This window comes from Gymnogyps californianus, chromosome 1, assembly GCF_018139145.2.
Source record: "Gymnogyps californianus isolate 813 chromosome 1, ASM1813914v2, whole genome shotgun sequence".
Taxonomy (NCBI): Eukaryota; Metazoa; Chordata; class Aves; order Accipitriformes; family Cathartidae; genus Gymnogyps; species Gymnogyps californianus.
The window spans coordinates 89,583,280-89,871,637 of record NC_059471.1 but is presented as its reverse complement, the minus strand read 5'-3'; positions in this window follow the sequence as shown (position 1 = coordinate 89,871,637).

The following is a 288,358-nucleotide window of genomic DNA, read 5'->3' as shown; positions in this document are numbered from 1 at the left end:
AACTGCTAAAGATTTCCTGGGTGAATATTAGCATGTTGGCATTCTACCATTACTGAGAAATAAATTATTTTCTTGCGTATCTCAGCATATGAGCCACTTTGCAGTCCCATTTCAAATTAAATTGAAAGCTTTTATACAATAGTTATTAACATTAACTTGGTAGGTTCTCAGCACTCTGTGAACCTTTGCATTCACAACCATATCATTAATTTTCTTGGAACAGCTTTTGTTCATAAACATGTGTCCTGGTTTCAGCTGGGATAGAGTTAATTCTCTTCTTAGCAGCTGGTACAGTGCTGTGGTTTGGATTTAGTGTGAGAATAATGTTGATAACACACTGATGGTTTAGTTGTTGCTAAGTAGCGCTTATCCTAAATCAAGGATTTTTCAGTTTCCCATGCTCTGCCAGCAAGCAGGTGCACAAGAAGCTGGGAGGGAGCATAGCCAGGACAGCTGACCTGAACTAGCCAAAGGGATATTCCATATCATAGAATGTCATGCCCAGTATATAAACTGGGGGGAGTTGGCCGGGAGGGGCAGATTGCTGCTCCAGCATGGGTCAGCAGGTAGTGAGCAATTGCATTGTGCATCACTTGTCTTTTCTTGGGTTTTATTATTTTGGTTTTTTTGTTATATTCCTTTTCATTACTATTATTATTATTATTATTATATTTCATTATTATTATTGTTAGTATTATATTTTACTTTAGTTATTAAACTGTTCTTATCTTAACCCATGAGTTCTGCCTTCTTTCCCTATTCTCCTCCCCATCCCACTGGGAGCAGGGGTGCGAGTGAGGGAGTGCTGCGTGGTGCTTAGTTGCTGGCTGGGGTTAAACCCTGACAACATGGAATAAGAAGGAAAAAAGGAAGGAAGATGATAGATTCAAAATTAAGTGTTTTGTTTATTTCTGTTATATGTCTCATAGTATGTTTTTGATATAATATTCTCAACAGTAAAAATAGCTAAAGTATGCTCTACTTAATTCTAGAATCGGCAGCTAAGATGAAAATACCCAATATATAACAAAAGCTTTGGCAAATGTATTTCCGAACAGCATCTTGTCCCTTTTATACTTGTTTGGTTAGGCTTAACTGAGGCATTACCAATGCAGTAATGCCAATGAAACACGTAATTAAGTTTCTCTGCCTTTTTTGAAAACAGGAGTGTTTTAGTGAACACCAGAAGGGTAGCCATACAAGTTAAATGAATAACCAAGATTGAAAAAATGCATTAATGAGTGAAATTAATAATACTGATAAGACATGTGTGAAGCAAAACAATATGAAAATGTTACATGCAGCTTGTATTCTTCTCAGGAGGGAAAGAACATGTACGTGTTAAATGCAGTAAAAGGCAGACAGTTCTCGCACCAATCAGAACAACTGTGTTTATATCAGCCATTAAGGAAAAAGCCTGTTGCACTTGAGTGAGAGAGATGTGGAAAAAAAGTAGCTACAACCCAAATTAACTTCAAAAAGCATTTCCAAATTTTGGGGAAAATGACCTGATTGTATCATCTGCTAATATCTCATATTCTGTCTGGTATTGCTAGTATTTTTTTTCCCTCTGATTGCCTAAAATCAGTTGAGATTACTTCTGAAATTTTTCCTGCGCAGCTAATCATCTAAAATTATAGACTGGGGAGTAAATGGACCTCACACTCAGTTCCACACATAACTCAGCTAGTGGGAGGGGCAAAATTAAAATGGATAAGGCTAAAGAAAATTGTATACATAATCTCACAGGAACCTTTAGGAGATTAGGGACTTGGTTTTACTCTCACATTATGTGCATACCAGTTAACACCTGTAGAATTATCCTCGACTTGCCTAAAAAAGACAGAAATCAGGCCTTTGATCTTGTCAAAATTTGTACTGTTCTCTTCAGAATTGGAACTAATTTAAAACTAAACTTTAATTTTTAATTTCAAAATAAATTCAGGGTCAGTTAATTTTTTTTGGCCAGTTAAAGTTTTGATAGATACTTCAGAGGAATGGGATAAATGCATGGTGCAGGATACATGGGAGTGAAAAGTATAAGTTTTTTGGTTTGAATTTCCTAACACAATTTGCTCTCCTGTTTCCACATAGCATTTCAGTATCCTATTTTCTCCCACCCACTGTCTATAAAACATATTTTTGCTAAATTACACTGATTGCATCTACACAATAAGCAACAGCACAAGAAAAAATAAAAATGTATTTGAAAGTCTTGGCTCACTTGCAAAATTTGCCCTCGATGTTGGCAGCTGGACATATCATTGAGAGTTAATTAGCTGTGAATTTGGGAGACAGTCTGCAATTTAACAGCTTTGTATTTTATTATGCCACAGGGAAAAAGATAGGTACTATGTCTATTACCTAGAATGTCCCGAATACTTTTTATGGTCTTGGAAATTACAAGGAAAACTTTCATATAGATTTCAATTTAGAAAAAATCCCAAACTTTACGTCTTGACTTTTTGGATGTCCAAGAATATTAGTAATAAACAGGACATTTGTATAGTTTTCAAATGTTTGCTTTTTAAGAGCATGAATTGAATTAACCAGATAAAATATGTAAGAGCCACAGCAGCAAGTACTGGTCTAGATTATTCAACTGGATGGATAATTTTCCAGAACTTTTCCAGGGTAAGTCTCAAACTTAACTTCTTCTATGGGTTGGATCAAAATGGAGACATTTGTTAGAATATGTAAACATGTTATCTTTGGTATCTTTGTTACCTTTTAACACCTACTATAATTATTTCTATATGTATCTATTGGCACAAGACACTCAAACACACACACATGACTATGATTTGCAACCCTGATATTTTCAGAATCTATTCACACGATGTCCAAATGGAACCATTTACACAAGCTCTGCTTTGACTGGTGGTCATCTTGAGCAGGTCAGAGTTGTTTAGACAAAACCAAACCATATCACAGTAGCTATCATCTATTGAGTTCACATACAGTTCTGAAAGCAGAATAATGTGGACGTGCAGTGCAAAACTTAATGAAAAATTGTAAAAAAATGAAAGTACGCTACTATAGACTGTATCTCTTAGGAAAAGAAAACAGAATTCATCTGGAGGTCAAATCCTGGAAGAATCTAAGCTTCGTTATCCACCCCCTTCCTCTGTCAGCTGCGCTTCTAAACCTGCTCACGTTTTAAGAAGTATGGAAAATTTGGTGTAATTTTTTTGTTACTTAAGGTTTTCTCTGTTATTGAGGTAATCCCTAAGCGTGGCATAAATACTGAGTTAGATAATAGGAACACCTGCACCTTTATCTCCAAGATGCATTCTGTATTAAATCTCAAAATGCAGTCCTTACTAAATCATGTAAACACTACTTTTTTTTATTATCAACAGATCCAATCTTTTCATGCAACTGACAGCAAAAATAAAAGTTATTTAGTCTTCCCACTCCTGTTAGAACTGTAGAAACAAAACAACTCTCACAGAATAATCAAGTCTCTGTCTGACTCATTTGCCAGCAGCAGAATTATTAAACCATGCAAACTATGGCCTCATCTTACTTGTCTGCATTGCAGCCAAGGGCAGGATGTGGAAAGGTTACACACAGAGTCACAGAATAGTGTAAGCACTAAAATTGTCTTTCTTACCTTACTGAATAATGTAGAAGGATGTAATGAGACTTTCATTTCCAAACTTGAATTTGAAATGGGAATATTTAGAAAAAAAAATTGAACTTCTGAGACAAACAAAAATGAAGGCAACAGGATCACCAACTGAAGTTGATTTTACTCAGATCACAAAAATCACTGAGAAATCAATAGTGAAATTTCTTCTATTTTTTTCTAAAGAAATCAGTCAGCTTCAATGAACTGTGATCAAGTACAATATTTTGTAACTGATGTTTTAAACCTTTAAACTTTCATAATCTATAAATTGTTGTATTAGAACTCCCTTTCATTTCACAAAGGAACAGCAAGTAACTGCTGTAACCAATACAAAGAAACATAAAACAGAAGAACGGGGAAGAAAATAAATTCTGTTTTTAACATATGAATCTCAAACCAAGGCAAAGCAAAATAAAACCCAGATGCTTGTGGCAAGTAATTCTGAGCCACTTATCACGTAATTTTTTTCTGGGCTCATTTCCTATTATTTATTAGCTGCAACAATGAATATCAATGAAAGTTTTGGCAGAAATGGTATGATATTAGCAGGAAAGAATTCAGACAAACTAAGATAGGATAAGGAAGCATCTGATGAACCTTATACACTTTTTGCTTATCTACAAGGTTCTGTGAATTTTGGCAAAGAGACAGACAGCTGAGGCCGAAGGAGATATAAATACTTCAAGGTTCAGACGTGAAAATAATAGAGTGTCTTGTAGATGATCTTTTTCAGAGGTGTCACAGGCTTCTTTTGCCCAAGTCCTCAGTGTAAACTTACAAAGCCTTGCTTCCCTGTGGGGAAAATGGGAGAAGACAACTACATTTCTCCAGTTTTGTCTGTGTTATGATTCAGCAGTCGTATTCTAGCTTTTGCACAAGGCCAGACAGAAGGATAAGAAATAGTTTTACCAATAATAGTCGTATTCCCCTCTGTTACTCTGAACTGAGAGGGTGCTATCTGTCTCAGACAATTACCTGATGTAGATTAGGTCTTCAGACAGAGTGTCGGGGCATTCACAGGATATATGTATGTTTTCGCCTGGTCTTCCCTTTCTTTTTTCACCTTGTCAGTAGGTGGTTTCTTTCTCTCTCACTTTAGTCTGGGATGCACCTGGCAAGTGACAGAAAAAGACGATGATTTCCATCTCTTACCTCTCTAAATAGGTACGTTTAGAGGACTAAGCTGTCACCTTCAGACTGAGAATTCAATCTAATATTACTATGCATTTATGTAGTGCTTAGTCCCAGGAGACAGGATCTCAATAGGCTCTCTAAAGTGCATTGTATAATGAATAAGAAATCAAGATGCTAATTTTCAAGGGATTCTGATCTTTTAGAAAATCCTGTTCCTGAATATTGATGTATTTTATCAGATGACTTCAATTTCTCATTTCTACAAAACTGTTTCTTGTTTGGTTTTCTTTTACTTGTTTGTATTTCTCCTCAAAACTTAACACTGAAATATAACTCAAAGCCTATAAAAATGTTTTATTTACATCACTTTAGTTGTGGACTATTGGGAGATTTGAAAAGATGACAAAATTATTCTCATTTTGTCTGAGTCATGTCTCAGAATCATACACCATTCCCCCTTGATCCTCCTTTCCAGAAGGCCTTTACTTTCAGAGTAAGAGAAGGAGAAAACAGAGAAAGACAATCAAAACTTCAAAAGTTATTATAAAACACAATAGTTGTCACTCTCTGGTCACCATCTGTAAAAATACAGCAACTGAGCTGTAAAAGACAAAGCATGCTGATTGGGCTGGTTTCACATTACTGACAAGAATATTGTTGATACATAGGCTCCTTTAGGAACTCTTTTTTGTTTGTACAGGTTTAACTAATAGATATTATTTTATTTATATTTGATTCTACTGTTTTTCCTACTATATTTCTTTCATTACAATGAAATAGTAAAAAAAAAAAGAAAAAAAAGAAGCACAAACCCTACACTTAGATATCATTCTCATTTTATAGTCAGTTATGACCACATTTTAACTTGTTTCCACATACCCTTTACACAAAATTCTTATATGTATTATAAACCTGCTATCCAAGGTTCTTTCCTGACCACCAGCTTCCCTTTCCTCCTAAACCCCTCCTAAATCCATGCACCAACCCAACAGGAGTACAAAAAATAATGATGCAAAATAAAATCCATTACTCTAAAGCCAAATGCAAAGTTAGCATGTATAGTTGGTAGGATCAAGTGAAAATTGTGTTTTATTCTGTCAGTTGGAAACAATATAGAACCTTGTAGATATATTTTATTATTTAATTAATTAATTATAAAAATGTAAGTACATTGAGTTGTTAGTGAGACAAGTAGGTGACTTTAAAAGACTTAAAAAGTATACAGAAATAGGTGAAATAATTCCCTTATAAAAGATTACAGTCAAAATGCCAAACAATCCCTATGTGCCAGCACAGATCTGATTCACTCAAGTCTACAAAAAGATGGACCTGCCATATACAGTGAATCATTCAGATGTATATCATAATTTTTAAGCACTATGTTACTTTGTGCCACATAACAATGTGTACTCCAGGAGAGGTTCCCTACTCTGGTGATGTTCCTGGCAATTCAAGTAAAAGACAATTTGACAGTTATCTGCATTTTTGGAGTCTGCAGTTAAATGAACAATACATTTCCTAAAGAAAGTTTTCTAACAAAACCATCAACAAAAATGAAACTAACCTTTTTTTTATAATAAAATATTAATTCCAGAAAATAACCCAAACAAAACCAAAAGACCTTCCCATACAAAACAGTAAAGCACATATTTCATTTCACACTACAGGCATGGGCAAGATCATTTTGAATGGACTTGGACTAAACCTTTCAACCAAAAACTAGACAAATCTAAAATAGACGTAGTGACATGGAGGTATGTGGTTGGATTGTTTCTTTTAATTCTAATAGATGATAGGTTTTTGTTGGACATTTCTCACTGGATATAACAACAGTTGCCATCAAAAGAAAAAAATAAGAGTAGTACAGATGACCCAAGGCTGATTTTCTGAGCCCTCATTATTCAAAATGCACAGATAAGCAGCTTATTTCTGAGCATTGAGAAAAAATGGCTGGATCCAGGAACAAGAGTAATGGAAGAACGAAGGGGAGTCGGAGAATGAGGGAAGATTTGAATGGAGTCATTTTTTCCTATTACCTAAGCTTATACAATATGTGAAGAAGAGCCAAAACTAAGCAAAATTAATATATATATATGCATATGCATGCATATTCTTGCCTATGCACAAAATGTTTGCATATACACATATAAACATATATGTACATATTCATACACAAAGATTTATATATGTATGTATAAAAAGAAAACAAAACAAAAAAACAGAGAATGGTGCAGAAGGAATTCATACCCTACTTGAGAAGAAAAAAAAAGTTTTCCTAACTGAGAGTGAAGAGGAAATTTGAATGAGTAACCAGAACCGATGAAAATCCAAACAGGATGCTAAAATGTCCTGAAGGAATTGTAGAAACCAAACAGAAAGCCATTTGGGGGCTGAAGTATGTATCTGGGTTGTCCAGGTCAACTGCCTTATCCTCATCTGACTGTACCATGAAGGATGTGTTTACAATCCAATACTGATACATTTCCTGTTTTGCAGCCACCACTGAAAGTACAGAGATTACAGAATTGACAGGTGTTATCTTTTAAGGAACTTCCAATTACTAGCAGATCCAACAAATGCATAATTGTTGAAAAAAACTAGAAGAGTAAATTACATGTGTGTCAGAATAAATCATTAATTTTCTAGCTATTTTTTCTGCTTTGACACAGTTTAATTTTTTTTTTAAATTATGACATATCAAAATGTGAAGAAAAAACATAAAAGATTTTTTTAATTTAAAAAGATACTCCTTAGATAGAAAAATGACAAGCTGTGCAATAAAATGCTATTCTAACAAAATATCAGACTGATTAAAAATACCAGAGGAACAGAACATTGTTTCATAAGGCCCTCTTTTCCATGTGGATCGTTAGTGTGGGAGAAAATCCTTGTAATTCTTTGCACTGCTCCCACACATACACCTACACATATCATCACTTGAATTTCAAACTAACAATAGAAGTGTTAGTAGAGCTATCACCATCTGCAGAATGAACTGTGCATTTTTAAGGCTGCAACAGTCTCAGACATTAGCAGCAGTAGTCATATAGATGGAAAGTAATATCCTTTTTCAACAGGAAGAACCATGTAAGGGTCAGTTAATAGATATGTTTCCCCATTAAATCATGAATATAAGTTCCTCCACATTAATAAATTAATAAGTTGGAAGCTCTTTTCCAGTTTCTGTGGTTTAATATGAAAAAAAGAGCATCCACCTAGTATTGGTGGGAGCAATGAGATACACGACTGAGAGCTCTCTATACTCACACAGATAAATTATCTTGCTCGGTATTTTAATGACCTTGGAGAAAACCTTACAATGATCAACCAGTGATTATTGCAAATAAAGCTGCATGGGGACTGGAAGTTCGGTTCAGTAAAGGATTCCTGTATTTATTATCTTTTCTTTTTTTCTAATTAGGAATTCTGACAATCTACTGCCTGCTTTCCCCCAAAATGAAGTCTGTGGTACTCATTCTTTTCTCTAAATGTCTGTGTCCTCTGGTTATTTTGAAGAAAAACTTAGGGCTTGACACGTTTGAGTTCTCTAACCGTATGTAAAATTCTTGTTGTAGAAGGACTAAAGATTTATGGTGCAGATTGCAAGACTACTGATGTGGCAACATAGGTTTCTTTTTTCCTTGCTATATTGAAACCATCAAGAAATCCTCAGTGGAAATAAATATTGTCAAAATATTGGAGTCATGCAGGAAAGGAATGCTCAGAAGTTTGCGAAGATAATTACACAGGAAAAAAATCAAGAAACAGAGTAACACAGATAAAAATCAGACCACAGACTAACAGAGCTGGAACATAAACTCAATTCCAGAGTGCCAAAGGTGTCCAAAAGAACAACATCAGGATTGAAGAGCGGCAAGACAACTAAGACTTACAGCAGACAGGAGGGACAGACTTGGACCTAGATGATCTGGTCTGCACTTCCAGCTTCTTCCTCTGCCAACTACTGCTTGTGTCACTCGAGGTACATCATTTAGGGATGGATTTGAAAAACAGCTGCAGAGTTTCTTTTCAATGACCTGAGATTTCAGTCTATTTAAGATATTTCTGGAAGAAAAAGAAATCTGAGACAGCCTTTTATAACAGTGTAATGGCTAAAAAATTAGCCCAACGTCCTCTATGTGGATCAACAGTAAATCTGGGGAAAACTCGAAGAGTTTCACATACACATCTTCCAACTTCAAGATTAATCTTTGGGGATGCCACAGATTGCTCTTAATAGTTTTGCTTTTGTGTAATATGGAATTTAAGGATTCTCTGATGCAGGGAATATGTCCTATTAGGGACATTTGTATATAAGCGTTATCCTAGTCTTTTCCATATAGAAGTGGTGCAAAGATCTGAGCTTGCTCTGCCTGCATCCAAACTGGATTTGATTTGAAAATTTTGCAGCAGGAAACAGTAGGGCATAATTATTTGGGCAGTGCACACTAATGCAAACATATGATATCTGGCCTAGAACAATGTATGCCTGTCTACCACTGGAACTGCAACACAAAGCGTTCCCATGTACTTCATTTGCAGACCAGCAGTGCAGGATGATGGATGTGCCTGTCAGGATTACTTGAATTTAACTGAATGAATAAAAAGATTGAAATCCTCCAATTTCTAATCACGCTCCCCTAAACATCCTTGAAGATGTGTGTGTTAGTTATAATTTATCAAATCTGAAGTTGTTCCATACTAACTCAAAAGCAAACCCTTTTTGCGTTTGGAGAGAATTAAGGTGAAAAAATGTGGAGTTGAGGGCCTCCTGAGCTGGGAGGCAGGTGAGAAGGCATTTTCAAGACATTCAGTTTGGACTCTCTGCCCATTTTCTGCAACATGTTACTTTAAGCACTGTGTTGTGTTTTTCCTTTCCTTTTCCTTTTCCTTTCCTTTCCTTTCCTTTCCTTTCCTTTCCTTTCCTTTCCTTTCCTTTCCTTTCCTTTCCTTTCCTTTCCTTTCCTTTCCTTTCCTTTCCTTTCCTTTCCTTTCCTTTCCTTTCCTTTCCTTTCCTTTCCTTTCCTTTCCTTTCCTTTCCTTTCCTTTCCTTTCCTTTCCTTTCCTTTCCTTTCCTTTCCTTTCCTTTCCTTTCCTTTCCTTTCCTTTCCTTCCCTTTCCTTTCCTTTCCTTCCCTTCCCTTCCCTTCCCTTCCCTTCCCTTCCCTTCCCTTCCCTTCCCTTCCCTCCCCTCCCCTCCCCTCCCCTCCCCTCCCCTCCCCTCCCTTCCCCTTCCCTTCCCTTCCCTTCCCTTCCCTTCCCTTCCCTTCCCTTCCCTTCCCTTCCCGTCCCTTCCCGTCCCTTCCCTTCCCTTCCCTTCCCTTCCCTTCCCCTTCCCTTCCCCTTCCCTTCCCCTTCCCCTTCCCCTTCCCCTTCCCTTTCCCCTTCCCTTTCCCCCTCCCCCTCCCCTTCCCCTTCCCCTTTCCTTCATTTTTTTCTTTCTTATCTGTTTTCTGTATCATCTGTAATTAAGGAATGAAAACACTTCACTATGTCCTTAAGCATCTTTACTGAGAACAAAAATTCTGTAATATATGTGAAGAGCTTAGAGGCTACAATGGTTTGAGAGATGTGTGTATGGAAACTTACACTGCCTTGAAAGGTCTTTCTTACAGCTGCCATTGCTTTGAAAAATTGTGTTTCATTTGGCTGCTACAATGTGGTGTACTTGATAAAGTAGGCATACAAGTGACATCAAGGTTATCTTGAGTTCAGCAGTCTGCCATTCCTCTTTCTGTTGACCTCCCTCTTCATTGCAACACAATCTTTCCTTTAGATCCATTTTTTATTAGGTTTCCAAAAGAAGTCAGCCAATTAATGAGGGGTTGGGTGAGTATTATGACAATGTAATACATACATAAATAAATACATACATATATACGGGGTAGGTTTTATAAAATTCAAATGTGAAATCTTTCAGAGTCTTAAAGCTAAATAGCTGTAACACACAAAAAAACCCCGTATTTCTCTTCTTCTTTACTACTCATTCTCACCTCCATTTCCACTAACTTTTGTCATGAGTACTACTATGCAAATTGAATAATTTTCTTTCTTTTCAGATATAGGACTGGTATTATTCACCAAATAAAGGCATTTTGAAAGAAACAAAATAATTTACTTTGTGTGTGAAATTCATTGAATTCAGACAAAGTAAAAGATTTCTTTTAAAGGAATTTAAAATGTCTCCTGTCCCTATCTCTTCTAAGAAGAATGGAAAAGATTTTAGTAAAAAATGAGAAAAAGAATAGAAAGCTTATTAATTAAATAAAAATAGCTATGTGCACTCTTATCTGAAGTCATTGTGGGTTTTTTTCTTTATATTACTATGTTCTTTTGACGATGCAATAGCTCCCTATATTTGAGTTGATCTGAACTGAATAATTTTTCAGTTTCCTCAAATGAACCAAAAAAATTATGCTTGCTGTTCTTCTTTTAGTTTCTCAGGAAAGTACTTGGGCTACTATACAAAAAGGAAGGAACCCATTTCATTTGAAATGTTTGCCTATGTTGTAAAAATAGGCAGGTCAATTTTTCCTTATAATTTGGAAGATTAAAACTGGAGTTTTGACTAGTAAGAGTCTAGGGTTTCCGTGTTCTAGAACCTCAGCTCAATACCCAAAGCAAGGTGGCATAATCATCCATGTAGTTACCAGTTTCTTGGTATGTGTATGTGACTGAAAGTTAGGAAGGAGAGCAATAAATCTTATGATGAATAAACTTTAAGGAAAACATGTTCTGAGGAGTTATACAGACAACTTGACTGGAGAGAGATGCTGACATGCCAGGTTTGGGGAGATTCACATTAGAATGGATTGTGATGTTGTACCTTGTCATATCTTATTCTTTCATATCTGCAACAGTGATTGTCCCAATAATATTTTCACTTGTAAGTCTGGTTGACTGTCTCCTCTGAGTGTCTTGGAGCAATATTCCAGCAAGAGACCTCTGGCTCAAGCTATCCAAAACATAGCTTGCCACTGTCCTTACAAAGAAAGACAGACACTCCGGTTACCAGTCATCTGTGATTTGCCAGCGGTAAGTTAATTTCTGAGACCCGTTACTGCCATACTCCTAAGATTGAGGTCTAGCTGTTGATACCACAGTCACAGTTTTAAGGGGATTTTTCTGTTGGTAGCCTTTTAGATTAGGGCTCAACAAATACTCCTTTTACTGCCATTCTCTACCTCTCAGTCTCAGTGGCAGCAGTCTTTCCCTCTGCAGTTACATTTATTTTTACTATGATATGATTGACTTCTGCCAGCTGAATATTCTGCGATAAGCCACCACCTTCTGCTCCCTGCATAAGCTGGTGCAAAAGAAAGTTGGAGCTAAGCAAATGTGGCTGTTGTTATGGATAGGAAGAAGGATTTGTCATTAAGATGAACCTTATAAGACCTAGATTCAATAACCAAACATGTGCAAATCTTGTAACTCCAAGTAAGTCACAGAGGCCTCAACTATATTGACTCATTCCCAGAAGGAGATCCTTGGGAGGAAAAGAACTGGAGAGAACCTGATGACAGGGAGTTGCTCAGATGAACATGTTTCTCACAAATATAGGACAGTTAGAACAGAGGCAAATAAACTCAGAGCTCCTGGATGTGGCAAGAGATAGATGCACCCTGGTATGGCAATGTCAGCTCAATCACTCTTTGCATTGCTTTATGTTCGAATGAATTCTGTGTTGGACAAGGACTATAAAAAATATTTCCCCGATATCAGCTAGAGCTGTGTGAAAAAATAACAAAGGAACCCACTACCTTATGCATTTATTTTGGAAGCATAATTGGATGCAAGTACAGATTATTGATGTAAGTTTGATACAGAAATTTATGGCTTTGTAAAAACAGCATGAGTTTTATATAAATATATATCAATTAACAGCAATAAGTTATTGTTGACACTGGTTATAGAGCCACAACTTTTCACAACACGTGAAACAACTTATAATTTATTTGAATTATTTCCTGTTGATATTACAATAATGCTATGTTGTTTCCCCAAGACAACCCAAGAGCAAATACTTGATTTAATCTTTACAGTCATATTTTTATCTGTGGGAAAATATAATTAGAAAGAAAGGTACAGTATAAGTCTTTTTTTTTATAGATGGTATTTCATATATGCTTTATAATTCAAAATGTTACACATATTTGAGCACCTAATCCTCAAGTGGGATCAACTTTCATAATTTCCTAAATCTGCTCAAAATGTCTAGAGATCAGAATTTACATAACTGAAGGGTTTTTGGTTTTATTTTTTCTTTCATATCCATGATCGACACAAAAGGCAATAGGAGTATTTTCAAAATGCTTGCTAATCTCTGCAACAGTTTACTAGAAAAGGAGAAAAAGATGTCATTTAAACATAAGATACAGGTGGCATTTAAGATTAAAAGTATTTCCAGTACACCCTTGTCTTTAGAATTTAGGATTACTGTTACAAGAAAATATTCAGACAGGGTCACAGACACCATTATCTCCAACAGAAATATAAATATTTTAGAATAAGTTTACAGAGAAGCTTTATGTTCATAATCTGTTCATTAGAAGGGGACACATGATCTAGGAACTGGATTATGGCACAGAGAAATTTACAACACAAATTTAACATTACTATTTAGAAGTTAAACTCTCCTTTGCACAGGATAGTGAAAGAAAAGTAGATACATTTAACCAAGTATAAACAATCTAGTCTGTACGATAACAGAACCTCTTCCAGTGTTTTTTTTACAATAAATGTTTAGAAGAAGAGGTGATGACTTCAGTCAGGCACCAAAACTGATCTTTCAGGCTGAAAGAACTATTGCCTGATGATCTCTGTCATCAGGAAGAAGTGATGCAAAGCAATGTATTAAATCCCCCTATATCTGAAGCTATATTAGGATATGAATATGTAATACAGAAATTTCTAACATGCACAACACACATACACAAACATGAAGTAGTCACCAGCAAAAACTGGCATTCATTCTGTTTATTAAAAGCAGAAAAATGTAAAGACATTTGTATTTCTTCTTATATATATTATTTATTATTTTCTGGACTAGAACAGAAATGCTTGCAGTCAGGTACTTACTGAAAAGATATCTCAAGGTGAATGTCTTTTCTTTTTAAATAATAACCAGAGGCCCTTTCTACCATTTACTAGTCTGAAAATTAACTGAAAAAACCCAACATATTTAGTCTATTAACACTTACATTTATTTTTAATCAGAATGTTAAAATAATCAAGAAAAAAAAGTGCTACTCAGTTTCAGGTAAATCTTACATTTTTTTCCTAATTCTTCTAATACTGTTTCATAAGATAAAATTATTTGCAGGGCTACACATTCTCCTGCCCCAAGCACACACTAGAAAAGAGTGGAAACATAGGTTAATGACTTCGATAAGGCAAATAAGAAATGAAGCAAAACAGAATTAAAACACCTTTGTATGAACAATGGACTGTCTCAACGCACAAACCCAAAGCAAAACAAACAAACAAAACCCCTAACAACAACAACAACAAATTATCACCAAACTTTTCACATTTGTGTGAATAAGGAAGGTTGAATAAGGGCAGCATTTTCAGAAGATGGCCAAAGGATAATACTTGTAATGTTTGTTCGAGTGTTTATAAATAAATATCCACATGTACACATAATGAGAGTCCTTTCTTTTGTTAATTTTTTCAGATAGACATGTATTACTGAGGAAATTTTATAACAGTCTAGCTTTCACTTCATATTGAAGGTTTTCTTTAAAGAGAGTAAAATAAAGATTTACCTATTTCATGTCAGTATCAAAAAAATCAGCGACAAATATTTTGTTTGATTTCAGCCTTTCCAATGTGTTTTCCATTCCTCAGTGAGAATAATGAAAATATACTAGGTGAAGATGTGTCAATTTCCATTAAAATTCTTACGCTTGTTTTTAGTCATTAAATTATTTTCAATAATTAATATTAACATATCTTTATGTGTGGGTCTTCACTTTGCTAGGGAAAACAGAAGGTACCGAAGTAATAGATGCATTTTCATGATAAAAACATTCACTAGTACTTGCTCTGAAAGACTAAAAAAAATTTTAGTATTAAAGCATTAAACAATTTCTCCTGTACTGAAGTAAGCATCTGGGGAGAACAAATATTAGCTAAGCAGTTCATTGGTAAATATGTAAATTTATAGTCCTAAATTACTTGATGAACAAATATCACCCCAAACTATTTGTTAGATCATTGTCACTTGCCAAACTAGAGTTTAGATTGCTGAAACATAGATTGAAACCTATGCAGTTAAATTTGCAGTTAAAATAAATAATTTATCTAAATGTAAATCAACTTTAAGAATTCATTTGAATGAAACATACCTATGGAAATGAACTGTCTAGACTGTAAAGTTAAGTACTACCATGTATTAAAATATGAAAGGAAATTCATATTTCTTACTGGAAATAAAAGATCATTGACTATGACAAATGTGAAATTTTGTTCATTTGATCAGTGTACACATGTTCAAATACTTTTAGTTTGCTTAACAGTGAATGACACACTGAGAACTGTTTTAAATAATTTACTTTCTATTGAGTGTAATAAATTAGTGCATAATAATGTGCTCTGGATCCATGCAATAAATTAAATTTTGTTTTAAAATGCTTCTGTGGGGTTTAATGGTATAAATGCCACTGAAAACTGAAGTATCATCCTAGTCAGCATCATCACTAGACATAGTCATACCGAAACTTTGTGGATCTTCAGGTAATCTGAAGAGGAAGGGTTTATCTGGGTACGGACTTCTTTCATCTCTGGCTTTCACCTCCAGATGTGGAAAGATAAATTTACGTATCATCAGTGTAGGTGTCTACAAGTGGGTACAGTCTTTATACCTCTGTTATAATTAGTGAAGAGGTGCTCAATTTATCCAAAGAGGCATTTGGTTGACTAGCTATTCAGGTATCCACCTGTAGGTAGCTGAATGTTTTTCTCTAAGATCTATTGACAACTATGATTAGGTCTCCACTGGGAGTAATGAGAGGCTAGATATGCATGAGCATGCATTGACACTTCCATATAGAAACCTAAATTCAGGGTGCAGAATCTCAGTAGAAATGAACAGTGACAGGGAAACTAGAAGAAAATTCTTGCACTCCCCTCAACCCCAACTATGCAATGTTCATAAAAAAACCCCAACAACAACCAAACAAAACAGACAGACAAAAAAAAAGCCCCACCAAATATGTAATGATTCTTTATGTCAATAAAATGCAACTGGTTCCAATGTCAGAGTAAATAATCTGGAAATAAATTCACTATCCTTCACTACCTGGTTCAGTCCCAGTCATAGTGTAGCCATGAGTTTGTTGGTTTCTCATCTTCAAATTACATATTGAAAAGGGGCAGCTTTAAATAAATCTAATGTTATCTAAACCAGAATGCTGAACAAGTTAAACAAAATAATAGTCGGATGGCCATCTCTCAGTTTGAAAAATGCAACATCACAGTCATAGAAGACTCTGACTTTAATAATGGGATGTAGGTTTAAAGAGAAGAGCTGTAATATCTGTAAGGATCTGGAGATAAATATCATTATCAAAGTAATTTGATGTCCATCATAACTGACTCGGAGCTTTATTTGCAGATTAAATGACAATTAATAAATAAATCCTCATCTGGAAAGGGCGGTTGTTTTATTAGCTAAACGACATTTTTTTTTCAGTGATTGCAAAATTGCTCAGATATAAATAGATAAACCTTTTATGGAATTGAAGGAATAGAGATCTGCTGTTTTCATAGGATTTTCATTAAAATGTTCCCTTGGATTCTTTGTTTTATTTTATTTCATTTAATTTCCTTTCATTTTTATTTGATTTTTTTTCACCATAAAGTTCATTTTCTTGTCAGTCTATTCACAATTTCGCATACTGAGCTACAGGAGGAATTGTTGTCAGCAGCATTTGCTTTTAATGTGGTGTATTTAAACAGACTTGTTTTTCAGTCCTTGTCTGTGTGAATATGAATCTCAGTTGCTTAGAGAACACATAATCTTGTATGCAAGTTGTGCATTTATTAGAAGACAGCTATAAATCTATGTATGCTAGGCCCTAATTTTCAAATGCTGTCTTTTTAACTGTGATCAAACTAAAATAAGTAAGGCCAATAAACCAGAGCTAGCTTCAACAAAGTCATACTGTCTACCACCTGATTATTCGGCTTATAAGCTACTTAAGAACACACAAAAAAAGGGAATTTGGTATTTATTGGCTTTATGTTATACAGTGTTGCGTTTTCACCTCCTTATAGCATTATATTGTCCCTTACACTGCTAGAGGTAGCAAGTCACAACGAATGTCCACAAGTTTTTGTGACTGTACACGGGGCAGAAAAAGGTAAAGCTCATTATGCATACTGGGTAACTAGATTTCCAGAAATCTTCTACAAAATAATTTAATATAATGAAGCATGTTAGTGGAAGCTCTCACAGTATCTGGAAAAGCCTCTGTTATCTTATCAAACCCTTGTTACTGTAATCCTGATGATTTTGTTTCCCTCCCGCAACACTTTCCCATAGAAGACAAAATGTGACTGATTCAACTACAGTAGTAATTTGAAAGGTAGGTGTAAGGAGTAAGTAAGATTCATCAATTTGGCAAATAGCTTTGTTTTTATAAGTTTGAAATATTGGAAACCACTCATGAATGTTGCTCAATTTTTCAAACCAGGTTTACAAAGATAGTATTATGATCTATGTTTGCTTTTACAAAAACTTGCAAGTTCATAGAAACAGTATATTTAAAGTAGCATGTGAAAATACACAGGTAGAACTGTGTTAGGAATTTAAACGTGCATATTTACATTAGAAACTTAATTGTTATAAACAACTCAAATATTCTAAGTAATAAATTCCTGCAAAATCTGTTTGCCGTCATTGATAAGTCACATGCCAATGGCCTAATGCTGATTTATTTTGCTGTGAGTGATAAATAAAAAGAACTTTTCTCAAATTTGTGTACTATATGAAAAGTGACCAATTTAATCAAGCAATTTATACTATGAGATATTTGTTGATGTAAATGATGAAACAGAGGAAGAGATAGGGAAATTCTACTGTTACACTTATCTCAGGTCTTGGAAGCTTGCTTTGAAATAAGTAATACAATTTTGTTTTTCTAAAGCTGAATATTCCTGAAAACAAAACTCTTAATTTTCTTTCAAAATATCTTTGTAAAGATTCAGATACTCAGACTCTCTAGCTCTTATTGAAAACTAATTTGATATCTTCCCTCCATTAATTCTGCCATATGCACATACCTAGTTTCTTGAGATCCAGTGACAAGCCAGGGAAAGAAATTTGGCATAACAAACACATGCTTCCTTAAATTACCTCCAACTATATATAGATTTGCATTTAGAAGAGAACATGTGAGTGTACAATAAGGGTTGCAGTCAGTATGGTGTGGGTAGATGTAGAGTGGTTGCATAGCTGGAAATGGCTGGTAAATATGTAATAACCTATGCTCCTACTTCACCTTTCAATGCAGACTGAAAAAAATTTACCTTTTCTCCAAACTTAGTGCCTAAATGGTAAAATGTACCCTTTGCTAGATAATTACATTAATATGGGAATATAGCATCTTTGAAGACACAGAGGTACCATGAGACTGTGTAAACGGCAGGAATGACCTTTAAGACTATGTTCAAATGACTACATCTCTCTTAATGCAATCTTCTCTGCTAGAATTACCTGGACCCAGATGTTATAAGAGTCTTTTGGGAGATGCAATTCCGTTGTTCTTGAGTTAATGCCTAAAAACAACATAAATGAATTGAGACTTCTTCTTTTCTCCTCTGCCAAGGGGACTTCAAATACATTGGTTACCTCTTACAAGATTTGCAAACGCTAAATCATTTTCAAACCGAACACCAAAGACAATATATAATGTCTCTGAATCACTGTTCTGTTTAAAGATATATTAAAATACTTAAGCAACATACACATAACCAAACTTAAGCAATCAATGGACTTAGTAAGTATTGTAACTATGTTATGTGGTTTCTCTGAAATTCCTTTGTAGTTCTGTAACAAAACCCATTTTGGAACAGTAATAAAATGCAACATATTCATTATTCAGTCTCCTGTTCAACATATAGATGAAGAGAGGTGCTAAATCTTCAGTTAGGTTAGACCTATTTTACATGCACCTGCGTTCTCCACATAGCTGATAGAGCTGGAAGCACCCAGTCAGTTCTACACAGTGTTGATCATGCATTTTGTGCAAGAAAAAAATTTGAGAGAGCAGAAGAGTACTTTTTAAGATGTCTTTACTATACACACCATGCCAGAGTAATATACAAAGAAATTAAAAAAATACAATGCAATACAACTTTAAAACAGGAGTAAAGGGGAGAGATGTGTTCTCTCAAGAGATATTTTTGATGAATTCATTACATTCTGACTGACACCAGTCTGTGAAACATACTGAGGGTACAATAATTTTTATTGGAAAGCAAAGTGGAAAATACTTGGAATAAAACTTTTGTTCTTTTCTTCTTGCAGGTAGGATACAAGGAAAAGGTCAATACAAGGTTCCCAACAGCCAATTTTTGAAAAGCAAAAATCCTATACAATGTTCTCATTCTCTCCTGTTTCTATTCTGCTACTGGTCCTTCTCTGACATTTGCAGATGAAGCTTCCATCTCATCCCATTCTCAAGCCAACTTATAAATTAGCAGTCATAAAGTAAGCAATTCATGCTTAATTCAATTTAATTGAATTCAATTTAAATAAGCCAGCAGACATGCAGGGTATATGCAAAACAGTTTTCATGCATACTCGTGCCTATCTGTTAGATAGCCAAAAGATACTGGGACATTTGGCACTGTGAGATTTACTGGCACAAAGTAATCCACTCTGTTTCAGTTTGTGGTCACATATCAGTATGAAAGGGATTCCTAATTACCCCTCAGTCTCAGTCTCAGTCTGGAAATGTTTTGAGTCTTCTAATGGGCATGAGCCCCATTTGCATCATTTAATTTTTGCTTCTAAAGTTTAAGTATTCTGCATACTAGACATAATTTATACTATTTTAATAGCATAGCTCAAGGCATCCTGGAGGTAAGTTTTGAAACAGAAATTGGTGAGAGAATAGCTTCTTATGGGAAAGTGGTATAATTCCAGCTGACAGGTACTAGAGCTCTTCTTTGAATTATATACTTTTCTGTTTGTTTTCAACCACCCTTTGGGATATAGGATGGTATCCCATGACTGATAAAAAAATCTAGGATTAAAGAAATGACTAATGCAAAAAACAAATACTTTGACCACAAAACTCTATGTATTTTAAAGAACAGCCTTCCTAGAAAAGTGTTGGAAAGCAGTTCAATTATTCTTCCTTACTTTCACAAATCAGATTTGGTGGATCTGTTGTCATTTTCAGGAGTCCCATTCACCTCTCTAATGCTTCTCGTTCCTAACATTGTGGAAGACATAGTCACCCTTAAAATTTCCCTTGAATATTTGAATGAGCAGTCAGTGTGACTGTCCACTTACTGAGGAGATGTAATTCTCCACGGGGGGAAGCAGAAAGGGAGAACAAACTGCTCCTTCAGATCATTTAGTCACATCGCCTGGAAGGCACAACTCACAGGCCCAGTCAGCAACTTTTTTCCCTGTTCCTCCTCTCTGGCTTCCTGCTACTGATTCAAAAAAATGGCAAATGTTTCCTCCAGCTATACTTTTTTTGTCAGTTCTTTGTGAAGAACGCTTTCTACTTTGGCACTTTTCCACCTATATATCCCAAAATTATTTTATCAAAGTGCTTTTTGCTTGTTTGTTTTCCCCAATAGTGCACACCATTTAATGTTTCCACGTAGAGAACATGGAACATAAAAAGTGATTTTTATTTTGTTTCTTGTAGGGTTTTTTTTTGAAGAAAAATAGAACACACAACTTTTGGGTTAGAACATTTGAAATAAAGCAAAGTAAATTGGAGTGAAGCAGAGCAACTTTGCTAGAAGGGATCAGAAATGTCCAGAAGAGTGAAGAAATAACAGGAAGTCCTCAATGAGTTCCTTGAACCTGTTTAGAAATCTATGATTATGGGCAGGCAGGTCTAAATCTTTTTCATCGTATGCTGCTTAAGAACTGAACCAATCAGAATTCAAGACTGGAAGAGGTCATAAATCTGTTCATAACACACAATGTGATGGATTTGAGGAGGATGCATCAATAGCAAAATTAAAAAATGGAGGATAAAACAGTTTGGAACTCAGAGAAGTTTTATTTCAGGTAGAATGAACTTACAGCTGCAGAAAGACACTAACTTTCTTTTTGTATGTGTGCTTGCTAAATTTCTACAAACATTTTTCCTATTTAGAATTTGAAGCTTTTGAGAGCTGGAGAGGCTACTCTTTAGAGAGAAGGGGGGAAAAAGTTGCTGACTTTTTGTTAGAGTGAACAACAACAAAAAGTATCAGAAAAGGAAATTTCCCTTTTAAGCAAATATTGTTTTCAGTAAAAATCCTGTTTTCTGTCTGTCTAGAAAACCTTGATGTAATCTTCATTCGCATAATTCAGGTGTCTGTGATCCAAGGTTTAGTTTGATGCTACATAGTTCTGTGACCTTGGCTCAGTTTTACTAAGAAAATTATTGTTACATTGTGTATTGGGTTTGCATGGCAAGGTTTTGATAGCTGAGGGGCTACAGGGGTGCTTTCTGTGAGAAGCTGCTAGAAGCTTCCGCTATGTCCGATAGAGCCAATGCCAGCCGGCTCCAAGATGGACCCACTGCTGGCCAAGGCCGAGCCAGTCAGCAACAGTGGTAGCACCTCTGGGATAACATATTTAAGAAGAGGAAAAAGTTACTGTGCAGCAGCAAGCGCAGCCAGAGAGAGGAATGAGAATATGTGAGAGGAACAACTCCGCAGACACCAAGGTCAGTGAAGAAGGAGGGGGAGGAGGTGATCCAGGCGCCGGAGCAGAGATTCCCTTGCAATCCGTGGCGAAGACCATGGTGAGGCAGGCTGTCCCCCTGCAGCCCATGGAGGTTAACAGTAGAGCAGATATCCACCTGCAGCCTGTGGAGGACCCCATGCCAGAGCAGGTGGATGCCCGAAGGAGGCTATGACCCTGTGGGAAGACAGCACTGGAGCAGGCTCCTGGCAGGACCTGTGGCCCCATGGAGAGAGGAGCCCACGCTGGAGCAGGTTTGCTGGCAGGGCTTGTGACCCTGCGGGGGACCCACGCTGGAGCAGTCTGTTCCTGAAGGACTGCAGCCCGTGGATGGGACCCACGCTGGAACAGTTCATGAAGAGCTGTAGCCCATGGGAAGGACTCACATTGGAGAAGTTCATGGAGGACTGTCTCCCGTGGGAGGTCCCCCACACTGGAGCAGGGGAAGAGTGTGAGGAGTCCTCTCCCTGAGGAGGAAGGGGCAGTAGAAACAACGTGTGATGAACTGACCACAACCCCCATTGCCTGTCCCCCTGTGCTGCTGGGGGGCAGGAGGTAGAGTACTTGGGAGTGAGGTTAAGCACAGCAAGAAGGGAGGGGTGGGGGGAAGGTGTTTTAAGATTGGTTTTATTTCTCATTATCTTACTCTGAATTGATTGGTAATAAATTAAACTAATTTCCCCAAGTCGAGTCTGTTTTACCCATGATGGTAATTGGCAAGTGATCTCTCCCTGTCCTTATCTCGACCCATGAGGCTTTCGTTTTATTTTCTCTCCCCTGTCCAACTGAGGAGGGGAGTGATAGAGCGGCTTTGGTGGGCACCTGGCATCCAGCCAGGGTCAACACACCACAGGGTGTGAGGTGTGCAAGCTGAAACCCTGCATAATAGAAAAAGACAAAAACACAGATAAGTATCATTGCTGAGAGAGTAGTTAGGAGCTCAAGGATTCAGGAGGAAAAATACAGACATGAAATATATTGTAGAAAAAAATGTAGAATTTAAGGTTGGCAATTCAGCATCACCAAGTCTCAGCACATTTCAAGGGGAAACAGAAATGCTTTCCCAGGTGACTTCCTGGCTATCAAAGGCTCTCTGGTTATCTCAGTGGGAGTAGGTTGGCATATTAATCCTTAATTTACTACCTCATTAGCCCTACGTATTTTTGTGTACTCTTACGTTAGGTATATTCTGCTTGGGGAGTTTCTCTGTGCATCCCTGAACAAAAGGGACCCAGTGGGTAAGTGAGTGCTACAGTGCATCTTCGACTTTACCAGTGCTCTCCTGAATATTTTACAAGGCCTAGAATATTTGGCTAGCAATAAATGGCATCTTCCATAAAGCATCTTTTGACCAATACAACTGTCAAAGGATTTTTATGCCAAGTAATACAGGAAACTACCAATTACAGTTGGTTTATTTGTTCGATTTTGAACTAAGATCTTAAAAGTAATTGCACTCTTTTTGTTACACCTGGGTCATGTCAGTAGTGTTATTAGATGAAATAAAATTAGAGTTATCTAAATAACTTTCAACCAGTCAGCTCTAAATTCAAATGCATGCATTCTAACGCTTAACTTTACCTTCCTTTTTCTTGTTCTGTGTACTAACCATAGGTACTCATATTCCAGTCTATCCAAACTTAGCTTCCATTATCTTGTTGCCTGATATTATCATCTTATCATTTCTTTGTTTCTAGTGCTAGTCTACACAACCCACTAAATCCAGCTATTACAATTGCTGTACTGGTGAATGCTGTCAGCCTGTGTCATTTGATCTTACTTCCTCAGTCCAAAGAGAATTTTGCATGAAAACCTATTCTCAGTGAGGTCTCTGGTCATTATTCTGCTCATGCTTGACACTTCTGAATGATACCTAATTATAGTTGCCAGCCAGAAAACCAGTGAAATATGTACATATACATATATGTGTGTATATATATGTGTATGTGTGTGTGTATAACTGCTGATTTCCTAGTGGTGTGGGGACATCAAGGTGTGTTTAACTAACCAACACAAATGCACATGACTATATCGTCAATACAGTTGCTTGTTTATAGCTATTGTTATTCTCTTCACTTCTGCTCTTCCAACATGTTGCGCTGTGCCCTTTGAAGCAGGAGCCATATTTTTTTGTGTATTGCTACAAAACCAAGTTCAGTAGAATCTCCACTTTCATGTCAATCTCTGGATGCTACAAAGACAATAATAAGTAAACAGAGATGCCATTTGGGGAGGGGAGTTCAACATTTACATATGTTAATTTGGGAAAGCGAAGACTTTAACAATATGAGTACTTCAATCAATTTGCAAGAAAGGAAGGTATCAAATAGCTGATGAAGAAATAGCTATCATTTTCACAGGAAAAAAATGTAACTATTTTATAATGTGTATTGTGGTTTTGCAGGTGACTTAGCAATGAAGAAGAAGTCATTTTCTCCAATGAACTGCATTTTACGTAGCTGTCTGTTGTTACATCTGTTGAAAGATAATCACTATTTAATTTTATTTACGCTGACCATTTCCACTGTAGGTGATTTTTATGCATATTTATTAGCTGTTGTGGTTTAACCCCAGCCAGCAACTAAGCACCACACAGCCACTTGCTCAATCCCCCCGTGGAGGAATGGGGGAGAGAATCAGAAGACTGAAAATGAGAAAACTTATGGGTTGAGATAAAGACAGTTTAATAGGGAAAGCAAAAGCTATGCACGCAAGCAAAACAAAACAAGGAATTCATTCACCATTTCCCATCGGCAGGCAGGTGTTCAGCCATCTCCAGGAAAGCAGGGCTCCATCACACGTAACAGTTACTTGGGAAGACAAACGCCATCACTCCAAACATCCCCCCCTTCCTTCTTCTTCCTCCAGCTTTTATATGCTGAGCATGACATCATACGGTATGGAATATGCCTTTGGTCAGTTGGGCTCAGCTGTCCCGGCTGTGTCCCCTCCCAGCTTCTTGTGCACCCCCAGCCTACTCGCTGTGGTGTGAGAAGCAGAAAAGGCCTTGACTCTGTGTAAGCACTGCTCAGCAATAACTAAAACATCCCTGTATGATTGACACTGTTTCCAACACAAATCCAAAACATAACCCCATACCAGCTAATGTGAAGAAAATTAACTCTATCCCAGCCAAAACCAGCACATTAGCAAAAATTGCCATTTTTACCTTTTAAAAAGAAGTAATAAACGTATAAATCTTAGAGTTAAACCTTTTGAGTTACTGTTCTAATATCAACATTAAAGGTCTGCTACACAGATGGGATCGTCACAGTGAAATTATCTCTGGTCCTATGCCTATTTAGTTCTGAAGGTCTGAAAGAGAGAGGAAATTTAGCCATCCTTTGTGTTTTGAGTCTGTTTGTTACTCAGCTTTGCTCTGCTGTACCAGTTATTTCAGACAGCTATGGGCTCTGGTTTTCTTCTAAAACATTTTTTATGCAAAGGACGGCTTACTTTAGACAACAGAATGAAAAATTATAGCAGTCCAAAGTGATCTAATGATCTAATCCTTATATAGAAATGTAATCCATAGATCAAAGAGCATTACTAAGTAAATTACATATTAGAACTGGCCAGAGAATGAAAACTTTGTTTTCTTTCACTGTTTCAAGAAAGTGTTGCTTTGCTGCTCTTTTTTTCTTTTTTTCTTTGAACAAAAACCCCCAACATTTCAATGTTTTCATAAAATGGAAAAGATTTGAAGTGTACACCTCCAGACGGAAAAAGGTCAGTGTTTTCACTCAGTTCTCTCTGGAGAAGTGACAAAGGGATTTTACTTTGGGCCTCAGACACTTTCTATCTGAAACCTTGCTGAGTATCATGAGCCTTGAAAGCTCAATATCTTAGCCTCAGCATATTTTGATGAAAAGACATTTAATCAAAAATTCGCCTGTCTGTGCTAGTAATTTGCTATTGCTTCTCTTCTACTGAGACGAAAACCTCGGTCTCTGAGAGATGAGGCAACCTGAGAAAGATTTCTCCATGTTTCTCTCTTCACTCACACAAACACAAAAAGGATTGTAACTGGATTAAATACCACCTAAAAAAATGCCCGGATTACTGCAAGCTGTCAAGTGGGCCAAACTACTTTTACAATCATCTTTCTATCAAATACTTAAAAGTCTATGAGTTCTGTATGTATAGTGTTCTATTACTGAAAAATAGACCTCTACTTCTTGTCTATAATAACGAAATGGGTATTTTGGAAAAGTTATTTTTCTTAAGGATAACAAACAGTTACAGGTATCATTCTACAAAAGAAGTAAAAACTATTATTTTTACAGTTTGAGAAGGTTAGGTTTAGGACTAGAAGATGTATTATAAGGTTGGCCAGGCTTTGTCTGAGGAGGTGTGAATGATGCAAGGTTTACACAAAAGGTTGGAATGATTTGTGCTCAGCAGTATAATGGACTTAGCACTAGTATTTTTAAAAATAAAGACATGCCAATTTTTGGCAGTGAGTAGTGACTTCAGGTACATTTTTATAAAAATGGAGAAAAAAAATATAGAGAGCTATCAGAATAGTAATCAGAAAAATTACAGAAAAAGAAAAGAAAAGAAATACCCATATACGCAATCAGTGTGGAACATTTCTGGAATTTTACCAGTATACAAACATGTTTGAATAATGAATAAAGAAGAGAGAATAATTTCTTCCAGCAATAATAACAATCCTCTTCTTTTATTTTTTTTCTGGGAAACAGTGTGGCTTAATTGTATGAAAGGTGGTTAGGGAACTAGAGTGAGCCTGGGGAGTGATTTCAAAGTTGCTCTGATTGTTCAAAGATACAAATTTCTGATAAAGGGAAAGAAAAGATATGACTAGCATTATGCCACTGTGTTACTAGGGGATGGCCACAACTAAAACTTATGTGTAACCTCATATATTCATATAAAAGGTACAATTATTACTCCCTTGAAGTTAGGCTGGTCCATTAAGAAATTGCTTGCCTGTTTTACCTCTGACCTGGGAATGAGGGAAATCAGTGCCAACCAATAAAATTGTATCTGTAGAACAAAATAGTTAGTGCTAATGACTTGACATCCATGTTGTCAGAAATTCGGAGAGTTTTTACTACCGCTGCCTCTAGCCTGGTTTTGATGAATATGAGTAGTGGAATTTCTCTAGGTGTGCTGCTGGAGAGCATCCGATTTACTTGCATCCAAAGGAAATCCAGATAGTGCACTCTGAGACTACTCTGTGACGTGTACCAAAATATGATGAATGGGAAAACCAAGCAGTTTGCTTCAAATAGCATATTTGATACAAGATAAAACAATAATGTGTACGCACCTATATCAACGTTTTCAACATTTTCAGCTCCTATTAAAAACATCTAGTTTCAGAAATGTTGTCTAAATTGGTAGAAATAGCTTTTAAAAACATCACCCATAAACCAAATCAATTTGTTGTAGTCATAGTCACATGGAAGATACAACAAATATGCCACTCTCACTCTTCTTCCAGGGTAAAATCAATGTTTAAGGAAATGAAATTTTTAATTGTCTCTAACTAAGAAATATCACATAATAACACATCTTATGGTCTCACTCACATCTCCAGCTATTATGGAATTCACACTCTAATTAAACAAGTATCAACTACATAAACCAAATGCCGAAGTTTTGCTTAGCCCTTGCTCAGGCAACTCTAAAAGGCAAAGGATCAGAGAAAATGTTTGTCTCTTTTTCGTGCTAATTCCACTATTCAGTTTTGCTTTGTTCTTTTTTTTTCTTTTTGCAAAGGTTATAATTTTGTAATAGCTTTTATGCAGATTTCCAAGATACGTTTGTATCACTGAGATAGAAAATGTGTGGGATTTTTATCTCTTAAAAAAAAACTGATAAAAATTGAGCTATGACCTTATGATTTAGTTCAAAGTGGGCAGAAATCAAAGCTAGAACAATTGTTCTCCATTGATGTGTTAGCTGAAGAGAATCTCAGTGTAAAGTCCACACGTGAAAATGACAGAAAGTAAAAAGGACTATAAGAAAGAAGGAAAAAAACCTGTTTATCTCAGACCACCAATGTGTAGCGTGAAAAGGTTAATTCTGCAGTGAACACTCTTTCATGATACCTAGTTATACCAAGCTGGATCAATAGCTCATATAAAGTTGCTTCATTGCAATTAAAATGTGCTGAATTACCTCAGATAAGACTCTGTTCCAAGTGACTAAGAGTTAAACTTCTGCATCAGCTCTGGGAGAGTGAAGTGGCTCAAACCCCATGCACAAGATATTATTAATTTCTTATGCAACTACAGAGTGTAAGCAAACTTGTCCAGAGAGGACATGCAGAGTAACAGGCTTCCTCTTCATCCCTAGAATACAAGATTAGGGCCACACTCAGCAAGGAATAGATTAGTTAGTGATCTTAAGCCCCTGAATGAAATGTCTAGTCTTCTTACAGGTTTATGTCAAATTCTAGCAGGATCATCCTAATTCCAAGATTCCTTCTGTCCAATAGGGACATTAATGAGAACATGGCTTTTTTTCATTGATGTAGTGGTTTGACATGATACTGTTGAATCAAAAATGAACCTCCTGGTTCTTAAGTTGCTGTGTTGTTACTGTCACTGACAGTCCTTGGACTTATTTCTGTGGACTAATAAGGATGAAGCATAACAACAGGAGTTAAATAATTGAAAGAATAGTATTTTTAAACAAATGCTAGTACTCTGCAAGCCAAGAAACATACTTTGTGTATGAAAAATATAATACCTTTTTTGGCTACTATTATGGATGCAGTATAATTATCAGATAGATCTTGTGAGAAAATATGTTTCACATCATTCTCTGTGACTACTAGGGGAAAAATTCTTCAGAAAAGAAAACCACCCCACCATCCCATGCACTCATTCTTGGTTGGGGGAAAGGTGCATGAAGCTGATTAGATATTTTAAAACAAAAATGTCTCCTTAACAGTGTTGGTTTGTCAAAAGAGAAGCTGCTCACAAAAATTTGTCTGGATGACACTTCGTATAGGCTTTTTGTTACTGGAATAGGATTTCTGGTCAAACCTGTAGTGAATGAACAGGAATCTAAGGCAGATGATAGCTTAAAAAGGGTTAGATCATTCCCTTATGAGAGCTAAATACAAGTCCTTGCTCTTTCTAATTCACAGGATTAATTTATCTTCGCTAATTGTGATGTCTTCTTCCTACTGTCCTTGTTTGACTTCACATTGCCCCAACATCAGTGTCTTTTGAGGTGAACCAGGTATGGGTATATCAGTAGATATTCCAGCATCTTTGATGACTTGATAATTCAAAACCCTCAAGCATGGATACTCTCTTGGGCCACCTGCTTCCCTGAGAAACCTCAGCTCATAACAGAATCAGCGCAGGTAGTCATGCTGTTTGGAGACACGCTACCACTTGCTGGCACAAATGGTCCTCACAAAACTTCAGCTACTGTAAGGTGTAGACCTTTAAAAGTAGAGGGTTTCCCTCATCCTAAGCCTGCTGCTGATCCAGACAGCTTTTTCCCCCCTCTCCCACATGCACATATTTTTCAGGCTGCAGTCCTGACCTAGTTTTCCTGTCATCAAATTTTGGATAGGAGAGTAGCATTTTGCATTGGGACTCACGTTTCTTATCATGAGAACATATGTGAGAGAGGAGTATGGAACAACTATTGGCATGAGTCAGTGTTTCACCAAAGTTTGAAGCTATAAGCTACTGTGAACATATAACAAGATATGGAGGACAATCATACTTACCATTCAGGTACTCTGAGGAACGTTTTTGCTGACATCCAGTACAAGACATTTTACTTGTGTTATGCTGCATACTTCGTATACTGTTCAGTTCTTGTTTACCCAGAATTATGTTGCAGGGAATGGGGAGGAGGTGTGTAGAGAACAAGCAGTAGATATGTTTGGAAGCAGTTAATATAGCAACAAACAGAACAAATTTTCAAGTTTTATATGCAGAATTGTTGAAGATCCATTAAACAAGCAATCAACCTCCTACCCCCTAAATACCAGGAAGGAATATGCTGAATGAATCACACTACTATTTTGCACAATGAGGTATTACAACCTGTTAGAATATGGTTTGAAATGTTTTATTTTAAAAATCAGATTTCAGGACGAAAAAAGTCAATCCACAAATTCTAGTGTTTAGAAACCAAATCTGGGTCTACATTTTCAAATAACAGGTTTGTGTACTATGTGCTAAGACTTCCTAAGGTTGTATGTTAGGTTATGAAACTGCAAAACACTAATTAAAATGCTGAACTGCAGATCAGTGAAGATCAGTGAAGTACTGATATGCAGGCATAACTAAATGTGTAAAACGAGGTTGATGTGAGCTGCCATAAAGTTGGCCTGGTTAAAAGGGGAAAATTACTGAACATGTCTGCAGAAAAATAGTAGCAGAGAAGTTGCCTGCCAGCCGGGGAGCTGTGAGTCCAGGACTAGGCCTGGGAACAAGACATCCTTGAAAAGTGCAGCTGGCCTCTTTGAAGTACTGCTGGGGTACCTAGAAACTGAAGACATCTTCAGATACCATCAATAAGTGCAAAACCAAGGAACAGTAGTGGTAACTTATTGTCTGAAAAAGTGGAAATGGTCTGGCGAGATAAAATGGGTCTGAAAGAACAGAAAACAGCATCGTTACAGGTGAAAAATAAAAATTAACAGCATCTATTGGCTGTTCAAAGTGGTGATGTCCTACGCCCTCTTACATCTTTATAACAAGGATTTAATTTTTACCCAAAATAGAGCTGCTCTCTGAGAACTTCCTATGCTGCACAGACTTTTCCTTTCCTACACAGGCTAAACTCTCCACATGAACTTTCTATGAGATCTTGGACTCTCACCAAGGAAGCCCAGCTGACTCCAGTCTCTGTGATGTGGATCATCTCTGAAGTGAGACTCTGCCTGCTGTCTTACTGGTCCCCCTTTGGGCCCACTTTTGGGGTCGGTTCTGTTTGTCCTTCTCACCTCTGGGATGGCTGGGTCCCCCTCTGGGATTGGTTTGTTCTCCCCTCTGGGATGGTTTGGCCCCTTCTGAAATCTAGTTCACTTGATACTGGTACTATATATCCATATAAGTAATCTATCATAAATATATCTGCTGTTATATTGTTGATAAGTTTGCTTCACTAATGATAAGTTTGAACTAACCTGCAATACACCTTATTGGTTTTGCTGTTGTAGTTAAACATATACCTTCTTGGTTTTGCTGTTATTGGTTGTTGCTATAATATTGATTGATACTGTATTATTGATTGCTGATACTAATTTGTAATAGCTTGATATAGATTGAGATAATCATAGATATACTTGCTAGTGGTGATTTTGTGGTCATTTACTTGCTGGGGTATGATATATTATATATGCATACATACACACATATGCTGTTTTATAATTTTCGTGCGGTTGATATTACAAGAATCGGGGCGCTAAGAGATCACAAGCCACAGAATTCAGGTGTTCTGAGGTTTTATTACAAACTTAAAACTTGAGAAAACTAAATAAAAGGAGGAGGTCCTTAAACTACTCAATAAACTAAAGTAATTTTAGGGAGACAGATGAGATGCAAGTTAGCCACAATGACAATCGTATTATTATTTTATCTGTTTTGCAAGTAACAAAATAAACGGTAATATTTTCTTAATACAGAGAGGGTTTTAAGCTTTCATAATATTCCAAATTAAATCTCAATATGTAACTAAGGAGACATTTGCTTGCACCGAACAAAACTAGAAAGAAGAATTCCTGTTATTTTTTAAAAACTTAAGTTGTCAGCTTTTATGTGTAAGAAGAATATGTACACAAGTTATTACTTGGTAGAAGGATTATCATGAAGGGTGATGGCTGACCTACGACTCACTGAAATTACTGGTACATTTCCACTTATATGATGGATTTTAGACTTCACTGTGTGACAACATGATCTCCTGTGGAAATAACTTGTGAAATAGTAGCCTTCTGGAAATACCATTTTAAAAATGCTGTTATTCATACTAGTGATCTGTAATACCATCATATTACTTAGTGCCATTTTGATCTCTCAGAAGTCACTTCTTGATTAGGACCAACACAAAACGGAAACAGATTTTTCTTCTCTCCATCTTTTTACATATATGGATGAATTATCAGTTTTGGGATCCCTAGAGGCATAAATAAGTGTCCTGCTTTCTGGCTTCAGCCATATGGTTACCCTAGGCAGGAAAATGGAACTTTTGCACACTGGCTCAAACATAACCACTTTAAATGAAACATCCTACCCTGAGCAAGATAATGGACTCCTAATCAATTTTAAAATTCAATTTCATTCTAAAATTGGTAGAGGCAACACAGTATTAATAATACTTTATCTCAGTGGTTTTGGCTTTGCAAACAGGCTTTATAAGGACAAATGAGAATTACTCCAGCAGTGAGAGACTGTAACTCATCACACAATACACTAATATTTTGTGTGATTATAAAATATTTATTATGATGGAAAAAGAGAGGAAGTGACAGAGAGGGAGCATGACATTTGTTTTCAGAATATGCAAATCTTTTTGCAAAATGTCACTTTGAAATAGAAAGAGAAAATAAACCACAATGAGCCTGTTATGTGATCCATATTAAGAGAAAAACAATTTCAAATTCACTGAGTAATTGTTCTATGACAGAACCAAAACTGTTCTAAATGACCATGAAATTCTAAACCTTTCAGCCTGAACTCTAGTAATCAAAGCTTGTGTTTCCTAGTTTGCTATTTTGTCCTTCCATTCTTGATTTTGAATTGATGTTCTTCGTCCCATAAAAGTGATCACTAGCAATGAATACCACAGCTTTCATAAGTGAGGCCAGTGGAGAGATTTTAATTGACTCAATCACCCACAAGTAAATGTAGAGATGAGGTCTCATTGTGCTAGCCTTCATAAACATAACATAGCATAACAGAGTTTAAAAGGCTGGGAAAGCAATAAAGCATAATAAATTGATATAGGGATGGAAGTGTTTTTCTTTTTTAGTAAAATGCATGTGTTTTATTGCTTGTCTTTTTTTCTTCAAAGCAAGTAAATTAAGCAGTATTAAATGATTCTGCCAGTCATTCCAAAGAAAATGTATGCAAGTGACCTGAGGCAGGGAATAAAAGGACATATTTCAACCTTACCTTATCGGAAATGGCTGAAGACAAAAAAAAAAAGGTGATTTTGTATTTGATCAATATTTAACCTTTAAATACAAATTCTACATTTCATCTTTCTTCTCTAACTTTCTTTTTCTCTTCTTATCTGAGGAATAAATATATCTCCTACTTCTAATGGTTTGTCTTCCCCTGACAATACATAGCAGGACCAAAGGGAACATAAACTGTCAGAGATGAAGAGTGTTAGAATGTTGGAAAAAAGCAAACAAACAAACAAGTCTTTCAATAAGATATGCCATATGTCATTGGTTAAGCATGTAGGGCTTTCACTTCTTGAAAGTACTGCCTGAAAGTACTGCTAAGAATATCTGTCTTATTGTCGCTGAGGTCAGCACTCACAATTAAAAACACAGTAGCAAATGAAAGTCTCTATTCAGATTATCCTGGACATCAATTTTAACTAATATCAGACCTCCTTCTGTGTCTCTGTGCAAAGGGGAAAGGAGTATTAGACTGAGCTCTCCTCTTAGACCTAGTTGGGAAATTATTTTTTTTCTTATGACTAATTTTAAACCTTTTTAATTTGACTCTTTTTTTAGGATATGTGTCAAGAATCTGAAGGCTGAAAATGTTATCTTTTTCAGCTTTTATTTTCAGGAAAAAAATGGTTACCAATTGTTTTTAATAAAAAAATCATTTTGTTCAAAATCCATTTTACAAAAAAATTATTATTTTACAGAAGATTTTCTGTCAATCTTAATTGCCGTCTGTTAATATATGTGAGACAGTCAGATGCTATGGTACTTAGTGCCACAGAGATACCTGTAGAGATATGAAGCAATGGGGGACAGAGAGGAAGAGCAGAGAGAAAGGCATAGCCAAACAGGGGAAAAAAAACGGTTTATATAGTTTACACATAAACATAAAAGTTTTCCATATTCAAAACCGTTCCTGTGACCATATCACAGGCAAGAACTGATGGAGGGAGGAGTCTATTATTTCATTATTTGGTAATTCTGTAACAATAACACTAGTAGTCTTTCCATATATATAAAGAAAGTATAGTCCTATTATTTTGTGGGAGACAGTTGTCCTCGTGGGAGGTCCAAGTTTATCATAGAATGAAGAAAGGCTTTAGCACACAAAAATTTTCGGAGACTCTTCAGATTCCCTTTTTCCATCTCAAATAAACAGAATTACTTGCTTTTTATGTGTATGACACTCTAATCTGTCTCGTTATTTGAATATATAACCACAAGTCCTGTATTTCAATGAATGCACAGGTTTTCCTTTTTTACCATTCAAGAGCATATTCTCTTCTTATAGACAGAGTCATAGGATTTTGCAATGATTTAGTGAAGATTTACTGTACTTCAGTGGTAGCAAAAGAGAGGTTGGGAAGTAATTTCCATAATCTCTTGTACACAGTACTTTATTGCAGCGGAAGCCTCAGTCATATAAGAGCTTTCAGGAAGAGACTTTTTGGCTCTTGACTATACATGGCTACATCTTCCAGTTCCTGAAGGCATGCACAAACTGTGCTCCAAAGCTCATCACAACAGCAAGTACTGGCACACATTGCAGTTCTATTACAATCTGAAGGAGGAATGATATTGGAACAGGCAGAAAAACAGGTTTTCTCTATCCAAGCTGTAAAACCATAAGGGTATATTCTACTTGAGAACAACTGCAGAAATGTGATGTAGGATAACAATTCCTGACTATTTCTAAGGGGGCAATTAACAATAACAACTAATTGTTTAACTTAAGCACTACAAAAACAAAATAACCTGCTGTGCTCTCCTCTGTTTTATCTCAAATAGAAGACCACAGAAGGTAATTATTCTAAAATAATGGGGTTGTTTGAACACTACTAGCTCTACTCACATTTTTAACTATATAAGCTCACATAAAACTCAAACACAAATCAACACATATTCTTGTCATTATTGTCATTATAACCAGGGAAAGAAAGAGCTAATACTGTTATGGCTCTTATGTCAAATGATGTACCTGTCTCATAAGCTATAAAGGCTCAAAAGAAGCAAATGAATGTTGTATGGGTAGTCTAAGTTTCAAGTTGGTAGATGAAACTGAATTCTATTGGAGGTTTCCGTCACTGTCATTTCACTCAGCTCTACAGAACAACCACCTGTATATTCCACACCTCTTGTTTTCCTTAAACCTATTGAGTTAGTATTTATTTCAGATTAGAGCATGTCACCTAAAAATACTACTCCGCTCCATTTATTTTTTTCATGGAATTTGCCAATAGCAGTGAATTCTGATCAGTTTCCTCACTTGCAGAGGTTTCCTGTTCTTCCCACTGATGGAGACTCCATCTTTGTCAACCCCTTTTATTAAAACAGACTTTTGTTAATAACTCTGTTTCCTCCCATTCCTTCAAAAAAGCTGTTGTTTTCTGTCATGTACTGGAGCTTTGATTTAATTTGTCAACTTTTCTTGCTGTTGTTTATGGTGAATTTTGTTCACACCACCTCTTGCTCATCTCATATGAGGCTACAAAGCCCAGATTACAGTTTACTGTGTCCATCAGTTTTTAGTATGACAAAAAGTAAAATAACAGATTTGCACAAATGTGTAGAACAGATGCTCCACAGACTGTACAGGACTCCAATTCCTTTGTCTGCTAAGCATAGTGGACCCCACATCATATTCATTCTCCTGAAAACTTTAGATTGAGGAAAACTTCATCCTTTTCAAAGGTTTTTGAATATGTAAAAAAAGTAATGAATGAGTTAAACCACCACAGCAATTGTTTAAATGCAGATTTGCATATCTATGTGCTTTATTTACAGATGATACATTTGAGTTCCACAGAAGTCATAGTGCATTTTTCTCCTTGAAATCATCCCTTCAAACTTACACTTTAAAGAAAAGTAAAGCCAAAATGTGACTTTTGCCCTGAAAATTTAAATGCTACCAGCTTGTGATAGAAGGAATAGATCAAATGAAATTGATTTCTGCTACACAGACGGTCTTATATATGATTCTTTTAACTTTTGAAATATAGAAAAACTCATTAAACTGTTTTGGAGAAAGACAAGATACCACAGCAAGATGTTTGCATTGTTAGCAGGGAATTTCTGAAGAGGAATTAGAGCAAAAGGAAGCAGTAAAGCTAGGATGATGAATAATAAAGCAAAGCTAAGTGGATAAGTACCTGGGAGCACTGAGACATTTGGGATATAAGTCAGATGAGGGATCGTGTTAAGTCCTACCCAAGTTTGCAGAGTGCTGAAGGACAGAAGGGTAAACATGTGGGACTGAAAGGGCCATATGAGTGACTGTGGCTAATTTATCCTCATTCTCTTGTTGCTGGTAGAAACATGGATAAACAGATGTTCAGACTAAGAATTGATGAAACATCCCATACCTGCAAAAAACCTCTATTCCCTTGACTCTATAACAAAATATTAAAACCTTTATCTTTACCATTAAAGAAAAAAATAAAAAAGAGACAGTAAAGCCAGACACTCAAAAAGTTTCCCCTTAGGATTGCCATGATTAGTATAAGTATTTTCTCATTGGTACTAGTTCATTCCTTTCAATATGCAGTTTCTAGCAAAGATGTAACACTCTGCAGGTAGAAGAACCTACCTGGCTTTTACACTACCCTTTTCTCTCCTCAAAAGTGATGATTGCCACAAGGAGTTCTTAATTTAGACTTGTCCATTACAGCTTACTTCCATTCAGTTTATCTTCTTAAGAAAAACATTGACACAGTATTAGAGAAAAAAAAAAAAATCGTTATACAGGACTGAGGGCACTGATCTCCAAATTCAAGCTAATGTTCCATCTCATTTGAGAAAACTTCCTATGGACATACTCACAGAATCACAGAATAGTTGATGTTGGAAAGGACCTCTGAGGTCATGTTGTCCAACCCCCATGCTCAAGCAGGACCACCTAAGAGCAGGTTACCCAGGACTATGTCCAGACAGCTTTTGAATACCTCCAATGATGGAGACTCCACAACCTCCCTGGGCAACCTGTGCCAGCGCTCGGTCACCCTCACAGTCAAAAAGTGTTTTCTGATGTTCAGACAGAACAGAGCCCAGAACTGGACCCAGCACTCCAAGTGTGGCCTCACCAGCGCTGAAGAGGATCACCTCCCTTGACCTGCTGGTGGGAGGGTAAGTAAGTCCCCCTTGCTCCAGGCTTTCCCCCAGGTCTCCAGGGCTGGGGAATCCTGAAGGCTGGTCTTGCTACTGAAGACTGTGGTGAAGAAGGAATTCAATAGCTCAGCCTTTTCCATGTCCTGTATCAACCGGGGCCCCTGCCCCATTTAGCAGTGGGGCTATGTTTCCCCTAGTCTTCCTTTTGCTGCTTACGTACTTACAAGAGCCCTTCTTGGTTTTTTTTGACATCCCTCGCCACATTCAACTCCAGGTGGGCTTTGGCTTTCCTAAATTCATCTCTTCATGCTTGGCCAGTGTTTCTGTATTTCTCCAGGTTACCTGTCCCTCCTTCCACCTTCTGTACATTTCCTTTTTATGTTTGAGTTGCAGACAGGTGTTCCAGAACATTTCACTATTTGAACCTGGAGTTTGAGAATAAAGGTCACAAATGGGTGTCTTGCTCAGGCTTGTCACACGATACTTAAATAAATTTCAAAAAAAAAAAAAAAAAAAGTGAGACAGGAACATTTCCATAGCCTGAAACACTGAAGAACTATGCTTTTACAGGAAAAAGTCATCAGGTTAGATAAGGTATATATGGGGAGGCAATGAATTTCATATAGACATTTTCCAAAAAAATGTAAATCCAGTGCTTTAAGAATAAGTTTAATTAAAATCAGAACTTATACTAAGACTTTGCTTCTTCCTTTTCATTCACTTTATTTTAATAGCAATAAATGTCCAAGTCAGGGACATCCACAAGCTAGAAAGAACTTTGAAGACTGTTTGGAAATGATAAAGAACCTTCTGGAACCCTGAATACAAATTTTAAGGTCTATCTTGACCACATTATGTTATGATGTCTTATGAAGAAAGGTACCAAACAAGGTGTAGAATGGGTATGAAATCCCATAGTTTGAAAGACTGAATAAGAATGAAGGAAGAATTATAATAATTTTGGAACCAACAGAATGCAAAAATTGTTTTCACCTCTGGGCTATAAAGGGAGATGGCTTTTGTGTTTTTTATTGAAGTTTGTTAAATGGAAAAAAAAAAAAAAAACCCAAAGAGAGAGCTAATCAGTTGCTAGGGCTAAAAAATCCACAGATTCAAGTGTATCCATTTGGATGGTCTGCACTTATTAGACTGACAGCCACCATATATCTTCTCTCACAAAACTGAAACGAGCTATTTCACCTTGTTGACTTTGTCTTCATGCTCTCATTTTGAGTAGTAAGAATGAAGAATAAGAGTATCTACCACACTTTCTCAGCAACAGACAGGAAGAAAAAGAAGCTCCTAACTTTAAAAAATAGTGGTTGGTTCAGGCAGGAGATCTCAGTAACATTTTAATTTACTATTTCTGATCTACTGCTTAGGTAACATTGTTGTTTGGAATACAGATATATTGTGCTTTAAGGTAATGGGAAAAAATAAGTAAAAGACCTTTAACTGAGTTAAATGAAAAGGTTATTTTGAGGCCTTAACTATAAAAATAAATTATAGTATTTTATACATACTTTTTATACATTTATAAATACTATTTTATAAATACTATAATTTTAATTATTTAAATAGAAAAATAGTTACATCAAAAAGAGGAAAAAAGTTTCTTTTTTCCCTATGTATCAAATCATTAACTGCAAAATTAATAATTAGTATATTAATATTTTAATATTAAACCCCCTTCCTTATAAAACACAAATTGATGATACTGTTCAACATAAGTATTCTAGGAAAATTACATTAAAATAGCTGCATGAATTTGAATGTTAGAAAATTGTTACAGAGATTAATGTTTTTATACAAATACATGTGCATTGTCCGTACAGTTTTTGTTGAGTTAATTTTATACTAATGGCACAGATATTAAGTAAAAATGAATGTTGCTAGCCTAAATGACATTCCTGCCAAGAAATTAATATTTATTTAAGTTACAATTAACATATATGGTATTAATGTGTGAGAGACATCCATGGATAAAACAGTTTATAGAGAAGTAAAAAGTGAAGTAAAGAAGTGAAGTCAGCTTTCTAGTGGGAGAAAAAAATATAAGAAACTTGGTCTTCCGAAGTTCAACAACGTAGCTTTCAACTTGAGATGTTTAGTAATCAAACCATTTGCAGTAGAAGGCAAACATTAATTTAAATTGTCCTGTATGCATACGGGAAAATAAATACTTTTGTAAGAAAAGCTGCAGAAAAGCGAAAGTATGTTACTTAAAACAGATCTATAAAAATTCTGTTGGCTCAGTTTAGGCAGCATGGTGGAAAATGTACATTTACTTCAACACAGGAAGGATAAAATTAAACCATTTTATAAGAGTTAAATGGTTAAATGAGTCAAAAGAAGGTATTAAAAAGTACATCATCTGTTAAACCACGGGATCTTCCATTTTGGAGCATTTAATTAGAAAGTTGGTAAGTATGTCCTATTTCCAGTACATTTAAATAATGTTACCATATCGTATTATTATTTTAGAAGATCTTTTCACTGGAACCTATTTTAGTTCTGCTCATACATATATTGTCTGTTATAATTATTACACAAGAAAATATATTAAACCTCACGTTAACTACATATGTATGAAAATAAAACTACTAAAACTAACATGATGAAGAAAGAAAAAATTTCCAGACTTTATCACACTTTAAAATAAATCAGCAAAAAACACACACAAAAAGTATACAAATACAGAAAACCAAGTTCTAAATAAATGATGAATGTTGTACTGCAATTAACTCTGCCAGAATATGGGAAACACCTCTATAAAAAGAATGTATTCTTTGAAAAAATAATATATGTATGGCATCTGGTAGTACAAAGGACTGAAGAAATATATAGAACAGGCTGTTCAGATATTGTGGCAGTGTGGGCAAGTGGAATTTCTTATTCATAGCTTGTGAAACTGCCAACTTTTAGCAGACTTCACTGCCGAATATCACAGACTATGACATTAAGAAATCTTGTGACCTTGTCCATATGCTCCCAAAATGCTTCCCTGTGCTGGAGCACTCAGTTGTGTCCACATTACAAGAGGCTTTCCCACTGCCCTAGTTAAAAACAAGAACAGCAACAAAACGGGATGTGTGGAAAATGTGTCATTGCTAAGCTCAAGACTTACTTCACAGAAGCTTGTGGCAGTGCTAAGGAGTCCGTCTTGCACCCCCTCTTCTTCTTCATTTATGCCTTTGGCTCTGACACGCAGCCCTTCAAAAAGGGCCCAATACAACAGTGTCCTTGAAAAACTTTACAAGGTTAAGAAAATATGAAGAAGGAAAAAGGGAGCTCCAGAGAAGAAAGTAAATCTGGCAAATAGCAGCTTCTCACTCTTTTTTTGCCTTGCTTATCATGGTCTTCTACCGGCTGTGATTAGTATTGCCATCATACAAAGCAATACTTTGCTATTCTTCAACTTTTTAGCAGTATCTTTGCCAAGTTGCTGGATGCTGCTGTCACACAGCTTAGACCTGATGTGTCTTTACAATTCAGGTCATGCATCAGAGCCTCTACTTGATTTTGACCAAGGTGAGATGAATAACACCCTACAACTAATTTCAGGATATAGAAAGCCACATGAGGTCAGGTGTCAGAGCTAGAACTGGCTCGGGAATAGCAGCATACTTGTTTCTGGTACCTTATTGCAGCCTTGGAAAGTGCCTGCTGAAATCCAGACTCACTAGACATTTACAGGTTTGTGAAACAATGGTTTAGCTTCAGTAAATCCACTTTAAATCCATCAATACATTACATACAGGAGCAGGCCTGTAATTATTTTTATTTTGAATGGTTTTATAGGCTGTATTCTACTGGGCTTCAATATTTTGTCAGTCAGTAGAGGCCGTTCTTTCTTTCCAATGCTGGCTAAAATGTCTTTGGGATAGACAGTTGTTTCAACAGTACAGTGTTTATGTTTGAGGACAATATTCTACAAAATGACATCAAAATAGGGGATTAGAAGGTGCATAATTATTTGCATCAATGATGATAATGCTTTTTCCTATCACCTTGCTGTACTCAACCTTACTATCCCCACAAGTAGTTCACATGCATCCTCAGTTGCTGCAATTGAAATAATAATTGGTCTTGTAAAAGTCAGCTGCAGATTCTCAGTGTTAGGAGCTGCCAAATCTGGTAGCCTGATAGAGGTGAGGCTGCTGGGGATCCATAACCCCACAGGTGACTGGGGTCCCCCTAGCTGCCCATGTGCCCCTGTGTGTACAGGGATCAGACTTTTATCACATAACCTAACACCTCGGAGACTGTTTTGTTATGAACATAAATGTATTTAACCACCACAGATATCAGCAGGATCACCACAGAAAGCTGTGCCGTTCACAAGCTGTGCAAGGAAGAACCCCTGAGCAGTCCCAAAATAAAGTTGTTTGCAGTGTTAGTGTGACTCCTATGAAGGGACAGCTCTGTCTGACACCATCCACATACACACTGTGAAGTCCTTACCACTTGTATTTTTCACATCTGTGTCTTCGTTTGATTCCACAGCTCTCCATGATTCTCTCCTTCCAAATCCTCTTTCCCCTTCAAAACACTTTTCTTCATCTCTCCCTTCTTCATTGCAGATAGAGGGCCTTCTCTCTTTCCATCATATTGACAGAAACCTCTCCACCACAGTGTCTGGCACTTTCAGTTCCCAGAATAATTTGCTTGTATCTTGGGTAGAGCTCCTTTACAGAGCACTTCATCAGAAAAGGCATACTTGGCTTTGCAAATTTCTCCAACCATCTTCACACTCAGCCAATGTGCCTATCCCTCTTCCACATACTGCAGGTTCAGTTTCTGGCCTAGGTGAGAAATGGAAAGCCATGCCACTGCCTAGTACTCAAGTGACAATAAAATGATTATCTGGTCCTTATATTTTCCAAGACATTTCCCATTTGTACTTCCTACTTCTATTACTTTCTAGATTTTTGTTACAAGTCTCACTGTCTGGCCATGCCCAGCATCTCAGGAATAGGATTTCAGGATGTCATCATCCGTGAGAGAGCATGGAAAGGAGAAAAGGTAATTCTGCAGTGGGACGAGAAAACCCAAACGTTGCCCTCGGGTATCCTATGGAGCTCCAAAAACAGCAAGTGCTCTTTTTCCTGATCCACTACTAGCTCTACTGAATTTGCTCAGGCAAATGTTTTCGGGCATTGTATGTGACCCCTTTCAATCAGAACTTCAATTATTGACCAAACTGTCATAAAAACAGTCTGTGAGACTACCTCCTGTAAGTTTACAGGACACAAAGGGCCTTCAGCATCCCGGGCCATACAGTCAAGGAAGTATGTGGCAGAATATATACTGATGGACTCAGACATTTCAGGTAACATACAGAGCGTCCCACATTCAGCATATATGTGAGAGCTTTGGTGAGTTTTCCCTGCTGGTGATACTGGTGGGAGAGCTTCCATATCAAGGAAGTATGGATGGTTTGTTCTTGAGGCACTAGGCACATTATAGCAGGTAGACAAATATATAGCTCTGATAAGAACAGTTCTTGCTATGGTTAAGAAACAGATGTCCACATACGAACGATTTAAACAGCTGCCTGGTTTAAGAAATTGTTACTATTTTTTTTTTCCTTTCTCTTTTTTTTAAATGGAAGATTTATTTGTTTTACATAGACAAGTTCTCACCTAAGCCAGTTCTTGATTGACATGGCCTTATTTAAAATGGCCAAATAGTAACTTTTGCAGTCTTTAAATCTAGATATAATTGTGGTTTATCTAATTGTGATTTATTGTAGAAATAAGGGAATTGGCTTTTTTATCACCCAAGTCACAGGACAATCCTGCAATATTTGGATGACATGAAGCTGGGGGAGGGGGGCCAGAAATACTGTGAATGCCTTAGCAGCACTGCTGGTGTTTGGAGAAAGTTGACACTCCTGAAATTTCTTAGGCCTTGAAATAAGATCTGCAAGTGAAAGATACAACTAATAAAGGTCATGTTTTGCGTGGTCTAGAATTTCTGTTTAATCTAATTAAAAAATACGTTGATAGATGTTTTAGAGTGACAAGCATCTGTGATTCACAGTCAGTGCAGAACTCTTCAGCCATGAAACAAGGTGACAACCAACAGGTGCAAGATCAGTTCATTTTCAGTGCCTTGTCAGTCCCCAACCTTTCATTTGGCAGCAGCAGTCTGCAGACTTGTAGTCTGGATTAGCCTTGGCACATGTTGTCTCCTGCTGAGTGTCATGGGTGTGAATGGAAAGGGAACAGGCAGAGAAGCAAAGGACACAAGTTCATAGAAAACTAGATTTCATTAGTCTACTGAATATCAAGCAATTTGTTTCAAATGACAAATGATATAAAAATTTAGGGGAGACATAATGACTTCGAACAAACTCTCAAAATGCTTGAAAAATATGCAGTAAAGAAAAATCTTGAACAAATTATTGCATATATTAAAATGATTTTCAATAAAAAACTTTTCCTGCTTCAGACAAACATTGAGAGTGCCGGATAGATGGGTGAGAGAACATATTCCCTACCTTCAAAACCAACTCAAATGAGGTTTTAGTAAAAAAAACCTGCTTGAGTGGCTGAAGTATATAAAACCAGCTACATGAAGGTCATTTTAGCAATTAAAAAAATCAAGTGAATGGTAGAAATATTTTAAGTGGTACTGAAATGATTTTGTATACATGCCATCAATGGAGACCAAGTCAAAGATGTCAGCCTGCAGCAGAATACTACAGCTTTGTTTTCATTAACTGGAAGTATGCCTGTGTCCCAGATTCATTTTCACCCTCCTAAAAGAACTTTACTGAAGGATATTAGAACTATATATGAGATTGTACATACTAAATCTGGGGGTTTTGTTTGGGGTTTTGTTTGGTTTTTTGTTTGTTTGTGGTTTGTTGTTGTTGTTTTTTGTTTTTTTTTCCTGGGAGTGCTATACTGAAGCAAATAATGCCTGAAAGGGGCAGAGAAGTTTAGGAAGTTTAGGTTCAAACATTTTGCAAGGAAGTACAGATTTAGACATTCACTCACTAGCCACCATCATATTCAATTCAATGAGTTAGAAGCAAATAGCATGAAAATAATAAAAAACTGATTGAAAAACTCTGGGGAGTCAGGTACATATTTGTTAGCTTTGTTAAATTACACCCTAATACTGGTGAAACAAGGCTTGTCATTTTAATTTTTTTTTAACTGAATGTGAAATGGTCTGTAACAGTATCTGCAAAGAAATCAGCGTTTTGCAAGAGTCCCATAAAGGCAAATCCCATGAATGGGATCTGTTACCATGTCACAAGTATGACTCATTGGGTGGTATTTAGTTGCCTAAATACACATGTCAAGTGGTATTTTGGAAGCTGTAAAGTATTTGGGACATGTACATGTAGCTGGTGTTTGTGACATAGGAGACCTAGAAAAGACTTGCTCCTTTCTAGAGTAGTAGATGAAGGTCAGATGGGATTCCATAGAACATCTAAAATGGCACCAGGTGCCTTTAGTTAGGCAGCTGAATCCAATCCCCTGTCTCTAACAGAAACCGATAGTAGCAAGACACAGAGACACCTATTCTTGCTATATGATCAAGTGAATTTGTTGTCACTCTAGACAGACACAATGAGTGATACAATAGCTAGACTGAAGGGAAAGGGAGAAAAGAAGACACTGCTTTTTCTCTTTTACAGTAAAATATCTTAGTTCTAGGACAAACAGCTTAGTTTAGATTAAAAAAAAAAGGAAGGATTGCTGTCTCTGGGATGCCATAAATAAGTCAAGTCAAGCATTGAAAAAACATTTTCATAAGCTGAATTAGTGTAGATGTGTCACAATTTTGAGATTGTAGTTACATGAAAGTTGTTAAGTGCAAAGCTTAACTGAAGAGGGAAATTGTGATAAAATTTCTTGGAAGTAGCAGTTACCAAAAACTTTGCTTTTGGAAACTGGAAACTTGGGGGAGGTTGCATGTAGAGTCAGTGGAAACATTCCAGTGAAGATTTGTCTGTGGGTCTATGCTGAGTTCTGGAATAACCGGCACATTTTCCCACAGTTCTCTGCAATGTAACCATTAGAGTGGCTGAGGGTAGTTGAACACTGACACCTGTCCCCAGAAATCCTGAAGCCCAACCTGGATAATTACAACTATGCTATAGCTATGGGTATGCAGGCATGAATCATAAGAAAGGATCTGAATGAGGATTCTGCAGAGAAACTTGGCAATCAGATACTACATGTGCAAGTGCTATGCTAAGGATACAGCCTACAAGGAAGAATATTGTAACTCGGAAGATGTAGGAACAAGGTCCAAAGAGCTACAGATCTCTTACTTAGGTGAAAGAAATGGAGATACAGGAATGTTTTCTGTCTTTGTACTATCTTCATGCTTATTTGTTACTGGCAGAGAGAGAGCAGGCAGGAGAGGGTCTGGCAGGACAAGCATTCAAGATTGTTGAAGGACCTTCTCATTTAGATTTGAGCTACCTGGAGCATGAAAACTGAGCGCTGACAGGGCAAAGGCAGAAGAAAATGGTGTATGTAGTTCTGTAGAAGTTCTATAAGTCATTTATCATACCTACAGGCTTGTTTCTCAAATACTATACAATGATAATATTTCGAATTACAGATAATCCCAGATCTATTGTGACTCTATTACTGTAGCTGAGAGACCCAGATACATGACATTTAGAATACATGTATCAGACTTGGTACAACATCTAAAATGCACAAGATGATACTGTTTTTCTGATGTATTGTACCAAACAAAACAGTCAAGAGAGTTAAAAGCAGATCTGACCACAGTGACATTCAGAAAGAAAATGTATTTATTGGCTAATAATTAACAGTACTTTATTGATTTATGAAGAAAGCTACCTTATATTTTCCTTTTTAAAATATAAAGCAACAACTTGCATAACCTGTCACTCTAAATGTGTTTACAGAATCACAGAACAGCTGAGGTTGGAAGGCATCTCTCGAGGTCATGTTGTCCAACGCCCATGCTCAAGCAGGGCTACCTAACAGCAGGTTGCCCAGGACTGTGTCCAGATGGCTTTTGAATACCTCCAATGATGGAGACTCCACAACCTCCCTGGGCAACCTGTGCCAGTGCTCGGTCACCCTCACAGTCAAAAAGTGTTTCCTGATGTTCAGACAGAACCTCCTGTGTTTCAGTTTGTGCCCATCGCCTCTTGTCCTGTCACTGAGTACCACTGAAAAGAGCCTGGCTCTGTCCTCTTCGCACCCTCCCTTCAGGTATTTGTAAACATTGATAAGATCCTCCCTGAGCCTTCTCTTCTCTAGGCTGAACAATCCCAGCTCTTTCAACCTTTCCTCATAGGAGAGATGCTCCAGTCCCTCCATATCTCTCTTGTACTGAGGAGCCCAGAACATTAAGTTGTGGCCTCACCAATGCTGAGCAGAGGGCAAGAATCACCTCCCTCCACCTGCTGGCAATATTTTGTCTAATGATGCCCAGGACAACATTAGGCTTCCTTGCCACAGGTGTACACCAGTGGCCCGTGGTCAACTTACTGTTCACCAGGACCCCAAGGGCCTTTTGTGCAAAGCTGCTTTCCAGCTGGTTGGCCTCCAGCATATACCAGTGCATGGGGGTTTTTCTCCCCAGGTGTGGGACTCTGTACTTCCCCATGTTGAATGGCATGAGGTTCTTGACAGTCCATTTCTCCAGCCGGTTGAGGTCCCTCTGGACGGCAGCACAACCCTCTGACATATCAGCCACTCCTCCCAGTTTAGTGTCCTAAACCTGCTGAAGGTATGCTCTGGCCCATCATCTAGATCATTAAGGAAGATATTGAACCGGATTGGACTCAGTATTGACTTCTGGTCTACACTGCTGATTACTGGCCTCCAACTAGACTTTGTGCCACTGAAGACCACCCTCTGGGCTCGGCCATTCATTTCCAATTCACCTCACTGTCTCCTTGTCCAGCCCATACATCAACAGGTTTTCTATGAGGATCTTTTAGGAGACAATGTCAAAAGCCTTACTGAAGTCTAGGTAGACAATACCCACTGCTCTGCCCACATCTACCAAACCAGGCATTTCATTGTTGAAGGTTCTCAGGTTGGTCAGGCATGACTTCCCCTTGGTGAAGCCATGATGACTACTCCTGATGACTTTCTTGTGCTTTATGTGCCATGAAATGGTTTCCAGGATTAGTTCTCCATCACCTTTCCTAGGGACTGGGGTGAGGATGATTGACCTGTAGTTCCCTGGGTCCTCCTTCTTGCCCCTCTTGAAGACAGGAGTGACATTTGCTGTCCTCCGGTCTTCAGGCACTTCTCCCAGTCACTGTGATCAAAGATGATCAAAAGTGGCCTTGCAGTGATATCAACCAGCGACCCCTGCACTCATGGGTGCATCCCATCAGGGCCATAGACTTATGTATGTCCAGTTTGCTTAAGTATTCTCTAACCTGATCCTGAAGTAACTCCTGCTTACTCTATCCTTTCACCTTGGTCTCTGGGGCCTGGGAATCCTGAAGGCTGGTCTTACTACTGAAGCCTGTGGTGAAGAAGGAAATCAGTACCTCAGCCTTTTCCATGTCCTGTGTCACTGAGGTCCCTGCCCCATTCAGGAGTGGGGCCACATTTTCTCTAGTCTTTCCTTTGCCACTTATGTACTTACAGAAGCCTTTCTTGTTTTGACATCCCTTGCCACGTTCAACTCCAGGTGGGCTCTGACTTTCCTCAATTCATCTCTTCATGCTTAGACAGTGTCTCTGTATTCCTCCCAGGTTATCTGTCCATGCTTCTGCCTTCTGTATAGTCCCTTTTCATGCCCGAGTTTTGCCAGGAGCTCCTTGTTCATCCATGCAGGACTCTTGGCATTTTTGCCTGACTTCCTGCTCATTGCAATGGACTGCCCTTGCGCTTGGAGGAGGTGATCCTTAAATATCAACTAGCTTTCTTGGACCCTTATTGCTTCTTTCGCTTTATCCCGTAGGGCTCTTTCAAGAAGATCTTTGGAGAAGCCAAAGTCTGCTCAGCTGAAGTCCAGGGTTATGATCTTGCTTTTTGCCATACTCCCTCCTCTCATGATCCAGAACTCCAACATCTAACGGTCACTGCATCCAAGGCTGCCTTTGGCCTTCACATCCCCAATGAGCCCTTCCTTATTGAATATGTGGTTCAGCAGAGCATATCTCCTTGTTGGTTCCTCTATCACTTGGATCAGAAAGCTGTCGTCGATGCTCTCCAAGAATGTCCTGGGGAGGAGGTTATTCCCTACTTTGTTTTCCAGCAGATATCGAGGTGATTGATGTCCCCTATGAGTACCAGAGTCTGCGAATGTGAGGCTACTTCTATCTGTCTTCAGAAGGCCTCATCTGCTCCTCCTTCCTGGTCAGGCAGTCTATAGCAGACACTGACTACAGTGTCACTCATACTGTTTTGCTCTTTAATCCTCTTCCATAAGCTCTCAGCTTGCTCATCACCCATCCATAGGCAGAGCTCCATGCATTCCAAGTACTGTCTCACATAAATGGCAACTCTACCTTCTTATCTCCCCAGCCCATCCTTCCTAAAGGTCTTGTATCCCTCTATCGCAGCACTTCAGTAATGTAAGCCATCCCAACAAGTCTCCATGATTCTAACAAAATCATAGACCTGTAGTTGCACATAGATCACTAGTTCCTCAAGTTTATTGCCCATGCTGTGTGAATTACCGGCACTTCAGAGAGGCACCCCAACATGCTGTTTTCACATAAAGGGTCTGTTGGGTTTTTCCACAATGATGCCTTGGAGGCACTTCCTTTCTTACATGTCAATGCTTGTGGTTACCATGCTTAAGTTCTGTTTTGTTGATTTTGTATTCCCTTTTGTGCCCATCATCACCCCAGGCCCTTTGCTTGTCAGTCCTACCCATCACTCCCTCACAGGGCTGCTGGTAACTCTCTCTCTCCCTTTATGTTCCTAGTTTAAAGCTCTTCTTAACAGGTCAGCCATCTTGCTGGCAAAGATACTTTTGCCCTGCTTAGTAAGGTGCATCTCACCTATCCCAAGCAGATGCTGATTCTTAAATAGTGTCCAGTGTCATAGAAGCAAAATCCTGTGCCCGACATCAGCTCTGCAACAAATTGTTGGCATGCAGTAGCAGCCCCCTCCTCTTTGCACCCTTTAGCCTCACCAGCAGACAGGATTGAGAACACCACTTGGCCCCCAGAGCTCTGTAGTCACCATTGATACTCTCCAGCTTGCCCCATTGTTGCCCACAGGGAAGAACATCTGAGGGTAATAGTCAGAGGGTTGGACACACCTCAGCAGTCTCTCCACAACATCCTGGATCCAAGCACCCGTAAGCAGCAAACTTCTTTAGGCAACAGGTCAGGTTGGCAGATGGGTTCCTCTGTGCCTTGCAGCAGGGAGTCATCCGCTACTATCACTCTTCACTTCCTCCTGGTGGTCTTGCATGGGTCAGGTCAGTTGGCCCAGATGCCTCACTTGAAAGCACACCAGGCTCTTCTTCAGCTTTGAGGGCAGTGAACCTGTTCTGTAGTGACAAGCTACTTAGTTATTTTTTGCACTTCTTCTATTTTATTTTCCTAAGTTGCAGAGATATGATTTAAGTATTATCTGAGTAGTGTAACTTCTCACTGCTTCATATTATTATACATTGGCATGCACTGTTTGACAGATGAAATAAGTTCCTTTCATTGGTTTGTTCTCCTGGCCGTTGGCATGGCTGGTGATGAGACTATTAGCCATGTAAAGCTTTTGATAAAACCAGACAGAGCTACCAGTCAGAAAAAAAGCCTCATTTGCTGTGCTTGCATGCACAGTCTTATTCCCAGAGATCAACAAAACACCTTTCTATGCCCTGGAGAATACATTATAAGTAGTTTTAGTCAAGACTACTTAAAATGTAAGCACTATGGTTGGAATGTGGGGATTTGGCAAATGTTTCAGCAATGGTAAAATACTTGAATATTCTTGAACATGACTGGATGTCGCAGACGGAGTGGTTTAGATTACTTAAAGAATCACCATCAAAAGTATTAGCAAAAGTGATTTTTAATGTGAATTTTTAAAAGTGCGACTTAACAAAGTTCGATGGCAAGGTTCACTCTATTACTACGTGGAAGAAACATATAAAGGAAAATTGAATTAGAATCAATTAGAATGATTCACACAGAGACTGGAGATGCAAAAGGGTAAGGAAGACCCTCCCGTTGAGTCACAAGGTTCAGAATGGACCCCTTTGCTTTCTAAACTCCTGATGGAGCTTAGGTGCGGCTAGATCCAATCTTAGTCCCAGACTTGGTCAATGGTTTATGTCTAATGGAATTAATACAAGGGTAAGGAAAACCTCCCGTTGAGTCACGAGGTTCAGAATGGACCCCCTTGCTTTCTAAACTCCATCTGAAAGAGGAGTCTAGGTGTGGCTGGATCCAAACTTAGTCTCAGACTTGGACAACTGTTTATGCCTAAGGGATATAAAGGGTAAGGAAAATCTCCCGTTGAATTATTATGTCAATTTGTCAGGGAATGAGTGATTACGGATCCTATATGACTTTAAGGTAGCATCAATTTAAGATTTATTAACACTATTAAGATAAATCCCAAGATTAGGTTATATGATTTTTAACAATACTTAATCATCAGCCAATTATTGGAGTGACTTAATAAAGTTTGCTGTCAGTGCTACAGAGTTTCCTAAATCAAATTGCACACACACACAAACACACACAAAGATACAGAGGTTAACCTATGATCAAGATTTTTCTCTCTTTGCCAATTGTAGTAAATTATTGGTACCAAATCATCTTTGAAACTTTATGAAATCTAATTGTAGTGACTTATTCTCTATTCTCCTTCGTCAGCATTTGTCAACAGATGATCTTTGACCCCTTCTTCTTTGTTGGCATCTATCAGCAGATGATCTTAGAAATCTTCACTAAATCTACTCTTTAAAATCCTTGCAACATCTACTACTTAAAATCCTCGCAAAATCTACCCTGAGAGGCATCCCAATGCAGGGGGAGATAGCGGGTCACAGCCTGCTGCAATCTCGGAGAGCTCAAAGGGTCTCGCTTAGGATCACTATTTATAGGATCATGAGATGATTGACTTTGGTCAGTATATTTCCATTCTAGCCATAATTCTTATCAGGTAATTCTGGTACCCTCCAAGGCAGGCCATGATCCAAGCAGCAGGAGTTTCAGGTATGACTCCAGGCAGCAGGAATTTCAGGTACGGTTAGAGAGTGCCTAATCGTCCTAACTCACTGCACCAGGATGTAACCAGGATAAGAAAGTACCACACTGTTCCAACTCTCTGCGCTTGTAGCCAAAACAAGAACACAATGTTGTCTGGTCCTGACATTGCAACATGGCCCAGGGCGTCTGTACCACCACACTGGAATGTTCAGGTTTTGATGAAAGCTCCTGTTTCAGTCAATGACCTGTGGGTGTATGGCAAAATACAGTGTGCAAGTAGTGGCTGGTATTAATAATGTTTGGCAGTGCAGTGGATTTACTTATTTGTGGTTTGTACGTACAATTTTTGATTATCAAATAAATTGGCCAGAAATACTGTAGCTTATAGCTAAGCTAAAGCATACCTGAGGTATCACTCCCAAAGAAAGTCCTTTGTTTGAGACTTGATAGAAGAGAATACGACTGTACTTTCAGTTTCCACATGAATACCTCGTTTTCCTCTTTTGGAGGGGTTTTGTCATTCACTATTGCTATATGTGGACTTGCTATATGTCACTCCCACATCCTCTATTCAATTTGCTTCTTACCTTGTGTATTTCAAGGTTGTTGATCATCAAGGACATAAATAAAACTATCCCTCCACTCTTTTTGCATTTATTTCCCCTGCATATTATGCTTTCCCCACATCTTTTACTTTTTCTAATTCTCAGGAGTTTTTCTGCTAGTTTTCAGCTTTCAGATTCACACCTTTGTTTATGCTCTGATAAACCTTTTGTGTCTATCCTTGGAACAGTCTCCTTTCTGATGAAGAAATACTTTCACAAATAATTTTTCTTCACACACATGAATAGTTATACAGTATGTTCTCTTCTTTTGATGTGTCCTTTCTATTTTAGATTAAGGTGCTAAAGATTCAATCTATGTATCATGGAAATGTATGACATGATTAATAAATCAATCATACAAATAATCATCTCAGTACTTCCTAAACTTCAGAATACTATATTCAATAAATCAATTTAAGTGAATAATTTGCCATATTTGCAATAGGTGTGGAATGTGTTATAAAAAAAAAAAATAGATCTATTGCATTACTAAAGTTTATAATGGTTGAAGGAATTTCTGTCTTTCATAGTGATAGAGTATATCACGTATCTAAAAGAATAAAGATTAAGTATACATACTGTTCACATAAAAATAGAAAAAATTGGTTTTATGTGTTGTTTTGTTTGTGTTCAGACCTTCAGAGACAATTATGAAAAAAAAAAGTTAAAACCAAATATAGCTAAGATGAATGGAACAAAATTTTTGTCTGTTTACTGTTGTTATTCAGTCTTTTTATGGAATAATGCTTTTTCTATATGACAAGTGAGAAATAGGAGAATTTATATTAAAATCCCTGCTAAAATAAAATGTGTTGAAAAGGTTAGATTTGTATTCCTGTGTCTGAGTCAACAAGTGTAGTTTTGCATCAATGGCAGTATCTGAACCAGGAGGAACTTATTTTGTATATTTATATCAGACCTGGATATAGAGTGGAACATAGATGAAGTACAGTTAGAATACCATTTTTCTTATGATAACTAAAACCACATTAAACATTATCTGAGGAAAACCTTGTGAAAAGAATTGATGTGAAAGATTTTTATTATTAGAAGAAAAGTGTTAGATTAATGATTTTTGCACTGAGTTCTATCCTCAGTACCTTTACAATTGAATGATACATTCAATCAGACTTAACACAAAAAAATCACAACTGTAAATCAGATTTACTCTATATTCTTTTTGTTGTCTTTCAATAATATATCATAAGTTACTTTAAAACAAGATATTCAAATTCCAAAACATACCTAATATTTTAAATTCCATTTGCAGCTTCTGGAAGATTCATTGAAATGTCCATTCTTGGCAAAACAATCTTGTTCTTTTTTATGATATAAATCCGAGAAGATAACGCTTTTGACTAAACTTTTGTTTCTGAAAAAACGTTTTTAGTGCTATTTCTTTGTTGTATCCTAATATCTAATTTTCTCCCTTAAGTCAGCTTTGGTAGTGGTGTGGAAACACTTCTTTACGTATCTCAGAGGCCTGTCTAATCTACCATTGCTCATTTTGCCCTGACATTTATGCAGCAATATCTTTTTGGAGTTAATATAGTTAGGTAAGTCTGGGCAATGTTCCAAAAGGAACCGTTTTGCTTATGATGTGACAATCCCCACTCAACATGATTCCAGAAATATCCATCCTTGGCTGGATGGCATATTTATGATTCTTTAATGTTACTTTATTTTTGTGAGTTCCACCAGTATTTGTAACCTCAGTTGCAACTTATTTATTACAGTCAACAGCATCAAGGCATTTGTGAGGCCTTCTGTGTTCTCAGACTTTATGAAATCGATACAAGGAAAGGATTTTTTTTCCAGAACGTGCTTCTACACTGTATTCTGACAGAATTCCCTTCCAAACCAAATGAGCATTTACCCAAGGAAATTGTACTTTGATTCTATGTACTTTTGAAAATTTGACATTCCCAGAGTTTAATAAAGAGTTGTGCAATCTCTTTCCCTTTGGCCATGATCACATGCAACACCCTATCAGCCACTAAAGAATAACAAACCTTTCTGGGACTTATAGTTTCTCATGACAGAGAGAAAGACCGGCTTTATAGAAAGTCCTAGACTACAACAAAAGGAAAATGCAGTATCTCTGTAGCAGTACTATCATTCAGCGGTATTACAGCTCTCTCTTAACCCAGGGAGATATTTAGATATAGAACACTGTATGCCAATCAGTAGCTATACAGAAAGTCATGCTTTCAGTTATACATGAGTAAAAAAAAGAAAACAACAACAGTAACAAAAACAAACAAAAAACAAACAGAGAAGCACAGATGTGTTACTGAAGGATGAACAAAGCCAAGAGACCTTATTTGTAATCTCATCAGCTCCAACACTGATTCTTTTGGGGTGGCCCATATCAAGTCACTGAATTTCATCAGCAGCATTACTTTAGGCATAAAAGGTAGTAGTCATGCTTAACTACTCTTATCATAAGATTCATGAAGATTCACTAATTCATACTTGTAGCATGTGAAGATAAGAATTTTAAATAAATACTTTCTTATTAAATACTGACAGATTAGTTTTATTATAACTCAATCTTGCTAACAGAAACATTTGTGCATTTAGTCCTCTCCAAAAGTGTCTGCTTTAAACTGATAAGGATGCTTCTAAGTTCTGTAGCTGGAAGACAGAAATATGTTGATAGTCTGCTCTGTACTCCAAGCAGTATCTGGGTACAACTTCTCAAATGTATGCAGACTAAACCACGTTTCAACTTCAGGTTATAAACTTTTGTTCTCTAGTTAGCACAGTATCTCTGGATGTTTAATGGCACCTGTCCAATGCTTCTCTCTGACTTTTGCATGCCACCCTTATTAGGGATATTATTAAAAACCTCAAATTTTCAGGGGTTTAAAAATCAAGTGTAGAATTTAATTTTCAATGGACTTATTGGGATATTCTTTAAAGTTACGAAATCAGAGGTCTCCATTTAATTTATCATTTTTAGTAGATCTGTACATATTAAGTAGTTTACATTGATAATGGAATGGTAAAGAGGTGGTCATTACAGTTTACAATAATGGCCTACATTTTGGAGGAAAAATAAAAGTACATAATAACCATTCCATTCAATTTTAAGGATTAGCCAAAGTGGTTGTTGTCTTCATCTGTTAGCAGTCATTATACACTTGATACATGCATTACATATCCACTACACTCACACTGAGAAAATGACTGATTGAATTTCTACAACAATAAAAATTAGGATTTTATGCACTAAAATTATATGCAATACACAGTATGCTCACTGCAAGAACCCACTTCTGCTAAGTGAGTGTTAGGTGAATACTTGGTGCTTAGTTTAAAGTGGATCTGTCTTAATATAGATGAGAATACATGATAGATAGGTAGCTCTAGATATGATATATATAACCTGCGATATCTTATGAATATCATTGTTGGTTGAGTACTTTGAGATGTTAGTGCATGTATGAACTTGATTCTATAGTAAATGTTTTAAAATAATACAGGCAGTTAAGAATCACACTTAGTCAGATACTTTGAAAATCCTTGCCAAGTCAGTCATCAGAAAATTGGATACAATTCTTTGAAAATGAATAGGTCCAAGTTCACAAACAATACAGCAATCATTAGAAACATCCTCTTTGAGAGCACCCTCTTGACCAGCAGGCAAAAAAAAAGTCTTCAGTCCTGGGTTTAGGGTTTCTAAAACAATTGGAGTAGGATTAGAAGAGTCCTGAAATAAAAGAGCATTTTTCTCTAATAATGAAAGGAACAGTAGAAATTAAATATGTAAGCAAGCTATTAATTCTTTTACAGAAAGTATTTATTTATGTATTTATGTATGCACTTTCCATGACTCACTACTAAATAAACATTTTGCTTCAGGAGCTGCCTGGTTAATGTCCTCTGTATGACACTTCCAAAAGGAAAATCAAGAAGGCGTCATAACTGTGATGGCTCACATAGAGTTAAAAAAATGATACTGAAACACAGTGTGCTTGGACCCAGATCCATGGGCTGAGTACTCAGATTGTCTTTGGACTGGTCTCATTATACTGGTGTTGCCTGGCAGTTTTGACTCTAAGCTGCATGTGGTTGCCATCACCAGCCTGCTCTCCTTCCCTCACAGGGGTACTTTGAGGCTGAGAGGTTGCTGTTTGTTGTCTTGCTTGGCTCCCAGTTCCCCTTCTCATGTGGGGCAGCCAACCTTCGCTGCTTCCTGACGTGGTGCACCTGGCAGAGATTTCACTGGAAAAATCATAATGCTCCACTCAGATGAAAATGGAACATCCCAATACAAAAAGATTATGTGGGTAAATAGATGCTTTACTGGTCTTACATTCATAAAAATAGTGATTTTCAGTTTCAAGCAAGGTGCTAAATGTCATCCTAAGCATCAACATCCATACACAAATCCTGGTCTCAGAGTCAAAAAGCGTGCAAATGTATTGAGTAGGACATATTATGTAGCTTGTCATTCTTGGCTGAAGCCTCTACTCCAGGTATAACCATAGAAACATTTATTTCCAGCGATGAAAAATTTCTCTGCAGTACAAAAATAAATCAACAAAATAAAAAAGAAAACAGGAGAAAATTCAAGCATTCATAACATTTTGCAACTATAAGATAAAGTAAATTAATTATTTCTCAGCATCATATATTTTATTAAATAATAATGACAGCATACATGAGTGAGATTTCAGAATTTTAGACTGTTTGTTGGTGGGATCATCGATGTACCCAGTAAATATTAGTTAATATGGGAAGTATGAAGACAGACCTAATCTGCTAATATCCAAAGAGATAACTAAAAATCCTTCTTAAAGGCCTTATATTTTCTGCTGTTTCCTTCTGAGATTTGGGATACTGTTCCTCTGGGGTTAGTCTTATGTCAATTTTTAACAGTTCTAATTGCCTAATTAGCTGCTCCAATGCAAAGACAAAGCTTTGCTCAATATTCACTATTAATTTTCCTATTAGTATAAAAGATCATAATTTGGAAATTCTTACATTGGATTCCCAGAACTCTCATGAAAACATATCCCTGACTGGTCTTTTTCTTTACACAAGGGCTAAAAATTCCTTTAGGTCCTTAGTGACATCAAGCTCATCTGCCGTTAATTTGAGCACATAGTCCTTAATGCTTATATTTCAATACAGTGAGTTGTAAGCTTAACTCTTTCACATTTAAACAATACATAGCCATTCTAACTCACACTTTGTTATTTTATATATCCATGAATGCTAATGGAGATGCAGCACCTGTTTTTCCATTGCAGTCTTGTTACTCTGTGCTATGGCTAAATTGAGGAAAGTTGAAAAAAGTGAAGCAATTTGCCTGAAGTCACAGAATGAATCAACCCGGTGAATGTTAGAATAAAGGACTAGCAACTCAGAGGCAAAATATCAGAGCAAACTTCTTTCTATTGTCTTATTTCAAAATGTAGCTTCATTCATTTTTATACATCCCATATAAAGGAATCAAGGAATTGTTAAATGTTTTGGGGTTTTTTTTTGGTTTTGGTTTTTTTTTTAAATATGGATTGTGAGTTGATATTGTTCTTGAATCTGAAAGAAATACTCTGGTGATTAAGACAATACAATAACCTCTTAGAGATCAGAGTTTAATTCAAAAGCTGTGTCCTTGTGAATTTATTAAGTTTTTATGAGCCTCTATGCTCTGATCTGTAAAACTGACCACTTAGCCTTTGTATCTCTTTACTACAGACTTAAGGTAGCCTTGAACAGTTTTTATAGAAAAATATCATGACAAATATGTTGCTGAATATTAACGAGAGCATTTAGTCAAATTTGAATTTATTGGCCTATAATGTATTTATATTATAAGGGGACCAAAAAAAGACAGAAACACCCAGAATCAAAATTGTATTTGGAAAGCATAAGAAATACACAGTGCATATTTATCAATGATAATGCATGCTGGTAAGTGAATAGTTGTATTGTTCACCGAAAATTTCCTTGTGGAACCTCTCAATCACACATTATGCTTTAAGAACTAATAAGAATCTTGAAAGAAACTGAAACCCATGTGCCCATTTACCTTATATTCAGTTCCTATGCATATCAGAAAATTAGATCATGTAATTTGAAATTTTGCCTCATTTGAAATTAAAATACAAGCACCTCTTTGTTTATAATTCTTCATTAGCTTGAAGTTTAAAAAATCTTTACTAAATATGGTATCACCGTAGTGCTTTTTATTTTTAAAATGTTACAGAAATTAATCTAAATATATGCGTTGTGGTAACACACGTGCTTTCACATATATCTGTTTGGAAGTCATAGAATAGCTGCAATTTGTTTTCTAGTTCATAGCAGACATTATAAAGACCTCGTAGAGCAGTTTGAATGTGATTGCTGAAGAGTGGTGTCCATAGAGCTTGGTTCACACTCAATAAATATATTTTCTTAATGTGTGGCTGTAAATTGACAGAAGGATATAGGTTGCTTTCAAAGAAGATGGAACTCAGTGTGGAGAATCCTAACAGAAGAGGCATCACAGAAAAAGAGGAAAGGAGAAGCTGTTCAAGGCAAAGTATGGTAACATAGTACTAGGAGGAGTGTTTCAAGGACTCCATGACTGAACACTGCCGACATTCCTCACTGAAAACCCTGTTTTCCAAATGAAAGGTGAAGCCAATCAGCTTCTCAAATAAGTGTTCTTGATTTAAAATATATTACGAAGAGTGAAAAATGCTGTATAGGTTTCTCTTTCCATCTTTAGCCACTGTTTCATGTACCTAACATATCATTTATAGACTTAGGCACTTCACCACAATTAACTATTGACATGATCATTGACATTATAGTGTACATCAATCATGTTATTTGTCAATTTCTTTTCAGAAGAATATTTGAAGAAACTTCTGAAGGTGCTCTTCCTGACCCCAGAGAAAACAATGCAAAAGCCAAACTCTTTCAACAGTATCCTTAATAGCGGACTTATATATTTTAGCAACTTTTTTATATGAATGATTATATAAATTATTTTTCCTACTTAAATAGATATATTTTCATATTCATATATCCTCACAGTCTTAATTTATGCATGTCTTAGAAGAAAAAAAAGAATATCCTTAAAGAAAATATTGGATTTTATTGATTAATATTTTCAATTCTACTAAGTTATCAAACCAATGAAAGCAAGAAATATTGGTAGAACTTTTTCCTCTGGACACTGTTGCCAAAATCTAGTAGTGGGATAATATCTGGTATATTTCTCAAAATCTTATACAAAGCCACTATTCATATTGGAAACTCAACATTTGTTAACAAGAACATAACATTAATTATTTTCTTTATGTTTGTTTTGAACAGTAACTGTGGTGGGCACCTTAAATTCATAAAACCAACAGAGTTTCAACTAGAACTAAAGGTAATCCTTAAAGCAAAGAACATATGAGACGGACATTGCATTCTGCATCCAGGTACTGCAGAACACAGTGACTTTGAATCAAGTGTTTGATTAGTCACATTGCTCCAGGGCCATTCATGGAGTAAACAATGGTAATTTTTGAAGATACATAGTTTAATTTGTGATCTATTTCAGGTCCTGAATTAACTCAGCTGGGAACTGCGGAGACAAAGTGAAAAACAGAAGATGAACAGAAATATAAAAGGATGAAAATCAGTTTATTACCACTAGTAGATAATGGATGTAAAATGATGACACAATAGGAGTGATAATTGCACCTGCAATATTAGCCTAAGAATATAATAGACAAACTTTCAGGATGATCAACCTGAAATTGAGTCAGAGACTAGAGTAAGAGATATTTTTTATAATTAACAAAAAGTGAGGTAGATTTTTTCCCTAGCCTAATTAATTCATGAGTGTTTACCAAATGTTAATTAAATTGTATGTCCACATATTGAAATATATTTAAAACTAATCCATTAAAAAAACCAAAAGCAAACCAACAAAAACCAAACCAACTGAAAAACCCAGAAAGACAAAGGTTTGAAATTAAAAATTAAAACTAAAATGAGATAAACTTCCATTATGAATCACAAAAGCTGCTGGAAGCTTCAGCATCCCTCCAAAACTTCTTTACTTATCTACATTTTCCATAAAATATTTAATTCTTAAAGAATTTCCATCTTCTGTCCAGAGTAACACCAGATTTCTGCAGCTCTGGTTCTAATTGATGCTGTCACTGTGTCCTGGTTTCGGCTAGGACAGAGTTAATTTTCTTCCTAGTAGCTGGTATAGTGCTGTGTTTTGGATTTAGTAGGAAAAGAATGTTGATAACACACTGATGGTTTTAGTTGTTGCTAAGTAGTGTTTATACTAAGTCAAGGATTTTTCAGCTTCTTGTGCCCAGCCAGCAAGAAGGCTGGAGGGGCACAAGAAGCTGGGAGGGGTCACCATCAGGACAGCTGACCCAAACTGGCCAGAGGAATATTCCATACCATATGACATCATGCCCAGTATATAAATTGGGGGGAGTTAACTGGGAGGGGGGATCGCGGCTCGGGAACTAACTGGGCATCGGTCAACGAGTGGTGAGCAATTGCATTGTGCACCACTTGCTTTGTATAGTTTAATTCTTTTAGTATTGCTATTGTCATATTATTATTATCATTATCATTGTTTTTCATTCCTTTCTGTCCTATTAAACTGTCTTTATCTCAACTCACGAGGTTTTTTTTTTCTTTCCTGATTCTCTCCCCCATCCCAGGGGTGGGGGGGCAGTGAGCGAGCGGCTGCGTGGTGCTTAGCTGCCGGCTGGGGTTAAGCCACGACACACTGATATTACAATAATACTCATACACAGAAAGAGATAACTAACAGTGTATTAATAAACATTCCTAAGAAGAAACACTTTTTTGCATGTCTTCCCTTGTGGGAATTTACTAACAAACTTGAAATTTGAATTCAACTAATACTGTACAAGATAATTCACATATAAGTTACTACAAGAAACCAAGAAACACACCGAAATAAGCAAAGCTATTTTGTTCTATGATGGAAGAAGAAATTATATGCAGGCATGAGTTGGATAGGGGAGAAGAGAGATTTAGAAGTATTTTTTTCCTTACTTTAGCATACAGGGCAATGATCTTTCAGACAACGAATGCCAGTTTAAGGGACAATCAGCGTGGATGAGTGAGGACATATATTTGCCACCATTTGAAATTTTCATGAGAGAACCCAAAATAGCCAAAGCCTGTTCAGATTTGACATTCATCACAGCATCATTGAGTGGGATGTTGAGCCTGAAGGAAAACTTTGCATGTAAGTTTGCTGGACCATAAGGGCCATGTCAGCCCCAAAGATTTGTCTTGATAAGTTAGATAAGGGCCAATCTGACACTGGAAAGATATGAAGATGAATTAGGAAAAAGGAGGGGAGCACTGAACTTTGGGAGCAAAAGAGGAAAAACCTTGTATTTAGTGGATTAGACCTCCTGCTTGGGGAGCCCCAAATGGTAGGAGCACTCCTAAACCTTTGCGATGATAGAAATTAAACAAGTCTGCCTCTGCAGACATGCAGGCTTACTAGTCAAGGTATAGGGAAGCTGAATTAATATCATTTAGATTAAACACCTAGTAGAGGCTCAAGTAAATCTAGAAGGAAAGGAAATTTTTAGATATGATCTTAAAACAGAATATTAAACATTTTTCTTCATTAGTGCTGCCTATAGCTTTAGAAAATTTTGTGGGTGAGTGTGGTTTTAATTGAATTTGGTAAATAAGTTGTTTTGGTTTTTTTTTTTTAACTGACCTAAACTGATTTGAGTGTGACTGCAAGGCAACCAGTCATTATTAGATAACTCTTATACAAGACAACTGATATTAAACACTGCTCAGATTCTCAAAACTTTCTCAAGCATAATTAAAAGGTAACAAAGTATTTCTTCCCTGAAGTGTTGTGACTGAGCACTGTCAATGCAAAAAATTCTGTGGAAGAAAAGGGTTCTCTGGGAAACAGCATAAGCTAAAGAAAATGAGCCATGGTAACAGGGAGAGGGTATGAACTGGAGTGCCTGGGAAGAATTTGTGCCAGCAAACAAATATTATTCTGGTAAAAAATCTTCAGTTTATTTGCTCTTAGTAAGTCCAATTTTCTTCTTTGGTCTTATGTAAAGAGAGGGATTTGCATCCCACAAGACAGAGGCCAGGGTGTAAAGTAGCTGTTACTAGTCTGCAAAGGTGTGCGACGCAGCTGGAGTCTTACAAGGCTTTGCTGAACTGATACACACCTCTGCTAATATATGCAGAACAGAGAGTACCTGCTGCAGCCAGAAGCATGCTTTGGCTTGTATTGGGCAGTTTATGCTATGAATAAGAAGACTTTAGTACTATTTTTTTTGTAGCAATAAGAAGAAAGAAGTGCTAAGATCATCTTCAGGTGCTCTTCGTAATATGGCTCCTACAATACAAGAGGCATAGTAGGTCTGCAGTGTGTCTGCCAAATTTCCGTGCAAGCAATTACATTCAGCCTACCTTGAATTCCAGCTGACAGTAACTGTGCTGCTGTGCATTGTTGAACAGTATCACCCTTCCATCTAAGGGTAGCTACATTTCATCAGTGAATGAAGAGATCCTATTATTATGCTTTATTTATATAGGACATACTATTTATGGGGACAGTGTAACTTTAAAAAGGAACTATGCAAGCATATGTTTACTGGAGAGCTTGAAGTGTGTTTTTTAATGGATGTAACAATTTCTGACGACTGCTCAGGCCCAAATGTATATTTCTGGGTGAAAAAGAGCAAAGAACGGTAACTGTCCACAAAATATTGTATAATCCACTGGGAAATGTTTCCTTGGAAAACCAAAAACCAGCAACCAAAAACCATCCAAAACCTAGAGAGACCGAATGTCAGAAGAACGTAGAAATAAACTTATAAGCAACATTTCCAATACTTTGTGTCTTCTGCAGCTTCCCAGAAGTAGGTCTTTTCCATCTGCCAGATTTAGCATTTATTTTTCCATTTATTTATTTTTCTTCTTCTTGTAGAGACACTAAAGAACATAAGTGGTTTTGGACTAGCAGGAAAACTATGGGTAGATGCACGCAACTCTTAAGTAGTGAAGTTGTAAGAAAGAGTATCTCCAGCGTTTTTAAATATTCTTGCTTCCCCTTCCCCTTCCCCCTTTCAAAATGCCACATTTAGGTGTTAATAATCACATCTGCATCTTCCAAAACTAAAAATGGGTTTAAGATTTTTAAAAAACCAAGTAAACCCCATTCAAAACAAAATCCTACTGTATATAGCTGCCTAGTAGAACTTCAGCATGTTGTTAAGTTAAGCCTTGCTCTCTTCCCTCTAGCACCCTTTCCTTAAAAATGCAGTTAGACACCCCCCTCCCCTTTTCAGAGGCGTCCTTAATTGGCTCATTAAGGTTACAGAACACATCTGCCCACACTAACTGAATCACAAAGCACTTTGGTTGCCTTTTCTCACACCTAGATCAACCAGACAGAAAGGAACTTGCAATTACTCACTCCTTAGGAATTCAGCTCTGTGGGATACCCAGACCCCAGAGGGAACCCCTGTTGATCACCTCATTTATGCTATAACACATAAAACCTGTCTAAAGTGTCTTTAACAGTCTAGTTTGGTTGTAGCTGATAAATTAAAGAAGACTTGCCTGAATGGCAGTATAAACTACTGGAGGATTTAGTGTAGGGCTGAGGGCCATGAAAATTGAAAGCTCTTTTTTTTTACTGTGAGATACAAATAATGCTTATTAAAGTCAGTGGAAGTTCTTTTATCCTAGAAAATAGGATTCTGTTACAATCTCTTTGCATTGTGTAGCTTTTGATTGCATTATGTCTCAGATTGCCATCTGTAAAATGGGGATAATAAAGCCTAATTACATTCCACCTACAGCTGTTGAGGTTGTCAACTTTCATAATATATGTCAGAGAAGTGCTGAATATAACATTTTCTCAAGAGCTTTCCCAGCTTCCAAATAAAAAAATAATATTTTTGTTATCATCAGCTTTATTTTTACCTCAAATTTAAGGAACCCCCTTTTCATGTTGCAGGCTCCAGTATCTTTAATTCTAATTCAGCAACTGATTCTGCCCAGAATACTTGATATCGTGTCAGACTGAAGTGTGAGAAGACTTGTACGTTCACTGACTGTGATGACTGACATTGCTAGTGAACAACAATGATTTCAAGCATGCAGTTATTAATGTTTTTTTCCTTTTTTTTTTTTTTCCTGATGCAGTGACCACAAAATCTCTTTGGAAGAATGACACCTCTGTTCTGTTAATGTCACTGCTACCCACAAGCATCCATCTGATTCACTAATAGTCATGATAAACTTTTCAAAATGAAATAATGTGTTAATTGATTGAATTGTATTTACTTTTTGTTACCAAGTTTTTAATTAGAATGGGAAAATATTTTCTCATTACAAATAACTTGCTATTAATTAGCTTAAAAATAATTTGGAATGACACAATCACTTGAACAGAATGAAAAGATGGAATTTTTAATTTAATTTTAAAGGCTGGTTTCTTCATGTTAAAAATGGCCAGAATGTCTGAGAGCAAGCTCAGTAGGATGAAATTTCAAGAACAACAACAAAAGACAGAAAAAAAAAAAAGCCATTTAAGTTTCTATCTGAAGTTAATTTTATTGGCTGAATTGTAGACCCAGGCAAAAATAGGGGGGTGTGTATAAATATATACATATTTATAAAATGGAAAAACTGACAGAGCTTAACACTAGTCATGCTAATGAAACTATAATTCCAATAGATTGATTACAATAGCACAAGAAGAAATTATTTCAGCCATAAAAGACATTAAATCCCTGCTACTTATTGATGAAATTTACTGGAGCTATTCAGTACATACCTGTGTTTTATTTTTTTCACCCATAGAAGATATTACAAGAGTTATAGGATGTAAAAACCAAAATCAAAAACCAAAACCATAAGTTTTTGCCTTATTTTTCTTTTGGCCAAAGACATTGCTGCAATTAAATTGCCAGGACCAATGCACCTTCATTTAATCTACACTTCTACAAATTAAAAAGGATAAAACTTTCATTAGGGTGCACAACTTGCAGTCGTTTTATATCATTCTGTAAGTACCTTTGAAGCCAAATTCCATGAGGGTCTGCATTGTCTTCATCTCTGAATATGCCTGGGGTTTTAATGAGTACAGCTGGGAGGCCTGCATATGGATATGATAAAGCACAAACCACCAGCCTTCATGAGTCTTGTACACCTGCCCCCTCACATGAGATCTGGACAGCCCCTGGAATGCCCATTCCTGGACCTTTCCATATTTAGGAATACATGTCCCACTAAGTAATAGCATTACGATTTTTTTTTTCCACACTGTAACTTAATCCTCATAAAGATTCCCTCTTTGGAAAGGCTGCCCATAGCCAGGATACCTACGGTTCTTATTCATTGAGCTACCAAAGGTCCATATGTGCTGGTGTGCTAACCAGGAGGATTGTTCTAGGTGAAACTTTTCTATGGAAGGGACTCGGCATACAGCTATGGTCAGAGGAACATCCCATCTCAACCCAAAGCTGTGATGAGAAACAGCTCCAGGTTCCTCATTCCCTCTGCCTCTTGTTTTCAAAGATAAAATCTACCTTTTCCCTCCCTTTCTCTCACTAATCCTCCTCTTCTCAGTTCCTTGCTATGAAAATGCATCTTATTTAGTAATTACCAGGTAAATACCAAGACTGCCTAATGCTCACATAACAGCTCAAGGCAGCATCAGCTATAGCGCATGTCTAAAAAATTTAAGACATTTACTCTTCGGTAAATATGAGATACAATGATTATTATATCATATTTGATGACTCTTCAGCCCTAGTTCCAACCATGCTCTCAATTAACTGACCTGCCATACTTTCCTATTAACTGCAAACAAAATGTACTACCACTTCTGAATATGGAAATATACAATAGCTACCTTTTACAGCTCTCTTTGCTGCCTATGCCTTGGAGATAGTTTGGGAAAGAAATTTGGCAGCTGTGCTCCTCACATCCAGAAGCAGCAGAGTTCAGGAATTATGTGGATTCTCCAGAAACATAAGTTTAAGAAAGTCTTCTTGCCTTAGGCACTCTCCAAAGCAAGCTTTAGCTGGTCAGATTTGAGAAAACTCAGAATGCATGACTTTCAATGGATTATCATAAAAGAAGTAAGTAGACAGAGGCCTACAGGGCTCAAGAAATGTTTTAAACCATTGCTATTTTTGAAACTCACTTTGAAAGAAGATTTGATGTGTCCTTCTATCTAGATCATTTAGCTGAGAACAAGGACAGGCAACTGTCAGTCTTGGTGGGATGGCTAATGAAGAAGACTTGAAAGGCTATGACCTTCTTTGCTGAAGTTCTTGTTTTGTAAGGTCAAAAGCTCTTCACAAAAGGCACAGCTGTTTTGGGTGACCACTCTTGAGTGTCATATGTTGATAAATTCTCCTTATCTTTCTTAGTCTGTCATAGTGTCTGTCATAGAGTCCTGATGCCAGGGGTTGTCAGGGAATAACAAGGGTGAGGTTCTCCCTAATGAATGGAGAGCCAGAAGCTGAGCAAGACCTCAGCCCAGACAGTGTCCTCAACAAAGGGGCACAGTCCCACTGGGTCTGAATGCGACGGGCTGAGCTGGTAATGGACACACACAGAGCAAGTGATGAACCAGGTCTGGAGTCCTTCCAGGGGGGTTCAATTAGGAGCAAGTGGTGACGGGCCCATAGAAACATAGCCTTGAAACAAGGCTACAACATGGGCCCAGAGTCAACTCAGGAGATGGAGCCCAATATAGGACTGGAGACAAGCTACTGTGTGCATACAAGGAGTCCACCTGGGAAACAAGCTACCTCCAGCATCTCTCTGGGATACATCCAAGAGACAAGGCTGGAGACAAGCATACTGGGCCATTATGGTCTGTTGGTGCCTTCAGAAACCTGGAAAGGATCACCCAGCACAAGAGCTTGCTCCATTTAGGGACCTATAGACCAGAAAATATTTTTCCCCTCTCTATGAATGGTCTGTGCTCATCCTGGGTCTTGGTAAACTCTGGAGATTTTGGAACCGGCTGTAGGCTACCTACAAGGAGTGGCGGTGATGAAGGAAGTGTGTCCACATGCCAATGTGAATCAGCTTTGGAGTTTGAGAAGTGACTCTCTTTTTCATAATGTGCCAAATATATAGGTTCAAACGAACTCTGGAACTGCTCTTGCAGTGGCTGATACAGCTACAGGTTCAGTTCCAGTTCCTGATCCATGATTTCACTCCTTCCCTCAGCCTCTGGGCCAAGGAACACTAGAGGACAGTCAGATAAGGACTCTTACCTTCATTGTGGTTAAGTGCGTGTAGGTCACAGCATGCTACAGAGCAGTTATTGGAAAGACAGATGTGTCTTTCCAAAGGTGCTGCAATGGCTGTAAGATAGCTATCTCATTTTAAAGAAGCCTAGTGTTGGGATCTTGTAATCAAGGTACATAATCCATGGTGTGAAGGCAAGAGGCATATCTAAATCACTATGTCACTGGAGAATAGATCAAAAGAACATTGGCATTTCCAGGAAGCCCTGACATTATTTTAATATTGGTCAGGGACCAGACTCAGGCTTAGCCGATTATTCATCTGTACTGTCACGAATATATGTAAAGGCAAAAGAATTCATTTCTTCACAGAGAAAAATACTCTTCTGGTTCTTCTTTTTCACAGCACATAGAAGTAAATTTGTTTCTGAAGTGACTGAAGATAATACACATTCTGTCTAAAAGCTGAAGACATGTAAGTAGTCCAAAGCATTTCAAAATCTTAGAAAACTCCAATGTGTAGAACTGAGGAGATAAAACCTGTATGCTGCTCTGAAGTTGTTCCAACCATCAAATCTGTGGCTTGATTTTCAGTTGTGAGAGGATTGCTTTGGCACACATCATGTCACAGAGTTGTGCCACATCTCTCTGTGCTTCTCCTGCACAGAGTCGGCTGCATCTCTGTACATCCAAGGAGAGTCTTACACACTTCTTTCCAATATTTGCAAAGCAGATGGCAGGATTTTATAGTGAACAGCAGGGCTCAAACCTGAAGTTCTCCAGTGTTACCCATCTCCACATTTAGAGTCACACTGGCGCTCAGATGCAATATGGGTTTACAAGGCGTCTATAATTTTGAACATTTTTTTTGACCAACTTCTGCTTCTTTTGATCCAGATGCCATATTCTTGAAGAAAATAGGGTTATTCACTGCTGTGACATAATTGTAAATGCATTTCAGTAAATTCAGAGTATTTTCTTTATTTCATAAGTAGTTAAATTCATGTTTGACTCTCTGCATTTCTTTTCTGTTATTTACATTCAATAGAAAATGTTGTACAGAACAGTTTTAGAGTGGAAAAGTGAAGATAGTAGAACATAAAATAACTACATGTTCATCAATGTGAACATTCCTAATTAAGAACTTCAAATAAACATGATGCATAGGAATACAAACAAAAACCTTTCAAGTGGATTTTAAATTCAATTAAACACACATTTTCTTTTTAAAAAAAACCCAAAACTTCAAGACAAAAAAGAAATTATGACAAGCTGTATTTTGGTATAGAATTATTCTAAAGTCCTTGGTAAATTCTTAAATCTTAAAAAAATAATATTCAAGAAATGCATGTAAACCATCATAGTTTTGAAGACATAAGACTGGTAAATTAAGAATATCATTGCCTACACAACCCAGTTTTTGAAAGCTGTAGCCTCTTCTTCAGATAAAGACATGATCTGTGTTTCTTTTTAGCTTTAAAGCTTCTTGTGAATACATAAAAAATGAAAGTTTCCTTTCCTTTCCTGATCTATGAATAAAAAGTATGTTAGAAATGCTGAGCTCTGAGATTTGTAGAATTATGTGATGATAAAACTGAAAATAACCCAACTCCCTCAAAAACAGATAAATTCATTAATATTTTCTTTTAAGTACTCCAGGTTTTTTTGAAAGCAAAATGTATTTTCCATTTGTTTTATATCAAGCATGTTTAAATTTTATTGAAAAAACAGCAAATTTTATATTATTTTTTCTGCACTTTCAATTAAAATACAGTTTCCTTTCAGAAGCAATTTGATAAAAATCACTACAAAAATAAATCTTTAAAATAACATTTTTAATTCTCCTTTTCTCAACGTTAAAAATACATAAACTGAAACAGCCAAATATAAGTTAAGCTATGTAGTTGCTTAAATATGTAAATAATTCATCTTCTTTTTAGCAAACTGATTATTAATTTTTAGGTAATGAGACTAAAAAAAAAAGAAAGTAAGACTCAAATCTCTTATTAAAATCTAGAGGGTGGGAACTGATACATTGTACTTTTGCCTAAATTGTGAACTACATAAAACCCATTCTCAGTCCGGAGAAATATTTCTCCCCACTTTCCAGAATCACCTAATTCTGTTTATATTTAAATTCAAACCCAGGATAAGGGATTTTTTCTTTAAGAAAAAACATATCTAAAATACATGTAGAGTCAGACTTTTCTATATTTGTTCTGTTTGAAATTTCTTTTTGCATATCTGTTCAGCTTCATTAGGAGAGGAGGAGTATTACCTGAGAAGAAAAGCATGGTGGTTGGATCAGTCTTTAGGGATGAGGAAGATAGAAACTCATTTCCCCAAGATTAATGAAATCTAAAACCTAGACTAAAGTCTAGAATAGTCATTGAACTCTTTTGTCAAATACAGGCATCAAAGTTCCTGCTGTTAGGTAGACTATCTCAGAAGACAGAGAACATAACTGAAATCAATAGTCTTTTGATACCTAGTATTTTTTCCTATATATATATTCTGAGCGAATAGCAAACCTTTTTACTTCAGATTCACTAGATGACCCATTGCAGCCTTCATGCAGTTAGTTGCCTGTATATGTAGTGGGGACTATAAAATCCCTAGTTCTGCAAAACTGAAAAGATGTATCTCTGCCAAGATTTGTAACTTCAGAGAGGCAGTAACAAAGTTTTGGCATCAGAATTAACTGGAATTAATATCAGAGACTGATGATTTTTATCAGTTGTTCAGGAGGGATAAGTCTAGATTTTTTGCATGGAGAAAGCAATAAGGGAAAACAGACACAAACTCTCACCATCACTATCACCATCGCTACAGCATTCTTTGATGATGATTAGTGTCCTAGAGAATATCTTTTCTTCTCAAGTTATTTTTTTTCCCCTATGAATTTTCATTCTCTGTCCCAGCTGCTAGCACTCATTATTACCAGAAACTTCTAAATATCACTAGAGAAGCAAAGTTGCAGTTTCTATTTTTAGATTGCATGAGTAGGTTTTCAAGCACATGTATTGACTTCTGGTACTAATTGCTAGCTCAGTGTAGGGTATAACAGGCCAAGAAGCACAAATAAAACTTAGATATAAAACAAGACATAAATGCACCCCACCTTCTTTATATTTCTAATAATTAGCAAGTATACTTTGATTTTGTGCTCATGTGGGATGTTCTCTTGAACACTCTATGTTTAATTGCATGGGTTGAATTTTCTTTCTTTATTTAAATTCTTTTCCTTAATTGCCACTGTCTTGCATTACAAAAATAGCACTGTAATGAAAATACCACATGAATGTATAAAAAATTTAAACAGTTCATTGATTTTAAATGTCCTGTACTTTCTTAAGTCCCAGCTGTAGATGCTGCAAGTTTTTCAGAATTCTGAAGAGTTCTTAAATTTTGGAAGTAACTGAATAATCTTAATTTGTTCTGAATTTTTATAATCTATTGCTTCATTAAATGCTAATGCAAAGTTACATCAAGCCTTTTTACTTTAATTTCTTCATATAAAATTCTAATATTGCTTTATAGATGTTTAATACTTCCTCTTTACCAAGAAAGGGAGTCATTAGGATTAAAACGACACATTTGGCACCCTTCCATTATATCATAATAGCATCTCCAGACTCCACCAAAATAGGGCTTTACTGTACACATTGTAATAGCATATGACCCTACCCACAGTCCATTGAAATAGGTAGTATTCCTCCCCCCTGCCCCTTTTCGTACAGTAGAGCTGTAATAATAGGTAATTTCAGATGAAATTTAGAAAATAAGTACTGGTGAGATGCAGGATGGGGTTACTAAAGTATGAATACATTTTGCTGTACATAGAATTTGGAGATGATGGCCTTTTTAGTCATGATACTAGTACGAGATTACTTCTTTCCAGGGCAAAGCCATCAGACACTTTTAAGCAATATTTTGAAAGAAGTAAAAAGCCTGAAAAGGCTCTAAAGGTTAACTTTACCACTTTAAATTCTTTTCTCCTCTATAGTATTTTACACTTCTCATGCTGGTGGCCTGACTTGGTCTTATACAAGGAGTAGAAAGATAACAGGAATCTGTATATCAGGTATAGGATGAGATGCGAGTAAAAACTTGAGTTTGACCTTAAATTTAGCAATCTGATATTTGAATGCTGGCTAGTCGAATGGACCCTCACCTTCTGAAGTGTTTGAATCAGAGAGGAAATATCTTTCTAGAAGATAATTTGATCACCAGTGCCAGGTATGAAGGAAGAAAAGAACTTCTGAGCCTGGCTTACCTACGCAATTTAACGTGGCTCCAGCATTAGACTTTCATGCCATGAAGTCCTCTGAATGCATTAAATACTTTTTCCTCATCTTTCTGACTTATATATAGAAAGAAGCATTCTGAAAGAAGCTTGGGTATAAATAGCAGTTGATGAAGCTATATCAATGAGGCTGCATGGTGGGGGAGAGGGATGATACTAAGCAGAAGGAATAGGGAACCTAAAGAGGAGCCGACACACTTAGATATTGACTCTGTGGAAAAATGGGGTTTACAGGGGTTGGGGTTTTTTGTTGTGTTTTGGGTCTGTTTGTTTGTTTGTTTGTTTGTTTTAAAGACAGCGTTATCCTTTATTCCTTTCTTATTAATCTCAACAGATGTAGCGCAAAAGAATTAAAAATAGCAGTAAAGGATATAAGTAACATTAAAAATCCTGTCTCTGATTGTTAATCTAGTGTAATTTGGAGCAAACCTTGTTGATGCATTAAAAAAAAAAATCAAGTAACTCATATGTAAATAGAGCCACAGGGAAAGAGACAAAGTTCAAGACAAAACCTAAACCCCCTCCCCTTATTTTAATTATTTTTGTTTCAGTCTAAACACACTTACTTAATTCTAGTCTGTTGTGTTTTAACCCCAGTCAGCAACTAAGCACCACGCAGCCGTTTCCCCCTCCCCCCTCCCAGTGGGGTGAGGAGAAAGAAAGGAAAAAAAAAGTAAAACTCATGAGTTGAGATAAGAACAGTTTAATAACTAAAGTAAAATATAATACTAACAATAGTAATAATGAAATATAATAATAATAGTAATGAAAAGGAATACAACAAAAAAAGGAAGGGGGGGGGAGAAAAAAAATGGTGATGCACAATGCAATTGCTCACCACCCACTGACCAATGCCCAGTTAGTTCCCGAGCTGCGATCCGTGCCTCCCGGCCAACTCCCCCCTGTTTATATACTGGGTATGATGTTCCATGGTATGGAATACCCCTTTGGCTAGTTCAGGTCAGCTGCCCCGGCTCTGCTCCCTCCCAGCTTCTTGCACACCCGCTTGCTGGCAGAGCATGGGAGACTGAAAAGTCCTTGGCTTAAGATAAGCGCTACTTAGCAACAACTAAAACATCAGAGTGTTATCAACACTATCCTCACACTAAATCCAAAACACAGCACTGTACCAGCTACTAAAAAGAAAGTTAACTCTGTCCCAGCCGAAACCAGGACATAGTCTTATTTAAAATTTGTTTGTAGTATGAAGAATGTCACATTTTGCAGTTTTTGCTGCCTACACTGTTTTATCTGATTCATATTTCAAATATGAGGACAAGGAGTTCTGCTTCTGGGGGAAGACAACATGGGCAGCAGAAGGCTTATTTCTATGCTTCATTTGTGTAATTACATGCTTTTATTATATTAAGTGGTCAAAAATGTAATCCCTTCCAAGAAGTATTATAATTTTTAAAGTGTTCCTCATCCCAAATTGATAATTGTTTTCCAGAAAGCAAACTTTTTTCTTGAAATATTTCAGTTTTGCAAGCAGGATATTTTCCACCAGAGAATCTTCAGACACACATTTTCTATCCATTTCTACTGCTTATATTTATAAAAGCCACTCACACTCATCAGTATAAAGAACTGATTTTGAAGCTAAAAGGAAAGAACTTTAAATGTTCTGTTTCCACGAATACATACCATACTTAGATATTAAAGTAATTCATAGAAAATATAAAATATTTTTACATATATGTGTATACTCTTTTACTTACCTGCATACACTCTGAAAATATGTGCAAGATGTTAGTTGTCATGACTTTCTCTTGACTCTTAATATACAACATGGAACATTTAAACCAGACACCAAATACTGAATACCGAATATATACTGGAAATTCTAAATGCTATGTTGAATTATTTACTTTTCCTTACTTGTCAACAAACAGATGCTTTAGGGATTGCTTTCCCAATTCTGTCCTTAATGAAAGTCAGCTTTTTTTGCACAGAGAAAGTACTTCTTTCAATAGAAAATCTATGAGACATTAATTTTCTTTAAGTGCACGTCTATGTAGCAGATTTGACGTAAAATTCACTCCAGGAGAGCAGTACAAAGACATCAGCAGATGCTGGTAAGGCAATTTTTCAAACTAGTAATTGCTATTTATTTCTTGAAATTAAAATAAAATAATAGTCAAATAATGCTTCAAAGAGTGAGTATTTTGAAAGTGTTTTTTTTGCTAAATAGTGCATGTGGTTCACTGGACAGTATATAAAGAACAGTTATCCCTGCTGGTGCTAAGCTAGGAGGCAATTTGTTTTTATTTCTCTCAAAACATAGCTTGTGCATTCCTGAACATTTCACTTTGATCCACTAATTCTCACCTGTTATACTGTGATTACATTGACGAATTGCAAAGAGGCCGTATCAGTTAAATTGCCAAGTTAGGAGCACAGTGGTTTTCCCAAGAACAAATACTTCAATTTAAAATTCATCAGAAGCTGACTGTGTACACAAATATTTCTCACAGTTTTAAAAGGTTACGGATGGGCTGTTTGAAAGACATCTAATTATGCAAAGTGCTGGCCACCCCCCCCTTTCCTTCAAACTATAGGAACTAACCGCAGATGTCTATTTTAAGTGGTGGCCCAGCCCTTTCTCCTGGAGCATTACCAAATTTCTTTGTGGTACCTAACACTCCACCTCTCTGTAAGGTTTCCTGGGTCTAAGCTTGTCTCCTTTTGTAATTTCACTGGCACAGTTTCTGGGCATTGATTTGTCTCTTAATTCCTCTTAATGGCAAATGGACCCTGTGAGCCAACTGCAGTAGACCTGCAAAGATCACCACTGACATCTCCATAGCATCTTCAGCCAAATCCTAGAGTTTCAAACATGGCTTGTAGCTTATTTCTGCAGACCCAGATCTAACACTTGAAGTGAGGAGATGGATTTTTAGAGGATGTGGTAAAACAACAACAACAAAAATCACTCTGCAATTTGGGCAATAAAAACAATATCCTGCCTTTGGCAAAGAAGCAATTGTACACAAAATCCTGCCTCAGCTTTCTTTTTCCTTAAGAGCAATTTTGTCCTCTTGAAGCACCAAAACCTTTCTTTGAGACTCATTTCTCCAAGTCAAGATGTCCTTGAGCTTTGTGGAGTGTCTCTCTGTGCTAACCATCAGTCTGAAATGTCCCTCTTCCCCACCACTGTAGGCAAAGACGCTCATTGTCCTGAGAAGAAAACAATTCACATGGTTTTAATTATAACACTGATATTTTATTTTTGCTGTTGTTCCCTTTGTGGTTAAATTCTATTCATCCAGTTTCCCCCTACATGCAAACTTTGCTGAAAACTGCTTTCCCTACCTCTTAATAAATGATAAAGTGTCCCTGTTTGATGGAAAACGGTGAATGACTTAATTCTTGATCATACAGTTACACCTCTATAGTTCACAGCAATATATGTGTTCTATATAGGTCATATCTAACTTCCACAAAGTCTCCAGTGTTTTCTGCCACCCTGAGTGGGTGATGAGTCAAAATCTATGACGCTATCCTACTGATTTATTCTTTTCTATTCAATTAACTCATGCTCCACACTGTCCCAAATCACTATATATTCTACTGTACTCTTTGGTCTTGGAAAGTCTTAAATCTCCAACACACATATAGTATTAAAATTCTGTCAAATGGACGTTATGAGAGAAGAAAACAGTTTGAGAAAAAAGAGGAAGACCTGATGGATTTTGCAAATGGTGAAAATTACAGGTTAATGAAAGTGGATAGTATAAGAGAGAGGAGTAGATCTTTTGAGTACTCGCACTTGATTTGTAAGTAAAAGAAGCAAAAAAACCCCAATAAACCACTAAGATAATTTTACAGCAGGACAAAAGGATTGAATAAATACTCTAATTATGAAGAAGGGTGAGACATACAAAGCAAATAAATACATTTTTTCCTATTCTCTGGATATTTTTTAAATATTCTAGGCATAAAATAGTCTTATTTTTTTAATTTCTCATTTTATCACTTAACAGCCAGACATATAACTGTGTTAACAAAGTAGATTTCATACATTTTGTTTCTATGCAATTGGATTTTACACACACACTCACACACACATGCATACCCACACAGTTGTGTGTCTCTTGTGTGCAAAGATGCCTTTATCTCACTTATTTTTTCCCGCTCACATTATTGTTTTCATGCTATTTCATATTCCTTTTATCTGCAGTTTTATTTACAATTTTAATTTTAAGTTTCTGAAGATGGGATGACACAATGCTGGCTTCAGCTGACAGTGAATGAACTTTGAAAGTCCTTAGTCTGAAGCTGTGGAGTCTGAAGACATGAATAGGAAGCCTGCAACTTTAAAATTTCTCCTTTTTTGGTAGCAGGAGATCCAACCTGTGTCAAATTTTGAATAAAATCAGATCTTTCTGTGTGTGCATATGTGTATATGTTTCAAATATACACTATCTATTCTGAAGAAAAGTGCTCATATTTTCAATATAAAGCAAGAACTATCTAAATCTTAAACAGAACACAAAAATACATATTTGTTGTTGTATGCATTCCATGCAATTACAGGTTGGCTATAGATAGGTAAGCTTGCCCTGACATATCCATACAGAATAAAGTTTTTGTCATTGATACCTGGGGCAGTGTTGGTAATATAAACGCATGCAGTACAGAACAGTGACAGAAAGCAGCACAGATGATGCTGATTTTAGGGAGCAGAAAAGGATATGCATATCTATTGCATAACTTGCTGCTGCAGTTAGAATATTATTCTTTGTCCCTAGTGCAACTGTTAGGTATTTCTGCCTCTAACCCTTTCAGCTACTGTCTAAATGGAGACATTTCCCTACTTGTCTTGTTTCTCTAAGGATTTCAGCATGTACCCCAAAATAATGATCCCCCAATTTCAGCAAGCACTTTTGCCTTATCACTATAATTTCCTTCTGTTTATTTACAGAGCCCTCCAACAGGTTTGCAGTCTCTACTTTTAACCTAGAGCTAAACTTATTTATGTGCATATGAAAAAAAAAAAAAGGAAAAGGAGATAGGAAAAAAGGAAGAGATAAAATACTGCTTTAAAAGAGAAACATGAAATGCATGACTAAGGTCTTCCCTGTTTCCTCTTGTGTCTGTCATATATACATCCATCCCTGTGTCTGTGATATCAGTAGGGATCACATTCTCTTCCTACTATCTCAATAGGGCATCCCACTGCATAATAGGGTATCTCTTCCTACAGTTCCAAGAAGTAACAGAGGTCTGACTGCTCAGAGGCTGGTTCTGCATGCATGTACTCAGCTGGCTTCCATTTGACTAGTGTTTCAATAACTGACAATAAAATAAATTTTGTTATGTTTGCCTCCTCCTTGCATAAGCATAACATTAGTCACTGCTATAACTCATATGCAGTCCTTCACATTAGTGTGTGCGCTTCTAAAACAACTCTGCTCCTATCTCCTCCCATGTTTTTCTGTCAGAAAAACAGTGACTGCTAACACAGATGGCATATTTGTTTATGTAAGTCTTTGAATCTACTTCTTTATTGAAAAAACTCTCTAGATCCCCATCTTGTTGGCGCCTAAAAAACAAGACTTTTTTTCCTGCTAAGTATTTTGACAAACATTACTTCCTCTCCTTCAGCTTCTTCTCCTTACCTGCAAGTACACATCTTTATTTATTTTAATTCTTCAAATATTGCCCATTCTTTTCCTTATAAATTCTTCCATTTGTAAGGATGACTGCTGCCAATCCTCATCAGAACTAAAATATATCCACAGTTCCAAAGCAAAATTCAGGACACAAAAATATTTTAAAACATGTTTTTTCAACTTTCCTTTGATGTCTAAGAGCATTTATATACATTAATAAGTGAAGACAATTCAGGTGAATAAAAGCTGTTTCTCAGTGTCAAAACTAACACAGCTGAGAAGTTTGAATCTTTTCAAGGGAAATAAAAACTCGGTGTTTTCCTTTTGCCTGTAAAGTTTCTTCATAAAGATATAATGACATATGCACACACTTAGCATATAATTGAATTGATCTCATTTGGACAAATGGTGCTAAGACCTACAAGAAACTCCTCAGATTCCCTTTGTAAGCAGTGGAAAGACATAAGGCATGATTATTTTCATCTAAAATAGATATTTAAAATACTCCAGATGATCTATGCTGTAAAAGCACTTGTGTCTCTCCATTGACTATAAAAGGATGGCTAAGACAGCTAAGGTGTCTGGCTCAAAACTGAACGTGTCTCTGTAGACATTCACAATTAGATTAATTACTTTCCGTCTGTCATATTTGTAAGAAGAGAGAAAAGAGGAAGAAGATAAAGCTTCCCTTTCTTCCCCAATAAAAACTGTTTTTAAGTACTCAACTCACTATACTTGAAAAAATTCCCATAGATACATGATAAAAATTGTGTTCCTACACATCTGGTATTATATGACTGCACCAGCTTTAATGTTTTAGTGGAGATCAGGAATAAGCTTTTGAATCAATTCTCCAGATCACTCCACTTGCTGTGTGCTTGTTTGCACCATGGGACAGTCATGGAGTATGTGAACTGGATTCCTTTCAGATGAAACTAGACTAGAAAGGGTGCTCCAAAAGCACACCTAATTCTAGCTGCAAATAGGCCTTCAGTCCATGGGATTGGGCTGAGATCTGAGCTACTCTAACAAAAAAGTCCTTGGAAAGCTTGGATGACTGGTCCTCAGCACCACTGTTTCCCTTGGTCCACATCTATTGATCTGCACAGCTTTCTGCAGAAGAAGTGCAGCTATTGATAAGGCTTTGGGCATAGGAAAAGCAATCAAATTTCTGATTACTTCAGGAACATTAGATGACAATCAATTAATGTATGTTGTCTCTATCGTATTCTGGATATGAAGGATTCCTCTAAGAATACATTTCTATTTAACATCATTCTTTGTTATAGCCTGGCATTATTGGTGCCTAACTTTTAATTTTTTCTTAATTGCCTAGGAATGAACTCTGAGCTCACACTTTCCATTCATTCAATCTTTGTTGTAAACTTTGAACGACTAATCTACAACCACATGTCATAAATCTATATAAGAAAATCTCTCAAGTCAATGGATCCTTGGGGAATTATACTAGAGTCAAGGAAAAAGGAATTAACTTTCAAGAACTGTGTGGTCTACTTCTAAAGACACTAACTAAAAATGCTCACATCTGATGTCCTCTCCTTTTTTGCCTATTCCCAAATCCCACAGCGTTCATTATCAATAATATTTTTTTTATGCAGAACATAAAATCTGGAACAACTTTTTTACACTTCTTACCTGCCTCTCTACCTTTGAAAATCTCCCTTTTAAAGATTCTCTCTTCTTCCTTGTAACTTTACTCCAAACATAAATTCCCATTTATATTATTTAGATTGACAATTTCATTAATGTATTGCACAACCTATCTTGAAGCACAGTGTAAGAATCTGTATAAAACAAAACTTTCTTAAATTGTATGACCAACTACAACTTCAGTTCTCTATTTTCCTGCATATATTAATAAGAGTTTCTATTTATACAGTTAACCTTTTTACCAGAAAATAAATTATTTGGAGACAGAAAAAAACAATTCCACTACTCACAAAATATAAGCCAATCTTAACAATAAAAACAATATTGACATTTCAGCTGCAAACTCTATTTCTCCTTCTCGATAAACTAAGTCCTTCCCTTTGTATATACAGGCAATGGAACAGGATCTATAGGGTTTTGTTCATGCTAAAATAAGGGAGAGAGAAAAAGCAAGGTTTGGTGATCAGACAAAAAATGCCGACAACACAGCTACAGTGAACTACCAACACTTCCATATTTCACTCAGACCAAGCAAGCTTTTCTTTGAGAGAGCATACAATTGAAGTAAAAATGCCTTCATTTTCTATTCTTACATAATTTATACTGTCTTGTATTTTAATTTTTATTCATTTAATTCTTGGTGATTTTTTGTTTTGATAGGCTGATTCTGAGCTGAATGATTTTATTAAACAGCACCTTTGTCTGATATAAACCCAAAATGTTGTTCTAGATTCTCAAACAGACTTAAATCAACTGAAAAACATATGTTCCTCTGGATTTAAAACTGTGTAATTGAAATCAAATGTGGTTTGATGTTGCTTTTTTGTCCTGGTTTTGGCTGGGATAGGGTTAATTTTCTTCCTAGTAGCTGGTATAGTGCAGTGTTTTGGATTTAGTGTGAGAATAATGTTGATAACACACTGATGTTTTAGTTGTTGCTAAGTAGTGTTTCTACTAAGTCAAGGATTTTTCAGCCTCTCATGCCCAGCCAGCAAGAAGGCTGGAGGGGCACAAGAAGTTGGGAGGGGACACAGCCAGGACAGCTGACCCAAACTGGCCAGAGGAATATTCCATACCATATGACATCATGCCTAGTATATAAACTGTGGGGGGTTGGCCGGGAGGGGTGGATCGCTGCTTGGGAACTAACTGGGCAGCAGTTGGTGAATGGTAAGCAATTGCATTGTGCATCACTTGTTTTGTATATTCTAATTCTTTTAGTAGTATTATTGTCATTTTATTATTATTATCATTATTATTATTATTATTCATTTCTGTCCTATTGAACTGTCTTTATCTCAACCCACAAGGTTGGTTTTTTTCTATTCTCTCCCCTGTCCCACTGGGTGGGGGGAGTGAACGAGCAGCTGCGTGGTGCTTAGTTGCCAGCTGGGATTAAAGCATGACAGTCCTTTTTGTTGCCCAATGTGGGCCACAACGGGTTCAGATAACGACAAATCTGATTGGAATGTGTTAGAACAAATTTGTTATAAGCATTCATTATATTAGTTCAATAGTTGCTGGTCACAATGTTGATTTATTTGCTCTCAAAGTTGGTGTACTTGTTCTTAAAGGTGCATTATGTAATACTTACTTGCAGCCTATGCTCCCTGTTGTGCTGTTTATCACCCATGGGAACTGGGCTAGAGTTATCATGTTGTTGTACTTTGTAACACTGGCTTATGATACGATAGAATTGCTGTTCGTGAAACTAATCTGATATTTGTACTCGGCATTGCCATCATCTCCGTACTTTGGGAGCCATCTATCAGAAACTATTAATAATTACACCTTGTTCCTTTTCTCATCAGAGAGCCATTCCACGGGGGAGACACATTTCTTCACATTCCCCTTCTCCTCCAGGCAAGTTATAACAGCTCTTGAGAATTTTGAATATCCTTTTGAATATGTTCAAACCAGCATGTTCCTATTGCTATGTCTCCTGAATGTGTTCCAGGTCTTGTTTAAGGTTAAACAACTATTTAAGAACACCACCCAAAGATCTGCCCCAAGGCTGGATAGTCATGGGTGGCATGGCATGTGGGAGAATATGGGCAGGTATCTAGAGAACTTCTCACCTCCAATGGTCTGGAACTTCACTCCCGAACAACTACAAGACCCTGATAAAGTGATAGAATATTTGAAAGGAAAATGCTGTGGCTATTCCAAAGAGGCACAACTTACTGCACTGTGCTGGGCCCTGGCCAGTATCTACTAAACACTGCTCGATATTATGCAGCACCCTCAAGGGGAAGGGAGGGACAATGGACTGGACAGGCACTGTGGCTACTCCAACCCCAGCAACAGGCACTGCAGCTGAACCAGAGAATCAACCTGTGCCGGTATCAGTCGCCCCTATACAGAAGAAGAAATACACAAAAAAAATCAGTTCGCTTAGTAAGGGATGAAGACAAACCAGGGTCATCACGAGAAGAGGAAGAAGAGGCAGAACCAGAGGTAATCACCTGATCCCTGAGTGAGCTGCGGGATATGCGGAAAGATTTCAGCCATCGTCCAGGTGAGCACATCATCACCTGGCTGCTCTGATGCTGGGACAATGGGGCTAGTAGCCTGGAATTAGAGGGTAGGGAAGCCAAGCAGCTGGGATCACTTGTTAGGGAAGGGGGCATTGACAAGGCGATTGAAAAAGTGACACAACCCCTCAGCCTCTGGAGGTGACTCCTGTCAAGTGTGATGGAAAGGTACCCCTTCAACCAGGGGTCATGGTCAACCATATGTCAACCAGGCAAGTGGACAACCATGAAAAGAGGTATCCAGTACCTCAGAGAATTAGCCGTGCTAGAGATGATTTTTTATGACCTGGACAATGCACAATTACCCAGAGATCCAGACAAAGTCCAATGCACACGACCCATGTGGTGGAAGTTTGTACGGAGTGCACCATCATCGTGTGCCCACTCATTGGCAGTACTAACCTGGAAAGACGAAGAGGCACCGACAGTGGATGAAATGGCTCGCCAACTCTGGCAATATGAAGAAAATTTCTCTTCCTCCCTACAAGCCTGCATCTTGGCTGTGGAAAAACTCTCCAAAAAGTCTGAAAAACTGATTGAACTGATCGAAAAGTCCTACTCCCCACCTGTATGGACCAGTATCTCAGCTATTAGGAGTGAGTGTTCCTCTGATCAAGAGAGAATATAGAAGGTACAGACTACGGGGTACCCTGTGGTTTTACCTGCATGGCCACGGAGAGGACATGAGGAAGTGGGATGGAAAACTTACCTCGACCCTAGATACATGGGTATGTGAGCTGCGAGGAAACACAGCCACAAAGGGGATTCTTCCTGGAAAAATGCTGCTCCGGTTTCCAGCAGGCAGCTCCGCAGACAGAGTAGGAGGGATTCAGACCCTCCTGAAGGGACTTCTAAGTCATTTTTACAAGAAGTGAGTAACGAATTAGTTATGAGGATTAGAGCGGCCTTGCCTCCAGCCAGGTGGAAGAAAGGGACAACCGGGTTTATTGGACTGTGTGGATTCGATGGCCTGGCACATCAGACCCACAGGAGTATAAGGCTCCAGTGGACACAGGTGCACAGTGTACTCTAATGCCATCAAGCTATAAAGGGGCAGAACTCATCTGTATTTCTGGAGTGACAGGGGGATCCCAACAGCTAACTGTATTGGAGGCTGAAATAAGCCTAACTGGGAATGAGTGGCAGAAAGACCCCATTGTGACTGGCCCAGAGGCCCTGTGCATCCTTGGCATAGACTATCTCAGGAGAGAGTATTTTAAGGACCCAAAGGGGTATCAGCAGGTTTTTGGTATAGCTGCCTTGGAGACGGAGGAAATTAAACAGCTGTCTGCCTTGCCCGGTCTCTCTGAGGACCCTTTGGTTGTGGGGTTGCTGAGGGTCGAAGAACAACAGATGCCAATCATCACCACAATGGTGCACTGGCGGCAATATCGCACAAACTGAGACTCCCTGATTCCCATCCATAAGTTGATTTGCCGACTGGAGAGCCAAGGAGTGATCAGCAGGACTCGCTCACCCTTTAACAGCCCCATATGGCCAGTGCAAAAATCTAATGGAGAGTGGAGACTAACAGTAGACTACCGTGGCCTGAATGAAGTCACACTGCCACCGAGTGTTGCTGTGCCAGGCATGCTAGAACTTCAATACTAACTGGAGTCAAAGGCAGCCAAGTGGTACACAACAATTGATATCGCTAATGCATTTTTTTCAATCCCTTTGGCAGCAGAGTGCCGGCCACAGTTTGCTTTCACTTGGAGGGGTGTCCAGTACACCTGGAATCGACTGCCCCAGGGATGGAAACACAGCCCCACCATTTGCCATGGACTGATCCAGACTGCACTGCAACAGGGTGAAGCTCCAGAACACCTGCAGTACATTGATGACATCATCGTATGGGGCAACACAGCAGAAGAAGTTTTTGCAAAAGGGAAGAAAATAATCCAAACCCTTCTGAAAGCTGGTTTTGTCATAAAACAAAGTAATGTTAAGGGACCTGCACAGGAGATCCAGTTTTTAGGAAGAAAATGGCAAGATGGATGTCGTCAGATCCCAATGGATGTGATCAACAAAATAGCAGCTATGCCTCCACGGACTAGTAAAAAGGAAACACAAGCTTTCTTAGGCGTTGTGGGGTTTTGGAGAATGCATATTCCAAATTATAGTATGACTGTAAGCCCTCTCTATCAAGTGAGTCAGAAGAAGAACAATTTCAAATGGGGCCCTGAGCAGCAAGAAGCCTTTGAACAAATTAAACAGGAAATTGTTCAGGCAGTAGCCCTTGGGCCAGTCCAGGCAGAACAATATATTAAAAATGTGCTCTGTATCGCAGCTGAGGAGAATGGCCCTACCTGGAGTCTCTGGCAGAAAGCACCCAGGGATACCTGAGGCCAACCCCTAGGGTTTTGGAGTCAGGGATACAGAGGATCTGAGGCCAACTATACTCCAACTGAAAAAGAGATATTGGCAGCATATGAAGGAGTTTGGGTTGCCTTGGAAGTGGTTGGTACTGAAGCACAGCTCCTTTTAGCACCCCGACAGCTGGTGCTGGGCTGGATGCTCAAAGGGAAGGTTCCCTCTACACATCATGCAACTGATGTTATGTGGAGTAAGTGGGTTGCACTGATCACACAAGAGACTTGAATAGGAAACCCCAGTTGCCCAGGAATTTTAGAAGTGATCATGGACTGGCCAGAAGGAAAAGATTTTGGAATATCTCCCAGAGGAGGAGGTGACACATGCTGAAGAGGCCCCACTGTATAATACACTGCCAGAAAATGAGAGGCAATATGCCCTGTTCACTGATGGGTCCTGTCATATTGTGGGAAAGCATTGGAGGTGGAAGGCGGCTGTATGGAGTCCTATACGACAAGTTGCAGAAACTGCAGAAGGAGAAGGTGAATCGAGTCAGCTTGCAGAGGTGAAAGCTATCCAGCTGGCTTTAGACATTGCTGAATGACAAAAGTGGCGAATGCTTTATCTCTATACTGACTCATGGATGGTGGCAAATACCCTGAGGGGGTGGTTGCATCAATGGAAGCAGAGTAACTGGCAACGCAGAGGTAAACCCATCTGGGCTGCTGCGCTGTGACAGAATATTGTGTCCCAGCTAGAGAACCTGGTTGTGAAAGTACGTCATGTAGATGCCCATGTACCCAAGAGTCGGGCCACTGAAGAACATCAAAACAACCAACAGGTAGACAAGGCTGCTAAAATTGAAGTGGCTCAGGTAGATCTGGATTGGCAACATAAGGGTGAATTATTTATGGCTTAGTGGGCCCATGACACCTCAGGCCATCAGGGAAGACATGCAACATATGGATGGGCTCGTGATTGAGGGGTGGAGTTGACCATGGACACTATAGCACAGGTTATCCATGAATGTGAAACATGTGCTGCAATCAAGCAAGCCAAGCAGTTAAAGCCTCTGTGGTATGGGGGATGATGGCTGAAATATAAGTATGGGGAGACCTGGCAGATTCACTATATCACACTCTCACAAACCCTCCAAGGCAAGTGCCATGCACTTACAATGGTGGAAGCAACCACTGGATGGCTGGAAACATACCCCGTGCCCCATGCCACTGCCTGGAACACTATCCTGGGCCTTGAGAAGCAAGTCTTATGGCGACACGGTGCCCCAGAAAGAATTGAGTCAGACAATGGGACTCATTTCTGAAAACCTCACAGACACCTGGGCCAAAGAGCATGGCATTGAGTGGGTATATCACATACCCTATCATGCACCAGCCTCTGGGAAAATCAAGTGATACAATGGACTTTTAAAGACTACATTGAGAGCAATGGGTGGTAGGACCTTCAAACATTGGGATACACATTTAGCAAAGGCCACCTGGTTAGTTAACACTAGAGGATCTGCCAATTGGGTTGTCCGTGCCCAATAAGAACTTTTACACACTGTAGAAGGGGATGAAGTCCCTGTAGTGCACATGAAGAATATGTTAGGGAAGACAGTCGGGGTTACTCCTGCTTCAGGCAAAGGCAAACCCATTCGTGGAATTGCTTTTGCTCAAGGACCTGGGTGCACTTGTTGGGTGATGCAGAAGGATGGGGTACTCCGATGTGTGCCTCAAGAGGATTTGATTTTAGTTGAGAATAGCCAATGAATTAAATCGGATGATGCTAATTGCTATATAACCCTGCCACTGTATGTTGTCACTACTATAGTTGTTATACACTATATCAACAGTATTATAGTAAGAATCACCCAAATTAATGAAGAATGAACTTTGATAAAACGAAGCAAAGTGCAGTAGTGATGGAACCAGAACTGACTTCAGCATGCAACAATCCAACACTACACACCATCCTCCTGCTGCGCCCAATGTTACCGACCCACCACACCGCACTGAAGCTCGATCCTGCTTTGCTGACTGAGTGGACTTTGCCTCATCCCTTCTGCCCAGAAAGACTGTTATGACAGATGGAGCCCAAAGTCATGGACTAAATGAACTCAACGAACATTTTAAAGGGACAGTTAAATGGACATTTTAAAGGCCTATAGATTAAGGGAATGATATCTGTGTGTACATGCATTAAAAGACAGGAAAAGTGGTGGTGATTCATTGAAAATGTGTTAGAAAGTGTGGGACCTGGACATGACATAGATGGTACAGAATAAGGGGTGGATACTGTCCTGGTTTCGGCTAGGACAGAGTTAATTTTCTTCCTAGTAGCTGGTATAGTGCTGTGTTTTGGATTTAGTAGGAAAATAATGTTGTTGATAACACGCGGATGTTCTTAGTTGTTCCTAAGTAGTGTTCATACTAAGTCAAGGATTTTTCAGCTTCTCATGCCTAGCCAGCAAGAAGGCTGGAGGGGCACAAGAAGTTGGGAGGGGACACAGCCAGGACAGCTGACCCAAACTGACCAAAGGGATATTCCATACCATATGACGTCATGCCCAGTATATAAACTGTGGGGGGTTGGCCGGGAGGGGCAGATCGCTGCTTGGGAACTAACTGGGCATCGGTTGGCAAGTGGTGAGCAATTGCATTGTGCATCACTTGTTTTGTATATTGTAACTCTTTTATTATTATTACTGTAATTTTTTTTTTCCTTCTTCTTTTCTGTCCTTCTAAACTGTCTTTATCTCAACTCATAGGTTGGGTTTTTTTCGATTCTCTCCCCCATCCCACTGGGTGGGGGGAGTGAGCAAGCAGCTGCATGGTGCTTAGTTGCCAGCTGGGGTTAAACCATGACATTTTTCTGCAGTGAACTCTGTGGAATGGTCCCCAAATCACTATCTGGAGGTATTGCAGGTCTGTGGGAAGGGAATAATTTTTGCCCAAAATAGCATGGACTGGAGGATGTACCAAGCACTAATCATACAGTTCCTGTTTGTTTCTGCTGCAGCTGTTTCCAGCTTCTCTGGCTGTTTAATTCAATTGAATCAATACTCATAAAGAAAAGCTTGTCCAGCCATTTTGACTCTTGAATACAGTGATGAAGTGACATTGCAAATATGAAATCCCTAAATTCACAGACTGTTTCTGTAACCTGTTGTTTTATACACATATACTAAAAAATTAAATTAAAAATAAGAGTTTTCAGAAATCTTAACAAATTTTTCATTTGAAAGAATAGTAAATTATATCTGTGAAAGCCATAGTAGGATAGCAGGGCCAGTCTTGCCTCAAGTCACCACATAATGGTACCCTAAGCTGATCCATCAAGCCTTCCCTTCCATACATCATGCTCACAAGGTGACTAAGAAGGAACACTACTCACTAAGAAGAACAAAAAGTAAGTAAGTGCTGCTCTTTTCTTGGTTTTCACAAGCCTCTCCCAAGTTGTTACTTGCCCATTTCACATATCTTTCAAGGATCCCCAGTTTACCTCGAGAAGCCTCTATTACTGCTGCAAGTAATAGAGATACTAATTTTGAAAATTTAGATACCCTATGCTCGTAAGTCCCCTTTCAAGAGTCAACTACCAAATGTTTGTAAAGAACAGTCAGGCATTTTTAAGGTGGGTTTTGTTGGTTTTCTTCTTCCTTTGGTGTTCAAATTTGGGAGGAAAGAGACAGTAGCTCTCTGACAATCTGCAGATGCCTGATTTCTGAGAGGAATCTAGTTGAATCAATATACAGTGCAAAGCAGTCGAGACAGACCATTTGCATTAAACAAAAATAATGTGGATGACTGTCCTGGTTTTGGCTGGGATAGAGTTAATTTTCTTCCTAGTAGCTGGTACAGTGCTGTGGTTTGGATTTAGTGTGAGAATAATGTTGATAACACTCAGATGTTTTAGTTGTTGTTAAGTAGCACTTATCCTAAGGTAAGGATTTTTCAGTTTCCCATGCTCTGCCAGCAAGCAGGTGTACAAGAAGTTGGGAGGGGACACAGCTAGGACAGCTGACCCTAACTGACCAAAGGGATATTCCATACCGTACGACATCATGCTCAGCATATAAAGCTGGGGGAAGAAGAAGGAAGGGGAGGACATTTGAAGGGATGGCGTTTGTCTTCCCAAGTACCCATTATGCGTGATGGAGCCCTGGTTTCCTGGAGATGGCTGAACACCTGCCTGCCGATGGGAAGTGGTGAATGAATCCCTTGTTTTGCTTTGCTTGTGCGTGGGGCTTTTCCTTTACCTATTAAACAGTCTTTATCTCAACCCATGAGTTTTCTTACTTTTACGCTTCTGATTCTCTCCCCCATCCCACTGAGGGGGGAGTGAGTGAGTGCCTGTGTGGTGCTTAGTTGCTGGCTGGGGTTAAACCACGACAATGACAAAGAAGAGTAAACACATTTTCATACACTGAAGAGTTAAACTATTGAAGTTACTGTTACAAAATACAGTGCATGGGAGAACTTTGCGTGGGTTCAAACAAAAACAGGTTCCTGGAAGACTGTGAGGATGGAAAAACAAAAAGTCAATGTCAGTTTTGGCAAGCTACGAGGACCATTACCAGGTTGCAGCAAGGCTGGGGTGCACAATCGTGGGGCAGTGGGGCAGGCTGGGCAGTGACCTCCCCCAGCAGCCCTGTCCCGCTGTGCCCAGAAGCAGTGAGCAGAGCCAGGATGGGGATGGTGACCAGGGCCCATCACCTGGGACTGCTGTCCACGGCTGCAGCAACAGGGTGGCTCCAAGGCTGAGACAGGGCTGAAGTGGGTGAGGTGGGGGTGGGAGCAGTGGAATTCAAGGCTGACATGGCTGTCCTGGGGGCCAGGCCCCAGGTGAGGCCTGGGTCCTCCCTCAACACTGCTCATGGCCTGGGGCTGAGGCCCCCAACGAGGCTTCCCAATGCCCTTCCTCACTGCACTGCAGCTTTCCCTGTTGCCAGGCCCTGGCTTGCAGCACCACCATCTTGGAGCTGGTCTTGGGCTGGCTGGGAAATGGAGGACAGGCTACAAAGCCAGTTGGTGCACGCAGAGCAGTGGTACTGCTGGTGAGAGCTCAGCAGGATGAAACAGCAGCTGCTGGGGACCTGACATCCACACCATGAACACTGCAGTGGCTTCATGCTGTGTACAAGCTGTAGCCTGGCGTTATCTCATTAGCAGCTGGGGCATAACAGGTGGGGTCCCAGAGAGCCTCTCCTGTGTCCTTTCATCTGAAATTTCGTGCTCTCAGAGACTGCTGCCCACACAGTGGGTGGAGATAGTTGGGAGACTTGCTTCAGAAGGTCACTCCTGATCCACAGGAGTGCAACGCGTGCTTAGATGCCTTCAAAGCCATTGCCTCCAACTCACAAAGAAGCTCATATGAAGAACGCTGGAAGCTAAGGTGCTGGCCATAGGTACTGACCACGTACCTATGGTGAAGGTGCCAGCTAGTGCCTGCTAGTGGTCTGTGGTCTGGCACACTCCTCCTAGGCACATGTAACTAGATGCTGTGAGGCACCAGATACTTTACTAGAGAAACATTTGGTCTGACCGTGTACAGCCATTTTTATCTTCTTTCTGATGGAAAAAAAAAAGACAGTGAAGACACGCAGATCAAGTAATCAAATAAATTACAGTTAACTGGAATTCTGGGTTAGTTCAGGGCTTTTTATTATCCCAACAGTTGTCCATCTATATTAAGACCTAGCAGGGGTCCATTTGTCTATAAGCATATACAACAGCAAATGACACTCTGTTGTAGTACACTAGAGCACCATGGATAAAAAATATTTTGGTTGAGAGGTATGTAAAAAGAAGTGTCACAACTTGCACAGTTGATCCAAGAGTCTTCCTGTACAGTTACTTCAATTACCTTGTCACAGCTCCACTTCTGCAAACCTTAGAATATCCAACGATTTTCACTATAGCACACATAAGAATTTGTATTTAATGTACCAAAATAGTGTGATATGACCTTGTTAATGTAAGCCAATTTGAAACTTCACTTTGATTAGATTTTAGAAAACCAGCTTCCTACTGCCTAATAAGCTGATAGAACTTCATTATCTGTTATAACATCGATTAAATCTGGAGTATCTTTCAGCTACCAAAACATATGGTGTAAGTAAAACAAGTACAGATTGAAATATTTCTGAGGCAAAATTACTTAACTTTGTCATTTTTTTGAACATCAGAATGATTTAAATTTGAATTTAAATGATTAAATTAGAATATAAATATATTTTACCTTCTTTTTAATAAGATCATGAAGCGTTTTTTCAATGTCATTTTTCTTTACTGTAGAAATTTACATCTTCTTATTTAATTTATTCATTTTTAAAGCTATAGACAGGGGAATACTCATATCAAGATCAGATCTAAAAGGTCATCCTAGATAGATTCAGATGCCTTAGACGTTCTCAGATGTCTTAGGGACACGGGAATTGACCCATGTTTTCAGATGTTCCTTCATAAACATATTCTGACCTCTGACCAAAGGCAAAGGCCCATGACAAATATCTGTTCCATGAATATCAAAGAAATTATAAACTGTGATCATGAAAGGTTTTTAGAGGCAAATAGTAAGATCTCTTTAATTATGTGATTAATATTGGTCAGATAAAGAAAGAGAAACTTATATATACTTCTGTGTATGTGTCTATGTGCATATACACTTCTACTTGTCCTGATATCACACAACAAAAAATGCAAATAAATGTCTCAATGATATATTGAGGCAACACACTTATTTCTCTCTGCAAACGTATTTTTTCTTGCTGTTCACAACCATGTATTGTTCCTAATCAAAATCGGAGCTCTTTTCAAACAATGCTAAATAGTAGCAATTTCGGTGCCTACTAGAGCAAGGTTAGAGAAGATGAGCTCAGTGATCAGTGCTTTAATCTTTATCTTGACTTCAGATTTTGCAGCTCAATAACAGATTTTTTTTTTTTCCTTTAGGATTGGAATTAAACGAGAATTTACTGTGTGGAAGCTGTAATCACTTTGCCCTGTTTCGGCAGAGTATTTAGATGATGATTTGGAGAGAACCAATTTAATCATTGTCTGACTGATATGTCAAAATAGTTATTCAAATGAATGCATCTTGTTTAAAAGGTGCATGTTTACAGGCTTGTAAGAGTAGATACATTTAAAGTATCATTTAAAATACATATTTCCTGGTTGAAATTGAGGCTAAAGAGTTTATGAAGTTTCCCCTCACCTCCCCCTTTTTTTCCTAATTTTTAAAGTAAAAATTCAGCTTTCACTAAAAGGCTCAAGAAAACAAAATACCTCTTAACTGTTAAAATACAACACCTTATATAGACACAGCAGCTGTTCAAAGCTTAAATATTTCTTATTTTCCAAAATAAATTGCTTTATAAGGATACAAATCACATCTGGTCTAAAACTCAATATTTAGAGATTTCTTTAGCTTGCCTGTATTTACTAATTCCCTCAACAAGCATTTATTACCATAGTTTTCCATTACTTAAGAAATATTTTAAGTTTGTTTATTTATTTATTTATTTATTTATTATCGTACCTGTAATAAACTGTTTGCCACAGTTTTGATCCCTTGGGTGCTAAATCTTTCATAGCTGGTATGGCATAACAGAAAAAGTAATGCCTATATTGTAGAAACACAAGTTAAACTGCAGAATATGAGTACCAGGTTAAGACAGTTACAGAGTCATAAAAGGCGGTTTTAACAATGCAAAGTGGTCTATCACATAAACATTACCACTTTAAGGCAGTATTACTACACAATTTCAATAAGAAAATATAGCAAATACATAATAAGTTATTTGGAAAGAAAAGAAGAAAATAGGCCAACAGATTACCAAATATATTCGGTTTTATGGGACAAAATAATTACACTGAGTGGTTATGACAATGTTCTGCAACAACAGAGAAAATTGGGACATGTGTGTTGAGTAAGCAGTTGGCATCCTCAACCCCCTTATGCTCCGAACTTGCAAACACTTACCCATTGAGCAGAAGGTCCATTTGGGCCTGTGTCACATCCTGCTGGTAAGATTCTCTGTCATACCCAGTGTTCATTCCTCCCTTTGGTGATCCTATACTTGCTTGGGAATCCATGCAGCTGGAGAGATGGGCCATTTGTAGCCCCAATTTTTCCTTTTATTTGGTAGATGGTTTGGACAGAGATCCAGGAGATAGGCTTCTTTTTGTCTACCAGCTGCTTGGCTTCTGGTAGCAGAGATAGTAGACTGCTTCAGGCTCCAGTCTAGAGCAAATCACATCATAGTTTCTTTGACAAGTAAAAAGTTATATGGATCTCTGTGCAGCAGGGTTTAGCAGGGTGCTGCTGGGTTTGGAGCAGAGTGAATAAGAAAAGCAGTGGGCACGTGTCCTGCTTTTGGCTGGGATAGAGTTAATTTTCTTCCTAGTAGCTGGTATAGTGTTGTGGTTTGGATTTAGTATGAGACTAATGTTGATAACACACTAATGTGTTTAGCTGTTGCTAAGTAGTGTTTATACTAAGTCAGTCAAGGATTTTTCAGCTTCTCATGCCCAGCCAGCAAGAAGGCTGGGGGTGCACAAGAAGCTGGGAGGGGACACAGCTAGGACAGCTGACCCTAACTGACCAAAGGGATATTCCATACCATAGGACGTTATGCTCAGCTAATAAAAGTTGGGGGAAGAAGAAGGAGGTGGGGGAGGACATTTGGAGGGATGGCATTTGTCTTCCCAAGTAACTGTTACGCGTGATGGAGCCCTGGTTTCCTGGAGATGGCTGAACACCTGCCTGCCGATGGGAAGTGGTGAATGAATCCCTTGTTTTGCTTTGCTTGTGCGTGGGGCTTTTCCTTTACCTATTAAACAGTCTTTATCTCAACCCATGAGTTTTCTTACTTTTACGCTTCTGATTCTCTCCCCCATCCCACTGAGGGGGGAGTGAGTGAGTGCCTGTGTGGTGCTTAGTTGCTGGCTGGGGTTAAACCATTACAGGACATTTACTTTTCCTCTCTGGAATTGGTGACTTTTCAGTCTTTCATTCATTTTAGCTAGCTGTTGAATAACTTCTGTCCACATCAGCCTAAGCAAGTCTCAAACTTTCTTAGTCAGCCACTGATGATATATAAAAAAATATTAAATTTAGGTAGAATTAACTATTAATTGTTGAAATGGCTTTATAATGAGCAATTGCTTCAAGTAGTAGCAGCAGCTAGTCCATAGACCAAAAAACACAAGGATGAGCCTGCCAGGGATTCCTAAGTATCCCACAGGAAGTCCCAACCTTTTTTAGAAACTGCCTGCTATTGGGAAGCTTTTTAATTTATCTTCAGCAGTGTTTGCTATTCCCTGTAGAATTCGAGAGCAAGTAAATTTACCTATCAGTTTACTGCTTTAATCTGCAGATAACGTCTGTACAAACAGGCAAGAAAACCTACTTAGAAAATAAAAATCAAGTACCAGATCCTTGAGCTGAAGAATTTATTATAGGTTCTTGCTGCCAGGAACTAATTTGCTCAGCTGCTATCAAATGACCATTTCAGTGTAGTCCTACACCTATATTCTACCAGTAATCTTTCTGGTGTCATGTGAATTGCTGTCACAGTCTGACATAAGGGAGGGAAACTCGCCCTACATTTCTAACAACAGTTGCCTCACTTGAAGTTTTACATCACCAGTCCAGAATTCCCCACACATTTCAATAAACTGTTTTCAACAGTTGTCAACTACCACGTGGTGTATATTTCCTTTACAAATGCTTGCTTTGGCCACTAGTAAAATATATAAATATTTATCAATCCTCATACTTGTGAAAACAACAGAAAGCCTTAATTTAGAAGTAAATCTGTAAAGTACTTCCTCATCCTTTAGTCCTCTTTCTTAAAGTTTTGAGTTTCCTTTTGTTTTTATAAACAACTGTGATATACTTTATCATTATTGACAAGTGAGAGGCAGGAATGCTGCAAAACTTTTCAGGTGAATGTGTTGGGAAAATTAATTTTCACATAAAGCTTGTTACAAACTAGTATCACTGGCTGAAACAGGCTTTGGTGCATGGCCTTGAAAAATCATCTTTGATAGCTAAGGAAAAGATTTTAAATCCAACTTTAACTCAGCTTTTGTTACTGTTTATACTGTACTGTTCCCTCAGAATTGCATAGGATAAAACAGTAAATTAAATAAAGTGGTTACCATGTAAGTGAAATAATCCCCTTGCTGCCAATCATCTCAGATTTACCTTTATGTAAGGTGACAGGGGTCAAAGTCTAGACTAGCTGAACTCCAACTTTTAATCAAATGAATATTAAAGAGCTTCCACAAGACTTTATAATTTGACTGTCTTTTGTGTGATTAAGCATTCCTCTACACCAAGTCTTATTTCAAAGATTATATCAATAGAAAGTGGGAAAATGTAATCTTTTTGCTCAGTAGTCAATTAAAAAAAAGGGTTCCCCCCAAAGCAACCAAAACAAAGAATGAGCTTGGAGTTTTTGAATAATACATATGAGTATCCTTACAACCCTGACATGAAAAGCATTGCAGATACTAGTGTTACATCAATCTTTCCTAACTGTCTTGGAAAATATGTGCCATGTTACAATGAAAACAGCTCACCAGCTGTTTATGTAAAAATTATTTGAAGAAAAACAAGCACGGCCATATGGCACTCTAGCAATACAGTGGGAGCATGAAGAATAAATTTTGTACATTGTAGTAGATAATGGTCATGCTAAGTAGGGTGTCAAATATTGACAACACATTGCATTAATAGTTAATCTCTCCTTTTATCCTCTAAATGCCTACATTTCATAGCAGCTTGTATGTTGGAAACAAATTAATAACTTATTCTGATGAAGAATTCAATTTTGTGGAATAATAAAATATTTGATGTACTGAAAAAGTCTCAAACATTCCCTAATTAAAGGATATTTTTAAAATATTATGCATTTGAGTAGCATCATGCAATTTCATAGTAAAGAAAAGACTACCCTTAGAGGTACCAAGTAGTTTTATTTGTTGTTGTTTTAGATAATCCCAGTGCTTAATAATTAGCTGAAACTTTCACCATGAGAGCAATAAAAAAATTCTCACTAAAAATGCAGGAAGTCAGCCTGTAATTCAATCAAAATCCTACATGTTTCCTCTGTTTTGGGGATGAAGAGCCCTTCTCCAGCTCTCCTTCTGTAGTAGCAGAGTTTGACACTTTTATACACATATATGATGTATTAAGGGGTGGACTCAATGCTTTGTTCACTTCCCTGGCTCTCCATCACATCCACAGGAGTGGTAGTACTAGACATTCCTGTGCCAATTACTCTCCCAACATGCTCAGGCACTTATGGCATATAAATAGACAGCACAGAAGAGCTGGTTTGGGTTTGGGGTTTTTTTTAACAAATATATAGCTCTGCCTGCATATTTGGAAGTTAAATGTTTATTTTCAGGGGGAAAAAAAAATATTAAAAATGTTGCATTTACTCCTGAAAAAAGGGCCTCTGTGAAAATCAGAGTTTTCAATATAGAGGTTCTGCAAAGGTTTGTCAAACCTAAATGCATTTATCAGAGATATTTACAAGGTTAAATCCTAGGCAAGCCCAGAGCTACCAGATAAAGGATTAAAATGGAGACGGAAAAGAGAAGATTGACAAGAGCCAGTGCTCAGTTGCCAAGTTGGAGAGTGAAGCACAACGGGGGGATCAAGACAAGCAAATTAATAAGGAACACTTTTTAACAGCTTGTGTGTGTATATTCTTAAGTGTGTATGAGCACTTGCTTTGTTTCAGTTCAGTATTTTGTACTTCTAAATATTGATTCAGACTGAATTCTCTCTCTCCTGCACTCTGCTGGGAAAAGACACTGACTCAGATTCACCTGACACAGATCTATAGATATTGGCATGCATTTACCCTACTACAATCATGGGGTAAAGAGTTTTTGCGAGGTGTCTTTATTCTATTATGATAAACTCCCTCATGTTCTCACCCTGGTTCTTAAGCTGTTTCCTCTGTTTTCACAGAATCAAAAACATAAAAATGTGAGGGGTTTTTTTCCTTTAATCTGGTCAGAGAATCAAAATATTCACTTTCCATGCATTACAAAATGTGTTGGGTTTTTTTGCTGCCATGAAGCATATTTACTATTGGAATAAAACAGTTGTGCACAGGTAGAAATAGTAAATCTCCCACAAAGGTGTATAATCCTATAACATCAGTTAGTCTTAAAGGAGTTTGATGGAATTGTCAAACCTTAGAAAATGGCCTGAAGTTAAATAATCTCAAGTGGGAACTGAATTCCTGAATCAAGAGTCTTCCTCTGAGACACACGATAATTGGAGATAGACTAATTGGCTTGCAGACCAGGACATTCTGCTTTCTGCATGGATTAAATCCTATTATGGTTACTATATCCATCTGTTAAATTGTTGTATTTTTGCCTGCTGAATAAAAGAATGTTTTGAACTGTATTCAGAGAACAGCTTCTATTTTCCTTCAGTAAAGGATTCCAGAGGTAAAAGTCCTTCACTGAGAATGTCAAAAACTTTACTTCTCATTGTATCAATCCAAACACTAAACTAATTGTTCTGGTCTGTGAATAATACAGAAGATTAAGACACAGTTGAAAAAACCCCACATTTAATAAAGTACCATGGACCTTTCCGAACTTGATGTATATTTTATAGCTGCTTGCGATTACAGAGAACTGACCTTAATATTCAAGGGGTTCTTTTGGCCTGTGTTTGCTGCTCTAATCCTATATTGAACTACATACATGAAGTGGTTGGAAGCACGTGTCTCATATTTGACATTTGGTCATGACACCCATATATGAACGCAAATCACGTATCTTTAAGATTCCTCATTACATTTCCTTTTTACACTGCATTATTTTTCTAAAGCAATGCATATTAATTTTAGTAAGTTCTATTCCAGCAAGAAGACCCCATGGTACTTACCAAAAATGTTTATCTCAAGCTTCTATCTATGCATTTAGAAGCAGAGCTGAGTTCAGTTACCTGAATCTTAACATAACAGTCAAGGTGTAAGTTTCTGTGAGGTCACTAGCTTGGCAATCTCTTCAAGTCATTTCTTCCCTACTGCATCATCCTACTGGCAATAAATTTGACTCTGATGTTTTTCAGATAACTGCTTGTATCTTGAAAGCATTGGACATCTGTACGAAAACACTGGTAGAAATCAATCTGTCCATTTGGATACTGGTAGTATTGAGTCCATGGCATGTCATGACCTCTCCTTGAGCTTTCATATCGATCCACATAGAGCTCTCCAAAATAGCTTCAGCTGTTGACAACAGCCTCTGCTCCTGTCAGGAGAGGCAGAATACAACATGCTTATCATGCGTCCAACTGAGTATTTTACTTTTACTTCTTGGGCAACTGTACAAGTAACCTGTGAGCATCAAATGCATCTTCTTTTTAGATCAAATCCAGAGGCATAATCCTGAGTTTAAAGATTAGTGCATTAACTCCCCCATCCACTTTCACTGCTTTCATTTATTTATTCACAGAATGGTTGAGGTTGGAAGGCATCTTTTGAGATCATCTAGTCCAACCTCCTGCTCAAGCAGGGGCAGCTGGAGCTGGCTGACAAGGACCGTCTTGACACAGTAGTTTTCATTAAACAACTACGGAAGAGTAAACCATTTCACTTTGCATATATCTAGTGAAAAGCCAAGGTCTTGGAAAAGGTGACTGACAATTTCCACCCACTATAAATACATGGCTGTCTGAGACCCCTTTGTATATTTTTATAAATAATTCTAAAGAAACAGTACATTTGCTTCATCCAAACTACAGATATGTATTGATCCTTTTCCATTATTTTTCTAAAATATTTAGCAAATGAGTCTTATTTAAATAAAAGGTTGCATTTGCAACATTCTGTCTAGTATTTCCTCAGTTCTATGAAAGTATACTAATTTTTACTGTTACTGTATCGGCTCCTGAAATTTACTTTTGTTAAAACCTGGTTCATGCCACAGATAAAGACAGTGGAGAATTCTGTCTTTTTGGTCATATTATCCTTCCCTCACATTCTGTTTTTATCCTCAGGGCTCTTAATGATGTTAAAAGGAAAGAACTGAAGGCTTTGTTATGCTCAAGAAACTGCATTTCAGTTCCCAGTGCTGCTGATTGTGTCAAGCTTTTGTCGGCTCTAATTAGAAGTGAACTCCCAGATTTCAGTAAACCAGGTAAGGGTGTCACCCTTTATAGAGGTTGCCCATCTGGGAGGAAGATATTGCTTGGCTGAGTTGACAGAAAGTGCCGAACCATTATGTGGTATTTGTAAGAATCTTCTGGCCTGCAGCATGAATAGAGTCTCCTGAGGTCACTATTAATATGGCCGTGTGGGATCCAAATGTAGGGCAGGAAGTAAAGCAAATATAAAGGTTTCACCTTGGAAATATAAATTGCTGGGAACAGTGAAGATCCACAATATTTTTATACCTCACTCACCTGCCAATTTATAACATGGTTCTTTAATTAGTCAAAAAATAAATCTCCAAGCAAGCAGATACTTTTATATTCCCTTAGTATTTCTTCAGTCCTTTCCCTCCAAACAGTTTACATAAAAAATAATGACAGCACTTGTTCTCTAAACCTATTATGAATCATTTGGCAGAAAATAAGCATTTAAAAAGTCATAATAAATATAGGAAAATATGTAAAAGATTAAAGGTGCCAGATTAACTAATTAAATTATCTGAAATATGTTTCATTGATAGAAATTTTTCCTTTTTTTTTTTCACTTTTTCTGTGAGTTGTTCAACTATATTTTTCAGTTCGTTGTTCTGCTGTTTCTCAGATTTTGAATTGCAGACGGATATGTACATAACAAAACTTTTTACCAAAGAACAGGCTGTTTTGAGCATGGGGGGGGGTGGAAAGTGCTCCTGATAAATTAATTTACCACAAAACCACATTATCCAGTCTACTTCCATGTGCTTTTATTAGCACAAGAGGTGGAACAAACTGGAGGAAAAAGGGTGTCAGAGTACTGGATGGGACCTGTCTATACGTCAATTGCAGTGAAAGGAGATTCCATTTATTTCAGGCAACATCAAGGGACCAAAAGCACCAGCACTCCTTAAAAAGTGGACTGTTACGTTGTGAGCTTTTTGAAATTGTAATAATCCAGATAAAGGAAGCAAAATTATGGTATGCTAGTGCCAGAATGGATTTGTCTAGATAAATAATACACTGCATTGCCTTTTGCAGAAAAAGTCTAAAAACCAAGTCTAGTCACTAAATACAATAATTTGCTATAGACTAATAACTCCACCATCGGGGCATCAAAATCTTTACAGAGTTAAATTTGCTGCCCAATAAGTACTCCAGTGCAGGAAAATTCACATGCCTACACTTGGCCACTGCTTTTCCCAAATAGATAGGAACCCAAGTGTCAGCAAAATCATACTAAAAAGACGAAAGCAAATTTCAGAGTATGATTCTCCTGGAAAGCTACTGACTGCTCAGGAAACCAAAACAATAATTTCCTCTCCCCCTCCACCTCTAACAATTGCATCTGTAATTATATCAGACTTGGAAAGATATAATCTGTTGAGAGGTCAAGGTTTCTCAGCCTGATGTCCATATGGCAAACAAGAAAGAACAAATGCAATTCAGAGCACGCTGGTGTTCATATACTCACCATGTCATGTATTGTAACACCTATCTCATTAAATGGGTCTGTTCTGTCCATCCCTAACATTACTCCTGTGAAAAGGCAGCTCAGATTTAGTTAGGGGGAAATAAAGTCATAGAGAGCAAAGAACATCAAGGACAACAAACTGCAAACATGAAAAGAAACATTCTGAACTCCTGTAATTCAATACAATTGAAGTCAAAATTATCCTTTCACTGCAGAGTTAGGTAACGAATGGTTGACGATTGCCATTTAGTTGAATGGATCACTATTACTCTTTCTATTGGGTTGCTTGTTAATATCTTTGCTTTCATAGCCATATTTTCACAGTTATGTTGTCCAAAGACCTTGAAGTCAGAGGAAACCAATATATAAAACAGTAGCACTGTAGAATAAACTCTTGTTTAACACTGTTACTGCTAGCTATTCCACCTAAACACATTGAATAAAAAGGGTGACAGGTATCTTTGAAGAACCTGTTCTGCCTTGTGGAAGATAATCCATTCTGATTATTTCCGAGCCTCTTCAAGAGACCAAGAAAAGACAAAGTCTTGATGAAACAGCTATTACTCATACTAGAGCACTCAGAGTATCAACAGTGCCTGACAGTCATTGACATCAAAGTTACTTGATAGACCAAATTACATCCTAACTTATGTTTGATGTTTATTTTGAGGAAAATCATAACCAGTGAAGAGTTTCTGGGCCAACCTAGACAGACAAAAGTCAAGGAGACTGGAATCATTCCAACAGAGACATTGTCTTTATAGTGTTTTGTTAGAAGTCTTACTCAGAAATAGAAACCTCTCTCAGATATCAGGCCTGTCAGGCCGTAAATTGGTCAGAATATTCAGGTCAAGTTATTTGTTTCCTTTCTAAGATGCACTAGCATGTCTCCAACTAGCAGACTTCCTCAGCACTTTATGAGCAGCACCTCTTCCTGATGGTGCCTTTACATTAATGGTCCCATTACTTACTCAGTGCCCTTTACCAAAAAGAGGGGATTAGGGCCCAGAGATAATAGGCCATCTGAGTAGCATTGACCAATAAGGTGTCTCCTTTGAAAACAGCACTAATAAGTAATTTTAATGCCTGCAACAGGTACAGGCAATTCAGCATTTAGAAATAGATTAATAATCAGATCAGGAACTAGTAGTCCAGTCATCTAGTACTGAGGGTGCGGGATGAAATTTCAAATATGACAGTAGAAGAACAGTAGCAATATGTTTAAAGCAGTGATATGCAAAAAAAAATAAAATACACAAGTATGTATTAAAAAACAACAGAAGAAATTTGTACTTCCCATCACAATCTAAAGTCTTGGAAGGAGTTATATTCATAAATTCATCTTTAAGAAATGAATATTTTTACTATTACCTGATAACTTTGTGTATATTCTCTTAAACCTTGGAGTTCAAGTTGTCTAGGGAATACGTCAAAAAATACAGCATATACTTTAAAACAAATGTGTTATATGACAGATGTTTTTTCCTCATTGTATAAGATGAAAACAACACTGTACTTTGAAAAGAAAATTCAAGCACAGTCTCCTGAACAGAACATCTGTGTTGCTTTGGCACATTGCTGTATGAAATGAAAAATAATTTCACACTCCTAGTACAAGCAAGTTTCACCAATATACAAAGCATGATGAAGTTGTCAGCAGCAACTTTGGCTTTCTTAAAAGTATGCATGTTAAAAACTCCAGCTCATAGTATACTTTTCCTCTGTTCTGGTGTCCTATTTTAAAGAAAACATTCTGTAATGAAGAATTAGGATGTGGGATCCAGCAGAGAAAGCAGAATCAAATCCAATAGAAGTATTTTTGTAATTTTTTCAGATCTTTTCTGATTTTAGGTCAGATTATTTTTGTTAATCCCACCCTACATATTAGAATTGCATGGAATAAAAAAAATCTCCCAGCAACCCCTAAGAAAAATAAAAATGTATACTATATAAAATAATGTGTTAAACACTATTTTTATTTATAATAACCACTGCATAATGTACTAATGGAGAAATGATACATTTTAGTCATATCTAGATCACTAATTAAGAGGGAAAGCAGGAATATCCATAGCTATCATTTGAACTATGTACCATGCAAGGCATTATAAATGATAATGGCAATAGCTGTTTCTTTACAGATTCTCCGTTTCTTAATCAAGTGAGTTGTAAACAGGAATAGAAAGTTTTGCAAGTTGACAGAGCTCCACTGCCTTCCACCTTGAGTGGAAGATTAGTGGCCTTTTACTCCCATTCAATTGAAAAAAAAGGAACAGGGAGTAGCATGTGCAGTAGAAAATAGAGACAGTACAGAGGGATGGGGAAGGGAAAGGGAGCCCTAAGAAGAAATTTGAAACTATATTTAACATGTTAGCTATTTAAGCTGAAGGCAAACTTTAAGAAATGGTATGATTTCTACACTTCAGAATATATACCAGCATCATCTTCTATACCTTATGAATGTCAGTAGAAATTCATCTACTGAGTGTTGCAACAAACCCAGATTTCAAAGCAATATAAAATGTGCACCTCCTCACAAAATCATTTTGAGCCAATATAATGGTAAGCAGGAAGGTTTATGGCACATAATCACCCTGCATAACAGTCTGGGGTTTTATTATATACACTAAATAGAAGGAGATCACTTTATGTTGCTCAACACCATACTAAAAATTGGATAGTGAAAAGCACATGGTAGTATTTGTAAATGATGAAAACTATAGGGAAATAAATTAATTTCATTTCAAATTAAAATCAATAATTTGGGGATGTCTTAGTAGATACCAATTTGATAAAAATCCTATTTTTATTTGCTACTGTACAGGTTTTGGCTGAGAAGGAGTTAGTTTTCTTCAATAGTAACTAGTATGGGACTATGTTTTGGATTTGTGATGTAAACAGTGTTGATAATACAGGGATGTTTCTATTATTGCTGAGCAGTGCTTACACAGAGTCAAGGCCTTTTCTGCTTCTCACCCCACCCCACCAGCAAGTAGGCTGGGGGTGCACAAGAAGTTGGGAGGGGACACAGCTGGGACAGCTGACCCCAACTGACCAAAGGGATATCCCATACCGTAATGACATCGTGCTCAGCAATAAAAGCTGGGGAAAGAAGGAGGAAGGGGGGACGTTTGGACTTACAGTGTTTTGTCTTCCCCAGTAACTGTTATGCATGATGGAGCCCTGCTTTCCTGGAGATGGCTGAACACCTGTCTGCTGATGGGAAGTAGTGAATTAATTCCTTATTTTGCTTTGCTTGCACGTGCAGCTTTTGCTTTACTTATTAAACGGTCCTTATCTCGACCCACAAGTTTTCTCACTTTTGCCCTTCTGATTCTCTCCCCAGTCTCAATGTGGGGGAGTGAGCAATTTCAATTTAACAATTTTAAGCCTGATAATTTGAAGTTGGTGAAATATTTCACTGAAAAGTTAAAATCAGGAAAATTAAAGCATTATTTATTTTGGGCTGCTTTGATCATTACCCTTCCAAAATACTGCTGCTCTTTCATATTTCATTTTGGCCACCACTGTCTTAACTTCATAAAAAACTCTTTGTTCTCATTGAACAAGCAACAAGCAGTAGAGGTAGAGTCTATATTTGATAGCTAATATAAGTTCTATAACCAGAACTATTAAATAAATATTAATACTCCTTAGAGTGCTATTAACTTCTTACAATTATTTAGTGCAACAAATAATTGCCTAATAAACACTATTCTAGCATTGTATCCAGGGTTTATCTCTTGGCCTTTTTGTGTTGTTTTTTTTTTATATAAATGTGTTGAGTAGTAGTAGTTGTGTTTCTTTCTTTGCAAGATATCTTTTTGAATCTTGAACTTATGGAATATTTTCTGACGTTTCTCTGTATGTCTTCCTTCCTTTACTTCATGCCATTGTATTGCCTAATGCTTTCCTGCAGGAACTATGCTTCACTATAGTTATATGAAGCAAAGCTTGATAATTGACAGAAGAATGGGTGGTGTAGCTCAAAGAACTCAAAGAACACTGAGAGTCCCATTCTTAATCCAGCTTCATTTTGGCCACAATTAACAAACGTCAGGTTTCTTCAAAGACTGGAGGACATCTCTTCAGAAGCTAGGCAGTGATCTTTACCAATCAGTTAGTGGATCACTGGTGAATAAAACAAATTCATCTTCTGTGGTCTATCATTGCATCCAAAGAAGAACAAAGCTGGTGAAGGGTCTAGAGCACAAGTCTTATGAGGAGCGGCTGAGGGAACTGGGGTTGTTTAGCCTGGAGAAAAGGAGGCTGAGGGGAGACCTTTTCGCTCTCTACAACTACCTGAAAGGAGGTTTTAGCAAGGTGGGTATCAGTCTCTTTTCCCAGGTAACAAGTGATAGGACGAGAAGAAACAGCCTCAAGTTGCACCAGGAGAGGTTTAGATTGTATATTAGGAAAAAATTATTCACCAAAAGGGTTATCAGGCATTGGAACAGGCTGCCCTGGGAAGTGGTTGAGTCACCATCTCTGGAGGTATTTGAAAGATGTGTAGACATGGTGCTTAGGGACATGGTTTAGTGGTGGACTTAACAGTGTTAGGTTAACAGTTAGACTCGATGATCTTAAGGGTCTTTTCCAACCTAAACAGTTCTATGATTCTATGACCTCCTGGAACCCTTCAAGTTCTGCACCAAAATTTAGTTCCTTCTTATTTATTTAACCTGGATTGTGCCTAACATAGGAATATAAACCATTACCTGTTTATCCAAACTTGTTTGTGTCTATTCAGGTTCTTAATAATACTTCTAATCTCCAAAGCAGTCTGTAAGGCAGAACTGGACATAATTTCTCAGAAGTGCATGGTGAATTTTAATATACTGTTGCCTTTTACTAAAAATATAGTACTTCTAATAAGGCTAATGGAAGATCTGCAATAATTAGTAGGAACAAACTATTGAAGTCATTATTGTGATTTCTGAGAGGATTTATACCCTTTATGGGACTGACTGTATGTTATTCAAGTTAAATGAATTTTTGCAATGATATCTACAGAAGCAGAGCACATCTTCTCTATGAATGTCATACTAAACTGACAGAGGAATTTGGAGAGATGTGAAGTTCTTGTTGACCTCTCTGTATTTTTGCCTTTTGTTTAGTTTTGATGAAAATGATTAAGGATTTTTCAGAGAAAATTATGTTGGCAACTCACTGTACAAGAAGAAGGCATTTGAGATTGATAAAGGAATGAGTACATATTACAAAGGCTTCAGGGCAATTTTCAGTTGCACTCTGGGAAATTAGACACCCACCTTTAATTAAAAGTCAGTGGAGCTGAGTGACTAAGTACCACTCATGAGTTTCAAAATATCATTTAATTGATAGAAGAATGAATTAAAAACGGATAGAGGGGAGACTACATTTCAGTTGGAAGAAGTAGATTTCTGGGAGTCTGAAATGTTTGGACTGAAAAAGTATTATTAAAATATTTCTGTAAGGCAGATCAAGAGAAGAGCATGGTAGTGCAGAATAAAACAGAAAAGAAATGAAGCAGTTGAAGTGTCTGTTTGATTAGAAATTTGTCACTGAGGAGCAAACTGTGCTAGGACTTTTATGTGAATAGTAAGATAATAGAGTTAGAGCTGCTTCTTCCCTCCCCACTTCTCCCCACTGCATAAAAAAGGCTGATGACACGGCATTTTGGGTGTTGGGGAGAAGATGCTGCGGCTTCAGAAGATGCCAGGAGCTCCAAGCAATGGGAGGCCCTGCATGGGGGACAGGGCCACAGATATGGAGAGAGGCTGATGGCTGAGGCTGCACAGAACATCTTGGGAAGGAGGGTGGCCATTGGCTCAATGTGCCACTTGCCTCCTCCCTTTGTGTTTTATGAGTCCATCTCACCACACCTTACCTTCAGTGTAAGTCTAAGCACCGTTGCTACCATGGAGTAGAAAAGCTACAGCAGAGTAAGTTGGCTTTCTTTTGTAGTGAGTCCTCCCCCTACTTGAAAGACAAAGGGAAGACTAAATATATAGAGAATAATATATTCAGTGCCAACAACTGCTGATAAGTACATATGCATGTGTGCATATATAAACAATCTATTCTTCAAATTTGTTTGCTGGAGTTCCAAGAAAATAAAATCTTAGTAATTAATAAAGACTTTGGAACGGATCTTGGAAATGATTGGTACAGGTTATTCCACTTCCTTGAATATACTTACTGTTGTAAGAAACAACATTGCTGAAGGTGCTGGGAATCACCGAAAATAGGACTGAAAGGAACCTCAAGGGATCATCTCATCCTACCTTCTGCCCTAAGGCAAGATAAATTCTACCTAAACCATTCCTGACAGGTTTGTTGACGATGTTCTTAAAAACCTTCAGTGATGGAGACTCCACAGCATCCCTTGGCAATCTACCGATTTAAGTGGTGCTTAGCTCTCCTTAATTTTAGATACATTTTGACAATGAAATATTGGCCTATCTACAAGGACAGCATTATGCTACACAAAATATGAATAAATCTATTAATAAATTAGTGATATATTGTCTCAATATTGATTTTTTTTTCCATTTGAATGAATAAAATGCATAAGATTTTAGAAGAGGTATAATAAATGTTAATATTTTTATCACTTCATAAAATAAAATAAAATAAAATTCTTTTGCTGGATATATTCTGGTCCACTCATTAACTTCTGTTTAGATTCTAGAATATCAATAAAACACATATAAAGGTATTCTCTGGTCATTGATTCGGTTCTGACAGCTAATAAAGTTGATCTGAAATAAAAAACAGTGACCAATTTACCAGTTTAATAGCAGTTCTTTATTTTGGGGAAAAATCTTTCACATTTATCATCAAATATTGAATCATTTCCTGTTTAAGCATTTCTTTTGAACATTCAGAATTCTTTAGAGGTGTGCATACAGGTGTTCACACAGGCAATTTATTAACTGATGTTGCTAAGACTATGTAAGACTATATATCCCAGCAAAGGTAGATGAAACCAGTGAAAAAATGTAATATTTATCTTAAAGAATCCAACCCTGCTTATATTTATACCAATGGATACAGGAAAGTTACTTATGAAACGTGAAGTCCTTTGGTGTTTATCTTCTGAAACACTGAAACACACTTTAGGCTTTAAATTTACTGCTAAAGAGGGAGTTCACTTAAGTACCTATTCAAAATTGTCTTTTGATTCTCTGTTTGCTATATTGACATTATACAGAGAGAAGTTTGTATCAGTGCTAATGCTTTCAGTTCTAGCTGCTGACGGTGTCTATTATTGATAACCTTTGTGGGGAGGAATAGGACAAACAGGATTTGTAACCTTGTTTACTTTAGATTTTTGCTTAGATTTGTTAAAAATGTAAAAAATTTAACAAACAAACAAAAATTTCAAACAAACAAAAATTCAGAGCATCATTTGCTCACATAATGCTGAGATATTTATAAAAGGTCCAAGACAAAACTGAGAAAGTAAGTATATGGAGAAGCTGTTTCATAATGTTTTTGCTTAGGTTTTTTTTATCTAGGTGGAACTTTTGCACAGGAGTTGAAAGGAGAAATATAGATGCATAACAGTCATAAAAGAAGTCTTAATAGCTAGGGCAAGTTTCATTTAACGTTGCCTAAAGTATTCATATTTCTGTCTCAAGTTAAGATATACCAAAGCAAAAGCAAAAAACCTGATGTGAACAAGCACTGATCACAGAATTTTAGAAAGCATTCAATATGAGCAGAAATATTTCTGTGGTTATCCATTATGACTTAATTTTCGAAGAAGGTTGTCACTTTTAGTCCAGATTAAAACACAGGAAAGCAAAGGGGGTATTTTAATATATTTAAAGTGCCTCAGGATTTTTATGGTGGAAATTTGAATTTGTGTAACTGAGCTTTTTCAACCCCAATTTAAAGTATTTCAGATTAGGTTCTGTCAGAAAACTATGGAAGTCTATGTGATTATTTGTGAAAACAAGATTTAATCTCAATTTCCAAACATTAATATAAGTGCCAGGAACTCTAATGCTACAGTAAGCACTAAATATTTATTGGATATATTTGCTTAAATGTAAGTAAAGAGAAAGTATTTTTAAAAATGGAAAAGCATAGAGAAGTCCAGCAATAGAAATTCAATATTATAAAAAGAAACTCAATGCAATCAAATGGTGCCTTATTTGAACAAAGTGAAAGTTTTACTTAGTTCATAATCAACTTAGTTATTATCATAAGGTATTATTAAGGTCAAACAGTTTACAAAAAATGTGAGATATTTTCATGTTAAAGTAGATGATAGGATGAAAATGTATAAATTATATTCTTTTCCTTTGGACCTTGAACAAAAAAGTATCTGCTTGTGGTTAAGAATTATGTTCACTTTATAAAAAAATATAATAAGGAAAACCCAAACTTTATTAGAAGGGTTTGTGACTGATACATTTCATATACCAGAACAATGACAAAAATTGGGATGATGTGAAGATAGAAAAGTTTTTGCTCAATTGGGTAGAAGATACATATTTTGATTGTTCATATTCCTTTTCAAAATTTCCCTAATTTACTTTTATTTTTATCATCATCACTGAATTTATGCACAAAATCAATTTACTTTGCTTAAGTATTCTTTGCATTTTTAGGCATACACGGAATACTGGGGCTCATAGACCAAATGGCTCATAGACCAAATTTCTCAGGACCTTATATTGCTGCCTATTGAATTATTATAATTTAGAGAACAAAAGAGAGTGTCTTTGAATTAAAGTCATGTAGGGTTTTGGAGTATCTAGTCAAAGACTGTTTTTGAGCATTCAGTTAAGTTCAGTGTTGTATGGAGAAAAGGCACACCAAAATTTAACGTTGTGAGATAAAACTTCCAAAGGGGAATTTAAAACAGCAGGAGATAATGAATAGAAAATAACAATGCAAATTAAAATTTGTTAGTGAAACATAAGGTAATTTAACTTCTTGGACTTAGAGCACCAGCTAATTAAAGATATGTATAGAGAAAATTAAGTCGAAACAGAATTCTATACCCTTACACAAAAACAAGATAGGAGGCAAGGGGAAGGAAAAATAGCTAGAGTTTTTTGATCCAAACTGATATCTTTTAAATAAGGAGAAATGTTTTCTAAATGAAACCAATAGATCCCAAAATAAACTGATGGCAGGGAAAAAAAGAGAAAAAAAAGTAAAATAAAAAAAAGTGAAGGAGACCTGAAACAGTGGAGGGAGAATCTGCATAACAAATAACTGTCTAGAGACACTCAAATAATCAAGAAATGAGTGAATTATATCAAAGCAAGAAACCTGCAAGGAAATAGGAGAATAATATGGATTTGTGAGAGTGTAAAATAAGTAATAGATTTTCACGAGCATTAAGTAGTTTTCCTTGATTTACATTTACATTGATGAGGGTGTTGAACAGGCACACACCAACATATTCATGATTCCTTTTACGTAACATTGAAATCAAGACACTACTCTTAAATGACAGTATATTCAAATACATTAATTTGCTTTTAGTGATTGGGGTTCTTACAGTAGCTCTTCAAATATTGTTAATTAAACACAAGAACCACACTCAGACTTTAGGAACCCTTTGCCCCCTCACATTTCATTTCAGTTCTGACTTCAAGTATAGTTATGATTGCTGTCAGCTAACACTGATAGATTTTTTGAGTAAAAAAGTGTGGGCAAAATTAAAATCCCTTTCTAGCTTATTTTTTTCCCAAAAAGAACAAGTTCTTTTTTGGTGTTTTTGTCAAGAGAAACCACGAAATTGGCTTCTAAGCTCTTGTGACTAAGATGCCATGGCCAGTTTTATAATTTAGGCACTTATGCACCACATGCACTGTTTATATGTGTGTATATAATATGCTGAAGGACACACTTAGTACTTCTGGTCATGTGAATGGAAAGGTAAAGAATGATATTGCCACTGGGCTACTGCCAAGGAGTATGTCTCAGATCTGAATATGTAATATTTCATATAGAGCTGTGGGTCAGTAGCAAATGCGTGAGCGTTTTTTGAAGGACCTCCAGAGGTTTGCACTTAGCCTGGAAACTTGGAATTAGCAATAGTGAGAATACTTCGTCTGGCTTTATTAAGCAGAGCACTCTGTAAGTCTCATACTTCAGACAGTAATGCTTACCTTAGGAGAAGGCTTATATAGGGTTCTCTATAGTCATTTTGCTAGGATTGGTGTTGAAGATGCAATTAATGGTCTAGAAAAAAATACTTGACACAATGACATATCACAAAATTATGCATTAGTCATAGAAAGCTATAAAGACTTCTGGAGGATTTAACGGCAAGCAAATATGAGTGGGATAGTAGTCAAAATTCACTAGAGGCAAAAATACAGCAGCATACATTACGAGAGACGATGTCAAACAAGTGTACACATCGATCATGTTAAATTAGCTGCATCAACTAGGGGAAAATATCAATGATGCCATCCTGTCATCAGTGTAAACCAGTGACCATCAGTGATTAAGAAAGAATCTGTGTTAGACTGTGTAAGAAAAAATGAAGTTAACAACCACAGCATTCTAATGATGAATATAATTATAAGAATCCATTTATATTGCAGGGGATGAGATCAAAATTTCGGTGATAAATGTCAGAAATATGGGAGGTATCAGAGGACCCTAAAACTGATTTACATAATTCAAAATACAAGTATATATTAGTAAAACGGATTATAAAATATCTCTTTTTTTCATTCTGCAGTTCTGAAATAAGCAGGTATCCAAGGAAACAGAAAAAGAAAATTAAAAGTTATGAAAATAAATACAACTTTACATGATTTTTAACTCACTGTGGTATTGAAGCCAGCAGCTTACAAGAAGTTCAAACAGGACATGAACATGAGTGATTAAAACATTGATAACTAGTTAGGTGGAAAATATCCAAGAGTCATTAAATCTTATGATCAGGAGAATAAATAATTTTCCCCAGCTAAGGAGAAGCTTCATCTGTAAATAAGTTTTCACATTTATGTTCACCATCTTTTTGAAGTATCTGATGCTGACTACTTTAAGGATGGGATAGGAGGAAGGCTGTACTACAGTATCTGATTTGGAAAGATAATCACTATAGGAAATGATATTAATTCTTTAGATAACATCTTGAAATGTCACCTACTTTTAGTATTTCCTTTTTCTGATTTCAAAAGAGATATCCAGCCTCCTCTAGCTTTTACAGTAGTATATAAATCAGAGTTGTCAACCCTGAATTGCCTAATCATCTTTGCCTGTCTACTTTTAGGCACCATTTGCTAATAGTGTACTCACTGCAGTATCCTGCTGCTTTCCAAATTTAAAAAGCCAAGAATACTACTAAAATAGCACTAAAGAGCACTACTGTCTCTTCCTCCTTCTTCACTGAATGACAGAGATTTGTTTTATAAATAACAGGAAACACCCTCTGCAGTGTTTTTGCAGGATCTTAGGAGCAGATGTTCTCCTCTAGAAAAAAAATTGAGCAATTTGTGTATGACAAGAGTTTGTTTGTTTAGAGATTGTGGAAGATACTTTTGCCTTTGAACACTAAATCAGAGGAAATTAAAAATCTGTTTTTGAAAATGTGGAAAAAGGTGAAAGGCTATTTTGTGTGGGACCTATTAAACGAAACGCTTGTGTCTAGAAGCAAAAGTATCAGCATACATCACCAGTGAAGGTGACAATTTAGCTTGTTACAGCTTTGACGAGTAGATAAGCTAGTACCTCAGTAAGATAGTAACAGGCTTTTCATCCACCTTGACATTTTTTGAGGTAGCGGCCATCCACACTGCTACAGATAGCTATCTAAAGAATCAGAGAATCATGTTCCTCTTCCCTTGCTTAAAACAAAATTGAGTTGTATGGTACTACTCAACAGTGGAATCTAGACTAAAGTGATTACAATTGCTGCATTCCAGCTATCTATTCTTCCCTTCCCTTCCCTTCCCCCCCCCCTTTTTTTTTTCTTTCAGAATACAATTTGTTTCAAAGTTGGGAGTTTCTTTATAAATCACATCCACTTTATATGTATACAATACACCTGCAGTGCTTCCCAGTAAATAAGACAAAATGAAATTTACTTAGGTAAGGATTACCTATCAAGCCATGCACTATCCTGAACCTATAAAAGGGTTTGCAATCCAGTCATGTTTCTGTGGGTTTTGCATTTATGTGATACATGAGCAAAGAGAATCCCCCAGGTACCATATTGCATTTGATTACAGAAAAGCTAATTTTTAAAAAGATTCTTAGAGTAGATACTGTGTCAGGTGTGTGATTTACATATTACTGCATCTGTTACAATGGAAAATTATTAATGATAATAGCTTGCTTTCTGAGGGAAAAATGTAGGAACTATCCTGACAGTAGCAGTGGCTAGCAAACACAACCTTATGTTGATTACCATGATTACTCTACACATTCATCTACAAAACATCATTAGTCTTTTGCCTTATGCTGGTTGAGGGGTAGGTTGGTAAGATTATGCTCACATAACTAAAAAGTTAATAATGCCTTAAAATTATTTCCACACTCTTTTAATAACTATTCTTTGTCCCTCATACAGCAGGATGTATGACAAGAATAGAATACTATTTCCATTCTATTCCTTTCAGTATTGTTTCTGATATAACATTTTGTCTAAACCCACATAGCTATTTTTGTGCAATTATTTGGCGTCATTGTACCTATTAAACACTCTGCTTGTACAGCCATTAGATAACTGAGAGGCAAGCTCCATATTAATTTATTGTACTTGGTACCTTCTAAGAACTGGTGATAAAACCAAAATCTTGCATAATATCTTTTTTAGTGTGGGACTACTTTTATTTGAAAGCAGTCTTCAGAGCACATGCTTTGATGACTTTGCATAGGCCCTATTTAGAAAGAGACTTGATATATCCATAAAAAGATATGAGTCAATATATAAAACTCAAGCCCAAATGAGCACTAAAGCTGAATAAATTCATGGAGAAGATTCTTTACTTTGAATTAAATCTCTTGGATCTGAAACACTTGATCTGGGTCTGGCTGGGCTGGAGTTAAGTTTCTTCATAGCAGCCTGTATGATGCTGTGTTTTGGGTTTGTGGCTAAAACAGTATTGGTTTTCGTGCTTGCTGAAGAGTGCTTACACAGTGTCAAGGATTTCTCTTTTTTTCCCCACTCTACCTCCTGCCCATCAAGTCAGCTAGGAGTGGGTAAGAGGTTGGGAGGGGACATAGCTGGGAGAGCTAACCCAAATTTGCCGAAGGGATATTTCATACCGTATAATGTCATACTCACCAACACAAACTGAGTTAGAGGAAGAAGAAGAGTGGGTCGTTTTGGCTTTCAAGGTGGCCATTGCTTGGAGACTGGCTAGATGTTGGTCTCCTTGTAGAGGGTGGTGAGTGATGTCCTTTGTTCCACTTCTATTTTTGTTCCCGCCCCCCTCTTTCTTTCACATATTAATCTGTCTTTATCTCAAACCATGAGTTTTCTCACTTTCGTTCTTCCTATTTTCTACCCCCAGCCCACTGTGGGGGAGGGAGTGAGCAAGTGGCTGTGTAGAAGCTTGGCTGCTGGCCAACTGTGATGCTGGTGCGTCACAACACTATTGAATCATACACCATTTGTAATCTACATTATACCATGACCATGGTGACTAAGTAATTTCTTTCTGAATGAATCTGATTAAATTCTAGCTACCATGGCTGCATGGCCTGAGAAATTCAAGACAAATACTTAATATAAATAAAGATGAAGGAACAGAGATTAACCTCTGAGAAGAACATACAGAGCCCCAGGTAAGAAGCATAAAAATACTGATAAAGCTTATTTGACTAAATTAAAATAAATTATCAACATGCAATGACTAATACGCCATATCTAAGGAATAATAATAAAGAAGTGAAATTTATTTCAAAAAAATCTTTTTTTTATTTTGGGTAAGCTACTGAAGTCACGGTGTTCTATCTGAAAGCAGAATTTGGTTTCTTGAAATAAGTAGAGTGTTTGAACGAAAAATATTGTCATGTGATTGGGATTCTTGTGTACTGATGTTATTCTTGTGATAGTTTAGTCTAAGCTATATTTACTAGGTAATTAAAATATGCAAATTTATTATAATTTCACTTCGGCTTTCCCCCTTTGCATCATAAAAAAGAAATGTTCCCTATTTGAATTATTACTGATTAACTGAAGATAGCATTACACTAACTTACTTAAAATCTTTACTTGCCTCAACTTCTTTTTTCCTACTCATTTATCACTATTATCTTGTTATGTCATCTTTTTTCCTTAAACAAATTAACATGTTTGGCATAAGAATTTTACCTTAATTAGTGCAGCATCAAGATCCAAATGTTCTGATAAAATTTTTCTCTGATTTCCTCTGATGTGCCACTAGCTTCTTCCTCTCTCTATATGTCTAAATGCTTGATCCTCTCTTTCACTTAGCCTAAATTTTTGAGTGAAGTCAAAATCAAGTAGATCTGTCTAGCAATAGTTTGAATGTCTCCTCGAGGAAGGAGCAGTGGTGACTTCCAACCTGAGCTTGTTACATGAGTACTCACAGTACACTTTTCTGTTGTTCTCCCCCGAATTTCTGAAGGTGGTTGTCCACCCTGCTGGACTTTTTTGCCACTTCCTTCCTGAGAAGCAGTGAGTTTTCTGTGGTTGAACTCAGGTGTTACAGTTGGAAAGTACCAACAGTACCATCTGGCTTAGCTGACAAATTGCATGGAGTAAATAACAATAAATAGCAGCACACTCAGCCAACCTGTAGTATACTGGAAGATGCAGAGTAGCCTGAACTGGTGCTGATATTGCAGTAAAATATCCATCTGCTTCTTCCCAGGGGAATATAGTGGAATGAGACTCCTCCAATTAATCTCTCTCCATGGAATATTATAGGACTATGAACCTTACTGTGACCAGCCTCTGAGGGGATATTGTAAACTGAACAGAAAGAAATGAAGATTTCTGAGAAATAAATTGAACTCGCTAATACAGATCTCCTTGAGGTCTGTAAGGGCAGTGTGCACGTGTGAGAAATATGTCGGTGCCATTATCTCTGTGGATTTTACACAATCCTCATAGGTTACAGATAAGCACATGTAGCATAGACATAACTGATTAATTTATTCTGAGCTTCATATCGCAGCTTTGGCCTTGGAATCTGCTTATAGGTACTAATATAGTAGCAGCAGAAAGACTGGTAGTCATGTCCATGATCACTGTGTCTCCCTCTGTAGCTCATGTACAGTAGATCACATGCAGCCAGACTGGCGTCCTGAGTGAGTCTGTACAAGAAGGTTGTGCTCCTGTGAGGTGCAGATCCTTTGCGGGTCACACAGTATGAGGAGGGCAAGAACCCCCACAAGGGTGCGCCACTGATTTTCCCATCTGTCTTCAGAGACAAAAGTGAGACAAGGTCAGGTGCTCGTTGCTCCTGCAGACACCAATCGTCCCTCAAAACTCTGCAGAGGTGTTGTTCCCCAACCAACCTCTGCCTGCTTCACCCTGAAGTTCTCTGGCTTTCCTAAACTTCTTCCTTCCTGTCATATATCAAAACAGGAACAAATTTAATACCTGTAGGAAACACCCTTAGCTTTTGCTTTCTTTGTGGCTTGTTCTGTTTTCTTCCATTAACCCATCTATTTGTTCTTGTCTCTTTCCTTCTGCCTCAGTCAGCTATGCATTTGGTATACATACAAATTTCATGGTGTATCATCAAGGCAAGCTCTGGCTTAAATAATCGTAAAGTTTTACAGTGAGAGTGTATCTCAGTGCTGTTGGTTTCATCATGTTCTGATACAGCCAGTATATTGATATAGACAGATGAACTTCTCACACTGGAAATGCCATATAGGTAGACAGCCACATATTATTAATTCCATCTCCCATCTCAGTAGATGTGTCTGTGTGATGCAACATCTGTTTTAAAAATCAGTGTGGTGTTTTTCCACAAAGCATTACATACAAATTCTACAACCTGAAGAATGTCTCAAAATCTCAAGGACGGTAATGGTGAGATACTTAAAAAAAGAACTATGATATTTTTATTTAAATTGTTCCTTATTTGAAGATCATTCAACGTACCTCATGGAAACACTGGAAGTAAGTCCTATATTTGCATGGGGTGCTCTGAGTAATCAGAGTATATATTTGCATAAATAGAAACTTAACATTTCTAAATATGCATATGCAGTTCATTATTTTGTAATTATTATATATTATATATAATAAATAAATTATCAATTATATTATAGTAATATAAACTAAATTAAATAAATTTATATAATTATATATTTTTATAAAATATTTTTATAAAAATAAATATATAAAAATATAATTAATTATAAATTACCTTATTATAAACTAAATTAAAAATTCAGTTTGCTTGAAAATCCAATAAGAAATATCAGTTTATAAATCTACAAAAAAGGTGATTTTTTTCCCAGTCAAATGGGAAAAAATAAGGGTCAGAACATTTTAAACTTGAATTGTTATTCTAGAATAAATGTGTCTGTAGGCTCACCAAACAAATAGTTCAGGTTCTCTTTTGAACTAAGTGACCATTCATTTTGCTCCCATAAAACCAGAATTAATATTTATGTTTATAGAAAATAAATCAGAACTTTGTGAGATTTTTCATGCCCTTTAAATACATAACTAAAGTAATTTTCCTTATGCATTTACATTCAAGTGTCAGCGAAATATCTGTTGCCATCACTGTTTTCATTCTTTAGATTTCTATTATAATTTCTATCACAGATGAAAAGTAAGTGCTCTTGATGAAGAGATAAATAGTCACACTTTACCATCCTCTTTTCCGTGCACTTTAAATGAAATTAATTTTGTGCCACTTTTATCTACATACTCTTGTTTATGTCAGTGGAGTAAGGTAAACAGTAGAAAAAAACCCTGAGCATAAACATTTCCTTCAAAATGAAACATGCTTACTTTACATCTGATCCTTCAAATCCTGAATATCCTTCATATCCACATTGATTTTAGCAGCAGCTGAGTATGCAGAGTACCTAAAGGATTAAGTCCATCCTCTCTGTACCATTTTTTGTGCTCATCCCTCACATTTCTTTTTAAGAAATTTTTTTTTTAAGAAAAAGTGTAAATTTTTATGCAGATACAAAATTGTAAATTGAATATTTTCAGTTAAAGTTTTGAAAATCTTCCTTTTGTATTTAGGCATGCTGACAGTGCAGTGTTTCAAATATTTGCACATCTTTGCAAATCTTTGCCCATCATTTCTTATTATCCACTCATAGAACAGAAATGCATAATTGTTTAGATGAAAGGAAAACAACTCAAACAATAGACTCTTATCATCAATCACAAATTATTCTCAGCATTATAAAAGGAATAATAATGAGAAAAAACAAAAATAACAAAGAACAGACTTAAGAAATTGTACTCAATTTCTGAATCATTTGTGTATAGTAAAAAAAGTAAAACATCTATTATATGTAGTTTATTTTGTAAAGATGAAATAAAATCAGTATTTTTGAAAGTTTTTTGAGTTACAGAGACTAAAACTTTATTCAGGTGTTTTCACTGCATTTCCAACACGAAGGTTAAGCATATTCTGACCTCCGATTTGAAAATAAAATAGTGGTAGGAAAAGGCACTTGATCTGGGAAATCATTGAATCAGTTAGAATAGAAAGTAAATAAACAGTCATGCTCTTTTGTTTCTTTACTCCAACAGCAATAGACAGTGGTAATGGGCAGTTCCAAAGGATTTAGTCCTCCTGTACTTGTGTTCGGGCTTGCTTTTTCCATTTGGCATTTCAGCTTTTCTTTTTTTTTTTCATTGTACTGTTCCATTTTTAAATTTAATTTCCAATCTATTGTAGCAATGTTAATTATTGTCCTCTCATGAGGTCTGAATAACTTAGACTTTGGATATGGAAGCATCTGCAGTGTGAGTAAACAACAGCTACTAAGTAAGCATTATCGTATTTAGATTTCATTTAATTTTTGTTTGTTTTCTTTCTGTCTCTATAGGGTGAAGAAGTAACATCTGCCTAGGAAGAAGCATTCAGAGGTAATTTCTCTCAATTACTTCTCTAAAAATTAATCATCTACTTTGTTCTGAAAACATTGTTATGGGGCATTGTTTCAGAGCTGTAAACTGGGCAGTGATCACGCCTCAAAAGTTTACTTCATTTCTTTGAGTCTTCATTCTCTTAACAGAAAATATCCTCATTATGTATATATATATATATATAATTGCTAAAATTAAGATAGCAAATTGTCCATCTGTATTGGGTTTGGCTGAGATGGAGTTAATTTTGCCTATAACAGCCCTCACAGTGCTGTGCTCTGTATTGGTAGCTAGAAAGGTGTTGATAACACACCAGTGTTTTGGCTCCTGCTGAGCCATGCTCGCACAGCATCAAGGCTGTCTCTCCAACATTGCCCCCCCTCACCAGCAGGCTGGGGGTGGGCAAGATCTTGGGAGGGGACACAGCCAGGACAGCTGACCCAAACTGACCAAAGGGATATTCCATACCATATGATGTCTGCTCAGCAATAAAAGCTAAGAGAAGGGAGGAGGAGGAGGGAGGGGAATTCATTATTACGATGTTTGTCTTCTGGAGCAACCGCTACACGTACTGAAGCCCTGCTTCCTGGGAAGTGGCTGGACATTGCCTGCTGATGGGAAGTAGAGAGTAAATCTCTTGTTTGCTTTTGCATGTGGCTTTTGCTTTTGCTTTATTAAACTGCTTTTATCTTGACCCACAAGTTTTTTCGTATCTTATTTTCTCTGCCCGGCCCCCCCCCCCCCCCCCCCGGCTCCGGTCCTGTTGAGGAGGGGAGTGGAAGAGGGGTTTGGTGGGCACCTGGTGTCCAGCCAAGGTTAACCTACCACATCACCGAACTCTTTTCCTCTCTTTGATCATTTCTCACCTCCTCTGTTTATAAAATACAGCATGTAATTCTAAAAGATGCTTCTTATCACAAGAAGAGATTATTTTATGAAGATATATTACTGAATTTGACATAGTATAATCATGGTTCTACTCTAGATAACTTCCTGTTAATCTAAACTGCCTATATGGTATCTAACATTTCCTATTTTGGGCATCTATCTCATTTTAGAAAAAATGTCCTAAGTTTCAGTATTTGTATTGCTAATGTATTTATGTAAGCTGTCCCAGACTAAACATTAACATTTGTGTTTGATATTAAAAATGATTAATTTGCTTTTTTGTTAATAGGTAATCTTACCAAAAAAAAAATCAACAAAAATGTATCCAATTCCAGTGTTACTGTTAAGATTTAGTTTTTATTTCTCATTATCCTACTCTGATTTGATTGGTAATAAATTAAGATAATTTCCTCAAGTCAAGTCTGTTTTGCCCATGACAGTAATTGCTGAGTGGTCTCCCTGTCCTTATCTCGACCCACGAGCCTTTTGTTATATTTTCTTTCCCCTGTCCAGCTGAGGAGGGGGAGTGATAGAGCAGCTTTGGTGGGCACCTGGCATCCAGCCAGGGTCAACCCACCACAATTGCCATGCATCCCTATTCCGAACTCACTCTTAGTCACATCTCAAAAGTTGTTTAAGATGCCAGACAGATGTCACCACATTGACTAAGGATAAAAAAATTTCAAGCTTCAGCAAGCCAATGGGAAACTAAAATCAAGAGGTAATAATGTTATTTGAGAATGTCCTTTTCCTAAACGTGAAGTCTGTGATTTCTCAGAATTAATGTACACTTGGTCTTGCTTTACAGTTATTAAAAACACTCTATTTTTTGATAGATTACTTAAAATCTTAGAATACTTGGTCCTTACATAAACACACAGATAATTCCCTCTAATATTGACTCCTTGCTTGATATAGATGTGAGTCAATATTAGACTTGATGATTTATGAAATGATGATTTATCAACAGTCCTCAAGTGCTTCCAATACTTTTGCTGCAAAAACATCTAAAAGCAAACTGAAAAGGCTGTGTTCCCTACAGCAATTTCTTAGCAACCTTGTTTGTGAAATATCCAGCAGATGACTTGCAGTGAGGAACTAGCCAACTCCATGTGGAGACTGTGGAGACTACAAGGAGGTCTGCAAAGCAGTTCAACACCAAAATGAATTTGACCACTGGGATTATCAGATATTGAAGAATAAAGATGTCCTGCTCTGTCCTAAGCACAGCCACACTTAGCCCTTTAGACAAAGGTATATGGAAAAGAATAACAGAACTATCAGGAAATTCTTCAGCACTGAAAGAATTACCGAGTGACTGATTACACTTAAAGTGCAATGGCTTAAAAAATATGGGAGAGTCTCAAGAGCGCTATGTTCGTACAATTTCTCAATAAACTGCTAGTCTAATAATATGGAGGATAGTATGAGCTAATACACTCTTCTCACACTTAGCAATGAAAATTCAGCATTCAAGTGTTGACTGCATCTAACACTGCATTTAGATTGTCCTTTAAAATCCATTTTCTACAGCATTGATTTTACAACTAATTATTAATTTTTCTCTCTGTTACCAGTTTGCCATAATTAGAGGCAATAGAAATAAAATAAAAGTAAAAAGTAAATATAAAGGGTGGAGTGGTGCTTTGCTGCCAATATCCATACTAAGAAGGCCAATGTAGTAGTTGTTACCTTGCCAAATAATTATTTGTGCATAATCAAACAGTATCTCAGATTGACGCAGTGGATAACAAATATTCTCAAATAGTTTCTTGAGCATTTCCCTTCAATGTCTGAAAAACATGAGACAATCATCTCAAGCATACCTTGCAAGGTGGGAAAATAAACAGCCTAGCAGAAGATTTTCCTATCTCAACAGAGCCTTTATACAGCTGATCTCAGAATATACATAAAAACACTGTGCATGTCTACTGTCCTCTTATCATTAAGGTGTCCCATAATCCATTGCCTTATAAAGGTACTTCAATGACTTTTTTGTATGGTAGTCTACTGCAGTGACTCCCCATGGTCTTAATCACAGAAAAGCAACATTACTGATCAGTCAGTAAAATTTAACTAAAAACTGTATTACCAAGTTTTGGGGAAATATACACTATTTTGAAAACAAACAGAGAGAGAAATAATAAAAAATAAAGGCACATGCACTTTTTCAGTACAAAGTTTTAGGTTCTTATGTAGAAAAATGTCATCAGAGAGAAACGCAAAACAAGACTTCATTTTAACTTTATCATTTTTACATTGTTCTTTCAAAATACACACCCATCTCTTGCAGCATTTATGCTGCAAAATGGTAAAAGGAATATACACAAGCTAGAATGCTAACAATAACATCATGTGTTAAACTCTTGCTACCTGCATTATTATTACATATGCTTTGGTTGTTTGAAATGTCTGAGCATGAAAGCATGAAGGAAAGAACAAAGCATATTTTTGGTATGTACAGGTCTAATAACATGCTGCCAAATGTTTAACAATTTTAAAGATGTGAAGATGTTATGTGCCAGTGTTTTAAAGATCCATCAGAAACCGTTCTCTGATAGACAGAAACTGAATGTATTTACCTGTTTTGTGCTGAAGGTGTTGAACTAGTGAAATGCGTTTTTATTACCTTTCTTTCTGTTGGATGAGGAGTTTGTAGTATGTTTGCAGCATCAATAGACAAGTTCCCCGTTGAATTTATTTTGTGATTACTAGTGGAGCAAATACAAGCCTTTTCTTCTGTTCTTCCTAGCAGAAAATTAAACAATATCACAATTTGGAATGGGTATGAACTGACATTTTCCCAGTGGCTTTTACCAGAATGTTGTCATTTAAGCAATAAAAATTGCTAACATTTTTCATAGAATTTACTAAAGTACAGATACACTGAAAGTTTGGAACTGGATTCTACATATCTGTAAATCCATATCTAGTGAGGAAAATATTAATGCAAAAATAGGTTTATTTTTTCCTACCTATATCCCCATTCACTTAAACACTAATGACAGAAAGCATGATTATATTTAACTTAGATGTAATTGTGAAATATTTCTTTAACTAAGCAGATCAATTTGTCCATGACACACAGATGTTTTAGAGGGGAAAAAGAGAGTTAGGATTTATGTAAATATCATTCTGACCTTACAGCACTTATCTCACTGCTGAAAGAGCTGATTAGTCAAAATATATGCTAATACAGAAAATACTCTAATACAGAAAGCCCTAAGAGTTGGAGGGAGTCTTGTTTGGTTTTTGCTTTTGTTGGTTTTTTTTAAGATTCTTGCTATTTCTACTATCTAACATGACATTCTTTTCAAAGCCCCTCTTTGCCAAGAAAAAAAATTATTAGGAGATTCTTAAGAAATTTCAAAACCTCCTCCAAAAGTTTAAGAAATAAATGTTCTGAAATGATGAATTTGAAGCATTGTGAAGTTGCACGTAGTATTTTGGCAATGATTCAGCAAAGTAGTTAGGCAGGTAATTCAGGGAGACTCGGATTTGTTTAAAAATGAGTATGTGATTTGTACCTTGTGCTTTCTAGACATGCAAATGTCATTGTAGCGTAGCTATACAATCACAGTTCGTTTCAAGTATTCCAGCATTTTAAAGGATTTTACCATGTTATGCAAAATAATGTTCTGTGTAATAAGTAATTTTAATGAATATGCAGTTTAATTGTGGATTAAAACTTTTCTTGCAAAATGGATTCCACAATGAAAGGCTTTGCTCGAAATCCTTTTAATACAAAGCTTGTTTTTTCCAGATGGAAATTAGAAAAAATAGTGTCTATTTATTGATAGATTAAAGGATTCTTAATGTATGGTTTTGCATCATAAACAAATGGGATCTTGGCTTTTCTTGAATTTTTGCTTTAAACCTGTCTGGTCCTGGGGAAAAAAAAACCCAAACAAAAAAACCTCAAAAACCAAAACAAAAAACCCCAACCCTATATCGTTTTCTTTTTAAGGTTAACACATCCATACATATCTTGGTAAAGTTCTCCAGTCAGGTATTGATTACAAAGTATAATTTGCCTGTAATTAAGGTAGGCAGCTTCAAGCATACAGATGGCGGCAAAGGAAGATAATGGGGAGGTGTAGAAAATAAGTATCAAGAAATCTTACTGCTATTAAGAGAGAATACGGTAGTGACAATGAGAAAAACAGTAGTGTTTATACAGGAATAAAGAAGTTGCATTCCTGCAATAAAACCATGAAAAAAAAAATTCCTGTGCATTATTACCCTATTCTTATCTCAAAACTTCTTATAGTGTTATTTGAAAAGACAGAAATTCAGAAGTACTATCGTGGCAAAAACTGTCAGTCTGAGTATATCAACTCAGTGAGTTGTATTCTCAGGCATACAAAGACAAATTCTCATTGACAGTAAATGAAATGACATCCTGGTAAACCTTCAGATAACAGTTGGGCATTAGAGCAAAATTTGTTTCCTTCCATTCCCCTGTATCCTTCGTTACCTCATATACAAGTTCTCCCATCAAAAGGATCTGCAGAGGGCTATAACAAGCTGCTTGCCCTCATCGAGATGGGGTCTACATGCTTATTGACTTTACTTGGCCTACATGAACAATAAAGTTTTTATCTCCAGAGACAAACTTTGCAAAGAGTTGTGCAGCAGAGGGTTGCTGACAAAAAAAAATATAACCCAGTGTACCATACCTTTTACAGCCAGCATATTATGAAGTATTTATACTACTACCCCTGCACTACAAGTATTTTTTTGTGATATAAGTTATCTCAGTTTCATGGTAAACACCACTGAACTCCAGTGGTATAAACGTTCAGCAGCAACATTGTTAGGATAATTATCAGCTGAGACAAGGCTGGTGAAACACCAGACTGACCAAAATTGCCTTGAGGTCCTTTTTAGTTCCTCTAATGAACAGGAGGAGAAGCAGAAATGCTGGCGTGATTGCTATCATCACAGCTTTCCTTCTACCGGGCACCCACTCCCTGCAGTTTTCTCTGGCTCAAATCTTTCATTGTTTATTAACACTTGCATTCGTGCCGTGTCCACTGTATCCGCTGTGTTATGGAGCTTTGTCCACATCCAACAGAAAATGCAGTTCCTAATCCCAAACTCTTTTCAGACTGCCTCAAGAAAGGAAGAAAAAATCAATGAGCTATTTATATTCTTTTTACAGCTTGTTTATATATATAGCTATTGGACATTTTCTTTCAGTTTCTGCACCAAGCCACTATTACTCAGCTAATTTCTTGCAGGTGTCACAGAAACATTGATGAATGAACTATTATTCCTATTTGGAGACTAGATGTCCCTTTACATAGGGATAATGATTTTTTTTAAGATAAAATGGAGGAAACATTTCTGTCATATGTTCTGTTTATTTTTCTGAATCAACTGCTGCTAAAATCAACATACCTGCTTCAGACACTTGTACTTTCTTGCTTACCCTAATTATTAACTGTTGAGGTCTTCTTAATGGACTTGTGGCTGCTAGTATTAAAGCACCAGTACAACTTCCCATCCACCAGTTTCTAGCTCTGACGTGTAATGAACAACTGGATTGACCCGAAGGGTAACACTTTAATCAGTTGAACACGCCAGGCAAAGAATCAGACAAAAAAAAGACACAAAATAAAACTGGTGAAGATTCAGATGGACAAGCCTGAGTGCAGCAGAACAAGAGGAGTTGTATGTATTGAAAACAAACCTGATCAGAAATGACGGTCTGAGACTTTGTTGTGGAAAGTAGGAAGTTTGGAAGAAGAAACTGCAAGAGAAAAACAGTCTTGTAGGATGGCAAAAAAAACCCAACCAACAAACCAAAAAAAAACATTATAAAAGGATTCCCAACAAAGTTGTGGTCAGGAGAGTCATAAAATTAAGATTTAATTAATCCTTAATTAAACCTGACACAAGTGGAAGAGACACTAGAAGACACATTCTGACAATCTAACAATACCATGCTACTTCTATTCCCATCCGACGGATTTCACTGTTTGATGTTTTGTTCTGTATTGTAACTGCCTAATGTACTGTTTATCATATAATTAACTTTGTTTTCAGGTTAGGCATATTAAAATACCAGTTCTTACTGAAGCAACTGCTGTTATGGTAACATCCTGAAACATTTCTACTGCTCTTTCTTATTTGTGGAACACTTGTGGGTCCTCAAGCATTTAAATTCACGAGCAAACCTGTTATACACAGTTACTTTTATACAAGCCAGTTCTTTTAAGCTCCTTAGCCACTGATCTCCATCCATTACTTCCTAAATTCTGTCTCTTTACAAGAATTGGAAACTTTTTTCCCTCTTTCTCCTGGGTAGATGGCATATAAAGAGGAAGGCATGTCAAGATGTTCTGTGTTGTCCTGGCACCTAGACTTGTCCTATTTTGTATGGAGAGCTGCTTATATTTACATTTTTGTGTTTGTTCAAATGAAATTTGGGGAGAGTAGTATACATGTAGAATCTAGGACTAGAAGAATGGTTATACAGAAATTGCTGACATTTGCTTATTTCTCTCTTTTGGAGAAAACATCTGACTTAATTGGACGTTTACCTTTCAATAGTTTTTTTAACCAACTTACGTAGAAGAAAACCTACGAAATAGGAAAACCCAATAAATAGGAATACCTATTTTACATTTGGTACGCAAACTGGACAGCACAGTGCAAAAATTTGTATCTGTAAAATAATTTGACCACTTTTGACTGCATGAAGAGATTTGGAGACTAGGAAATCCCCACAGAGGAAGACAAAAGGGTTTAATATTAGCAAAAGAAGTTCAACAAAACAGAGAGAGTATTTGGAGGGACCCATATGTGTCATAAGCTTGGTTGGATGAGACCAAAAGGGAGAGATAGGAAGGGAGGGAGGCAAAGAGGGAGAGAGGATGGAGAGAGAGAGGTGACTACTCGTGAAAACTGCAGCTTATTTCATTCAATAAAGGCAAAAGAGCATCAGGGTCATTATGTAGTGTCCAAATGGAGTCACATAGTGAGTGTCCAGCAGAGGGAGATTTACCATGTGTGACATTTTCATCTGTAGGTAAATCTACAGGATTAGTTACTAAATGTCTTCTTTTTTGAAAAAGTGATGTGTTTGTGTACGTGCATATGTTAGGATGCCCTTGAATTCAGTCAGCTGTGTAAAGCTTTTCAAGATCCATCCAGCTGTGAATGCCAAAATGGCAAGTTTTGATTCCTGACTATAATGCAGACGCTCCTTTGGAGCCATACCCATCCTCAATTTGGAATACCACCACATAGTATAACATAAGTTTTTTTGCTGCAATCCACATCAAATTTTGTTACAGAAAGAGAAAAAAACGGTGATGAATATGAATAAATTGTTACTGATAGAGAATATGAAACATACACCTTATTATGATTTAAAAGTGTTAACATTTTTTGGTTTTGAAAAGAAAACCTTCTTTCTGAGAACAAGATTGTTTTTAACTGTTTGGGATAATGAAATATTTTTCTGTATGCACAGAAAAATGTGTAAATCAGTGATGCTCTGCAGAAATCAAGGCAACACGCCAAACACCTGTTCATTGGAGCGGGTGATAAATTAATCTGAAAAAAAACCTCTCAACCTTTTTTTTTCCTATCGTTTCCTTGCTGTACTGTTATTACACAAGCACCTCTATGGGAATGGAGGAGGATATTAAAACAATTGATATGCAGAATATCAACAGAAATATATTTAAATAAATATATTTAATAATTTAGAGCTGAAAAAAGAATTTTTAATGTTTTGGTTAAATGGGGTTTTTTTTATGAGAAATATGCAAATGAAAAAAATATTGTTTCTTAGGATGAATGTGTAAAGCCTTGAAGAAGAACTCATTACTTAAAGGCAAATAAATGTATCTTTTATCCTGTAACTCAACTTGGAATAATGATTTTGAGTTGTTCTGAAGTAAAGTTTCTTTATATGAAGCCTTAATAAGCTGGAAAGATATGGTTTCATGCAAGTGACTGACAAGGCTTCCTTTGAAATAGAAGGAAAAAAACCCTCAAGGTACGTAATAACATCAAGGGACACCTTCCTCTGCTTTAGAGAATAGTAGCTTTCTTTTCTTGAAATAATGAAATAGTAGCTTGAATCTTTGCTTCAAGATGAATAGTAGCAACTTAGCAGAATATAAGCAACTTGGCTTCTTGATAGGACTACATCAAGATCCTCTTTTTCTTAGGACAACAGCAACCTCTCTTCTTCACCTGGGAAAGGATCCCAGAGTAAGCCACTTGTGTTCTCTATTGTAGAGGCACCCTTTGTGCCAACTGAAGTATTTCTGTCCGTCACTTCTCAGCCACTTCCTTCACCCCACTCTCTAGCTAGATCTTTCAACAGTAGCCACATCTGAAAAAGTAAGCTTCTTTTAAAGAGATTTTTTTTCTTTCTTCTTTTTTAGTCTTTGTAGATGGCAAATTTAAAAACACAATGACCCATTAAAAATCACAATTAAACAGCTTAAGGCAGTATTTCAGCTTAAAGCTTTTTTATGACCTACTGCTCTAAAAAAGTTGAAGAGTAAGCATGAAAAGAGACTGAAGGTTAAAGAATGACAATGCTTAACAGTCTGCTATGAAAAATACTTCAGTCCTCGAGATAGCATTCGTCTATGGTGTGGAGGCCAATGTGAGGACTTCTGTACCTGTTGAGCCCTGTGGTAAAATTATGCAAAGCAGATGAAGACATAATTTAGAGAGGCTTGTGGTGGGGCAAAGAAAGGATCATGGGATGTGGGACCGCACAGGGTCCAGCGGTACACTGCTGTTACTGATTAAACTGGTAAATAATGAGCTCAAAAAGTTCTGAGCAGCTGTTTGTGTCAGAGATCAGATCGATCTTCGACAGGAAGGAGTGAATGTAACAGAGTTTAAAGCACTCTGGAACAGATCAGAGCCCCAAAGGATTACATCCCAAATGTTCTTGAACTGTAATCTGGTTTGCTCTGTTTTGTTTTGTTGTTGGTTACCAGACTGTCCATAAGTTAGACTTGATTTCAAAAACATGTTAATTATTCATAGACACTCACTGAATAGTTTGGATAAATACTTTTGAGATAATGCTGTTTTTCTTAATCTACTTGATTCAATTTCATGTCTGTTGTTTGTGCTGTGGTTTTGGCCACAAAAATAATAAGTAAATACAAGTTCAAGAGCAGATTTGTAGGATGTGAAAACAGACCTCTGACCTCAGGTTGCTTTATTGGGGAACCATTGTGTTAAATACAATGGAGACATTTGCCCAACGTTCATCAACGTAAATAACAATAGACTACTGAGCTGTGATGGAAGGAAGCATCCTAAAGATAAAACACCATTCTGAACAACATCTTTGCTTTTCTTTAGATCACTTCCTAATGTTTCTGTTATTTTATTATGCGCTGGTATGCAGATCACTTTTATAAAAAGCATCACTTACCTGCCTCCGCTGGCCGGTCAGTACCTTTCTAATTTATCAGTCATATGTTGCAATCTCTGCTCCAGAGCTGTTATTGAAAATAATGTGTAAGATGGGTGGAAGGAAAAGTAGTCATTAGGTGTGAACATTCTTTTTGAGAAAACACTCCAAGCTTTCATATGTGTTGCTGAAATTCTAGTGATCCCTACCTAATCTGGATTTCTCTGTAGGACAGCAGGAGCAAGGTCTTGGGACATCATGATGGTGGAACTCATGATTCTAATTATAGCTGGCTTAAGATGGATTTAAAAAACAGAAATCAGAAAGAAGATGGAGGCACCAAAAATTAGCAGTTATTCAGGCTTTTATTTTCAATAGTAGATTTCTTCAAAAGATGTCATTCTGTTAACAATTGCTGGCACTTTAAAGGCCTAAAATATTTATTCTGTGCCCTAGAATTTTAAATAGATGTCCAGTCATTTATTGATTAAAGGAAAAACAAAACCACAATTAATATTTGTTGGTGTTTACTGGATGTGGTTTATATGAATATAAACAGACTGCCGCAGCTGCTTTTATTCTTAAAGAATCAGATCGCATGTAATTTCAATTGACTGGCCTATGGCATATCACAAGGCATATATTTTCTCATTCTTAGATGGAAAAATATCCTATAAAATTTTTCATAATAGAAGAAAAAATCTATTATTTCATATGTCTGTATATGCATATGAAAACCTTTCTTGTGATCTGCAATCTCTTTCACTAATATACTCAATAATTTGCTATTATTGAATAATTTTCTATTATTTTTCAGAAAATTCTATGGGGACTTTGATTGTATGTATTAATTGTGAATAGTTTACTGTTGAATATCTGATGAATGCTGAAATGATGCACAAAAATGCTTGGTATTGTTTTAGCTTTATTTTTACATTATAATCATTTTGAAAATCAGGTTTCTAGTAACAATGTATCTGTGAATCCAGTTTTTATTTCCATGAGAATTATTCTGTAGTTAAATCTCACATTTTTTTTCTGAACATTTCTGGCATAGGAATGAATTCTAGATTGTTCTCAGAGCATAACCTCTCTGCCAACATATATTAGAGTGAAAAGAGTCTTCTTCTTTATTCAAGTGCTTGTAAAACTTACTACAAGGGAGACCTTTTGCCATACTAGGGTAGAAGAATGTGTTCTGATGTGCATGTTGATAAAAGTAATCAATATGATATAGCTACATTAACTGTTTTAAGCAACAGACGCTAAGCTCTGACAAAAGCATTCTTTTGCTGGTTTAACTGCATTAAACAGGCTTTTGCCGTATAGCAGTATGAATGAGCAAGCATGTTTGGTTGGTTTTTTCCATGATCTGATTTTCAGTAAAAGTACTAGCTTTAAACTGAAACAGCCTCCTGGAGTGTCAAAGACGTTTTTAGTTTCTATGACTTCTATGATTCCACAGCAAGAATGGGACTGAAAACTCATCAGTGAAGTTAAAATTGACAAATAGGTAGTCACCAGAAAACAGTATTGATCCAGGTCACGACTGAACAGCAGTGTAGTGCAGAACCATTCCAGTTAAAGAGCCCTTACTCAGAGATGTGGTATTTTCAGCATTTGCAGTCTTAAAACAACAAAATAGAATAGAATAGAATAGAATAGAATAGAATAGAATAGAATAGAATAGAATAGAATAGAATAGAATAGAATAGGAATAGAATAGAATCTGATGATGTCTTAAAAGAGGGCCCACAAGTAAATTGTTGAGGTTACTATGATGATTACTTAGTGATGTTCTATGACCTGTACTGGTCAGAAGATCTTTTTTAATGCATGGCCTTTTCTGATCTCAAAAAGCATGGATTTTCAGGAGCTGTAAATCCATATATATTCACTGCCCTCAGTAGACCTACCTTGATTTATACTGGACAAAGATCTGATTCAAAGAAACTAAAAGGCCTCTATGCCGTTACAAATCTCTTAAACCGTTCACTGATTGGTGATGGCATTTTATTTCTACCTTGTACCCATTTCAGAAGTGCCTGCACTAAACAGTTATTTTTAATAAGAACCCATTTAAGAATTAAAATTAGTTAATTAATTGTAAAGCTCTATTAATTCAATTTTTAAATTAGTAAAATGTTTTATTTTCCTCAAAACATAATGTATATCCAAGAACAAACAAGTTCCAGTGAAAATCATAAATTTTTCAGTCTAGTCATTGGTCAAATTTTGAACACTTCCCTGGAAAGAATCAGTTGAGATCATTTCTCTGAATGTTGCCTTCTGAAGGGCTTTGGAAACTATTTTTCTGTAAAATATTACTCAGTGAAAATCTGAAGAGATTATGGACATCTCATCTGCACCTTATTTTCTGAGTCAAGCTTAATGGTAAAGACAATGTTCCTGAACTTAGAGAATTAGGTGGTTTAAGAACTACTTTTTGTGAGAAGAGGGCATAAAACTGAGTTAGCTGGAGAACATGGAGGAATAGATGAAATCATGGAGAAGTTGTTATTTATTTATTTTTTCATTTATTGCTAATCCCTTGCAGTTCTGTATCAAATCATACAAAAGAGAAAAAAAGTCTTTGAACAAAAATTTCATTTGTATTTTTCTCATGCTTTCTTCAACCATCACTATTATTTCTTAGCTTCATCAAGTTATTTTCAACATATTTTATTTTAAGGACTATTAGCTAGTTTTGTAGGGTTTTATTAAGTGTCAGGCTGTTGTAGATAAAAGGATTTTGAATTCAGTGAAATATATATATGGGCAGAGGCATTTTTGGTGTGTGACCCATTGCTGATGGAAGTTAAAGGCATTGCACAATATTTTATTTCATCTGAGATGTGCCTTCTAAGGTGTAGCATGTCAAATAAAAAAGCCAGCTTGCAATCTGTTTGTCACTTCACTGAGAGGTACACCAGTCCTCACAAAATGCTGACTTCTACTAATGCGATAGTACTATGTGTACTATATCTGAACTACAGTTACCCAAAGTTTTATCTGTCAGAAATAACATATAGGTAATGCAAATTATTATATTTTTTGGTCTTCTACTGTATATATGCGAGTTTGGAAAACAAATAGTCAAATAGAGTTATATGCATCATTTCTTGTCAGTAACTATGAAACTACATGCTCTAAAATTAAATAATAAGACTGCCAAGATGAAACATACGGTAGACAGAAATTATAAAAGTAAAAAACATATTTATACATAGATGTGGGTTAAAAATGGTTTATAGTTTTTAGCAAGCTAGATATAGAACTATATGCATGGTCAGGCTACATATATTAATTCACCACATATGTACGAAATTTCATGGGGAATAAGAGACTGTGAGCTGGTCTTGTAGCAAAGAACAGAACTGAGCCAATGGTTTGTAGTCTATTTTTTATGAATTCTCTAGAGTGACAAATTGCAATACAAAATTTCAAGTGTCCCTTCTCATTTTCCTCAAAATTTCTTCCAAGGGAAAAAAGAAATAATTCCAGCAAGCTGTTCATCACAGCTTCAAACTCTAGTGTAAAAGGCCTCATTCAAATCCATAGTTTAAGGCACTAACCTCAGTCATCTTCATTGGCCTGGCATTTGTAAGAAAGGCAATATCTGGTGCTGTTCTTGTAGTTGGTATGGCTTTGCTCTGTTTGCTGGAGCTCAGACTGGAGGGACATGAAGAATCAGAACACAATACGGAGGATAGGAATCCTTCAGGATATGCAGCCAACTCAAATGCATAAAGGTCATGCTCATTTATTATTTAGCTTATCACTAGGAAACTCATATGAGAAAAGTGTCTTAGAATTTGTAAACACTATACTACCTTTATTAGACCGATCCTAAGGGAGTGTCCTGGTTTTGGCTAGGACAGAGTTAATTTTCTTCCTAGTAGCTGGTATAGTGCTGTGTTTTGGATTTAGTAGGAAAAGAATGTTGATAACACACTGATGGTTTTAGTTGTTGCTAAGTAGTGTTTATACTAAGTCAAGGATTTTTCAGCTTCTCGTGCCCAGCCAGCAAGAAGGCTGCAGGGGCACAAGAAGCTGGGAGGGGACACCATCAGGACAGCTGACCCAAACTGGCCAAAGAGCTATTCCATACCATATGACATCATGCCCAGTATATAAACTGGGGGGAGTTAACTGGGAGGGGGGATCGCGGCTCGGGAACTAACTGGGCATCGGTCAATGAGTGGTGAGCAATTGCATTGTGCACCACTTGCTTTGTATAGTTTAATTCTTTTAGTATTGCTATTGTCATATTATTATTATCATTATCATTGTTTTTCATTCCTTTCTGTCCTATTAAACTGTCTTTATCTCAACTCACGAGGTTTTTTTTTTCTTTCCTGATTCTCTCCCCCATCCCAGGGGTGGGGGGGCAGTGAGCGAGCGGCTGCGTGGTGCTTAGCTGCCAGCTGGGGTTAAACCACGACAGGGAGCAACGCAATAGAACTGACGTGGAGGAAATATGTACATAACTAGAAATACATGTGTTAATAATATTATGCACTGATATGGGGGTGGATGGAGCAGTTAAAAACACATTGCTGATTTGACTGGCCATGAATGAATGTCTACAAGACTATTCCATGGAAACACTAAAATAAATCATTAGGGCATAAGAACAGGAATTATTCCCTGGGGAGAGAGGTAGTTAAGTCTGCGGAAAGCTCATTAAAAATGTGGATGCTTTAATAAAACAAAAGAGAGGCAGAGGGAGGGAGAAATAGGGAGAAAACACTGGCGTAGCTTTAAAGACTAGAAATACCAAAAAGGATTTTGTGAAAAAAAGTATGTGTCTTGGACAAACTGCTACTCTCCATTACATTGGTGTAAATATGGAATCATCACAATGAAATTTATATTAGGATAGACAAGGATTGCATTATAAGAGACTAAAAGCACAGATTATATTTTTTTAGTCATCCATCCCATAGAAACCAAAATAAATCTCAAGAAGGAAAGTGCAGCATATGAGTGGATCCAATATATTTGACTGGGATGCACAGATCTGAAAGAAGAATGAGAAAGGTGAAAGAGCAATGATGGGACACAAGCTATCAGTGCAGGGATATTCATATGGATTTCCTGAAATTAGTTCTGAAACAGTCACAAACTCTGTGCTGTTGTTAAGCAGCTGCCCAAGGTGCATCTGTTCTCAGGTACACCTGCATTTCTAAAATAATTCAGAAAGTCTTCTAGACTGTGAAGTTTGGATGTCGGAATGGTGAAAATCCATTTTTACGCAAGCAGTCCAAGGTTCAGTGCACAGTAGCAGTAATTTATTGTAAATCACAAAAAGTTAGGTCTCCCAGCCTTATAATGATTTGCTGTGACAGCCCTCCACAGAGTTATGTGTAGACTAAGTCTGCACTACCCAAAGGCATTTTGTATTCTTGATACTATGAAGTTATTGCTTGAGGTAAGTAAATCTTGTGTGATATGGTCCAGCCTTCTAAATGGACTGCAATAAAATCACAGGGCATTACCAGTGTCCTTTCCTTTCACACATACTAAAGAACTAATTTGCAAAGTGAATTTGCATTGTTCTAATAGAAATCTCCCAGGTTTGCTAGAGCAAGCAGCTTGTACTGGGAGATGCCTCTAAGTGGGAGCTTTCCAATTAAAAGCTTGCTGGATTCCAGCAAATCAGAAAGATGAGCCACAGGAAAATCTCATTGGAGCTGTTCTAGTGTTTTGGAAACTGATTTTTAGACAGGTAAATGCCTTGACACACCAAGGGAAGAAATCTGTGTAAAACTTACAGAAAATGAAATAACTACCCAGCTGTTTTGTCGGTTTGGGTTTTTTTTTGGGGGGGGGGGGGGAAGGTGTGGGGGGGTATTTGTTTGGGGTTTTTTTTGAATTTGTTTATTTGTTTCTGATTTAAGCTTTCAGTAATGGCCTTACTTGTCTAAAAGAAGTTGCTATAAAGATTTGTACCCCCTGAAGCCCTAATTCTGTCAAAGGTTGTGGCAGAAACAAAACAAATAGTATTCTATCTTTTTCACTTACATTCTGATTCCTATTTTCTAATGATTGCACATGGTTTCTATCCTCAGGAAACATTATTTCCAAGTTTGAAGATAACAGGACATGATGTCTTGAATATGGGAGAATTTTTTTGCTTTTGGGAATATCTCCACTACTTTTTAGAACTGTTCGTCTTAAATGCATCTTAGTTTATAAACTTTTTTTTTTTTTTTAAATTCTGTGATACTTACTGAAAATTGCTATTAATAAGATTCTCTTTTTATGATTATTTAGCAGTGGAACTTGGAAAGTGATTTAGGATTATTGTCAATGTGTTTCTGAAACATTGAAACTATGTCAGATTCAAGGATATCTAAATGTGTTTTGATGTCAGCTGTTCCTTGAGGACTACCAGATTGATTATTACATGTTTTGGGGGTATAATGGAACAACTAAATTAACATGGATGTTAAATAATTGCTATTGTTTCCTCCTTATTGCTCATTTCCTGCTACTTGTGTGTCCTCTATTGAGAAAGCATACACACCTTGCAGAAAATCTAGGGGAAAGACAGATTCTGAAACTTGACAACAATCCCAGTTTTATGCCAGGTTTAGTTAAGAAATTATGTCTTCCATTACTAACCTTAAAGGGATTCTTAAAATTTATATATAAGGAAGAAGTTTAAGAATATCTGTTAATTTCTTATCCAGTACTTTTATAAAACCTAGCTTTTTGTGATTAAAATCATAGAGATGGCTTTCCCAGCTCATATTTATTAGTTTTATCAATTTATGGTTTGTGCTCTGTTATCCGAGCTTTCAATTCTTACCAATGATGTCAAACTGCTTTTTGGATAAAACTTGAATCCTAATAACTTGTATTTTCTTTGATAAAAATAATGTTGTTTTGTGATAATTTAATCTAAAGTAAATACCATTTCTGTCTTCCATAGTGGTTTCAGATTTATTTTATATCATTTTTGTTGCACCGGTCTTCATCTTTTATCTTTTCAACTTGTTAAACTTTTATAATTAATAATTTCCATAAATTCTAATTATACTTTTTTTTTCCTGGAATGGTGTTAGCTAGCACATACTTATATATTTATGCCATTGTACCTGTGACATCTAATTGATTAAGTTTTACATTCATTTAACTGGTCTTTCCAGAACATTTTGATTTCACAATATGTTAAATCATTCTATCATAAAAAGCAAATCACATTCCTTTTTTTCCCTTTTTTTTTTTCTTGTTTTGTTTTGTATCAGGCTTGAAGAAGGCTTGAAAACTTTATTTTCTAATATGGTAAGTCAATTAATCATTTCTTATGTTCTCTCAGTGGGCTCGCTGTGTAAAACATGAAGAATTCTTCTCTACAGGTGCAGTAAATGGCTCTGGGAAGTTTATGTAATATTAAACTGTGCATAATTTGAACACAGGCATTCAAGGCTTTTCATAAAAAAAAAAAAAGTGTCACATAGGACACAATTAATTGCTGTGGCCTGAGCATCCAAAGTGGAGCTAGTTCATGATCCTGTTCCCACTTCCACCACTGGTTGCCTGTATGTTCTTCAGCTAGCTGCACCTTTTTAATGGTTTATTTCCCTGTCAGTGAGAAAGAAGGGAGTTACTTGTAAACATAAGTGGGAAGATATATCCCTAAGTGTTAATCAGATGAAAGGAATTACACTATTTCATTATCAGTTGATTGAGCTCTCAATGCTGAGTAGTAGTGTCAGTGGTGTTATTCAAAGTATTTTAGAATAACAACCTGTAATAATATCTCTTAGACAAGTATTAGTCATATGCAAGCACTATTACTGGATTTTGTTTTTACTTGATATCTCATTAAAAATGAATCAACCTCTTTTGGAGACTGCTTTGTCTGTTCATGTGTTGAGTAAAATAGAATATCATTTGTTTATATAAACCTTCAAATCAGATTCTCAGGAAATTGCTTTTAGAAAATACATGCAGATTATCTAAGAACACCAAAAGATAAAAATATGGAAACCAGAAGTATAAGTGTCCTGGTTTCGGCTGGGACAGGGTTAACTCTTTTCTTAGTAGCTGGTACAGTGCTGTGTTTTGGATTTAGTGTGAGAATGATGTTGACAACACTCTGATGGTTTAGTTGTTGCTAAGTAGCACTTATCCTAAGTCAAGGACTTTTCAGTTTCCCATGCTCTGCCAGCAAGCAGGTGTGCAAGAAGCTGGGAGGGAGCACAGCCGGGGCAGCTGACCCGAACTAGCCACAGGGATATTCCATACCATGGAATGTCATGCCCAGTATATAAACAGGGGGGAGTTGGCCAGGAGGCACGGATCAGTCAGCAGGTGGTGAGCAATTGCATTGTGCATCACTGGGTTTTTCCCTTTTTTTTTCCCTCTTCTTTTTTTGTTATATTCCTTTTCGTTACTATTATTATTATTATGTTTCATTATTATTATTGTTAGTATTATATTTTACTTTAGTTATTAAACTGTTCTTATCTCAACCCTCGAGTTCTACCTTCTTTCCCGATTCTCCTCCCCATCCCACTGGGAGCGGGGCAGGGAGTGAGGGAGCGGCTGTGTGGTGCTTGGCTGCTGACTGGGGTTAAATCACGCCAATAAGTATAGCTTACACATACTGGAATTAGCAAGCTTTTTCTCTATGTTCATCTTGAATGATGTGGATGAGACAGCTGAATGGCAGTAATACTACTTCCACTTCTAGATTATCTGTTTAAATCTAGTTCAAATCACTGCTGTTCAAAACTCACCATGCTTAGTGATTAGGATCTTGAGCTGACTTGCTTCTAGCAAATTGAAATAGTTATTCACAAAATCAAAACTGATCTTTGAATAAGGAGACCCTCAACAAAAAGGTGAAGTCTGGGCTTATTAAACTTACTTAGTGAAGCTCATTGAAATATACTGTTCAGCTATTTGTCTCTTTTTCTTTTTTTACTTCTTTAAGTAACATAAAAGGCATGTTAGTCTTTCTAATACTCAGCCTGTTTCAATATTCCAGTTCCCATCTCCTAGTGATGGTCAGGGTGGGAGGACAAAGTGTAGAATTTTGTATTATTGCTGTCCATGCTGTACTTTTCCTCATTAAAATATAGCATTTGTTTCCTATAAACACATTCTCTAGATCAATGTTCAATATTAAATGTACCAATGAAAATACAAATATCACTTTAGACCCAGAGAGGGCTATACTCTCTTTTGCATTTTTTAACATACTAGTTATTATAAGAATTGTGCACATATGAAAGAAAAGAAGGCCAGAAAGCTTTTTTCCCTTATTCACAGAGGTATCTCTGTTGTTACACATGGGACAAATAAGGAGTTAAATTGGTTAGAAGATACAATGATTTTTTTTTTAGTTACATAATTTAAGTAAAATATTTTTATTTTGTACATTTGTACAAAATACCACTGAACTCCTGTGTAAGTGATAGTTATATATGAATAGCTCTGCACCTCTTTGAAAATCTCTTTGAAATTCAAAACCTCTCTGAAACTCAAAACCTCTCTGAAACTTTGTGTGGTGGATCTCAGATCTAAAATTCTACCTTTCTTGCATGACTAGAAATCTGTACATCAAAGGTGAGAGGAACTGCTATCCTCATTTTATATTGCTGCTATAAAGGACCGGAAATGACCATCGGATAGTAGAATCATAAGAAGAAAACTGTCAATGACATCACGGGTTGAAAAAGAGAAGGCTACAAGAAAATGCATTCACTGTTTTAGCTTGGATAGCCCCGTGTCATAATTGTCATGAATTTCTTTAATAACAGATGTCAGACAAAAAGTATTGAAGTTGTACACAAAGAACTGTTCACTGTTCAGATGTGCAATTTGCAGAATCTCGTAACTCTGTCAAAGCAAAATCAATTTCCACAGGAGCAAAGGTACTTCTTAATGAAGGTCAAACTTCAACTTTCTAATTGTTTTGGCACTAGAACTATTTAAAAACCTAAATAGAAAGAAAGCAAAATCCAACAACATGTAATTGCAGGATTTCTTCTTTTATAACTGAGAAAGAACTGTAGGCAAGAAATATAGAAGCTGAGCTCATTGTCACTAAACACTAACTCCAGAAAAACATATTTGTTTAGACCTCTGAGCCTATCATCGGAGGTCTGTGAATGTGATTTGAAAAATATGAAAGACACTATATTTAAATGATGTGGCAATACTCAGTATACTTTACTTATTTTGTTGGAATATGTGAAATACTTTTTCCTGACCCAAAAGGTGGTGGCCTTCCAAAAGGCTATTAATGTAGGTAACATAACTGAAGTTCTAGTAAAAAATGACTCAACTCCACCCATGTTTAGTTCCAGGTGTGAAATATCTTTGTTGTACACACACTTTTACTTTTTTCAGCATGGACAGAAGTCAGTATGATCATGTTAAAGAGGCACTAACCTGAAAAACAGTTTCTAATGTGTGCAGATGCACTATATCATACCAACAAAGCCGAGTGCAAGATCCTGCACCTGGGTCAGGGCAATCCCCAATATCAATACAGACTGGGGCATGAATTGAGAGCAGCTCTGCAGAGAAGGACTTGGCGATACTGGTGGATGAAAAATGGGACATGAGCCGGCAGTGTGCGATCGTAGCCCAGAAAGCCAGCCACATCCTGGGCTGCATCAAAAGAAGCATGGCCAGCAGGTTGAGGGAGGTGATTCTGCCCCTCTACTCTGCTCTAGTGAAACCCCACCTGGAGTACTGCATCCAGCCCTGGAGTCCTCAGTAGAAGAAAGACGTGCTCCTGTTAGAGTGGGTCCAGAGGAGGTCCACAAAAATGATCAGAGGGCTGGAACACCTCTCCTATGAAGAGAGGTTGAGGGAGTTGGGGTTGCTCAGCCTGGAGAAGAGAAGGTTCCGGAGAGACCTTATTGCGGCCTTTCAGAATATAAAGGAGGCTTATAAGAAAGACAAAGAGAGTTTTTACCAAGGACAAGGGGCAATGATTTTAATCTAAAAGAGGGTAGACTTAGATTGGATATAAGGAAGAAACTGTTTACGATGAGGGTGGTGAGACACTGGAACAGGTGTCCCAGAGAGGTGGTAGATGCCCCATCCCTGGAAGTGTTCAAGGCCAGGTTGGTTGAGGCTTTGAGCAACCTGATCTAGTGAAAGGTGTTCCTTCCCATGGCAAAGAGGTTGGACTAGATGACCTTTAAAGGTCCCTTCCAACCCAAACCTATCTATGATTCTATGTTTCTATGACATCATGCTTTTCAAGACTTTTTTCCAAGCTTTTCAAATTCTCTATCTGGATTTGCGTTTGCTGATTTTGGACAAGGTGTGATAGGACTCAAACATTTACCACCAGCTAGTGGCTGCTCAGCATGCTCCTACGAGCATTCTCACAACTTCTTTGGCAAATTGTGTTCCTTTAAACCTGGATATTTTGACTGCCATTTTGCATTACTTGGACTCTTGATTTTGAAAGATATCTGTCGTAATTATACAGATATTACTCAATTTACTTGTCCTATATGAATCATTCGGCCAATATACAAACAACTCCTGAACTTGCATTTACTGTTATTCAAGAGCATCATGTCTGAGTAGGTTGACTTATATCAATAGATCTCACTTTGACACTACGTTTCTGAATATGGACAGGTAATATAAAAAGATGGCAGAGCTCTTCACTGCAAAGTTTTAAGATAGATCTGTGGACATTATGGAACCATTTCAGTTGTCTAATTCTTTGAAACTTTAAACATTAATAGAACATTCAGTTCAGTAAAAGTGAATATCTGCTCAGCTCACATACAATATCAAATTAAAATGCAAATGGCATAGATCTTACATGTATTATAATATAGGCTACCCAGACATCAGGGGAGCAAAGAGCAGTCTAACTATGTTTGACAGTACATATGTTATCAAAGCAGAATAAACAGAAAATCATGTAAAGTGACACAGGAGATGAATAGTAAATGTAAGCATAACATGTTTCTCAAACTAACGAGCCATTTTAGAAATATATAGAGTCAATAATATATGTGATAAAAATAGTGTTAGAAAAACACCATATCAAAAATACTATGTTCTTTTACTTTCAGTGCAGCCAGTATCTCTGTTGTCTCTTGAATAACAGAGGTAAAATACATAATGAGAGATTCCCAAATTCTTTAAAATGAGATTATTTTTTGGATAGCATCCACAAAAATGTCATGTGGAAAAATTCCACATGTCCAAGTGTCAGTGAAGTATTCTTGCTGACTCACTCAGAGGTTTTAGAGCATCTATCTGTCAGTCATTCTGTCCTGAGCTTTTCATGTAGAACCATTATATGTGAAGATTTTCATGAAAAAGTAAATGGCAACAACAAATTTTCTTTGGAGACTTTATGAAGTGTCTGGGTCTGTTTCTTTTCATGGTACTTCCTGAGAAGAGGGAGAAAAAAAGAGAATGCAATTTCTTCTTTCTAAAAGTCCATCAACTGCTATCTCAGTTCCACAGGTCAGTGCAAGAAGGGAATATGCTCATGACCCCATCTCATTATTTTATCTGAAACACTGAGTGGAAACAGTCATTTGTAACCCAGGCATCTGACTCCAGCAGAGGTCTGATTGCCTAAACTGCTTTTTAAACGGACTTGACGGTGCTGATCTCTTCACAGGATGTGGTCAGTGTAACCATCTGTTCTGGGACCAGATCATCCTCTTCAGCAGTAGAATATAAAGAAGGTTGACGTATCTTTGGACCACCCATGCCCACATATGTTTTTGCTGTTTTGAGTGAAATTTAGTCTTTGTTTTTTAATTCAGCTGAAGTCCAGAGTTTGAAGTGTAGTTCAGTCTCACTCCTACACCTGAAGCTTTCTAACACACCCTTTTTCAGCCTCTGTGGGATGATATGCCTGCAGATGTACAAAAAATCACATTAACTTTTCATAGTGTGTTTGCATATTTATGTCTGCAGCATAACATTTTATTCAAAATCACTGTGTGGCTGGGATAGGAGCCTACTGTAATGCCCAATGTGCTAAGGAGCCTCTATAAGGATATTCAAATTTCTTAAATGGCTTTAAATTTTTAATTTTTTTTAATTATTTGAGATGAATGGTTGGATGGGACATAAAATTCTACATTTACAGAGTGGGCAACAAGTTCAGAGTTTCCTCTTCTTCTGTTTTCTTTCTTTTTTAATACTTACCATTTTTTGACACTGCTTTGTCTCATGGCCGTACCAAATTTTGACCACAGGAGAAATGTCGTTGCTTTTATCTATCTTGCCACACTTAAGGTGTGCTAGAGGTCTTCTGGATGTTTGAGGCAAATAAAAACCATTTCAGGAGTGTGAATTATCACTTTCAATTAGGGTGATAGATCAAAGTTCAATGTGAATCCTAGGGAAAGATCATCTCCTTTCCCATTCTTTGAATATACAACACAGAAGCTGAGTAAAATCTGCTGTGATGTAATGTAATTAAATCTATATCGTTTTAGACAGGGATATTACTTTACCTACATTTTGGATTAGCTCACTTCACCAGTGTAAATCAAATGTAGAGCAGCCAAATAGTATCTCTAGCAACTATTTAATTAGCCTTTCACTCACTTTCTATTTTCTTGCTTTTTTTTCTTTTCAGTCTTGCGGTAGAAGTGATTAAAAGCACAAAGAGAAGCAAAGAATCTGTTTGTCACTGTAAGACAATACAAGTTTGGAACTTCCTACACGTGAATTTGAAAATTTTTAGTCCCTCCTCTGAAGATTTTACTTTTCACTTGTTCATATTCGAAAAGCTTGACGTCAGATATCAGAGATTTTGAGGTACAAACATGTAGGAAGTCTCAGAAAGTATGGTCAACCACACATTAATGCTGGCATTTTGTCACCTCTTCGCTCTGTATAGTGGGTGATCCTCATCAAGTTGACCTTTTGGGTAAAGGAATGGTTTTCTCCTGAGGAAAAGCATACAGGAATAATTATAAACTTCCTCAACTCTTCCATACCATATGAAAAAATATTACACAATACTCTTTGTTGTTTTGTGTTTGGTTTTTTGGGGGGAAAACACAATGTGGGGGAAAAGTAGCATTTGTGAGCTCTCTCTCTCTCCTTGCACACTGCTGTCACATGTGATAGCCTAGCAAATTGTCCAAATACAGATTTTGATCTGATTGTGAAGTAAATTGTCTCTTTCTATTTGATCAGTTCATCAAAATAACTGTTATTCAGTCCTTGGCTACAATTCTTTGCTTGTTAAAACTCATATCTAAATTCCTCTTAAAAATGCTACTGTTGCCTCCAAGAAAGAAAGCAGGTTTTAAATACTGATTTTTCTAGTGATGTGAAACCAGTGAAACAAAATCTGTCTCTTTTATTAAGGATTTTTTTTTTTTTTACTTATTCCATATATACTAGTCCTTGACCATCAAATAAGTATCATAAAGGCAGTCTTCCCAAATTCCAGATATTCCTTAAATACTGACTCCTACTACACCGCTATATGGCATAGGTTTTCTTGATGATGGCAGAACAAGCACCAGTGAAACACCTTTTCAGAGACTGTATGTTCTTGAACGTGAAGATGATAAAAAGATGATAGACCATTGCTGCTTTTATTTTTTGTGTTTGTTTAGCTAGCAGTGTATTATCTGGTATCAGACCCATGTAATCTGCTGTTACACACACACACACGTAAAAAAAAAGTGTTGTTTCAAATGAAAACATGGCCCTTCCCTTATTCGATCTTTTTCTTTTTATCCAGGACAATCAGAGAAAAAATAGTTAAAGCATACATTAGATAATTAAACAATAAAACCCATATAATTATCTTTTAATGTCTTTGAAATATATTTTTCTTCCTTTAAATAAGAGAGTATGCTAAAACTGTAATAAATGTACTCTTCATAAAAGATGGTGTCTTCTGGGGATTCTTTGGTGGTCATAGAAAAATTCTTCCAAATTTCATACAATTATCTCATTTATAAGCAAATATATAACAGGTAAGACAAATTAATTCCTGGTCTGATTGATGAACATAAACAAATATCCATAATGAAAGGTCATTGGAAAGGAAAGCAAATTCAAGAATATAGACTTGATAGGGAACATCTTCCGAAAAAAAGAAAAAAAGCTCTTTGCTTAAAAAAAAGCTGCTCTGTGTAGAACTGAGTGACTCACGTTCCATATGAGAGACTGGAATAATTTACTAAGGGTTTTCCTACCTAAATGTCAGAGGCATTCATTTTATGGATAACCATCAAACTAGGAACATCAAGAAGGCACACAACATGTGTGTTCCTTCAGGCGTTACATGGAGGTGAAGAATTCAACCTATAAGGAGCAAGTTCAGCCAACTCTAAGGCTGAATCTCCCTCTAATTCAAGCAAGACAGAGCTCCTATAAGAGCATATAGCTTCTTACCAGATGATATAAAAGAAATAAATTGTTTTATCTTGAAAATAGCACTACAAAATTATGTTACCAAACTATCATATTAAAACAGATGTTTATGGCAAGCTTGTAGTACATTACATCCACAATTCTGTATCATGTGAGCGTTGAGGTTACGAAATCAATTACCCAGAATCTAAGGAAGGCCAAGTTCTTGGCTGCCTCTGTAGATTTAATACATTCTTTTCTGTGTACACCATGAAACATCCTATGTTCTCCAAAGAGCTGTATCTCATTTGGCAAATAAACAGTTTTTAATTATTTGCTTTCATCAGTGTAATAGCCTAAGGTCCTATTTACCACCCACCATTTAAAACATATGCTGAGTTTAAAAAATATATATTAATCTCCTCTTTTACCTCTTTTCAGCACTATGTCATGCCGAAAACAGAGTTCTACCTGACTTCCACTGTAACAGTAAACTGTACAAATCTCATCCAGCATGTCTTATGCTGACTGCTCAGAAAATTTTGAATGTGTGACTTTATCAAGGAAAAAAAAATACACCAACTAATGATATGTTACCTACATAAGTAATTAATAAAGTTTAGATTGGTAACTTCATCACACGGCAGTCTTTATTATTTCAATTAAAAGACTGACTAGCAGCAATACTTGTGGATGATTCTAACTAAGTTTTAGAGAGAAATGTACTTATTTTGCCCCTCAGACCAATTTATTTGCTGACAGCAGTAGAATACAGATCTTCAAGATTGCCGGCCATATATATGAGAGTCCTAAAGACTTTTGCTTTTATGGTTCAGGTTACCCTATGTCTTTTCTTCTGATTTTTAAGGTCCATTCCTTGCCTTTTTTCCAGTCGTTAAACATTAGTAAATGCATAAGCAACTGAAAACAGTGTATTATAATGAGAAGTGCTATAAAACTTTAATTATTGCTACCATGTCACTCATAATATGTCAGCAGACCCTGTGAAAAGCCAGTGCATGTCCATGTATGTCTTAATCAAATACTATGCACCAGCTGCTTCTCTGCTTACTATTTTGAGTACAAACTATATTGCACTATATCTGTTGGGGGTTTTGGTTTGTTGCCTTTTAACCTACATCTTGGACTGGGATCCCAGGGGATGGGAGCAGACGGCTAACAATGCAGAGCAATCAAAATTTATTAGCCCGGAGGATGTCTAATTCAAACAGAAGTATCCTGTCACAATGAGCTAGAAGGTAAAAATCCCAACAGACCTTTCTCCCAGATGAACTTATATCTAAGCAGTGGGACTTCTTAAGGGGCCTGAAGTCAGTATGGAAATTCACCTGAAAGTGGGTTGGTAGACAGAACTTTAAGAAGCAGAAATTTGCAAAGTAAACCCTCTCTCATATGGAATTAATATAGGAAAGTGCACATGGCACTACCTGTATGGCTGCAGAAAAATCAGAAGAGCTCTGAAAAGCCTGATAAAATCCTGAGAGGTTTTTATCCCCAGGGACATACTGATAAACTTTGTTTTCATCCTGTTAATAGAGTGATGGTCTTGAAAGTCATCTGTGACTCTTTTAGCTCCACTGTTATGAGAAAACAAGAGGGAAGGAAAGATGAAGGAAAAGGAAGAGTCCACGGTTTCAACATGGGAGTATGAAAAAGAAATTAGAAAATGCTTGGAAAAATAGACATTCATTTCAGGACTAGGATATGGGATTGGGGGTCCTATCTAAGGCTTCTAGTGAAAAGCTTTGCTTCCTTAATATGTTCCCAGAAGCTCAGAATCAGAGAAAATGCCCACATCCAGCACCTGCGCTAGAGTTCAGCAAGTTTATGCAAGCTGGTGGCAACTCAAGTTTTCTTGGTGGTAGCTGTTGTTCTTGCCCTATAGCCCATGCTTTCTTTTTCTGAGATTAAGTGTTTTATCATGGTTACAGTGGAAAAAAAAAAAAAAATCCATTCTGAAGATAAAGCCCCAGAACATCAGCTATTTTTTAAGGGAATCATGATAGTACTTTCACACTGTTAATGACTGGAAACCAAAAAGCTTTTGAGCTAGACATTCCACCAAACCTGAAAATCTTGTCAGCATGAACATCAGAAAGCACCATCGGCACACAGGAGTGACACATAGGATTAAACAGATACTGTTATTAAATTACATTTCTTGGTAGTAATATCGTAAGGACATTTGGAACTGGTAGAATGATGAGACATTAAAGTAGCCCATCAAACTTTCACAGATCTCATTGACACATGGGGAGGATCTCACAGGATGTTTTATGTCTCCTCTGAGAGTAGAACCCCACCCACCTGATAAAGGAATAAGTGAATAAGTTAATTTCCACTAAAAATTGGCAATGCTTTTTGATTGACAAAGTTACGTAAGCTAATGCTAATTACTGGGATCAAGGCAAGGAAAATCTCTTATTGGAATTCTTTTTCAGATGGCTGAGAAAACACAGACAGCGTTGTCCACAGGTTGCATCCTTGAAACAGAGGTGCAAGAATCCAAACATCTCCTCATAGTGCTTTTCTCAACTATTTTGACTGCATATATGTGGGAATATTTTTGTGACTGTTAGACAAAGGTTGTTAAAATATTCTGACTTTTCTGGGACTACCACCAAAGTGGGTTTTACCCAAATATAAGCTAATACTGTACTGTGTTTCAGAGGAATTCTTCATTGTAAAACTAATTAATGAGAAGTGTTATAGTCACAACCCTGTAGAAGAAGGAACATTCATCAAACCAAGAAGCCTGCATAGGTAACCAAACTCCTAGCCAAATTCCTAGCATATTATAATGCTGTCTTTTTAAGTGAGGTTATGAGTGAAGTGGTCTTTCTACAAGTAAAAACAGCCCAACTGTATCTAGTTTTAGTAAGACAGGTTTCCATTAAGATTACAGGAAGAAAGTAGCACAGATTGCATGACTGTTGCTAGATCTGGTGTCTTTGCTGAGATTCCCCTGACTGTTAGCAGATTTCAAACTTCGAAAGCTGCTGAAATGCTAGACAACCTGGTGAAGTGAGCAGAGCTGCTATTCAGCTGATACTTTCTGATATCTTCCAATTGCTGGGGACAGGTGTTCTCCACCAAAATTCATTCTATTTATTTATAACCAAGTGCCCTGGCTGATTGGCAAAGATGGGGAAGCTGAGTAAAACAGTGTTTAGTCCTTCAAAACCTGGTGAAAGAATTGAAGGAGGCCACTTTTGGCTGTAAGAGATGACACTTCAGTTTAATCCAAGTTAAATCTTATTATGCATTAAGAAATACTTCAGTGAAACTATAATTTCTGCCTGACCCCACTGTGTTTCATTGCATTACCTCAAATTCATCCATGCTAGAATGTGAAAGTCAAAATATTGGCTAGAGAGTAAATCTGCAAACATTTCTGAAGAAAGCACAGAGAGATGAGTGTCATATTTCATTGAATCATGATAAAAGATGAAGGAGAAATGTTAGCAGTGATTTGAATATGCCTGATAATGACAGTTCAGTGAAATACAATATCACTTATTAAGGAACAATATTTCACAATTTAGAACTCTCATATTATTGTATATGGGTATGCTAACATATTAGATACAGTTAATATCTTTGATGAGGGGCAGTTTGTATCTTTGTTTACACTTAATTTCTACAGTGATTCCATAGGGGATGTGAATGAATTAGTATTCATTAATTCTACTTAATAACTGACCCAGCTCCCATGAAGGTAGGGAAAAAAATCTGTTTAGTTCCATAGGCCATAAATCTGGCTGTACATTAGTAGCTAGTCTTTCATACTAATTTCCAAGCTGATTAACAAAATAGTTGTTAAGGAACAATATACTACAGAAAAGACTGTAACAGCTGTAAAAATACATTATTATTGCTGTTAATTACTGATAATGCAATACTAAGGTAATACGGAAATATGTAATGTTAATTGTTTTAAAATATAAAAAAATTGTTAGATTGTTATGTCTTTTGCATTTAAGAAATTTTGACATGGAGCAGGAAATCATTGTGTTAGGTGCTACACAGCGATTTAAAATATGTCCCTTTTTATGGGAAAGCTGAAAGAATAGTGGAAGGTCTTTTATTTCATTACAAAATAAGAAGAAATTAAGCCTTAAAGTAATACAAAATCAACATTTACAGATATAATAGGAAGGAATGAAAGGAGAAAAGCTTAAACAAGAGAGAACAAGGGGAAAAGTATATTATGAGACTACTTAATAAATAGAGACTCTGTTCAGGTTACTGGTTTTAATGAGAGAGAAAGGAAAAGGAATCCTCAGTAGAGATTTAAGGCCAGATTCTGCAGCCTTTGTTCCTGAAGAAAAAAGAAAAAGAAAAGGCATGAACTAGCAGAGAAAGAAGAGAGGATATAACTGATTGTTAAAGGTAACACAAAGATAAAGGGACAATAGGCTACCAGGGAGTCTGTGGGTCACAGTGCAGAACCAAAGGTTATCCTAAGGGTGGGAGCCTTTGGGTAGAAATTACGGGAATGACAATTCTGAGTACGACTGAATTTCTTAACAATAATAACCAGGAATAAAGCAAACTGCTAAGATATTCTGAAAAAAAGAATGGAAGTCTCACCAGCTCTATAATTCTGGAAATGTGAAGACAAGTACAGAAGATTTAAACAGTTCTTCATCCAGTAACTGCAAGTAATGCGTGAAAGTAAAGGAGAAGGTAGTCAGAAGTAAGCTTTAACCCTGACAATAGCTGACTCTGAAGCCCTTGATGTTTTTTAAACAGCTTTCAGTTAACTCAGGCAGAGGAGGCTAACCATGAAACTCCCTTTACAGAAATGTGAAGTGCAGCACCCAATGTAAAAATATGAAGAATATGTTTAAAGAATACATAATATAGAAAACAAAAGAAACAGAAAGGCTTATGATTGATCTAAGCCCTTCAAGGTTTGGATGTCAGAGATTTATTGTGAGTGAGATAATGATTGAAATAAATCCTGCAAATTATCAAGAAATTGAGACTTAACATTTAACAAACAATAGAATTTGACAAGCAAAGGCACTGCATATTGGAGCATGCTAAGGATGGGCAGTGCTTAGATTGTCTTGCCAGAGTGAAGAGTCTAAAATATATTAAAAGAAGATGCCTTGAATAGAAAGGTATGTCAGGACCTGTCCTGGGGTATGCAAAAACAACACAATATACTGCACATGTTAACACCAAATAACAAGAGTGAAGAGAAAATCTGGTGTTTGGAAAAAAGATGCAAGAATTATACTGCACTGCATCATTTTGTAGACACCAGTAGTACCAGATTGCAATATCACCACTATCTCTGAAGATTCTTTGTAAAACTCATTGAAACTCATCACACTTGAATATTAACTGATTCTCTGTGTGAAGGAAAGAAAACCTTTTTATTTCTGTTTCTACCTCACAGAGTCACAGAATTACAGAACAGTTGAGGCTGGAAGGGACCTCTGGAGGTCATCTGATCTAACCCTCCCTGCTCAAGCAGGGCCACCTAGAGACAGTTGTTCAGGACGATGTCCAAATGGCTTTTGAATATCTCCAATGATGGAGACTCCATAACCTCCCTGGGCAACCTGTTCCAGTGCTCAGTCACCCTCACAGTCAAAAAATGTTCCCTGATGTTCAGAAGGAACCTCCTGTGTTTCATTTTGTGCCCATCACCTCTTCTCCTGTCATTGGGCACCACTGAAAAGAGCCTGGCTCCATCCTTTTTGCACCCTCCCTTCAGGTATTTGTAAACATTGATGAGATCCCCCACTGAGTCTTCTCTTCTCCATGTTGAACAGTTCCAGCTCTCTCAGACTTTCCTCCTAGGAGAGGTGCTCCAGTCCCTTCATCATCATTGTGGCCATTCATTGCACTGTCTCCAGTATGTCCATGTCCCTCTTGTTCTGAGGAGCCCAAAACTGGACACAGTACTCCAGGTGTGGTCTCATCAGTGCTGAGTTGAAGGGAAGGATCACCTTCCTGAACATGCTAATAATCCTTTGTCTAATGCAACCCAGGGTACCGTTAGCCTTCTTTGCCTCAAGGGCACATTTCTGGCTCATGTTCATGTGTCCACCAGGTCCTTTTCTGCCAAACTACTTTCCAGCTGGGTAGCTCCCAGCGTATACTGGTGCCTGGGGTTGTTCTTCTCCAGGTGCAGGACTTTGCATTTCCCCTTGTTGAAATTCATGAGGTTCCTTCATGAGGTCCATTTCTCCAGCCTGTCGAGGTCCCTCTGGATGGCAGCACAACCCTTTGACATATCAGCCATTCCTCCCAGTTTAGCGTCAGCAGCAAACCTGCTGAAGGTACACTCTGACCTGTCATCAAGATCGCTAAGGCAGATGTTGAACAGTGTTGGACTCAGTACTGCTCTCTGGGCTACACTGGTAGTTATTGGCCTCCAACTAGACTTCGTGCCACTCACCCTCTGAGCATGACCATTTAGTCAGTTTCCAATTCACCTCACTGTCTCCTCATCCAGCCCATACATCAACAGTTTGTCTATGAGGATCTTATGAGAGACAGTATCAAAAGCCTTACTGAAGTCTATATGGACAATATCCACTGCTCTCCTCTCATCTACCAGGCCAGTCACTTCACTGTAGAAGTTTATCAAGTTGGTCAAGCATGACTTCCCCTTTGTGAATCCATGCTGACTACTCCTGATGATTTTCTTGTACTTAATGTGCCTAGAAATGGTTCCCAGTATTAGCTACTCCATCACCTTCCCAGGGATCAAGGTGAAGCTGACTGGCCTGCAGTTCCCTTGGTCCTCCTCTTGCCCTCCTTGAAGACAGGAGTGACATTTGCTTTCCTCCAGTCTTCAGGCACTTCTCCCAGTTGCCATGATCAATCAAAGATAATTGAGAGTGGCCTTACAATGACATCTGCCAGCTCCCTCAGCTTTTGTCAGTGGATTCCATCAAGGCATGGACTTATGTATATCCAGTTTGCTTAAGTATTCTCTAACCTGATCCTGAAGTAAATCCTGCTTGCTCCACCCTTTCACCCTGGTCTCTGGGGTCTGGGATTCCTGAGGGCTGGTCTTACTACTGGACACAAGTATAAGTTGGGAGAGGAGTTTCTGGCACTGCAAAAAGGGATCTGGGGGTGCTGGTCGACAGCAGGCTCAATATGAGTCAGCAGTGTGCCCTGGCAGCCAAGAGGGCAAACCGCATCCTGGGGTACATCAAACACAGCATAACCAGCCGGTAAGAAGAGATGATTATCTTGCTGTATTTAGCATTGGTGCAGCCTCACCTTGAGTACTGTGTGCAGTTCTGGGCCCCACAATTTAAGAAGGATGTGAAGGTCCTTGAATTTGTCCAGAGCACAACAAAGCTGGTGAAGGGGCTGGAAGGTGTGTTTTATGAGGAGCAGCTGAGGTCTCTGGGTTTGTCTAGTTTGGAGAAAAGGAGGCTGAGGGATGACCTCCTTGCTCTCCACAGCTTCCTGAGGAGGGGAAGTGGAGAGGGAGGTGTTGATCTCTTCTCCCTGGGATCCAGTGACAGGACATGGGGGAACAGTTCAAAGTTACACCAGGGTAGGTTTAGCCTGGACATTAGGAAACATTTCTTTACTGAGAGGGTGGTCAAACCCTGGAACAGGCTTCCTAGAGAGGTGGTCAGTGTCCCATGCCTGTCAGTGTTTAAGAGGCAATTGGAATGGACCAATGCTTGAAGTGGTCAGGCAGTTGGACTACATGATCGTTGTAGGTCCCTTCCAACTCAACTATTCTATGCTATTCTGTTCTGTTCTGTTCTATTCTATTCTGAAGACTGCGGTGAAGAAGTAATTCAGTACCACAGCCATGTTCTGTGTAACCAATCTTGTTGAGCAATGAACCCACATTTTCCCTAATCTTCCTTTTGTTGCCTATGTACTCATAGAAGCCCTTCTTGTCTTTGACATCCCTGGCCAGATTTAATTCCATTTGGGTTTTAGCTTCCCTAACGTCATCCTGGATGCTTGAACAATGTCTCTGTATTCCTTGCAGGTTACCTGTCCTTGCTTCCGCCCTCTCTATGCTTTATTTTCGTGTTTGAATTTGGAGGAGGTGATCCTTGAATATTTACCAGCTTTCTTGGGACTCTCTTCCCTCTAGGGCCTTATCCCACAGGACTCTTCTGAGCAGATCTTTGAAGAGGCTAAAGTTTGCTCTCCTGAAGTTCAGGGTGGTGATCTTGCTTTTTCCCCTCCTCCCTGCCCTCAAGATCCTGAACTCCACCATCTCATGGTCACTGCAGCCAAAGCTGCCTTTGATCTTCACATTCCCAATGAACCCCTTATTCTTGGTGAGTATGAGGACCAGCAGAGCACACGTCCTCATCAGCTTCTCTATCACTCGGAGGAAGAAGTTGTCATCAATGTAATGCAGGAACCTCCTGGATTGTTTATGTCCTGCTGTGTTGTCCACACAAGTTAGAACTTAGTTTTAAGTTGGACAAGATATACAGATCAATGTAATGCTAGAGAGAAAGATACTCATGCTTAAAGGAGAATTAGGAAACACTATATGCATATAACCATAAGTTTACTGTAGTGAATTACCTTCACTAAGCACCTATGTGAACTAAATAGGTAAGTTAAAAACTTGGAAGAATAATGAGAGTTTTGCTAGTATTGTTTTCAAAGATATGCCATGACCTCCCATGAGGGAGTGAAAAATCTAAGGCAAAGACAAGCGATATCTTATATGTACTTCTGAAGATCAGCTTCTCTGTCAAAGCTGCTGAGGCCAGTGACTGTGGAGATGAGCAATTGTGACAGAACTCTCACTGACAACATAAAAAATTTGGCTTCTTCTGGAGCAAAAGGTAGTTAGTAACACCAATTGGAAAAATATATTCTAGTTGGACTTTGACTACGAACAGCTACACCGTTAGTGATGCCTATCAATCAGGTCTATTTTCACTAGGCATACCATTCCTGCCACAGCAACTTTAGCAGTGGCTTACAGTTTAACGGGAATTCAGTTGAAAAGTTTGCTATTACAAGTGAGTCATCCCGTGATACCCAGTCTAACTTTTTGCTGGAAAATAGTGTCAAAATAGCAGAGAGAGGAATCTGTGCAATGAAGTCTACTTGCAGAAGTCAACACTTCAGTTCCCTTGGTAGTCAAGGGAGAGGAAAAAAGTTATAGGACATGATTCATCTTATTCTTAAGTAGATATCTAAATAGGTCAGATGAATCATGCTCTAAAAGGGCCTTTTCTCTCTGGTGACTATAAAGGGAATCCAAAGTGACTAATTCCGATCTAGACGACTAAACTATAGATGTCTAAAGTTAGCTGCAGTGAATCCCACACAGAATGGCTTGTACCTTCCCGGAGTACGAAAAAGGATGGGGAGTGAGTTCACTTTCATAGCTGGCACAGTTGTAATGCAAAGAGTGACAGACAAAGTTTGATTTGTCCCGAGCTAAAATTTTGTCCAACAGGAAGCTGAAACAAGAATTCTTTGAGTAGCAGAAACAGTAAATCTACTTTGGAATTTGCAAATACATAAAGCTAAACGAAACTCAAAGTATAATTGGGGATTCCCAAGAAGCGTCTTAGTTTCCCAAAAATGATACTGTGATAACACTACTGCTTGCGGTGAAGTAGCAACTAAATCTAAACTAAATAAAGTACAGAAAATGGTAAATAAAATGCCACATGAATGGAGCTGCTGCCTTACAAAGTGAGCCAGTAAGGGATGGGAGTGTTCAGCTTGTACAGGAAAAACTGAGAAGCAATGTAATGGAGATTTACAAGCTCATGCTGGACTATTCGTTCATCAAACCTCACAATACTTGGACTGAAGGCACTCACTGAAACTGGTAGAAATTCAGGTTTGGACATGTAAAAGAAAGCACTTCTTTTCACAGTATGTAGTGAAGCTCTGTTATTTGGTGCTGTAGGCTGCTGCAAAGGCAAACATTATCACCAGTTGCAAAAGGGATTACATAAATTGATTGGAAGACAGGGCAAGAAACAGATGCTAAAGGGACTAGGCAAGGATCTGCCCTCTAAAAACCCTAAAACTACTCTAGATGCTGGGGAACGCAATGAGAAATGGACTGCAGACACAGCCAGGAACACATGTTCTTCCTGCACATCTTCTCCTTCTGCTATTGCCAGAAGATTTGAGAATCCAGGGCTCAATGGCCCGATGGTCCAGCCTGGTGAGGCACTTCTTATCTTCTTACAGACATAAATCTTTACTCATACAAACTGCTCTGATCATTTCACTCCTGGTGGGCAGATACTTAGAAAGGATGAACAAAATTTCCTCTAAGTCCCAGAAAGAAGCATAATTCAAGGTACAGACCAGTCCATTTCTGAGTAGTTCTAAGATGGGCAGCAGGAGGAACTTGAGATGACTGAATCTCAGGACACAAAACACTGGAACAAATTAATTTAGTTCTGCCTGACAACAGTGCCGATAAAATTTCCAGGGAGACTCTCAGCACCTCAAAGAATCATGTTAATCACTTTAGTAACCAGCCTGGGTAAAGCATTCCACAATTGCATGTGATTCGAGTGCTGGTTATTAATTTTTATAATGCCACTGAGGAAAGGAGGTTGTGAGGATCTGGACTTGCAAAGGCTTGGCCATCAAGCCCATGGGACTTCTTGGTGTGTTTTGAAGAGGCTTGTGCTCCACAGCTGGCAAATGAGACCTTACACCCGCATTGAAGCTCTTCTCCATCAAACTACACAGCTCTTGGTGGCTACTCATCAACACAACCTTTTTCAATTAACAGCTTTCTAGCCTGAGTTATGTATTAAATGTGTTTTCTGTTTCAGACAGGTGCTGGCTGGGATCCTCATGTTTACATAGGGACTGAGACAGCTACATTCGGTGTTGTAATGGAACAATTAGTGCCCAGCATAACATCGACATCACTCATCACATGTATTCTTCTGAGATACTCAGTACCTTACCAGAGAAATCTTCCAAATATGCCTCAGTAATTAGCAAAGTTATCTGAGGGAATGAATCTCAAACAGTATGACTCTGAATTTACATGTGCATCTCTCACTAACATCACTGAAATGACAGCTGCAGTCAGACAGAAAAAAAAGTGAATGTCAAACTTTTTAAAGAGTTGTTTCTTGGGGTTTTTTTTCATCTGTGTGTAAAAATGTTGATCTATATCAGCTCTAAGTACATTTTTCTTCTTAATCATATTAAATGATGAGATATATTCAGCAAAACTAAAAGGCCAATTAATTTTATGGGAGAGTAGAAATTGATTCTGAGAAGTGTTTTAGATATATGTCCTTCAAAGGTAACATTTTGGAAAGAGAGATACCTGCTACTCTGATAAGTGATGATTAAGATTTCATGGTGTGAGCATGCATTCTTTGCTTGACTGAGTGAAAATGGATGTTGCATTATGTTATTCTGCATATCTACTAACCCTTAAGACATAAACATCAGCCTCTACTCATCGAATATCTTTGGTTTTCTCTTAAAAAATCACATCTATTGTACTGACCAATGTTGATGTTAAAAAACCTATAAAATTAGGTATATGTTATTGTATATGTCTGTTGTAAATTAAGCCATTAGAAATTCTTTTTTTCACATGAAACAGGATGAGAGAGGAAGTGGAAAAAGTGGAAAAAGAAAAATACAGAAAGTGTTCACAATTAAGTGGTGAATTCAAGTGGGAAAATCTGGCTTATTTCTATGTTGCTTTGCCCTTCAAATTGTCTGTTTGCTCTACATTAGCATTCAGAGAGCAGTATTGCCATTCGTGGTGATTCACTGAGGTATTATGAATATGCAAAATATCAGGAGCTTTTTATGTCTATGGTTTGTCTTTCTTAGACGTTCAAAACAATAATTGAAGCCAATCAGTTCCTGATAACTTGCATATAGATGAATTCCATTATGGAAGAAAAAAAGTGGTTTAATAATTCTTCTCACAACACACCAAAAGGTTGATTTCCATCAGGTTTCTAAAAACAATACTTCTTGTTAATTTTTACCACCAATAACACAGATTGATTTACAGGTTAGTATGTCATACTATTTTGTTTCTCAACTTATTATTAGGCAACATATTAAAGGACCATCTATTCAGTGAAGTATTTGATAAGTTGCTATTTTCTCCCTCTTTTTTCTAATCATTTCTTTCCTTCTGAATAAAACACGAATACATTTTTATAAACAATATGCAGCAAATTCAATTTTATTTATGCATTCAAATAAACCCACCAAAATCAGGTGAGAATTACAGTATCTGACCCAGGATCAATTTCTTTTTCTTTTTCTTTTCTTTTAATATAAGCAATATTATTGTCCTTTAATGTTTACCAAAGAGGAATTGTATAACTTAAAAAATGAGAGGTTTTCAGAGTAATATTGTAGGTTGTATTGTTGATTCATAAACAATATTTATTAGGAAGGGAAAAACTGATGATAAATAAATAATCATTGACAGGAAGGTTCTAGACTTTCAAATATCAATGGCAGGGTCAGGTAATTATAACTAATGATATAGTTATAATAATTAATAAATCATTTATAACATAGTCAAGACTGTTGAAATTTGATACCTAATAATTCTGACATATTATATCTTTCTTTGAGATTTATTGGTTTAAGGTAACAATTTTAATTTACTTCTCAAACTGTGTCAAAAACCCTGATAGCTGCAAGCCAGCAGGACATGAAGTATACCATCTTGTTTGACAGAAATCTGACTCATCAGTATCAGTTATCCTAACGATGGCCTAATGTCTGTTTATTTGCAGAAGAAAAGGCAAATTTCTACAAAAATCTCTACAATGTGTTCAGTGAGTGAAAACAATGTTAACTTACATGATTATCTGCTCTAGTTCTAACATAAAAATTGTTAAGCAAAGTTTCCTTGAAAAAAATGTCAGCAAATAAATAAAAACCTTTGCTTATTTGCAAATAAGCAAATAAATATTGCCTTTACTTCTAAAATTAATTAAATAGCAACCAGTTATCAATGTTTGAAGGGCGATGTTTTTGGTTTGTGAGAGGCTTCTTGGTTTTTGTTGGCTACTTGGCATAAGGACTATACAAAAAAGCCACCCTTTGCAGTATCACTGGGAAGTAATATCAGTTGAGAGCTAAGGTGTGCAAGCAAGGGACAACAGCCACTCATTCACTGAAGCAGGAGTGATTTACAATGGACTGGTTATGGAGTGTTGCCTAAAGAACAAAACAGGGACACTGCTTTTCTTTTTCCTCTACCTCTCTTTCCTGTCTTCAAGGATCCTGCTTGCAGCTTCGATTTTTGGTATTTGAAACAGCTTCCTGACCTTATTTGTCTCTATTCTCAGGTGAGGTTTTGTTATGTGTCTTCCACAGGTGCTTAGCTAAGGGTGAAGTATCATAGTCTCCCTGGTTATTGCTCTCACCTGGCTGTGACTTCTAGCTATTCATGAGGACATGACAATTCTGGTCTTTCTAGCTGTGGCCAGGAGCGGTCCTGGGCTCTAGAACTTGAATCAGGGATGGAACAAGACAGGAAACAGCTTGAAATAGTGAGCCACAAGTGTGGTTTGTGTGACTGTAGCAAAGCTTTAATATTAAAATGGTCTGGGAGAAAATTAAATTTCCCTGTTCACTATGGGTGCCTAAGACAGAAGTAATATCCACCTTCCTCAGCTGGCTGTAGAGGAGCAACATGTGCAGCTGTTTAGTCAGTGTTCGTGCTGAGCTGCTGGCCTGGGATTGTACACCAGGATAATGCCTGAAGATTTGCTCACATTCAGCATTATGCTATCACCTGGGGTTTGAAACCTGTATGACTTTCTTTTAAGCTGTTTACATTCTGAGTAATGAGGCCAGCTCTCCTCACACAGGGTTTTGCAAACTGCTGCAGCTGTGTGTCAAGACTTTGAGACAAGGTTGTATTTTCATATGAGAAATCTACCTGGCTGCATCAGAACCTCCAAGAAGAGACCAGTTAATTCATTGATAAAGGAAGGAGGGAGGGAGGGAGGGAAGGAAGGAAGGAAGGAAGGAGAGAAAGAGGGGGGGGGGGAGAGAGAGAGAGGAAACAAACAAACAAACACACAACTAAACCTCCTCTACCCTTTTTCTTTTATAACTTTTGGGAAAAGGAAAAAAGTGGAGGAGTTAATAATAGCGGTTATAAACGGAAGACAGACTGAGGAGATTATTGCATCCCCCTGAATACAGATGAATCAGAAAATATCTTGATACCCATTAGTTTAGATGCACTAGAAGTAATGTCATTTCAGGTTCTCTGGAGTACTTCACCAGGAGGAAATCAGAATTTCTAGGTATGTGAAGGATTCTTAATTAGCATTAAATACAATAATTCATTTAAAAAAACCCTACAACAACTAACCATACATAATCAGGTCTAACGATCCAGTATACCTATGACTTTTTGTAAATTTCTACTCATATTTGCATTTCTTTTCGTTGTGAGCAGATCCTTCAGAAGGGAACTTTTTACCTGGCAAACCAGTAACCCTAGCTGTCTGTTACATTTATGTGATGGATGTTTCTTCTGCAAGCAAATTGTATCCAACACACAAAACACTTCGAAGTTATCAGAGTTGAGTATATAAGTACTGATACTTAATTTCTGGGATTGGGGTTATAATGCTTAGAGAGGAATACCGTGATATCATTTTTTAAAGAAGCTCATTTTCTACGCAGCTTTCTCTATAGAGACATGTAACATAACATGAGGAGTAGTCATATAGCTCAAACACTGAAATAGAAGGCCCTTACTTTGCTTTATCTCTCTCTTCTCCTCTCCTCAGGAAACAGTATGTCTAACAAAAATGTATTATTACTGGTGAAATGCCTGTTCATGTGAAATGCTAAAAACATTTATGTAAAATTATATTAAAGAAAAAACAAAACCAAAACAAACAACCCAAACCAAAAACCTCCAAGGACGTTCACTTCCAGCAATAGAAGACTGACTGACTGGTATGCTACCATACTGAATACCAAATTATTCCCATAAATAATCACACTTGTTTTCTATTCCCTCACTAAAATATGTTAATCTCATCAGAAATAAAGAAAAATCATTCTGGTGGTTAGACTTTTGTTACCATGCATCCTGACATACAAGTACTGATGTTAATCGCAAACAAGGACACCAAGAAATGAGGTGCTGCAGTATCCCACTCCCAGGGCCTGGCCTCCAGGGGACATTAAAGACAAGGTCATGAACTCTCCAGATTGTGGGAAGTATTAGTTGCCTCAGAAAGGTGAAAGAAAAAAAATCACTGGAGCTAGCCAGTAGGAAGCCCTTAGCACTTAAGCCTATATTTATGCAAGTTCCTACCTCCTCTGTAGGGCAGACCCCCACAATAGCATTGCTAAGCAGTTGTGTTGGAGACCAGAATAAGAAGCAGCAAGCAACAGTGGCATCCACATCCATCTGCCTAATAAGACCTAACAGGTGGTAAATCTGAAAGTCTAAAATGGATTGATATAGACAGTCTACTATAGAAAACTATCATCTGCCTATGGTGTAATTTGTCCCAGAAAAGTCTATCCCTGTCTCTCTAGACTGTAATGGAGCCTAGAGCTACTAGCCTCTTAATTTAGATGCTTTGGTCAAGGGAACTAGAATTAGGGGTGCAGAACACAATCTGTAGCCCAATGTTTTCTGGACCGTGCTGGAAGAATTTAGATGTCATTTGTATTTAGCATTGTTTTTGAACAACAATGTCAGATTTAGACAAATGAAATCTGCTTAAGTCTTGTTTAAGGCAAGCTGTAAGCCTGCAGCATTATTAGGGAAAATGGACATGTTTTTATCTTATTTTTTACGTGCTTCTACTTTTCTCTGGGATGGAACACTCACAACAGTTTCTCTGCATGCCTAATGTAAAGGCTGGATTTTGCTCCCTTTTACTGTTGTTTTGGCTTTTCTAAATTTTTCGCATGCACAAAAATTTTAATGGTCTTTTTTGACATAAGGAAAAATGTATATATAATTACTTTTACTGAAATTAATTAAAATTATAATCCAATTTTTAAAATTGAAAGAAATTTGCTTTGTCTGACAAATTAACTAAGCTGTAACAGAAGAAAAGCTGAAAACAGAGAAAGCAAGCAGCTGACTGACAACCACTTTTCTGCTGATTTTTCTCAAATAGAAAAAATGAAGTTCTTATACCAGGAACTTGTCTGTGTAAGTTAGCAGCAATTTTGTCCAGAGTAGACCTCTTCACCCCCTCCCCTCCCACCAAAATTAAAGGTAAGACAATTAAATTTAAAGAGACAACAAAATATTACATGATCAGTTCAAGAACTAGTCTCTTTCCTTGGTACAGAAATCATACCTTTAGATATATTTGCCAGTATTATGTACAGTTGCCTAAAACCATGCTGGGTATGTGCACTAGCTGTTATATAGTTTGGAAACTAAACACTCACGGGCCTGTCTAGTGCTTGCCAGGAAAGTGGCTGGGTGGCTGGGGTCTGAGAAACACAAGCTAAGGGGTCCTGGTAAGATACTTTGTGAATAATATGCTATAAATACCCAATGAACAGCAAGACTCCTGTGCTGTCATCTTGTTAACAGAACAGATATTTTTGAGAATCTGTGTTCTTAGTAACATTATCCCCACTGTCCCTATCCAAATCAATCTGTTTTCTCATTTAGTATCTATATGTACACTTTCCCTGCATATATAAGATATAAATTCAAATACAGGAAGCAAAGTAATCTTAAGAATATTTTAAGGAAAATAAAAAACTTAAGGAAGTTGGTCAAATCCAGTCCTTACAGAGAACTCAAAGGAACAGCTATGCAGCAAGTGTGACAGTTGTCAGTTCAAAAGACTACTATTAGTTATTATTACTACTCTGTCACCATTTTATGGTGACACTAAGGAGGAGAAGACAAGGAAAAGCATCATTCCTCTAGGAGGTAAAAGTGACAGTGGAGTATTTCGAGTGGGAAAATGTAACATGCTATACACTTAATGGTAGTTCCACATGCAGCCACCTTCTTTCTGATTGTAATAATATAATTGATATTGTCCCAATCAAAAATATACAAGAAAGAAGAAAATGGTTTCATATGCTCCTAAGAAGCCCAAATTTTATCCTGATTAAGTATATAAGGATAATGTTCTCATCTTTCCATGTTTTACTTGTAAAAATATCTTTTCATTCTGTGACAGGTGGAGAAATACTTAAGCAGATAACTGTTTTGTGGGTTTGGTTAGGTTTTTCTTCTTTGGTCTGCTTTCTTTTTTTCTTGAAGTTTTTTTAATGTGCCTTATAACATCTGCTGTTAATGCTAAAGCAACATATTTTAGTTCTTTTTTTCTTATGAACAGATTTAAAACAAATGATACTGATTGATGTTTCTGATGTTGCTTGAATCTATACAGTCCTTGCAGTGCTGTTCAGTTCTGTGAGTAATGTAAACTGCTTCTTGCATTGCATATGTCAATGAAATGATCTAGCCCTGCAGAAATGTTGCCTACAATTTTTTTTTTAATTTGAAGAATGTAAATGCATTAGGATTTTCACATTTACAAGAACATGATGCATAAATCTCGCTTTTCCCTAAATACTTAGATTGCAAATTGACAAAAAACTGACAAAAAAGGCAATAAGAAAATCCTTCCCTGTAACTACATTCCTGAAATACTGCAACATTAAAGATAATACTTTCAAACAAAAGATTTTTTTTTCTTTTATTGCAGACTGAATTTATTCAGCATTTATAGAGTAGTGCTCTGAGAGCCGATCTTTGCTGACATAATTCAGTGACTAAATTCCTTGATTTTCCTTACCTGGGTAGCAAAAAGATAGTGTAGACACACTTACACATACACAGCAACGAAACAACATCCTAATGACAATCAAATTCTCACTGTAAGTTCAGATCTGTGGAGTTTGTTCCTAAAAAGACACTGTGCCAGCACATAGGAGCATCAGCCCTTTATGTTTGACTGCAAAGATCCCTTGCCCCCAGTCACCGTACATCATGTCTTGCGAGCTCTGCCATTGTCAGAGAACATGGTACTTCCAGAAGAGTAGATGAGATTCATCCTTCAGTCTGCAAAACCCTCTTTGAAGTCAGGATCAATGACTTATTTGGGATTTCACTTTTAATGCAGACTGAGAAAGTATTACAGGTTTGACCTCTGAAGTTATTAACATTCCCTGTTGCAGTAACCGAGGGGTATCGCTGCAGTATGGAGTCATTCACACCTATCTGTGCAGGCTCTGTGTGGAAGAGCTCAGCAAAGTTGTAGCAGGCATGTCTGAAGGCAGAGTTTGGTACCAGTTGTGTCAGAGAATCGTCTGTAAAGTTATTTTACAAGAGACAGTGTAATTATTAAAACACAGACAGATCGTGCTTTGATATACTAAACAGGCTGTCTGCGCTTTCTTTGAGGGTCTAGACAAGTAAATGAGAAATAAAAATAGATGTCTTGACAGTGAAGAAGAAAAGGCTCAAACTCTGCAGCCTTCATTCATGGCCTGATTGCTCCCCCCTACCTCCCTGCCCCATTTGTGCCCCAGACTCCACAGAAAACCAGCTCCAGAGTCAGCAGAGAAGAGGTACTTATCACAGCAGCACTGCTAGCCAAACCTTTGCATTTTAAGGAAGTAAGGTTGTGGTTTTCTATTATACACCTTATGTTCCAGCGTGCTTTATTTAGCCTACAAGTATGAATTACTTCAGTTGATTTAAGTTATTTTAGGATTCTAATTTATTCTAAGGTTCCTGCCATTCCTGGTTTCTTGGAGGGTTTTTATTCTTCATGCTATGACTTAACACTGGTGCTCAATAGGAGTAGAAACAAACAATTGTTTCTCTTCAGATTGCAGTTTCTTCTCAATGCTAGTTATATTGCTGGAGACTTCAGAGGGTAGCTGATGTTACTGAATATCATCTTACAAATCATTAATAAAGGATGTGATCAATCCTTGTCCCTTGTATTTCGTGCCATGTAGCTATGTTGTCTTAATATTTTTTTCTTTTTATTATTTAATAGTAGGCTTTCCTTCACTTTTCTAGCAATGCAAGGCTACTTGTGTGTATGTGAATCTCAATTAATTTTAAACTCATGTTCTAAGGAATATTGTATGAAAAATTTCTGAAGTACAGACACATTACTTCAGCTGGAATAAAATAAAATTATGTTAAAAGAGAACTGTGAAGGACCTGGCCTTACCAGGACTCTTCAAAGAGTAACAAGAGCATTGTTCACTTCAAATAAAGAAGTCAGAACTGGTCCCATATTAATTGCTGAGACATCCTAAACAAGTTCATCATCTTCCAAGATTTATGAATAAGGTAAATCAACCTTTTGGTTATTTGCATATAGCTGTTAGAAGTCCTAATACTTTTTCTGTTTCAGATTGTTTTCAGACATTTTTGTCCTCTTTGTTTTCAGTTGCTGGTTTTTTCCCTCCAAACACTTACAGTCCTAAATCAAGTATTTCGTTTCTCATGTTAATACTGCCCTCCCTAATACAAGCTGTCATTTTTATGTCTAACACAGGAATTAATTTCTGAAAGTACTGTTCAGATGGTCACAAAGCTGGCAACTGTCCTTATCATTCAAATCAACATCTCTTGTGCAGAAATTAGTATGTTCACTCAGGCTTTTATCTATCATACACACTTGTCCTTTTATATTTCACCCCACAACATTTCTTTCTCAAAGACTGTCCCACCACTGGGAACCACCTCCTGTTTCTGTCTCAGCACGTCATGCCCAAACCTGTGAAGTCATTGAACGGTTGCCTGCCCTGAAATCACACCTACACCTCCTGCCCTCCTAGTTCCTTCCTGCCTGTCTGCCATGAGCTTTCAGTCTTGATCCTGGGAGACTGAAGAGCAACGTATGTACTCCAACTTAGGATCTGATAAGATCCTGTGGGTTTGCCTACCTTTTAATCATTCCCTGTTCCTGATGGGGAGGCTGCCCCAGTTGTGCCAGATGCAGCTCTTGAAAGATCTGCTTCTATTTCACTTTTTGCCCTTTGGTGTGATCTGGAAGAAGCTTAAAGTACTTTCTCCACCATTTTCAAATTTACTGTTTTAAACTTTACTGCTCCCTATGCTCCTGTTTGTCCTTTAAAACATCTCTGGGAGAAGTTTAATAGTTTTTCTGTAAGAGAAGAAATTAGTCCATAATCTTTCCTCTGACTGCAACGGTCTCGCCTTTGAGATCCTATTCTCTTTCTCCAACCTATTCCTTCAGGAGGTGGGAAGCTTGCAAAGGATCAGTCCAGAAATAACGGTGGCAGCACCAAGTTCGCTATTTATTTCTTTAAACAGTGGTCCTTAGGTTTCCCTCAGTAGGTACATAGGCATTTAGGTGATTTTTACAACAAATTGAGGAATAACTCTGCTTCTGTCATCAACAGTTGAATTCAATAGACAGAGCTGCATGAACTCCCTGTAGCTTCAAGAAGATGCCAAGTTTGAAAGAAGGGTGAAAGCAAAAGCTGTTTTTTGTTTAAGCAGGAATTAATGTTCCCTGTAACTTACTGTAGTGAAGATCAGACAAAAAGAATGAACAAATCATATAATGCAGTCACGTAATCATGCTAATTTAAACTAGTTGAAAGCAGGAATAGTGTGTAGGTTAAATTAATGCTTTTGTTAGATAATGGCATAAGGACAAGTCTTTCTGCTTCTGGGAATCATTTCGGTGAGGCTCAGTTCATGACCCTAAGTCTGGAAGAACAGAGCAAGAAAAGAGAACAAATTGTCATCGTGTATCTGGACAGACACCATTAGATTGACTAACAATGTACTTCTAAGTCTGTTTGTATCTGTTAGAAAAGTTAACAGCTGAATAATTAAACTATCTGCCTGACCCAGAGGGAGTAGAGTACAATTAAAATGTAACTGGCCACAGAAATTATTGCAATGTGTATGCAACTGTATGTTGCAGCTTTAGTTTGAGATACCTCCATAAATGCCAATGTACCTGTTATAAATACAAATATGCAACCACCTTGATAAGCCTACTAAAACTGTCCTACTAGAAGCATGAGCATGAACTTAAGTCTTCAAAACATTTAAACCTTGATCAATACATGACATACTGATCAGTACATGACATACTGCTACTTCTGAAGAACCCAGACTCCTGGCTTCTCCTACCAACAGCAGAATAGACATACCAAAGATAAGAAATCAATTTCCTTCTGTAGGTCAGGTGGACACAAGCTATTGCTAATGTGTTACTATGAATGTGCAACATTGGTTTGCCTGCTTGCCTGTAAATTTCAATATTTTAGTGAGCTGCTATAGGCTTAAATAGTAGTAGTGGTGGTAGTAGTAGTAGTAGTAGTAGTAATGATAATGATAAAGATAATGATATTGACAATAACAACAACAACAACAACAACAACAACAACAATAATAATAATAACAGAGGCTCAATTATTAGCCTTTTATTTCACTATTTAGTGTGAGAGAAAAAAGTATTTTGCAATTCTAGATAAAGTATTTTGTAGCAGTATTCTACAGGTTATCTCCTGTTTTATACTGTGAGTGTAAACTTGTGGAAAGAAGTGCCTTTTCTTTCTGTGCTTGTATTGTGCTTGACACACTGTTTATGTCAACAGCAGCTAGCAGGTCCTACCATTATGATCATAATAGGGAAAAAACAATTATGCTTGTTCTTCAGATATATTATATTGATACTGATACATTAAAGAAAAGAAAATACAAGGCAAGGTTCTTATGTTGAATAGAGACATGCTGCACTGGTAAAACACCTTTCATATATCATGTTTTCAATGTAGGTTTCATGGCCAACCTCTCTTCTGGTTGTCCAAAGATGGGATATCTCTACCCTGGACTGTTTCACACACACACCTGTTCTGTACCATAATGATACAATAGACTGTATTGGGTTTGCGTGGCAAGGTTTTGGTAGCGGGGGGGCTACAGGAGTGGATTCTGTGAGAAGCTGCTAGAAGCTTCCGCTATGTCCAATAAAGTTAATGCCAGCCGGCTCCAAGACGGACCCGCCACTGGCCAAGGCTGAGCCAGTCAGCAACAGTGGTAGCACCTCTGGGATAACATATTTAAGAAGAGGAAAAAGTTACTGTGGAGCAGCAATGGCAGCGGGAGAGAGGAGTGAGAAGATGTGAGAGGAACAACTCTGCAGACACCAAGGTCAGTGAAGAAGGAGGGGGAGGAGGTGATCCAGGAACCGGAGCAGAGATTCCCCTGCAATCCATGGTGAAGACAGGCAGGGTGTCCCCCTGCAGCCCATGGAGGTTAACAGTAGAGCAGATATCCACCTGCAGCCTGTGGAGGACCCCACACCAGAGCAGGTGGATGCCCGAAGGAGGCTATGACCCCATGGGAAGTCCGCATTGGAGCAGGCTCCTGGCAGGACCTGTGGCCCCGTGGAGAGAGGAGCCCACGCTGGAGCAGGTTTGCTGGCAGGGCTTGTGACCCTGCGGGGGACCCACGCTGGAGCAGTCTGTTCCTGAAGGACTGCACCCTGTGGATGGGACCCATGCTGGAGCAGTTCATGAAGAACTGTAGCCCATGGGAAGGACTCACATTGGAGAAGTTCGTGGAGGACTGTCTCCTGTGGGAGGGCCCCCATGCTGGAGCAGGGGAAGAGTGTGAGGAGTCCTCTCCCTGAGGAGGAAGGAGCGGCAGAAACAACGTGTGACCAACTGACCCAAAACACCCCTGCCCATCCCCGTGCGCCGCTCAGAGGGGGAGGAGGTAGAGAAAATGGGGAGTAAAGTTAAGCCCGGGAAGAAGGGAGGGGTGGGGGGAAGGTGTTTTAAGATTTGGTTTTATTTCTCATTATCCTGCTCTGATTTGACTAGTAATAAATTAAAAATTAATTTTTCCCCAAGTCGAGTCTGTTTTGCCTGTGATGGTGATTGCTGAGTGATCTCTCTGTCCTTACCTCGACCCACGAGCCTTTCATTTTATTTTCTCTCCCCTGTCCAGTTAAGCAGGGGGAGTGATAGAGTGGCTTTGGTGGGCACCTGGCATCCAGCCAGGGTCAACCCACCACACAGACTTAATGAACAGTCTTTCACAGCTTTTTGTTTGGATATATGGCATGTAGGAGGTAAAACGATAAAGTATTGTTTTACATATTTTACAGTAAAATTTTGGTTTCTCATATTTCCATTATACTCAGTTTTGTATAGTGGTGATAGCTGTCAGTGATTCAGGGGGGGTGATACTTCTAAGTCTCCTGGAACTGTGATAACTGGAAGTGTGAACAATCCAGGAGAAAGAAATATTTTTCAGTTTTGAAGCAACTGAAAAGAACTTCTTCAGGAATAAAAAGAAACTAATAGGAATGAAAGCACTTTAGAGTTTAAACACTGTATACTGTGAGATTAGAATATTAATTGCAAACCAATTGAAATTTTAATACTAGTTCTAAAATGAGCAGAAGTTAAAGCAGCACAGAATTGGAGTTAGATGTTTATATAGATGCTTTCAAACTTTCTGCTAAAATTGATAATTCTTGATCAGCAAATTACTGAGAGGAGAGTTTATTGGGTTCGTGCAATAAGTTTATCTAACAACTTGCAAGGCTGGCCAAATGATTTTAGTGTAATACAATGCATTTAAATCTAATCCTAAAATCCTCAAATGCACTCTACTTTAAAAATGGGAATTTATATCCTATTTGTTTATATCCTGAAACTGAAATAAAGCAAACATTATTTCTTATTGAAAGCAATATCCACTTGTGGCTGTCTTCCAAAATAGATGTGTAATTTAGGGTCTAATTTAGCTTGCAGAAACTCTTTCTTAATAGTGATAAAAACAGAGAATGAAGGACTGGAGGAAAGGAAATAATCTATTTGACTCTAGAGTTTATAAGACTGATAATAGGGGAAAAATAAAAAAACAAATGAAAAAAGAAAATCTGCATTTTATGTTCATAAACTGAGCTTATTTATTATGATTAGCTCTGATGGTGAAGAAGTTGCTCTTTTTATACTCTCTTCTATGAGAATGTTGTAGCAGTCCAAGCATTCAAAAGAAAGAGGGAAAAGAAAAAGAATCACTCATTGGGAATTACTGAAACATTCTTGACAACAAGTCTTATAGCTGTCATGAGAAAGGGCACCAAGATAACAAATATCTAAATCACAGGAGTGAAGTAGAGAAATGTTTAATGCCCATTTTGCAATAAAGAAGTGTTACTTATTACATTGCCATCTGGTTTTATTTTGCTAGTCCAACTTAATGAACACCACAGTAAACTTCATAACAAATAAGAAGAGAACAATGCCAATATTTCTAGAAACGTCACATAGTTAAGCTGGCTGTTGAGATTTACTACAGAAAATAAAAATTAATTTCCCCAACCTTGTGGATTTAGGATTTAAAAGCTTTCTGGGTCAGTCTAACTTTGGGCCAACAAAAATTTTGAGAAGGTATTGCCCTTGACTAACGTGACTTCCTTCTAGCATAAGACTGTGGGAGGAATCTAAGTCTGATTTTATGAAGAAGCAATTGGCAAAGGCAGGGAAGTTTAAAGACTTTGAGAAGTATTTAAGCACACCCTCTGTAATTTTAAAGGCTGCCTTAAAACAGCATCATTCCACCTGTATCAGAAAGTATATGAATATTAAAACTTACTTGGGGGGTGTTATTTTACAATAATACTTTGTATTTTAAAGGTTGGAAGTTCATATTTTATTCCTGCTGCTCAGCCTATGCAAGGTGACTTTGATAGATCTGCCTTGGTTGAAATGGTGTTCATGCTCCATAAGGCATTACAAAGTTATAAGAGTTGCTTACTTTGTAATTTAATATTCTCTTCTGATCTCTGTGTCAGTTGCTCTGTTCAGAGTTAATTAGCAAAAGATTGGAACAGGGTAATGCCTGGAAGTTTTTTATTAGAATTATGCTAAAGGGTTAGCAAATACAGTGGAGACGTCTTAAATTGCACAGTATTAGTGTACAGTAAATCTATTTCTCCATCAGGTTTTCAAATTAAAAGGTTTCATTAAGTAGAACATTGATTAACTATATGTTCAACTGGTAAAGAGAAGATTTGTTTCAGTGTATTATTTAAAGGTGATCTGAAGTGGTTTTGTAATAAATTTGTAATAAATTAAGACTCTCAATCCTTAATATATTGTGTAGTAAAGTTACAAAATTCAAATATGAGAATCTTTCATTTAAATTCAAAATTTCAGAAACTTTTCTTTTGTTACTATTTAAACATTATAAGCATGGATACAGGAGTTAGCATTTTTATTGCAGAAAAGTGTGCTTCACAAAGTCTTGTTAAAAGAGAAGAAAACCCAGCTTCTTATTCTCTACCACTTTCTGAAATTTTTACTGTCATCTACCTCCTCAGTTCCTAGCCTTAAAAGACACTAGAAAGCATCTGACAATCTAAAACACAGTACTGATTTATTGCTGTTCGACATTTGGGGCCAAATTCTCTATTCAAACCCTGTTGACATAAAGGGCATTATAATTATCCTGAAGGGCTGGCAAACACAGTAGACACTCCTTAAATCGAACATCCCTAGCGTATTGTAGAACTACTTCTCTGTCAGGTTTTCAAATTAAGGGCTTAATTAAGTGGAGCATTGATTAACTCTATACATTCAATTGAAAGAGAACAGATCCATTTAATTGTATTATTTAAAGTAGGTCTTGCCCATTTAGAGCCCTATTTTCTTTGTAAATTCTGTTGACTTAAGAGGACTTACAGGAATATTAATAACAAAGTATGTGACTTTGTGGCTGCTTTTGCACTGAAAAGAAGATTGAAGTGGAAACTGTGGGAATGGTAAGTGAGAAAATGTGAGCCCTGCATTAGGGACCCAAGCTTTTAAAAGGAGTTGGCCGTACACTTCAGTTCTGAGTGCTGTCTCTCCAACATCTCTTAGATCTTCATCAGTCAGTATGTGGATTGAACAGCAGTCTAAAGCTTTGATATTGCCATTGCAAGGTATCAGGTGGCAATCTGGTTCCATATAAGCAAATTGAGCCAGGAAATAGCTTACTCTTGTCGAAAACCTTTGTCCAACTGTATTTAAGACTGGAAAGGGCTAAGGAGGAGGATTCTGACCAAAGAGAAAAGTTCTGCTTATATATGATTGCCAGGCAATTAGTCTGTAAAATATAATATTACCAGGAGCAGGGGCAAAGTTATGACACTTTTGTTTAAGAGAAAATAAAATCTAGAAAAATATGTAACATACACATACACAATTCCAGAATTTTATGATTCTAAAGAATAGAACAAAAATCCTAATGAAAAGGAAATTGGATCCTGTGACTGGATGATGGGGGTTTTTTGTGTGTGTGTCAAGGAGTTAGTCTCCTTGACTAGCAATTTATGACTAGCACTGACTGATTATAGAAGTAGTTCTGAAATGATGATTGATCAAAACAGAAACTTTCTGCAGAGGCAGTTTCAGGCAATTGTTTGTGGAAGGTTTCTTCTGTTCACGCTGGTCAAAAACACATAAAAGAAAAGCTTTCCTGGTGCAGGAGATTGTCCTAGGTAGAGCATTACTATTCTGAGACTTATTTTCTGAGTGAGCCCTTTCAGCCAATGTCCTGTCCCATAAAGCTAAATAGGCATTTATAGTGGTTGCATTTGATTCTTTTATCAGACAGTAAAGCACTTCTAAAGGTTTCATTCTGTTTGTTTAAACACATTACTTATGAATCTTTGGCTATTTCTATATTCATAAGATACCTATCAGATTTAAAACTTCTATTGAGCCTTCTTGTATTGCTCTAGGAATTGCAAAGAAGGACTGAAACTTCCAAGATGACTAATTTTCCAGGTTGAATATTGTGGCTAACACTGACCTTCTGCTTCCCTTCTTCTCTTTTGTGTTCTTGTTCTATGATCATCTTTCTATTACAGTAAGGCTGTGTCCTGGTTTCGGACACAGGGAGTGGGGCAGGGCATGAGGGAGCGGCTGTGTGGTGCTTGGCTGCTGACTGGGGTTAAACCATGACAGGCTGTTTTATACAGTCCTATAATTGTGCATCCTATAATTTTGTTCTATTGGATTCCTAGGTAACCTACTCAGTATAAATATTGATAATCTAAGAAATATATTTTGAAATCATTGTGATAAAAAGAGAAGGACAGGGAAAAGATGAAAATATCATCCAGAAGACAAAACAGGATGAAAAGGATCAAGTCTACAGTTCACAATTTCTAAACTCCATAAGTTAATCTATCATCCAGTAATGAGTTCTTGCTCTTTTTCCAAGCTTTAAGTAAGATGAAAGCTCTTAAATCTCCAATAATTAGAACTGGGAGAAAACTACACTACTGGAAGCAGTATATGGTCCCCTCCCTTTCACCTTTTTTCCGCTACTTTCCAGTGGCATACAACTGAAATGCACTGGTTTGTGAGAATATCACTCAAAAACTGCACATGCAATGTCTGGTGTTGCAGTGCAAAGGCTATTTAATTCATTCCGGGTTGTTTGCAAAGCTTAATTTTGCTTCCAGACTTTTATTCAAGAAAACATGCCCTGGTGAATCTGAATAATGATTTGCTGTTCCCCTTTCTGCATAAGACCAAAAGATCTGAGACTGGGTCAGACTCAAGGTTGATCTTGATATGTACTCTGTCCCTGTCAGTGGTCGAACATAGATGCTCAGGGAACAGCGTAAGAACAGAGGAAGAACAGATATTCTAACAAACCAGTACATTTCAGTTGTATTTCTAAATACTTATTTTCCTTTCTCTCTTCCTCTTTTTTCTCCCCTACTTTCTCTCTAATCCTGGTCGCAATTATATTCAGTTTCTGTCACAGTTCTTACTATAGAAAACCACTGCATAAAATGCTTAGAATTCATGGTTGACAGGAATGTATTATAAAGGGCTTATATAACTAATATAATTCTACACATGAAATCATATTCTAACTTGCATGAGATGCAGACTTGGAAATAACATCTATGTTTAAAGTTCCATAACACTTTCAGTATTAAACTTTATTTTATGTTTGCCATAAACTCACCAAAATTTAACTGCATTGTCTGAAATGTTCTATATTTAGTTATTTGAAATGCATACTTCAAAACCTGTGCATTTTTTCTAAGAAAGAGATTGAAGGATTGATACATTGTTTACAAAGTATTGCTACTTAGCTGACAAATTCTAGTTTTCCTGCTTTGTGGCAATGGCTTTAAATTTGGCAGAGACTGGAGACATGTCTGGAAGCAGTCCGAGCCTGAAAGGAGTAGGGCTGTGTAAGGCGCCTAGCTACAACTCCGTCTTGAGACATGGGACTATGCAGAGTATGTGTTGTACTAATGCTAATTTGGGAACACCTGCCATCATCCAGCAGATTATGACTTTTGCTGTCCTCAATTTTTCCTGATTTTCTCACTTCCTAAAATTGCTTTATGCATGTTTCAAAAAACTGTAGAGGTCTGTTAAAGTTTGCCAGTGAAATTCTCTGAAAATGGTGTCTACTTTACATTGCAGAATTTGGCCAAGGACTTTGCTTCCAAATATGAATCTGGCTTTCAGATGCCATGATAGAAGATAACATTTGTAAAGGCAACCAGGAGAGCTACTGTGCTGTCATTGATCAGTGTGTCTGTGGAACGGGGAAGAAGAGAGCGGTAAACAAAGGAGAGCTATGCAACCTGGAAAGGAAGAAGAAAACAGCTCGTCACTCAGGGAGTAAGGACTGGAGGAGAGGTAGCAAGAGAGTGTCCCATGGGTGAGGAGGGAGAGGAGAAAGCCAGAGCAGAAGGGAGTAAGCATGGGGGAGAATCAGAGCAAAAAGGCTGGGAAAAGAGAAACGGCAGGGCAGAGATGATTGGGGAGGACAAGAGGGTAAGGGACAAAATGAGGTGGATGCACCCTGGAAAGTCTATAAAAAGACTGTTGTGAAGACAAATTGATTAATGTTTGATAAGTACCAGCTATTCCGGTAAGGAAACCCATAAAAAATCAAGAAAGATGTCAATAATAACATTTTCAGTGCAGAGTTCAGATACTTGTGGTAAATAAATTCTAGGGCCACATATTGAAAGATGAGAGAAAAGACAAATATTGAAAAATTGTCTAAGATATAAGCATTCACTTAACGTGCCCTGAGTGAGGCAGGTGTCCTGTGGAAAAACTAAAGATAGTATCATAAAAATTAAAGATTGTATCATAATGTATGCTCACAAGGGTTAGCAAATAAAGTTGGCATGGGCAGTCTTAATTCTGCCATTTCCTAAATTTGAGTGCTTGACTTTGCAATCTTAATGTTCTTACTTGTAGTAAAATTAGAAGACAGTTAAGATGGGTTAAACATAGAATCAATTAAACCTTAGCTGCAAGTGCTTCTGCTTCCCATATGGTTTAAAGCTATTGGTATACCTAGCTCAAACAAAAAAAGATATTGCTTTATTCCTTAGATGTAAAACACTGATACTGTAAAAATAAGCACAACATCAGATGTTCTGCTGAAGATCTAATTAGTCTCTGAAGTTTTAAATCTGTCTTGCAGTGTCTCACATTTCTGTGTGGTAACTCAAGAAATAATAGCATTGCACTCAGTTTGCTTCACTGCCTTCAGAAATATGTATTTCATGCTGCAGAGTTAAACTGTCATTAATTTACTTCACATCATATAACTGCACTTTAGGAAGAATAATACAAACTTGATCTGACAGTCTTATTTGCTTTTCCAGCACCTTCCCTATTTCTACTTTTTATAGTCCTCTAGGCTCCTGTTCTGCAGGATACTCCTGCTTATACCATTTCTCTGTCTCTTACAGCTTTCAGCCTGGCTTCCTTAAGTCATTTAAATAATGGGTTTATAGGGGAAGTTAACTAAGTTTCCACCTCATTCTCAGGTTCTGATTTTACCCTCTGTTTCTCTTCTTTCTTGAAGAAAGCACACCTCTTCTTAAGAATAGCAATGAAAAATGGAGTTTCAAAAACAACAATTTACTATAACCTCCAAAACATTATGTAACTTTATGTTGTAACTAAATAGGGAACTCAGGTTTTTTAACTGCTACAGCAGCGAAGTATAAAAGACAAAAAAGGCTCTTTGAATAATGTGATTTTGAAGCTTTGTAACCTTGAACTAAGGGAAGCAACTAGACAGATTTAGAGATGAAGAACTTTTCACATTATTTCTTAAATCTCAGATAAGTTTCCAAGTTACTCCCTAAATGAGCCCATAAAACAACTTGTAAACAACATATTCATGAAACATATTTTCTTGTCTATCTTTTACAGTAGTACATTTTCCAGTATGCATTATTTAATGTAGTGTGAATATTTTACCATATTTTCAAACACATTACTAAAAATTGACTGCTGTCTCTCAATAAGTAACAGAACTCCTTGTAATTTCAATTCTTAAATGCCAAAATGCCCTTTCATCTTAGTTAAGTGAATTATGTATTTGAAAATACAAGTCTGCAGTCCAACTGTTCATTTGTATCGCCTCCAAGAAATCTGGTTCTCTAACTCCACCAGTCTACTTGGTTTTAACTCTCAGTCTGCAAAAAGAGGCATGACTCAGAGAGATAGGAGATGGATATATCTTTTTCATAATGAACTAGTTATTAAATTTCTATGGCCTAGGAAACATTTTGAGCCAAATGTTTAAAAGGATATCCCCTTAGGCTTTGGAAAGAAAAAAAACCTTTGAGTGTGTTGCAAATGAAACTATTTTTAGTGATAAACTGTTATATATCATTCCACTAACTAAAGAGTGAAATGAAGAGACTTACTTAAGGATGTTTTAAAGTAAAATATATAAGCAACAAGCACAGGAAAATACTATGATAAAACAATCACTAATACAAACTTTAAGAAAAGTAAGAATGGGTTCAAAAAAGTAATTGAGTTAATGAAGTGATTTTTATTGAAATATTGATGTCTGATATGACAAACAACTCGATAACTGAAATAATTTCATGTTTTACACACTTCTGTAGTATATATTGGTGAAAGCCCTATCAGTGGAAATTGCTGTGTTAATAGGGACCAACAGAATGAAATTAAGATGGGAAGGAAAAGAAAATAAAACAGAATTAAAATCAGTGTTTGTACAGTGAAAGTCAACAAGAATAAGTGGACTATAATACACTCATAAAAGTAGCATTAGGCAAAATCTAATAGATGTGGCATCTTGTAGGAATGAAAATTTCTGCTGGATATATCTATTAAACAGGCAAACAAAAATGTTGAAAAGTGAAAACATACTCAAAAGCAAGTGATGTTTTTCTGTGGGTTTTTTTATAGCCAAGAAATACATCCTAAAATCCCAAAGGCTTTGGGACTTTTTGTGGTATGAAGAAACTTAATAAAAATAAAGAACAGATACTACCTGTGGGTTGTCTCTTTTTCTTTTCCTAACAGGAGGTAATGAAGAGACAACCAATGAAAATGAATATCAACAAACTGAAAATGGCTATATGAGAAAGACAGAACATAAACTTATGGCAAGAATTACATGACATGGCTGCCTGGTTATCTGTGCTAAGAGGCTTTGGATTCTAAGAGGTGTCTTTCAGTTGAGTTTTCTTACACTGTTAAATACACATTTGGAGGACAGAGTTACTAAAGTTCTTGCAGTAAACAGATTAGAAAAGCAATAATGACAGTATTGAACCATACAATTTTATTTTTTTTTAAGTTTCCATCATCGCCTAGATATAGGTCAGGCTTCTACAGTCAAATAGCATTAACATTGTTGAATAAATGGCTGTGGTAGTTTAAATGAAATAGCTGCAGATATGAGAAACCAGAACATAGGAAGGAAAAGTGGAGGGGGATTGGCAAGGTGGTACTAAAAGGAGAAAGATATACAAAGAAGACCAGAATAAATAATAAAAAGCAAAGAGAAATCAGATAAAGGAAGGAAGAAGAAAGACAAGAAGATCAAAACAAGAGTAAATTTTTGTCTCGTACATAAGAAGAAAATCTGTAGAGTGAGTGGTATAGCAAAACCAAAGTCTGTTAACAAAGCTATTAACTAATCAGAAATCAAAGTCTTCTGTCTGGGGTTTTTGGGGGGGAGGGGGGAGGGGTGGGTATGATACATTCCAATATGTAAGAAAAGAGAAGTACAGGTTTCACTTATTGAGGGTTACTCAATTCAGAATTCAGAAGCAGTATTCAGACTGCCTTACAAAGGAAGCCAGCTACACAAACTATTGGTGGATGTACGCATTGGAAGCGATTAAGACTTTTAAATATTATCTACTGAATTCTTTAGATACAGCATGTAACTCTATTTCAGCAGCATTATTAATTGAATTGTGCTGTTCTTGAACTGATTTCACCCTGCAGTTTGAATACTGCATAGTGTCAATCCCTTAGGGCAATCATAGTATTATTTGTTCACGTCACTGAACAAGAACAAAACAAGAACAAGAGAAACAAAGACAGGCATCATTTTTGAGGTCCTATCATCCTTGGCAGAGCAAAGAACTGTGAAAGGAAATAAACTGCATCTCCAAAGATGTACACATTACTGAGAAAAAGGTGCACGTGATTATTCCATTCAAAAGTGTCCAAGCAGATGAGTGCAGAACTATCAGTGAGTAACACCTAAAAGAACACATCATGGTGATAAAAAGGAAACTATTTGTTGACAGAACTACTATAAAAAGGATGTCATTGAGTCCTGCCAAGGATATAAAAAAGCATCGGTGACATTTTCAGTAACCAGTTTAAAAGGTAACTAAAATCACAGCTAGTGCTGATTGTATTTATAAGCAATACACAGTCAAATGCCTCTGAGAGATGTTTTGAAGGACAAGTGATGAAATATTATGTTTGGGAATGTAACTGGCTGCATTTTTGCCTTAAATCAACTCCATGACAGAGGGTCATTGCTCTATTTCCAAAGCCAGCAAGTTTAGTGTAGCAAAAGCTATGGGATTTATGTTATAAGAGAGATTTAAGTATGAAAGTCAAGTTTGTTCTATAGTTAGAATTGTAGCGTAGCTCAGTATGCACACCCAGTGCATCAAGTCATTAATTGATGGCTAGGTGGTCCTGGAATGTCCCAATGAGTCTGTGCACAGATGTGACAATGGACTGGTTTGAAATAGCAGACAGATCTGAAACCAGGTGATTGACTGAACTCCAAGCCACATACAAAGTGAAGTATTTGACTGATTGTTTCAAGAAGCCCTCCAACTGGGAATTTTGAAGAGCTCTAGAGAATCTCCCAAGAGAGCTTCCTGCTGTTCATGGGCCAGTTTGTATGCTTCAATGCACTGATTAGCACCCTGGCTGGAGAATCTGGCCATTTCTTCTGGATACTCTCCTAGTTATTTCCTCCTGTAAAATTGATAAATTGTATCTAAATAAGACCCATGTAATTAGCCAATAAAAACTTGTGGTGGGTTGACCCTGGCTGGATGCCAGGTGCCCACCAAAGCCGCTCTATCACTCCTTTCCTCAGCTGGACAGGGGAGAGAAAATATAACAAAAGGCTCGTGGGTCGAGATAAGGACAGGGAGCGATCATTCACCAATTACTGTCATGGGCAAAACAGACTAGACCTGGGGAAAAATTAATTTCATTTATTGCCAATCAAATCAGAGTAGGATAATGAGAAATAAAACCAAATCTTAAAAAACACCTTCCCCCCACCCCTCCCTTCTTCTTGAGCTTGACTTTACTCCTGATTTTCTCTACCTCCTCCCCCCCAGCATCACAAGGGGACAGGGAATGGGGGTTGTGGTCAGTTCATCACATGCTGTTTCTGTCGCTCCTTCCTCCTCAGGGAGAGGACTCCTCACACTCTTCCCCTGCTCCAGCATGGGGGCCCTCCCACAGGAGACAGTCCTCCACGAACTTCTCCAATGTGAGTCCTTCCCATGGGCTACAGTTCTTCACGAACTGCTCCAGCATGGGTCCCTTCCACAGGGTGCAGTCCTTCAGGAACAGACTGCTCCAGCGTGGGTCCCCCGCAGGGTCACAAGCCCTGCCAGCAAACCTGCTTCAGCGTGGGCTCCTCTCTCCACGGGGCCACAGGTCCTGCCAGGAGCCTGCTCCAATGCGGACTTCCCATGGGGTCATAGCCTCCTTCGGGCATCCACCTGCTCTGGTGTGGGGTCCTCCACAGGCTGCAGGTGGATATCTGCTCTACTGTTAACCTCCATGGGCTGCAGGGGGACACCCTGCCTGTCTTCACCATGGATTGCAGGGGAATCTCTGCTCCGGTTCCTGGATCACCTCCTCCCCCTCCTTCTTCACTGACCTTGGTGTCTGCAGAGTTGTTCCTCTCACATCTTCTCACTCCTCTCTCCCGCTGCCATTGCTGCTCCACAGTAACTTTTTCCTCTTCTTAAATATGTTATCCCAGAGGTGCTACCACTGTTGCTGACTGGCTCAGCCTTGGCCAGCGGCGGGTCCGTCTTGGAGCCGGCTGGCATTGGCTCTATCGGACATAGGGGAAGCTTTCAGCAGCTTCTCACAGAATCCACCCCTGTAGCACCCCCCGCTACTAAAACCTTGCCACCCAAACCCAATACAAAACTCTTCCTGCAGATGCAGTAAAGGTCACATCTTTTCTAGATAGTTAGGGGGTATTTAAGAGGTGTTTTGTATTTGGTTCGGACAATCAATAGCAATGAATCATGCACGTGCTGGAGGAGTCATGAAGGACCATGGGCCAGCTGGATTATAAGAACTGAGCAGAAGAGCAGCTTGGGGAGTTTCATCCAAACCAGGTGAAGATGCCACTGCAAGAATCCTTGTGATGTAGACTGCTATCATGATTTGGACACTAATGAACCATCCTGTTCAAGAAAATTGATTTCACACAAGACCATTAACCGATGTCAAGATCTTAAGAATTTTTCTGTTTGTTTGTTTTAACAACTGCTATTTGTGAATGTCTGTGCAACATCAGTGTGAAACATGTAGAATTGTGAAAAGTATGATACTATCACAGCTTACTCAATTATTTCAATTGCACAAGTCCTTGAAGGGTCATCCTCTTCACCATTATATTGGAGTGTCTTCCAATCACAGGTAATGAACATCTCCCTGAGGCTTGTTGTTCTAGGGCTTTACTATCCCAGCAACTCTGATTTATCAGTGCTGCACAAAAAGGATCTAGGACTAACATACTGTTACTTTCAGACATCTCTACGCAGATGAGGAAGTGCTGCAGCAATTGCAGGAGGATTACATCAGCATACGACAAGAACATGCTGTATCTTAACAACTCTTTGTACTAAACCTAGATCCTAGACCTACACCTAAATATTAGACATGGAACTTATCTGATGATCAGTCCCAGCTGTCTTTTTCACTGCTTCAGACCTAGCTTCAATATTTTTTGTGATTACTCCCTTAATGACTAGGAGATGAGAAAATCTATGCATGCCTTCCTACGTCACCTTATTTAGACAACTCAGGTAAATAAGAAAATTTGTATACTGTAAAGTTTTGTTCTTTTCTCTGCTGGAGAATATTTTTTTTCTATGCATTCCCTGTAAAATAGTTTTAATGACTTGAATAATAAGGATGTTAGTTTGTTTGGGAGACAAACAAAGCAGGTTACTATATATAGAATTATTTATAAATGTATTATCTTTGTTTTCAACAAGTGTAATGTTTATTGTGTGATTACAATTTTGTTTGAATGGTCTGAACCAGCTGAACCATTTAATTTCTCTGCCATTACAGGTTCTTTGAAATGTTATTTTAGTTTTTAACCTTCTGGTGTAGTTACAACCAGTAGTCCTATGAACTTCACTAGAAAGAATATATTTCATACATAACTTTAATCCCTGCCCCCAATTGGTAATATTGATATTTAAGTATTAAAGTAAAGTATTGATATTAAAACTATCTTGCACTTTGTTTTTAAGGTAGGGTTTTTCCATGCCATCCTACAGAAAATTGTCTTTCTTTTCTGTACTGAAAGGGGAAGCTCTGAACCCTAGCACAAAGTAATCACATATTGTCATGGTAAGCACTGGAAACTCTCTCTACTCTATTACAAGTAAATGCCCTAAACACCAGAGAGTAGAATTCCTTTCCCCCCTCAAACACACCCTTTCTTTTCCTTCCTCTGTCTTACTGGATGTTACACATCTAAATTAAAGAGCTCCCACTGGAGGGTCTGAGAAAACCATGAAGCAAACTTTACAACCCACTGGGAGCAGGTTACTAAAGGTAGAAAACTGAGTTAAAATCCTGTCTCTAAAGCTGATAGGAGATCCATGAACCTTCAAAAAGTTAGTGCTGTAGTTAGAAGGCAAAGTGAAAGGCATAGTTGTCCCATTTCTCTGTGTGAAAAGGCAAAAGGCTGTTATGTTCAGCTCTCAAAAAGCTTTGCAAAGATTTTCAAAGTCCTTCACAATCATCTACATAAAAATTATTGTAAAAGTCAACAAAATTAAAGATGGACAAATTAGCCACTTCTTCAATATTACCTAAAAGCTATCTTAAAAATACATTAAGACTGTGAATGGTAAACATGAAGTGAGACAGGAAATCAAAGAGGCCAAGAAAACTAATGAGAAACTGAGCTATTTCTGTCATCATACTTGTCCGAATGGTTTATTTGACATTAATGCTAGGCAACTGGGCATACTGAAAGGGTGAAGTTATATCCTTTCTTTTTGCTCTACGAGCTGCTATCCCCTGAGACTCCAGGTTCAACCATGTCACCACTGTTACTTGGCTCCCCTTCTCATTGGAGAAAAATTGATATCAAGTCCTTGTTTGAAGCCAAGTCACTGGATAGACCTCCCTTGGTTAGGGGTTTAGGAGATATTAACTGGGCTAATTCAGTGAAAGCTAGGTTGCCCATTCACCTACAATGCAGTTTTATATACACAGAAGCACTGTGTGCAGAAATTCATATAACTTTTCACAAAATTTAAGTAAGACTTAGTGACGTACAATGTAAAGGGCAGAACAGTAATAGATACTGATACTTAAAATGGAATCTTTATCTCCCATTTAAGGAACTCATATAGGGGAAGTAGAGCATGAATGTCAGTACTTCAGAGAGAGATGGGTAAATTCAGGCAGATATTATTTCAGTCATGACAATCATCAGGCATATTTATTAAATAAATGGGGTCAGGATACATAAGCACTGGGAACAGAGAATGTGAACAATGGAGAGACAAATCAATAAAGAAACATCAAGAACTCTGGGATTTTTTATTATTAACTTATTTTTATTTTAGTTCCTGCAGGGCTTAATGTGAATTCAGACATCATTTCAGAAAAACATTGGAGTACTACTGGGCCATACATTGCGTTTGTGAGGAAACAGAAGGTCATGGTTCTTAAACTGCAAACTTACCAGGCCACTAAGATGAATGCTGGAAGCTTACACCTCTGTTGGCTTTATTAATATTAGTCCAGTCTAGCCATACTCAGCAAATAACAATTTACATTGTTAAAGATACATTTCCATCTGGGAAAAAAACCAACAAAAAAAACAAAAACCCAATCTCGTCATAACAACACAGGAATACAGGCTAGGGTTTTTAGAAGTAACAAGTGACTCAGGTTGCAAGATGCCTGATGTTCAGGTGGTGAATATACAGCATGTTCCACAAAACAGGCATGCAACACTTTTGCTGCAAATAATGAGCAATTTTTTCTGATTCCTATTCTGTATGCATTTATTCTTACTGTTATTTGTTTTTCCAGACAGCTGTACACCTACTTTGCAATTCGAATTTAGAAGGACACTGTTATTAAGGTGTTCTGTGAAAGGAAATGAAATGAACACTTACAGTATTTTCTGAAACATTTTAAAAAATCTGGCACAGCTGACATGGTTATATTGCTTCTGATTACAGATCAGCCATGAGTAAGCAACATCTCAAGGTCCTCTGAATCATCCTGCATGGTCTGGAGTGCACAGGCCAAATGCAAACACCTTGCTCCAAAAACACTCTTGTGCTATAACACCAGCTCTTATGCAAGTCCCTCAGGGCAAAGAGAGACAGTGAACTTTGTATGTAACCTCCAGACCAGGGCTGCATCTGCTGAGAAAGGCTACAAATAAAACACCACAGCCTTTCATACATTAGTGTTTCAAATTCACAATATTTTTGTGATGAGACTATTTTTTTAATGGTTATACTATTCACTGGAAAAAATCAGATCAACTTCCACTGTGAAAACATTCTGTTGTAAGAGTTGAAAATATGTGAGCAGTGAAAAAGAAGTTAAACTTTATTGCTAAATAAATAACACATGAGCTATTGCACTGTCTGCGTTCTTGATTTTCCACTGAAATAATCTAAAAGACACCATTTTAAAATTAATAATTTGATTACACCACCACAAGAATTTGAATGCTGAACTTGATTTTTTACAATCCAAGAACAAAGTGAAGAATTAGAGTCCAAAATGACTGTGAAAAATGGTAGTAAATTTCATGTATGCTGTTGATTTGTTTATCTTGCAAAATGTATGCAACGTAACCATTACGGAGTTTGAGAATCTCTCAAGACATTAAAGAGTCCTGCAAATTGCACTTCTGGTGTCCAATGACAAACGGACCACCAGGAGAAGAAGTCTTTGAAGTGTCTGTGGAGTACTGTTCTGAATACATGGCATAAAAATGGATATGCTGCTGGCTATTCTTTGTCTTTCCTGAGCTCTGCTTCACTAAAAACATATTTTACAGCAACAAACAAGCAGAGCTGTGGCTATTGAGCAGTTAAAAAAAAGCCCCATCCCAACCCCCCAATTGTTGGAAGAAGTATATATGCATCTTCTAAAATATTGGTGGGTCCTGGAGTTTATTTTCTTCGCATACAACTTGTTTATGCACAGTCTAGATAAAAAGCAAAGATGATGTTTCTGTCATCATGGCAGGCATAATCTTTCTGAGGCCTTGGACAAGTTACTGAAGTACTTTGGCTCTATTTCTCTTCTGACAACTATATTCCATATATAGCAATCTATGATAGGATTAACTAAATAATGGTTTCAATATTAAATTTCTGGGAGAAAATCCTCTTTTAAGAATGTACAGGCATATAGCAAAGTGGTTTAGGAAATGAATATGATAGAGATCTATTTCTAGCAAGGACTCAAGTTTTATTTAAAGAACCTGAACATTAATTTAAATGAAGCTAATATAATCAAATGGTGTTTGCAAAATGCTCTGAATACTATGGTCTTCATTATCAATAATCTGTTTCTCAGACTTCTGGTTCTACGCATATGAAAACCTTCTTCATATTTACACTTTTTGATAGGTAAGCTGCCCAAAATCTAGAAAAAAATTGTTCCTGAAAAAGCCAAGAGAGGTTGTTTGGTTTGGAGGGGGTAGGGGGATGGTGTGGTGTGTTTATTTTTTCTATCAGGAGCATTTGACCACAATTCTTGAACTGACAAGAAAAAAAGGTGTCTGATTTTAGTAGCCAGTGGAAGAGTGACTGCTTACCTGCCAGGCACAAAGGGGCCCTATGATCTGGCAGGCACATTCCCGTCACACCTGGAACCATGCCTCCACCTCAGAGGAGGTGAGCCCCATCCTCAGGGGCTCCACCTTTCCTTTTTCTGTCCAAGTATTTTTAGTTGACTTTGGGTTGGACAAATGCATTCCTGTACTTTGATTTACTGCGGTTGACTTTGCTGAACTGAAATCTCTAAATGTGCATTTTTATATGAAGTAGACAGCTCCTGCACCATGTGTGGATAAAAATGGTAATTAAAGAGCAAAGTTGTCTGTAACTGGCATTTATCTTCTTAAGTGGTCTTCTGAATATTGTCTCCTTTCTCACACTGGCCAAGTGGCAAACACTACTATCACTGTCAAATGGATGTCTTTCTAGCAAAGGTAATGTCACACTTAAATAAGGTTTCCAAGTCCCTTTGAAAGGTTTGGAGATTTTGAAAACCTAGAAAATCTTGTAAAGAAATGGATCAAGAGACTGTCCTGATTATTCAGGATTCATCAAATATCACAGTTAAAGTAATATTCCAAGAAATTTTGGCATATAATCTTAAATGAAATCACATGGCAGAATAACACTCTGATAATCTTGGGTTAACACGTAATTTGTGAGATAATTACAGTGTACTGCTTTGGGTTTGGTGGTTTTTCGTTTTTGGTTTTGTTTTTTTTTTTTGCCTGACAGCTATTTCTGTCTTGCTCAGCCTAGATTTTTTAGTGGATGTGGTTATCTCTGTTGTTGCAGAAACTAAGGAATACTATTTATGCCTTCCTAGCTTCAGAATCCCTTATATTGATGATAGCTGGGGTGGAATATGAGTAAATTACAACATCTTTTGAGAGCTTGATGAATTTACTGAAAGCTGAAAAATGCACAGGTTTAAAAATATGACTTTTACCTCCACCCATCAATAACTTCATTATATTTTCCACAATACAGCTGAGATGATAGACACAATAACAGAACTTATGAACTTTGTTTATTACAATTCATTTTTCATCAATCATGCTATTTTCATAGTCTCATAAAAATTCAGTCAATGAACTTTCATTTTTTTCACTATATTCTTCAACATAATGTGAACTTACGGAGGTATATTACTAAATGTAAACATTTTTTTCAAAACTCATATATCTGCTGAAAATATTTTTAAAAACTTTTATTTTAACATATGAGAAAATGATTCTTCATTCTCAAAAATGGCTGAACTACTTCTTCTCCAACACTTGTGAAGAAATTTCCTTTCAAACAGAGCAGAAACTTGGTGTATTTTAAAAGAAAAGGTAAAAGTTGCATAAGATTAGAAGCCACTGAAAAGTGATTATTGGAATGAGAACATGTATGCAACCTTAACTACAGATGTTGCTGCTGATCCTGCATAGGAAATCACATGGAATTGATGAATCAGAGAAAAAAAAATTAACTTGCTCCTTATCAATGAAAACACGTTGCAAAATATACATCTGCATTTCTCTTTAGTTTTGTTCATATTTTCAACAAAGAAAAGTTCTTGGGGTAGAGAAAGTAACAGCACTGAACATTTTCCAGTGAGCATGATCATATGTAACATGTGAAACTCCAAATCTGTACCTGAATCCTACCTGGCATGTACACGCACAGTGTGTGTAAAAGCAAAAAGGAGGGAATTTTCTAGACACACTGTCCCTTTTCAATATCAGCAAACAGTATTAAATGCTTTGGGCCATCTCTTTATGTAGCTATCTACAAGAAAGAACATTATAAGGATCGCTAATCTCTATAGTCCTCCTTCTATTCCAAGACTGAGCTGGTCACCGCTAAAGAGTTGAGTTTGGCAGGCACAAGACACAGATGATATGCTTTGATTTTTTTTCTAGCAGTGGCATCTGGGTCTTGCGTTGCCTTTCTGGCTGATTCTGCTTTCAGCTGTTATGACAGATACAAATGGTTATGGGTTGCTGAGAGTTTATATCATTTGAAGAACACATTTTCAGATCTTGCTCTATGTATTTTGCTATAACATGTTCAAATAAGGGGTTTTCTGTAGATGTTCTAGAATAACCACATCAGACAGCTGGTTTCCATTCCCTCCCTTACCTATGACTATATGACTGTTTTCTGCAAGAGTTTTCATGCTGGTTGCTCTCAGTTGTTTTTCTAGTAACATTTTTCATTTCCTCTAAATTTCTTCTTGAATTAACAAGTCTTGTCACTAATATAATTTGGCTTCTATTTGCTTGTAGGTGGGCAGGGTTTTTTTGGTTTTGTATTTTGGTTTGGGTTTATTTTTCCTGTGTGTGTATACCCGTAGTTTAGAAAATTATTTGAAAATAAATATAAATGAAAATTACTTCTAGTTTTAAATATCCATCTTAAAATGTGTATATCTCTCTTCTACTGGATCAAAATAATTTTGATAGACAACTGACAATGAATTCCACTAATACATAAAGGAAGTGTTTCCCTCCATGTATCTGACACAGTTGTTAGTTCCCACTACTAGTAGTGTTGTTAGTCAGATCCTACTATTAATAGTGCATGCACGCAGAATATCAGGGCCACCTGATACAACAAATCACCATTGGAAAGGTCTCTATATGTATTTTATTCAGTTTCATACTTACTGCTACAAAAATTTATACTTCCGAAGTGTGATTTTTGATATGCCTCTGTCCAAGTGCTGAAAATCACAGTTTGGGAGTCTGAAGTGTACCTAAAAGGCTGAGCTAAAACTGACAACTGGAAACAAAGTTATTTAAGCCAAAATAGGCTGCTAGGTCATCAATGGTTAATTACAGAAGAGACCTAAGTGCTCAGGGCTATATCCTTTTTAAGGAAAAAGGATGTCTATAATGAAAGCTTACCATCACTGACACAGTGCAACATGCCAAAAATTATCACAGCTATGAAATCCCTTATCAAGAACTACAGGAAGCTGTCGTTTTCCCATGCACTTGTTGATGTCTCTGGAGTTGCCATAGCTCAGGATTTGCACCAGCCTGCCTTTTCCTCTGTGGTGGGTTGTCCCCCAGCTGGCAGCCAAACTCCCACCCAGCCACTCGCTCACTGGCTGCCCTCGGAAGATTTGGGGGAGAAAATAGAAAGAGCAGGAGCAAGAAAGCTCAGGGATCAAGATAAAAAATAGGAGATCAATTACCTGTTTTTTGGAAATTAATCAAATTTATTGATAATTAATAGATATATTTAATTACATATTTGGTTTTTGGGAAAAAAGATAAAAACATTAAAACATAGGGAAAACACCTTTCCTCCCCCTTTCCCAGGCTCAGCTTCACTCTTTCAGTCCAGACTTCTCCTTTCCTCTTGTTATCATGGCAGCGAGGTAATGAACACTACAGGACAGGAGGGCGTTATGGTTAGTACATAGCGGTTTCTCTCTCGCAGTCCTTACACTCTTCCTCTGCTCTGGCAAGGGCTTTCCATGGGTGGCAGTTCCTTCAGGAATATCCATCTGCTCTGGTGCAAGTCCTCCACAGGCTGCAGGGAATACCTGCTCCACCATGGAGCACCTCCTCCTCCTCCTCCTCTGACCTTTGTGTTCCCCCTGCTGTTTTTCACTCCTTTTTGTTCCCTTCTCTCCCTGTGGTACTTTCTGCCTTTAAATATGTTTTCACAGAGGTGACACCAGCTTGGCTGATGGACTCAGCTGTGTCCTGTGGTGGGTCCATTTTGAAGCCAGCTGGAACCATCTGTGTCCAGTGAAGGGCAGCCCATGGCCTCTTCTCACAAAGTCCACCCCTGCAGACACCTGTCACCAACACCTTGACACCTGCAGCCAATACACCCTCCAAACCCCTTTTTTCCCCCTATGCTCACACGATGAAGAAGAGGACAGGCACAGTGGTCTTGCTACCATTGACTTTTATCTGCATATCAATATCATTTTTCTAATAATTCTGTTTGTTCTTCAATGGAAATTATCATGTAACTTTTTTCCTCTCTGAGTGGAGAATCCAGGTTTTTTAATTCAAATGCCCTCACAAAAAGCAGCACGGTTGGTGATACTGTAGGTTCAGTTCTAGTTGAAGTGGTGGAATATACATACAGCTTTGAAAAACAGATCCCTTATAGAACTGTTTAAATCAGATATTCATAACCTACTTCTGAAAACCTTCGAAATCTGACAGTATTAAAGGCAACAGCCGAACAGTATGTCTCAAATGTAATTGTGTGACTATAGAAGTATTTGTGAACATCCTCCTGGATAAATACCTCATCAATATTAGTTCTGCCTTTGTTTAGCTAATTAGTAAAAGTTCTAGATGAATTAGATTTATTTTTAGTAATATAGAATTCATTAATATTATTACTTTCTATAATAACTTTAACATTTCATGGAAATATTAGTTAATTATATATATAAGATATTGCTTTATATGTAGTTATATATCTCTATATAAATTGTATCTATATAAATTGTTCCTTCCAGGCAGTTTATTAAATTGTTGCTCCTTTCATTGAGTTTAATTTTTGCAAGTAAATATGTAGAAATTGACCATATGTAATGAGTGAATGATCACGCTATATAATGTGCTACCTCTACGGCCCTAGTTAGATACAAACCCCCCAGTTCTCTGCTAGCTGTGGCAGGGCTTATGGGAAGTAACTCAGGAAACTTATTTCTCTTACATTTTTAAATGTTGCACCCATTGTCTCTTAATAAAAGACAATATATGTCAAAGTATGTAACATGAGGTAATGCAGTGAATTATACTGCTATGCCACCTACAGCCACATATATGCATTTCTGTCAGAAAAGTTATTTCCTTAAGTAAAAATAATTACACAAAAAGCAATCCAATCTAAACATGCAGTGTCTTCTCCTATGCATTTTCCCTCTTTTCCATGCAAACATAGCACTGCTCAAATCATACAGAGCTCTCAATAGTTTATAAAGGAAAATGCATTGATTGGTTTGATTACCTTTTCAATCACAAAGATCTGAAAGAAAAAAAGTGAAATATGCTACACACTGGTTGTACATTTTTTCTATGCAATGAATAATGTTTTAAGTCTTTCATGTTCCTGTCTTAAAATTGGTTAGCTTTCCAGTCCTCATTTACCCTGTATATAAGGTTGATAGAAATAATATTTTTTAAGCTACAAACACGTATATCCTGTGTGCCATGCACACTTTAAATGAATGTCTAACTAAATATTTGGAGTAGTTGATATATCAGTGTTTTTTATGTTTACCATCCTTTCCCTGTTGGATATAACATTGAATGTTATGTAAATGATTTACTGTAGCAATTTTGTAGCCGACTACTTTTAAGACATTTTCTCCTATTAAAATATAACTGCCTGAAGGAAAATGCAGTCCAGAATAATACAAACTAAAAGCAGTGTTCCTTATAATTTCACAAAGATGGTCAGTCTTTACCTAGCAACAAGACAGAGCTCTAACCATTCTAGCATTACTGCCTGTTGTGATTCTCATGAGCTGCTGCTAGTGCTGTAATTTCTCTTCCTCAAATGCCCTGCAAAACACTCTCAGTCTTCAAAGTACAGTTCCTTAAAAATACATTGGTTTCCCTTTACAGAATATGTGTCTCTGAATATGAAATGCTTAAAATTTTGCAAGTAGTGGGATTTACAGAAGAACAATTTTTTAGCTGGAATAGACTCAGTTTGCAGCACTGTGAAGATGCAACCCTCAACCAAAGTGGGGCTTGGTGTGTCTGATTTTCATTTTGTTAAAATTGCCAGGGTGTATTTTCATAGCATGCTGTAAAACCATAAAGTTCGTTCTCTCCTTCCCTCTCCCCCCCTCCCTTCTCTCTCTTTCTCCTTCTCCCTACCACCTTTCATTGCTTGTATTATACTCCAGAGTACAGGGAGGTAAATAATAATCAGGTTGATAAAGGACTGCCTTTTTAACTCAATGGCATGGAGCATGAGAGCATTTTTAATACTCCCTGCTTACAATACAGAATTAGAATTGCTGTGTAAGGAAATACTGGATCTGGACATCAAAGAAGGAAGGCTGATAGCTTTAGGGAAATGTCAGTGTATCAGTGATGTACTTCAAAGAAGATCAGGTACCAGACCCGTGTCTAAGGTCTGGTCTGGAATCCAGACCAGACTGGTCCCAGCAGGCCCAGTAAACGGCTGGAAGGTGTCACTTGAGCTGGGAGCTGTAGCCAGACAAGAGTCAAATGTCAGCGCTGTTAGGACTGTGCTGGAGCAGAGCAGACAGGGGAGCAGTGTTCAAGCATTGCTTAAGGCCATTTTGTACTAGGTGTGGAAACTGTGTAGAGAGTTACTTTCACATCACTGTGAATTCTCCCTGTTGAATAAAAATTTTCTGGGAACTTCCTCAAGCTTAAAGACATTCATAGAGTTTGGCTAGAACTGAAACAGAAAAGTCCTTGCATGAAATATGGTTCAAGAATAGGGAAAGCGTGAAGTAGCCATGCTCCTGTAAGACCCAGTTATTTTTTCAGCCACAGATATTTGAAAGCTTGTTACTGGCACTGCATGTTTAGGAAGTTGTTTAAGGGACACAGAAACAAGTAGTCTTCCAAGAGTGAAAAAGGCATGCTATGGAAATAGAAGGGAAGACAAAAGATTGCAAAGAAAATAAAATAGTTGTGTTCATTGGTGCATCTCTAAGGAAAGGGAACTGGAGCAAAACACAGGCCAGGACAAAAGAAGTGCCAACAGGTGTAATGCTCTCAAACCATTGTATTTAAATCAGAAAAAAAGGCATAAATGCTCCTCAATGGAGGAAACTTTGAATAATCAGACTTAGAGGGTAGAGTTTAATGGGCCACACTCTGTCTGGAGGTGAGTAGCAAGTGGAGTACTACTGTGCTCTATCCTGGGGCCTGTCCTGTTTCAAACATTTTTAACAGGGACATGGAGGCAATGAGTCCTTGTTCATCAATTTTGCAGACAACACCAAATTGGAAGGACCAATTGATATACTTGGAAGGTAGGGCTGCCATTAAGGGACACCTAGACAGGCCATGGGAATGGGCCAAAAGGAACCTTATGCAATTCAAGGATAAATGCAGAGACTGCCTGACAGTGCTGCAGGTTGGGCACTGAGGGGCTGGAAAGCCGATCTGTAGAAAAGTCCTTGGACCAGCAGGGCCCTGGAAGCTAAGATGACCAACAGCAATAACAGCAGCACAACCAGCAGATCAAATGAAGTGATTGTACCCCACTACTCAGCACTCCTGAGACCACATCTGGGTACTGCAACTGGTTTTAGGTCCCCCAGTACAAGAAAGACAGTGATAAACCAGAGTGAGTTCTGTGGAGACCACAAAGGTTGACGGGATAGGAGCACTTGCAGGTCATTCACACCTTGATAACTAAACAAAAATAGTCAGGGAATAGAGACATTTTGCTCGAGACCAGAAATATTACATGACCAGGTATTCAGCAGTCATAGTCATGGTAGGAGCTTGGCAAGCAAATCATTCAGAAGCACTAATAAAGCTATTTCCTGCCACCCAGATGTTAAGATAATAAAAAACCTGGAAGATGAAGTCATCCAGATATACCACCTTGTTTTACAAACAAAAGCTCACAGCTTCCTCTTTGAAGTTGAATAAAAGTTCAGCTTTCAAGAATATTTTTGGACACACAATCTTAGTGTTAGACTTCAGACTCATTGAAATAAAATGTCTTTTACTCCAAAGTATAACATTTTTGAGATTCAGAATTTATAAACTGATCTAGTTGCTTTATAAAAAGAATCTCCTGCAGAAGACATGAGAATCTTCAGCAAATGATAGAGCATAGAGTGTGCTGTGGAATGGGATTTATAGCAAGATAAGGTTAGGAACAGCAGGGACAATGGGTAGAAATTTTATTCCAGTGGAATTAAATTACATATAATGGTATTATTTTTTTCTCATTATGTTTCCTTCTTTCTTTGACTTAAATCATACTTTCTGGCTGCCTGTGGGTAAATTTGAAAACTCTTAAGCTCTGATTTTTTTTCTCTCATGTCAGAAAAAAGATCTCATAGCCTAACCTATCCTATTACAAAACCTTTTTCTGTCTTCAGTGTCTTTCGTAACTTTCTCTTGGGCAAAGTTCAAAATCAATATTCTACCCATGCTTTTCTTAGATGACCTTGAGCCCACAAGCTAACATTTTATTGTTAATTTTTTCTTTCTCTTAGCTTCCATGTTTCTGTCCTATCCTAATTCTGCTACTATTTCAAGTGCCTCTTCTAATTTTACTCAAGATATCCCAAAAATTTCTGCAGTAGATCACCAAGAGTCTTTTCTGGAATCCTGGATTCCTTTCTATTTTCATTTTCACTTGTATAAATTCATCCAGTTCTTCTCCTTCTCTAGGTCTGACTCCCTGTGTCTGAGCTAAAATTTCTGTGCAGGGTCAAGTCAAAATTCCTAAACTTTATTCTAAGACTCTTCTTCCTCATTTCACAGATACTGTGAACACCACCAACATCTTGTCAATCCAAGCCTACTGCTTAGAGGTTACGCATGATTTCTTCAATCTTTGGAGACTGCTATTTTTCTGTATATCATCAATAAAATGTGTCTTTTCATTGCCATGTCTCTTGCCTTTTCAGGGCTTTATTATCTCACACTTCAATTTCTATTCTCTCTGCTGTGGCCTGAAAAAATTTAATTGTATCTAGAAAAATAGAACAATTACCAGCCAGTCAATCAATGACTAGCCTTTGTTTCTTGCCTTTCAGATGTTCAAACAAGTATATTAGTGTCTTCTCTGTGTCTCCCTACAAGTGAGGTTTTCCTTTTAAATACTCAGAGAACCACTTCACTGATTTCTCTTATATTGTCTCTCAATTCTCTCTCTTGTTATGGTATCTACATAGACTGTTCAATGCTTACAATCATGGACAGAGTATATGATAAGACCCTTCTCTGACAATTTAATTTACTATACTTTGTCATCATTTTATTTGTTTACTATAGCCAATTGTTGCCTTTCCCTTCATACTGGAATTGTAAGTTATCCCTTCCACTCCTGAGGTTTTGGCAAATATCTGCACTATGTCTTATACAGTCAACATTTTTGTAGGATAAATAATAAATAACAGTACTATTGCTATGACTATTAATGACACTATTAGGGTCTATGGTAAAGCTTTACAGAACTGGAGACAAATAATTTTCAGAACAGATTACTACATTGTGGCTTTGTTTTAGAAGAGATTAGAGTGTGTTCTTTTCTTACACTGTCATAGAGCAGAAAAGAATGAGCCACATTTATCATAAGCTCCTATCTACAAACAACAGAAGATGGAGAAAAGTAAAATAAAGACGTAGATGGGTAACAGGAAAAAGGAAGAGTGAGGAGAGAAAAGGAGAGAGAGGATCAGAGACAATCTATTTTGACAAGTTTTTTCTGAAGTGTTCCGGTCATTGACAAATGCAGATGGCATTTAACCCCTTTACCTTTGATTACAGCATTAATTCTGAGAAGGCATATTTGAACTCAAAAGCAGAAAACCAGAAGTGCCATCCTGAGTATTTGTTTTCCTGAAGTTCAGTTTCATTCTAGCAAACATCAAATTTTTTTCAGTTTATGTCCTGCTTCTCCAACTCTTAACAAAAACAAAATAACAATCTTCATTGAGAATTAATAACTCATTGTCTTGAATTAAAAATACAAATTTCTACCCTCTGAACGCAGCACAAATTACAATGCTTTTTTCTAGGTCAGTCAGAATATGGATTCATAGATCACCCAACATCAGGCTTTCCAATGATAGCTACTGAAAAGGATTTCTTTCTTTCACGGCTTTGGGGATGATCCTCACTTTCTTATCCATCTTCCATCATTCCAGCATGAATGTTGTGTGTCAGGATGGCAATTCTGAAAACATTTTTTGATTGACTTAGCCCGAAGTGTATTTGAACAAAGGGAGAATCATATATTGTAACATTCTTCGTTGCGTTCCCTGTAATTTAATGTGTAGATTCTCTGGTGCTCATGGTTTTTTTCCTGTGATGAAGGATTTTGATATAGATTAAAGCTTTGTTGTTTAACTGTGGCATGTAAGCAAAGTCAAGGGAATTAAATTGAGAAAGAAGTATTCAGTTAGAAAGACAGCTCTGAAACTAAAATGCCCTTTTGTCAGGGGACATATTAGTAAATCAGTGTATCTATTGGATGTCCTTCAGGGACAGAACAAGACTTTTATTCTCTCCTAGGGATTATATGAATTCACTAAATAGTCTACTGTTATGTATTTAAATATGGCTAAAATGAGGGGACAAAAACCCAACTTTAAACACAGAAAAACTCACTGCAACCGTAGCAATGTTATGAGATTTGCCTTAACAGATCATATTACAAATACATGCCAAGAAAAATCTGTTGCTAATGTGAAAAACACACTTGAAAAGTGAGATTAAAAAAGAGAGAATATAAACCCACCCTTTCTATCTGCTCATCCTAAGATGCTGATCTGTTGGTTGTGGTCCACGAACACCAGTTTTCCTGTCTGTTGAAACACAAGGCTGAGCTCCAGTGAGGAAGTGAACGACTCTTCTCCTCCTCAGCCTGCCACTAGCAGTTAGAGTGATAATAATCAAACTGTGGAGAAAATTGAACACTACCTTATTTCCAAAGGAAGCACAACAGCTGCACGGAGAGAGCCTCAGGTGTTCTTAGGTGAAGTGGGCAAAGCGAGGACATGGCCAGGATTATATAAAAAGCCTCAGAGGGGTAACATTAATTCCAGTGAAGCAGAAGGGTAGGGGATTCTCTTGGGAAGTCCTGGCATATTATTGAGCCCTTTGCATGGGGTTCTCTGAGTGACAAATGTGAATGGATATGCATTGCTTGTCTGATTGTAGAGTGGAAGTTTCAAAACAGTACAGCGAGACAATGAGGACAAGCAGGACTTTATCCCTGGTGTTGACCCACTTCTGGCCAGGTGGCAGAAAGCTTACAGTAAGGTGTGAATCAGGGCTGATGGCTTTTACTGCACACCTACAGTACAATAAGCTGTTTTGTGGAGGTATCGGGTCATGCTGTCGTTAGGGAGAAAACAGACCTCTTATTTAAGAGCATGAAACAACTATTCCAGTGTCTGTCCTTCTTGAATTCAGTGGTTGTTTTTATTTTTAATGTCAGGATGTTTGCATGTGCTTCAATGCAGTTATACCATATTTCCAGGAGCAGTTACTTGTTTGTATTTTGGAGGAATTTCAGTTTAAAAAAAAAGTAACAGAGCCTTCAACATGTGTACAGGACTTGCTGTGTCACAAGGGCAGTTTAGGCTTTTGTGAAAATGGGGAAATTAAATCCACTTACTTTTTGCAAAGGGAAGCTACTATGGGAGATATTTAAGGTGGCTTAAATCATCTGGCTTTTTCAGTGGCTGTCAACAGCAAAGGCATTAAGACTTCATTTGCAAGCTTTATCTTTAATGTAAAATGGCAGCAATTGACATTTAAAACTGTCTGGTACAATACCCTGAATGATACAGGCAGAAGCCACAAGAATCTTACATTGAATGAAAACTTATTTCTTTCAGCTGTCCAAAACTAAAAAGCGTCTGGTATAAGAAATGCACGCATTCTCTTGCCTTGAATTTCAAGAGAGGAGTTGCTCAGGGGTTAGGTATTTTATATTTTTTGATTGTGTTTTGTGAGATAAAAGGGAGTTGAACACAGGGTAAGATTAATTCTCCCTCTCTAGATTATAATTTCTGGGTGCTCTCTGTCCCAGTTTATTATTCAATACAGGATTTTCTCACAGTGTAGAGACCTTGTAGCAAGAATTTTCTAAATTGCTCACAGATTGATGATTTTATTTTCTTTTATATCCTTAGATTTGAATCAGTACTGTTTCTAGTGTGAGCTGCCAGTTGAGCCAAAGAACATCTAGGCAAATGAGATTTTTTTTTTTTTTTTTTTTTAAGGTTAAGCTCAAGCTCATAATGATCATGGTTTTGGTTAATACTTAAAAAGTACAGGTAAGAAAATTTCCATCAGCAATCACACTTCTCTTTGAATAAGGTAGAGATAGTAAAGCTGTCTTAGTGCAATTTTTTTCTCCTCATAATACAGAAATGCAGCTGTAAATACTCATTTTTCCTTTTCTATTTGACTTGTGAATTCTCCGCCTTAATTAACAGCTTCTTCTTTATGTTTCATAAGTGTGTGTGTGCACATGTGTGTGGCTGTGTGAACTACATATATTTACCTATTTGGAACATATAAATGATAACAGCAGCTGCTCAAAGAGAGCATTCCACTGCATCAATTAATGTTCCATGCTAAATAAGAAATTTACATCCTCCACACCAGTATTCTTACAAAATAATTAATTTGATTCAAATGTTAAATTAAGTATGGCAAGGAGGTTTTTGGATTAAAGTTAAGGAGAAAATAGATTGCAGCCTTGGAAAGCCTAGAGCATGTTTTGCACTGCACCTTGTAACAAACAGCTTTGACTAAAGAGTGAGTTAGTCTATCTCTTTGATGGCTGCATTACCAAGTCAAAGTCTTCAGGGCCTCATGAGGGTTCAATGACAGAGAATATTGTAGTAGCTAGATGTAGGACACATAGAATTTAGGCTTTTTGATCAAGTTGTAATAAACAGCTTTAATTAACTGGGCTTCCCAGAGGGGATTAAAAAGAAGTGAAGAACTCCTGTTTTATTATTTAAGATTCAAACTATTGCCTCCATTAGGCATATTAAGAGTTTATAGTTAGGATCCATTATGGGTTCATTTCAGTGGAGATTGCACATGCAATATACCTGATATATTTTCTTTCTTTGACTTAGTAAAAATAAAAACCTTCAGGTCCCATCTGTGTTTCAGAACAGTTATTAAGTAGTCATACTCTTATTTCCCTTCAGACACACATCTGTTGACTCACAAGTAAAGGGAAGAGAAAAAGAAAGAGAAAATAAGAAATTTATACCGGTGATGTACTGTATTCCCATTTTGAAATCTATTTTAATTTGAATCTCTGTTCTATTGGGCAACCAACCATAAATGGCTGTGGTTTTTGTGTATGAGAGATCACCATTGGAGGAGTTCTGATAATTATTTAAAATCTTAGAGGCCTTGTATTCCTCCACATATTTCTTTACTAGGAATGGTTTGTACCATACACTCCAGTTCAACATCCTGTGTTACTAAGTTACCTTGCACTGGATAAAGACACCACAGGAGTCTGATTAGAAATTGCCCCATGAGTTATTAGAGCTAACAAAATCCATCACTCTCCCAATGAACCTGTAAAAAGAAATGCAGTGCTTTCTCCTTAGTTAATCAGGATTTTGAAACAGCATTACTTAGATCACTCCTAGGGGCTTAGCTCCTTGACTTATGACCTCACTTTGCAAGTACACAGGTACTTAATTTTACATGCATACTGAAAATTAAATAACTTGAACTATGGTCCTGATAACAGCAGTAGCTTTTAAGAACTAACAGCTAACCTGTGTACTGAAAAGCAAAAAAAAAAACCCTTTGACTTCTTCTCATAAAGAAATAATTGATAGTGGAGCTGTTTAAAAAGTGTTTCCTTTTCATTGTATGCTGAAACTTGAAATTTACTAGTAAGTGTAACCAAATACAGCTTGGCACAAGAGACTCCAAAGTAGTTTGTCAGCTGTCAATTGGCCATTGTCGCTAGGTACCCTTAAAGCTTCCTTCAACGTATTTTCAATCATATGAAATATGTTGCAGTAACTACTAGCTCCCTCCTTAAAGAGAAATTTTTGAAGCTTTAGCAGAGGGTTAAAGTCCACAGAGGTAAAAGAAATAAATAAAACAAAAGGAGCAGACTTACAAACCTATACCAGGTCACCTTTCTTTAAAGACATAAATTCAGTGTGAAACATCAAAATAATGGTGCTCTGTTAAACCTACAGGAAAGTTTCAAAATGCTACTGAGGAATACTCTCCCAGCAGACTTAGATCGTTCAAACACAACAATCAAAAGATGAGGTAGGGAGGGGAGGGAAAAAATTTTTGAGCTAAGGAGAAAAAACATTGAAAATTTTATTTTACAGGGAGTCAGAGAATTTGGCGAAACCCCTCCAATATTCAACCTTTGATATACCATAGCACATTTTGCTTTATGAACAAGTTTCTTACAGTAAAAGATTTGATTTTTCAACCTGTATAGATTTGTTTCCCTTTTAATTATGAAACAACAACTTCATGGGACTAAACCTAGTTAACATATAAATGAAAAAAAAACCCAACAAAACAGGTCACAGGAAAATATGCATATTAAAAAAGCAAACTTAAGGTAAAATTTTCCTTCTTAATATTGTACTTTTGCTTTTGAACTGTCATTAACAGGGATTGGTACTCATTTAAACCCTGATACTGCTCTCACTGAAGTCAATGGCAAATCTCTTCCTGGCTTCACGAGCACAAAGCAATGTGATAAGCACCCAGAGACTCTCTCGCTAAAAGAATGGGATACTATGGTATTTCATTCTGAATAATGTTGTTGGGGTTTTTTTGATACTGGAATTACAGCATCAGACAATTCACTTGCAATTGGTATCTCTACATCACAGACTATAAGAGACAAATACATTTTGCAGAGCAAATATAGCTGAGAAGTCGGAGCAAAGTGGGACTGGGAAACAGAGATAAAGTGACTTGCTCGAAGTCTTGGAGCAGGGCAGTGGCGGAGCTGAGAAAGATCCTCCTGAGCAAGGATACCTGCTGGACAAGCTGGACAACACAGCCTCCTTATACCAGCAGTCACAGAGACTACACTTGCCCATGTGTTGGAAAACGGGTGCACCAAAAACAGACTGAGATGAATAGTGAACCTGAAAGAGGAAGCTGGCATGATGAAATATCAGTGATCAAAGAAATAGTGCTTAGAGTACACAGACAAAAAATTTTTTAGCAGTGATGTTAGACAAGCTTGCAAAAGAGAAGCAATGAAAAGTCTATTGTGCCTGAATTATTTAATGTTAAGCAGAATATTCAGAAGTCTTTTTCAGTGAAACTCTCCTGAATTTACTGGGCATGAACAAGATCACTTCATAGACTTTCTCTATTTTTTAAACTACTATTATTTTTAAGATTATAAAAGATATATATATTTCTTGACAGAGTCCTTCTAGAAAATAATGAGTGTAGGAAGAAACCGATATATAATACATTAAGAATGGCAATATTTTTAAAAGATATACTCCTATTCCAATTTGAATACAGAGAAGAAATTTATTAAATGGATTGTATTATAAAATAAAAAAGGTAGATACAGAAGAAAACCTTTATACTTCAAAGCAAATAGAGCAATTACTATGTTAAGAGTAGTCATTATGTCACCATAATATCTTAAAAAATTAATGTTAAAGGAAAAAGACTGGGCATATTGATCAAAAGGGAAGAGTACGTTTTATTAGAATAGTAGAAAAGGGGAAAGGCATCTAATTGTTTTACAAGTAAGAACAAGACAGAAAATCAAAAACTGAAAAGAAAATGTAATGAACAAAAAAAACCCTCAAAAAAAAAAAACCCAACCCAAACTTTTCTCCAAAATGACTTCTTCTCTTTGAGACTGTTTGCATCAGAAAGGAAGGATCATTTTGTGCTTTAAAGATGGGAATGAACTACTGATAATAAATATTCACTTTGCCAGAGGTCTCCTCTGTGATCTTGGTAAAGTTATTTAGCTGCTTCTTCATTTAGCTGCCTGAGCTATTAAATGAGGATGCTATATTTTCCTATCTCATAAAGATGTGAGACATAATGTAATATAAAGTGGTGGAAGATACTCTCAGAAAAAAGGAAAAAGTTGTTTCTATATAGTTTAAGGATCCAGCTCTCTCATGATGCATTGTTTCTATCTATTCATAGTGCTTCTGTCCACATCTATGTCTCAGAAGTACTTAGCTTCTTAGGAAGATTAATAGACTTGAAGACAAATTTTTTTTTGCTTTTGTAGAAGGTTGATATGAGAACAAAACTATGAGTCCTTATGAATATGAGGAAATAACTCCATATCATGGAATAATATTGCTTCAAAGATGTCATCCTTCCAAGGATAATTTTAAAAGTATGGTCTATATATATTCATCAATAGTATCATATACCAGATCTCTGCTAAAGAGTTAGTATGCAGCCAGCCAGAATAAGACAGAATTAAAGATCGTAAACCATTTCTACACTCTGTTTAGCAGGAATAGTTTTGATGTGGCAATGATAGGTTAAAGGATACAAACAAAACAAGGTTTGTAGTTGAAGGTAATATCTTTCCTATGACAAATTGATCTTGCTGGAGAGATAAACAACAAGCAATCTTTTTAGCACAGAAGAGAACTTGTGTGGCTGCTCTTTTCTCCAATCACTTCAGATGGTCTCATAAAAATTATTATTTCTTCCTACAAATCTTTTCTTGCTTATAAACCGTGGTCAAACATAATTCCTGAAAAGCTATTTTCAGGAACAATTTGACTGAGTAACATGGAAACTCCTAAACAGTTAAGCTTGCAGATCAACCTATTCAGAAACAAGCAGAAAATAGCAATAAACTCACAAGGTTATTATTCAGGAACTTACATTATTGAGGGCTGAAATAAATCAGACTTCACAACAGGAGCATCAGAAACTTCAGTTCTGTTTATGTTATTTTGATTTTACTGAATAGCCTCTAAGCCCTCTGAGCATTTGATTAGAACTAACGTCCCTTCACTTGTATAAGATCTGATGAAACAGCTAATTCTTCCCTAGTTGCAAATCTGGTTGCCACAATGCCTGGCTTTAAAATTAGTATTTTTGATTTTTTGATAAAAGCTTTGCTGCATGCATATTTTTTTGAAAATTCAGGTAAAAGACTACAGGGTTTGGCAGAACAAACAGAGGAAGAGGAAAATCATCAGTCTAAAAGGAGAAGTTAAAAGAACAGTGTCCTTTTTCTCTGGTGCTGGGGATTGGCTGCTGACAATGCTCCTGCCTGTCTCCACTCAATGTGTGGAGAACACTGCTTAAAGAAAATTTGAGAAAAATGTAATTTGTTGCACTTGCATATTTTATGACATTCCACTTGGAAAAGAAAAAGAAACAAAAACCAAAAAAACAATTAGGAGTTCCTGGTTTCATTTTGAAAAAGGCCCACCCAAGATTTGCCTCACCCTGCAGTCCCATAATGTATCTGTGATTAATTCTGTCACTTTCTTTGTCCAAGAAAACTTTCTGTCAGACACTTTTTGTTATCCAATCTGGCTGACAAAGTACTGGTTTACAATCTTGCTGACTGCTGGGAGAAAAGGAGGAGGGGAAAGGCTCTTGCAGGCTGCAAGCCCTGTGAGAGACGTTCCCCAGGGACGTGGCACTGTCCTGACTATAGAGATGCTCCCCAGCCACAAGCTGCCACGTCCCTTTCCCTGTTCCCCTCATCCCAGGGATCTGGCTCTCTGAGCCCAAGGCCTGGTTTCCATGCAGCACATCTGTGCAGCCAGAGCTTAAGCTTCTGAGAAAGCTGATAAGTTTTGAAAAAGAGCTGCAAGAAAGTCTGCAGAGTGGAGCAAGAAAAGGTCAAGAAAAGACAGTGAGAGTGGCAGACAGAGGTCAGACTATTGAAAAAGGGGCAGTTCTCAGGCCAAGAATTCAAAAGGAAAAATACTAACAGGAAAAAATTTGTAGTACTAAAAAAATAAAACAGAGATCTAGAAGGCTGCAACTCAGCAACACTGAGGATGTGTTGATGCTGACCCATCCCTACCTGAGTGACAGCTGCCTGGAGAGCAAATACGCTTTGTATGCTATAGTGGGTTTGGGGAGCCGTGTCAGTGTTTAGCCTAGTAGCTTATTCTTCCTTAACATCTATCACATGTATCAGCCAATAAACCATTACTTCATACTTTGAAGCTGGGTGTCTCCTGCTTTCAAAATGTCTGCACGCAGTAAAAGCTGCCTGAATGAACTGCCTCAAACAGAAAGGGTTATGCCTTCTTCTCCTCTCTTCTACAGACCTGGGAGGAAACCTTACTGCTATTATTATCATTTGTCTGTTTTCCCCTGTTACTGCCCTGGTAGCAAATTTTTCCTATTACAGAGCAGCTGCAGTGCTGCACTGGGAATGGAAATCATATCCACACTAGAGCAAGAGGCCAACAGGAATGGTTAAATTTCCCCTTCTCCTTCACCCTCCTCCCTGCAGATCCATGCATAGGGCGGCTTTCAGCACAAGACTGGAAAGAGATTTGCATTCATGCTTCTGCTTATACAGCCCAATACCTTAATTGCTCTGCCACCAGGATCCTTGGTTCTCAAATACCTTGGTGTAAATCCAGAAGAATACCGTTAATCGTCATGAAGTAGTTACACCAACATAAAAGTAGCAAAGAAATGTTCAGCTTGTTTTATTTAATTATAGGAGTGATAAGTTTCTCCTCCTTTCAGTCCAGGCATGTGTTTTGTACCAGGAAGTTCTGGTCTATGATGATGCCAGTAAGAAAGGCACTCAGACTTGGTAATGTATCATTTAGAGTGCTATTTATTAGAGCTAACACTATAAAGAAAGGGAAAATAGTATCGATAATCTCCCATCCCAGGGAACCCTGAATGGTGCTGCACTGAATGTCCCTCCAATCCATGCACAGCACGCTCTGCAGACCCCATCTGTAGAAGAGGTTAACCCATTTGGGTCATTCCAGCTATTATAGGGTTTTCTCACAAGGAAACACCTCTATTTAACACTTGTACTGTCAAACAGAAAAGATGCTTATATGAGAACTTTTCCCCACACTTTTAGATACAGGTAAGGCCATGCAGGAGGTGTAATCACTGGTATCAAGTGGGAGCTGCCTGTAGGCTACTCCGTTACAATGAGTTGGCTGAGTTTGTCCCGCAGCTGAGGAATTTGTGCAGCACAACACAGCCTGAAAACCAAGCTGTACGCACAGCGCAGTGCGGCCCAGCCCAGCCCAGCCCAGGCCTGAACGTACTTGGGTTAACTGTTAGGTGAATCACTGACTCAGTGCACAACGCTTTTCTGGTCAGGATCACTACAGAGTGCAACACCTATGGACTCCTACTGATGATTAGAAAATCAAATGACGCTGATGATCAGTGAAACATCTGGTCATCTGTTAGAAAAACATCAGGAAACCATTTATCCCATGTGTTGCACAGGGCTGATGTTTGCTGTTCTCTTAGATGAGGATTGTCATTTATTGTGAGTTTAGTCAGTAACCAGACATGAGGCCACTGCTGTAGCTGAGGTTTCTACGTTCTAATACTGTGCAAATGATAGACTTGCGGTTTGATGTTTGTCTCTGCCTTGCAAGATTTTTGTGAACAGAGTGGATACAGACCTCAGTCAGGTCACCAGGACTCACTAAATTAAGTTGTTTGACATTGAGACTCCACTGATTTAAATGAATATTGCAAAAATGATTCAGTGGAAGAGTATATCCTGACATATTGAAAAGAATACATTTAAATAGGTTTTTGCTTTGAAGGGAAAGCTATTGAGGTAGACTGCATCTCAGAAGCAACTATACACCCCTGAATATGGCTTGAGAATTACGAAGTAAAAAAATATGAATCCATAGATTGGATTTGTATAATTTGACAGTTTCTTTTAAATGTTTTAGGTAGATGTTTTTGAGTTTTTGCTAAGGCTTGATGGCTAGAAATATTGTCTGGGACATATAACTGTAGTTGCTGTTACTTCTTTAAAAAATTTGTTGTCTTCTCAGAAGACTTGACCAATGCCAGTGAGATAATTTTCATGGTACTCTCAGTAGTATTGTGGACCTACATAGACAATAAAGACTTCTGTCACATTTCTGATTCATCTCAGTGAAAAACTTGCATTTACTTATTGTATTTAAGGACAGCATGTAGAGAACAAGCTTCTCTGATTTTGTCTCTACTATCACCTGAATCCAACCGACAAAAGAACTGTTCTAGTCTTTATAAATTGTGTTATTATTTAAAAGTAAAATAAGTAATCACCAATATTTTCAGAGGAAAAGAAAGAAGTCTTTGTGCAGTCATGTAAGGGTAAAGTCAATACCAGGGCTGAACAAACATAGTAATGTCAATAATATATAAGCGTATCATAAAGTGAAATAAAAAATTACTTCCTACACACCTCTTTCTATCTACATGCTTTCCTTCTGCAACATAAACACACCATTTCTGCAGTACATTATACAGAATGTATAGCAAGATATCAGAATAAATATCTGTCAATAACAGGAAAATGAAAATTGGTTTGAAAATAATATTAAAACCTACTTAAAATATTTACCACTTCACCATCCCACTCCTAATGCGACTGAGATGTTAGGATAGTTCAGCATATATTAAACGGTAATTTCAGGCAAAATAATGCCTAATATTTAAGCAATTTCTTGAAAAAATCTTTTCAGAATAATGTTTTTCCAAAGGTATTAATGGCTGTCTCAAAAACATTTGGAGAAGGTGCATATAAATTAAAAATTTAAAATGTTTTGAGATGAATACTACATTGATATCTCTAAAGAAATTAGCTTACTTCAATCATGTAACTGATTTATGTCCAAACTGGTGATATCACTAAATATTTCACATTAAGTTCAGCACATTTCTTAGAAATGATAAAATGTGACCAGTAGTTTGTCACTGAAGTTTAGTGATCTCTAATTTCTAGCCAAATGTTCTGAGCTGTCTCTAGGAAAAGAAAAAAAAAATTAAATATTATAAAGTAGCATAATATTACTGTTTGTAAGATCATAAAAAAAAATTCCCAGGCACAATATCCAGCAGTATTTTTTACATGTATAAGACAAAGTTGAGACTTTGGAGGCAACGTGAAACATAAAGATGTAAAACACAAACAGCAGCACTGAGGACTACACAACATTCTGCTTAAAATTCTGATCTCAATGAAGTCTAGTGGTATAACAGTGTATGAAAGTAGGAGTACATGGAAGTATGTTTTTCCTCCTAAATGCGTAATAGAAGAGGCAAGTGTTTGGTTTTTTGTTTGTCTTTCTGTAGTAGATAGTGCACTATAACTTGATGGGAGGAGAAAGGATTTATCAGAAAAGACTGGACTTTTCTTATAATTTAGTAGTGATTTATCTTAAGATGTATTCTTTTTTTACAGATCAACACTTCTGAATATGCGTTTTTTTCTTTATGACTGATTTCATAGGCAAAATACCTTATGAAACAGGTTTTTTCCTGGTTTTCTAATAATACTTCTGTATTAATCTAATGTCAGTACTAGAGCTTCTAAATGGAGTGGAAACACAAATTAAATTATCCATACTTTTAGTGATGCACCTCTACACCAGAGCAAATTTCAGCATTAGTGAAGTAGCAATAAATTGCTGATACACAGATATGTGAGGGTAATGCGGGGGGGGGGGGGGGGGGGGGAAGAAAAGCGTAAGATTATAGCTTCATAAAGCAATCCCAAAGTTCTAAGGCTACCCGTATCTGTCTTGCCCTGCCATGAAAACATCATTCAAGTCCCTGTGAGCCTGGAATAATATATAATTTTCTTTAATTGAGAAATTTCTAGAAAAAAAATATAGTAGTTTATGGAGAGTAGCCATTTTTATTAAACTAGTTCAACCTATTGAAGTCAGAAGCTAATCAATCTATATTTGCAAAATGGTTACATCTGATAATAATAGCTAATAAGAGACCACAATCTAAACTATGTGATATTTCAAAATTAAGTGCTTTTCTAAGTTTGCAAATTATATGAAGGCTAAACTAAAAACTCTTTGCCAATAGGGAGTTGTACATGTTCATGAAGAAGGTAATAAAAGTGATATTTATTTTAGTTAATCTACAGCCTGGAAAAAGAACCACAGTGTCAAATTAATCTTAACATTGTCAGCTGCTTTCTTTTCATTACTGTTTGTATTTTCAGTGGTTCAGGTCTTCATTTTTTACCCACAAGGAGCACTGGACACCATGGAACAAATTAATTCTTGAAGTGCATTGTCCTTATGTATTTTCTTTGGTTTTTAAAAACGGAGTTTGGACAGTCCTGGTTAACAAAACTCTGTAATAGGGAGCAGTAGGAGCAGGGCACTGAGGAGAGGGCTGGGAATGGTGGTGAGTTTGTGAATGGGTGAGTGAGAAAAGGGAGTAAGTTAATCATGTGAAATAGTGAAGGTGGATATGAGTGGGGTAGGACAAGTTGGGGTAGGACAAGTTGAGGTAGGACAATTGGGATAGGACAACATGGCAAAGACAGCTAAGCAATGGAGCTACTTGAGCCTCCTCGGTTTTCTGTCCTCTTTAACACCTACTTCCCTCCCTTCCCTTACCAACCCAGTGGCCAATACTGCTCTTTTAGTTTCATCACCAGTTTGGCACAGTAAGACAAATGTATCAGATTCAATAAAGCCCTTAGGCTTTTATAAATGAAGTATTGCAATGCTTTCTTTAGATGCTTGACTTCTCCACAGAACCCCCAGATGCACCTCTTCTGCCTCAAGAAGATATATCCAAAAGCTAACATGCTGAGTGAAGAGCTACAACCACGTACCTAAACGAAAAGCAGCTGTATCTGAGCTTCTCTCTGCACACCTGGTAGGTGCCCAGATGGCACTTTCCATCCTTTGCTCCAGATCCGGAGTTCAGCAGTCATCTTGAGAAGATTCATCAGGGGCGAGGAGGAACCCTCTCATACAGAAGAGTTCTCTGTCAGAAAGAGAACGGTCAGGGATATTCACCTTTATGACTTGTCAGAGCACCCACTTGCTGGAACCAAATGTGGTCTAGGCAGGAGTTAGCTCAGACAATAACAGGCAGAGAGTTAGACGTCTAGGAAACCTTCAGGTAACAAAAGATGACACCTTATTTTGTTTCCAAATATAGAGAACTAGTAAGCATGAAAGTTTTGGACTTTGTTCCTGAAGCTCACTGAATCCTGTTTGAGAGGATTTTTCTTTATCATTTTAATCTTCTTTGAGAGTTTTTTGCACCCTTTTATGAAGTTATTCCAGCTTTGAAACAATTTTAAAGGCTTATACTTCAATAGCTGACTTTTACACACACACATTTGTTAAGTTTGGTCTGGGAAAAGAGTAAGGAACAGAAGTATCACCCCAAGGGTAATCTGCTGCAATAGCTCCAATGTTATGGAAAAGTGAAAGCAGGGCATTGCATTTCAGATGAGTGCCACTGACCTGTGACAGTGAACACTTGATTATAACCTTACACACAAAGGGGTTCTACTAATCGGGAACACCAAACAAATAGATACTCATCGATTGCAATGGGGGTTTTGCTGATGCTTTTTCATTCTGTATTTCTGAGTTGAATAGTCTTAATCTACTAAATTGCCTCCTAATAAAGCTTGTAGATCAGCAAATGGACTCAAGGGATCACTATTCCTTAATCATGCCATAACCCTAACAGATTCCATCCCCTTCATACTTCAGTAACACTTTGACAAGCTCATCAAACCAACAATGTTTAATAAAATTGAATTTTAATAAACTATTTTTAAAAGATTCAGTACTACTTTATATTTTGGTAATTATTTTATAATGAGGCAAACAGTACACAAGCTGTGCTCTACAATTTTAAAGTATCTATTGTGTATATTAGAATATGCATTTGTTTAAATAATCTATAACTCCACAGTTTTAGCTGTTAACTGAAAATTAACTTCATGGTTAATTTGTATTGTTTTGATCTGATGTCCTGCAGAGAACAGTTGTACATTTTTTCATGTATGATATTCAGAAATGAAATGTTAAAGACTTTATTTTGCCTTTGATGAAAAAAGCACTGCAATTTGAAAGCAAAGTATTCTCATTAAAGTCCAATATTCATTTATACTTTATTATCTAATCCATTTCTTTCAATCAGTTTGCTTATTTAATCCATCTGTTCTCTCTTTCAGAGGAACTATGTTAGTTGAAAGATTATAAAGAAAGGCAGCTCAGAAAAAGAATCTTGGAGAAAATCTTACATTTATAAGTGATGAACACAATGCTCTGTCATCAGAATGTGTATCAGGTTTGTAAAGGGGAATGGAAGTACGCCATGAGGAAAAAAAAAAGAAAAAAAAACATATTTTATTTTTAGTCTGTTCCTACCATTTCTTTGTTTTGTGCTTTGAGATTGTGAAGGGAAAGACTATTTCTTCACAAGTGTCTTAAAGGATTTTAAGATACTTTGCAGAACACATAAATGAACGATTTTGTTTTGGTTTTTTTTTTTTAGTTTGAAACCACTGTAAACCCTATTCTTTACAGAATAATAAGCCTTCACCCACATGCAGTGTCTGAGGTGTGCAGGACCTACATCTTTAGAAAGAAGAAGAGCTCTAGATCATGATGTTGTTGAATCTTTAAAGACTCTGTCCAGGTAAGTGTGTTGACTAAGAAAGAGTTGGAATTTTCCACAATATGAACAAGCAGAGTAAGTCTATATTTTTCAAAAAAGACAGAACTTTGAGACTTTGAGGAGAAAGGAAAGTTGGAGACAGCTGAGGAGGGAAGAAAAATAGTGGTTCATGCTTTCATTGTCGTATTAGGAGTCCGGTGAACCACAGAAGATAGATAGAAACAAATTAGAAAGAGGAGAGAGCCCTTGTGACATGGTAGGCATCTCTTGACTCAAATATCACTCAAAAGAGGGAGATAAACCGGGACAGGGGAAAAAATGAAAATACTTGTTTTATTCTGTTATATTTCTTTTGTCATCTTCAGAACCACTCAAGTTAGCATCTTTGTGAAGTAAATATATCCATTTGTTTTAACTGCCATATATCCTGAAAAGACAAACTGTAAATTCAGATTTGTTATTAGGAAGGTGCTATGAAAAGTTTCACTAATGTTCACTGTGTGTGTGTGTCTGTGTGCCTGTCTGTATGCGTGACCTGTGCTAGTTATGCAGCTTTAAGACAGGGCAATAAAGCCCATTTCCATGATGAGATTACAAGTAGTGATGATATGCCCAGGAAAAAATGACAGACCAAAAATGAGAAAATACTGTGGCTTTATTCAGTCCTAGAAAAGCTTTCAGAGACATGGATATGGGGAAACCTATATACAGCAGTGTAGTGAGGTTGTATTAAGGAGCTCTATCCAGGGCTCTCCAACTGTGCGTACACATAATGCTGAACAAATAACACTTGCAACCATGTTATGTTTTCCAGGCATTATCAAGAAAACAAGTGCTGTTTCAAATACGGGAAGAATTCTCCAATGCAGCTGTTTCCAGTGGCAGATACTTAAAAAAATTAAATTTGCAATATCAAAAAATAAAGATGTTTCTAATACAGAAAACCAGAATTTGAATGGAATTAAGTTGCAAGTAACTGTCTCTAACAAGATAATTTTACCGTAATATTAAAAAAAAAATTAAAAATCTTAAGCATTTGAAGATATTTTCACAGAAAATACCAGGTAAGTGAAAATATAACTATTTATTACATAGATAGTAAAAATAGTTCTTTCCTCACATCATAGTTACATTCAGATATTCCATTCCATTCTTTCTTCTTCTTTAAGACAAATAATGCTACAGGAAAACAGGTAATTCCAGTTTGGATCTATGGCACAAGGCAAACTTTATGCTCTCTGGGAATCCTTATACAAGCTGTATAACTTTATTCCGTTTGCAGCTAACAATTAGTAAGAAGATTAAAATCGGGACTTGAAGAGCACTGAAAGCCACAAGTGAGGTAATTAGTAAAATGATAGTGAATTACAATCTCTTTCTAATGAAGACATCTTTTCACAGTAAAGATCCACATATCACTCACTTAAGTGTAAATTGAGGAAACTAGAGCAATCAATCAGGATGAAGCTTTGGCTCTAAACTGCCTCTTATGATAAATGGCAGCTCTAATAATCACCTATTGTTTCTCTTCTCCCTGCAACTACTGGGTATTTTTCCCCCTTTTTTTAACTTGGTTCAAAGCATTGCTGTAGCATAGCATGCATATATGAAGGTGGACTGAAAGAAGAGGCAACCTGCCCAGTCACTTTCACCCATTCTCTGCACTCATAAGCCAGGGCCCGTAGGTTCAAGAGCCATTTCACATCCAGTAACAATGTCATTGCCTGTCTGTACTTGCAGCAGAGATATAACTGTGTGCTTAAAGATGGGTTGCCTTTGCCAACACCACAGCAATTTATTTTTCAGGACTATTCCCCAGTCAGGTTGCTTTCTCAGCTGATGCCCACAATATCCTCAGCACTTTTTCCTTCTGTTGCTGTGTTTCTGCATTTGCTGTTTGAGAACAAAATTATGTTTAATGAATGTGGTAGCAGTGTGATCCTCTCACATTTGTGGATCATAAGTATTTTTTTGGTACAGCTGCTGTTAATGTACCTCATGAGCCTGGTGGGAAGCAATATAAGACTAGCTGCTGTTACCGTCATTATAATTATTAAGAGTTTCATTTGCAGTTCCTTTTTAAAAAAAAAAAAAAAACAAACAAACCCTGCAATGTAGAATAAAACTGTGTGCACAAAACAAAGTTTGAAATAGTTAAAATTAAGAATATTTCTGATTGTTTCATAAGCTGAATTATGCTGTGCATCTTGAGGTGGTAAAAAAAACCCCAACATATGCAGCCTAATTGCTACACAGTGTACCAAAACTATTTCTGCCACAATTCATGTGAAGCAAATCAAAGGAATTCAGTTTAAAATATTTGTTGTTCCACTCCACATGTCTGTTTTAGAAACATAACTGAGCTGAAATGCAGGAAGAAGAGAAGACAAAGCCTTGTACATCCAGGACTGTGGACCAAGGGAGATTTCACTTCTTGTGAACACCAAAGTACACCCTGGGTTTGCATCATCACACTCCTGTCCTACAATAATCTCCAAAGGGCAGTGAGTTGTCTACTCCTTTTCCATACTGCTTTTCCCTTTCCTCTCCCCTCCCTCTTGAAAGGTTCACATAAGTAAGGTAGCATAAGATTTTTACATAATGATGGCCAGAAATCTCTTGTGAGATGAATCCCTTAGCAGAAAATCCAATTAATTCACAGGAGACTTGACCCACCTGACATCAGCAATTCTTTTTTATTTGGGAGCAGATTGGAGGACAAGAATAGATCTCAGAAACAGGCTGGTTTCTTTTTTTTCTTTCTTCTTAGAACAACTTTCTGAGCATTTTCATGTCAATAGAAGAAAAAAATATTCCTAGTTCAAACTGTATTTAAAATATCTATTATTGTTGTTATTCTAGACTAACTTACTTTTTCAGTGCATAATGAATAATATTTCAGTGATTAAAAGGAATAATGAGCAATTACAAAGAACTGAAAATCATATCTTTAGCTGAAAAGCTCTTTACTGAAATTATTTTCTGAAAGTACAAATTATCATGTTTGTTAAAAGATGTGCTGACTCCCAATAGCTAAGGGAATAACATTGTTGAGATCATGTATATTATAATTTTGGTTCTGTCAAGATAAAGGAAAAGCTTATGATTTGGTTGGGCTTAGATCATGTGTATTTAAAAAAAGACTAACTTATTTTTCAGTGGTGTCATCTATAAAAGCAGGATAAATCCTTAGTTTGATGGGCTATTTAGGTTTGACCAAGTTCATAAAGGAAAGCTGAGAAACCACGGGAGAAATTTTTTTCATGTTTAACAAGCAGTCAGGTAACAGTGAACTTTGTCTAAATGCAGTATTGTCATACTCAGTGCACAGGGACTGGTACACTGATCAGTGTAGATATGTAGTACTGTCTTCACTTGTAAATGCCAAGCCACAGTCTGAAAAAGGAGATGTATCCCACATGAATCATCTCCATATGGGCTTGTGCAAAATGGGCAGATGCCAATGGCAAACTTTTAATAGGACTTTCAAATTACCTGGCATTTGTATAAAGGGCCAGGAGGAGTTAAGAAAAATCCTAGGCAGTAGAGTCCAGAAAGATTAAGACTTGACTTATTTGAAAGTATTACTCCCTCTAAAACTCCTTTGGAAAGCCAGTCTCCAAAGAATATTTTATGGGAGGGATGAAATGGTCTCAACCCATACATGTCCAATATTGGTTATTTAAACACTTGGATGATGTGCCATTCCCAAGAAAACAGATTTCAGCTGACCACACTAGGCCACACGATGTGAGTGTCGCTGCCTCTGGATCCTTTGCTGCACAGCTCCAGGTGAAAAATGATGCCAAACCTGAAGAAAGAGTCATCAGAAGAGTTGTGTTATACATCTGTACCTGGGGGTATCTGAATTTTTTGCTAGACCAACATATGGAATGTTTTATTCTTTTTAAAGATTTTTTTCTTCTCCTTTGTTATATTTACCTAATGATCAGTCTAATATGAACTGCATTTACAACTTGTAGTATAAAATTGTATCAAAATACCTTGTTAACTCCTTGTTTCTGTATATTGATGTAATTAGGGAAAAATGGCATAATAAAAAGCAGGAGGACTGAAGAAGAGTTAAGTTTTTTTAATCTTTTTGTAGTATATCAGGTTTTCTGAAAGCCTGATAGTGATTTATGGCTAATACATTTAAGGCAAGATAGATTTCTTGTAACTCAAGTCTTTGTGCTATCACAGTATGAAATATACTATCACAGATTAGTTTCCCTTGCTTTCTTTTTGTTCTTCTTTTCCTGTTAGAGGATGATGCATGTGGATTTACCTCGTGAAAGAGAAAGAACAACCAGTATCTGAGTAAAATTCAACACCAAACTTAACACGGCATTACTAAGCCCTTCAAAAAATATTTCAAAATATTTGTGATCAATATAAAGAGGAGAGACATGATTCCCACCCTCTCTCGCTGATAGCTAGACTTTTGCCTAAGGCTGTGCCAGACAGACTATACCCACTCTTGTCTGATGGTGAAAGCTAACATTTTGTAAATACTTAGATGGCTGACCAGCTGAGAATACTGAATACCACAGATGCTAAAGGCACAGTCAGAGGTATTATGCTGCCTGTACCTGATCTGGATTAAGTGTTGCTCCTTCCAATCTTATGCCTTCCTTATGCCAGCATTAAGAAGAGCAACACAGCATTTAATGATGACAGGAAAAGGAATGAGTAAGAGCAAAAAGGAAAATAAATTGTATTTTGCTAGTGGTTAATGGAGTCAAATATAATCCAGAAACATTTATTTAAAACTGCACACTGTGTTAGAAAAAATCATTAAAAATGTTTTCTTAGATTTATTTGGAATCTTAACTGTAATTACTCTCTTTAACTTAACACTAAATGGAATATGAAATTATTCCATTTTAAATTCAAGTAGTTGATGCTTAAAGCTAAAGTAGAGCTAATTTCAAATCCTAACCTTCCTGTATTGAGGAGAAAATAAGAAGGACATAGAGAATATGAGTTATATTCAGAGTCTTCTGTATATATTTCCTCTATCCTTGTACAAAACCATTTGTCAATAATAGAGGATAAAAGAAGTAAGAGAGCACGCTGTACAATTTTTATTTCCTATCAGAAATTATTCATTATTTTTGGCACTGCAGAAGTCCACACAAAGCAATGGACTCTCCTTCTTCACTCAACCGAGGTATGCAACAAGAAAAATACTGAGATGCAAAAGCTTTTTAACCAAGGCTCCTGAACTTTTCTCTCCCATATAATTTCCATGAAGTAAGCATCATTAGCAGTATTTCTGACCTCCTTCATGGGATATGACTCATGCTTCATCAAGCCCCAAATTCATCCTGTGAGACTACTGAAGCTACTTATTAGATTTGAAATTAGTCTACCTCTGATTTGAAGTACAATGGGTGGAGAAAGACATCCTCTTCTGCCTGCAGCTGTGCTGACTGAAGCGGAGAGGAGCAATGCCACCTCTCTCCCAGCTGATCTTTCCCACCTCCCTGGTGGAAGTAACCACCCCTTCCCTTCCCATCTGCCAGATGAGCTGTTCCTGTGAACAGTCCCTTTTCCATTTCCACCAAAATTAGCTGGCGGGTGTTTGAATGCTTCTAATAGTAGATCTTCTTTAAGCACCCTCATCCGGGCTGAGGCAGGGTAGGAAGTGCAGAAAGGGCACTGGCCCCAGAGAAGGGTGCCAGACCTAGGAGGTGCCAGACAGCAACCCTTCAGCCCCCATGCTGCAGATGGGGGGGGGGGATATGTCTCTGCTGCAGGACTGTGACTGCAGTAGGATGTCTTCCCAGGGTATATGGGAAGTGGCAGAGGTAAGAGGTTATGCCATGTACCCTTCCTCCATGACACACTTGGTTTAGGAAGTCCCCCACCCTGAGCACAGACTCCTCACCTCACAGTGCCCTGCATCACCCACTTGCTGTGTAGATGCAATGGTTTCTGGACTGAGCGGGAAACTTATCTTTTTGGGATGGTGTGAGTATAGTTTTCTCTGGCTTACATTGCTCTTGAATTTGCTTCAAACCCTGACCAAAAGCAGTGGACCTTCCTCCTTTAGCCAGTGACTCTGCAGCACCAATATGAGTACTCTGCCAGCGATCAAATGAGTCCATTAATCTGATGGACTGCAAATTTGAAAACAAATCTTTTTTTCTTTTTTTTCCCCCCTCCAGCAATTTCATGGGGCTGATCCTACATCTTGAATCCTGCTTTGGAGAACACTCAGAGACTAAAAACACATGGCAGGGATGAAAGGATGGAAGTGCCCCTTTCAGTCACAGGCAGGTCTTAGATTTGCTTCTACTAACTGTGTTACTGCACTCCAGCTTAGCATGTGAAGGGTTATGATGACTAGTGCACTTCATTTAATGTGGGAATAAACATTTGAGAGTCTCTGAGTCACTCCTGCAAAAGCAGTCACCATTAAGATCTAAAAAAAGTTCGCTGGAAGCTTTCTTGCCTGTAATAATAAAAAAGGTTTGAGTAGTACCAAGCACAGAAACACAAATTTCAGTAGAGACCTACTGTGTGAATGAATCAGAAGTGTGAAATGAAACATCCTCAGACCTTTAACAGATATGTGATATGTAATTAGGGCAGAGAACTCTAACGTGAAAGGCAGAGGAAGTTTCCATGACAAAGGATGGGCTTTAAACAGTAAGCAACAACATCTATTGGCTTATAATGGCAGTGATTATCTATACTCCAAATGTCTGACTACATGTAAGATAAGCGACATTAAAAATAATTCTCATTTGTATCAAAATCAATGGTAATTCTTGTTCAGAAGCATCTTACTCAACTGACTGAAAATATAAGTGAGCTGTCATAGCACACTGATTGGTAGTACTGATTAGCAGTACCACAGGTCTTTAAGTAATCCAGCCAGCAGGTCTATTATTAATCAGGTTCTGATCATTCAATTCTGAGTTTCATTGAATTATGCCGGTAAATTTCTGGTGAAAATCTAGATTACTGGTTAGATGACATATTTCCAGAACACCTTTTCATATACTGCAGTGTATAAAGGCATCAAGGACACTGAAAGGTTGAGAGCAGAAAGAAAGATATTCCTTTCAGGGATTTTTGTGTCCTGAGTCTGGATCAGAATTTATTCATGTATCTAAAAATGAAAGTTTGCAGAATGTCCATGGTCAAAAACAGAACAATAAACTTTCAGATGAATGGGACTTCTAGTTTCCAGTATTTTCCCTCAATGATTCAAATAACTATGCAAGTCTGAAATAAATTATGGTGTATTACTGAGGGGTGACTCATTTAAAAACATTTAAATCCTGGGAATATTTTGCAGAAAAATACACTAAGACACCTTCAGTGTGTCTTATCCCTTACATTGTATGTAATCTGATTATTTTTAGCTGCAAATCTAATGTTCATACTCATGCTTTACAGAAGACAGTTTATGACCTATCCTGTATGTGTTTTTTCAGAAGCCCTGCAAAAATGATAGGCAATAGTTTTCTGTATTTGCTTGACTCATATAATCTATATAAATTAGTTTTATACATATTAATGCAACTTAACTGTGTATACATTTGTACAACAGTTTATTAGTAACAAAATTCAAAACATAATCTAACTTCATATTTCACAGTGAAAAGAGATGGAAGACATGGATCTCTAATACTGTTGTATGAGAGAATTATTTTTAAATTGTATCCTTGGTATTTATGTTGTACAAAGTAATTATAACAGAGTTTCATCTTTTGTGTTTCTATCTGTCTCTCTGTTTGTTCCTCTACTTGCTGCCAGAACTGAGCAGTCCGAGCCTGACCTACAAATCAGGTCACAAGGGCTATAGAGTAAATCAAGAGTGAGCACTTTAGATTAAGTACAAGGGGATCTTTTAGTTAGTTTGTCACAGTCTGTCTAAATTATCTCCCTTCATGTTGCTTCCCTGCCACTCAACCCTGTTTTCAAGATAACTGTTTAAGATCCTAGACGTTAAGCTTCAGTACTGCCATCAATGCTCCACAGCTCGTCACAAGTCACTCCATAGAATAGATTTACTTGCTCAGAATAATTCAGTATCTTCCTTTTTTGTAGAAACTTGAAGTGAATAACAAAGCATGATACTTGCTGAAAGTAACAGAGCTCACCACAGCTTGATGGAATAAGAAAAGTTGGTAAAGATGAACAAGGTGCTAAGTGAGCTTCTGGATAAGACTAAGTTGTGGTTAAAAACAGCAACATTTATTTATTATCAATCTGATCAGATTTCAGCCTTGCTTTCATTCATTTTACCTTCAACAGAATAAAAAATACATTAGAGGATGGGGATCCCACTCCAAGGCAAAAAAATAGGTCTGCCTCAGTGACATCTTTCAGGAACAAGGATAGAAAGGGGAATCTGAAACACAGAAATCACCTTTTTAAGTCATCATAGGTGAAGGAAATCTTATAGGCTACATGCCAATTTTCTAAGGTAGCCTAGTTTAGTCACCCGATCACAGGGATAAACAGAGTGGTTTTATAAAACTAAAGTAAATTAAAACAGTCTAGTAATAAATTCTGCATTGATCAGCAACAACAGTTAAATTTTAAAATTCACGTATCATATTGTCCTGGTTTTGGCTGGGACAGAATTAACTCTCTTCTTAGTAGCTGGTGCAGTGCTGTGTTTTGGATTTAGTGTGAGAATGATGTTGATAACATGCTGATGTTTTAGTTGTTGCTAAGTAGCGCTTATCTTAAGCCAAGGACTTTTCAATTTCCCATGCTCTGCCAGCAAGCAGGTGTGCAAGAAGCTGGGAGGGAGCGTAGCCGGGGCAGCTGACCCGAACTAGCCAAAGGGATATTCCATACCATGGAATGTCATGCCCAGTGGTTAGCTCAGTTGGTTAGAGTGTGGTGCTAATAATGCAAAAAGGTCGTGGGTTCGATCCCCAAATTTCCAGTATATAAACAGGGGGGAGTTGGCCGGGAGGCATGGATCGCGGCTCTGGCATTGGTCAGCAAGTGGTGAGCAATTGCATTGTGCATCACTGGTTTTTTTCCTTCCCGCCCCCCCCTTCCTCTTTTTTGTTATATTCCTTCTTGTTACTATTATTATTATATTTTATTATTACTATTGTTAGTATTATATTTTACTTTAGTTATTAAACTGTTCTTATCTCAACCCATGAGTTTTACTTTTTTTCCCTTTCCTCCTCCTCAACCCACTGGGAGGGGGGAGGGGGAAGCGGCTGCATGGTGCTTAGTTGCTGACTGGGGTTAAAACACAACACATATGAATTTAAGAAACAAATGATCTTTAAGTCAACCCATGTAGTACATCTGAGTCCAAGACGTGTAAGATAATTTGAGCATATACAGCAAAAAACCTGAATGTTTTACTGGAGTGCCCTAATCCAAAGAATGGATGAGAAAATGGATACCCAAAACATTAGTATCTCCTCTCTGCACTTCTTCTTTCCATATACCATCCCTTACAAGCATGTAAACTGTGAGTTTTATTATAAATTTGGATATTTACCTGATTTCATATGATTTCAAAGGGTCAACATTAACTTAAGTAAGTTGAGCATCAGACTTATTTAAAAAACAAATTAATAAAGCAATAAAGGCTTGCACACACTTCAGAATAATTTCAATAACTTCAGAAATTGGCAATACCTTATGGTTTCATGAAATACACAGTAGTTACTGATATTAAGTACTTTTTTCTTTCAGCACTATATCGGTGTACCCCTAGCTACACAGCTGTACTGTACGTATCTGTGGTACATGAAAGGAAGTTGACAGAATGGCAGCTCCACCTGCACCACTTTCTATTCTGTCTATGCAACTAATCTGAAGAAATCCACATTTTTTTTTTTAATTTTAAAAGCCTGAAATACTAGCTTCATTTAAATCAATGCATATTTTGCTACTGATTTCAATCGGTCAGAATTTCACCAATAAGAACATACATTCAAGTACGTTAAAATGTTATATTTATGTTAAATCCTTCATTCAAAGTAGGACAAAATAGAAGAACTGAGATTCCTTGTGCAACCCTGTGCCACTAGTCATAAAGATGTATGACAAAGACCTATAATAGCACTGTTAGGCAAATTCCCTGGTACTGAACTCTGGCTATTATAATGATTTATGGATAAATAAATCATTCTTTCTTTGCACTAAATCATTTAATTTTAAAATGTGTGGGAAAATCTTGTCTTTCTCTTGTTGATTACACTGAGGAAATTAAGTATATATTAAATGAGATTATCATAATGATTAATCTACTGATGAAGTAATATTCAGTGAATTGTCTTAATCAATAAGCATTTGGAAATGCTGTGAACACCATGTACTTCAAATCAGATTTCTAAAAGAAAGCATTACACAATTTTTTTTCTAATTTACTTGAAAAATAAAATAGTTATTTTGTTGTAAACAAGGAATTTAAAACCAAAATAATTTTCTCTTCTCAGATCATAAGGTAGGTGTCAGTGTGAGATTGATGACAAATCTGGAATTTGACTTCCCTTTTTAAAATAAAATAACTGTATTAAAGTTACATGAAATATATACTATAGAAAAAAATAACTGGTGTAAATAGGCAAATTTTCATTGACTTCAGATGGAAATCTTGTCAAAGCATTGCTTCTAGATCTTCTGTGCCCCTCCTGCACTTCCAAAATTGCTATGAAACCCATTGCAAATGCCATTTTCTACGTGTGCACATTCCCAAATATCTATACAGTAATTTTGTTTTTATACTAGCACATTATACTTTAATGAAAGTTTACTTTTCAAATTATTTCATAATCTGAGTTGCAAAGCTTACAGTGAAAGATGCTGCATCAGCTCTTTGATGCTTGATACACTTCTTTGTAAATGCAACTGTCAGCTTTCAGGTGATAGCTTCTTGAAGTTTAATGTCACCATCAAAATAAAAAAAAAAAAGAAGGAATGCAGATAAGCCTAGACAATTTGGAACCGTTATGTGCTCAGCAAGTTTACATCAAACACGGAATAAAGGATAGCATAAAACCAAAGCTGTTATCTCCTTGGTAATGAGACCTTGCATTTGACCTGAGTTCCACCTGTCACAAAAAGCTGTGCACAGAATGTTAATAAAGGGAATATGAGACTCATTTTTGTACTAAGTTAAAGCCTCGATGAGGTGGGGTTTTGCCTAGTTTCATTGTAAATATCTGATCTGTACTCACAACTGGTGAACCTTCTATAAATTAGGCAAGCAAACAAAACTTGATGTCACTTTAATTTCCATGTCACTGTTGCTACCATTAGTACAGAAGAAGGCTGAGCAAGTGAATCCACTGAAAGCAAAGTGAATGCTTTCATTTTAAACTTTCCTCTGATTTTTACTGAGTCTTGGGATATTTCAGTTTCCTAAAGCCTTAGCTACTGCTATCATAATTGTCTCTGTTTACCTTAAAACTGAAACAAATAATTAAAGTCCCTCAAGTTTTGGCCTTTATATTTAGAGTAGACTTGAGGGTAAGACACGTAAAAGCTGAAAAACAAAGAGGTAAATGAAAAGAACAGAACATTGTTTTTCTTTTTAGAGAGTCCCACTATTAAAGTATAGAGTACACAAGAACTGAGAAAGAAAATGGGGAAAGCACGATTTATATTTCCATTCTTTTTAATTTGATAGTTGACAATGACCAACTATAAATAGGAAATAGGGTTTTTCTATTTAAAGAAACAAGTAATGGATCCTCTATGAATTCTGCCTTGCTAAAACGTCGTCCTATCCCATGGTGTGAAGTTTGATGTTTTAAACATTTAAGTCTGTTCACAACAGGACATATCTTCTCCCTGAGAATATCTCAGGTCTGTCTGTTTTTTCTCCTCTCTGATATACATCAGATCTTTTCCTTCTATCCTTCTTGCTGTAATAGGTTGAATTTGAAGAACCAGTATATAAGGAACTTCTTACCGTAGTATGCAGGATGACTCACTGTGAAGTACATACTTGCTGACTGATCAACAACTTAGTCTGGACGTAGATGTGTAGGATCGTGACCACATGGTGACAGGTTTGAAAATGCCAGCAATCGCACAAGAGCTTCATCCAGCAGACCACTTTCATGTGAGGAGGAGATAGCCATGCAGAAATTGAGCCCTTTACCCCTGGAACTGGCATAATTCAGAATATCCCAAAGGAGAATCTAAACTCCTATTTGGTTGCAATGTTGCTTGCACAATAAGAGTAAGAGCTGAGCCTCTGCTGCTACAAACAGATTCCAGATTCTGCTGGCCAATTTAATTCTTGAAGAAACAGAAGCAGCACTGCCCAGCTGCTTCTCCTGAATAATAGTTAAGCATTTGTAAGGTTATTTTTCTACATTCATCTGTCACAATTTACATTAGTGGTATTAATAAAAGTATTAGTTGGAATGGCATAACTCAGTGGAAGCTTATTTTTTGAACAACAAGGTTTTCAAAGATATTTCAATTCTTAAATCTATCCAAATCCAAAATTATTTTTTCTTGAGCAATATCCATGCTGTTTTTCAGGTTATCACAGAAAAACACCTTGTTTCTCTCTCTCCCTCCCTTCCCTCCTTCCTTCCTTCTTTCCCTCCTTGCCACTCTCCTTTCCTCCTTCCCTCCCTCCCTCTCTCCCTCACTTTCCTTCCTCTCTTCCCTTCCTCTCTCCCTCTCCCTCTCTCCATACACCTGTGCCATACAAACCAGGAGAAATACCATAAAACATTCTTCTGTATTCCTTTGTTCTCCATTCCAGGAATGTAAATATAACCAAGCTACTGACCAGTTGCCTTGGAGATAGCAATTGGATTGCAGTCTAAGTGCACCACACATAAAATGTGCTGAAAGCATACTAAATAAATATGCAGAACCAGAATGAAAGTTACCCACCTACTCTCTTCAGAGGATTAGGAAAGTAGGGGACAGTGGAGAGGATAAAGGACAGCAATAGAAAGGTTGTTATGGTATAGACATGAATCTCAGAATATTGAAATGTTGGATATTGGTGTCTACCTCGCAGGTAGCAGTGGCTGGTGCAACTAATTAATCAGTTAATTAATCTAAAATTATCCTTTAAATATTAAAACCAAAATGTAAGAACATCTTATCTGTCTGGAACAAAATAATGGTAAATCAGTTACAACCTAGCAATATTCTTGGTTTGATCTATACGTAATTCTACAAATTTTCGTGGAAAATGCATTCAAACCTCACCAGGCAAGGTTTTAAAAAGAGGAAACCGTGTTACTTCAATCTATGTAATTTAATCTGGAAAAAAAAAACCCTCTGTGTGAAATCCTATTCTCACTATAGCTAGTATACTCACTAAGTTTGTATGGAAAAACACTATTTTAAGATTTTAGTGTGATTCATGGCCAGATAAAAGATCATTTGTTTTTAGAGAAACAGACTAGAGGGAGCAAAACACTAGCAGCATATTTTAATTATGGATTTATAATTACTGGCAATTCTGGCTGGTCTTTTCTGACTGTGTAGTTGTAACTACAAACATCACTTTCACTTATGTAATAAAATTGAATGTAACTAATACAAGACTGGGTTTGGTGGGGTTTTTTTTTCCTGGTTGGGTGTTTGGAGCAAAGAGAAGGCAGGGTACAGGATACTCTGTGTCCTCTGCAGGACACAGGAATATACTTTTTACAGCACCTCTGGTGAGAAAACATAATGTTTCTGCTTGAATCTCTGCCAACACTAAATAAATAAATAATTTATCGGTTTAAAGAAATAAAATACTAGGATGTACAGTTATTTTAATGTGAGACTCTAGTAAAAATAAAACTTTATGGTTATGGATATCCAAGCAAATGTCTGCCTTTGATGATAGGGAAATGGTAGTTCATATTAATGGAATACCAATCCGATGCTGAATACTCATCTAGTCTTTCTCACCTCCTACCTTCTGTCATCCTCCTTTAATGGCACATTCAAGGAAAGGATTACATAAAAGAAGTTTATTATAAAATAGGATAGAATGAGTCACTAAAGGATACTTAAAATCACCCTGTCCAAGAGGGTGGTGATGTTGTCCTACTTAATTTGCTTGCTTATGAATTATATGTCTACTATACTAAAAGGACAAGTATAATAAAATTCCAGCTTTATGTTGGCGAGCTAATTTATATTTACTCCCCACCCATATGTGCAGGTAACATTGGATGCTCATCGTGCCTTAAAGGATTATGGTCTTAAATATAATGGTTCTGAATCAACACTGCACTTTAGCAAATTTGAAATTTGTCAGTGGAAATGACTTGCATATTTCAACATTGGAACAGACCAAGCGTTATCCTTAGATCGAGGTCTCTGTCAAGGAGTAGCTCTCTGTTTCAACCAGAATTTGATGAAATTAAAGTTCCTTTTCTGTGTGTGGATTATTTTCTCTTTTATAAGTGAAAACTGTGTGCAATATAAATAAAAATGAAATATGACACTTGCTTCATTCAGTGTGCAAAATTAACTTTATACGAGTGAGACGTAAGTAAGGAATGTTAGATAAGAATCAAACAATGACATTTGTTTAAGAGATCAGGTTTTCTGGAATAAAAGATATAATGTGCTGCCTACCATCAAAGCAAATACTCTTCATTGGAAAGGAGAATTCAAACACAGTTGACATGCAATTAAAATTTTATAAGCACTAAAATACACTTGCAGTAAGTCAGAGGAACAGCAGATTTGACTTTCAGTTACCTCACTAGTTCTCTAAGTTGTGACACTCCATTCTTGCTAAACATGATTTTGTTAGAAAATATTCACCCTGGCACTATCATAGCTTAGATGCTAATTTTAGAAGGTTTAAATTATTATTCCATTGTGATTGATAGTTATAAATAGACAAAAGTTATATATACCATGGTATGTATACCTTGTTAAAGGTATTGATTATTATCTTTATAGGCCTGAATATTCTTCAGAGGCCTTGCTTTTGCTATCCACTGCTGTGCACTGGCAAGTAAGAAAACATTGTAAAGCAAGTTATACATATCATATAACACATGCCTTTGCTGCAATGAATGGCTTATGTAGGTATTCAGAGTGGATGGAGAACATTTGAGTACAGATGCATGTGTTTAACTGAAGGAATTGTGCTACTTTGGAAGGGTCCACATCTCAAATATGGCAGAGTCCCATGGTTTTGGCTGGGATAGAGTTATTTTTCTTCCTAGTAGCTGGTACAGTGCTGTGTTTTGAATTTAGTATGAGAATAATGTTAATGACACACTGATGTTTTTAGTTGTTCCTAAGTAGTGTTTCTACTAAGTCAAGGATTTTTCAGCCTTTCGTGCCCAGCCAGCAAGAAGGCTGGAGGGGCACAAGAAGCTGGGAGGGGACACAGCCAGGACAGCTGACCCAAACTGGCCAAAGGAACATGCCACACCATATGATGTCATGCCCAGTACATAAACAGGGGGGAGTTGTCTGGGAGGGGCTGATCACTGCTCGGGAACTAACTGGGCATCGGTCAGCGAGTGGTGACCAATTGCATTGTGCATCACTTGTTTTGTATATTCTAATTCTTTTAGTAGTATTATTGTCATTTTATTATTATTATTATTATTATTCTCCTTTTCTGTCCTATTAAACTGTCTTTATCTCAACCCACAAGGGGTTTTTTTGATTCTCTCCCCCATCCCACTGGGTGGGGGGAGTGAGCGAGCAGCTGCATGGTGCTTAGTTGCTGGCTGGGGTTAAACCACAACAGGCAGTTACCAAAACTTGTACCGAAAACATTCAGCTATAAAAACTGATATAATGCAACACCATTTATATAGGCTGGCATTTGTGAAAAAGAATATGCATCTACATGAATGGCAGTCATGCATATTTTAAACTGTGTTTCAATCTCTATTGTCATTCTAAGCTATTTTCTTTCTCTACAGCAGCTCTTAAAAATATCTTCTGTTCTCAGATCCTATGAAAGAAAACAGGCTCCAAGATATCAAAGGCTAACACTGAATAGGTTTGGGGAGCTGATTTTTTTTTTCCTTTAGACAACTTGCAGGTACAAGAGTATAGCTACTCCAGGCTAACATTCTTTGATCTGAATTTCAGGCTGAAAATCTAACAGGAATAGAAACACTTCTATGTTTTCTTTTCTTCTTTGTTTTGTTTTGGTCAAACGCAATATCAGAATCCAAATGTGCACATTCTATGAAAGAAGACCACTGCTAAATCCATAAGAGGATTTATGCCCCCTCATTTTGCTTAGCTTCCCCAATATTTAGATGACCAAAAGCACAGTCAAGTGCCATCTGGTGTTTCAGGAAACTACAGTATGTAGGCAATTGACTTTTCATTCATAAAGGTTTCCTAGGCACCTGAAGTTTTGTACTTTGGCATGATTACAGCCGCCTATGGGCTGAACATTTAGCACATGATTTCCTTAAGTTCCACAAGTTAGGCATCTCCCAGATCACCTCCGATCCCAGCGTGACAGGCATTTTTTACCATATGAATCACAAAACTAGGTTGGGAGCTAAAAAAAGAAGGAAAAAAAAAAAAAACCAAGGAAAAACCAAACCCCACAACCACACTGTCAGATAAAGCAGCAGCTATTCTTAGTAAGGATTTTAGTGGCCCAACTGGGATGTGGGAGATAAGGTTACTTTCTTTCCTGTGATGGAGGGAATTTGAACTCTTATTGCCTAATAGGCAAGTGCTCTGCATTATATCTTCTGCGATGGGACTCAGTTTTTCCCACTGTAGTTGTCCCATTTTACATAACAAAATGAACATTGTTTGGCAGAGACGGAAGAAGTCCCACATAAAAATGATTAGATTTCATCCATTTCTGGTTTAATTGATGAAAAATGCTGATGGAAGTACTTTGGTATAGGAGGAAGCATAAAATGATTAATAGGTCTTAATAGCGCTCCTAAATAGGCCAGAATAGCACTATTTAATTCTCAAGAAAGAAAGGCCTTGTAGATTGGAAGGAGTCAAAAAGTTTGCAAAATACTGTTCAAAGACGGTTTCAATGCAAGGAATCTAAATGAGGTAAACAATAGTCTTTTGGGGGAACTCAGTATTTCAATAATGAAACGTATCATAGTAAACTCAGGCATTACAGTGAATGTTGTTTAAGGTAGATGTCTAAATGGCAAAAAATCCTCATTGACCAGAATAACACTCCTAAATTCTAGAAAGAAAAAAGCAGCCTTCTACCGGTCTCTTCATGCTGTCTAGGCTATTTTAGCAGCACAGTATATCTTTGGGAGAATCCAGGATATAACTTCTGCTCATTCATGCATTGCATAGCTTGCTTTGATGACTAAAATTGTGATTTGGGAATTTGTTAGATGGAAAAATATCTACAAGTTGGTATTACAATATGTCCTGGTTTCGGCTGGGACAGAGTTAACTTTCTTTTTAGTAGCTGGTGCAGTGCTGTGTTTTGGATTTAGTGTGAGAATGATGTTGATAACACTCTGATGGTTTAGTTGTTGCTAAGTAGTGCTTATCTTAAGCCAAGGACTTTTCAATTTCCCATGCTCTGCCAGCAAGCAGGTGTGCAAGAAGCTGGGAGGGAGCACAGCCAGGGCAGCTGACCCGAACTAGCCAAAGGGATATTCCATTCCATGGAACGTCATGCCCAGTATATAACCAGGGGGGAGTTGGCCGGGAGGGGCGGACCGTGGCTCGGGAACTAACTGGGTATTGGTCAACAGGTGGTGAGCAATTGCATTGTGCATCACTGGTGGGTTTTTTTTGTTTAGTTGTTTTTTTTCCCTTCCTCCCCCTCCTTTTTTGTTATATTCCTTTTCATTACTATTATTATTATTATATTTCATTATTACTATTGTTAGTATTATATTTTACTTTAGTTATTAAACTGTTCTTATCTCAACCCACGAGTTTTACTTTTTTTTCCCCTCTTTCCTCCTCCTCACCCCACTGGGAGGGGGAAGGGGGAAGCGGCTGCATGGTGCTTAGTTGCTGGCTGGGGTTAAACCACGACACAATATTAAATATTCACTGAAGTGCTTACATCAGTCTACTGTTTACTCACAAAGACTAGATAAAAGAAGATGAAAACTTACATTTTAAATAAAGGCATTAAAAGTATTATATGTTAAAAAAAAATACCAAGACTGTTCTAGGTTATAAACCCTCAGAGAAGTACAATAACTTTATTCAGATTTTAGATGATGGTTTGTTTGTCTGTGAAAATATTTATGAAACAGAATAGTCACAAAGGCAATCCTTCTCATAATTCACAGGTGTGCTTAAGTTGTTCCTTCCACATTATTATTCTCTCAGTAAAAAACAAAGTTGGACTAAGACCAATTGTTATATCTGGCCAATCAGATATTGCAAGTACTAAGGAATACCATCGGTACAATAGAGGAGAATTAATAAAAAATAGCCCATACTTTAAATTTTTTTTACATTTAAAAAAATCCACAAACTTTGAAGGAATAGAAAGTAATGAATAATTTTGCTTAAATCAAGTTGCATTTGTAAACAATTTGTTTGGGGAGTTAGAATATTTTAATATTGGGATAATTTAGTTACAATGATCAATTTGGACAGCTGAGTGTTAAAACATGAAAAATGGATAGGTAAAAATGGTGAAGTTCAGGAATTTTGATTTTCATCAAAGTCAGTAAAACTATGTGATGCATCTTTAATCTGTAAATCAGTGTTTTGCAGTTCTACTTGCTGCTTTCTAAGTGAACTTTCACTGTCTCATTTTCTCTTTATATTTTTACTTACCTAATCCTGCAGGTCAGCTGGGTTTGATTGATAGACCTGGTGCTTCAAGGCTGCCACTGTTTGAGTTTATGAAGGACAAAGAAAACAGTTATGCTTGATGCTGAACAGGCCAACTATTCTCAAAGGACTCATTCCATTTTTGTGATAATTTAGTGAAAATCTGAACTGCTGAAACATTAAACAGAACTGTTCATAAATGACAACTGTATTGCTGTAAGCGATAACTTTCTGAAGTTTCTAATTGTCAAGATACTCCCCAATACAGCTCTACTAACAATTTTTCAAATTATTGCCTTTAAAATATTTATTTCTGCCAGATCTTCTCTCATGTTGTCTGCTGGCATGTTCAGATGATCTCTTTTTATTCAGACAAGGCACATCAGGATGCAGACACAGATGGAAAGAACAGTTTCTGAGCTATATGCTGACAAATTGTGAAGGATTCTAGTGGTCTGACAAGGTAGCAGAACATGGTCTGGGAAATATCAGTAAAGAAAAGCCAAAGTAAAGGATAATATGGAGCTGTACCTTTTCTAAAGATATTAATAGTAAGTAGAAAGCTAAGTCCATTTTGCATTCCATATCAATTCCTTTTGTTTTTCTCTTTTCTCCTTTTCCCTTTTCCTTCATATTTTCTTTTCCTTTTCCTGTTATTCTTTTTCCTTTTCTTTTCCTTTTCCTCTTATTTTTTCCTTTTTCTTTTTCTTTGTCTTTTTCTTTTTCTTTTTCTTCTTCTTTTTCTTTTTCTTCTTTTCCTTCTTTTCTTTTTCCTTTTCCTCTTATTATTTTCCTTTTTTCTTTTTCTTTTCCTTTTTTCTTTTTTCTTTTTCTTTTTTCTTTTCTTCCTTTTCCTTTTCCTGTTCTTTTTCTTCTTCATTTTCCTTTTCCTTTTTTCCTTTTCTTTTTCTGTTGTCTTTTTTGTCTTCATATTTTTCATCTTTTTCTTCATCTTTCTTTTTCTCTTTTTCATCTTAATCTTTTTCTTTTTCTATTTCTTTCTCTTTTTCTAGTTCTTTTTCTTTTTCGTCATCTTTAAAATCTAATTTTCTTTTTTCTTTTTTATTTTTCTGTTTATTTTTCCCTTCCTCTCTTCCTCCTCTTCTTCCCCTTCCCCATCTTCTTGAATACCAAACTTTATTACTATAAGCAGGTGATTATTTAATATATATAATATATATGATTAATTTAATGGTTATATATATGATAACTATAATATTTTTGTCACATATAACAAGATGTGATGAATCTTCTACATACTAGGAAATTTTGCAACAGTTTTTTATAGCCCATTTTTTATAAACCAAGAGTTTCCAAATTTAAAGTAGGCAGACCAGTACTGATATATGAGACACTATGGTAACAGTGTTTGTCAAATTCTAAACATGGATCGCTCAGGGTAATCAACCAGATCGTGTAGGCTGCAATGAGATAGAATCTTACTGGAAGACAAAACAGGAGAGTGTAAAATATAAATAGAAAAAATTTAAATAAACTTTCTGTCACAAATCAAAGTTCAAATCAACTCTGCTAGAATACTTATATTAGCAAAATGTGGTATGAGGAATATTTATACACAGAAAAATCAGAGGTTCTGGAAATTGTGCATTACTTTAGGTAATTCTAGAAACAATTGTGGCATGTGTAAGGACCCTAAGACTGTGACTGAAGATAAATTATAGATAAATACTGAGAGAAAAAAACAATAAGGAGGAAAGAAGATAATAGAATTAGCCTGAACTCTTCCCCAAAATTCCTGTAGATTCCTTTCCAGCAGACATATCTGTAAAATGAGCATGTATAATGGAAAAGTAATTTGAAACAAGGAATTAGAGTGGTATCAGGTTCAAATTCATCTCAGTCATGAAATTCATGAGGACTAGAATTCGGAAATATGACAGATTTTTGTACATGTTCAAGATAAAGAGATGGAAGACTCAATCTGTGTACTTCATCTGTCCACTGTTTTGAATACCTGAGATGACAAGTATAGCTAAGAATGGGAGATTTAAAAGGCAAAAATGAGGAATACACTAATTATCTATAGTATTGGACAATTTACTGAAGTCATAGTTACAAAATATTGATTTATTTAGGGTAATTTTAAAATGCAGTATAACCCACCCCAAAACCCAAGCATACATATCACCTGTACCTCTGAAAGAAGGCTATGATTCTTTTTAAGCCTTTGTTATACCATTTTCACTTCAGAATAACTTAAAAGATTTTGTCCTGAAGATCTTTCTTAGAAACAAACAAACAAATCCCACCACACTAAAAATAAACATAGGTTGCCAAGATCCATTTTATGATAATGGTTTAAAAAAAATAATTAAAAATTCAAACAAACCCACAATGTTTTCATAGCTTATCTATCTCAGTGAATGTATCACACAGATGAAAAAACATTTTTATAAGAGAGCCTTTGAAGTGTATGTTTTCATTAGCTCTCTTCTGGAGAATTATAGAGATGTCATCAGCATAGCAGCTGCTTTCAGAATGATAATGTGCATGTGATAGACTGAATTACTGTTCTGTTCTTCTGTATCAGCTTCACTAAAAGAAATGCTACCACCATTTTGATGGTTTTGAAAGCTACTAATAAACCATCTGTGCTGGTTTTGGCTGGGATAGAGTTAATTTTCTTCACAGTACCTAGTATGGGGCTGTTTTGGATTTGTGCTGAGAACAGTGTTGATAACACAGGGATGTTTTAGTTACTGCTGAGCAGTGCTTACACAGAGTCAAGGCCTTTTCTGCTTCTCTCACCACCCCACCAGCAAGTAGGCTGGGGGTGCACAAGAAGCTGGGAGGGGACACAGCTGGGACAGCTGACCCTAACTGACCAAAGGGACATTCCATACCATATGATGTCATGCTCAGCATATAAAGCTGGGGGAAGAAGAAGGAAGGGGAGGACGTTCGGAGTGATGGCATTTTCTTTTCCCAAGTACCCGTTATGCATGATGGAGCCCTGCTTTCCTGGAGATGGCTGAACACCTGCCTGCCGATGGGAAGTGGTGAATGAATTCCTTATTTTGCTTTGCTTGCGCACACGGCTTTTGCTTTACCTATTAAACTGTCCTTATCTCAACCCACGAGTTTTCTCTTTTACTCTTCCAATTCTCTCCCCTATCCCACCGGGGTGGGGGAGTGAGTGAGCGGCTGTGTGGGACTTGGTTGCCGGCTCGGGTTAAACCACCACTCCATCCTATAACATAATCTCATGAAGTAGGATATGTTCTTTGGAAAGTGCATTTAGGAAGAGATAATATGGAGAATCATAGTCTATTTTCAATTATTAACATATGAAACAGCCTTCTTTCTGTTTTAATTAAATTTTGTGTGTGTGTGTTTTTGTGTGTGTGGCTATAGTAATAATAGGTTTATTACTGGGATTATTACAGTATCCCATGAAGGAACAACATCCTAGGCATTGGACACAAAGAAATGTCCTGCAACCTTGTAATGAAGAACCAACTAATTCTCAACTGATTGCAGTAATGATGAAATCATTGCAACTTGCTTTGTTGTCATAAGAAAAACAAGATGCTGAAGGAATAAAATGGTGGGAAGGCATACAGTATTAAAAAAGATCAAAGAAAATATGCAAGAAAGACTAATTAATTCATTATTGTTAGACAAGAAATGAAAAAAAGAAATTGCCACATCAGACTAAAATACTCCTTAAGCCAGGAAGCAGGTATTTCTAGATATGATCAGCTTCATTTTTCCAGGCTCTGTTCAATACTTCACCCAATGTATTATTATTTGTTGTTCTCAAGAAATACAAGTATAAACTCTGTCTGCAAGCTCCTGGTACGGCAGTAGTTTTATTGTGAAACTTAATCCTTACCACTGCACCTAGAATATAATATATCGTGTGCTGAATCACTTCCACCTGTGTTTAACACATTGGTAGTCCCATGGGGTGGAAGTTCCAAAGAACTCAGTGTTAGTCTGACTCCTTTTGCCATCAGTGAGATACACACCATATCAAATGGAGAAAGCACTTCTTAAAACAAAATGCTAACAAAATCACGTTGCTTCTAGCAACATCACTATGACCTTTGATGAACTACGTACAATTCTCTGCTTAAAAAAAAAAAAATCTGGTTTTGGTTTTTTCATATGATATAATAAGATCATTTTTTCCTTCTTCCCATTGCAAGATGAACATAATTCTAGAAATAATTTCCTGGGTTTAACCGTAGATATGGCTGCATAAACATTCAACATTTCATGAATCATGAGTATGTCTTATTAAACATTTTAGTAGCATAATTTAATTTAATTTATTTTTTCTTGCCAATGTCCTTCCAGAGGATTCCCTTCTGGCTTCCCAGAAGAGAAGTTGTGATTGCTACATTGACTTGAAAAGATTTAATTCACCCAGTATATATTCTGAATTTTTTCATTAACCCCTGCCCACCAGGCATGATGATCATTTGCAATTATGTCTTCACTGAGGTGATAGACACAAAGATATTTTGTTGAGATTTTAATTTAAATTATTTTGTGTTGTCTCAAAGCTGGAGGTCAGCAGTGGAGTACTATGGTAATGCCACTGACTGTGTCGAAGTCCCTGGAAAGGAAGAAATCATTGTGGTTGCCATCCCTTCTCTCTTTTTCTAATAGCTGCAAAGTTATAACTGTTGTTTTAAACTCCAAAGCTCTTCTAAGTGTGCAGAGGGTTGCCTAATACCACAGAAAAACGAAACAAAGCAAAAGAGAACAAAACCAAACTTGGACCGCAGAGAAGGAAACATAGTTGCTAGATCTTTTTTTCCTTGTTATCCTGATACAAATGAAGCATCATAGGAAAATCTGGTGGACCACAGCTGGCAAGAGAAGGGCCTGATCTGGAATCCACTCGTGCACTTACTCATAAGAGAAAAATAACGACAAATATTAACATAGATACAACATATTCATATTTTTGTATGTAGTAGAATTGAATCATGTTGAAGAAAAGACTAAAGCAAGAGGTACGGTATGGGTAACACCTGAAAATCCTGTCTTACAGATTTTAGTCAAAGCGGCTGAAGAGAAGAAATGGATAAATCTAAGTCTGGGTCAATGTTTGCAACAGTAGGGTTTGAAGAGAGTCACATACTCATTACGAATTTGGGGAGATCGATGGATTAAATGATTCATATGAGGGCTGCTATCACAGGGAGAAAAGCCAGTCAACAGAATGGGAGTGTGTGAAGACAAGTTCTGGAGCACCTCCTGATCTCCACAGGTTTGGGCTTTTTAAGTCCTGTGTTCAAAGGTGCTGGTGCTGGGAAGATGACTAGAAAGATATAAAACACACTGTATTTGAATAGAGAATAAATTACAAAGTTAGAAAGAACAGACAGATCTTTAGACACCTGCTTTTTTTTTAGGAAGCTTTCTCTGACTTAGTGTGCACCACAAGTGTATACATGCAGAGGGTGTACAAAGCACTTTGTGCATTGTAAGTTAATATCCTTCTTGTGCTCTTAAAGTATCTTGTAGACAAACCCTAATGCAGATGACATTAATTTTTCCCCATGCTCTCTTGACTTGATTCATTTAGCCTCTTTAATAAGACTCCTTTCCGGTTTTCCCTGTTTCAACAATTTGCATTTAAAACTACAGAGATAAAATAAGAACAGCCAATGGACAGCTTATTTTGTTAAGGATTTCAATAATGGTAAGGCCAACAAACACAGTCAAGGGTTCCTGTTATTAAATATGTGAAGTTCAATAAATTTCACCTGTTTGCATAGGCCTTGAAGTTACTATCTGTATTCAATTGCTGCCGTAGAGTTTTGTCACTACAGGCTGAATCTCTCTGACCAGAAATGTTCAATACACCCTTCACCTAGAGATCTGAGGAAGTCAGATAATACGTTACCAGCAAAACTGAACACATGTTTTTAAGACGTCATTTACAATAATCAATGAAACGATTGTTCTGCTTGCTGCATTCAGGAGTATATTATGTTGCACTGTCCTCCTGGATAATGGATGTTCTTTCCACTCTCGTGTAAGCGTACAGAAGGATACTAAACCTCTGATTCTCTTATTATTAGGTTTACAGTGGAACAGTGAAGGGAGTTTTAGTAGTTATGGATGGCTTGTGAAATTTGTAAGTGCAACTACTTAATGGGCTGATGCAAGCCTGAGAAATTTACTGTCGAATCTTATTTTTGCTGTGGAAAAAAATGTGACTACCAAATTTCTTTGGAGAGATGCGTTGAAGAAATTGGGTTACAGGACTTCAGCAAAATGAAACAGATGTATTCATTGCCCAGTAGTACCTTGTAGGAGGTGAGGACAGACTTTCATGTGACTTTAGAAGTCTATTGATGGAGCTGGAGAACTAGCACTTATTTGCATTTTTTAAAATTCCTCAGAGAATTGCAGAGGACAGAAGGTAACCTGTATGTATTTTTCTTACGGAAATTTCTCATTTTTCTTCTTAAAATAACACTTGGGTGCATCACAGTAAGGGGACAATGTGATTGACCAGTCTTGCATCCAAGTACTGTGCAGAGTTTGTTATACAACCATGAATGTGTAGCTATGAAAGTAGCTCTTTACCTTTATACATACTGTTCAGGCTATACACATTCTCTCTATTATCAGAAAAGGTCTGAAAGATACAGCATAATCAGCGTGTACTTTTAACCTTACATAACACAGCTACTTAGGTGCTTTCTAGATGGAACAAGAGCAGTATAACTGGACTCAGTTTTCACATAAATCACTTCCGAACAGGAAATGTAGCTCTCTCATTGGTAATATACATAAAGCTTATTACTGAACAATGTTGGTTAAAGAAATGAACTATTCCCAAGTATGTGTAAGGAGACATGTGGTAAGGCATAGATTTAAGAATAATTCTATTTGCCTCCAAAGTTCCTTGTTCAGTGTTAGAAGGAAATTACTATGATCCTTCATAAGTATCTTCATGATAATTATCATATTAAAAGGCATTCTGTATCAAAAACATTGTGCTGAACGTATTTTATATGTTCCAGAGCATGATATAAATTTATACACACACACACACACACACACGTATGTATGTACAAAAATGCATACATTGTTTATAATGAATTATGTTAGCCTGCAAAAAATTTAAAAAACCTTATTTTGAATAGCAAATTATATCTTTAACTAAATGGAAGAGAAGGGAAGTGTAATCAGAAAGGTAATATGTATCTTGTTACAATCATCTTCACGGCCATTTGCTGGACTTGCTCCACTGTGTATGGATCGCGGCTCGGGCATCAGTCAGCGGGTGGTGAGCAATTGCATTGTGCATCACCTGTCTTTTCTTGGGTGTTATTTCCTTTTTTTTTGTTATATTCCTTTTCATTACAATTATTATTATAGTATTAGTAGTAGTAGTAGTAGTAAGTAGTGTATTTTATTTTACTTTAGTTATTAAACTGTTCTCATCTCAACCCATGAGTTTTACTTCTTTTTTTCCCTCCTCCTCCCCACCCCACTAGGAGAGAAGCAGCTGCGTGGTGCTTAGTTGCTGGCTGGGGTTAAACCACAACAGCCCCCCAGGTCCTTCTCCGCAAAGCTGCTCTTCAGCCAGCATGTAGTGGTGCCTGTGTTTATTCCTTCCCAGGTGCAAGACTTGGTATTTGCCTTTGTTGAACTTCATGAGGTTCCTGCTGGCCCATTTTTCCAGCCTGTCAAGGTTCTTCTGAATGGCAACCATCCGGTGCATCAACTAATCCTAACTTTATATCATCTGCTAACTTGCTGAGGGTACACTCTATCCAATATATAAGTACAAAAGAGTTTGATTGAAAATTTATCAATATAATTGCGAAGTCATACATACTTCTACTGCCTTTGAAATTTTATTTTTCTCTAAATGTTAGTTGCCTGAAATTTATTCATGAAATTTTAAAGGTAGAAGCTGCTAAACCTATGTTTTTTATTATTTATCATGCAAATCTTCATCTTGCATTCACTTTGAGTAGTATCATGTATTACAACAGCTCTATTAATTTAGTTACATTACTTGGTGAGTAAAAGAATTAGGTCTTATTCATTATGTGCAAAGGTTTCAGAATCTGGCTGTACATTATTCAATCTCAGGGTACTTTCTTTCATACACCGGATGTACAATTTGTTTTCCCCTCTCCTATATGGTCTATTATTTGACAAACAATAATGTGTTTTAGTCTAAACTGAAATTGATATTACATGCTACAAGAAGTGAAACATTGTGTAAAGGTTCCATTTAAAAAGAAGATAAAACGTCCTCCACAGAGATACAATAGTTCTTGTGAACAGGAAGTATCAGAGGTATTTCTATACTAGTAAATTAATGAGCATCAGGGTACGTTTGCAGGAACTAGAACTTCTTAATAGCCTATTAATTCTGAAAATTTTAAGAATGATCCCTGAAAGAATTTACTGCAGAGACGACTATCACTCCCCCAAACAATTCCAGGGCATGATGTTGGCAGCAGCATAGTCCAGGACTGATTCCCAGTGGGCAGTTTGAATGTCCACACCCTGTTTTGGAGAAGAAGGAACTGTATAATATAAACATGAGACATTTCTTGACACTTAACAACAATGCCAGGGAACAGCCCTGGGCACGTTTAGTTTTGTAGCATAAATAAAACAGCCATGGACCAGGAATCCCATTATGGTGAACTCCAAAGTAGGCAAAAGTTCCAGTGTCCTCATTGTCCAAGTCCGAGCAGCAATTTTTAAGACTGTGGATAATCCTGTTCTTTGTTTGGACAACTCTAGTTTAACCATTGTTGTATGTAAAACCTGGAGTTACATGTTTAAAGAGGCTTTATGCCTGTAGACATTTGAGAAATAGGCATTGCATTAAGCAGTAATTCTGTAGTAATTAATATGAAGCAATTAATGCAGTCAGTCAAATAATGTATTTATGGTTCCATTGCTGTCTGAACTATAATTTTTACCTTTGATTTTTAGGATTTTTTTCCCCTTTGCCCATCCTCTGTTGTTCATTCTTGTCATGCGAGCTGTTAATCTCTCCTCTCCTTCAAAATGTCTTTACACTTAACAAAAAATCCAATGCTTGTAATAGAAATGATCTGATAGAAATTCAAACTCCAGCTCAGGAACTCCTATGCCAGTTTTGAACTGTGGCAAAATTAAGGACTCCCTATGCCCCCTTTCCTTTTATTCTTCTGTTTTTCTTTTTTTCCCCGGGTTTGAGCCCTGTGGATTTATTCACAATTACACAAGCTAGAAGTCTTTCTCACACACATAAATTTATGCATAAATTTTCCTTTATGCATAGATGCACACATAACACACACACAGTATTGTGGAGAAGAATTAAAGATATAGGAGTTCTCCTTCCATTGGAAGGCATTTCAGTCATTGTCCAAGAGGGTAAAAAGAGAAGTCACATTCTATAAAACTCCTAAAAGGCTGGGCAGGTTATTTCTAAAGAAAACATGTGCTCGATTTTCCATGGACAGTTTAAGAGCATTATAGTAATACAAGTATGACAAAAATATTAGGTGATGCATGCACTTCACCTTTAACTATGCAAACAGTTCTAAGACAAATATTAGAATTATTCATCCTAAATATATTGGCTCAGTATAATTCTCTTCCAGGGCTCTGATTCACCTAGAGTTGTGAACTAAAATCTAATGGCTGAAGATGTTTTTGCTTTTACCCGTGCACGCTGCTCCACTGACAGCTGCTGCTTTTCACAGGGTGACATCCCTAAAGAGTACTTGCAGAAGATCCTAACCATCAGTTTTTCACCTGCTGTATTAAACTAAGGTGAAAATCAGGCTTGTTTTGCTTTCATGTGCTGAACTGAATATTACAGTGATTCAGGAATTATTTCATGACTATTCAATCCTTTCTATCTCAAGGGCATCAGCTTCCACTGGAGGAACAGGGTGTATGGCTCAAGGCAGAAGCTTGCTTCAGCTGTCTGATTTCAGTCTCTCGTCATACATGAGACAGGGTCCAAATGAATATTTATTTTGTTTACCTGTGCCACATATTTTACAGCTGTTGGAAAGCCTCTGTTGTACTCATCAGTGGTGCTAAAAAGTATTTGAATCCCCTTCTGTAAATTTCATATTGAGGCAAATTGAAAAAATTAAAGTATTATTGTTGTAAATACAGCTGTTTTGAACCTTTGATTACATACGACATCAATTGTTTGACTAAAGAAATCTTCATGAAGTTTTCTTCGTGGGGAAAAAAAAAAAAGGAAAGGGAGGGAAGTGAAGTCACAGCAAACTAATTGTCGGGGAGTGGCAAGAACTGCAGGGGCTGGTCCCTGAGGGCCAGGGAGCAGGAGTCGCGGGTGGCTCCAGTGTCGGCAGGGCAGCACCTGCACCCAGGGGGCCATCTGTGAGCATCAGGCAGCAACTGAGTTCATGATCAGTCCAGAGGATCCAAGCAGCATTTCAGGGACAAGGCTGGAGACTGTCCCTGCTGCAGCATAGCTGAGGTGGGGGCTGATGGCCCTAGGGGCCTGACATGAGGTCCTGGGCTGTGGGCTGGGTGGGGGGAGCCCCAGGGGAAACCCCATGGGGGACCTGGTCTGGGACCAGCCCAGCTGGGGTCCTGAGGGCCTAAAACTCTGCTGTTCTTCTTTTGTAGCTGAGGGACAGCTAAACACTCTTCATAATTTCATGACTAGGGTGTTTTTGACAGTCATGATAGTGTGTTGAGACATCTTTTTTCCTTTGGAAGAAAACGGGGGTGAGCAGGGGAGTGAACTAGTTTAGGGTGCATGTTTGTATCATTACAAGTGTTTTCATCCAAAGTCTATCTATCACTTTGAATGAGGGTGACCAAAGACTTAAAATTAGTGTTCCTCTTTTCTAGACAAGTGCTCTCAAATCTGTTTTCTGCATGCCTCATCAAAACAAAGAAAGAAAGAATGGACAAGTCCTCACACTTTTGTTTTCATACACATGGGATCCTCCCAGTTCAGTGGTTTCATTCCAAGAGAAACGAGGGAAAAGGAAATGTGGAAAGCTCAGGTGGAAAGCTGCAAAATGGATGTGTTATGATTTGTATATCAATAATTAGAAGCTGAGCAGAGCAGATGACAGAATGGTCATTTGTTAAATGCTCAGGCAGAGGAGAGAGTGTTGCTTCTGTGCGTGCAAACAAAGGCATCTTTATTCTGCTACAGAAAAGAGGAGAAAAATAACTGCTGTATGAATGCGTATTACTCAGGAAAATTGTTAGCTGAGGAGGGGATTTGAGGATGCAAATTATGGCAGACAACAGAGGGCCAAAATATTTACAGTTTGAGGCTTCTTAAATTTGACTAAGCAGCACAGCTTCTGCTGGAAGCTCCTTTTCAGAGTATGCTTGAGGTTACACTGAATGAGCAGAAAACCTGCACATTATGCATAAAACAGGAAAGCCCAAGGATGGCAGAGGAAACTGGTATTCACAAACTAGGCTGTCTTACGAGAAGGCTTTACCCCAGTATTGCAGCACTTCATTCAAACACTTTCGCTAGAGCACAAAAGCAAACAAGATAACAGCAAGAAATGAAATGTGGCAAAGAACCCCTCTCTTCACCTTTGCTTTCTTTGCTCAGAAATACTTTGTTTAACTTGCAAAATGATGTAATGAACAACTCAAGAAGATAGGTATGAGTTTTCCAATATTGCTTAAAAAAAGCAGTGATAAAGAAGGTAGGAAACATATAAAATTGGGGAAAGATAAAAGAACAGAAAATAAAAAATAGTGAATGCAAAGTGTGACAATAATAACAATAATTATTGTATAATAAAGGTAATAATAATGTGGGGGAAAGGGCAAGAGAGAGAATTTAGGGACAAATGTTGATTTCCCTAATTTCTATTAGCCCATTCCTAGCCACAGATACCTAATCTTAGGTGGGGGGGCGGGGGAAAGAGGCAGAATACTAGAAAGGCAGTTTGCCCATCGTTATTAAAGAACCATCTGAAAAGGCAACTCAAACCATCTACAGTACACAAGCTGAATGTTAAATTGCCTAAAAGTGAGTTTATTGCAAGCAGAATTTATCAAAGAATGGTCGATGAAATATATTTACCTTAGAAAAAAATCATTTTTCTCAGATCTAAACTTTTAATTGGAAAGTTTTGAGTTCAGTTAAATTTTCCGTGGGAAAATGCTCTAACAATTTGTTTCAGTTACACTTATATTTATCTTGGTTTTCAAGCTTATATTTGAATATGAAATTGAAATTATTCAATATCAACAGACAACATTTAGATAATTTCTAGTAGCTTTTATAGAAGAGTTTGGCTTTGTGAGAAATGGTGATGTTCTGACTTTTGATCCAAACTGGAACAAAAATACATTTTGAAATGAAAAGATTTATTCTAGGAAAAAAAATAATAATCCAACACCTCAAACTTTATGTTTTATTCTGAAAATTTTTAAGGTGTTTGTGGAACTTCAGAGTAGGTGGGTAGGGCTAAGAATAATGCATATTAGAGTAGGAAAGTGCCAGATACAAAGTAAGAAGTGTCTTGCATGCTTTTAGACAAACTAAATTCAAACATTTTTCAGACCTCCACCCAAGAAGCCTTCCTATTAGAGGTAAATAGTTTCATAAAGCCCAAGTCAGTCATCATGTCTTAACATGAGCAGGGGCATGAATTTTGCACATAAAATGTGCAAACACTCTTTTGGAAGACAAAGTATCAGTGCTAGTGAGAAAAAGAGTGATGCTGTATAGGGAAAAACAAATAGATTAAAAAATGTGTAAGTTAAAATTTTCTGTGTGTAAAATTTGAAAGATAGGGAGTTAATATTTCTGTACTAGCAGAAAGTATATTTATGGATTTCTTTATTATTATTATTTAATTATAGTTATAGTCATTTGAGTTTCAATGCACTTTATCAGCAGTAACTTAAATAGCTCAGTCACAACACTTTCAGAGAATAGAAAAAAATATTATCTTTTCTTTTCCAAAGGGTTTAATTAACTAAAATGATTTGTCCAAAACACCTGTGGATTCACTGTCAAAAATGGGCTTAGACGTTTAGGAATGAGGGATTTTCAGTGCAGTTTGATGAAACTTTTTATACCTTTCTTTATAAGTTTTCACTGAGAGTCTTAGCTTTTCTACCCACTGAAGAACACTACTTTTGACTACTAATTTTAAAATCAGTTTGTATGATCGCTTGAGGTCTAGCCTTGTATTCCTTCCTTCCTTGCTGCAGGCAAGTTCAGCCACTTAGGTAAATGAACACTGAAGAATAATTGCATTTGGTGAAAGCATACTGGGCCCAATGGGTGTAGTAAGCTAATTTCAGCTCTGTAGCTCCTCCCTGAACTCCATTTTGGATATTAACATCAAGCAAAAATTAATGAAAATGCTGAAAGATCTGGCTTTTTTACAGAGTCTTTTGTGAGAAAATCTCACCAGTATTTCCATTTTGTGTACAATTTTTTCACAGAAACATAACTGTTAATAAATTTAAGTCTATGATGCTTTTTAGTCAATATTTTGTGCAACTACACTGTCCTTAAATAATTAGTATTCCTTAAGGCTGAGGTATTTGCAATTCATCAAAAAGAAAAAGTATTTATTTATTGAATATCCATTAGATTGATTGATATATAAATTCCTTTAATTGACTCATCTGCATGTCTCTGAGGCATGGTTTCTTTCCTGTGATAGTTTAATCACCATTGTGACAACGTTACCAGTGTATTTTCTATCCAAAATGATATTTTTGTTTATGCTTTAGTGTATATCAGGGTCCCATATGAATGAAAGGCTAGTCAATCAAGAGTTGATGAATTAAGAAGAGTGAATAATTTTGAATGCTTGGTAAGGTTAAGTCCTCACGGTTAAATGATTAATTAAGGCTGAAATTAAACACAAGCAATTGGTTTGGTTTATTTTTTATGATGCAGTGAATGACTATGTAAGAGTAACCATGACTATCTAAAGTAGATGATGAGGTCTTTCTGTATTATTAGGAGTTGATCAACGGAAATATTTCAGAATAAGTTTAGGACAAGACGGGCTGACACTTCCATGTAGTTACAGCATTACAATCGAGCAGGTGTTGTCTATACCAACGTTGCTTCAGTGAGATAAATCAAAGACAGTAACTGACTCAGAGCAGTCACTTTCTAGTTACCCTCTGGAAAATTTGGTACAAGTATGTTCAAATTCCTACTGATACAAGGTCAGGATGACTTCCTTTCTGTGTGATTCTGCACCCAGTGTGGGTTTTCAACAACATTCAAGATACAAAAGATAATAAAAAATAATAATAATCAACAATTCTAGTCTATGAACCCTTCTAGAAGTGCTAATAGAGTATGTGGGTAATTGGGGTTTCTCCTATTGGCAAATACAGATTTTTCATCTTTCATGTACTAATTAAAGACTTATTTTGATTAAAATAAAATCTATATTATTTGTAACTCTCTTGTTGGCTTTACCATCTCTAGATAATATTTAGTGCCAGGAGCCAACTTATTTAGGTCAGTCACTTAAATTTTCTGTCACTTTACACTGGCTAATAATTTTGACAATTGCATATGTATATTATTATATATAATTCCTACATATGCAATGCATATTATATAATACCTCTATATTAATATAAAATACTTTATTTTTATATATTATATATGTTTTATATTTCAGACACACACTATAAGTATGTGTGTATGTGTGCATGTATGTGCAGTGCACACTGTAAGAAACCTGAACTGAAAAATCATTTGAAACTCTTCATTCCTTTAAGAAGAAGTCTTATTCCAAAGCAGAATATTAGATAGTGAATCACCTGCTCTTCTACTCACGGAAGTGTTATAGTCTTAATTTTTCTCCTGATATATGGCATAATCTTAAGCTCAAAATAAAATGCATGCTTTACCTTTGTATTTAAGAAAATAAGCTGCTAATTTCTGCCAATTCATTTTATCTAAAAAAACACAAGCAAAAAGCTCATTAACATCTTTGCTTCTGCTCCCTCTTAGAAGAGAATTGTTCATTACAATGCAAATGGAAACACGCTTTGGCAAAGCTTGTTGCATCTCTCACAGATCAGTGCAATGAATTACTAAAGAAGGAATGTTGTAGCTCTTCATATCATATTAAAGTTATCATCTGTCATATTTCCGGGTATGCAAGAAAAATCTGTAACAGTAGTGGGTGTAATAATCTTTTTCTATATGTGAATCTGACTGCAGCAGTCCTTTTAGATTTTGGAACCAGTTTAAGACTGAAAAAATGAATGGCTCTCAAAAAACATATGAATACCATCAGATGGAGGTATTATTATTTTAGTAATAACAATACCATTAATATTAATGATAATATTAATAATAATATTGATAACAATAATTTTCTAAATATAGCTTAATTTAATGAAGATTTTACAGAGTGAAATTGTAATAGAAATCGCACTAACACTGGAAAGAGTAGAAGGAATCAACTTAGAAAACCTGTTCTAAATAAAATTTCTACTGCATGACTAACTTTAAACATCTGCTTTGCCCTACTGAAACCAGTTGAACTTAAGAATGAATATAATTTTAACCGTGTGTTTACGTGCTATACTGAATAAAAATATGTACACAGTTAAGTATTTTCTGTAATTAGGACTGCAATATGGTGATTTAGTTAGATTTTGATTTATAGAAATTCTGGGACGAGACTGGTCATTTGCTTTTTAATATATCTTGCTCACTAACATAAAACAATGGCCATATCTCAAAAAATATTACTTTTGCATGAGCAGCTGGTGAAGTGTTTAGCTATTTTAATTGCTCATCTTACAGACACATTACTAGAAATAATGAATGAAACCAAGAAATGGATATTCTGACTGAATTCTGAAGTGAAAACTTCAACAGTAAATAATCAAAACTACACTACCTAATAGTGAAAAATAGGGTGGAAGCTCCACCACTTCATAGCTTCAAAATGTGTATTTTTCATTATGTATTTACAAAGCGGTTTACCCTCATTTTCTTTCTATCTTTTATTTTCCTATTAAATTATCCATTCTTTGTCTCCTCAGTTTAAATTTAGGTGTTTTATTAGAGACACTATAATGTTCTAATGGTGACACTGGTTCTAAGTGACAAGGACATCAATTCTCATATAATTCCCACTTAACTTCAGTTGGAAATGAGTATTGCGTCTTTAAAAATACCCTTACCTGTTGAAATATGGAGATATATTTCCTCATTAAATAGATGGAAATGTAAGTAACTTACTCTATAAATTTGTTACAAGCAAGTATATTAAATATTTAATGAAAATATACTTACAAACATACTCTCAGATTTATTAACCCTGAAATGGCAGCTAGTTGTCAGATATTTATACTAACAAATATACTAGAAATGGAAAACTAACTTCCTGTAGTTTCTGAAAATATCCAGTATACTTCCTAGAAAATTATGTCCTGTTATAGAATTATAAATAATTCATTATTAGAGAAAAAAAATATTACTGGAGATTTATATTTTTAAACTCTCACACAAGAACAGGTCTTTCTTTCATTTTGCATTTGCTAAGACTCTTCCATGCTGGCAAAATTGCTAATTAAAAGACTATATCTATCACTTCACAATCTCTCACTAAACTGTTAAACTTTTTAGTCCCTGTACACAACTGTAGCTTAATCAATTCCATTGGAAGTGCACCTATTCCAGTGCTTGCTATCCCATGCAGAAAGTGTTATGTTTCCTTATGCACTGGTTTCGGCTGGGAAGATAGATTTAATTTTCTTTATATTAGTCCGTATGGTGCTAAGTTTTGGATTTGTGACCAAAACAGTGTTGATAACACAGGGATGTTTTAGCTATTGCTGAGCAGTGCTTACACAGAGTCAAGGCATTTTCTGTTTCTCACCCCACCCCACCAGCGAGTAGGCTGGGGGTGCACAAGAAGTTGGGAGGGGACACAGCTGGGACAGCTGACCCCAACTGACCAAAGGGACATTCCATACCATATAACGTCATGCTCAGCATATAAAGCTGGGGGAAGAAGGAGGAAGGGGGGATGTTTGGAGTGATGGCATTTGTCTTCCCGAGTCACCATTACGCGTGATGAAGCCTTGATTTCCTGGAGATGGCTGAACACCCGCTTGCCAATGGGAAGCAGTGAATGAATTCCTTGTTTTGCTTTGCTTGCACGTGCAACTTTTGCTTTACCTGTTAAACTGTCTTTATCTCAACCCACAAGTTTTCTTACCTTTACTGTTCTAGTTCTCTCTCCAGCTCACTGCAGGGGAGTGAGCAAGCGGCTGTGTAGGTCTGAGCTGCCCACCAGGGTTAAACCACAACACCTCAGAACTAATTGCAACATTTCTTAAGTAAGGAAAAGTGGGAAGGAGGCAATCATTGTTTGAGCAATTAGTGCTAGTAGGAAGAGTGTCCAATCAGTTTACAAACATAGAATCAAAATATAGTGAGAAAATGTTAAAAAACATTAGCTCAAATTTTAGAAATGTCACTCCACTTTTAGATCTATTCTGTGCTCTACTGTAACTCATTACATAAAGTAGAGAAGGAAATAACTTCAGTAAAGCAAGCAATTTCTCTAGAAACAGGATAAAACTGTGTGGATTGATCTTCAGCACGAATCAGACCTTGCAATGTTCCTCCCTCCATAAGAGCTATGTTGATTTATACTAGTTAAGATTATCAAATTCTTGATCATGGTGGTGTATCTAAGCTACCTTTGAGTTTTTCTCACCATATTATATATGACAGGAAAATTTCAGACGCCTAATATGAGGTTTATTCTTAACAAGGAAAAAAAGAATGTTTTGTAGAATCAAAATTATTCATCAATACTTCATGTAATCTATTAATTATTTTTTTCCCAGGAAAATTTGGAAGTAGAAAGTTTTAAAACTCATGAAAATAATCAAAGATATATCTTTCATTACTAGATCTACAGGCACTGCAGTCTCAAGGAGTACAGCACCTCCTTTGTCTTCCTTGCAATTCCACAGGCTTATTTTCCAGCATTTATGAAATTGCTAGTTAACTTAATTTCCACTCTGTGCAAGTCACATACTGTATATAACTTTTAAAATTGTTTTCGGTGTTCTGAAGGTTGCATATATATGTACTTCTCACTGTTTACGTGATGGTTAGTGTAAATTTATACTAATTAAATGCAATGAATTCTCCTAAAACCTGATCTATCGATGATGAGAGTCTTCTCATTGACATTGGATTACACCCATGATTAATACTTCTCTGCAAAGGAAACATATTTTTATTATTATTATTTTAATCTAATAAAGCACTCACTAGATATCCTTTATTTAGAAAATGAGTAAAGAAAGAATTATCTTATAGTTTGTAATTCCTCCTGATATTACATCCGGTAGTATATGAGGATTCATCTTGTAGCAATATGTTATCAAAAACAGGGAATAAATGTTTAGCTGTGTGGGTGGAGTTGGAAGGGCTCTACTAGAAGGATTATTTAAAAAGGATGACCATAATTTGCTATTTATTTAAGCAAACAAACAAACCAGCCCCCAAACCCTTAGCAGATTATTCTAATAAAGTTAATACTTCCTTTTGAATGTTTGCATCATTTGTGACCCATTCAAAGGTTTTTACTGTTTGTTATGCTCTGAATATTTTTATTAATAGTCTAGATTTGGTAAAGACAACACCAGTGTAGAATGGATGAGACCAGACTTGCCCAAATGTCAAAAGGAAGCCTTTTATACTAAATCAGTATTTTGGACAACCTACTTCATTTTAAGACTTTGCGTTTCAAAAGAATGTGTTTATGGTTGGGCTTATTCTACAACACACAGAGAAATGCACTGTATTCTGATAGTTTACTAGTTGTACTCCATGTATTCTCAAGGTTATTTTTTACTTGCAGGAAATTTGCTCCTTTGTGTTCAGCCACACTCAAATATTCTGGCTACTGTCTTACAGGACTCCCATCAGCAAAATGAAGTTTTCTCAAACATTGTGTGGTGAACTGAATTTAAATTCCAGGACTCAGGATACCATTTACACCTAACATATGTCCTCCAGAAAGGTTTAAAACAACTGCATTGTCATTAAATTCAAATGAAGAGATAAATGCCAGGGACTTTAATTGTCTTTGCCTCAGAAAAATGGAAGAGTTCTTTCTACTGTGAATATTAATTGTCCCACTCTTAAAATTAATTCATTTGCATTTCTCATTACCTAGCTACATTTTCTGTCACAGCACTAAAAGCCCTGTGACTCTTCTTGCTATCTTTTGTGGTTACAAAATTCTGTTTGAAAGAGTTTGAGAGGGAAGTATGGGGTCAAACTAGCATTGTAAGTTCAGAAAAGATAAAATACTGTTGCTTTTGCAAAGGGTGCTGTTTGGCAAGCAACCTGCCCTTGAGTGTCTCTTTTATGTACTCTATAATATCTACACTGGGATCTATGAAGCATGTTCTCTTTTTATTTTTTTTTTCCCTATGCAGAAAAAATGAGAAGGAAATGAAGCAGAAAGAAAACCTTGAGGTCTTTCACTTCTTCAATTAAATGTATGGCAAGGAGGCCTCGTTTGGTTAAATCAACAGATTTTTAAATTACCTGTTATTTTTCTTCATTGTGTAGTCCAGTTAAACAGATTTTTAAAAAGTTTGTACTTTCTGTGGTAACATTTACAAGAAATCATTTTTACAAATTAACTCTGTACCAAAAGGGTCAGTGTACCAAAAGTGGTAGGGTGCATGTTCATCTGGCAGGAATATCACCATCAACTGACATCATGAGACCCACAGCTGTATAGCAGACTTTATGCATTTAAAAGCAGAGGTGTGTTAATCATATTTGAAAATCTTTTCCATTAGGCTTCCTCTAAATATCATGAATGATTCTGACTATCTATGCGAAGTGGACTTGAATTTCAATAAAAGCAGGATCAATCAATCACACTCTGGATTTTGTTCAAATTAACTGAGGCTCAGTCCTGGTGAACCGATGTGGCAGATTTAGGAAAACTGTGTTTTAAATAAACATTGATGAAGCACATTTAACCTCTAAAACCAAATATAGTGCATTAAACTTACTCTACATGATGTAATGACAGACTAACAGGAGGAACCTTTTATTTTAAAGATGGATCCAACGTTTTTTGAATCTTCTAACAGACCTAAAACTCTGTGCTCAAGTCTTCAGAACAATAAGGACTCTTTTCTTGCATTTTTGGCAAATTCAGTCTCTTTTGAGCTGTTCTCTATAGCTGAACTGGGACACCCATAGGAAAAAGTTTGCTTATCTCTGAAAGAGAATAGCATCCACTTTCAAGAGAACTTGAAGGATCCATCTGAATCATTAAATCAGCATGCTACTCTCATAAGCAGCACTAAAGTAATTTTCTCCGTTAATGCATCCAGATCTTACTTCAAACTAGTTAGGACTTTTCCTCACCTCTTTGATTGATTCTTCAACTTCCCATTAGTAATAATTAGGAACCGTCTTCTAACTCCATGCAAGTTTATCCATGACCAGTTTATAATGCTTTGTTCTTTGGCCAACTTTTCTTTATTTTAAATAATGCTCCCTTGTTGTTATTTATGTGTCATACACTTCAGATGTGCTACATCTCAGACAGCAGCACATCTAAGTTTTCACTTTGTTGGATTCCAAGAGCAAAGTTTATGTAGTTTCTTCTTTCTTCTCATGACTACAGTGGCCCTTCTCTGAATGTATATGCGATTTGAATTTACCTTTTCTAACTATAAGGATATAATGAAGAAGCATGATTAGTCCCTTTCAATATCAGTTCCCAAACCTTTTCATTTTAGCACACTCAGAATTTTTTTGCCAAAATAGGAACTTTGGACAAAATCACCTCTGAAATCGACTTTTAAGAAAATTTGCAAGTAACTTTCCTTAAACTTAGTGCTTTCCTTTTCTAAGCTATAAGCTTTTTACCCAGTTTCTCACAATTTTCTAGTACTTTTATTAAACAATGACAGCTCCAATTTCATGTGTCACTATACTGAACAACATACTGAAAGGTAAATAGAAGAACTGCAACTGCTCTTTTGTATGCAAAGAATAAGCTATTCGCAGACTGCATAACTTTGCAAACATACATATTATTAGCTGCTTCAACAGTTAGCCTGAAAGCATTTTGTGCATTTAGTTTGGTCTCATACATGCTCAGCCTGCTCTTGCTAGGTGACTTCTCCTGGCTTTTTGTAACCCAGGTTTAGGTGGTCACATATTAGATTTCAGTTGATCATTCTTGCCATATTAAATGTGGTCAGTATTCTGATTAATTCAGTATCATATGTCAGCGTAGGTCCCATTTTTGTCTTGTGGCTAAAGCATGGTATGCTCCTGGGTTCCTTTCAATCTGACCTATATCTCAGAGGTTCCCATCAGCTTTATCTATCTATCTATTGATCTATCACCTATTTATAATAAAAACACACACCATGTCTCTGAAGCTAAGCCATTGTACAAACAAGCCTGGTGTAACAACATTAGGTAGGAAGCAGAGAAGTCTAAGCATACAGGTTGTTCAACCCAGACCTCCTTTTCTAAAATATAATGGAACATATATGTGCAAAATATATACATCTCCTAGGAAGCTAGCCAGAAATCTCATTTCTGCATACTTTGAGCCTTATCGACTAGGCTAGAGCTGAACTCTGCCTGAACCCATGATTCCTGCTTGCTCATCTGGCCAATAGTCCAGCTGCAAGATAAGTGCTAATAGGGTGCAAACTCAAGACTGCTCATAACTTGGTAGTTAGCTCCTGGGTATAACAAATCAGTCCATGTCAGTTTGAGAGGTCCCTGGAGCACAAGGTACCCACTTTCTGGGTCACTGTTCTGGACACAGGTAGGTAGCTATTATATCATCCTTAGAAGAGGGTAAAATAGACCAGATCCTAGGCTATAATTACTATCATTTTTATAACCTGATTAGAAGAGACAGGCATCCAATATAGGCTGAAGAACAGCACCTAAACCACCATGTGTCTAGAATCCACTTAAGTATGGAAATGCCTAAATCAGTGAACTCAGTTTTTCCTTTTGTTTTTTGTACTTTACCTGTACTACATATAATAATAACCTCTACTGAATGACAGGGGTGCATACTTGTATATACTATACACTTCCAAACCCCCAAGGATGGGTTACTACCAATAAGATACTTCATTTAGAGATTTAAATTAGCCAGATTTAAATTCATGTTGTTCTTTTAATAAGTATCCCTTGCCTGACTCCAGTTATCATCAGTCTTAATACTTTCTTTTCCTCTGTTGTTCATCCTTTCACTTAATTATAATCATTTAAACACTGATGTATCTTAACATACCCCTTAATTAGTTTGAGATCAACATGAGTTTTCCAAAAGAGCTTATAAATTTTAAGAGAGAATTATATGCTTTTTACAGATATTTTTAAGAAAATTACATAATTATAAAACAGTAGCAACAATATACTTCTCTGTTAATTAGATGCAGATGTTAAAAATATTTTTAAAAAATTAATATTTTTTAAGAAAACAGGATAGGAATAAATTCCTATGTGCTATGATAGGAACAGCTAAGGATACAGCAGAGCTATGAAACTCATTGAGGAAGATTTTGATTCCTTGAGTGCTATTGAATTGGATGACACTTAAAATTTCACATTGTGAAAGGAAAATTATAGACTTATGGTGAAAAATAAGTAGCATTCACAAAGGTTATACCTATGTATATACCTATGCAAGCTAGACCTACGTATTCTTTATTATCAACAGAGAGAAAGAGAGGCTCCACTAGATGACTATTCAGACCAAGTATATGACTCAGCTGCTGTGAATTGTCTTCTAGAGGAACCTAACTTTCCTCCTCTTCTGTAAAGTAGATTAGCCTCTTTAAGCTTTTTTGGATACCTCTGTTCTTTCCTGTGCTCTTATTTATGACAAGACAAATGGAGCCAATAGATTCATGTCAGCACTATTAAAGACCTCTTTTCTGCTTACACAGACTAATAATCAAACCAGCCTTCAGTTACTCTCTGATCTTTTTTTTTTTTTCCTCTTTCAAATGATGTTTTAAGAATGGCATTTAAATAAAGATTATAATTGGGAATGAGTGAAAAATAGACTTACTCTTTCAAAGTATAAAGCAATACTAGAGTCTCTGAAATGTATGTGATGATACAAACACAGAATGACTTCTATTGTTTCCCAATCATATATGAGACAGCTTTTGAAATTAATGTTGGGAGATTTCAAAGGTATCTGAGATTGACTATGCCTAGAAACATGACGCATGAGTATTTCTAGTAGTGTTTGCTTAAAACTATACAGACATGTTACTATTTGAGTACGCTAATATAACATCTGTAGAAGTTTAAGGTTACCAAGAAATACTCTGATTTCACAGGTGTGATACAGAAGTCAAATGAAAACATAGATTTTGCTTTATTCAGAAATAAGAAATGTTTTCCCATCTCAACTATGTTGAGATTACAAAGAAACACTTTTTTACATTTCATCTAGAAGTTATAAGTCAATTTGATAAGATAACCGCATTCTTATTTACCTGAGGTCTTGATTCTTCCTGTAGAAATGCTAGTTTTACTTGAATATGTGTTGCTTTCACCCAGAATCTTCAAGACATAAAAGCAACAGTGATGAAGAACAGACCAGGGATACAGCTCTGTCCTGACTTGCTAATTTTTGACTGACTGAAGGCTAAGCTTTAATTCACCCAAATACAGGGCCTTACAGATACAGACAGGGAATGTAGAACATATCCATAATTTTTATTAGTTTGGAAAATAAAAATAATGAAAGGTGGTTAAAAATTTCTGTATGCAACTAAGTATGGGGTCCCACTCATACTGCATTTTGCAGATTGCAATAATGAATGTGAATATAGAAATAATTCCAGTGACAAGCCTACTGAAATATAATTTCATTTATACCCTTCTAAAGGATGCTCAAATGCAGTGGAGGGTTCAGAGAAGAGCTACAATAATGATTCAAGATTAGAATGATATAATTTTAATAGAAGGTTAAAAGGGGATTTGATTAGAATTTTAGGCATCTATAGAAGGACAGGACATCTATCAATAGGCAAGACTTTAATCAAGCAAAGGAATAACTAACTTTTGATTGATGAAACTTCAACTAAGAAAAAAAGTTGGAAGACAGCTCAATATTTGATTTGAACAATGTTGGTTAATTGTAAAAATAACAATCAAATGCTGTGAAAGTTCATCATAATTTAAAGTATTGAAATCATAAACAGATATTTTTTCTAAAGGACATGTTTTAGTTCCAACACAAGTAGTTTATTATATAAGAGTATTAAAAGGGACAGTTTCTTCCATGATGAACTACTATCTGAAATTCTAAGATTATGCCAAACAATTGGTTAAATCATAGAAGTCTTTAATTTAGGTACCTTTGAAGTGCTAAAATACTGAATATTTTGGGGGGTTAATCTGTATGTATTGAAAATTTAAGTAGAAAACAGAAACAATAATAAGCCAAAAGGAGGCACTACTGAAGGATGGTTTTCTACCATTAAAATATTTCTGGTTACATCCAGTGCTGATGCATCATAAGAAGTCAGATGTGGTAATCAGCTATAAACAGTAAATAAGGAAAAAAACAAATATCGAAATATCTTAATTTCATGCCCATGTCTATTGAAAGAGATGTGCTAAATGTTTTACTTACTTCTGCCATTTACGGTTTCCTTCAAACTATTTCCCTTTGTTTAAATTATTAATACTACATTAAAACATTTCTTTTAAATCTACTTGATTTTTTCTTTCAGTCCTCTTGCTTGAAAAATAGCTGTGAATGGTTTATAGCAGATTTCAGAACAGACTTTTTCTAATTTGTCTCAATACATTCAACTGTTTCTCCACCTGCAGATCAAGTTAAATAACTTTGCCTAGTTACAACAATCAAATTTCTCCCTCTGTAGCTTATAACTCAGTATTGGAATTCATCATTTACATGAAAGCTATAAACAGCCATCTATGTTGACTGAGGATATTAATTGTTTATCTGTTAGATAAGAGGAATGTGGTGAAAATATCCAAGACAGCGAACATTCAGTTGTGTTTTGGATGAAGTTATTATACATTGAAGTCATTATACATTGGCATTTCCTACTTTATTAGTGAAGTTTCAAAAAATGTAAACATGCAGATTTATCTGAAATAAGTTTTTATTTTCTGTGCATTTATGTTAGTAAGAGTGAATGTTAGTTATTGTAGCTTGAATTATGACTGCACCTTTCTTGACAAGTGTAGGTATTATGTTATCTTTGAAGTATAAGAAGTATACTTAATGTTTTATGTCTGACTCCATATGCATCCCAGAATATCATCAGAAATACATGATCTCTGACACAACTGTTGGTTATACTTCCTATTAGGATACAGCTTTTCCCAAACTTGCATACAGCTATTCCCAAACTTGTGATAGACATTTCAGAGACAAAGGACACAGCCAGCTGTCCCCTAGAGCCTTGGGCTGTGTCCCCGTCCTATGTCCACAGGATGGGACTCCCTTGAAGAGGGCAGCAGCAGGAGGCCAGAGGAAGCACTGGTGCTCTCCTGGCTGCAAGGCTGTGCAGGAGCAATGCTCAGATCTTGTGACAGTAGTGGCCATGACCAGACTATGAATCACAAGTACTTCTGAGATCCTGGGTCTGTGGGTGCTCTGGCATTGTTCTGATTTGTTACAGGGGAGGTACCTTTGTACAAATACAAAATACAGGGAAAAGAAACACTGTATGTCTGAGAGCAAAAGGGGACATCTGACTGTAGGTTTATATTATTTAAATCTCTTCCAGGCATTTGTCATGGTGGATGATCTTTTTCATGTAACAGATATTAAAATAAACAAATAAATATAAGGTATTCAATATATCAACCCAGCTGCAATGAATACCAGATAAAAAGTGAGGTTTGTGTATTTAAGTGAGGGAGAGGGAGGATAATGGGCTGTCCACAGTAAGACATGAATTTGATGCACAAAGAAGAGACCTAAAAATATACAGAGACCCTCATGGGAGAAGTTGGCAAACAGTGTCTTTACTGGATTCACTAATAGAAAGCAGTGAGCAATTCAATAGCTATAACCTTCCCTAACAGAAAGGGTAGATCCATACATGCTCGCCCTTTGCAACAGACAGTCTTTATCACTTCTTGAACAAGAATTCAGAACTTTCATCTTGCTGCTGTTATACGCTTTGCAGTATTTCCAATGTACTTCAAAGTACTAATAAGAAGCAAAGGAGGAGGACTGCAGTGCAGCAAACGTCTATGTATAATGGCACCCAGCCATTCACTGTGTTAGAAGACCCAAAGTCATGCTCCAAACACCAAAAGCTAGCCAGGTGGGGAAAAGCTACATTTCAACATGAAACAACAGCTTCACTAGAAACATCTGGTATTAGCTTAACCTTATCTAATGTGAACTTTCTTTGTTGCTCAGTAATGGTTCAGTTTTCTAATTATTGTCTTAGATTTAAGGCATTGCACCTGGCTGAAAAGAGCTTGAGACAGACCAGTGTCTCTGGTCTGGGACTATTTAAGATCCTTTTTATATTACAATTTCTGTAGAAGATATAAAGCTGTTGATACAGATAGTGCTCTTACTGGTAAAGTAAAAAAATCCTCAAACAATGCCTACCATGTTTCCTTTTTACTAAACTCCTAATTTCCACATCACTCAGCAACCTTTAATTTAGCCCTACAGCAGCATAGCCACTTTCCTCCACCAAGTAGAGCCTAGACTGTTTTGCAAGCTAAGCCAAGTCAGCAGCTGGACTTGCTTATTTCCTAGGTAGGATCTACTGCCCCAAACACCCTGAACAAGGATTTGAGTTAAAATCCACCATTAGCACCTTTTTTCTATGGAATGCATTGCTAGAGCTCTTACAGGGATGTTACATCGTCCTAGAGGGTTGTGGAAGATCTGTTCACTCTATCAGAGCTAAAAACAAGTGATAGAACAAAAATAAACCCTGCTTACTTTTCTGTAGGGATCTTACAGAGTAATTCAACAACAATGTCATTAATACATTTGAAACAGTGTACACCCTTTATTAATACATTTGGAACAGTGCAATACTCCTTGTGATAATTCCTAGTATTCAGGTAGAAGAAAGACGTATAAAGCTTTATCTATTTGACTCCTATTAGGTGAGTGTATGCCAACCAAATCATGACAAACTATGACTCCAGCACTGTCTTATATATATATGCTGCTTAAAAGTACAGAAGTGATGATAATGGTTTTCTCATCACATGAAATCTTTCCAATTACTATAATAAGGTAAACGTCTATTATGTGACTATCAAAAACTGGCCATAGATATAAAATTTGAATGAGCTCCTATGGGTACTATTCAGACCAATAAATTTATTTTTAACCAATAAATAAATGGAATAGGTTTTCCACAAAGTACTTGTGATTTTACAAGTCATCTTGAATAATATATTATTCAAGTTAAACAAATAGTGAAGACTTATGACTCATTTTTTCCTGTAATTGAAATGTTTTATTCATAAACAGAGTACCATGTGCTTTCTGATATAAAGGGAGCTTCTTCTATATAAAATTGACAAAGCATGGGAATTTTTAATGTAAATACATTGTATTACCTCCCAACTTCTCTGATGGTTTAGATAAAGAATTCTGACAAACCCACAAATTTATAAAAAGTGCAATTAAGTTTTATATTTTATTGTTGGGGAGCAGGGTTATTTTCACACAAAGTAGTCTGGATTTCTGCTTTAATAACATTATCCACAAACATCATTGCATTGTTAAAATCAGTAAAACTCCTTGTATCTTTTATATATACTAAATCAAACCTTTAGGACTGGATTCAAAGGTCCAAGAAACCAAAGTAGTTCAGATTTATACTCTTTCAGATTTCTGTTTAAGTGATGGCCTTTTTAATTAATTCAAACACATGGTCATTTTGCTAGTAGTACCATAGATTTTCTTGCCAAGAGAAAAATCTGCAATGTCCAAACTTTTCTTTAATGCTCTGAGCTGCCAATATCTCCTGAATTGACAAAGGCGTCTGTGTAAGCTGAATAGTCTGAATCAGCATTGAATTGAAGTCATATTTGACCTTGTTGTCCTTCATTTCCCTAGAAGTCTTGAAAACAAAGGCAAACACTGCTTAATTCTGACCAGACTTGAATGAGGCCCACACAGAACCATATCTTTGGGAAAACAAAAGCTAATATTAAATGGTAATTAAGGTTCCTTTGATAAGCATAGTGGTAGGAAAACCTGAAACTCAATATATATGTTTCCTTTACAGGATAGATTGAAGACAATTTAAGTCAGAGGCTATAAGAATAGAATATCATTGTTTGTGACTGGTACCTTTCTCTTGGTGATCCTTTGAGACCTTGGCCTAGATGCTGCTATAACCTTCTGATATACCTGATCTGATACTGCTGTGCAATTCTTCCAGATAAACGAAGCACATGATACATTTATTTTCAATATCTTTGAATCTGTGATTTGGAAGATTAAGAGATAATGGAAGTACTCATTTCTTTGTCGGGGGGGTGCTTGATACAGAAGAATTTTGAAAAAAAAGAAAGAGATAAACCGTATCATTCCAAGCCAAAGATAGGATGAGAGGATATTGGGACTCTTACAAAGCCAGGCTATGGAGTAGGGAGGAGAGCGAGGATCTGGACCTAGGCCATGGCTGGAATATATATACAAACTCTGGCACTCTGAAACACCAAGTTAGATGCTTCCACTGTTTCTTAAAAATTTTCATACATGAAGAAGTTGTGGTATTTTTAATCTCCTCATTCCCCTTTAAGTGTAAGCCCTTTTTTTTTTCCCCCACTCCAATCCACCAACTCAGTCTCAGCAGCAAAAAAGGCCAAAACATATCAATTCTTCCTATTTTGGTGGTATGGTATCTGCCATTTGGCTATGATTCCTTGGTATGTGTGTATAGTACCCAAAAATTCCTTGATGGTCTCCCGTTATGTATTGGTCATACCTGTAGCTTCCTAACTCCACATGATCAGTTGGACATAATATAGTTTGACAGTATAGAAAGCAGGTCTTCCCTTGTGTTGCAGTCATTGGAAACAAGGATTATGTCTTTGGTAAGGAAATGGAGCAGTGCCTGGAGCAGTTAGCTTTGCAATGACAGCACTGAACTTAAGTGAGAATAAAGGTAAATGTCTATCTGTCTTCCTGACATACAATATGGGCTACTGACTCATCAAGCTGTTTTTCATTTATCTCGTCAGATTCTCATGCTTTCATTTTTATGCTCTCCTGCCATTATCACTATGTTCTGAGAAGAGTAACAAACTATTTTTTGAAGAAAAAAAAAACAAAAACCCATATGCTTCTCAGAGGAAGAAAAGCACATTTATTCAGAGTCATAGACTAGTATTGTGGTGCATCTTCCAAATTGTTAGACATTGTTATCTTCCAATCTTCTATTTATATGTATACAGTTGTTGTAAACCAGAAGCGTTTTCAATATGTTGTTGGGGAAGGAGAGGGGGATTTTGGAGGGGAGGAGTGTATTTATTTATTTATTTATCATTTGAAAGCAAGGTTTGCCTATTTATAAAACATGAGCCATGGTGCTTGAAAATGCCTTACAGAAAATCCTCACCTTGAGGAAAGCAACTATCCAACTAATACTTTGGTGAAATTAAATGCTGTGACTAATGCCAGCAATTACCGTCCTTTATTAATAGCTATAAAGGGCCTGTTTGTTTCCATGTTGGTGCTTACCAAAGTGATCTCTGTTTTAGTGAGTGCTGAAGTGCAGATTTATTAGTGTTTCTCTCAGTATTGGAGCAGAAGAGAGCAGCAGAGCCAGATCTGCTCAGAGAAAAGTTAAATGGAGGGGTTTTTGTAACTACAAATTTATGACACAGAACTGACATCCAGGAGGGGCTGCAGTGAGGACTGCTGAGAGCCTGGTCACTGCAATAACAAGATCAGAGCACAACATCATCGATACTAGACCATCTCCTTAATGCCCGATTCTGCTGAAACTACTTGAAGATTAAACCGAAGGACACCACACATGAAGCTTCACAATGTAGCTGTTTAATGTTTTATGGAGTGAAAGTTGCATAAATTGAATAAGAGCCATGTAAAAGAGACCAACAGTGACAGTGCAGATACAACCATGTCTTTCATTTAGCTCTAAGGTCACACACCAAGCAATGAAAGGCAAATTCTGCCTTTCATTTAAAATTCAGATTTCAGCAGAGGCATTAGGAAGGCATTGTATTAATACCAAACTAATGAAGATGTTAGTAAGTTCCCTTTTTATTTTTTGGCTCGTGCTAGAGCTAAGTACTACTACAGTCACCTTTTACTTTGAGAAGATTTAATTACCATAATTAACTTTAATTTTGCATTGATTAATGTGCCTCAAAGGAATATGTTAAAGTAGCATGCTTAAGGTCCAGACTCTATATGCAAATAAAACAGATACAATTAAATGCTTTGTGATTTGTACTTCTTACCATAATAGTTAGGATGAAATCTTGAAAGGCAAATCAAACCAGTCATATATTTCAATCTGACCTGACAGAACACTTACAAATGTTCCTTGTATACTTTTTCTTTTTAAAATAAAATAATGTATTTAGCTAAAAATAAAAGTATGACCTGCAGCAAAGTCTTTTTTATACTTCAGACATTTAAGCATATTTTCAATATGAGTATTTATTTTGTTATGAATATTCATCATATTTTATATTACAGCACTGCTTAAAGGCCTAACTGGAACCACTGTACTACTGCATAAGATACAGCCCTTGCCATGACAAAGCACATAAAGAATACGAGAAGAAAAGTCAATTTATATCTAGCACACAAAGGCTCAGAGATTTCCCTGAGGTCTTATTGGGGACTCAGAAAAATTCCAGTCAACTCCATGACTTCAGGGTCCTGTAAGGTCATCCTTGAACTCAAATTCTTGGTTGCTGTCCAAAATATCCATACTCTTCAAACACAGATCTATTTCTGGTATTCACAGTGCATGATGCACAGCATTTGACTACTTTCCGCCACAAGTTTATGTATTCTTTTGGAAAGTGGAGCTAGGGACATCTCACAGTTGAGTAACCTGTTGCCACCAGTATATGAGAATAAATCAAACAATCATTTCAAGCATTAACATACCTGAAGCCACCAGTGTTTCAGGTTTGCAAAGGTATTTGGACTCCTAAACAAGGAGAAAAAGACCTGCTGGGGTTAGCAAGAGCGCTTAGGTGCCTAACTTCAATTTTCATAAGATAAATGGTATAAATACCTTTAGAAGGCTTTCCTTGGCTGGCACTTTTAAATGTTCAGCCAATGGTCTTGATTCTACTCACTCTAAAATCATTAATAGAAGTCCCATTGGTTGCATCAGTAGAAAATCAAGCCCTTACTGTATCTGTGTCATGAAAGAGGGTAACTGGTATCTCATATGAGCAGAGCAAGAGATTCAGTTTGAAGTAACAATGATCTACATAGTATGCAACCTGTCTAGAGAGTACACCCAAAGTGCATTCTGTTTTTGAGAACCAAAGAAAAAAGCTGGATGTGCTCAGTGAGACATTAAGCAGTCTGTAAGACAATTCTAAATGGATGCAAATTTCTCATCATTGTTCAGCCTAAAAAACAAGTTTCTAGTTTAAAGTAGAAAAGGTTTTCTCTGTGGCTTCCCTGAGGTAAGGACCCACTATTAAAATATGGAAGGTTAAGTTCTGATTATTTTGTTGCTGTTTTTTAAAATATGGTAACATAGGAATATGCTATTTCATTTAAATTTTACTGTACTTTCATTTCTTTCTATCTGCTTTTCACAAAAGGAAAATTAAAACAGAGCTGAAGGGTTGCCAATGCATATCAACTCTAAGACTGTTTTGAAGCATTCTGAAAATATTCATAAAACTGTACATAAAGGTCATTCTCAGCTTCTGCACACCTCAATCTATTCAGTCATATTAGGGAAACGGTTGCTGGATCGGAGTTTGCACAAACAGCTTTAAGGCTAGTTACAGCTTAAAAAGAAAGAAGAAAAATAGAAGTTGATACTACAAATGCTGATAAGAGTAGTCAGTACTTGAAATGCCTGTTATTATTAATCCCCCAGGTTTGAGCTATGGAGTTGTTATCAAGATAAACAGACATTGTTAATAAAATTGAAACTTACAGTACTGTCATCTAGGGAACCATTCATATAATAGAAAGATTGACTTTAATTTAATCAGTGAACACATGGAAAAAATACAAACTGTTTCCTAATGCTGAGTTATTTGAATGATTTACTCCCAGATGGTATTCACATATTCAGGTTCTCCGTTCCTTCCAAGGTGAAGAACAAAAGTAAACGCAGAAAAAAATCAGTTGTTTGCTCTTATTGAGACCATGTTGAATACCTTAAATATAATCTCTTCAAACCATGAACACTTCCTCTCAGTAAAAGTCATTCTGTAATCACAAGAAATCTCCTCTTTTTTCAGGAAAACTAGGCTGTTTTCCCTAGTTTATCAGAGAGAGTAAATCGAGCCAGTGATGTTGCAGTTTCAACAGTATTGAAAGTAAATAGGAAAATGTTTCCTAAGAAATGTTCATTAGCTTATACATGAGGAAACTTGGAACTTAATGGCTTTGGTGACTCAAAGGCAGTTTACTTCTAGTTCAGATGTTTGAATTGGTCCCAAACAAAGAATAGTTTTACTGCATGTGCATGCTCAGTAATTAATATAAAACAAAAGTCTGTGCTGAATCTAAATTTATTTTCTGCTGAAGAAAAGTGCAGGGCAAGGCAGGGCAGGGCAGGGCAGGGCAGAAAGGACAGGAGAGGAGAGGAGAGGAGAGGAGAGGAGAGGAGAGGAGAGGAGAGGAGAGGAGAGGCAAGAGTGATTACGAGAGTTTTGCCTGATTGGATACCAGAAGTCTGATGCATTAGAAGTATGTTTAAAGATCCCATAGTCAGATCAGAGAAACTGCCGTAACTTTGTTATGTTTGTGCTATTAGTGTCTTCCTTCTCTGCACACACTATCATATCTATTTTGGGAGAAAACTGTTATCCCTACAGTAGTATTACACTTTTCAAGAATATTAAGGTAAGTTCAAACACCAGAAAAATCCTAGAAATTGTGAAATTGAGTAGTCATGGGGAAAGATAGCCTCTTGGTAATATTACAATCACATGACTTGCAGGCACTCACTAATTTTATAAGATCCATCAGCTGTAGTAAGTCTGATGTGCACTTGACTCCTATTTTACAGGTAGCCACGTCACAACTCAGTCTCACCATTCTGCAAAGATGTCACGCCTCCCCTCTAAAGGCCTCACATGTGCCACTCTCTCATGCTGTGTCCTCAAGACCTCTCATCCTCAGCATTTCCTTGCATAAAGCCTGAGCAGACAGGCTGCAACATCTGCCTCAGCCTCACTGCTCTGTCAAACATGTGGAGCATTCAGAGCAGATTGCCGAAGAAATGCATCTACTAGGGAACATGTGTGAACTTTTACAATTCTTAGGGAAAGGAAAAAGATGAGCAATTTCAGGATGTCACTATGTGTATGCTCTGGTTAACACTATGCAATGGGTCCTTTTAGACAATAATTTTTGCAGAAATTCTGCAGGTTCACTGCTCTGCATGGCATGACCATGATGAAGTATAAATTGCAACCCTTCTTAGCCAAATTAAAACACAAAACCAAAATGCATACGCAGTGGAGGCAGGGATACATATCCTGGGGAGATTACAGGGATATGGCCTGGGAGTGCAGGGAGGGGATCAAGAAAGCCAAGGCACAGCTGAAGCTGAACTTGGCTAAGGATGTAAAAAATAACAAGGGTTTCTTCAGGTACATAGGACAACAAAGGAAGATGAAAGAAACTATACCCCCCGATGAGCAAAACGGGAGACCTGGCTACAACTGACATGGAGAAGGTTGAGGTACTCAACTTTTTTGCCTCAGTCTTCACCGGCAAGTGCTCTAGCCACACCACCCAATTCACAGAATCCAAAGGCGGGGACTGGGAGAATGAAGTATCTCCCAGTGTAGGAGAAGATCAGGTTCAAGACCATCTAAGGAACAAGAACGTACACAAGTCCATGGGACCGGATGAGATGCATCCAAGGGTCCTGAGGGAACTGGTAGCTGAAGTTACTAAGCCACTATCCATCATATTTGAAAAGTCAAGGCAGACTGGTGAAGTTCCCAGTGACTGGAAAAGGGGAAACATAACCTCCATTTTTAAAAAGGGAAAAAAGAAAGACCTGGGGAACTACAGGCCGGTCAGTCTCTCCTCTGTGCCCAGCAAGATCATGGAGCAGATCCTCCTGGAAACTATGCTAAGGCACATGGGAAACAGTGAAGTGATTGCTGGCAGCTAACATGGCTTCACCAAGGGCAAATCATGCCTCACAAATTTGGTGGCCTTCTATGATGGGGTTACAGCATTGATGGATAAGAGAAGAGTGACGGATGTCATCTACTTGGACTTGTGCAAAGCATTTGATACTGTCCTGCACAACATTCTTGTCTCTCAATTGGAGAGACATGGATTTGATAGGTGGACCACTTGGTGGATAAGGAATTGGCTGGATGCTCGCACTCAAAGAGTTGTGGTCAATGGCTCAATGTCCAAGCAGAGACCAGTGACGAGTGGTGTCACTCAGGGGTCCATATTGGGACCAGTATTATTCAACATTTTTGTTGGGACATGGACAGTGGGATTGAGTGCACCCTCAGCAAGTTTGCAGATGACATCAAGCTGAGTGGTGTGGTTGACATGCCTGAGGGATGGGATGCCATCCAGAGGGATCTTGACAGGCTATAAAGGTGGGCCCATGTGAACCTCATGAAGTTCAACAAGGCCAAGTGCAAGGTCCTGCACCTGGGTCAGGGCAATCCCAAACACAGATTGCCATGCTAGGCAACGCGTGGATTGAGAGCAGCTCAGTGGAGAAGAACTTGGAGGTATTGGTGGATGACAAACTGAGTATGAGCCAGCAATGTGCGCTTGCAGTCCAGAAAGCCAATTGCATCCTGGGCTGCATCAAAAGGAGTGTGGCCAGCAGGTTGAGGGAGGTGATTCTGCCCCTCTACTCCACTCTCGTGAGACCCCACCTGGAGTACTGTGTTCAGCTCTGGGGCTCCCAGCGTAAGAAAGGCATGGGCCTACTCGAGCGGTTCCAGAGGAGGGCCATGAAGGTGATCACGGGGCTGGAGCACCTCCCCTATGAAGACAGGCTGAGAGGGCCGGGGCTGTTTAGCCTAGAGGAGAGAAGGCTCCGGGGAGACCTTATAGCAGCCTTCGAGTACTTAAAGAGGAAAAGGCGGGGAGGGACTCTCTATCAAGGAGTGTAGTGATAGAATGAGGGGTAACGGTTTTAAACAGAAAGAGGGTAGATTTAGATTAGATATTAGGAAGAAATTCTTTACTGTGAGGGTGGTGAGACACTGGAACAGGTTGCCCAGAGAAGTTGTGGATGCCCCCTCCCTGGAAGTGTTCAAGGCCAGGTTGGATGAGGCTTTGAGCAACCTGATCTAGTGGAAGGTATCCCTGCCCATGGCAGGGGAGTTGGAACTAGATAATCTTTAAGGTCCCTTCCAACCCAAACCGTTCTATGTTTCTATGATTCTCTTTTATGTGGATTTCCTTATCTGTCCTCCTTCCCATCTTCAGTATAGTCTAAGTTCTTTGCACTTATGTAAGAACAACTTCTATTTGTTTTTAGTAGTATGTCATCTGTAGCACATCCCTGATTTAGTGGAAGAGGAAATACTGGAGGGAGAAAAGAGGGGTTATAGTGAATTTGGTTAGGTTCTGAAGCTGTCTCCGTTTTGAGTTGGCTACATGGCCATGCTGTCAGCTTCCGCTGCTGACAGTAAGTCAGAGAAGGCATGTGACCTGAAGATCCATTTTGCATCTACAGGTGGCATGCATGAATCCAAAGGGTGAGCCAGTGGAATGTTATTCTTGATGTTCAGTAGTCACAGACTGCATTTCTGTCCCTCTGACCAGAACCTGTTTGGAAGAAAAAAGCAAGGAAACCATCTTTTATCCTTCTGCTGGAATCACACCTATTCAAAGACATTGGATAGACCATGGTTTTGGTAAGCTGTTAGCTGAGAGATACATTGTTGTATTTTCACCTCCGCTTTGACCTTCTGATTGGCCAAATGCTCTGTCAAGTGCCTAGCTGACTATATACCTCTTATTCATCTTACTTTTTGGATTAATAAATTATTAGTACTGCACAGAAAATTAGGGCATTCAGCATTAACCAATTAAAGAAAAAGAAGAGAAATTTAGAAGCAAAATGTAAGGCCTTTATGTTTCTCTTTAATGAGGAACAAGGGATAAGGAATTATTTTGTCTATTACACAACTACCATTCTGCTTTTTGAGTTTACAAATAGAAGGGAAATACTCTAAATTTGAGGGATAGCATTGTATTGAATCAGTCTGTGTAGTCCATAGGGATATGGTGTTCTATAAAGAGGAAATGAATGACATTATAAAAAATGGTAAATTAAAGATAATTATTTTATGTATTTTCAGCAGAGTAAGGTATGTATTTTTAGCAGAGTCCACAATAGGTGCCAAAGACTTCTTCCTGTACAAAAATTCTACGATATGTCATAATACTTCTTGAGTCAAAACCTAAGAATAGACAATTTCTCACATTTTCCTTAAATACATCTTTTGCCTTTGTAGAGAGTTAGAACATTTCTTATAGTTAACTCATGATATCTTAAGAATTAAAAAGAAAGGGATACTTTATGAGGTACCACTTTTCATTTGGACTTCCAAACCAGCATATTTACTGAGCTACACAGAATAGTGCTTCTTTTCCTAGTGTTTGGCACACAAAGTATTTTCAGAATGCTTGTGGGGAGGGGAGTAGAATGAAAGTTATTTATCTGTTGGAAGCACTGATTGCATTTCTTATTTTCTAACAATATAATATGAATAAAATGTTTGGAATTCTCCTTCAGACTTTACTAATACCTCCACTTGGAAAGACTTGCAAAGTCATCCAAAAGAGGTATGTACTTGCATAATATTTGCATATTAAATTTAAAAAATATATAAATGTATAATACACTGAAGATTAATTTAAACCTTCAAAAAGTCCAAGAAGATTTGGAGTTGGAGTGAATATTTTCTTTTTGCATCAACTTCTTGAATAGATAAAATATATCACTGGATAGACAAAACAAATCATGAAGTAGATTGTCATACAGTCTTTCCTCCACACAATTTCTAATTGCATCTTGTACTTTAAATATGGCATACGTCTGGATTTTTGTTCAGCCTTCTGTCTTTGGAAAGCTTCAAGAGTACTTTAAAACATACATACTAAATACCCCACTGAGATAATGAGATTAATCATGGTGGTAAATAGAAACTTCTGTTTCTTAGTTAAAGACTTGAATGGTAACATTTATAAATATATGTTGTGTTGTCTTGCATACCACATTGCTTTCATAAGTGAAGGTAATTGTATGACTTTATGAAGAAAAATTACACATGTAGATAATGAACATGCACTGCACTTCTCACAGGGACAACCTTGTTGTCCAATGTACATTCTTTTGGCTTCATATTAAAAATAGCAGTGCAGATTTTATGCACATTTAGTAAGTTGTTACCCATTTGGAAAGATCTACTCTTGATTGAGGCCATGCAGACAAAACCAGTGATTACATAGGCAAGAATGTGGGAAGTCAGGAATGATGAGCAGTAAGTTGTGGTTTTTGGTGACAAGTTATGCTCAGCATAGCTACATGTATGAGAATTCCTGAGCTCAGATCTTGCTGTCTGCCTCAGAAAGTCTGGCAGCTGTTATGAATGGATTTGCAATTTTGGCCAAAAATTTCCTTAACAGAATAATTTTCTTCTGATTCACAGGAGCAACATTTCAAATATTTTCAAGTGGAAATCCCAAAACATTAAATTCCAGCAAATGTCAAAATGTTTTATTTCAACATTTTCAGTCTCAAAATTGAAATATTGCAGTAGGAATTGGAGGAATTTTTCTTTCTTTTTTTTTTTTTTGAATGTCATGAAAGATTCCAAGATTTTGACTCTTCAGCTGGCATCTAGAAATCAAAGGCTGAAATCTTAGCTAGAGTTCCTTAATTTCAACTACATCTAGCTGCAAATGAAATTTTGGGTGTTGTTTTACACTGATAGAGTCAAATAACGGAAGTTAGCTGAGAGAGCTAATTAAAGATGTATAGGTCTGCATGTTTGAGTACACCTTTCAGTTTTTAATAGGACCGAGATTGGAACTGTTGCATATCAGCAGGTAGGACACATTATTGGAATAAAAAATTAATTCATAATCTAATTTTCCATCCTTAAAATATATTCTTTGTAGCTCAACTAGGCTACAAAAAAACCCTTCAAAATTGATAACATACTTCCATAGTACAAAACAAATGAAAAATGGGGGGGGGGGGTTTGATTTTGGTGGGTTTTTTAAATCTCAAAATTTTTAAAAACAGACTCATGAGGTTAAGGGAATGACTCATGATTTCTGAACGCTTTGAGTCAGATATTATCAGATTTTCTAGACAGATAGTTGGCTCAATGATGTTATTGAATAAAAGGTTGAGTGAAACCTACTTTTCATTTTCTTGTATTGTTGTAGTATGCCTGGGTAAAGAAATGTTGATTTATTATCTTGCTTACTTGCTGATATACAAACTATAGAGAAGTGGACTGAGAAACCAGGATAGCAGCAATTTATGCATTGATAATTTATGTATGGTTTTCGTGTACATAATTCTTTCTTTATTCAATAAAAAATGCATAGTTGCCATGGAAACTGCTACAACATAGGATTTGGATTACTGTGAAGAGGCAGGGCATTTTTATAAACAAACAAACACGGAAGATACATAAATCAAATGCTAATCAGCATCATGTGTGTTCTTAAGACAATAGAGCTTGTGTTTCCCATTCTTGTTGAAGGTGCAGAGGGTTCAGACCACAGGCTCGATCTGTGCACTGGCATCTTTAAACATAATATTCAAAGGTATATTGAAGTTATGTTATTTCCCACTCCCAGTGACTGCACTTCTCAATAACTGTGTTCAACAGTTTGTTTTTAAGCACAGATAGATAGATCCCCAAACAAGCCTTTTCATTCTTTAGGTGCTTACTAAAACTTACAGCCTCTTTATGAATCTGCAACATGAAAGGTATGACTATCTAAGAAGATACTGAAACCATTAGCACTTCATTAAATCTACAGGACAGAAGAAATCTGTGTTAACTGTATGCATAGGACAGAAGGGACAAATGAGTTTTATTTTATCTACTACTCTCATTTTCAGTTCTTTTTATATCTTGCTTGTCTATTTTTTCCTCTTTTTGAAAATTCTTGGCTTTTCATTCCGAATTAAAAATAATTGCAGTTCTCCCCCAACATACACACACCCCCCATCTTCTTCATAATCGTGTCTATTAAAATCCATCTCTGTTGCTATGTGAATTCTGTACACTTCTACTTTTCTCTGCTTCTTTGTGCTGATTGACTTGCACATAGCAAAATGGAAGTTTCAGAAAAAAATATTTGGTATTTAATAAGAATCCAGAGACCAGTTTAAAGATAAGCAGTCCCTAACAATGTGGGTATTTCAGGGGGCTTTGGGGGTTTTTTTTGTTTGTTTGTTTGTTTAGAATGGTTTGGGTTGAAAGGGACCTTTAAAGGTCATCTAGTCCAACCTCCCTGCAATGAGCAGGGACATCTTCAACTAGATCAAGTTGCTCAGAGCCCCATCCAACCTGACCTTGCATGTTTCCACGGATGGGACATCTACGACCTCCCTGGGCAACCTGTCCCAGTGTTTCATGACCCTCATTGTAAAAAATTTCTTCCTTATATCTAGTCTAAATCTACTCTCTTTTAGTTTAAAACCATTACCCCTTGTCCTATCACAACAGGCCCTACTAAAAGGTTTGTCTCTATCTTTCTTATAAGCCCCCTTCAAGTACTGAAAGGCTGCAATAAGGTCTCCCCGGAGCCTTCTCCAAGTTGAACAACCCCAACTCTCTCAGCCTGTCTTCATCAGAGAGGTGTTCCATCCCTGTGATCATTTTTGTGGCCTGCTCCAACAGGTCCATATCTTTCCTGTGCTGAGGACTCCAGAGTTGGACGCAGTACTCCAGGTGGGATCTCACCAATGCAGAGTAGACGGGCAGAATCACCTCCCTTGACCCGCTGGCCACGATTTTTTTGATGCAGCCCAGGATACGGTTGGCTTTCTGGGCTGCGAGCGCACATTGCCAGCTCACGTCCAGCTTTTCATCCACCAGTACCCCCAAGTCCTTCTCTGCAGGGCCGCTCTCAATCCCTTCATCCCCCAGCCTGTAGTGATACCAGGGGGTTGCCCCAACCCAGGTGCAGGACCGTGCACTTGGCCTTGTTGGACCTCATGAAGTTCACATGGGCCCACTTCTCAAGCTTGTCCAGGTCTCTCTGGATGGCATCCCGTCCCTCAGGCGGATCAACCGCACCACTCAGCTTGGTGTCATCTGCAAACTTGCTGAGGGTGCACTCAATCCCACTGTCTATGATGTCATTGATGAAGATAACCAGTACTGGTGATGTTGTAAGAGATGTTTTCCTTTCGATGTTTTACGCAGGATCAGTCAAAAAAAGTGCATTTCAGAGAGGTTCTTGGTCATAAATAATTTAAATTTGGGTGCTTAGTTTGACTATTCCATAAAAAGAGCAAAAACATTAGCAGATGTCAGGAAATACTATTTTATGAGGAAAAATGTGAAAAAGTTAAATATTTATATAAACTTTCCAGTGCCCCATGAATTGAAAGTATTATGTGGACAAACTAACACACATACATTCACAGTTCAAAATTCTCTTTCTTACTTTCTCCCAAATAAAAATAATTTAATTCTGAAAAAAATATGCATTACAAACATTTTCTTAGAATCATAGAAACATAGAATGGTTTGGGTTGGAAGGGACCTTAAAGATTATCTAGTTCCAACTCCCCTGCCATGGGCAGGGATACCTTCCACTAGATCAGGTTGCTCAAAGCCTCATCCAACCTGGCCTTGAACACTTCCAGGGAGGGGGCATCCACAACTTCTCTGGGCAACCTGTTCCAGTGTCTCACCACCCTCACAGTAAAGAATTTCTTCCTAATATCTAATCTAAATCTACCCTCTTTCTGTTTAAAACCGTTACCCCTCATTCTATCACTACACTCCTTGATAGAGAGTCCCTCCCCGCCTTTTCCTCTTTAAGTACTCGAAGGCTGCTATAAGGTCTCCCCGGAGCCTTCTCTCCTCTAGGCTAAACAGCCCCGGCCCTCTCAGCCTGTCTTCATAGGGGAGGTGCTCCAGCCCCGTGATCACCTTCATGGCCCTCCTCTGGAACCGCTCGAGTAGGCCCATGCCTTTCTTACGCTGGGAGCCCCAGAGCTGAACACAGTACTCCAGGTGGGGTCTCACGAGAGTGGAGTAGAGGGGCAGAATCACCTCCCTCAACCTGCTGGCCACACTCCTTTTGATGCAGCCCAGGATGCAATTGGCTTTCTGGACTGCAAGCGCACATTGCTGGCTCATACTCAGTTTGTCATCCACCAATACCTCCAAGTTCTTCTCCACTGAGCTGCTCTCAATCCACGCGTTGCCTAGCATGGCAATCTGTGTTTGGGATTGCCCTGACCCAGGTGCAGGACCTTGCACTTGGCCTTGTTGAACTTTATGAGGTTTGCATTTTACTATGGTAATTTCATTTTGAAATGAAAAATATTTTCAAATTTCCACAATTACATATTTATTTTGTCACAGTGGAAACATTTTTTTCTTTATTAAGTATTTTACTTCACAAATTAAAAAAGTAGTTTTTTTCTTGAAAAATGTTTCAGCAGCAGTAATTTTCATTTTCCAACAAAAGGAGTATTTTGTGGAAAATTTCTGCTTAGCTCCAAAAATTAGCACATCTTTTGCAACATAACTCATGGAAAAGGGCTCTGAGTATTCTAGAATGTCCTATTTACGTTTTTCCTATTATTCACCTAAGTGATTCAGTTTTACGAGGGGACAGCAGAAACAGTGCTGCTACAGTAAACAGAAGGTAACATATTTAATATTCTGAATTTGTTGCACTGAGATAATTTTTGAGCAGGGTTAACCAGGGTGCTAGTTCAGATGCTGATGACATCCTGCAGTTCTCCATCATCTTACCACTCTGCACACAGGGCTTCAGCTCTGCACAACCTCACTGTTTGTCATTTCCCCTCCTGCTGCTGCTGAAGGTTGCTACTCAGGCACAACTGTCCCTAAGTTGTTTCTGAAATGGTAGCTTAAATGCTTTCCTTGCCTGCATCATTTTGACAGACTAGGTTAGGAGAACCACATGCGCAGATATGCTGATGGAGGTAGAAACAAAGATTTGATGACTTGAGGCAATGGCAGTAAACTCATAACCTTCAACCACCACCACCTAAACACTAAAATAGTACTTTACATGCTACCTTTGTGGCATGAGACACATCCACTAAGGAATGAGAGAGTGCATTAAGTCCTAAAGGAAGAATGGAAAGACCATCTGGGTTTTTTTGTCTTTGGAAGGTCATAGTGTTTTGAATGCTTGGCAAAAGCTCTGTTCTCTCTTACATGAAAAAACTTTGTTCCTCTTCATTGCCTAATAAAATACGTACCACACCTTACATGTTTAGGTATCCAAATACATAGATTAATGAAGCAGCAAGTATATGTAAATTAATTACTGTTTTATAGAATTTATATGCCTAAATATGGTTACTCACTAACTGCACTGCAGTTAAATGTCCAAATCTAATAAATTACATCAGGTCTTCTAAAGCTACCATCTAATTAGTGTCAAATGTTTACTATAATTAAATTCTATATGTCAAATGGAAAAAAAATGATGATGTGAATCTGCTTTGCAACTAAATTAAATAGTTTGCATGGAAAAAAACACTAAGAGCCTGCTGTAACTAGAAACTTACCATAGCTCTTTCAGTGGATGGGAAAGCCTCAGTAAACATCACAATTACAGTTACATGAGGTATCACTTCAGAAAGGCCAAGCTATGGAACAAAGACCCTCTTTATTATGATTTATTTTCTCAGCTGATATAAAGTGATACAGCCCTACTGGCTCTGAAAAACCTTCAGTTCTGCAAGGTGGAAGTTGTAACAGCAACTATTTGCTTAAACTGCGTAGACTGAATAATATCTCTAATCTTTTGTAGGCAGGAGAAGAGAGTTTTGGAATAGATTTGATGTAGGATTTTTCCCTAAAATGTGGTTTTGGTCAGAAAATTACAACTTGTCAAAACTTGTAGGTCGGTGCTTCAGGTATTTTGGTGACTGCAGTGTAGTGTACAGCTCATGTTAAGCTAGCCAGATCTACTGCTAACAGCAGCCTCATAACAACTTAAAACTCAGTATAACCTCCTGTGGCTGCAGCGTGGACATACCCTAACATCCCAGCACTCATGCAAGACATGGGACATATGTAGAACTGACTATTCAAATACAGCAATGCAGCTAGATATCTCCAATCACATCTAGTTCACATTCTCTATCAACGGCTACTTTACAGATTCTTCTAATTCCTTTTTAATTTTTTTAAGCTGCACACTGTAATATGCATGACCAAAAGAAAGAAGCTCTTATTTGTTTTTGACTGAAATTCTTGCTCTCCAAGGAAGCCCTATGCAGCTTTACCCTGTTTCTCCTACTCATTTGTGCTACCCAAAATGGAGGTTAAGTTAATGACAGATTAAAGACACAAGCCTTTAAGTAAATTTGACATAGAACTTTTGTGATAGCCACACCAATGTAGATTGTAGCTTTATTGTCTAAAATGTGAAATGACTTGGAGCTATGAACAGCCCAGAGATGACCATGCACTTCAGAACAGGCTTTCGTCAAGTTTCTTTCCATTTGCCAGGTGGAGTAGCTCATTCTTACAATGCCCTCACCAATACTCAAGCAATTTGAATGTTGTTGGAAAACAGGGCTCCCTCCAATTCCCTGGGAACACTGAGGGGAGGAGCATCTCCAATGCAGACTTATCCTTGATTACTTCCCTATAAACCTGTGCATAGGATTGTGGCAATACGTTAGTGCATGTCTGAAACCAGTTTGTGGCTCTGATGAAAAAGACGTATGCAGACCTAGATAATAACATTTACATTTAGAACAATCAAAATTTACCTGCCATTTTGTTTTATTCATACTTACATGTATTTGTGTTTTCTTATACTTGCATGCCAGGATGTGGTAAGAGGACAAATTATGATGGGGAAAAAGAAGAGAAAAATATAATAAGCACTTTGCTTAGGTCAGTAATACCATCATGGCAATGTGTAAAGCAGTAATGCTTATCATTCATAAGACTTTCATTTACAATGTCATGGATACCAAATTCCTTTCCTGAAATTTTTTTTAGTGTTCATCTTTCTAGTAGTAAAAATCGCACAAGGCCAGAAGGCTACTGGAAACACACTGAAAATTTTGATAGATTTATAGTCAAATTATGTTAAATAAGAGCATTTTTCCAGAATGATTTGCAAACAAAAGAAGGCTAGAGGCTTTATGTAAGTGCGAAGTATGGTATTAAAAAAAAAAAAAAAAAAAGAAAAAAAACCCAAACCTGCTTTGGGATCACTATTACAGTTGTTCCTATGGTAACTGCTTATTTGTGCTGCATGCATCATCATATATATTTCAGGAACTGGAGTGCTGGAAAAAGGGGAGGGAAAAAGAGCACGTGTTACACTAATTAATTCCAAAGACAAGCCCATATTAAAATACTTGACCCTTTGAGTAAAAAGCAAAACACTTTTATGTGATTTCACCCACTTGACACTCGAAAGTGTGGTTCTCGGAAAAGGGGCTATGAAAAATTGGCATACACTTACTCATCTGCTTCTCATTTTGTTCTGAATCATATCACTAATTCATTGCTAAATAGCAGTTTCAGTCTTGTCTGAGCTGCACAATCAAGGCGCTGAAGGGAGAAAGCATTCGGTTGCTTTCAAGACCACATACCTCCACAGGATTGCAGGCAGTGGCAAAACACTGATAGCCATTTGAAGTAGCTGGTTATTACAAAAAAAAGACAGAGGTATGCCCAGAGAGCGAGTGAGTTACACTACAGAAAGTCATTTGGGAGACAAGATCCACCAGCTTCAATAGTGTTCTGTCTTTTGGGATAGGTAAAATATGTTCCTCTCCAAGCTTTCTTTTGTTAATGCAGTTGGGCTTTGGTGTGAGGTCTTCAAATGCTGAACTTCCTAGTAACATGCAGAAAGATTCAGCTGCTTCTGAGAGCTAGGACTGAATAAACAAAGCTGGCAGCTATTAAAACATCCTTTCCACTGTAATCTGAAAACACTGGATCCTGTATCAGTGAGGGAATTTAAACTTGAAACTTTTCAAAGTTCAGTAGTTTATTACAAAGAAACACTGTTACTTACACTTTAAAAATTATGCTGCAAAGGATGAAAGGAACAAATCCACAAAGACTTTTGAGTGCCCTATCCTTATTTATATATACCACAATTCCAATTGAAATCAAAGGGAAATCAGACTCCCAGAGACATATTAGACTCCTAAATACTTTTGCACATCTTTTTTTTATTCATGTAAACCAGGAATTAAATGCAATTTAGTAGACCCCATTCCAAAGTATGTAAGATGAAACTTTAAATTTCTCTTAACTTCTTGGGTTCTGCCTCTGTGCCTGTGCATAAGTACTGAAAAAGTCAATCTATATTTCCTATATAGGCCTGGCGTGAGTTTGAAGATTTGACATTCTTCTGCTGAAGCGCCTTGAGAAGCCCAGCCTGGTGAGCTGTGAGACTGTCGAATACATTCAGGCCTCCTATAAAATGCAGCTGTGGTTGCTAATTTTTTCTAAAAGGTTGTCATAGTGCCACCGTCTATCTTTTATGTAATACCTTAGACAATTTGTCTAGGAGTAGGAGTTCAGTTCAATCAAAAACCTAACAGGGATCCAGCCCACGTATCTCTCAAAAGCACCCTATCATCAATATATAGACTGTACTGAAGTTCTCCAAGCTATGCTGCCGTGCAAGGACAAATCTGATATTACAGAGTATACAGAGACAGAGGTAAAGTGTGACTTTTTCACTGCCTTCTCTGTGAGAAGGAAGTTCTGGTCCTTGTTTCTAAAGCTCTATCTATATTTAAATTATTCAGTCTCTGAGTAAAATGCAACCCTGTGAGCAACTGTAGTTACAATTGCCCCCTGACGGCTGAGTGCCTTCAGTGCTAGACTAAGAAATCACACTCTTTTCTGTCATTTCTTTCTCAGTAAATCTTGAATTATTTTCAGCACAATGTTATGGGATCAGATTGACAGGGAACACGTGCCTCTCTGCATTCCACCAGGTTAATCTGTAGCCAAAGTTTTTTTGGCATTTGGTAAGAAGCGAAGCATGATCTTGAACAAGGAAAGAAAATGGATGTCTCACTTCTTGAGGAAGTTCTCTGAAGTGTGGGGAATTGAATTCTCTATTCCCTACCCTGCCCATGCATCCCATCAAAACCAGTTGTCCTGGGTTTGGCTGGGATAGAGTTAATTTTCACAAGAAGCTGGCGGGGGGCACAGCTGGGACAGCTGACCTGAACTAGCCAAGGGGATATTCGATACCATATGACGTCATGCTCCATATATAAATGAGGGAGCTGGCGGTGGGGAGGAGGGATTGCAGCTTGGGAACCGGCTGAGCATCGGGTTCCAGGTGGTGAGCAATTGCATTGTGCATCACTGGCTTTATACATTCTTTTATTAGTATTAGTATTACTTCTTATCTCCTTGTGTTGTACTATTAAACTGTCCTTATCTCAACCCATGAGGTTTTACCTTTTTCTTCCGATTCTCCTCCCCATTCCACCAGGGGGGGAAGAGCAAGCGAGCGGCCGCGTGGTGCTTAGTTGCCAGCTGGGCTTAAACAACAACACCAGTACGGCTGGAGATACAAAACATGAAGCCGAGGAACTGGGAGAGGGCTTGCAGTTAGGAGGGTAGGCTGAGGGTGATACAGTAGCAAGGTGAGGACATGGAAAAGCACAAGTTTAGGATCCTATTTTGGGGGACTAAGACAAGTAGTTTGAGGAAGATACAAAGATGAGCCTTTTCTGTGCCTGTGTGTGACATGGCATGGAGTTAACTCCATGCTACCTTATCAGTTTTCTCATTAATTGCCGCTGCCATTGGATGTACCTGTAACTCCTACTACATTGCAGCTGTTACTAAGGCTTACATCTGACTGTCCTGAATTTGAAAACCCGGGCCCTTATTGGGCCTGATGGGCAGGAGCACCATCACTACTGCTCTTCTTGACACAGTTTAAAAGAAAAGACCTGCTGAAGATCTTTCACAACAAGATCTTTCAGCTTTTTCATTCTTGCCCTTCTGTGAAAACTGTGACATCTTCTCTGAGCTGGACTTACATGAATTATCACCACACTTCAGACTTACCTAGATCCTTGCACTCAGGAAGAAAAATCACAAGAAAAAAATATTCTTCCTAATTCAACTGTTCCTTTATTGTGTAACTAACTGTTCTGCAAAATCATAACATCTCTAAGTTCCTTGGGCTATAAACTGGGTACAATAAATAATATATTTTCAGATTACTTTGCCTTGATGGTGTTACTGTACGTCACTCCACATGTTCTGTGCAGAGACTTATACACCAGCATATCTTACTCTCCAAAGCAACTCTAAGATTCCATCCATTATTCTGTACATTCTATATATGAAAGAGAAAGAATAATTGACAATAACTGAAAAATATTTAACATCTCTTGTGAAGCTAAAATATTCAGGGAATGTGAATAACATCACATTATTATTAATTTTTAGTAAGGTTCAGAAGAGCTGTGAAGTCTTAACTTAACTCTGGGCTTTACAATCTTTTATATATGTTTTCCTCCTGTGGATGTTCTAAAATTCTTTCCTAAATTCCAGTATATTAAAAATCAGACATAGAAATGAATGGGGTTTCTTATACACTATTTTCAGTTTTATATGTAGAATTTCTGACTTTTTCTTGTCTACTTTATGCTATATTTATTTTTTTTAGATATTGATATTTAATTGCCTAAATACAGTTTAAAACCAGTATTCTGGCAATAGTTTCTGTTATTCCCATTTTGAACGTGTGTGATATCTTTTTGGAAGTAAGCACACTCCTTAAGTTCTGGAAAAATAAGGACAAAAGAAGAAAATATATAGTGGTTTACAGCTAAAGATTGAGACGAGTTGTCAAAGAGGAATCTGAATATTTTTACAAAGTTGCTTCTGAAGTTTCTGGAGCTGGGACACATTAGAAAAATTATGGTCCACTTAAAAAGACAAGTGCCTAGGCTTTTGTTGGAAAAAGAGGAGTAACGTGACTCTGAAACAGGTAGCTGTATGAAAGTCACTGCATTTGAACAAAAATTGCCCATTTTTCGTGTCTAAATAAGATTGTCCATTCAACGACAGTTTTTTGTATCCATATGAACCTTTTCAAATGTTCTAATACTGTATCCTTTGAATGTTAGTGTGTTGAAATACCACTTCACAAAGGTGACAGTCCCATAGTTTCTGCTCTTCACAGAAATCACAGGTACTCCATTCCAGAAGAGGGTTCCCTCTCACTGGTACAAATGTATGCTATTGTTCCAGATATTCAAGTTAAACATACTAAGAAACCCAAACAAACCACATTTAAAAGAGATCCTTGGTCCTGCAGAGTTACTTTTCTCTCCAGTGGGAAGAGTTATCATCCTAATGTCAGCATGGGCTGAATCTGTAGCTCATTTCAAAACCAACTGCCTTTGGATCAAGACTTGTAAATATTACCTCACTCCTCCAGCCACACAAGTTACACACAGGAGTACCTATAAATATAGGCATGGTTGTGTGCTGTATCTTTTTCGATAAATATGAAGATAGTAACATATAATGATATAAGCCATTTCGTAGTAAAGAGAAAGGAGAGTAAGGTATAGGATGGTGTCCTTTTCTGGATTTAGACTTACTTGGAAACAAAATTTTTTGATACAGAAGTAGGAAATACTTTTAATCTTTAAAAGTACTTACACTTTTCTGTGTCAGTCTAGCCAAACTCGAATTTTGTTTTACTTCGGCAGTTCTAATGAATAGCACACCTACATATATCAAGGGAAATCATCTACTTAAGCTATTACGATTCACATTCCATCAAAAATAACAAAATTTACAGCCTACTAAAAGCCCATCAAGCTATTTGTTTCCAATCTTGTTTTAATAACTCAAAATCTAGATGAAGCCACTTAAAATATACAAGCTCCATTTTTACACCTTTCAAAAAAAGAGTACTGTAGAATCTCTGGCACGATGCTAGAGTTAACCCTGAAGCAGTGTGAGGGCAATGTGAGGAAGCAACTGTACAGTGCTTTCAAGTTGAAATATTTTTGTTTGTTGTCTTCACTTAAATACCGTTTTAGCTTATTGCTTAAATAAGCTTTAAAAATGTCCTGTTGTTTGCTTTGATGCTTAACAGTTTTTAAGCTATTTTTGCAAATTGTTCTTTTTCTCACTACCATGTTCACCCTCCAGCTCAAGCTGCTGCTTTGTTTACACCTCGTCAAATTTTCTTTAATTCTCTTCATCTCTTTCTCTGCTGATAAAGTCATCTGTCTTTTTCCCCACTGACTTGAAAACAACTCAATGGAAAACAGTACATCTCTTGCAAAAGTTGAATGAGAGCAAAATGATTTCATAGTTTGATGTTTGGCATCATGACAAATAAAAGGACTTCCAGCAGAGCTCCCCCTAACCTTGTTTCCTCTTTAGAAAGACATTTGCCTCAAACACTAATGTTGTTAGAAATCTTGTAATTACTGCTCTCCTAATAGTGATATGGCAGAGCAGGATTCTCATTACAGCTATTATATGAAAAGAAAATTTTCATTTATTTCAGCTCACAGAACAAATCTTAATCACTTAGTAAAATTCATTAGGCAAAAGTATTATAAAAATATCTTTCTGGATAAACTGGCTTGTGAAAGAGAAAACAATAGTTCTGTCAACTGAAAGGCTAACCTAACTCTGCTGTAGGTAATAGAAATAATCCAGATGAGATCAAAGTGAAGTGAATCAGTCTATGAATATATTTTAAAGTCTGAACAGCAATACTGCAAGCCTTTTGCAATGCTCAGTGGATTTAACTTTGGTTTGAAGACATTTCTTCTGCTTATACAGGGAAGCCCTGTTTATACCACATGAAATCCTTGGCTCCTTTTAACTGGAATACCACTAAAGTCTGGAGGGGTAGCAATGCAAACTCTGAGGGGTGACATATGTTCTCATTTTCTCATGGTATGCTCTTTTGAGAGTACGTGTCTGGGTAGCAATGGATGAGGCTGCCGATTGCCCTATCCTGACTGCTCCTCTCCAGAGGTGGTGGCACCTTCTAGCAGCATGAGCCTTCCCCGAGGGGAATCTGAGCAGATGCTGGACCTGAAAACTTTGAGAGGGTAGAGATGGAACAGGCAGAGAGAGGAACAGGGGTCTGAACATGCAAGCAGCCACTAGCAGTGAACCTGTAGCCAAATGAGGAGGGAAGACTTTGGAGAGCAGGGAGATCTTCCAACAACTTCAACCAGGCCTCTGGGCAGCTTCCTCCCTCCAAGAACTCAGAACAGACTGTATGGAGTTAGCATTTCCCTTGTATCTTATCTTCTAACTTGTCTTTTTATTCTCCTGGTCTTAAAAAAAATCTTTTAAAAAGCCCCTCTTGTACCTATGAAAATAAAAACATTTTTGACCTTAAAGCCTTGATGGTAGTTTTGCTGTGCGCAATATAAGAAGTCATCTACAGACATTGACCTCAAAGCTCACAGCAGCTTCAGGGTCCCATCACACAGTGAATAAAATTAATATAAATGCACTATAATGAAACGAATTTTTACCAGTGTTGAGAAGACTGTTTCACTTATTGCTGCTGATCTTTAATTCAGTTGTACTGGTCACAGAGACAAAATTTGCTCCATTTTTGTTCTCTAAGGTGGGTCATACAACAACTGATTGGCTCAGTCATACGAGTCTTCAGTAAAACTCAAGATATTTTGGGTAGCAATTGGCTAGCTTTAAGAATCTTTATTGCTATTGTGTGCCTCTAACTCTAGAAAAAATCCTGCATAAAAAAAAAAAGTAACTAACTGAGCTGTGAGCACTAGTTCTGTTTTCTGAAAGGAACTGGAACAAGATCTACAATGTTTTTTTTCCTTATCTGTAAGCCAATCTACAAGTGAAATATGATATGAAATTCCAAGTGTATGCTATGCAGTTGAATCCTAATATCAAATGCATAACAGGTCACTGCAAGCTCAAACATACAGTTTCAACAGTTCATATTTGGATCTGTGCTTTACTTCTAATGACTTTACCAGAAACAAGAAGATCCAAAGACAAAAATAACCAGACATGGAATAAACAAAAAGGTCTAGCAAGATTCAGAATAAGATTGACAGTTACATGGATATTAAGTGTATCTATACTTACATTAGGTAGGATTTAATATTTGTAAGGCACTTAAAATCCCATTCTTTGGGGCATGAGCCAGCTATTAACTGTCAATGCTTGAAGAAGGTATTTTGCCATGTGACTAGATGTTCTATGACTGAGTATTGTGGATAAGCAGAAAACAAAAGGTTCTTTGTGGGGGAAGGATTTTTTTGTCCTCTCCTGTGCCCATTGTACTGACAAACTGCAATCCTGATGTGGTAGATGCAGATATTTTTAACTGTTTGTATCTACACCACTGCCTTTTACACTTTAGTGTTTCTCAATAATATTGCATGTCATTTGGTTGTATAGGAATTATAAGATCATATAGTCAGAGTTGTTTCACTGTTTGGAAAAGCCACTCCTCCCTTGATCCTTCTCTAATTTGCCTCAGTTTTAAAAGCTCATTACATAAGATCCTCACTAAGGGCTAAATGGAAAAAAACCCTACAGCTTCAGCCCCTCTTAGAGCTAGTTCATCTGAAAGACTTCCAATTTGCTAGTGAATAAATTTGTCCCTCATACTAATATATGCATACAAATGCATGATTACACAGCCTTAAAGGACATTTCTAAACTCTGTTCAGAAATGAGTACTGAATTTGTCTTATTTCTGATGCACTTACAGAACTTATTCCTAGGTGCTTTTTATGTCTGTTGCTAGTTTTAGGTAATTTTGCTCCCTACTGTTTCTAATTTTATCTCTATAAATTTGTTCTATTCTTTTGCAGAATTATTCTTAGCCATGTGCCAGTTTCCAGCATTCCTGCAACTCCTTTCTGGTGTAGGAGTCTCTCTCAGTGCTGCTGCGTTTCTCTGACACCAGGCTAGTTTAGTGTTGCACTTTGAACAGTCTGTTCTAGATATTAATTGATATTAATTATACTGCAATATGTTCCTTAGGTTACATTCCATATCTGAGTTTGCTGAAGCCTGTTTTTTGGAAGCCCAGCTTCCTCACAATGCTTCTCTCATGCTTTCCCCTTCTTAGAAGAATGCTTTCTGATATTTTGTGATGGCTTTCACTCAAACTACCTTCCACACTCAAGTCTCAGCCAGCTCTTTCCTATTAGTTGGATTCAGATCTAAAAATAGCTGCTTCACTAGTTTTCCTTCTCTGAAACAAAGCATTGCCCCCCTATTAACTATAGCAATCCTTTCCTCTGCTCTTTTTAATTTTTTAAAAGCATTTGTTATGGTAAAACAGTCAAAACCATGAAAACCATGAAAAGAACATGGGCAGTTCTAAATTCAAAAGCTGTAGTTCCTATACTCTCCGATGTGACAGTCTGCAATATATGTAAATTCAATTAAAAAAAAAAAACAAAACAATGTCCTTATGTTTTCAAAAGTTATTACAGCTAACATTCATAGATCTTTTTTCTTGTGGAAAATACATACCTATTGCCTTCCATATTCTTTTATGAGTCTGTTAGGTTTACAAGAACATGTTTAATGTTACAGCATAAATAATCTACAGCATGGTGGTATATATTGTATGGTACCATTTGTCTTCATTCATCACTTCTTAATTTTATACCCAAGTGATACATTCAAAGTACATGAAAATATCATGTAAGTTGGAAGGCGGGGGTGGGGGTGGGGGTATTTCCAGTAAAAACCCCGAAGTATTGTTATTAGGATGTGCATCTTCTGTCTCCCAAAAGAACCACAATATGGTGAATACTGCTGTAAAGTCAAATAAAGAAATAAAACTTGTCAGTAATCAGGAGAACAGTGGAGCTGTCTTGCGCATTTCTGGTACAGTATAATAGTCAGAGTGAGAAAAGATGATATGCACCTGACATATCACACCTTGAACTAAAAATAATTGTGCTTCTCTGAAAAGTATAATGCATCCTTTATTACCACTGTATTAAATGTCCTGACCTTTTCTTAGGAGTAAAATATCTTCCCTTTTGTTTTATTCCCAAATTTGCTACAGAGCTTGTCCAAACAGCTCATCTAAGTGAGACTGATATTCCCGAAGGATTGCAAATGATGAGACGATCTTGCCCTTTGCTCTACAGTTATTCCTTCACAGTTATTGAGATACTCATCCTCACTTCTGTGAAAAACAGTTCTATTTTATTAGATCAAAAACATCCATTTCTCTTATTCAGAACACTGATTTGCCTCCAGACATACTGGGGAAAAAAATCTGGTTCTTCTACACTACTGTAACTTGGCTCAGAAAGAAACAAAACTGGAAAGCATACTCTAAGTAAACCATTATCTAGACCTGAACATTTTTTTAAGATTAATTTTTTTGTCACCACATATGAAGTCATAATGACAATTTAGAGAAAAAAAAACCCAGAAATTAAGAGAGGAAGGTACTAAAACATGTTTGAAGAATGCTAGCAATATGTAGACAGTGATTACACAGTTTTCCACTAAGAAAGTAAAGATGCTCACTATAAACTTTTAGACACAATCATATGGTTCTATTTTCTACCAGTTTCATATTACAATAACAATCCCAAATGAGGATCAGAATTCAAGCGTATTTAATTTATTTATTCTTTTGTTTGGTGGAAACAATGTTACAGAAAACACATTTCAGAACCAGTATTTTTCAGCTTCCTGGTTGCTTTCTGCTAGATCCATTATCTGATAAAATGATTTTCCTCAAAGAAAATTTAAAATTTAAAAGATATCTTCTGCTGACAGATGATTGCAGAGGAAAATTCTGAGCTCTCTCTACTTATGGTCCAATTATATATTGTTACGTAATTGCACATGGCCTTTCAATTAGTGCTAGCATTATTGTCAGGACTCTGAGTGCCACTGCTTGTTTTGAACATCCTAAATTATCTCTAAGAGTAAACTTGTAATGATCATTCAGAATTTATTGCAGGCACTTAGACTGTGGGCCAAATAATTTCTTTATTTTGTACAGATGGCTTTTTATAAAGAAATTTTATACATGAAACTCTTTATCTTTTATTTTCATTTATAGGCTTTAAGAGCAAGTAGAACAGAAAAAATCCAAGGATTTCTATTTCTCTCTACAAGATAAAAAAGCACTGCTCTCTACTTCCAGCACATCAATATAACTATCTGTTTCAAATCGGTGCCTATGCGTATTAAGATACTCAAGTTCTTGATCTTCTCAGAGGAAATTGGGCCCTTGCAACAAATCATAAGCATCAACACAAGTACTGCCATTGATGACTCTCCTCATCAAGTTCAAACAATACGACTGGGAAACTCAACAAAAAACACATAAAATAAGCCATGATATTACAGGAGTGGAGAGGAGAGGAGAGGAGAGGAGAGGAGAGGAGAGGAGAGGAGAGGAGAGGAGAGGAGAGGAGAGGAGAGGAGAGGAGAGGAGAGGAGAGGAGAGGAGAGGAGAGGAGAGGAGAGGAGCACTACAGGTGTTAAGCATGTTGCTTAATTTGCTCTATTAGGTGCATAAAATATGTAAGAGCTAAAGCAGAATCAGTGGGCAGTCTCCTTACACGAAATATATTGTTAATATTGCAATTGGAGATAACACCAATCACTAATATTATAGTTGGAAATAATGCCACTAAGGGACCTGCCATATGCATAAATAAAAGTTCCGGAGGCTTCAATATGAAAGATTTGTCTATTATCAAACTACAAACTCTAGTTTGTATTACATGTTGAACATATGTCTTTTTTTTTTTTTTTTTCTTTTCCGGCTGGCAGCCTATTCTACTGCATTCAAGACATCTGCCTTGCCGAGAAAAGCTGCTCATGGTCTCATTGAAGGATTATTACCATGAGGCCAACAAAATGCAGTCTAAAGCTGTTGACTTTGTCTCTCATTTTTCTGCTGGAACACTGATTTAGAAAAAAAGCCAAGACCCTGCAGGTGACACAGGCATATGATGGAGTGTGAGGAAAAGAGAGGAAAGGAAAAGAGGCAGAACGCAGAAAAATGGTCTTACTTAATAAAAGAGTTCTGCTTCGTACTGTCTCTGTGCTTGCATGGACCCCCAATCAGTGTGAAGAATTTAGTGATAGAATCACAAGCTGAGATAGGCACAGAGAGTATCCAGTTCAGAGTATCCAGAGTATTCAGTTCATATATGTGTATATATATCTCTATACAATTTTTTTTTTTAAATATATATCCACAGCTACTCAAAAGGAGGGTGAAGAGAGGCTGGAACCAGACTGTTCAGAGATACATAATGAAAGGACAAGAAGCAATGGACATAAGTTGAAAGTTGGGAAATTATGCCCTGGTATAGGGAAGAATGTTTTCCATTATGTAGGTTGTCAAACAGTGGAAAAGGTGCTCAGAGATGCTGGGTATGTTCCACCCCGGAGATATTCAACACTTGACTGGACATTACCCTGAGCACCCTGCTCTAAAGACATACTTCAAACAGGATGTTGGACCTGTCACATGATCCTGTGACTCTATACATGTTTTGAGTGAGTTGAAAGTGCTGGTTTTGGCTGGGATAGAGTTAATTTTCTTCATAGTAGCTAGTATGGGCTATGTTTTGGATTTGTGCTGGAAACAGTGTCGATCATACAGGGATGTTTTAGTTACTGTTGAGCAGTGCTTACACAGAGTCAAGGCCTTTTCTGCCTCTCATACCACCCCACCAGCAAGTAGGCTGGGGGTGCACAAGAGGCTGGGAGGGGACACAGCTGGGACAGCTGACCCCAGCTGACCAAAGGGATATTCCATACCATATGATGTCATGTTCAGTATATAAACCTGGGGGAAAGAAGAAGGAAGGGGGGGATGTTTGGAGTGATGGCGTTTGTCTTCCCAAGTAACCATTACGTGTGATGGAGCCCTGCTTTCCTGGAGATGGCTGAACACCTGCTTGCCGATGGGAAGTGGTGAATGAATTCCTTGTTTTGCTTTGCTTGTGTGCGTGGCTTTTGCTTTCCCTATTAAACTGTCTTTATCTCAACCCACGAGTTTTCTCATTTTCACTCTTCTGATTCTCCCCTCTATCCCTCCATGGGGGGAATGAGCAAGCAGCTGTGTGGTGCTTAGTTGCCAGCTGGGGTTAAACCACAACAGAAAGAAACATTTCTGGTGTTGAGAATTCATTTACTAAATCTGGCTTCTATGATTTCCTTCTTCATTGTCCAGGAAAGGATTAAGCTTTGGTGGTTTATGGAGTGTCTGGATTTTTCCAAATACAGAGTCTGAAATCAGTGATGGCTTAGCACAAGTACCTCACATCCCACTTTAATGCTAAATACCTTCACATTGCACATTTGTAATTTTGGACCTCTGTGGTGTACAAGCAGGGAGATGCCAGAGGTTAAGCCTACTAACAAAGTGATGGCACAATCTCCCCACTCACCTTGTTTAAATACTGATTTCCAATACATTTAGGACCATCATACTTCTAGTGGTCAGATTTCTATCTCAAACTGTAATATCCTAATAATTCACACTACTGCCCACTTCAAACAAAAAGTCGTACAAGTATGCCAGGCAATCCTTGACAACACTACCTTAAGGGCCCACCACAATGGCTTTTTGTATGGTTTACACAACCTTTTGGATTTCTAATAGTATTGACATTTAATTTTGACCGTAGTCACTTAGGTTTCATACAATTTATGGGTGCCTTGGTATCTCTGTTTAACATCCAGAAAGCTACATTCACTTTATATAATGTTAACTTGAAAGTGATGAGTGGATCTTTTTCTTCCCATCTATACAGTATATAGACAAGATCAATTTTCCTTCCACCCCCCTTCTTGTACTAATGTCAAGAATTTTACTTCCTTTTGTGTAAGCAAGCTTCATTAGCTAAGCTTTCCCCTAAAGCAAAGTTCAAAGTAGTCACACACGCTATGGACACAAGAATGTAGCACTCAGATGGATATGATTTTGCCAATTTCTTTCATAGCTGAGGGTATTGGGTTTGCATGGCAAGGTTTTGGTCGTGGGGGGGCTACACGGGTGGCTTCTGTGAGAAGATGCCAGAAGCTTCCCCCATGTCCAATAGAGCCAAAGCCAGCCAGCTCCAAGACGGACCCGCTGCTGGCCAAGGCCGAGCCCATCAGCAATGGTGGTAGCACCTCTGGGATAGCATATTTAAGAAGAGGAAAAAGTTGCTGCGCAGCAGCAATTGCAGCCAGAGAGAGGAGTGAGAATATGTGAGAGGAACAACTCCGCAGACACCAAGGTCAGTGAAGAAGGAGGGGGAGGAGGTGTTCTGCTGGAGCAAAGATTCTACTGCAGCCCATGGTGAAGACCATGTTTAGGCAGGCTGTCCCCCTGCAGCCCATGGAGGTCCACGGTGGAGCAGATATCCACCTGCAGCCCATGGTGGACCCCACGCCGGAGCAGGTAGATGTGCCCTGAAGGAGGCTGTGACCCTGTGGGAAGCCCGCGTTGGAGCAGGCTCCTGGCAGGACCTGTGGCCCCGTGGAGAGAGGAGCCCACGGTGAAGCAGGTTTGCTGGCAGGACTTGTGACCCCATGGGGGACCCACGCCGGAGCAGTCTGTTCCTGAAGGACTGCACCCCGTGGAAGGGACCCACGATGGAGCAGTTCATGAAGAACTGCAGCCCGTGGGAAGGACTCACATTGGAGAAGTTCGTGGAGGACTGTCTCCTGTGGGAGGGACCCCACACTGGAGCAGGGGAAGAGTGTGAGGAGTCCTCCCCCTGAGGAGGAAGGAGCGGCAGAAACAACGTGCGATGAACTGACCGCAACCCCCATTCCCCGTCCCCCTGTCCCGCTGGAGGGGGAGGAGGCAGAGAAAATGGGGAGTAAAGTTGAGCCCGGGAAGAAGGGAGGGGTGGGGGGGAAGGTGTTTTTGAGATTTGGTTTTATTTCTCATCATCCTGCTCTGATTTGACTAGTAATAAATTAAATTAATTTTTTCCCCAAGTCGAGTCTGTTTTGCCCGTGACTGTAATTGCTGAGTGATCTCCCTGTCCTTATCTCGACCCACGAGCCTCTTGTTATATTTTCTCTCCCCTGTTCAGCTGAGGAGGGGAGTGATAGAGCGGCTTTGGTGGGCACCTGGCATCCAGCCAGGGTCAACCCACCACAGTAAGCATAAAAAAGACTGTATTAATATTTTCTATTGCCAATAGATGGATTAATGCCACATCAGACTTTTTGATTTTGGATCATGTAGAAAACACAAGAATGTTAAATGACTTTTTTCAAGTGTTTGCAAGTTTTGATAGCACAACTCTCTCACCTTTGTTTATTACTTTAAGTAATCAACCATTCATGACTGAACAGAAGAGAAAGGGAATTGACTGCCAATTCAGTTGGAAGTACAGACTTTGTCTGGTCTCCAGAACTCCGACACAATACATACTGGCAAGCGGATTCAAACCCATAAAATCTTTTCTGAGGCCTTTAAAGCTATACTGGGTTCAAAAGAGTGTCAAAAGTTTTTGATTTATGTGAGACTGAGTGCACTTTCAGAGCAGCTTGATACAAGTGCTGTTGAGTCATTATCTTGGGATCCCCGATAGCACATGCAGACTGTCACCCCAGGGCTCAAAAGTGCCTCCAACTGCATGCTGCACACAGTATTCCCCCTACTTTTCAGCTTCTCAGCCCACACGATGGGTACCAAATACTCTCATTCCTGTTTATCAGCCATATAACTGTCAGCTGGCCACGTACATTATTCTTGAACATGTAATACTCTGCATCATCATTAAGAGGTGGTTTTCAGTGCTGATTTTGAGTTTGAGTATTTTTAGCACAAATATGTATTTTGTATGAATTATGGCTACAGCAAGATCAGTGTGTTGTAAATTCTGCCTTTTCTACTCCTAAGCAAAGTGTGGAGTAAAAGCACCCGTTGTATCACTGATATTTTTTATCTTGAAGAAGCTATTAAACACACTTAACATGTCTAACACTCGGTTCCCCAGTGGAATTCTCAGGTCCTAAGGTAATTAAAAAAGTGATCAGTGATCAAAAGCTAGAAAATATTTTTTGAGAGAATATACATTGGTGTAGGTCTTTTTCTTCTCTACAGTTTTGAGTTTTCTTGAATTTAAACTTACTTTTTTCACTGTTTAGTAATAGTAGTGGTAGTAGTGGTGATGGTGGTGGTGGTAGTAGTAGTAGTATTTTTACAACATGTCCTAAAATAACCATTTTAATGAAAAACTGAAAAACAACAAAAAAGGCAGGGCATATAATTGGGAACTTAATTGAATTTCTGTCCTTTCTCATACCTAGAAAGTAGAACCTAAAGCAATCTACCCTTCACATTTATTAGAATTAGGTTGATGAAAAAAATAAATCTGTGCTTTTGGGTAACACTGAAACTAAGGGAGGGTGACTACTCATTAGCCGTGAGAACTGCCTCACTGGACTCTCAAAAGAATGGCAAGATTTTTTACAAATCTACTCCTGTGAGTGGATAAACACATTCACAAGTGTTAACTGCGACTTAGGAATAAAATTTTGTCCTCAGCAGAGGGCAACTAAATCTCACTTTAATTTCAGTAGATTAGAATTTCTTTCTTATATAATTCATTATGATAGTTCATTTTAGCCTATTAAATAGAATAAACTGGAGATGTTTTTATGACAAGTTTCTGTGGCTTTATTATTTTTTTAATCATAAAGTAAAAGACTTCTTTCTACTTTTCTTCCTACTTAAGTTCAAGTTCATTAACCTTACTGAATTTACCAGGTCTTACTGATTTTAACAGAGTAAAATACAGCATCATTGAATTTGTTCTGGTATCCTTCAGGTGTTATGTAATTTCCTAAAATTTTGATTGAGTGTCTAAATATGAAAACTGATTGTCAAACAGATTTTTTAATCTTGACAGTTAAGTATTATTGGGTTGGTAATGTTTCAAGAAACTATTCAGATTCAGCTCAACCAGTTTATTGATCAAGACACTAATTAATCAGTAGATAAATGTGTTACTTGCTCTCAGGTCCCTGTGTTCTCTAGTTCCCCACATTATGACAGCAAAAATACAGTAAGTCCATAATGCACAATTAGCTATCCAAGTTTATAACCCCTCTGAAGCCTACAGTTCACTGATTTCCACAGAATTACATAATTCCCATCTGCTTATCTTTGAAAACAGATTTGAAAATATCAATCACATGGGTCTTTGCTGGTAACTGCTTTGCCGGTAACTTCTGATACTTTAAAAGAATATGGAAAACTGCAGGTTGTGCAAATCAGTCACATTTGCTATAAAAGGCATTTCTAGATACACAGGTTAATGAGTTCCCAAAAGAATCAGCTAGGCTAGAGGTCATAAGTTTAGCCAGACCTAAACCTGAATAGCAAAGTATCGTTGGAATTTAGTTCATTGATTAACACAGCCGTATAAAACTTTACTGTAAAAAATATGCAACCTAAATTCGGTAGCTAAATAACAGTATAAGACTGCTATTCACAGTTCCTGCTGGGAATCAGTGAGGTATTACTTACAGGTCCAACATTTTAACTTCCAAAATTTCTAAGACATTAACCATTTGAAGTCAAACAAAGCTAACTGAGTGGAAAAACCCTAGAATGTATTCCCATTTTGATAGTCCCATAGTTTGATAGTCATCCGAGATAAAGTTTCCTTCACTGAAACTATGCTTAGGACAGTCACACATTAAAATGTCTAACAATGAAAAGGTAAAGCCTTTACAGAATCAAATAAAAAAAATTTTTACTAGTGTAGACAAGGAAAACTTAAATTATAACAAACAACCAAATCAAGTAAAAGCCTAATAAACTTCTTAACTACAGTAAAAAAAGCTATGATTGTCTTTCTTTTTCTGCCCCAGCATGTTCCCCTTTATTTACAAACTCTCCTGTGTTTTCCCATCTGGACTGTATTAAATAGAAAACTTGAAATCAGTTCCTGTTTTTTAAGTAGTCTTTCTTAACATGTTTAACCTGAAAAGCTGATGGCATGGTTAATTGTTTTTTAACAACTCAGTTGCATCCTCTTTCATTTTCTCTTTTGAAATTGTGCACATTTTTTAAACTGGAAAGAAATTTTTTATTTTGCTTATTCTCCACTAATTGCAGCATGTTCTGATTTTAATATATAAGTTATCATCTTCTGCTTCCATCCTTCACTATAGAAGTTGAGTCAGCACACCCAAGGTGTAGCTGTTTGGATTTACAATTGGATTGCAATTGGATTGCAATGCTGGTTGAATGCCTGATGCACTATTTCGTTATTCTGATGACGTGATGAAGTACAAAGCTTGTACTGTGTAATTTCTCCACATGCTTCTAGGATCAACAGCTTTAAAAAAGCAATACAACAGTTCTATTTTTTTATAAGGTAACACAAGGAAGGTCATTCATTACATTTTCTAAAATACAATTTAAAAAAATGCCTAAAACTATTCCAAATAAATCCAGGCATACTGATTCCAGTGGCAAACTAGTATTAATAATCAGAACAACTACTACATAAGGCATTCATTGAATTAGAACAAAAGAATACAATTTTTTTTAAAAATGTTTTTACTCTGGGAGACTTTTTAGGAACATAAACCAGTTATATAACAGTTATACTCTTTAGCAAAACCAGACTCAGAACAGAGTACAACTTTTGGTTTCAACAATACATCTGTGAGGAATTACAGTTGAAAATATCAGGAATATCAGTAGTATAATAACATGAAAGTGTAAGGGTTTAATTTTAAAATAACTATGTCTTATCAAATAAGCCAGTTCACCCACTATGTATTGCAGTCATACTAAAATCTGGCCCCAAAAGCCTTTAAACAAATACATCCCTTCCTTGATCAAAACTGGCCTTTAAAACACTAGTGTTTCAGATGATTGTATAATTGAAAAGGGACACTCATTCACATGTTTTGATGGACTGAAGCTTTTACAGGCTTACCAAAAAAGAATGAATAGTAGATTATTTCAAACATTACCCTAGGATGTGTGAGAAAGATTGCTGCGTGAGGATCTTTATACAAGTAAAGACACTCCTTCCTGACAGTTTATCTGTAAAACAGCGATGGTGGTATTTCTCAGTTCAAGCTAAGATTAAGTATGTAAAATAGAAATAATTGAGCTTTGAAGGACCTGAATCAAAATTCCTTTAAATTGGTTCAGGATCAGAGTAAAAACAAATGAATCAAAAAAGAATTTGGATGCTAAAGAAGAATTTAGGTGTAATTGGATATTTAGATGGTGATGATAGTGGAAATCTAATGTTCATAGTTTCAAGCTAAGAAAAGGTTTTGTTTTCCATTCAGTCACTGTCGAATGAAAATGCAACAACACTTCCTGAAGTACAGGAGAAACATCTTCAGCTGCTGAACAACTGTTTAATACAGTAGCCAAACGGTTGTCAGTACACATTAATTACTGTGAATCATTTGGAAGTAGCTTAGTTCAGTTCCTTAAAAACAACTTTTCAGAACAATGGAAAACTATTGTTTGAAGAACACTGTAGCAGTTGTTAGTCAAATCCCAAGCTTTGGCACATCTTGTTTGCTTTTGTTGTGTTTGCATTGAAAATAAAAATCTCCTGTTACTAGATAAAATCCTGGAAAGCATATGGATCTCAGGCTGGTATTGTTGGGATGGCATCAACAATTGAACTTCCTTTGTCAGGGTCCCAATTAAAGAATATAAAGCCCTCCCAAAAATAGCAGACCTTAAAAATATTTTAGATATTAAAAATATTCATCCCATCACATTTAAAAAATTAAAAGAAAGGTAGATAGTTGAATTAATCCCTTTCCAAGGTACATACCCATAGTAAGAAAAGTGACATAGCTTCCTCTGGCCTGGAGGTACT